This window comes from Cygnus olor, chromosome 24, assembly GCF_009769625.2.
Source record: "Cygnus olor isolate bCygOlo1 chromosome 24, bCygOlo1.pri.v2, whole genome shotgun sequence".
In the NCBI taxonomy this organism is placed as follows: Eukaryota; Metazoa; Chordata; class Aves; order Anseriformes; family Anatidae; genus Cygnus; species Cygnus olor.
The window spans coordinates 1,949,031-2,222,392 of record NC_049192.1 but is presented as its reverse complement, the minus strand read 5'-3'; the positions used below and the strand labels follow the sequence as shown (position 1 = coordinate 2,222,392).

The window sequence follows — 273,362 nt, the reverse complement described above, 5'->3', positions numbered from 1 at the left end:
GATCACTCGGTTTTGTACTGCCCAGCACTGCAAAGTGACAGCAGATAGACAGGCAGGGAGGGAACTTGTGAGATCCAATCAAACGTGAGGAGGTAGAGCCCTTCCCAGAGGTTTCAAATCCTCCTTGAAGTGCAACTGCAAGTGACATATAAAGGTTTCCATTACTAACTTGTAGCACTGTTGATTTTAAATACGAGAAGATAGCTCAAACATGGGAGGAGATGAGTCACTGTGGAGTGGAAGGAACAGGAGGAAGTTGGTGGTGACTAACCCTAAATTGCTAGTTACTTTTTACATGATTGCTAAAAAACCCTCAAACCCATCGGAGTGCTGAGCAGCAGAAAGCCCAGCAGTCGCCCTGCGGGCTGAAGCTCAGTAGAGCAGAAAGCACCTCAGTGTGGTGGTGGGGAAGGAGGAGGTGAGCTTGGCCTGGCCTGCAAGGCCCTGTGGTACCTCATGGCTGCCCGTCAGGTACCTCACGGCCGTCAGTCAGTCAAGTACCTCATGGCCATGTCCTTTGCTTCAGAATGATGACGGGACGTACACCGGCTTCATCAAAGTGCACTTGAAGCTACGCCGCCCTGTGACGGTGCCGGCAGGGATCCGGCCGCAGTCCATTTACGATGCCCTCAAGGAGGTGAATCTGGCGGACATGACGGACAAGAGGACGTCCTTCTACCTGCCGCTGGATGCCATCAAGCAGCTCCACATCAGCAGCACCACCACGGTGAGCGAGGTGATCCAGGGGCTCCTGAAGAAATTCATGGTGGTGGATAATCCCCAGAAGTTTGCACTTTTCAAGGAGATGCGGAAGGATGGGCAAGGTGAGTTTGCACCCTCGGAACTGCCAGCTTTCCGAGGGCTGATCAGTTTTGCTTGCTATGTTGTGATACAGAAACCTGATCAAAGCATCCCTCCAGGGCTCAGTGGTGTGGCAGGCAGGCAGTGTCTGCGTTTCAGATGGATAAATGGCCTGACCTCCTTGAGAGGTGATGCTGCTAAAGTTAACGGGGAATTACTAATTGTCAGAAATGGGCTGAAGTCGTGTAAGACCTAACAGATTGTCATAGATCTCTGATGGATGCTCAGCTGCTTCTGCTGTGGTCCTGAGCAGCATGAACCACTTCTCTAGTCCAAATTAACCTGCTGAGCTCTCCCCTGCCCTGGCACCCAAAGGCTCATGGTGGATGTCTGCTCCTGTTGCAGTTCTCTTCCAGAAGCTCCCTCTCACCGAGTACCCCTTGTACCTCCGGCTGCTGGCTGGCCCTGACACAGACGTGCTCAGCTTTGTGCTGAAGGAAAACGAAACAGGGGAAGTTGAGGTACGTCCGTGACTCTTTCCCTTGGTTTTTACGTGAGCGTTTAACAGTGGGCAGTGGGACAGACCCCAGACATTTACAGCAGTCAGTGCAGGCTGAAGCGGTGGCACATGGTTGCTTCTCTCCCTCTAATGCTGTTGGTTTTACCACCTAAAATGCTGAGTTTGATACCAGCTGCTCTCCAAAGTTAAGTTATCAGCTGAATGGACTTGCTTTAAAATATATATATATCTTTGGGTCATTTATTGCTCCTAAATTTTGATCTTAAAAAACAACCTAGAGCTGTGAAAATCCTGAGGCCACTTCTGATGGCCAAACCATGCTCTATTTACAGAACCACACAGTGCTGTCCCAGAGTTAACCCTCAATAATTAGATTAGCTAAATACTGTGATTAGTAATCCACTAATTTAAATAGAAGCCCGGGCCACTCGGGTAATACATTTGGCTTTAGGCTGCAGTAATGCTCCCTGCCATGATGAGCACAGACATCAGTGGCCGCAGCATCCTGTGGGACCCCCCCCTGCCTGCAGGGCTGGTCTGCAGCTGGTGAAGGCGCTGCAGCAATGCTGGCTGCTGAGGAGCCACAAAGCAGTGTTTATTACGGGATCTCAGTTATCAGCTGAGAACTTTGTTGCAGGAAAAGCTACAAAAGTAAGAAGATAAATCACGTGTGCTCGCTTTCTCTCTGGTTTTGCTTATTCTGCAGTGGGATGCGTTCTCTATCCCAGAGCTACAGAACTTCTTAATGATACTGGACAAAGAAGAAAAGGACAAAATCCAGCAAGTGCAAAGGAAGTATGAGAAGTTTAAACAAAGACTGCAACAGACCTTGAAAGAAGCCGGAGGCAAGCCTGGCTAACTTCTCAGGGGGCACTGGGAATCAGACTAAGCTAGATGTTATTTTTAAAATGAAAAGACACTTCTCAGGACACCTTCTAGTGGTCACTTTCCCCATTCATCCTTCCATTAAGGACTGGCACACAGCACTCATAAAATGAACATACTGTATTTTCTTCTTCTGAAACCTCTTATCACAGGACCAGAGCCAGTCAAAGAACGGGAAGCCTGTTTCAGAGCTGTGGCCATCAACAAACCAAGCACAGCTGCTGGTTCGCTTTTCAGTTGTACCATCAGATGAAGAAGCTTCGTGGAAAATGCTGAATGTTAAACCCAACAGGAACATCTACTGGCTAATTGTTCTAAGCAGGGTAAAACTTGCTGTTCATGCTCCTCCCAGCAACTTGCTTGTTCTTGTTCTGAGGTGCTGCAGCTGCATTGTGTGTGCCCATGTGGCTGAGTTCTCATTTCTTAAGTAGAGCGCAGGAAGCAGCAGATAAAGTGGAGGAGGTTGTTGCACCAAATCACGTGGGTGTTGCAGCTCTAACCCCTGCCAGACAGACTTGTTGAGGGCTCAGCTAGCCAGTGAAATGTGAAGTCGTGACACCATGGCAGCTGCAACACCCCAACAGTCTTTTAGTAAGTATTACTGAAACTTAGTGATATTAATTCCAGGAAAAGTCATCCATTTCGATTCTAATTAACTTCATTTTGCAAACAGACTTGAATTAAAGTAAATATCCCTGATGCTTAGTTAAGTTAGCCTGTATTTTACCGGTTTCCTACTCTGTAGGAATCGGGACCTATGTTTTAAAAAAGTGTTTGAAAAGTGTGAAGATGGGGGCATGGGATGACAGTTCTGTATAGAACATTTAGCAATACATATCCAACAGACTAGTCCAGGGAAGCTCAGGAACTTTCACAAATCAAACCCCTTCTGAGCTATGAACAGGTCTGACACCAAGGGAGAGGAGCTCCAACCGAGGCCAGTGTGTGGAGGTGGTACCACAAGCACAGGCTGCCTGTGCAAGAAATCCTTAGCACCAGGAAGAGTAAGGGAACTATTAACCTCAGCTGCTTTCCTCCCACCACCCTCTTGTACCGTGCTTCCTCTTGCTAAACCCTCTTTGCGCTGCTCCCACCTCTCCAGTCTGTAACATGCCATGCTCTCCCTCCCTGGGCCACTGTGTGCTCATCTTCCCTCCCTCCCTGCTCACAATCGGTGCTCTTTCTGCACGTACAGGAAGGTTACCAGGTTTTGCTCTGTACTTGGAGCTAGGAGGAAGTCTCTCCCCTTTGCTCAGTGCTCCCAGTGTCTCCAATGCTTGTGCACTTCTTGGTCCTTCATAAAATCCTTTAGCTGGAGCTGGAGTGTCAGCTACTGCTGTAACTCTAACCAGAGATCCTGATCACTGAAGTACAAGGTACAGGGATGCCAATCCGAGAGATGATTTTCCCCATGTTTACTTTCAGTGCTTTGCTCTGAGCACATTGCACACAGCCAGGTTCAGTCTTCCCTCTGTTTACACAGGACACAGCAACAAAGTGTAAAAAGAGACAAGACCATTAAAAGGAGCTGGAGCATGTGAAATGTTTCATACTGACTTGATGAACCAAGTGTCCCTTTGAGCTCCCTGTTGCAATCCCACCTGCATGAAGTGGGAAGGGAGGGAACAGGTTATTAGGTAACAGTTGTGATGGAGAAAACTTGGAAGAGTCTAAAATTTACCTCAGTGCCTTTTTTTTCCTTAAGTGTGAAAACTTTACATTTGGGCTAAGGAAGATTTGGAAGGGGCTTTTGTCAAGACGCCTTGTCAGTGCTCCCCCCAGTTACCTGAAGTACTGTTGTAATGAGGCTGCTTTTGTCCATAGGGAGAAGAGGAACGGTTGTGTTTCTTTCTGAAAGGTGACTGTTTGGCTTTTTTTTTTCCAGGTTTATACTTGAGTATGTTTGTTTATAAATGGTAAGAGAGCATAACTGCATCACGTAAAGCCTCTCAGTTTGTATAAATGCCACTTTGTGCAAGCTTAGTTCCAGATTATATCTTAGTCAGTAGTGTAAAAGGGTTTGCAAACAGGGCTCCAGCCTCTGGCATGCAGTGCAGGAAGGGCCTCCCAGCTGTACTGTATTCTCTACCCAGATGACCTTTAACAATATGGCAGCAGCCCAAATAGAGCAGCACTTTTCCAGCTCTAGGGCTGTCTGCCCGTTTATAAGACTACTTACTACTTTGCTATGTACTTGTGAAGTATTTAAATAACATTTATCTAGTGCGTTGAGTCTTAAAAGCACTGTATAAATACTTCTGTTCAGTCAAGAGCAAGAACACTGCAGAAACCGCCATTGGTTCTGAGAAGCAAGATCCAGATGCTTGTTTTTAACTCCCTTATCTTTCTGGCTAAAAGTTGCAAAGACCTTTTTCCTTTTTTTTTCTTTCTTGTTGCTGTTGTTTTCTATTAGAGTTTTGGTGACTATCTCCCTTTCCATTCCTGGAACCCAGCATGTCTTTGAAATTTTGTAGAAGGCATGGCTTCTTATGCAATTACCGTGAATGCTGCTGAAAACCTCCTGCAAAGGGGAGGGCTGTTTCTTTTGTTTTTTAAAGATATGGGGCATTTGAAATGGTAGGTACTGAAACTCAAAGTCAACAGTCAGTTGAGCTGTGTCTAGGACAGGCATATCGGGCCCCTTCCTTAAAACGCAAAATACTGTTGGCAGTGCCTTTGGTTAGTATATTGTGTTGCCTAGTTCATGTGAATTTATTTTTCATGTCTATTGTAAAACATGTAAAATAATGTGTATAGAATGGAATAGTAAAGCTTCTATGGCAAAGTGAAATGCATTTTTTGCAATGCTGTAATTTATTTTTATTACTCCCTAGTAATTCTATGGCATTTTTAAAAAATGTCCCACTTCCAGCTTTTTTGAAGGTTCTGAAACTACTTATTCATATGCAGATGGTGTAAAAGACAATGACAATAAAACTGTCAATAATTAAAAAAAGTAATCTCTAACTTATTTTTCTGGCGCCTTCCTATGGTACTTCCTTTACTAAGTCTAAAGGGAAAATACAGGACTCCTTCCTAGAAGTGAATTTAAATGTCTTAATCCTACTGTAAAGTGTTTAAAGTCTAAGCTTCAGCTAAAGCAGTACGGAACATCTATTCCTGTGAAACCAAAGTGTTCTATTAATTGTCTTAGTATTTTAGTTGGCTTTGAGAGAACTATTACCTGTGATAAACTACTGTTAATGTCATACATAAAAATGTATTTACATGTGAAAATAATATAAACCATAAAAATCCAGCAAATAGAGTTCATTCTCCATGCTGAAATGCCTGGTGTTAATACCTGGAAGTGTTTTAAAGGATAAAATCTAAAAACAAATAGCTTTTACATCCAATATAGACAGCCTGTGGCACACTGTCCTGGAACATTCCAAGGTGCTGTGTTGGAACATACTTTGCTAGTATTTTGACTGAAGTTCTATTACTGTGCTTTTTGTTAAAAGATGCAAAGCAAGAATGTTGGACTAACCAGAAAAATGGTGCACCCCTACAAGCTTCTAGAAAATATATGGGAAAGGATAACTCGTGTATTTTTTTTATTATTTTATTATTTTTATGAAAAATGAGCAGATATAATGAATATTATTATTTGGGAGAGTCCTAGACCTTGTAAAAATCCAGGACTCCTCTTTAAATGAATAGGGCCTGTACATACCCTTGATCTGTTGGCAGAAGTCTTCTATAAATAATGACAGCTGAATAATTCTTACAGTAGATTTTTTCTCCTACTTTTTCCGGCCAAGCTTTGGAGCCTTCTCAAGGCCTTGGATATACTTCCGAGGTAGCTGGTATTCTTCTGCAACATAAGGAAGAGTTCACTTCAGGTAAATACTCAGAGCTCATGAATTAAAATCTGTATCTTGCTATAACCAGTCCAGTTCCAAGACAGACTTACCTAGCAGCATCTTGGCCAGATGATGGATTTGGTTGCCTTGGATCTGGACCTGAACTCTGTCTTTTGTTCCAGGCACGGGGGTGATAGTGGCACTGGCCTGTACTTTTTGTTGCAGAATGTTGGCTACTGACTGTGGGTCCAGACCATACAGCTCAAGGTTCTTGATAATTGTCACCTGCAGATTTGAGTAATTATTGCAAATATCAGTGCTGTGGGTATTAGCAAATCATGTCCCACTCATCCCAGAAAAATGAGCTGCCAAAGCTGCTCTCAGAATTCAGGCTTCTGCTGAAAACCCATCTCCTTATTTTTCTTTTTACCTTCTTGTTTGATGATCTCTGTGCTATGGTTATGTCAATGGGCTCAATCTTTCCTTTCCTCACAATAGGTTCTTGTCCAAAAAATGTCACCTGGTGTAAGGGCTGCAGGCGTTCAAGGCACCTGAACAAAGTTTAAACATCCAATTAGTCTATACAGTACACCAAGAATAACTGCTTTTTCCACTGCAGCCTCTCACAGGTTTTTGAGACTACATGAAAGCCAAAATTCTGTGTGAGAAGAATTTGTATCTTAAGAGGATACTGCATGATGATCTCATGCAAGACTTGCATCCTAGACATTATATAAAGAAAGGGACTAATTAAAAAGAAAGCTAGATTACTGATTCACAAAGATTCTAGCTTAGCTCATTACTGGTAAACTGTCATGAACTGTTGCAGAGTAAAGCCTTTAATTTTTATCTTTAAACTAGTGTTCAGCTGTATCGCTCACAGACCGGTGAAGCACCTTAAAATAAAGTTAAAATTCACCATAAGCTCTGCTAGTGTTCCATCAGCAAACATGGCTTCAGAAATAAAGGAAGCTGCTGGAGATGCTCAGAGGGATTGCGTGATAGTGATAAAGAAGATCAAGGCAAGTAAGACATTGGGGACATTCGGGCGAAGTTTTTCAGTGCATGGAAACAATGGTCTTTTGTCAGATAGCTGAGCCTCCTGGATCTAAACGGTGGGCTTACGTTATAAATGCAAAAGTTGTGCTGCTGCTTCCGGTCAAACTATACTGAAAGGAAAACCATGATCCTTGACAACTTTCTGTGAATCTCAGTTACCTCGCCCAGTCTACAACTGCACAGCCAAGAAAGGCCTTGAACATAAAAGAGCAAGATGACTGCCATTGCCTAAAAAGGGGATGTTCAGTTATCTGATGCAAGCAATGGCTTCCTAGACATGTATATACAGATTACATGCAGAACCAAGCAGTGTTTGTTTAGAAGACTTTCCCTGATAAATGGTTAGCATGTAAATAAAAACAAAAAAACAACATTAGTATATGCCAGGTGGTTGTTAAATGGTGGAGAATGAGACACTCTTCAAGTGAAGGTCTCTGGATGTTTTTCTGTACTACCAGGAGGCAGTTACAACTTTACGTAGCTCCAATAATGTCTGGCTATGAGTTGCACTCAATAAATCTGTGTAATACTGAAACAGTGCATCGGGAAATCAGTCACCTGCTCAGGAGGTCATCCCATTTAAGGTTTGAGATTTCATCTTGTTCTGATTTATCTAACAGGCAGTCACACAGGATGGCATTCACCTTTACAAAGCTACAAAAGAAAAAACAGGCATTAGGTGCAAACACGCTCTCTTTTTGTTCTACCTTCAGCGTCTCCTGTGGAAGCATGGTAGGACAACTTTCACGTATACTTACTTTTTGTTTGCTTCATCAACCAACTCGTTAGTCTTCACATAGTTAATGATAATGTTTCTCACCTCACTGCTTGAGAGGATGCTGCCTTTTCTAAATAGAAAGGAAACTATTACTTCAAGTAGTTATGTGTTGAGTAGAACTACTGCGTTGACAGAAAACAGCAATTACCCTGACTACATTTGGTAGCAAAATCTCAATACTGAACTGTTTTCTGCTAGGCAGTGATTTTCTTCTTACACCTCAGCTCCTGTATGCCAGATAAAAGGCTCACAGCAGTAATTATGGAGGCTCTAAAACCCTTGGTGCTGGGAGCCTCGTTTAGGAAGATGACCCTAGTGGTGCCCCTAAAAATATCTAAAGCGCATCAAAACAGGCAAGATTAGGGTACAAGGAGGCAAATGATTTCTTTATATCATCTGGGTGTCCTCTTTTCAGTAAACTATACTGTGGGTGGACAGAACACGCCTTATCCAATGGCAAATTAGGACAATCCAAGTAAGTAAAATGTAGCAATTTCCACACTTAAATTATCACCTCCTTAGCTGTAAGAGAAGTGATGCATTTGCTGAACGCACTTGTCACAATCTCTTTTCATTGCTTCACAAAAGGAAGAAAGATTATATTTTGATTCCCATCACCTTTCCTGACAGCATCACAGCCCACTCCCCATGATAGCTAACAAAATGTTGGCAGCACAGGTTTTTAGCCTCTGTCTTCACCTAACAATGATTCTGTTGTACTTTTTGAGTGCTTACTTGTGTCCAGATTCCTGAAAGAGTGGGACCATTTTTGTTGAGACCCCATAAAGTGGTATGATTTCAGGAGCATGGTACACTTGTTCTTTGTCTTCGCTCTTGCAGTCTTGGGCAGCAGAGGCTGAAGAAAATCCTTCAGGTACTGTAAATGCTTTAATGCTGGAAAGTTAAAAAAATAAAAAATAAAATAAAATAAAAAATTTGGTAGGAGTGCAAGGGACTTAAATTTTTAATTTCTGTTTCCCCAAGAAATTAAAATTTAGCACATGATTCTTTAGTGGTTATTGGTGCAATATACTCTAGCAAATGATTCTTTAGAGGTTATTGATAAAAGACTCTGGAAGAGAGGAGTAAGAAACGTATAGGTTCAGGAGCTAGACTCTAAGTTCATTGTCCAGAACTTCAGATTCCGTGCTTGCAGGTAAGAGAACTTGACAAACTGAGTTTAACTATGCCTGTCTCCTAAGCCCAAGTATGAGAGAAAACTTAATGCAAAAAGGCACAGTAATTCTGCCTCCTTCCAAATGCAGAAGAGAATATATGTTTGTATCTTCCAAAATATTCTCCACCCCATTAGTTGCCAAGGAGATGTTATATAACAGAAGACCTACGGCCCACTGGGAAATTCTGAGAGCATGCTAATGCACTGATACGCAAAAGGAATGAGTAGGATGCTCTTGATATGAGGTAACTATTAAGCCTTAGATAATGGGAACACTGACAGAGGAACTGGGTAATAAGCAACCAAAAGGATAAGAGTATTTGTGCAAATCAATGTGTAATGGAAAACAAAGCTTTTTTTTTTTCTTTTAAGATTATAACTTTGCCTGCCAATTTTGCAAAGTGGTTGATTTTATCCTGTATGACACTTTAAGGCTGTAATTTCAGGGCCATTTATTCAACAGTAGTTTAATCTTTTCATTGGAGTTATTTTTTAGATAGGTAAATTCACTTCGAAGCTGAACAAAAAGTTGTCCCAGCACACTGACGGGATAGAGGGGAGACCTGCTTAATTGGGAAAGGTATAAAACAATTATACCATTAAAGTTAATGCTAAATAAACTGCCTCATCGATATAAAACTTTGTTCCCTTCCCACAACAACAAAGAAACCCCCACAAACTATCAAGACTCACTGTCAAATGAATGTGCTGTTTAGTGACTGCTAAGAGGCTTGGAACGATAACATCTTTAACAGCACCCAGACTAGAAGCCAGAAATTTGTCATTATAATGGTGCAACAAATTGCAATGAATTGAAGCCTCTTTAACATTTTCAAACATGTTGCTCTGGAATATTTAAGTACAAGGGTGAAGAGCGATATACAACTCTTGGGTTATCTAGTAATCCCTTCTGATTTAAAGTTCTCTGGATGAATGAACAAGTAAGAAAGGGAAGGCTGAAGTCATGATACTGTCATTAGACTCAAAGCCACTGAGTAAAAAGGGAAGAATGTAACTTTGCAGAACTTTACAAGCATAGAAAATGTAAGGACTGGTGTGTGGAAGCAGGATATAAAACCTCTCCATAGTATACTAAGATTAGGAAATGAAGGCTGTCACAGGAATGCAAGCAGGGTATAGGTAACAGCTGGCAAGAGCTGATTCCACTCCCTCCTTTCAAAGCCTACCGCCTCTTAAAGACTACAATGTTCTACATACTCTGGATGCTTCCAGTCCACCTCCACAATGCTTTCCACACCTTTGCTCAGCTCCTTCACTTGTAAGATCTTCTGGTGCTGCATACATTGTAGGAATTTAGAAAACTGAAGGAAGAAACAATCAGAAATGTGGAGTTAAGCATTTTAAATTCCTGTTTGTGTTTCTGACTGCCCCAGAATTACTTTCTAAATCAGAAAACCTTCTTGGAAGGTTAAAAAAAAAAAAAACAACAACAACAACAAAGAAACATTGCATCCCTTTTCTTCTATAAACACAGCAATTGCTAAGGAGCAGTGAGTGCCTCTATCGTGTTCTAAAACAGAGTAAGCAACTGTTCCTTTTGTAGGTCTGCCACCTGTTTGCACTGTGACCTTCTTAGCCAAATAACAGTACGTGTCACATGGATTACTGTGACATCTTTGGCAATACATTCTGTTTTTGTCATCTAAACAAGAGGCATAGTATCATCTCCTTTCTCTTCATCTTTGTTCACTGATAACTTTTGAAAAGGAACAATCTCTTCTTGCAAGGAATTGCACTGTGAAACAAGAGTAGAACCCTTTAATAGCTATCATAGCATAAAGTACCAGAGAGCATTAGATACATTTAAAGCAGATCAATGCTCATGTTTTCTGGGCAATGACTTTCCTCGCTTGATCCTGCGGGAGCAGAGATGTGAGGAAAAAACTTGGCTTTTAAGAACAGTTACTAGGCTTTTTGTCTGTCTGTTTTATTAACGCTTCAACAATTTTAAACTCAATATTTTTCTTTCCTTCCACTTATTACTTCAATTAACAAGAAAAAATACAGAAAAATCTCACCTTCTTATAGCTTGATTTCTTTATATCCAATTGTTGTCCAGCGGGGCTATAAATTGATTTTTTTTAAAGTTCTTTAGATATATGTCATGATTTCTTCATCAATCTTGCTATTTATGCTAAAAGTCTCTTAACAGCAAAAATATTAATCACACAGAAAGAATTACTTCAAACAAGCTAACAGATAGAACACAATGAGTTAAACTAGTACTGATGTTCCCGGAGGGAAGCAAACAGCCATTTAAGCGACTAAGAAATCTTAGAACAACTGTCAGTCAACTCATGTTAGCTATCACAAGTGCACGTCCTGGTCTGGACAATCATTACATCAAAGTATTTGATGTAAGAAGCAAGCATAACCTTGGATAACCTTAGGTAAGGACTGAATTTTACTTTTGAGTCAAAAATTTCATCCTAAATAACCCACACCTTCTTGCAAATCCAAAGACACTCTTCTTACCACGTACCAGCATGGGAACATATGGCTGCGTAGAAACGTGCTGGTGAGCAGAGGGAGATCTGACTTCTTTACTTTGCATTTTAAAGCATGAAAAAAGCACTGGCTAAACAATGCATCCATTTGCTCTGCAAGGAAGAAAAGAACAAGTGTGCAGTGAGCAGTCTCTCTTTCTGAACATACTATTCAGTTCTTTCAGACTCTTTTTCAGGTCACACAGAACCGTCTCTACCCCTGTTCTCACAGAGAGCTCTCTAGAATGCAGAGTAGCCTAGATCATGGGTACCAGCTTCAGCAAACAAAAGGTGCATAGTTCGGTTCCACTTGTACACAAAAGTACCTTGGGGTGTCCTGCTGTCCTCTGCTTCCTGCTGAACCTCTGTATTGTCATCTTCAGCTGTTTCTGCAGCTTTATTCTCATTGTGTTCCTCCTTTCCCATCAGTATGGCACAACTGTCTTGCTCCTTCAGGCTCAAATCACCGATGTCCCCATGCTGTAGTGGTTCAGTGGGGAAGCTGCCAACAGGCTCTTTTTCCTCCATCTCTTCCTCACCATTAGCACTCTCCTTTTCAGCAGGATCTGTTACCAAGGGAGCTAAGGTAGGAGGATAAGATTTGTCACCATATTCCCTATAAAAGGAAGAAAAAGCATAACATGGCTTTCTGTTTAATGCTTTGAAACCCAAAGGGCAATAATAATATTTTAAGAAGTTCCCCTGATTAAAAAACATGGTGAGTTGCATGGATCTCAAATTATAAGATTTATTTTTAATTCACCTTCCTCCAAAAGCTCTCTGTTCCCCCATGAATCTTTATTTAAAAGTAAGCAATTAGTTGAATCCAAATGCAGAGCAACTCATTTATTCGGTTGAGATTGGCATAGTTGACCTTTTTAATGCAAAAATGATTCAAAGTTTTATAGAACAGGAAGATATTCTAAAATTAGAGTAATGGGGATGATCTAGTTTCATTTCTAATAATAATTGCACTCACTTGAAGTAACAGAATCAAGTGAATAACTTACAATATATACATTTCCAATCTGCACGTAGATAGACCTCATGACAGACAACTGCCTCTGTCAGAAAAGCGTGGTCATCCAAAACATGCAGCACAGCTAAAGCCTTAACAGGGGTCTTATCTAAACTGTACCCAAATAACTCAGTACGTACGTTGACCTGACAGATTCAGAGTACTGGGACACTGATTTTGATTTTCAGTAAGCATTTAAGAATTGTTAAACATTTTACAAAATGCCTGGCCATATACTCACCAGAGATGATCCATGTAAGTATGCAACACAGCGAAGCCTTTCCCTTTCATTCCAGCAGCCAGCATCTCCGCAGTGGACATAGTGGCAACTGTGACAGCTACTGGAGCTCTGGGAAAAGACAGGAACATTACAGCAGGGCAGCACAAATACACTGTGCTACCTGAACAACAAAGAACCGTGCCATTGTGATATACTGGGTTTCTTTTACAATGTCCTTGCGCTTTACAGCCTGTTTTTTTTTTTTAAAGCATCTAGGCATTTTTGGGTTTTGTCCAATCTTTCTGGTACGTAAGGTCTTCCAAAGAATCGCAAGGATATGTGCAGTTGTGATACTGAAGTGAAAGTTGGGCAGTGACACATCCTTCCCTTTAGAAAGTTCAACAAGCACAAGTACTACTAACAGAGGCTAATGGGAAAAAGAAATGATAGAATTAGCACTGTTCCCTCTCTCTGAGTCTCCAGACAGACAAAAAGACAACTGTGTAGAATATAGTATTTTCTTAAAAATTACCGTTTCAAAACAGATCCACCAGTTAGGCCCCAAGAGGTCCAAATGAACCACTTTACATAGCTTTTCACCCAAGCTCAAACATATCCCAACCCAGAAACTTAACAGGGTATTTTCTTCTGCCCAATTTTACATGCCTTAGGTCCACCGTGCATCAAATGCATGAGAATAATTCTGCTTTTATTTCCTCAAAAGCCCCAGAGTCTCCATGTAAAAAAACAGCTTTCCTTTCAGTGTTAGTTTCTAAGCCAAGGTATGAGTAAGGAGTCCTCTGTACCTGTTTCCCAAGAGGGTGACAGCACAGAGCATGCCCCGCTCTACTTGCGGAAAGCCAGAAGGTGGCACTATTACTCCTGGCAGCATCAGATCTGAAAAAAAGCATCCATTTCTCAATGAAAGATTCAGCCACGACCTCCTCCACTCCCCGCCCACCCCCTCCCCATTACTCAGCAAAAACACAAGCCTGTTAACAGCTGGGCCCATGCCAGATAAAACATGATTCTCTGTTTTTTCCTAGTAAGGTAGTATTTCCTGCTACTACCCTGTGGATTAAAGGATCCTATTTATGATGGCGTGCACATCCCAAAAAAGAAGAAGAGCTAAAAATGCTCAGCCCCTTGCCTGTCAGGCCCCAAAGGGGCACTGCTTTTAACAGAAAGGTATGAGCTCCCAGGCCAGACAGCATTGCTCTTTATTAATGATATGGAAAGAGACAGGAATAAAGACGTGTGTGGAACCACCTCTTTATTCTTCCCTGTCCCAAGGGCAGGTTATCCCACCAACTCCCTCTTAGAACAGAGAATTGCCTACAATTTCCCAATTTACCCGACCCTCCTGATCTGGTAATAGCTTAGCACTCAGCTGTGAACTCTCCTCAGCATGAGGAAGCAGCCTGAACCATCTCCTTGCTGATCTGGACAGAAACAAGTGGGCTTTGCTGTGTGCTTCTTTCCACTTTCCGTGCCTGGGATGAACAGACTGGCATGTGAGTTCAAGTTTTCCATGCAACATGTATAGCAGCACCATGTTACCACCGAATTACGTTAAGATCATCCGCTCTCCTTCCTTGTAGCTAGAATAATCTAGACCTCGCAGTCTCATGGACTGACCTGTGTTCCATGGTTTGGTTTGAAGCCATCTCACTTTTTTCTCAGCATCTTAGTTTTAATATGTATGCTGAAGAGGCCACCAATATTTTTCCTCCCATTCACTGTCACAACTACCTCCAGCAAATCTAGAATGAACTCTGCAATTGCAACCAAGGCTCCACATCTCTGAGGACAGAAATCGTTATAAGAACCTTAACATGACAAGGTAAGTAGCATGTATGTACCATGTAAATAACCAGGGCAGGCAGTGAGATCTTTGAATTCAGGAACAGGTATCATGAACAGCACTGCCTTGCTTCTTGACTGTTCCCTAAAGTCTGCTCTCTCCCTCTCTCCACATCTGCAGTGCTGGATAGTCTCGTACCCCTCCTCCTATTTACGCGGCATGGCTCTGTCTCTGTCCCCTGCTTTCACTGGCCATTGTCTCAGTGGCCAGTTATCTTATCTTTGGATCGTACCCAGAGGTAGCCTGGTTGCCATGGGAAATGAATCGTCTGCATCCCTCTTTCATCAATGTTCTTCCCCCATTAACTTTTTTTTTTCTCCAGAAACTAGGTCACAAGTCAGCAACAAGGCTTGCTTAGATGTCTAACACAGCTACACATTCATGCACTTTATTTCCCCAAGAGCAAACTGAACAGAGGGATTTGAGTACTTTTACTCTAGATACTGCGTAATGGAAAAGACTTCTCTTTCTACACTGTACACTTCCACTTACAGATTAAGGCTGCAATGGCTGGAATTCAATCTTTTCCTGCTATTTTTCCTGCTATTTCATGTTCTAAAGGCCTGACTCTCATGATTCTGAACTGCATCCAAAGCAGGTTCCAGAAAATATGAGTCCTTTCTTGCCAGTCTTGATCCATAAGTTGCTGATAGAGCCAATAATCCAGGAATTCAAATCCAACCTCACCTTCACAATCCACAATTTACTTGATATTGGAACCTACAGGCCGAATCACTGTCAACTAACTTATCCACACGAGCTCACCTCTGAATCGACAGGAAGCAGGATGGCAGCAGATGAAGTCAGCTGCCCAAGGAGTGTTATAAAAACCAGACCAGTTACCCAGGCAGTTCAGTGTCCCAGTTCAAAGTCACTGATCAACTTTACACCCTGAGAAGGAATTTCCAAACCTCAGACTCTCATATGGAACAGATTACAGCATTTAAACAGCTTAACCTACTTTCTCATTCACAAACTTATCTACTGCTAATTTATTTTCCTTTTTGGGAGACCAAGATGAAGTACTTTCTGAGTAAATATTCTTTATACTTTTTCGTTTTTCATAGTTCCAGGTACATTTTTGTCACTGGGAAAGATAACACCAAAAAGCCCCAAAGGCAATTCCTTTTTGCAATACGATGTGACAAAGTTCTAGTCCTCTTACCTGCTCCTCCTGCTAGCTTCTGTAGCACGGGAGGCCATGTCGAAAAAGCAGGGAGAAGATCTGGGTAGACCCACAAAGCATACACTGTCCCAAAACAGAATGTAAAGATGCATCAGTAAAAAACTTCTCTAGTTGTTGCTTCTTGCCATCTTTAAGATTAAGCTGTACTGTACTAACCACAATTAACCACTCGCCTGTTATTCAGATAATCAAGACATCTAAAGTCAGAACGATCCTAATATAATTAATAGATGCGATGGAGAAAAAGGAACTGCTACTTAATTTAAGGTTATGTGAATTATTTTAAGGATATAGATGAATGTTTGAATTATTTTCCTTAAATCAAGGAGGCCACTTTGAGCTAAACTGCTACTCGGACAGGGAAGAATTACTGTGTATGGGAAAAATAAAACCAGAGAATATCAGAGCAGTTTGTTGCCTAATTCCATGGCTGTCTGAAAGTGGACATCATCTTGCTTGTTGGAATAACAACTTGCAGCGGACAAAAGACGAAAAGGTGCTACAATGCTATCCTATGACTTAAAACATTTGTTTTCTAGTTTCTATCCTCTCAGCACCTCAATTTTCCTTTTGCAGAAAGAATCCAGAAATGCTGCTGGATTTCACACAGAATGTGGTAGAATAAGCACATTAAAGATTAGGAAGCATGCAGATACTATAGTGATGGGAGACAGGTAAGTACTTAGACACAAGCAAATCTTTTGGGGAAAGGTTGGTGTCCAGTAAGTGAAGAGGGAGGATTATTCCAGACCACTACCCATACCTGTTGGATACAGAGCTTTCTCAACTTCAAACAGTATTGGGTTCCTGTTGTTCATATAAACCGTGACAGCCTCCCCTTTGTGAGTGTATATTTTGATGACATTAAGCTCCTCCTTGTTTGGAATAAACTCAGTTAATTGTTCGGCACTAAGATTTGGAAAAGCTGCTGCAACATCAGCTCGTAGCTTTCTCCTGTAATGATAAAATCACAAATGTGTTACAAACCTGTCTAGACCCTCTCTTAAAATAACTCCAACACAAACAGTTGCTACTTTGGTGGCTATTCACAGGATTCCCACGTTTTCCCTGAAGACAATCTGGGGCATTTGTGTCTGGGTTTACACATGAAATAGCTGCATGCTGGGAGAACACAGGGTGAAAAGGCCAAATACGTTTTCCCTGTTCCTACTCTTCCTTAACGTCTACTTACAGCTGCTGTGTGATTTTGGGATGGCTCCGAATGCCCGAGCACCCATCTGCGCTATGGGGCCTGCCACCACCACCCTCCAGCACAGTACTGCAGGGGCTGTAGACGAGTCCCTCTCCCCACACGCTCTTTGGGCAGTTCCAAGAGATATTTAAGAGGCACAAAATGGGGTTTGTGGGGTGTTGCACAGAAGCGTGGGGTGAATCTCAGATACCAACAAGTCAGCCCAGCACCGCGACACAAGTCAAAATAAAGACAGATCAGCTAGGCGAGCCCAATTACGGCTGTGCCTTCATGCGGAAAGCAGTCTGCGTTCTGGGGGGGAGCTCACGGCGCCCACAGCCCCGAGGCGACAGCAGCCGTGCCTCAGGCCCCGGCTCCTTCCCCGCTGCGCCCGGGGACGCCCCGCTCGCCTCAGCGCTGCCCGCGCCGCCGCCCCGGGGCCGAGCCCGGTTCCGCCGAGGCGGGTGGAGCCGTTCCCCTCAGCGGAGCGCGGCCGCGGCCCGGCACTCACCGGTCGGAGCCCTTGATGGCGGTGTTGGAGCGCACCCGGAACGCCCGGCAGAACATGGCGGGCGCCCGGCTCCCCTCAGGCCGCGGCAGCCGCCATGGCGCCGTCCCGCGGCACAAAGGCGTCCGGGTGGAAACCGCCTCCCGGCCCGGCACGGCAAGGCACGGCTCCGGGGGAGTTTAGAGCAAAAATGCAGCCACCAAATGTCCCCAAAGCTGGAACCGGTCCGTGCCCGGGCTCCAGCCGCTCGGGGCTGCTCTGTTTTAATCCCTGCACACCGCGCAGGAGGTGGCGGCAAAGGCTCCGCCAGGCTGTTGATAGCGGGGAAGGTTAAAGGTGTGGGGGTGTTGCGGGAGGTTTTGCATTAACAGTAAGTTTTCTTTGTTCCAAATGCTTTGCTTCGTGGAGGGTGCTCCCTGGAGCTGAGGGGAAGTGCTGCTTAGGTCCCCACGGGCAGGGACGAGGAGTGATGAGGCACCAGCATGCTGAGAGGGGAGGAGGTATTAAAACCCAAAGGCTGCATAAAGCTAAGCGGTTTTGGGTACAAGCCTAAAAAAAAAAAAAGCAACTTTGTGAGGGGCACTTTTTAGTGTCTGTTGTGGTGCAGGGGGCTCAGGACGGTGACCGACACCTCCACTGTGCTAGGGGAGAGCCTTTATCTCTGTGTCACAGACAGAAATCCAGCCTGCTTGCACCGCCGGTTATCTCGGGCGTCGCTTGATTACCGTAACCCCTGAGCCCACAGAAAGAAAAAAAGAGAAAAACGAGGCCGGGGCGGCTGCGGAGCGTTATTTCTGCAGCCGGAGCTGCGCCGAGCCCCTCGGGGGCGGCAGAACGGGGGCTCCTCGGTTGGAAGGCAGCTCCACGACTCCCTCAGGAGACAGTGCGCCGAGGCCGGGCCCTGCCCGCGAGGAAAACGGCCGCCAACGGCTGCCTGAAGGCGTGCGGAAATCTCCCTGCCGGCGGGGGGCTCCTCATCCCCGTCCCCGCCGTGAGGGGGCAGCGCCGCGCCCTGCCCGCCCCGGCCCGCCCCGGCCGCAGTGCGCAGGCGCGGCCGGGGGCTCGGTTCCCCTGGCAACGGGCGGCCCCGCCGCGGCCCGCCCGCCCCGGCCGCAGTCCGCCCGCCCCGGCAGCGCTGGGCCTGACGGCGGCGGCGGCGGGACGAGGGATGGGGGCCGCCCCCCGCCGCCACCATGCTGCTGGGCAGAAAGCCGGAGGCGCCCCTCGGGGCAGGTGAGGCGGCGGCGGGGTCCCCCCCGGGGTGTGTGGGGGGGGATTCGGCGGAACAATGCGGCCTCCGGGCTCCCCTTCTACCGAGCCCCGGTGCGCGGCGCCGCCGCTGCCCCGCTGCCCTCACGGGGCCGGGGGAGGGAGCCGGCCCCGCTCGGGGGGCTGCTGGTGGGGCGGGGGAGCCTGGAGGCGGCGGACGGCCTCCCCCCGGGGCCGCCTCAGCCCCCCGGGGCCGTGACCGGGAGCCCGGGCCAGGCGGCTGAATCGCGATAGGAACGCTGACGGGATGCGGTATCGCGATAGCAGCGTGGTGGTGCTCGTGGGTCTGATGTCGGTTGCGTTAAGGGATTCGGCTTTAGGCTCTTCAATTGCGTTTGTGGGATGCTGGGCAAACCAACGAGACCCCCCCCTCCCCCCCCCCCCCCCTTTTTTTTTGGCTTCTTGCAGCAAATCTGCTAATTCCCTCGTATCATTTTTAAGGGATAACCTACTTCAAAGGCTAAGCGTGCGCTCATTTTCTATTGTCGCTGTCAATGAGGCTACTTTGGGATTATCCTGCTTAAGGAAAAAAAAGGGAGTATATTGGCTAAGGTTTCTTAAGGATGTGTTTGCAGTGCAAAAATCGACTAAAAAAGAGAAGCTCTAAATTAAAAGCGTCATAAATTAAGGTTTCCAAAGAGCTGTGTATTCTGAGGCTATATTAAAATAGAGCCCAAACATCATAGTTAAATTCTGAAGATTATTTACCAACTGAAAGAGAACTGAAGGTCTTATTAAAACATGAGGTACGCTTTTATCATTTGTCTCTGTATCAGTGTGAATCGTTGTGACTAACTGGTTTGTGTATGGCACATTTCCAGCCAGGTTTGGAGACGGATTATATGATTCCTATATGAGGATAGATCAGATCAGGTACCAAGAGTCTACAAATGAAGAACAAAGCCCCTCAGGACTTCCTTCCCTTGGAAGATCAAATGTGAGTATTTTAAAGCCTCCTGTGTGGAGGCTTGGTGTGGCATTGTAGCCGACTATAGAGAGTAAATGAGAAAAGTGGGATGTGGCAGCCTTTTAGTAGCTTATTTAGCAGTATGGCTTTTACTAAATATAAAAATGGTAGAGTATTTTGTTGAATGCAAAACTTGCTAGGCAGCATCAGTAATCCTGTATTATTATCATCAGCTCTTATTTTAATTAAGAAATTTATTTTACAAAGGGTTGAAGTGTTCTGCTGTGCCACCTAGTATGCTGATAAGTATGTAAATCTACACCTTTTGCTTCAACTCTTGCACATTTCCATTTCAGTTTCACTTATGAAAATTTCAGGACTTCAGTGTGGGTTTTTGTGTCTTCCAAACTCCTTACAAAAGTATCTTTCTTCTCTGAAAACTTTGGCATTATCTTCCACTTTACTAGCTAGCAAAATAGGTCTTTGTGGACTGAAGGTGTAAACGTGTTTCTCTATAGGAGCTGTGTTTCCTAAACAGGTATGGAGTTATTGGATCTTTTCTTAAACTGTTTCAACTGAGCAGTAGTAGTCGTGTTCAGCTGTACAGAGATCCGACCTTTATACGTGTCACAAACGTGTTTTGGCTGTTGTTGAATTCTGGCAGAAGTGAAGGAGCTTGTGCTTAGAAAAAAAAACACAACCCCCTAGAAAGTGAAAACAGACATTTCACCAAATAAGATGCATTTGAAAATCATCACTTTGTGTAAACTTATTGTAACAGACATTAGTAATTAATTTGGTCTGTGCCATTCACTGAGCAAATTCAGTAGTGCCGGTCTGTGTTTCCTCTTTTAGCAATACTGAGGGAGAGCAGAAGAAACGTACGGGTTTCAGGAGTAGTGGATTGTTTTGTGGGGGGCATGCGGGAAATCCTAAACTGTAGTGCTTAAGTCATAATTTAACTAGAATTGTTCATAACTGAACAGAAGCCAGTGTACTGGAACTGTCAGGTTAAATGCAAATATAATTGCACGACTGTTTTTTTTCCATGGTGTATCTTATCCTTCATCTATATTTTGTTCATCAAGCCTGTTAACTTTTTAAGACAAGACTAAGGATTGTAAAATGCCTCGTTTTGCTGTGATAACACGTCAGAAAATACAACCTTAGTGGCGTCTTGCAAGCAGGAACTGAGATGAAGCCTGCAGGGATTGTGATGCTCAGTTTTGATGGAAAAGTGTATGGATTTAAGTGATACGCAGTTTCTTTCTTTCCAAGATTTCTGTATTCCGATTTAATGTAATGGGAGAGGTACAAACTTCTGAGATACGCAGCTGTCCATTCCTTTCAACTTAGTGATATAAGAGAACATAAATATTTCTGCTTTGAGGATAGATGGGTTCAATTCAGTTTGTGAAGATAACTGATGAGCTTTTGAAAACCCCATTGTGTAGGAACTGGGTTAACCGTTTTCGTATAAAACTTCATTTTAAGTGAGAAGGATGCGAAAATCTTCACTGTGGTGGCAGTCGTGTTGTCAGTCCAATTGCTTGGCTTCTAATAGCATATTTTATCAACAACAAAAACTGGGCGGCCTGTGATTTGTAGAAGAAAGCTGCTGAAAGAAAGCTGATGTTACCCAGAAGTCATCTGACCTGGTGTAGCTCTTCTGGGTTCGAGATTGCTCTCTATTTGTGGCTCACCGTCACGTGGCAAATGATTTTGGTCGCCTCCTGAGAATGAAATTTCAGTCCTTACTGCTTATGGGTGTTGAGTCAGGTTTGAGATCCAAAGCCCCCTTCTTTAAGAAATAGTTTTAGGAGAAATGTAATTGTGAATTCCTTGTTTGCTTAGGAACTTAAAATACAAAATGTTTGCCCCAAACAGCAGCGCTAGGAGAGTTGCTGTTGCTCCTGAATAGAAAGTATTTGGCTGTTACACAGTTTACTAGGCTTTGTCACGTTGCTAAAATTGATGACATTCAGACAGTTAACACCATTTTTTTTGACAACCAAATAGTGAAAGGAGTTGATGTCACAGGTTCCGTTTGTGTGGTACAGTAATGCCTTTTGAAGTCCTGGTGCTTAATTCCTTCAGGTGACTGCAGGAAGCTGCTCTGCAGGGGCCTTGCTGATCTAAACTGCCACGGGAAGGCTCTGCACCAGGATGGCTCTCTGCAGAGGTTTTCTGGCACCTATTCTGAAGCCACGCTGGGCAGCAGCTGCTTCTGTTGTGCACACAATTGAAACCCAAGTAGTAAGAATATGAAGCTTTGATTTCAAAGGTGAAAGTAAGACTCCTACTGTAGAAGGACAGGCTTTCTTCCCCCCTGGGTCCCCAGAAACTTCAGGAACCAAACAAGCATGAACCTCGTTCCACACTTGTGTTCGCTGTTTGTTCGTAAACTTACTGTTTGTGTGTTGAATAGCTGGCTCCGAAAATATGCCATTCTTATCTGGGAGGTTCAGCCAGACTCCGAGAAAAAGGCGTTTATCCGAAGTTACTAGGGTTGGGCTTTGTTTTTCCACTTCAGGGTTTCTGGAAAGGCGTGTCTCTTACCGTACGCTGTGGTTTGGGGTTGATAGGACTCTGAGTGGTGGAACTTAGTAGGATAGATCTGATGGCATAGCCACCACTGAGCTAGAACTGACTTCTGCAGGAAATGCCCGTTTTTTGGGCTCATGAGCAAAAGCCAACTCTTCAAGGCAGCACTAACAAATAGACTCTTAAGAGACATGTAGCTGGTTTTGGCAGGAGCATTCGCTTCCCTTATTTACGGACTGTGCTAAGATGTTAGATTTTATGTAACTAAAAAGGAATTTGGTTTTATGGCTGTGGATCTGCAGGTTTATTTATATTTTTGTTTGATTCCTGTGTAGCTATTTCAGTTTTCAGGGATTCGGTTTGGCATGTGTCTCAAACCTTTATTTTTAGATTAAAGGACAGAATGGAAAACAGATGTTGTTACACTAGTCACAGCTTCTTCCTTGTTGCATAGGATGAAACAACACCTCTTTGCTGCCTGTCAGCAAGGAGCATCAGTGGGTAGAAAAGGGGAATAACTGCTGTGCAAATAAGGGACTGAACTCCAGGGAGCTCAGCGTTTACTAGTTTGTAAAAATGACAAGCTTGAAACATTGCACGATGCTTTTCTCACATTTATGTGCTATTTCCGATGCATTCATTTCAGATGTAAATATTTTAACGTGACAGTGTGTGGCAGTGGTTACACACTACTGACAAAGATGTTGGAGTAAAAGATATTCGTGATTATTGAGGGCTTCCAAGTCTGTTTTGTAGTAATTATTCAGCTATCGTGATTCCAAAGGGAGTGTGGATGTGGTGTGTTTTTCCTCTTTAAAAAAGAGGGAAGAAAAAAAGCCACTACCAAATGTTTAAAAATACATAAATTTCATTTCTATCTAATTTATGTGTTTTATCTTGTCCTGCTGTCATCCTTTTGCTCCGTGTTCAGCTTGGTTACTCCAGCCTTATGTCACTTGCTGTCATGTCTTTGTCTTCCGCTGGCACGCTTGTCTTTGCAATATTCCTAACACTTCTCTGCACATTCTTGTCGTGTTGCGTGTCTCAGACAGGTGCAAATTGCATCTGTTGTCGGTTGTGTTTGCTGCACCCACGTTTAAAGCTAAACATAGCCGTTCCCCCAGCTGTTTGCTGACTACGTGCATACTAGTAGGGGTAGGTACTGTGTCCTTGTTGGAGTGTTTGACGCTCTGGGGTTCACCCTGTATGGACTTAAAAATACACCGTGTTTGTGCACGTGCTTGTTTCAGTAAGTTGCATTTTGGGCTCCCTTCTATAACTATGCCTGTAGCTTGAGTTAGCTTAGGTAATCCATTGAGCTCTTTATATTTATATCTAATGGAAATGCAAAACATGCTGATGTTTCTGTTTTTATTTATGATGTTGATTTCTTTCTTAGCCCATGCTTTAAAACATAAAGCTTATTTTTCGTTTTTCCACCTGTAGGTTTGTAGCAACAAACTTGCAATGAAGGATCACCCTCTGACTGGAAGTCAGGTCAAAGTGGAGCAATTATTCGAGGACTCTGGTAACAGAAGGAGTAGTGCTCTTCAGTCTGCAGGAATTACTGGTTCAGAAAGATCTCTTCCTTCCCTGGCAAAAGATAAGAGTATAGAGAGCTTAAGCACTTCTAAAGGTGGTGTTAGTTCCTCAAAAGCACACAAAGCCATTTCCCAAGCTCCAGAGCAAGCTGTCAAACAGTACAAACATCAATTATCTGCTTATGAGCAACAAGAGATATTCAATTTTTCCGAAATTTACTTTGTGGGTCCAGCTGCGAAAAAGAGGCAAGGAGTAATTGGTGGTCCCAACAATGGAGGCTATGACGATGACCAAGGCAGCTACATTCACGTGCCCCACGACCATCTTGCTTACAGGTATGAAGTGCTCAAAATCATTGGCAAGGGCAGTTTTGGACAAGTTGCTAAAGTCTACGATCACAAACTCCACCAACACTTAGCCTTAAAGATGGTTCGCAATGAGAAGAGATTCCATCGCCAAGCAGCGGAAGAAATCCGGATTCTGGAGCACCTGAAGAAGCAGGATAAAACTGGCAGCATGAATGTTATTCACATGCTGGAGAGCTTCACCTTTCGGAACCACATCTGTATGACTTTTGAACTCTTGAGTATGAACCTGTATGAGCTGATTAAAAGAAATAAGTTTCAGGGCTTCAGCATCCAGCTGGTACGCAAGTTTGCTCACTCGATACTGCAGTGCTTGGATGCTCTTTATAGGAACAAAATCATACACTGTGACTTGAAGCCAGAAAATATCCTCCTAAAACAGCAAGGGAGGAGCGGAATCAAGGTCATAGATTTTGGGTCCAGCTGTTTTGAGCACCAAAGAGTCTACACGTACATTCAGTCTCGATTTTATCGAGCACCAGAGGTAATCCTCGGAAGCCGCTATGGGATGCCCATAGATATGTGGAGTTTTGGCTGTATTCTGGTGGAGTTATTGACTGGATACCCTCTTTTTCCTGGAGAGGACGAGGGAGACCAACTGGCTTGTATGATGGAACTTCTGGGAATGCCACCTCAGAAGCTTTTGGATCAGTCCAAGCGAGCCAAGAACTTCATCAACTCCAAGGGTCACCCTCGCTACTGCACTGTAACTACACATGCAGACGGAAGAGTGACCCTTAACGGGAGTCGATCGCGCAGGGGTAAAATACGAGGTGCTCCAGGGAACAAGGACTGGGTGACAGCACTGAAAGGCTGCGACGATCCCTTGTTCATAGAGTTCTTGAAAGAATGTCTCAGCTGGGACCCTTCGGCACGCATGACTCCAAGTCAGGCTCTAAGGCACCCGTGGATTTGTAAACGAACGCCCAAACCGCCCAGCACTGACAAAACCTCCAGTAAACGGATATCGAGCTACACAAGTTCTTTCACGGGAATCGGTTCCAAGTTGCCTCCTGTAGTTGGGGTAGCGAACAAGCTGAGGGCGAATTTAACCTCCGACTCCAGTGGCAGTATACCTCTATGTACTGTGCTGCCAAAGCTGGTCAGCTAATAGCAGGCTCTGTATCTCCGGAATACATACCTTGTATTTTAATCGTTTGTTAATAACGCGTAAGGAAGTTAAATGCAGAGGTTTTTAACGGATTTACTTTTTATTAGAGGATGAATCTTGAATATAAAAAGTTTAGTCAAAATGTAAACTTTTAAAGGGCTAACTTATCAAATTGTTTCTCTCACAACATGGTGCATATAACGCTCTGGATAGGTCAGCTCCTCTGCTGAGTAAAATGAGTTTGACAGATGTGCTATTTAATAATGCTGTTTTAGAAGTCAAACTTTCTTATCAAGGCGGTTTAGAAGATTATTTTGCTTAAGACAGCAAGGGAAAATAATTTAAAATGCATATTTTCAGTTAATCCCCAAATTAACTATTTTTATTTGGGGGAACGTTTTTACATCTGTTGTCAAAAGCACAAGTGCATTAATGTAATGCGTTAAGAACTTGCTTGCAAATGGCTAACTTATGTTTGAAGAATTTGATTTCTCTGTGCTGCTTTTCCCCTATCTATTCTGACTGAGATTTTTAAAAATACCATGGATATAGACATCAAAAGAGTTTGGTGTTGAAATTTTGTAGTCTGATTTTTAATTTTTTTTTTTTTTTTTCAGAAGAGCTTGGAAATGGCACAGAGCACGGGATATGTCTAAATAAAACTAATTCCTGTGCACTTGCTATCTCCCTTAAAAACATATGGAAAGCTGATAAGGAAATTCGAGTTCAAACTGGTCCATCACAAGTGTGGACCAGTTTGTTCAGGCCTAACGAATCAATTATATGTTTTTTGGAGCTCAGATTTAAAAAATCAGTTCTGCCAGGTGTGTGTGTGTGGATTTTGTGTGTGTGTGTTGTTTTTTTTTTTCTGTGTTGTTTCCAAAACAAAAAATGTTGAACTTAAGGAACCGTCGAATCTGGGGTCTGTTTTACACAGTTGAGATTCTGATCATTTAAAAAATGTCTTTGTTGTGTAGAGTGAATTCCATTGCATTAGGTGGAGCTCTTTTAATAAAAAAGCAAAGATGCCGCCCTGGTCAGATAAGGAAAAGATTTGAAGGCCCAGGACTATAACCAGAAAACGTGTGGGACAGGCCTAAGTGGAAGAGTGCTCTGAGATCTGAGCATAACCTATAAAATATCAGGAACAACTGATAAGGTGCAAAAATTGGTGGATCCAAATCAAAGTACATCATGGGATGAATTGTTTTATTTCTAATCGTATTCCTTCAGGTCTTTGAGAGATGTTTCTGCATGCTCGAGATGTATGAGCTTATATTTCCTTTATCTTCCAAGAACATGAAATGGTGGTGTGACCTGTAATGACAACAGCACAACTTGTTCTGGTTGTTAGTACTTGGAGCCATATGGCCTGAGTCCATTTACAAAAGCATCTGATCTCTTGCCAGGTGCCTGAACACAATTTTAAATACAATTTAGAGCTCTTATGAAGAGAGGTTTTTAAATTTAATGAGTTTCTCCGTAGCAGGTTTCTGATGTTAAAACAAGGAGACTCTCATTATACAAACAAAGGAATTATCGGGGTGATTTTTAAGATAAGGTGACCACATGTTCAATACGAGACCCTTCTTCTGAGAAGATGGGGCTGCATTTTCTGCTCTGCTCTGTTTTAATTACAGCACTGGGAAAATGCTGGATGGAGGCTTTTGTGAAAAAGCCAAAAGACAGACCCAGAGCTCCAAACTTTCCCGGACTGCTGCTTAAACTGAGTTTCTCACGCATTTAGTTTTCCCGAGTTCTTTTGTTTTGTGAGTATGAATGCAATAAGCTTAGTAATAATATGAAAATAACATAGTCTAGCCTTTATCTGTGCAGCTACAAGTAATACCGGTGTGTATGCTATGCTCATGGCTCACTTCATAATAATGCAGGACTGGTATTTTTCATTTGGCTCAGCTGAGTGAAGTTTTATTTGAATGGAGAATCAGGAAAACAGGGAGGGAAGTGGTAGACTAGATCACCAATTTTAGCAGAATCTCTAAAAATGGGGCAGTTTTTTTCAAAGCCAGAAATATTATTCTTCCTTCTCTGCCCTTTCTTATAGGCATTTTTTAACTTTTTTTTTTTTCTAATGTACCTGGGGAGTGAGGAGCAATAACTTCGTAAGAAAGAAGGGTAGAAAGAGAGCACTTTATATAGAAAAACTATGAAGTGATGGTAGTGTTTGGAACCTGGAGGAAGGCGGGAGAGCGTTCGTGTGCTAGGAGCTGTGCAAAGAGAAGGCAAAATAGCCCTTCTCCAGAAATAGCAGGTAGTGTCTTGGTTCTAGGGCATTTTCATCTCTAAAATGCCAGATGTAGAATGATTAGATCTGGTTACTATGAGGTAATTTCCAATGTCACAGCCCCTAGTATACGTACGGTGCTCTCACTTAAGGCTTGTGCTGTGAAACTACAAATATAATAATTATTTGGCAGGAATATGGCTTTTTTTTACCTAAACAATGTGTTCACCTTGACCTGATCAAACAAGGTGCTCTTTGAGTTGTGTATGTTTAAGAATCAGTCTTACTTACCTGGGACTGTTTATACTATAGTTTAAAATCAGGTACTTAGCTAACTGTCTTGCTAATCTGAGGCTCTTGCCTGCACAGCCCTAGTAGATGAGAAGCAACAAGAAGCAACTTCAGAAGATTTTTGCTGTATTGAAAAGTGGTTTCTTCATCACCCAGGGAATACAGCTAAGGATATTTTTGAGCTTGTTTCCATTTACTAAGCCCCCATTTTCTTTATAAAATACTTGATTTCGAAGAAGCGTGACACACTATTCCCAAAGTGGGAGGGCCCTTCAAGCTAGCTAATAGATTTTGTGTCTGGGAGAGAGCTGAGTCGTCATCCTCCTAAACACATCACCTGGTGAGTTAGCACAGGAGGTGCACGCAGCCACGGGGCCGGAACAGAGGCTGTGCTGCTCAACAGCGGCAGCTGTAAATTGCAGATGCACTCGCAGTGGCTGTCTTCACTGAGATACAGTCAAGTCTCAAATTCACACTGATTTCACAAATTCTCATGAATTTTTGGAAAGCTGAACGCTAATGAGGTCTGAAATCGCAAGAGGTTCATCACTTTAATCGTTTGCGATACTTGTTAGGATGTTGAATTAATATAATACGAAACTTGTCTAAACAGAATAACAGAACAGCGTTGATTTCTGAGGTACCTCTTTGTTTTGCAAGGTTGTTAATCTGCCAGCACTAGTGAGGTTCCACTGGAACCTGAATCATGCTCTTCTAGAAAGTTAGCACAAAACAAATGCAATTTACTTGAGTTTATAACAGACATCACATTTCTAAGAATTTTAATGAAGTCACACAAACTTGTTTTGAAATGCTCCTTATGATGTTTCCTCTGTTTGACTGCACATATCATTAGTCTCTGTGTTGTAAATAACATGCTCTGTTTATTGTTTGCATTTTAGCTGTTTGTTTTAGCAATATTTTATATAAACAAGTGACAAGGCATGAGCATCGCATCCGACAGATACACGTTGCTTTTACACTGGGGTCCAAATATCTTACAACTGTCCTAGTTGCAAGGAGAAACTTTGTTTTCATGTGAACTCAGCGGGACAGTAACGTATTCGCTGTGGAACATGGTACTACAAACACACCAAACCGGGCTGCATTCAGTTCTGCACAGGTCTGATCATACTGATGGGAGCTTGTTTCACACCAGGGATCTGAGTACGGAGGTTGTCTGCGTACAACAGGTACTCTTTGCCAGAGGTTTTTATCCATCCTACCCAGTTTGAATGGGGTTTCTAGTTCAGAACAAGCTAATCCAAACGTTTTAAGGCAGATTGTATGGGTATGTTACGCAGTCTGAGCTTGTTTACAGTAGTTGTGACCTGTGAGGACTTCCATGCAGTTGGAAGCTTTTAAAGGTAGGAATTTATTAATAGAGGTTCTTTGCAATGGTCATCCTCTTCGAAACTACCTCTGAAATAAACCTAGGGTCCTTTTTAAAGGGGTATTCACTGCAGACTACAGCTCTCTCTTTCTTTTTTTAATACTGATAGCTGTTTTGGCTGCCAAACATATACATGATGATCTCAGCAATGTCTTACTAATCCTCGCCACACAAGCAAAAGGCTGATTCTGCACCCAGAGATCTGTGCTGAAATGATTGATACAAATCCCCTGCCTGCCAAAGTTTAATACTGTTGTGGAAGGGAACAGCCAAAATAACATGGGAAGGTCTGCAGTACTTCTGTGCAGTACCCAGCTGAGATTCAAAACAAACCACATTGAAAAAACTTTTCCTTAATAGAAAAACTTGCAACTTTTTCATGCCTTGAGCACTCGGAGTTGTGGGTACTCAGCAGTTTTGAAAACTGGACGTCGTGGTTTTATATGGAGAGTATAACAAAGATACCACTTCTTTTTTTTTTTTTTATTAATTTGATACGGGTTTGGGGAAATGTATACACTTCATCCTTCACATAAAAGAGCCCTTGAGTGTTCTAAAACTCCACTAATAGCTTTTTAACTCCCACCGTCACTTGTAAAACCCTTGGGGTGTCAGAGCAGTCTTGCATAGGTGAACATCGTCGCTGCCTTCAGAGGGTGCAGTGACTTAATCCAAACACAGTTCTTGCAGACTGGCTAACGAGGTCGGTAAGTCTGTGTCACTAAGAGAATAACCCGTGTTCCCTATACATAGTACTGTGCCTTATTATTTTACCAGCCTACATCTGTCTTGGTGCAATCAAATGACTATTCAGGGTTTCTTAAACGTTGCAGATGTTCACACTCAATGTCAATACGTCTAAAGAATTTACAGGTTAGCCTTTTTATTATAAATATTGTGAAGAGATGTAATAAGGTGGAAATGTAGAAAACACTTAAGGTGCATGTGAATATAACTCTCTCTGTGAAGGAACACTTTCGAAATAAGTCAGTCTCAAACTATGTATCTAAATGTAATGGACAGATATTTCCTAAAGTTGTACTTTGGTTCATTTTTAAAAGAAAATAAATACATAATTTTCTTTAGCAACAGACTGTGCAAATTCCTGAAAGACATACTTGGTTTAATATATATGTAATATATGTATATATTATATATATTATTATTTCCAGGTGGTGTGACTTACTTTGTATTGCCAGATACTAACTTCTGTGGCATCTAGAGATCAGTAGAAAATTTTCAGACCGCGCGACCGCGCGAGCAGATGATTTCAGCGTGCCAGTGCTAAATGTGATGAACGCTCTGATCTGACAGACGTTCTTCCCATTAACAAGGCCATAATTAGAACTTACCAAAGTTTTGCCATAGCATTCTCTGGTTGTCACTTTCTTATTTAGTCCACTGCAGAGCTTTTTAAAGCTCAGAATCCTGCTTATCCCTAGGCTGCAAGGAGAAATCCAGTAATAGCCACTTAAGGAAGATTTGCTTTTATTAGAAACCTATAAATGGGTAACTTACAGTACACAAGTGGATATTGGAATAGTTTGAAGATGAAATCATCCCGCAATAAAAAGGTCTCTAGCTACGACCTATACAATTAAATGATGCAAGTTACATGCAGAAAGTTTGCAGACAACAGAGTGAATTTTTTCCTTATTTGTTTTACTGTGGGTGAACGTCAGATGTTTGATTAAAAAATGAAATAAAATTACAGCCCGAAAACAGTAACAGAATATGTACATACAGGCATTTCAGTGATCTTTGATTTTCTTTTATTTATGTTTGTAGTATGCATTTACATATGTGTAGCCTGTAGGCACAGTTGCTTCTCAGTCTGCTGCGATTACTGATTTTCATGGCTCAGCCTCTCTGTTAGGATTTTGTGGCATTTTCTCAGGCACAGCACCCCGTATAAAAAAGCAGGCTTATCTTGCCACGCCGCGGGGCAGAACGATAAGGTGCTGTGCTTCACAGCTTCTGCCGTTTGGAGTAACACGGTGTGCTGTGCACTACCTGGGGACTGGGGAATTGAGTACTAAGGCTGTGTTCAGGTAATTCATTCTGCCTGTCTACATTATGCTGAGGAACGCTGGTATAAAATCAGCACCCTTGTACAATTCAATCATTAATTAATTGGTTTCTTAAAGGAAAAATTAACCAGGAGATTCTCGAATCGTTTTGACAGGCAGAAGAGGAGATTTACTCGCATTTCACCCTATTCCCTTTGGGTCACTGGCCCTAACCCTCCTTCCCCTTACAAAGTGAGGGGGCAACGTAGTCCTGCACGGCCGAGGCATTCGGCACAACTTCCTTTAGAAGCCGCTGCAGCAGCCTAGCAAGTGAGTTGTTTATTTTTAAAACTCATGTTTTAAAAATACAAGCTGAGGGGTTTTGTTTGTTTGCTTTTTTAAGCCACCCAACAAATTCATGCTTGTAAGCCAGAACTGTTCGGTGGCAGTAAGCGGCTACCCTGGAGCTGCAGATCTGGGAGCTCTGCTTGACACCTTTCAAAGGGACCTGCAGCTTCTGCAAAGTGCCAAGAAGTTCCTAGGGAAAAAAAAAAAAAAAAAAGGCCATTCTAAATGGCCTCAAAATTACAAAGAGTCTGGATATGGCTTCTGGTGACAGTAATAGCAAGAATTGCTGATGATACCTGGACTCACGGTGTACAGGATGCTGCCTCGCCTCCTTCCAGAGGAGCGCTCTGCTCGTACCATGGGTGCAGAGGGGGTACGAAGTGTCAGGGGCTGTTACACCCCATCTGCCAACAGCTCTAATTCTCACTAAGCTGGAACCAAGGGGAAGGCTACTTGTGAGCCATCCCTGGATGAGGCAAGGCTGCTGTGTTTGCAGTTACCAAGAGCCTGCAATGCTCAAGCTCCTCGGGCTGTCCTGGGCTGCATCTCCTGCCGCACTGGCGGTGATGAGCTGCCTGGCAGCCCCTTGGTAGCCCCACACTGAGCTCTCAGCTGGTGCAGGTGGTACCAGTGAAAGCAGCAGCACCATCAGCCTTCAGCTGGAGCCTCCCAGAGCTCTGGGATGGTTCTCGACTCTCACATACAGACGGTGCTTGCAGGAGGGGTTCGCCTGTGACTCAGGATGGTGTGGACTGCAGAGGTGAATCTTGCCCATAATTAGGTTTTCTTTAAGCATCAGCTAATAAGCTAGTGCTAGTCTTCGTATGATTCATCTAATCCTTTTTAGAAACGAAGCCCTTTGCAGCACAGGAGATGAATGAATGGTAGGCAGCGCCGGGTTTGTTTTCTTTCCCCTTGTCAGATCAGCCTGAAGCGCTTTACAAACACTTCAGGACAGCCACATGCGCAGACGCTCAGAGCTGCCTTTTCCTCCCAAGATTGTTTTCTTGTCCTCACATGCATGTGCCTTCTTTGAACAAAGCGTGCTTGACGTATATGAGCTGTTTTCCTGCAGTGCCACCCCCGTCTCCCCCCCGTGTTTGTGCAGACCCAAAGGACGAGCGGGGCTGGACTCGGCAGGCGGCTGCAGCCAGCAGGCACCCGCGGAGGCTGAACTTATAAGGAGCTGAAGGAGGGCTCGGGATCTGGCGCTCAGCCTCGGTGCGGGATTGCAGGGAGATGGGGTCATCGGCACGAGCCCACGGCCGAATTTCCTCTGGCAACGCGGGTTTAAGTGAGCTGCCCCTTACGTGTGCTTCAGTTTGCTTGCTTTGTCTGGAGGGCTGAAATGCTTGCCTGAATTAAGCCCGGCCATTCTTAACTGCTGAGAATAGCTTTCTAAAGATGACCGAGAGTCAGCCCCAGCCTTCTGCCGAAGTGTGGAGCCTTGTAAGGGTTTGTGCTCCTCTCGCGAGCCTGGAAACTGGCATCAGGCTCTGCAGGTGGAGGAGAGGAGCCTTGGGGAGAATTGGTTTTCTGGGCAAGGGGGTTATAGGTAGGAAGACAGAGACCGTGGCTGTTATAATTGTGTAATTAAGCATAGCAGAAAAGGGACTGAAAGAAAAATGAAATAACGCTCTGAGGTGATGCAGAGCAGAGCGTGCCACCCGGCTGGCAGCCGACGAGGTGGGGAAAGCAGCTCTGGCAGGGCAGGACTCAGAAAAAAAACAGAATTTCTGCCCTGCCGTGCTCAGCGGGGCAGCTCCCGCTGGTCACCCTGGCACAGGTGAAGGATGAGAAAGAAGGGAATAAATACTTCACTCAGTGCTTCTGTGGATCTGACAGGTGATGCCGGAGGTCACCCATGTCCAACACGGCCCCGGCCGTGCACGGTGACAATTTCTGCTGTTTGGCCGCGACCACGATGCTGGGTGAGAGCAGCGCCGAGCTCGGTAGCGATACGAGCTGCCAGCATCCCCAGCAGGTGTTGGTGATGGATGGCAGAAATGAAATGATATTGGAAGTCTGGGCAGCCAGCTGTAAAGTCATCACCTAGGAAAGGTCATGCGAGTAATTTACACCAGAGGTTCCTGCTCTCAAATCTAAGCACTAAATAAATGTGTTAGCGACCAGGGATGGATTTAAAAAAAAAATGTTGTTTTGGTTTTTTGGTATGAGCATGGATCTCTGAGACATAAGCTGTATATCCCCTGTATATCCCCCTCACAATTCCCTTCATTGCTGCTGCCCCGTGCAGAGCTCAGTGCTTAGCCAGCCGTTGGCACCGTTTGGTCTTGGTGCTGCCAGCTCCTCCCTGCTACGGGGCAGAACTGGGCTGGGGGCAGCCGCTGGGTCCAGACACCAAGGGAACCCTCCCAGAGCTGTACGTGCCCCAAGAAGCGTGCTGCCAGCCTTTTCCTCCAAGCCCACAGGATTTAGGTGCTTAATTTCTCCTTTAGGGGCAGATAAGCATGGAAACAAGTGGGGCTGTTCAGTTTCTGCCCCTTTGCAGAGTGACTTCCCCACAGCGCTGCACGGCCCCGGGAGCGAGTGGCAGCTATTTCAGGCCCCATCTGACACTCACACCCCTGCCATCTTCAGAAGTGCCCCTTAACTCATCCCCACGGGACACTGGGGGGACTGGGCTGGGCGCACTGGGAGGACTGGGCTGTGCTGGCTGCTCCCTGCCCTCCTGGGACAGGCTGCCGAGGGCGGGCGTGTGTTTGGGGTGAGCGGGGGGAAGCCCCCGGTTATTTTGGGAGGTGCAGGAGGGGGGCAAAGGGCCCGGCTTTCATTTTCCAGCCAGCTGGTGCTGGTTCAGGCTGGTTCTGCAGTGACAATTGGTGGGGCTGAGCCACTGAGGGCCTGGTGACAGATTCCTGCTGCCGCTCTGTGTGCAGTTTTGCCTCCCTTGTTGTCTTATTTCTCGCTGCGTGGGACCCTGGCAGTGCTTTGGGGAGAAGCAACAAGGTGGCAAGTGGGTAAAAAAGAGGCAAGACCTCCCCATCAGCTCTTCTCCTTTTCTTTCCCAGGCTGGTGGGATCACATGCTTTGCCGTAACTATTTCCAGACCTCTCTTTAGCACTTGCAGGACTAAGCATGACCCTTCGACACATCCCCGTGTGATGGAAAATGCACCGGAACGACACAAACTTTATAAATACTCTTCGATGATTCATTTTTTTTCCTATTAGACAACAGCCCGAGCACCGTGCATCCTTCCCACAGTCAGTCAGCCCTTGCAGCCTCTACCAAAAGCTTTCTCAGGCCCTGGTCTCGCTCTGGGAACAGGCAGTGTTGCAGGGAGCTGGCATGAGCTCCCCAGGAGCCACGAGTGGAGCTCTGGATGGGCCCAACTGCAGGCGGGCTCCCCCCTTAATGTCCCCACGTCCTGGATCTCGATAGCAGAGCTCTTCCCCCGTGGCAGTGCTGAGGGATCGAGCGCTAGGAAATATAGGCGCCATCTGAACCGCGGGACACAGCCTGCTTCGAGCCTGCACCTGCCTCCTGCCAGCTCCGTGCTGGATCCAGCATCTCTCGGCGTACGCCAGCATCCAAAAGCTCAGCGTGCAGGAGGGTGCTGCTCATGTTGCTGCCCCGATCCCAAAAGCTGCTGGGGCTGAGCAGTCCCAGGCCCACGTGAGAGCATCCCTGCTGCCACCAGCAGCACGGCGGGACCGCACGGGGCGAGCAAGATCTCCATAGTGCAAACACATCTAAACCACCCAAATAAACAAACAGTCCTGGCCCCCAGAAATAAATAAATAAAATGGGATAGATAGACCTCACCTAGCTGCTGTTGCTATTTTTTCAGTTGCTACATAAACAGTTTTATTTCTGGCTCACGCCGCGTGCCAGGTCACAGCCCGCTGCAATGCAATCCCTGTTATTGCTTTAAGCACGCCGGGGCGGATACGGCAGTTTCGGAGCAAAGGCCTTCCAGCACGGCCCCGCAGCAGCTGCTCGGCCTGACCCCGGCACTTTTAGCCCGTTGCTCAGTGCCCTGAGTGTTTTTCCACCGAGCACAGCAACACCGATAAAGCCCCGTCAGCACCCCGCTGCCGCCGGCACCCGCGGCCGAGCCCATGGGTGCTGACCCTCAGCCTAATGAGCTCCCCGGCTGATTGCACCTTGTGCTGTGGCATCAGTCCTGGCCTCTCTCAGCCTCCTCTTTTTGGGTTTAGATCATGATTTTTTTTGTCATCTCAGGGCTGCGCTTCCCTTTCCCCACTCTCCTTTTCCCTGCAGGCAATGCTCGTTGCTTGCACCTGGGTGCACGGGGTTCGGTGAGGCCTCGCTGCTGATTGCTGAGTTAATGACATTAATTGCCCCGGTCCTGCCTCCTAGCAGGGCTGTGCTGCTGTGGAGGGGCGAGGGCTGAGCCCTGCTCCAGGTAAGGGGCTCCCTGCAGGGGAGTGGGCGAGCACAAAGCTCCTGAATGTGGGGCACGCGATCGCCTGGCTTTGTGCGGAAACCTCTGGGTGTTTGCTGCTGCCACGTCCACGGGGCATATCTAGGTTACAGCCTTCAACGTGTGGCTGAAGCTTGTTATAGCTGAGGGCTGGACTCCCCCCCACAAAGCAGCAAGCAGCAGCCAGCGCCTTCTGCAGAGCCTGAGCTGGCGTCAGGCTCCGTTTGCTGCCCAAGCCACCAGCAGAGGCTGCGTTAGAAAGCACCAAGAGCCCCAAGGACCTCATGCTTGTGCTGCAGTGACCGGGGGGCTGGAAGGCAGCTGTGGGAGCAGAAAAAGCTATAGCAGCATGGCCATCCTGCTGGCAGAGGCTGGGATTCTTTGCAGAGTCCCTTTTGGCACGCGGTGCCCGGCCTGGCACAGAAACCCTGGCGAAAATTTTCCCCCTGGGCTCCGGCGGGTCCTCCAGGGCAGCCCTGCGGCGGCATGCGGGCTGCGTGTGTCCCTCTGGATTAGGGCCAGCCCCAGGAGCTGCTTATGCTAACGGAGCTAATCTCCGTAATCTTGTCGCACAAATGCCTCCCGTCTGCTGGCAGACCGCGGGGATTTGGGTGAGGCGTGGATGCCAGCAGATGGAAGTGCAGTAGGAGGTAGCGTGTCCAGGACGCCCCATTTAAAGCAAGGCCCATTTAAAGCGCCAGCCCAGAGCCTCTAACCCTTCCTCTGTCCTCACACCCCTCCGTGTCCCCATCCTTTCCCAGTTTATGCCGCGTTTCACCTCTCCTGCAGGTGAATCTCCCAGCCGCGCAGTGCTGCCGTGTGCCGTGCTGGTTTGGCTGGGACAAGGCTGGGGACTGCTGACCCCTCTCCAGTTCCAGTTGATGTCCTTGTGCCAGGCATCTGGCAATCTCCTCAGATCAGAAATGTCACCAGCTGGGCCCCCACGAGCGGTCCCTGTGCTGCACAGGAGCACGTGGGCACTTCTGACCTGAAACCTCTTACCTGCTCCAACGCCACCTCTTGCTGACCAGGGGCTGAGGCTGTCCCGGTTCATCTGAGTTATTTCTCACTCGGAGAGAAGCCTCTGGGCACCCTATATCTGCTCCAGAGCTGCCCATTAAAATACACGCAGGTGATAAGATCAGAGACTCTTGGTCGGGTTGCTGATCTGAAGTCCTGGCCCCTTTCCGTGCTGGCGCATCTGTGCTCAGAAAAAAAATAAATAAATCTGTGTTCAGAAATATGGAGGTGAGGGCTAGACATAAAATGAGGATTGCTCCTTGCACCGAGGCTGCAGGACTGTTCTGCTGCTCAGGTGAGCCTTAGACAAGAACTAATACTTGCTTGCAAGCTCCGTGTTCCCTGGTGTGGGATCTGTGGTTTTGCTTGTCAGTTGGGCTCCATCCCTTTCAAAGCGCACTATTTTTGAAGGTACGTGTTCCTGCGTTCTGAGTAGCAGTTTGTGTGACTGAGCTAAGGAAGTACATTTGGCATCATCCTGTGGGCAATGAATCAGGATACAGTTTCCAGCTGGAGGTGGAAAGTCGCTCCGTGTTGAGAAAAGCAGAGTTAAAAGGTCAGTGCGGGGCCTTCGTGCATTTTTGATGCCTGGAGGGGCCGGGGCTGCCGCATCCCCCCCCAGCACCGTGCACACGGGCGGCAGCAGCCAGATGCCTGGGCAGGAGCCCGATCCTGGTCCCTGTCAGTCAGAGGGATGCAATCCTGAGCAGTGTTCCCTGACTTGTCTCGCAGTTACAGGCTCCGTGTGTCACCGACATCCGGCGGGAAGGGTTCGTGGAGCCGTCCCGCTGGGGTATGTGAGCAACGCCGGGGCCTGCTGGGTGCTAATCTGCCGGGGGAAGCCAAGCCCCGGAGCTGCTGGCCTCATCCCACAGCGTGCCAGGGGGCATTTCTCCCAGCCCGCAGCAGGAGGGTGCTGCCAGGGGGGAATATCCCTGGCAGGGGACCGATGCTGGCAGCCAGAAACCTCCCTCGCTGCTCCAGAGTGAGGAGAGAGGCTCTGTCTAGGTGCTGCTCTGACTTGTCTCGACAAAAGCAGATGAAGATGAAGTGGAGAAAACTTGTGGCTACTTTTTGGGTCATAAATCCAGGTTATAATAGCTCCCTTCATCTACAGGATCCCACAGCGCTTTATAAATAGAGACGCGAGCCGTGCCCGAGGATCACTTCCAAGCCCTGAGCTGCTTCCCGGGGGAGCAGAGCAGCTGCTGGGGGCAGAGCCGAGGCTTTTGGCGTGGTGCAAAAGAGCCCAGGGAGCAGGACAGGATGGTTGCGGCTGCAGCTCCTGCACCCAGCTGCTCAGCACCCAGAGCATCCCCTCACCAGCACAGGGTCCACTCCGAGCCCCCGCTGCACGCAAAACCATCCAGTGCTGCCTCCTGTGCCACTCCTCCTGCTGCTTTAACAAGGACATTAATTGCTGTAATGGGGATTAACAATATCTTTTCAATTCAATTACCCCTATCCTGGAAGCATACAGGATTATTTAAATGTATTACCATTTTTGAAGCTTTTCAGCAGCCTCATGCTCATACAAATCTACCCGTGGAGAAGGACAGGACGCATACAGCGTTAATGATCATTACCCTAATCTTCAAGGTCTATTTTTCCTGCTAACTCTGATATAATCAAATAATAATCTAGTTTATTACTAGCCAGGGAAAGCACATTAGCAGATCAGCTACTGGTGTCGCATGAATAGAGGCCGAGCCTGCTGGTGGCCGTTGCTTTTTCCCAAATGGAGATGGAAATGGAAAAATCGCTTCCCCTTCACATCCAACCAATTTTCTTGTGGCCGAGGAGTGGAGGTCACCGCTCCCCGGGTTTGTCAGACAGACACCAGGCAGGGGCTGAGCAGATCGGAGTGTGGTGGCACTGCTCCTGCAAAGCTGTGTCTCTGGGCGGATAACCTCCGTAATATGCCAGTTATCTGCCGGTTTTAAGCTTACGGTGACGTTCTGATAACCAAGTCCTTTGCTGATTGCCTCCTAGGAGGCTGTTCCATTGTTTCATCCGTCTGTTTGTTTGGTTTTAACCACAGAAATCTTGCAGCTGCAGACAGAAGAGACCAGGCAGTGCCCCAGTCCACACCTGGTGCCAGCGCGGGGTTATCCGCAGCAGCCCTGGGCACCTCAAGCGATGGACAGAGGATTGGGGAAAAAAATATAAATATCTATGTATATTTCGTATCAAAGGCTGATGTGTGCATACTTCGTATCCCGGGCGGCTCCGGGCCCGCAGGGGCCAAGCGCCCCCCCCCACGCGTGGGGCTGCGCCGCCCGCCGCGGCTCTGCGGGCTCCGGGGGCCACCTCGTGGCGACACGGCCAACAGCCGCGGGGCCCTGCCCCCCTTACTCCCTTCTTTTCTTAATTTTTGGGTTTTTAATTGTTATGGTTTAGATTTTTGTATTCTTATTTTCAATTTTCATTTTTTTTATTATTTCTTTTTGCGATTTTATTATTGTATTTTTTTTGTTGTTTCATTTATTTATTATTTTTATTTTTTTTTTTTATTTGTATTTATTCTTTACTTTTATTTATTTGACGTTTCTAAACATCGCTAACACTTTTCCAATTTTTATTTTCAGGGATGGCTTCTGCGATGCACCAGGTGGATGCTGCGGGCGCAGGGAGCTGGGTGCCCTCGCTGTCCCACGGGACGTGACGTGAGGCCCGTGCAGCCACCGCTCCCCAGCCTGTGAAGCGGGGGGAAATCACAGAAATGCCCCCTCCTGCCCCAGCTCCGGGGCTGCTGTCCCAAAGTGCTGAGCCTGGGCTGAGACAGAGCTGGGAAGACCCCCCCAAAGCCGGCAACTTGAGGCACTGTGGGCTTGGGGCTGCTGCTATGAGGAATGCTTAAATAACTCCCCCAGCCCTCAATAACCGGGGTGGAGGACACGGGATCACATTCTGGGAGATGCTGCAAATCCCTGCACCAACCCGTGCTCCCAGGAGGAATTTCTCTTGCTGCGTACACTGCAGTGTGCTGGGATAGGGGCGAGACCTCCCCGAGCTCAATGCCTCTTGCAGGGCAGCTCTGAGCGCAGCCAGGGCCCCAGGTCCTCAGCCAGAGCCCGGAAGGCTTCCCTCGGGAGGCAGCTGCTTGCTGAGGACTTGGTGTGGGCCTTGTGTGCCACGGGGCTGGCGTTCCTGCGGCACGCTGAAGCTCACCGACCCTTCGGTCGTTTCTCTTTTGCTGTCACCTTCCTCCAGCTGCGAGTGGAAGAGGGAAGTCCTGCGTTTGTGGCTTCTTCTGGCCTTGTGACACCAGCGAAACTGCTGACACCAGCACGGGCGGATGGGGACGGCCGTTTCTGGCTGGGACCCTCCAGCAGAACCTTCTGGGGGCTCCCAGGGCTCTGCCTGCTCCACGCTGGTGACCGTGGCAGGGCTGGGACCAGCTCGGGGCTCAGGGCCGGGCACCGCAGCCGCTGGGGCTGTGCCTCCTGGGCCTGGTTCCTCCTCCAGGGCGCATCCCCTGCTTCTGGGGGCAGCTGGGGGACAGAGGGATGGGTGTCAAAAAACAGAGTTCTGGACTAACAGACCCAGGGTTACCGGTGACACGCAGGCTGTGCGTTTTATACCAGAAGTGAAAAATTCTGATTTCCTGTTTTGCCCCAGCTGCAGAGATGTTCATGGGGCAGCTCCAGGGCCTAGAGCATGCATCCCAGCACGGATCCCTCCCCTCCCAGCCCAGTTCTGAGGCTTGCTCGTGTCTTTGCTGGGTTCTGGGCCGAGCACGGAGCTTGGGCTCAATCCGTTACCCCCAGGACGGGCTTTACCCTTTGGGGTCGGGCCTTACCCTTTGGGGTCGGGCTTCCCCCCCTCCGCTGCCGCTCCTCGTGCTGCCGCTTTGTTCCCCCCTCCCGTTTCTCGGCGCCCCCAGACAAAGCGCTGCGGGCGGCGTCGCTCCCGGGGGGGCTCGGGTCACTCGCGGGGGGGCTCTGGGGGTTCCCGGTGCCCGCGGGGCTCGGTGCGGCGGCGTCGGGGCCCCTCTCCCGGTGCCCGCCGCCCCTCCGGGGGGGGCTTCTGGCGCCAACCCCCCCCCAACCCCGCCTGGGGGGCGCCCAGGAGGGGGGCGGCGGGGCCGGGCGGCGCTCGGTGCCCCCGCCCCGCCGGGTGCTGCCCGTCCCCGCCCCGTCCCTCCCCCGACGGCCGGGGCCGGCCCGGCGAGGCGCTGACATCAGAGCCGAGCCGAGCCGAGCCGGGAGGAGGTGGAGGAGGAGGAGGCGGAGGAGGAGGAGGAGGCGGAGGAGGAGCCGCGGCCGCACCGGAGCGCTCCCTCTTCCCGTCGCCGCGCTCGGGGCCGGGGCGCACCGGCGGGGGGCGGTGGCGGCGGCGCTTCTCCCCCCCTGCCCCCCGCTGCGAGGCCCGGAGCCCCCCCGCAGCCCGGCGGCAGCCTCCCCCCGTTTCCCCCCCCCTCTCCCCTCGACCCCCCCCCCTCCCAGCCATGCTCTCCGGGGCCCCGCCGCCCGCCGGCTTCCCCAGCCCGCAGCCCCCCCCGCCGCAGCCCCCCCCGCCGCCGCCGCCGCCCGCCGCCCCCCCCCACGGGCCGCCCCCGCCGCCGCTGCCGCCGTTCCCCGGGAAGGGAGGCCTGCAGATCCGGAAGAATGCCATCACGGACGACTACAAGGTCACCACGCAAGTGCTGGGGCTCGGCATCAACGGGAAAGTTTTGGAGATCTTCAGCAAGAAGAGCGGGGAGAAGTTCGCCCTCAAGGTGCGCGCGGGGCCCCCCCGTCCCTGCTGTCCCTTCCCTCCCCTCCCCTTCCCTCCCCTCTCCCCGGATCGGGCCCCCCACCCCATCCCCGGTGTCCCCCGGTCCCCCCCGTCGGGGCGCACAAAGGCTCGGGGCCGCCCGGCTCGGCTCGGCCCGGCCCGGCCCGGCTCGGTTCAATCCTCGCTCCGCCCGCCCCGCTGCGGGCTGCTCGCCACGAAGCGCCCCGGCGCGCAGCTTCAGGGCTTTCCCACAGCGAAATAACATCCGCCCCGGCCGCCCGGGCAGCCCCGAGGCCGAGGGAGAAGCCCCCTGCCCGGCAGGCAGCCCCCCGGGGGGGTTCTCGCCCTGGTGCCCCCCAGTGACACCTCCCAGCGCGGGGCTCCCAGCACGGAGCTGGCCCAGCGGCGCTGGGTGGGGGTCCGGGGGTCCGCCGGCCTCTTGGTCCCGTTCCCCTTGGGACCTTGGGACTGGGAATGGAGCCCCGTGAAACAGCGCAGAATAAGGAGCAGCCGTCGTTCCCTGCTTTGGAAGGGGAATGGTTCGGTGTTATCCTGCTCCTCCGTCGTCCCCAACCCGCTCCCGCTCCAAGGGTGCTCAGCCGAGCAGCACAACCCGAGGGGCGCCCCGGCACGCGCTCGGTGTTCCGTGCTTTTCGGGTGAGCGTTTGGAGCGAAGGCGAGGAGCGCGGCTCCCTGCCGGAGAGGGACGTGGGGAAGTTTCGAGGAGGCTGACGGAGCGCCGGGGGACACGGGCACGAACAGCCGGCGCCACGGGAGCACCGTGTTCCCTAGCAGAGATGCGGCTGGCGCCCACGCATTAGCTGTTAAAACCTCGCCGTTACCCTGAGAATCGTGAAGGCTGAAAATATCACCGCGTGGATGTGTAACCCTCACCTCCTTTGTTTTTAGAGTTGCCTGTCTGTCGGCATCTGAGGTTCCTAACGGGAAGGAATGGGCAGGTGGGCTCTGGAGGTACAAATGGCGCTGACGGGGTGCGCGGGGTCGCTGTGGGACGGCGCTCAACGCGTGCGGCTCAGCGGGGCCTTGTGCAGTCAGACGACAAAAGTTTGATGTTTCTTCCCAAAAGGCAGGCGATTTTCGTTAGCCGCACCCCGTTACGCTGCAGGATGAGATGTATTGTCAGCTCGTCGGGATGGAAATTAGCGAAATCCTCTTCTGTTTTGACAGACGCGCTCCTCACCACTTCTACAGTTGACTCAACTATTTAAAGCGTGGATTCCAGCACTTCCCTTTCGCAACACTGAAAGGGGAAGGATGGCAGCGGCGGTGTGAGGACGGGGGACACCGAGCTCCAGCGGTTCCTTCCCGGCCAAACCTGGGCTGGGATGGTCGGGGCCGGAGGTTTACATCGTTGCCCTGCCGCTACCAGCGGACGGGGTTGGGATTTAGTGCTAGGTGTTGTGTTGTGTCCTTGGCCGTATTGAAAAGCGTCTTGTGGTGTAGGATTTAATGGTACGGGGCAGAATGGTTGTGCAGCTCTTGGAGGATGAGGTGCGCCCGATGGTGAATCTCTGTTTTGGAAAGTTGCTGGTCTTCTCCCCTCTGTCCCCTGCCCCAGCCTCTTCGCACTTCCCTGGCGGCGAGAGGAAAGTTTAGCTGAGCTGTTGGATGCGTCTCTGGTTTTCCAAAGAGCAGCACAGCTGCTACTGTAAGTGATTCCTTCCAGCCCCTATAAACCGCTCTGCCGGGAGCCTGGGATCTGGGGCAAGCTGCGTGTGCCGTGGGGAGCACGAGCTACAAGCCGTGGTCGTCCCTCTGCGGAGACAGGACCGGACTGCGGGGCCCAGGGCTGGTGGGGGGACAGCCTGGGATGCAGCGTGTGCTGACAGCATCCCTCCCTGCTACACGGCCGGGATGACATCTCTGTTAGAGACCTGCAGAGAGGTGTTTGGATCGGAATTACTCATGGGCTGCATCAGTGTGGAATGATGACCTAAAGCGGGATACACAGAAGTGATTGCATTGGGTTGTCATGTTGCAGATGATGCTTAAAAGAATTCTCATGGCCCTTATCCAGGAGCCAAAGCTGAAATCTCTTCATGCTGCCTGCTTTGGTTGTGCAGCAAACCTTTCCATTCGGAGTAGTTTCTCTTTATGTTTTCTGTTCCAAGATCTTGTACATTAATGCGGTCCTCCACTGGAAGGAAACAATTGGGTGTCTCCTTAATATTAATAGTGACTTCTGGATACATTGTGCTTCCTCTTGGAGCAGGAGTGACTATTATGTTGCTAAACCTCCCTCCCAAACAGAGAGACGCATTTAAGTTAGCATTTTGCTGAGGGTCACTTTGCTTAAGAGCACTTTTCAGTGCTCCGGGAGAGTTTGAGCTCAGAGGCGGCGTCCCGGCGGGGGTGAAAATGTTACGGCCAATTTTCTCCTCTTTCTGGTGCAATAGCCCATGTCAGAGACACACCATTAAATAAAACAGTGCTGTGTGCATGTTAATGGATGGTAGTTCTATGTGCTGCACTGTACCTAGGTAAATCCAGGAGATACTCCTTTTCTTATAGATCAATATTGTTTCAATGCTTTCCCACACCCATTATTTATTTATTTATTTATTTATTTATTTTTTTCCTGCTATCAAGAAACACTTCTAGCGTGGAGTCCATGGATTGTCCGCTCAGGAGCAGATGGTTCTAAACACAGATTTTTCTGACTCGGGTGCTTCTTGCCTGCGTTCAGCCCTGGGCTGTCCCACCACCGGCGGTGGGGACCCTGTGGTTTATTTGCTCCTGGGTGTGGAGCAGGGTGGGAACGCGAAGGCTGTGGAGAGGTGATGAGTGGAGCTGAAACGCGAGCTCTGGGTGGTTTCTTACCCCTTTCTTCCTTGGCATGATTTATTACTAGGCTTGTCACCTCTGCAAAACTTATTGTATGTAGGTCACCGCTGACTGGACTTGGCGTTGCTCGTTGTGGTCAGGCTGTGGGCATTATGTGGCGCTGGCTGCGACGGTGGGGCTGGGAGCGAGGGCTGTGTTGTGTGCTGCAAATTCCCCTTTCAGCTAATCTTTAGGTGAGATATTGGGCTGAAGGCGAGCTGTACAAATTCAGTGTTTCATAAGCAAATGGCAGGTAATACAGACTGGAGAACGAGGCCCAGGGGCGGCAGGTGATGAGTTTTTCTGTGCCCCGTGTGTCTCTCGATGGAGCAGTTTTCCCTTAAAATAAACAAACGTCTCTCCTCACCCAAATTTGAGAGCAGGGAATCTTCATCTCTCCCTTCAGTTCCTGCAGAGCTGTCCCCTCTCTCTTGCAGCCTGGATTTTGGAGCATCCTTGGTGCTCCGGGGCATGTTTGCGAAACACTCAGTCTCACTCGGTCTCCGTCTCATCAGATAATGTGAGCGATGATTCCTGTGATGGAGGAGGAGGAAGGAGAGCCCAGTACTTTTGTGGTTTATTGTTCTTTTCGGCCGCCTGCCGTGGAAGTAGGGCAGGCAGTATCGGAGCTGCTATCAGCGCCGTGGATGAGTGTTTGTGTCGCTGGTGGCCTTGTGCTCTCTCTGCCACCGTGGGTCGGGTTTTCTACAAGGGTGTTTAAAGAAGCAAAGCACCCCGTTTCACTTCAGCTTCATTTAAGATCAAATGCTTTGTCCCTCAGACAAGCCAGCTGGAAAAATAACCCCTAAGTGATGGAGTGAATGAATATCCTGGGCTTACGCTCATGGGAAACAGACCTCGCTGTGTGTCTGCTTCTGTGTCAGCGGTGGGATTTTTTTGAGCTCTGCTATGTATTTTATGTAACCAAAAATGTCTTCACTGTGGATTTTTGTACAACTCATAGTTTAAAAGCTGTGGAAAGTATAGTGACATCACTGGGGCTTTTCCAAGGCAGTGGTTTATTATCTCATTGACCAAAAGAGTTTACTGACTTGGGTTTTGAGTTTGTTTAAACAATTTATGATCAGCCATAATCCCTTCCAAATACATTACATGTTCCGAGCAGTCAAATCTACAATGGAGATAAACTGATAACGGCCTGGGAGCCGGGGGCTGGTTTGTGCTCTGGCACATGCTCAGGAAATGGTAGGGCTCTTCCTCTTAGTAATTGAATGCCTTCAGCCACAGGTCTTGCAGAGGAGGATCCGTGTTTCCTGTGCTCGCAGATGCTGGGATGCAGGGGTTTGGGGGTTTACAGGGAGCCTGTGCCTGCCCTCTCATCCATGAGCTTCACGGTTTGCGTGTGATTAATAGCCAGATGCCGCCAGGTAGAACGATGAATTCCGTGTTCGTGCTGAGCTCCTGCCTGGCCTTCAGCGAGCTTTGGCCACCACGGGTGCTGTAAAGCACCGCGGTGCTGGGGGCTCCCTGGGCACGTGCTGCCTGTCGTGGAGTGCTGCGTGCGTTTGGAGCAAGGTGTGAATAATAACTCGAAGCCGCTTGAGAAGTCAGGCCTCCTCGTGTGTTGGCTAGATGGGTGACACAGGTGAACTCCAAGAAGATTTGTGCCGAGGAAGCCTGGAGGTGACTTTTCTCCAAAACAGCTGGGCTTGTGCTCGGGCTGTGATGTGCGGGGGCACGGGCTGTGCTGGGCCGTGCGGGCATTACGGAGCAGGTGGACAGGGCCAGCTGGAGCCATGGCCACGGGCAAGCAGCCCTTTGGCCACCCCAGTGACACGAGGCCAGCCCCGGGCTGTGGTCAAGATGGGCTGAGCCCTCACGAGTCCCTCACAGCGGTACGAGGGCAGTAGCCGATGCTGTGTTTTAAACCCCATCCCTTCTCTGGGGCTCGCGCTCTCCCATCTTTGTACCTGCACCATGCGAGCCGCGGGGGCTTGCCCTCTGCCGAAGGACCGTGAGGAAGGACCCCGCGGCGTGCCGAAGCCCCGTCCCCCTGCCGGCTCCGGTGACCCCCCCGGAGGCCCCGCGCTGCCTCCCGGTGCGGTGCGGCAGGCAGGCCCCTCTCGCAGCACAGCGGCCCTGCGCGCCTGGCCTCAAGTTGCAGCAGCATTCAGGCAGCATGACCTCACCTCCTGGTTTCCAAGAATAACGCGCTGCCTCCCCTCTGCCGCGCCGGGGCTGGCTGGGGCGGCTGCCGCAGGCTGCGGGGCTGCCCCTGGGGCCCCTCTGGCTTGGGGCTCCCCTCCCCGACAGGCCCCGAGCATCGCCTGCCCCGTGCTGGGGCTGGTTGGGCTGCTCAGCCCCTCTCCGTGTTGTGGGAAGGGGTTTGGGGGTGGATGTGGGGCAGGAGTTGGGGAGAGGGTCTTCAGGAGCCGGCTGAGCTTGCAGGCTGCTGGTTTCGGGTGCAGACCCTTGAGGGCCGGGGCGATCCCTCCACTGGCCCCACTTGCAGGTGAACGCAGCGTTACCGGATTTCTCCCTAATAAACCAGCTGTGAGCCCAGGCAGCTGCGTTGGGGCTGACGTTTCATAGAACAGCTTGGGTTGGACGGGACCTTAAAGACCTTGCTCCAACCCTGCTGCCATGGGCAGGGATTTCGGCACGGTCCGGGGCTGCTGTGCATCGTGGTGATCTGTGGGGCAGTAAGTGATGCTCTGTTTTAGAGAGCACCCTGCCTGCAGGTTCGAGGATGGGACAGGGGGGGATGCTGTGAGCGGGGGGCGATGCCCTGGTGGTTCCTGGGCAAGAGCCTGCGTCTGTGTGTGCTCACGCAGGAGCGAGTCTGAATGCAGAGACCTCAGACAGCTTTTAAGCCGCTGTTCCTTTATGCCTAGCGGCCGATTCATTTCAAAGATTTCAGCCTTTTAAGATCTTACCAGTTTGGGGCAGGATTGTGGCAACCACAGGTTTAATGCTTGTGTTAACTCGCTGTTTGCTTCATGGCCTCAGGAAGGGGCCGAAGGCCGCGAGTCTGAGTGCTGCTGACCCCCCCTGCCCTGAGACGACCTGGCACACGCGTTTTGCTGGAGACGCTGTGAGCTGTGAAAACGTGAAGGGTGGTGGGATTGTCCCCGTCACCAGGCTGCTGGGGACAGGACAGGGTGCTGGAGCAGCCCCTCTGAGCATGTGGAGCCTCACCACGGCAAAGTCTTGAGCCTGACGCCGCCGGGGAGGGCAACAGCATCTTCCCACGGATTAGTGCCCTCCGTCGGCGCGGGGCTTTGTTGGGACAGAATAACTGCTCCCTGCGGAGAGGGCAGGTGAGCAAGTTGGCTCAAGGGGTCCGTGACTGTCACGGCGTTTGCCGTCATATGTAATGAGATTATTTAAGCCGTTGGCGTCAGGGCTGCATGTGATTGTGTGCCTGGCCGTCCAGGGAGCTGTAGCCTAAACTAGAGATAAAGTTCAAAACACAAGCTCAGATCTGAATGTTCCAGGGGCTTCCAGCCAGGCAGGGACTTTGCAGTTCTGCTCCCATAAGATCTCCCGGTTTGGGATATAGATTTGGGATTAGCGGAGGGATGGACTCGTTAGCTTCATCCTAATTACCTTTGCTGCCTCTCTTTGCGTGCCCCCGGCTGCAGCAGGGTGCTCCACTTGGGTCGAGCCTGTTCAGCTCTGCTGGCCTGGCACAGGAGCGTGCATTGGGCTCAGGTTGTCATTGTCCGAGCATTGCCTGCTGGAGGCAAAAGCTGTACAGCAGCGGGCCAGGGCTCTGTGCTGAGGGGCTGAGGCCCTCCTGTGCTTTTTGGGCAGCCTCATCTTGGGTTTTCCGTGGGGCAGACGCGGGCAGGCACCTCCTGTGCTCCGAGTGTTCACAAAACTGAGCAGCGCTTCTGTCTGCGGTCCTTGCCAGTCGTCTGGCCCTGAGCTGCGGCGCAGAGCTAGCGTAGCCTCTCGAAAGGCTCCTCGGACTTCCTGCCAAATGTGTGTTTTCAGGGAAATCTGGCTGGAACAAAAGCTGGGGCTGCTGTGGAAATTTGGCAGCGCGTTGCGGCGGCCGCAGTAGCCGCGCTCGTTGCTTCTCGAGCCGGTAGGTGCGGGCGGGAGCCGGGTCAAGCAGCGCTGCTCGGAAATGGGCACGGCGTCCCGGGTGTCTCGGCTTATCTGGGCTGCAGGAAGGTATGTGCAATCACATGCAAGCAAACCAGAAAGAATGCATGTTATCGTCAGCCACTTCAAGAAAAAATAAAAGGGGAGGGAGGCTGGTCTGGTAACAGCGATGTGTTTTTATTTTCAGTAGTTGTGACAGCCTCATTGCATCTACCATCTTGGCATTTAAGAATGCTTCAGGACAGTTTCAACGTATTCTATATCCCCGTGCCTTAGCAAAAAGGCAGGGACCGTGCTCACTCTCAGCTGGTGCTGCTGTGGGTGCGAGTGCCCCGTCCCTGTGACTCCCGGAGCTGCTGCTTCCCAACACGGCCGGGCTGCAGGATTCAGCTTAGCCTACGACAGCCTCCTCCTGCCCGCCTGCTCCCCTCCAGGCTCTGCTGTGTCTCCCTCTTTTCCTCTCCCGCCGTTTCGCAACGCCGCTGCCCATTACGTTGGGCAGATTGCTAAGAAGACACGGGCTGCTGTTGCATAAGTCGCTCTGCCGCAGTGGCTGGCTGCCTCTCCCTGGGAAGGGTGGGCTTGCCAGGAAGTTTAAACCAGGGTTATCTCCTGGAAGTCATCAGGGCTGCGGACCCGGTGTTTTTGGGTGGGAGTCCCGTGCCGCAGGCTGTGTGTGGGTTTCCACCCCGGTGCATGGGGTGCGTGGTGCCTCGCCAGTCGGAAGGCTGCTTTGGGGAGCCTGTGAGCATTGCAGCCTCCAGCCTGGCATCTGCCTGAATTCCCTGGGAGGACGCCTTCACCCTGGCTAACCCGGGGGCTTGCAAGAGGCTTGCTTTTGTCTTCAGCGGGTGTCCCTGCAAGGAGCAGCCCCTTCCCAGTGCCAGGGACGTGAGCGAGAGCAACCGCTCTGGGACCGACGGGAAATTCGCTTTGAGTCTGGGTCTTGGACAGGACTTCATAGCCCAGGACCGCTCCCTGCTTTCCTGTCTGACCACGTAAACACACAGCCCTCTCCCGACAGGCGGGTGACGGCTGAGCTCCGGGGCCGTCCCGCTCTGGGGGCGCTGCCACACCTCGCCGCTTGGCTTTGGTGACTCAGTAGCTTGTTCTGTGTCAGAGCAGGACATCTAACGTCTCCCTCCTTGTCTCTCCTCCCACCCTCTTTATTTCATGCTGGGGAAGAAGCTTCCAGCACCTCGCCGTGAGGAAGAGCTGCTGGTTAGGAGCAGTTCCCTGCCCACGACGTGAGATGGAAGCCGGTGGGGAAGCGGTGCAGCTCCGTGGGGCTCGGAGGTGCCCTGGGTGCTCCTGTGGCCCCAGCTCCCGGCAGGGCGCAGCGAGGGAGGTGACCAGCCTGGCCCGAGGTGCCTGTCGTTAGGGATGCAAATCCTGGGCTGGTGAAGCCTGGGTGAGTAACATGCCAGGGGTTTCATGCTGATTACAGTGTGGTCTCTGCACGTGGCTGAGCAGCAGCTCCCTCCCTGGGGGCTGGAGCTGCCGTGGAGCAGCGTGCCGTGCCCCTTGTGGGGCTGTGACACCCCTGTCCCCTGCCAAAACCCCATCCCCTGCCAGACCCCTGTCCCCTCTCCTCTGCGCGCCTGAACAAAGCCTGTCACCTCTCCAGTCTTGCTGCTGGTTCTCTTTGAATCCATTCATGGCACCTTCCATTAAGGTCAAACTTGTAACCCAACGGACTTCTCAGGGAGTTAGCACTGCCAAAAATCCCTGGTATGCGCAGCTTTGCTGTTATCGCACCGTGTGTGCACGCATACCCTCAGGGGTTGGCGGCTGGGGACCCGTCCCTCCCCGCTCTGAGCCCCCTGCTCTGGTGTCCCTGGAGCCCCCCCGGCAGCGTCAGAGGGATGCTCTTATCTCCATCACCGGTATCAGATGAGGATTCACTGATGGGAGCCCGTTCATTCAGCTTTGCACAGCTCTGGCAATACAGACGGGCTCTGTTCTGTAGGCCAGGCAGCTGTGGCTTTTACCAAAGCATCCCTTTTCTATTTCTTTCTATCCAAAGACCGCACTGAAGCAGCCAGGCGAGCGATCCTGGGAAGGAGGATCAGGGGGACGTGGTAGCATTGGGTGCTTTCCTCCTGCACAGGACAGGGAGATCCCAAGGTATTTCAGTCAGCTTGGAGGGGACACAGTTTCCCGAAACTAAACTGCTTGGTGTCATTGTGCCTGACAGGCTGCAGGGTTTGCCTTTGGAGAAGTATTGGGGCTGCCGGAGCCCTTGGGCCAGAGGGTGGCCACACCGCACAAAGGCAGGACTGTCTGCTGCTTGGCTGTGCCTGGCGTCCCCCCGGCCCCGAGCCCTTTTCGTCAATAAATGGGATTGAAAGAGCTTGAATTCCTACAGAGCTGGACCCGGGAGCCCCTGGCCAGCCCCAGAGCTGCTTCCCTTTGCCCCGTGTCTGCGAGGGTGCTGGGTGTAAGGGCTGGCACGGGGCTGGCTGAGGAGAGGGGTCCCGAGCAGCAGTCCAGCTGCTGGGCAGGCAGCAAGAAATGCGGTGGTAGGTTTTTTGATGGCTTGTTTGTTTAAATGCCCCTGCTTTTATGCTTTTATTCCCTTCCCATGCTACTCTAACAGGCGAAACATGTTCAGGGTACGGAGCATTTGTGGAAGGATCAGTGGGTCTTCCCAGAGCCTGTTTTCACTGTGTGTTTATAAGATGCAAGAGGACAAAACCTCCACTATCGACTCCTTGCTCTGCGGTGTTTCCAGTGCCGGACCTCTTAGTGGGAACAGCCTGTGGAGACCGAGCCCAGCGGGTCCCTCTCGGTCACAGTGAGAGGGGAGGTTTTTCCTCTGACGGTGTTTGTGGAGGCATGTGCAGCCAGGCACTGGGTGATGAATTATGCATGCTTGCTGGATGAGGTATTTCGAGGCTACTGCGCTGACCAGGACGCTGGTCTGGGCCCCGTCCTGGCCCTGCCGGGCCTCCCTCCCTCAGCCCTTCCCTCCCTCCTGCCCGCTCCCCGTGCCCAGTGCGGGGCCGCTGCTGGCGCTGCCGCGAGAGGCCGGGGAGAGCTAATAATAGCAGCTGTGTCCTGAGTGCTTTAATGAGGTGCCAGCAGGATGCAAAAAGGGCTTTTTAAAATAGAAGCCTAACTGTGTTTTCCTCTCAGCTGGAATTGTCTCGGACGCCTGGCGCAGGGGGGCCGAGCTGCAGCATGCTGGGGGGAGCATGAAGCTGAGGGTGCTGAGCGCCAGGGTGCTGGGGCGGCCTCACAGGGGCCCACTGGTGCGTGGCAGGAGGCTCACGTCCTCCTCCGCTGCTGGGAGCGCCCCAAAGCCCTTTTCGGTTCCTGTTGCTCTGTGAGGCCACGTGGAAGGGTGGCAGAGGCCCACAGGGAGGGCTGGGCCGCTGCTCGCCTGGCCGCCCGCTCACCCTCCTGCAGTGCTTTGAGGTCTGGGGTCAGCCCCAAAATGCTTCTCGTCCCTGTGCTTAAGGAGAAGGTGCCCACGGGGAGCTTGGGATCTGGAGCTAAAAGCTTCTGGCTTTTAGCCCGGGTCGGTTCATCCCAAGTGGGGGGATTCATACGAGGTCCTTTGCAGGCCTCGCTGGGTGCCGGGGGTGTGGGACACCCCTGCAGCAGCAGGAGGAGGAGGAAGAGGAGGAGGCGCAGGGCAGCCTCTCACAGCGAGAGCCCCAGGTCGGGGTCAGCATGCTGTTGGGCGAGATGGAGGAAGGAGGTGGGCGACACAGCTCTGTGAGCCTCCCCTTTCCCCTGCCCCTTCGTTAGCACCCTTGTTATGTGCCTGCTGTGGGTCAGCTACACCAGCTCCGCTCCTGCTCCGTGCTTTCCCCAAAAGGGGACTTGTGCATCCCCAGGGACCTGGGGCAAGGGCTGCCTCGGGGCTGGCAGCTCTGGGGAAGCCGGAGGAGCTTTTAGGGTCATTCCTCCGTGTGTGGGGTGGAGGGACAAAGGCCGGAGGAGTGCGGTCATGGCGGCCGGGGGTGGGAGTGTGTTTGGGGAGGCAGCCGCGGGGCCCCTGCTTGCGCAGACAAAGGCGTGTTATGAAATCCCCGTGTTGCTCTTGTTCCGACCTTCCCCCTGCACGGCACAAAACCTCCTTTCAATAGGAGCAGCGGCCGCTTAATGCAGGAGCTGGTTACGCTTTGCAGGGCTGCATCCAGGCCACGTGGGGACGGGGGGCAAAACGCCTCCCAGCCGGCACAGGGCAGCCCCACGTCCGCAGCGGTGCTGGTCGGATGCAAACATTGGTTTTGGGTATGGGGAAGTCTGTGCTGGGGGGGTTCGTCACCTCCGGGGTGATCTGGGGTGCTGCGATTGGGGTTCACGTCCCTGGGCTCGACTTCGGAAGGTGTTTGTGAGCCCCAGTGTTGACAGAGCCTGCCGAGGGGATGAAACGCTTCTAAACAAATCGCTGAGGAAAGGACAGAGTGATGTAAAACGTGCCGTGTGTGCGTCACCGGGCTTCAAGGGCACGTAAATAAAACCTTGGTGATGTCCTGGGTGGCGAGAGGAGCTTTGGGAGCGCTGCGCTGCATCCCATGGGCTTTCCCTCATCCATCCTCAGCCTGGCTGGGAGAAAGGGGCTCCCCAAAAACGGATTTGGTGGGCTCATCTGGGCCTTGCTGTGCAGACAGGCAGAACATGGCTTTGGGGCTGCTGGAGCCAGGGACCCAAAAGGATGCTCCGAGTGCCTGGTGGCTACTCAGATGGACAGACGGCCCCATGGGGCTGAGCATGTCTGTGTGTCTGCCAGGAGGGAACCCTACGGACGCGGAGCCCAGAGCTGGCGCCCTGTGCTGCCACGGAGGCACGAGGGTGCTGCAGTGGGGTTGCAGCAGCGGGCTTCCAAGCTGGGCACGCGCCTTCGGGAGGGAAGTGCAAAGTACGTAGGTCAGAGCTGAGTTAATGGTTTACATTAGTGCTCACTTCTGTATCAAACACACCCATAAATATCAGCCTCTTCCTATCGTAAAGCACATACATTGCACTTTTCCATTCACCGGCACAGCGGCTCTGATAGGAAATCTAATTAGATGCAGGACTTCGAGGGGGGGGATCTGAAGGGAGAGCTGGGGTGGCCTCGAAGGCTTTGCAAGGAGGTGGCAAAAAAGTGTTTGTGCATGAAGCCCTGGCCTCAGCAGGGTGTAGCTCATGTGAAGATGTTCGCCCCTCCCTTGACTTCTCATTTTCCTTTCACTTTCTGTGGTGCAGATAAAAGGACCCAAGATGCTGGTGGCGGTGCTGGTGATCTCTGCCTTGCTCCCAAGCCAGCTGGTCTCCTCCCTGCTCAGACCTCATCTGGTGTCACTGTCACTGCCGGGGGGAGGTGACGTCTCAGCACATGTAGGAAGTGGCAGGCTGGGTTTGGGGCGTTTTGGCCGTGACACCCCCCATTCACCCCCTGCTCAAGCACCAGTCCGAGCTGCATTGCTGGAACACGTCCTGGCTTGGGAGCGCTGGGCCCAGCAGTGCCGACGTGCTCTGCCCACCTGGGGGGTGATTTATCACCTCTGTCCTCCTTGTCCCTGGGGAGCGATTTATCCTTGTCCCACGGGAGCGTGACTGCACTGCCCATTGTGGCACCTACATCCGGTGAGGGGCCCTTTCGGTGCTGAGCCCCAGGTGCAGGGCAGGACCTGGGCCTTTCCCAGTCAGTCCCTGGTCACACTGGGGGAAGCTCCTGGTGCAGGTACCTGTCCTCATGCCCCGTTGGCACCAGCCTGGTTAATGGATGTCCTGACACACCCCAGGACACCCTCCTGCGTGACAGGACACCAAGGGTCTCGGTAATGAGTGCTGAGGGCCTGAGCTGGGATCTGACCATGCAACGCAGACCCCGCTGGAGAGGGGAGCAGCGGGGCAGTCACCCCAATTCACCCCAACTCCGTGTTTTTTTGATGTGCGGTGGCGAGAAGAGGACGATCCCAAAACACAACCCAGGAACCGAATGATCCCCTAATACTGTTTTTTCTCAGATACACGGAGCAGAAACTGTTTCTTTATCTTCATTAAGCACTCGCAGCAGTCTGCCGTCGGTGTGCTGTCACCACTACGAGGCGGTGAGTCAGCGGGGACGCTTCGTGCTGCCGCCCAGTTGCCGTTTACCTGCTCTGACTCTTCCACGAGCTCCGCAGCCCCCTCCTTACGCCCTCGTCCCCGATGTCCCCGTTGTGCTGGTGGCACTTCCCTCGGCGTTGGGGCAGTGTCCTCGGGCACCTGTCGCAAGACATGGTGCAGTATTTTGGTGCAGGGCAGTGGGCTGTGGCAGAGGGGGGTGTCCCGGCTGCACGGGGAGGGGGGCGCGGGCCCTCAGCAGGTGGCTCCTGTTTAAGCCCCAGCCTCTCTTCTGCTCCTCGCCTTTGTGCGCCCGGCGAGGCTTTTGTTGCTGCCTGAAAAGCCTGAATAGCTGCCACATCTGTCGTGGGCGAGGAAATGCTCAGCAGATGCCCTGGGCTGAGGGGGGTGGGCGGCGGGTGGGGGTCCCCGGCACCCCCCAGCGGTGGGAGCTTGCAGGGGATGGTGCAATGCTCATGGGTGCGCGAGGCCCCTTCGTGCTGGGTCTCTGCCGGCCCTGGTGTTGCAGGTCTCCTTGTGAAAGCGCCGTGCAATGGTTGTGTCGCTTCCCTCGCCAGCCCTCTGTCCTCTGCCCGCTTGTGAAATCGCCCGCTGGCGTCGCGGGGTGGGGGCTGCGTGCATCTGAAAAATGTGGAGCCACACAGCTCACGGGCTTGGGGGCTTTGCCTATTTTGAGTTTCTGTCTGCAAGAGGTGTTTTGGGCGAAAGTAATCTGAATAATTCTCTCCCTGGGATGCTTTTTCCAAGCTTTCCATCTTCCCGGAGACAAATGGGTATCGAGGATGACCTCTGGTTCGAGGCAGTGGGGGGATGAAGCCGCTAATGCACCGCGTGCGGTAGCTGGTGGCTGTTACTGTCTTTCCTTGCGGTCTTTGTGCCCTGAGTGAAGCTGAGCAGGGAGGCAGCCCCGTGGCGTGGCAGGCTGCAACGTGCTGCGGGAAGGACATTGCCTCCCCGGGACCGTGCGGCTGCTCCTCCGGACACATCACCGTGGCACAAACCAACGGGAGGACGAGGTCTGGGGGCTGAAGGCTCTCGTCTGCTGCTCCGTGCACAGGCAGCCCACAGGGAGGTCTGCTCACCCCTGGGTGCTGCCGGTGGGGAGGATGTAAATGTAACGCAAAGGTCCGTGTGTGAGCCCCGATGATGTGGGGGAGGTTTCTTGAGCCGCACGTTTTGTCATTGGTGTGCTGTAACTGAACGATGAGTGTTCCTGCATTGGGTAACTTCATTCCTCTTACGGGCTCTGGGACTTGCAGTTTGATTTCTCTTCCGGAGTTCAAGACCAGGCAGCGCGAGGGGAAGCCGGGCTCCCTCCTGCTCGCTCCGTCCCAGCGGCGCTGGGGCTGGGGAGCTCCCTGGGGGGCTTGGCTGCGTGGGGCGATCCCCCCAGGGGCTCCCAAATGCTCTGGTACTAACGGCAGAGAAAAGAAACGGGGGACGCGGTCAGTTGGTCATCCTGGTCCCGGCACAGCACATTCAAAGGGTCCGGCACCAGCTCTGCGAACGTGTCACGCAACTGGTGCCAGTTGGCAACCGGTTCACTTGAAAAGATTGGAAGAGGCAAATCCTTTGAAGAGAAACCATTTTGCTTTATTAGGGAAAAACGTTCCTCGCCTCGCTGCTGCCTGGCCAGGACAGCCCTTGCTCTGCTTTCCTCCTGGTAACGTGGGCGGGTGACAACTTGCAGGTCTGTGCTGTGAGTTCATTCCTCGTGCGTCAGGAGCAGGTTACTGTAACCCCCCGGTGTGGGCTGCTCCGTGGGGTGTCCTGCTGCTGGAGGGTCCTCAAAGGCACGGCTCCTGCACAAATAATGTGTGTGCTGCTGTACTGGGAGCAGGTGGAGCACTGGTGATCAGGGAATATAGGTAAACAGGATACCCCGGCTGCAGGAGCAGCCGATGTGCCCGCGTGAGCATGGAGCAGGAGCCTCGGTGGCCGCCGCAGCAGGTGAGCAGCCGACGCTGGTGTCCGAAAATGTTCAGCTCCCTAAAATGCTGCATAGCAAAGGGCATGCTCCCCTGGTGGCCTGGTCCCACGACGTCGGGCTCTGGGGAAGGGGCAGCTTGGCTCCTTGCCCCATCCCAACCTGCGGCAGGCGCTCAGCATCTCCCCGGCTGGGTGCTGGGGACGCTCCCCGTGCGAATCCTGCCGTGAGTCACGGCGAAGCGTCGTGCGAGGGGGCGGCGAGGCTGAATCAGGACGCGCACAGGCGAGGGACCGTGAGCGTGTGTGTGCGGCTCCAGCTCCCGTGTTTGCTCTGCTCTCTTCCTTCCTTCCTTCCTGGCTCCCACCCACCTTCCCCACAGCTCGCCTGTGATTGCAAAGGGAAGCCCCTTACCCCGGCTCAGCCTGGGCAAAGCTTTTGCCGGCAGCAAACAGAGGCTGGGGGCTGAGGGGCTGGGCACGGAGGGGCTTTGTGACCGTGGAAGAGGAGTCCCCTGCCCTGCCTTGGAGACCCGTACCAGCCCCGGGGGCTGTGAAGCTGTAGGGTGATGCAAGAGAGCGCGGCTCCCGCACGCTGCTGCCTGCCCTGGTGTTCCCCGCCTGCTCAGCCAAAGCCTTTGAGGTGTTGGCCTGCAGCCCTGGGCAGTCCAGAGGGTGCCCGGGTTGGCGGCCCCGGCCTTTCCTTGCTAACTGGAAGTGGTTGCTCAAAGGTCAGGGTGTCTGCGGAGCGCCGGGGCTGCTCCTCTGCAAACCTGCTAGCACCCAGTGGGCTCGCGGGGGCTGCAGAGCAGAAAAAATGGCTCAGCCGGCTGCTCTGAGCTGCAGCGGGTTCGGAGAGGTTTGGGTGCGAGGAGCTTGAGGATGAGGTAGCATTTTGCTAGGGAACAATTCAGAAGCGCAAACACCAAAATCTTCCTTACGCAGCCGCGTTTGACGCACGTCTAACCCTGTGTAAACGCACGCCACTGCCCAGCTTTTGCTCCAGGGCTTTTTTGTAAAGCACGGTGGTTACGGAGAGAGCAGGGCGCTGCCTCGTTGCTCCCCACGAGGCCGGCAGCGGAGGTGCTGAGCCCCGCGGCGCTGCCCTTGCCCTCCGTCCGCGGACGCTTTCGTAACCCGGATCCGGTTACGGCGCGCGGTGCCCGCGGTGCTGCTGCAGCCGCGCTGCTCCCGGCCCCGCGAAGGCAGAGGTGCTGCGGGTCAGCCCCGTCCCTCCCCACGGCTTCTCTCGGTGCTCGGCAGACTCCCAGTATCGGGACAGTCACCCTCTGCCTGGTGCTGGAGCATCCCCCTGCTTAGTGTTGGTGTTCGGTCTTTTTTTCCCCGTCTTTGAGCAATGTTCCCAGCTGTCCGTGGGTTTCTCCGTGAAAACACGAATTCCCGTTGGTTTCCCACCTGAAGGCGTCGAGCTGGGTCCGCAGGAGCCGCCCCGTGGAAGGAGGCAGCAGGGGTGGGGACAGCTGAGCTGCACCCGGCTGTGTCCGGCGGGCTGCCCCTGCCCTGCCATCGCCCTCCCACCTGGGCACGGGTAACCCGGCCGTGCCGCCGACCGCTCGGCTTGCCAAATCCACTCCTGGAGCTGCTCTGAAGCCCCGGGTGGCCCCCACCATGGGCTGGGGTGGGCGAGAAGGAGGGGGCCGTTAACCCTTTCTGGGCCTTAGGGAAACACAAGGTGCTTTTCTGATCCCAGCCTCTTCCTCGCAAGCCAAGGAATATAAATATTGCTGCGGCCATGGGCCGCCCTGGATGCCAGAGCTAAATTGGGGACATGGGCAGTGTTACCAAACACACCCAAATACGTTGGACAAGTGACCGGAGCAAGCTGCAGACTGTAGAAAAATAGCTTTGCTTTGCAGCACTAAAATGGTGTTAATTCAATCTGGGGGCAGTGGATAAAGCCCTGAGCAGCAACTGGGGGACATCAGGGCTCGCTTCTCCCTGGATGACGAGGATAAACCACTTTTTGTCTCTCTCCCCACCTTCCATGAATGCACGGTGATGTATTTTAACCAGAAATTGAAAAAGGTGGTGTTGGGGCCGGGTGGCTGGATGTTTGCTGTTGGTTCAGAAGGGGTTTTGAAAGGGTTCGGCCGTGCCCAATGGGCGCCGTGGGGAGGCGCAGAGCAGGCGGGGACGCGGCGCTCGGAATAGCCGTGACCGTGCTGCTGAGGCTCGCAGGGCTCTGTGCTGATCCCGTTACGTGCCCGATGCCACCGAGCTGCCGGGGAGGAGGGCGCTGCTTCCACAACGGGGCTGAGTGCAGGGAGCAGGGGATGCCCTGGTGCTGCCTGGGGAGCAGCGCTGCTGCTGCCTTCGGAGCCGCGCGGGGAGCTGGGGTGCGGCGGGGAGAGAAGCGGCAGCCGAGCTGCGGGTGGAAGAGCAGAGGAGAAATGTCACAGCTGTCCTCGGCCCGAGCGGCTGCCCCTTTTGCTCTGGTTCTCTCCATCCCACCCAGCGCAGCGGCTGGAAGGAGCGGCGAGGAGGAGAAGCAGGAGCAGAACAACCCCGTGTGAGTGCCACGGGCGGTGCGAGCCCCGACGGCAGCACGGGGTCTGTGTGCGTGGGCAACGCGAGCACCCCCCTCCCGTGGGCTCCTTCCCTTGCCCACTGGGGCTGCCAGCAGCCCAGCACCCTCCCGCCGGCCCGTGGGATGCTTTTACCGTGGCGTGGGCGTTGCCACGTCCCTTCTGCATCCTCCTGACCCGCTGCGGCACTGATGCAGCCTCGCAGGGTCTGGCCTCTAGCTGGCACCGGGAACATTTCCCAAACAGCCCAGCTCGTTCCCTTCACGAGGCTTAATCTCCTCCATCCCACAGCTAACAGGAAATCGGAGGGAGGCCGGGCTGTTTGCTGAGCCGAGGTGCGGGGGGTGTTCTGAAGGCTGTCAGGCAGCTGTTTACTTGCCTGTGGGTGCCCGAGTACAAAAGCAAATGTCACGGCTGTGCTGGCACAGGTAATGGAGGCGGCTGCCTCCCAGCTCGTTGGAAATACAATTAAGCTCCTTTAAAAGCGCTCGGAGTGACCTCTGAAAATTGGATGTATGTTTCTGTACCTCTCCTGTTTGTTCTGCTTAGAGTTATGCTAACTGTCTGTTTCCTGCTGCTCAATTTTCCCTGTGTGTAATTACAATTTCTTTTCTTTTTTCCCTTTTTTTTCTTTTTCTTTTAAACTTCCTGACTCCCCACCCAGGCTTTTTGGGGCAGCGCCGTGAATAACAAAGCTTTTCTCCAGGCCCTGTCCCTGCCCTGCTGCCTGGCTTCTTCTCGGGGCTGGCGGGGCTTGGAGGGGCTGCCAGCCTTCTGCCCTGCGCCCCACCTTCACCAGAGGCTGTTACGCCCACACCGAGCTATCACACGGAGGTGCGGAGGTGCCCTGGGCTGTACCGGGTGGGATTTTGTGGGTTGGGGTCCCGTGGTGCTGGGGACGGGTGGCTTGGTGAGATGGGAGAGGCCGTGCCCTCCCCTCATCGCCTCTCCTGTCTGTCCCCGGAGCTGCGGGGAGCTTTCCGAGGCAGCCGTGGCCAGGAGTGCCTCGAGTGCCTCCTGCCCTCTCTCACGACTCGGTTCTTGCTTTGCTTTTTATAGCCCCGGTGCTTCCTGTTTGCTTAGCGGCCCTGAAGCCGGCACAGGGGCTGCGAGCGCTGATGGTGTCCTCGGGGCTGGGGCTGGCGCTCTCCTCTCCGCCTTCTGCGGCCGTCATCGCCCTTCCCTCTGCTCCCCTGGGCACCGCCGAGTCCCAGCGTTTGGGGCAGGAACCCTGCTCACTACAGCCCGGTGGCAGGGCCGGGGATGCGGGGAGGGACGTGACCGAAAACCCAGGCACATGGGTGAGGGCTCACGGGTGGGTGTCGGGGTTGTCCCCATCCCTGTGGCAAAGGGCGAGCGCAGTTGCGGGCAGGATTGCAAATTGCTGTTCCTCTGCCAGGGCTTACATTGATACAGGTGGGCACAGCTGCCAAGCATTTCATTTATAAGAGGGCAGCTCACGTCTTTTGGGGCCAAAGCAGGTATTAACCCTTGTCGCAGAGCACGCTGCACCTGGAGTGGTATTGTAGGTGTGATTTTGGGTCCTGTCACCCCAGTGGCAGCCGCCTGGGCTGTCTTGTTGCAGCACCAGGTTCTGAGCGGACGATTAGGCTGTCGCGTGCTGCAAAATGACCAAACCTGATGTTTCCTGCCTGTGCGCAGCCCTGGGGCTGTTTCTCTCCCCTCCTTAGCGTGCGTCCCCCCTGGGGATGGGGTGTTCCCATCTGCCCTGCCGGTCACCTCTCCTGTACACACTGTGGCCAGGCCAGTCGGAGGGATGTGGGGGCAGCCTTTCCAGCAGCCAGGATGCTCCGGAGGGAGCTGTGGAGATGCGGCATTATTTTTTTTAAGGCCAGCCTGTTCTGGTGCTGGAGCCACCGCTGCCGAGCCGGCGTTGCAGACCTGGTCCCGGCTGGGGGCAGCGGGTGTTGTGCTCCACCGAGCCCGGCCCTGAGAGCTGCTGGAGGCAGGAAGGAAGATGAAATGCACTCAGGATAGACACTGTTGTTGCTCTATATTTAGGAGTATAATAATTAAGGCTGGTTGTTTATCCTGACAAACATGGTAATTAATAGTCTGTGGCAGACTAGCTAATCCTTCCTGCACCTGGGAACTGTGAGTTGTCTCTGGGAAGGGCAAGGGCCTCATTAAAGGGCTGCTGCTGCTTGGGAGAAAAGCCTGCTACTTAGGGAACATCTGGCTGTTCGCTTTGTCCCCTCCTCGGGCGTGCGTGCTGTGCTGCTGGTGGCCTCTGAAGCTGCTCCTGCATCGTGCCCGTGCGTGGGGGGGCCCCAAGCAGGACGATGTGCCTGTCCCACGGAGCAGGAGGACGATGTTTTAAACCAGCGGTGGTGGCTGGATGCAGATGGTGGCCCTGGGGGCAGGAGAGGATGGGCAGTGTGTGGCTGCAGGGCAGTGCCAGCGCGTGGCTGCGGGGCAGAGCGCGGCTGCCTGGGGGCTGCGAAGGGCAGGGCGAGGCCATTTGGTGGCACGTGGGGATGCAGTGCTGCTGGTACGGCGTAAAGAAGCTCATAAATGCAGTGAGGAGTCGTGCTGGTTGGTGTCGCGCTGGCAGGGCACTGGCTGCAGACCTCCCGGGTGGGAGACAGGCGACAGGCAGCTGGGATAAGCTTCCGAAGCGAGGCAGCGAGGGCAAGCAGCTTATGCTGTTGTAAGGATGTGGGAGGAGAAGGGTACAGAGGAGTCCTTGGGGAGCAAGACCGATTAAACTCCTAATGCACAAGCCTGGCGTCTGCTGGAGCGCTTTGGTACCGCTGCTGGGATGGAGGAGCAAGTGAAAGCGCTCCCCAGGACATCTGCGTTCCCTGCAACTGCTGCTTTTGCTCCGTCTCCCGTCCAGGGTCACCGGAGGGGGGTCGGGCGTTCAGGTGAGGGTTAACAGGACGGAGCGAGCCCCGTCACCCTCCCAGGCGCCTCTCGGGGCAGGGTGGCTTCGCGCTGCTCCCGCTAGATGGGGATGGAGGCATTGCACTGAGCGCCCGAGCGCCTCGGCGCAGCCTGCGGGCAGCATCTGCGCTCGGGCTGCACCCCTGCATGTCTCCCTCCCGGGGCGCTGTGCCAGCGGGGCACTGGCCCCGGCTCTCCAGCAGGTGCCAGGCTGGGCGCTGACGGGGGTTTCGCTTCTCCCGCAGATGCTGCAGGATTGCCCCAAGGCCCGCAGGGAAGTGGAGCTGCACTGGAGGGCGTCGCAGTGCGCGCACATCGTCCGCATCATGGACGTCTACGAGAACCTCTACCAGGGGAGGAAGTGTCTGCTCATCGTCATGGAGTGGTGAGTCCTGGCTGCCAGTGCGCTCCCCTGCCACAGTGGTTGGGTGATGGGGAAGGGGGGACCCGGCCCTGTGGCGTGGGCACTGGGGACACCGTGGGGACGCCGGCCCCAGGAGAGGCGTAGCATTGAAGATGTTTGCAGGACGGACTTCCAAGGTGCTGAGCGCCCTGGGTGGGAGCGGCGCTGGCTCTGAGTCATTCTGAAAACTTGCTCGGCGCTCGGGAGGCTTCAGGCCTGGGTTCTGGTAGCAGATTGGTCATAACCAAACTGGCTTTGGCCATGGAAAGCCGGGGTAGTCGCTGGGTTCCTGGCACCCAGCGGCGCGGTGCGGTCTGCGGGGCAGCGAGCAGCCGAGCAGAAGCGCCCGGCGCAGCAGCTGCTGAGCGAGGCTGGCTCGGGTAGATGTCTGATATAACATGGGGAGGAGGAGGAATGAAGGGGAAAGTATTGAAACCACATCCCAACCGCAGCTGTGATTTAATGTAGCTTCCTTGCCAAAACCTCTCCCCTGGCAAGCCGGCAGGTTGCCTGGGGGGGCCGAGGGGGCGAGCGGCGCGGGGAGCGGGCAGGGCGGGCAGCACGGCAGGGGTGGGGAGAGGCGTCTGCGAACCGCGCCGGGCAGCTGCGGCCGGGAAGAGCTCGTGCGACGGGCGCATCTACCTGCGTGGGAAGGGAGCAGCTGAACGGTAGGAAACGAGTCCCCAGAGCGCTGACAGCTCTGTGCGGCTCGGCTGCGATGGCTCCCCGATGTCCGAGGGGCGTTGTGGGCGTAGTGCCCCGCACGGGGCAGCGCGTGGGCTGTAACGTGACCGTGCTGGGCCCAGGTGGCTCGGCGCTGTCCGTGTCGCAGATGTCCAGCTATGTCCAGGGCACTCCCTTGAGATGCTCTCTGCGCTGGGAAAGCCGGGAGCCGTTTCTGCTCGAGTTAGATAAGACCGAGACAGGAAACGCTGTTATCCCTGTTCTCACGGAGAAGCGATCCCTGTTCTTATCCCTGATCTCTGTTGGAGTCGAGCCTTTCCTTAGGGTACCTGGGGAGCCTTTGATGGGGGCGGGAGCCACGCTGAGGTTTCCACAGTCCTTCTCCAGCGCCTTACCTGCGAGCTGTTGTGCTGCAAGGGGTCCGGTCCCTGCCTCTCCCACCTACAAGCCGATGTGGACTGTCCCACGCGGGTCACACTGGTGGAGCCCTGTGCTGTTCCCTGGCCGTTGGGGCATTTAGGAGGTCCCCGAGCAGCCCAGCGTCTGCTGGGCACGTGGCCCCTCGCCGGCACCTCACCTGCGCAGCCGTCTGAGCTCAGCACTTCTCACGGCGCGGGGTTTGGGTTTGCGTACTGCTGAGCTCGGTCGCCTTGTGAGCTAAAGTAGGCCAAGCAGGCTGGGAGTGCTCTCACCACGGCAGAGCATTTCCCCGTCTTTACTGTAAATGCATTTTTGTGGCTTGGCACGGCGACCACGTCCGTTTGCACCCCGTGTCTCTGCAGCATGTGTGAATCCTCTGCCCTTCTCATTTCTGGAAGAGCGAGGCTCTGAAGCGCTCAGTGCCCAGAAGTGCCGAACGAAGGGCAGGGATGGAGAAGAGATAAATTTACTGCTGAGCTTGTGTGGCGCTTGGCTGAGCGTCAAAGGCTTTGGTGCTGCTCGAGCTGGGGCATCTTGCAGGGCTGCTGGCGAAGGCGCCGGGGAGTCCGCGCCCACCTAACGCCACCCGCTTCTCTTGCAGCCTGGATGGCGGGGAGCTCTTCAGCCGGATCCAGGACCGGGGAGACCAGGCCTTCACAGAACGGGGTACGGAGCCCGCGGTGCCCTGCGCTTTGGTCTCTGGGCCATTTCTTGCTGTTTGTAGGAGTGTCTCTGGTGCGGCCCATTTCCTCGGTGGCCCTTTGAATTAGCAGCAGTTGCGTTTGGGGAACCAGGAACTCAGATGTGAGCGCCCAGCCCTTGATCATGGCCCTGATTTTTCCTGCTCAGTAAAGAGCAGAGCTTGGGAATGTTTTCTCAGCTTCCCCTGTGCACCACCCATTGCACGCCAGCACAGAACACTCCCCCACGCTCCAAAAATGTGAATTCTGGGGGTATGGCTTTCAGAGCGAAAACACAGTCTGTGGGGTCGCTGCTTGGGAAGGGAGGTTTTGGGGAGAGGAAACCCTTTAGACTGCAGCTGTGCTCTTTGGCTCCTGGTCTGTAGAGTAGCCCAGGGAGCAGTGCTTGTTGTAACTCACTTGTAAACGCTTTCAATGGCTTCCTTGCTGCTTCAGAGGCTTCAGAGATAATGAAGAGCATTGGGGAAGCCATCCAGTACCTGCACTCGATCAACATCGCGCACCGGGACGTGAAGGTACCACGCTGCGCGCTCACCCGCGGTGCTGAGCCCTGCCTGGCCGCAGTGCTGCCGGGGCTGCTGCCAGCCCTGCCGCTCACCTCCTGTCCCTTGTCTTTCCACAGCCGGAAAACCTCTTGTACACCTCCAAAAGGCCCAATGCTGTGTTAAAGCTCACTGACTTTGGCTTTGCTAAAGAAACCACCACGCACAACTCCTTGGCCACGCCGTGCTACACGCCGTACTACGTGGGTAAGCTCCGAGCGCTCCCAGGTCTGCAGGGCTGGGGGGGTCACAGCAAGGGGGGAGGCTTGGAGGGGGCCACGCTTGCACCCCTGAGGTGCAGCCCTTTGGCTTTGCGCCCACCGTGACCTGATCACAGAGGGCCGTTTGGGACGGCTCCTTGCCGGGTGCTTTGTGCTGCTCTTGGTGCACGCACGCGCTGTATTCGCTGCTTTGGGGGGGGTGAAGCTTTGCCCGTGTGTGTGGGCTGAGCCCCTGCATGTGCACAGCACCAGGCTCAGCGCTGCGTGGGCAAAGCGGCTGGGCCTGTGCTGCAGCGTCCCCCATGCCCCAAGGGCTCCATCTGCCCCCCAGCACCCCCACACCGTGTGTCTGCCTCTCTTTCACCAGCCCCCGAGGTGCTGGGCCCAGAGAAATATGACAAATCCTGTGACATGTGGTCCCTCGGCGTCATCATGTACATCCTGTAAGTCACCCGGTCCCTCTCCATCCCAGCGGGTACCGGGGGCTCCCCCAGAGCCCGGGCACCATGCGCTGATTCTGCCCCCCCCGCTCCATGCAGGCTGTGTGGGTACCCCCCCTTCTACTCCAATCACGGCCTCGCCATCTCCCCCGGCATGAAGAAGCGGATCCGCATGGGCCAGTACGAGTTTCCCAACCCCGAGTGGTCGGAAGTGTCGGAGGAAGGTAAAGGAGGTTGTGGGGGGGTTGAACGGGGCTGGGGTCTGCTGGGGGGGGGCACATGTGGGCATTTTGGGGTTGGGGGAGGTGCATGGGCCCTGCTCACACACCTCCCCATGCACCCTCTTGCAGTGAAGCAGCTGATCCGCAACCTGCTGAAGACGGACCCGACCCAGCGCATGACGATAACGGAGTTCATGAACCACCCCTGGATCATGGTGAGCGCAGGGCTGTCAGGACAGTGGGATGGGGACGGGGATGGGGTTGGGGACAGGGTGGGGGCACCCCTGGCTCCTGGCTGATGCTGCCCCACTCCCCCCGCAGCAATCCATGCAGGTGCCGCAGACGCCGCTGCACACCAGCCGCGTGCTGAAGGAGGAGAAGGATCTGTGGGAGGACGTGAAGGTGAGGCCCTGGCCCGCTGATTTGGGCCCTGCCACACTCTGTGCTCCACGTGCCGTCCGGTTCTGCCTCCCCCTCACGCTGGGAGGGTCTCAAGTTGAGCTGATTTGTGCTGGAATTGCAATTTGGTGTAAAATTGGAAAGCAAATGGCTCCCAGGGAGCACGCTGAGCTCCCTGTGCTGTCCTGTGGATGGGGGGGGGCTGGAAAAATTGCCTGGGGGTCTGTCAGTCCCATCCCACAACTTGCTCGTGAGCAGCAGGACCATGGGAGGAGGGCGGGGGGGTTCCCTGTCCTGGGGGGTCCGTGACCCGGGGGGGTCCCTGCTGCCCTGTGGCGGTGCTGACGGGTGCTGCGCTGTGCCCCCTCCCTGCAGGAGGAGATGACGAGCGCGCTGGCCACCATGCGAGTGGACTACGAACAAATCAAGATCAAGAAAATCGAGGATTCCTCCAACCCTTTGCTCATGAAGAGGCGAAAGAAAGCCAACCCTGCGGAGCCCACAGCGCTCCCCCACTGAGGGCACGAGCACCGGCGGCCCTCGAGAAAGCAATAACTATATATATATATTTTTTAAGAAAAAGACACAAAGAGACTGACTGTTCTATCAAGCGCATGGAATTCAGACATTTATACCAGACTAGTTATTTTTAGCTACTCACCTGTGTTTCTCGCCTTTCTGGAGCAGGCGACGCGATATCCCCGTCAGATCCACGCGCGTCGGCCGGGGGGTTCTGTCCTGTAGGTGGATGACACCGATAATTGGATTTTATTTTCTTCTTTCGTGAAACATTTCGGCTTTTTGTTTTTTGTTTTGTTTTCCTTCCTTCCAAAGACATGGAAATTCCTGTGGTGACCTTTGTAGGGTATATAACGTATACGTATTTTTTAAAAACTACTGTAGAGCTGAAACCCAGGCAGCGCGGCCCTGGGAGCGCTGGCTAGAGGCAGGCTTCGGGCAGGGGGACAGGAATGGGGATGGGGACGGGGACGGGGAGCTCCCTCCCCATGGAGGGACAGGGATGGGGAGCTCCCTCCCCACAGGGGGACAGGGACGGGTGCAGGAGGGCGCATGCTGTTTGCCGGCCTGGAAATCTGCTGCTTTTAAAGCATGCTTTGGGGGGGAAAAAAACCAAACAACAAACACCACCAATAAAAAACAAACCCAAACCAGCAAGTCCTCCCTGAACTGGAAGCCTCGACGCTGCCCGGGGCGCGCAGGGCTCCCCGCGAGGGCCGCGTGTCTGTGCTGCTGTCTGTCTGTGCGTGGCTGTGCGTCGTGTCCGTCGGTACGGAGGTGCTGCCTCCCCCCTCCGTGACGCCCGCCGGGGTCTGTGTGTGCCTGCGATCCAGTTCTGACCTCAGGGGTTGGCGGGGGGAGAGGTGGGAGGCCGGTGCCCCCCCTGCGCCCCCCGCTCTGTGCAGGGCAAGGGTGCTCCCCCCTGCCTCCAGCCACCCCTTCTGCCCCCCCAGAGCGAGATGCTGTGCTGGGGGTCCTGGGGGAGATGGGGGTGCAGTGGTGCGGGGCTGGGGTCACTCTGTCCCCCCCCAGACCCCCCAGTGTGGTTCCTGCAGGGGGTCTGGGAGCAATCCCCTGCTCCCGGAGCAGAACGGCTGCGCTGGAGTCTTTAGTCCATGAATAATTATTATTATTATTTGTCACAATGTTTCACTGCGTTTAATGTGTTTGAATGGGGGAAAAAAAGATTTTTTAAGGCAATGTTTAGTTTTTAGGTGATCTTTTAGACACTGTATGGAATTTTAATTTGTTTTAAGAAGCAGTTTTTATCTTTTTTTTTTTTCCTCCGTCTGTTGGCTTATACTAATCTTCCTGGTCTGCTCTTCAGTCCTTTGGATTAAAGACACTTAACGCGTCACCCAGTCTCTCCTCCTTGCTTGCGTGGCCGTGTAGGAAGCACCCCAGGTGGTCGTTCTTGTGATGTGTCCTAAAATGGCTTTTTTTTTTCCTCCAAAGAGGCTTTTTTTTTCCACCAAAGAGGCTGAGTTCCCTCAGTGCGTTCTCCGGGGACGTGGCATTTCTGCCCTTTGCTTGGGGTTCGGCTGCCTGATGAGGTCTGGTGGCTGGGTCTGTGCAGGTGGGGTTTCCTCCGGGGTGCTGGGGCCGTGGGGTGCTGGGGCCATGGGGCTGTGGGTGCTGCGCCCGGGTGCCGGCAGGGGGAACTGCGCATCCGGCTTTGCAGCCGTGCTGTGGGTGCTGGGGCACGTCTGGTGCCGGGGACCCGGCTGCCACCGTCCCCGCTGTCACCCCTGCCTGCGCTGGCCGCTGTCCTGGTGCATGCAGTGCGATGCGCTGGGATTTACAGCCGCTGGGAGCTGGTGCTGCTTGCCCCCGTGTGGGGCTGCAGCGTTTGCAGAGGGGGAGGAAGTAACAAAATCCCCAGTGCCATCCTCCTCCTCGTCTTCCTCCTCTTGGGCTCCCTCCTGGGGTGAAGAAGCCACCGAAGGGCTGCTAAGGGGGGGGGTGCAGGGTGTGTGGGGGCAGCAGCCAGGGCTGCAGGTGGGCTCGTGCGAGTGGACGAGTCCCGTCAGGTGGTTTGACTCCAAACCCTCGCTTTTCATTGTGGACCTGAGTTTTTTCCCCGGGTGGTGGGGGCCGGGCACGAGGAGCCCCCACTGGGCTCTGAGGCTCAGGCTGGGGGTCCCCAGGGCGTCCCCCTGTGCACCCCCGGGCGAGTCGGCAGCCGCTGAGCGGCGCGAGGGGCAGGTGACGTGTGCGAGTGGGTACATGGGAGCGCTGCCCACGAGCTCTGCCAAACCACAGAGCAGGAAGGCTCTGAGCGAGCTATACAAAAGGCTTTATCTGATTATTTGTTTCATAATTTCACGCTTGGAGCTGGGTTACTTTTCTTTCCGCTCCAGCCGATGGAGCTGTGCTTTTCCGACAGCACTGATTGAATGAGCCTCGTGCTGCTGCGGCTGCCGGCGCTGCTGCAGCCTCCTCGCTAAGCCGGCTTTGGGCTTTTATTTCGGGGGCACCCCTCTCCTAGATGAGATCTGCCCCAGTACGCCCTGGGATGGGGCTGTAAGTGCTGGGCTTGGGGGTCCTGGGGGGGCTCTCTCAGCCTTTCCTTCCCAGCTGGAGAAGTTCCCAGGTGCTGTGAGGATTCCTGGGGCTGTTGCAGCGTGGGTTGGGATGTGCACCCCGTAGCGCAGGTTGGGGTGACCAGGCTGTGGTGTGGGTGCTGGAGGTGTTGGAGCAGCCGTGGTGACCTGGAGGGGCTGCCCCGGGGCTCCCCGGCTTGCTGGGGCTCCTTGGCTCACACATCTTCAGCCCCAGCGCTCTCCTGATGCTGCCTCTTGCTGCTTGTAATGGGACTGATGGATGCGATCGGCTTTGCTCTCCCCACATGCAGGAGAGCTTGGAGGTGTTTTCAGTCTATGTCTGGGTGAAATTCCATCCCAGTTGGGTCCAAAGTTCACTCCCATGCCACCAGGTTTGGAGTGCCACACGAGACCCCTGGGGACCCTGGGACTGTGACCAGCTGCTTGCACAGGACCCGCGCTGCTATCGTCAGAGAAGGGCCAATCCCGGGCCTTCCCCAGCACCTCCCCTTTCCAGCAGCTCCAGTTCACTACCAGTTCATCAGAGCTGTCGCTTCAAGCGCTTCTTGGCCTGGGAGGCTGCTGCGTTGGGCCAGGTAAGACCAGCTCGCCCTGCCTGGCTGCCCGCAGTGTGCTGTGGACTGAAGCAGGGTCCCCATTTGTGTGAGTCCTGTCACTTTTTTCCTTCCTGCCCTTGAGCATCCCTCCAATGAAGCCCACGAGGACAAGGTGCTGTGCTGCAGCTCTGCTCCATACCAGGCTCCTGGCCCTGGCTGCCCCGAGTTCCCCCTGCGCCCAGTTCCTGGTGAACTGGAAGTGTTGTTTGCCAGGGGCTCTGTCTTTTGTTAAGCCAGCTTACTTTATATACATAAATATTTAATATTATATATTATATATTTTTTTTTTCCTGTTATGTATATGGTTTGAGCAAGGCCCATGCTGCCAGGAGGGACAGGAGGAAGAGCCTCGGCAGTGACCACAGGGAGAGCATCCCCACGTCGTGGGTGGTGGCTCCATGCAGCACCTGTGACAGCTCCCAGCAGCACCGACAGCATGGAAAAAATGTCAGGAAACACTGAGGCTGGGAGATGCACTGACTGAAAAGCTTGTGTCGTTTGTCATTTGCATGTTGTGTGTGGTGCCAAGTGCTTGGTGCAAGACCCCAAAGCCAAAAGTCAGGTCCTTGCCTTCGCTGCAAGGCCGTGTCTCGATCACTGTATTTGGATGGGGGATGCAGGTTGGCATGTTGCTGCTTTTGATGAACTGTTTGAACACACAAGCGTGGAGTGGTGGCACCGAGCGCGCAGCAGTTGTGCGGGGAAGGCTTTGGGATCCTGGCCAGTGCATGGGCTGCTCCGAGAAGTGCTGCTGTGGGATGCTGTTGTGCAACGGGGCAGGAAGGAAAGAAGTCAAATCCCACAAAGGTGCTGCAAGAGAAAGAGCGAAGGAGCTCTGGCGACCTCCTCCAGTCACTCTTGCAAAAGCCAAGTAGGGAGGAGTCATTTTCTTCAGCTGCCAAGTTCCAAAACAGTGAGCTAATACTTAAAGCCCTAACAGTAAGTCATGTCCGTTTGCACAATGCAGATCGCTCTACAGAAGCGGAAATGTGGACTACACAAATATGCACAGCATTGAGAGGTGTGAAGCGCAGGCTAATTTTTCCAAGGGCTCAGCCCACAGCTGCCGTTAGCTCTGAAGGGCTTGCGCAGGTTCAATGTTTTGGAAAGAAGTTTTTATAAACAAACGTAATTCTAGCAATAAAAACCCAAACGTTGTCTTTGCGGGGCGGGGGGTCTGAGGTTTGCATTTCCTTTATTACTGAAAGCCAGTTCTGGAAATCACAGTGCTTACTGACACAAACCTCAACTCCAGCGTGAAGGCTTGCGGCTCGAAACGTCGTTTGGGGAGGGAGATGCGGAGAGCGGAGCAGAGCAGCGTGCCCCGGGGAGAGGCAGCAGCTGGCTCTGCAAAACCCGTCCCAGCCCAGTATGGGCACTACAGGTCTCGTGGTGGTGGTCACTGCAGCTCCCCGGGGTCTCCCGTGTCCCCCCCATTCCTCTAGCCTGGGGCTGGAGCTCCCTGGTCCTGGCTTTGGGCTCTGCACAGCTTCACCCACCCGGCAGCCGCTTCTCCTCCCCTTCCCTGCATGAATCCCTTCAGAGGGGCCCTGCGCTCCCTGCAGCACGCTGCCAGACTCTTTTTTCTGTCACTGCTTTCATACAGTCTGTCTAGGTGGATGAAAACAGAGGTCTATTTTCTGTAAAGATGTTGATACTAAAAGGAATAGCTGGGTCAGTGTGGGCGTTGGGTGAGAACAGACTTACTCATACAGGGCGATATTTTGTTGCTTCGGGTTTGAAAGCAAAATTTTTAGACAGATTTGGTCAAAAAGTGCTGTAAATAAATAGGCTGTAGAGGAGAGAAGAGGGCAGCCATGAGCTGGGGAAATGTATGACAGTGTTTCCTTTCCCATGCAAGGTGAGGATGAAAAAAGCAGTGTGAAGGAATACAGCTTTTGGGGAGAGACGAGACCAGTTCTATACGTCATGCTTAGTAAAAATGATCAAAGGGGATCTAAGATAAAATCGTTGAGCAAAGGCTCTGTTGTGGGGCAGGGAGAAGTGGTGGCCACCACTCCTCGCAAACCCTTCCAGCTGCGGTGGGAGCAGAGCACAGAAACCCGGTGACATGGGTGCCGTGGGGGTGTCCTGGGCCAGGCTGGGGCAAGGGTGGCGGGTTGGGATTCCGGAGAACCCAGTGCCCCCAGTGGATGGGTGCCCCCATGGCTCCATGTACCCACAATCTGGGTATCTCGGGCTTTCCAGCACCCAAAGGTGCAGGGTTAATCCTCGTACGGGATATATCTGAGCCTTCTGGTACGGGTAGATCCCGTCTTACCTTGCAAGTCAGCTAAGTATTGCCCTGTTGCTGTTTCAGGGCGATATTTCCGTTCCCCTTGGCCCTGCAGAGCAGGTGACATTCTGCAGCCCCCACACCGCGAGCCCTGGACCCAGCTCGGAGGCTCCCCTGCATCCCAGGGTGCGAGCAGCCACTGCTGCGGGGTGCAAAGGGGGCACCTGTGCAGAGGAAAGGTTGGCGAGCTTCTCTGCTTTCCCCTGGGCTCTGTCGTACCAGACCTTCCTCCCAAGGGGAGCCTGTGGTTTATCTCGGCAGCAGAGAGCTCCCCTGGGGCAGGAGGATCCTGCAGCATCCTCGCACCGCTGGTGGGGACCCAGGCACCAAGCATTGGAGCTTTCAAGAACGTGTTTTTCTCTTCCCATTTTTCAGCGTGGAAATGCTCTGAAGCCATGAGTGATTTGGGAACAGGAGGAAGTTGTCTGGAGCCAAATTTGTGAAGGTCTTCGTTTGCTCCTCAGTAGCTTCAGCAGGTAAATACCAATACCGCAATCTCCATACACCTGTAGTCATGTCAAACAGTGCAGCCTGACCTTTGCTTGGCCTTAAAAGAAGACATAGATGGCTAATTTCAACTAGAAGCTAAAGATGAGCCACCAAGATAAAGGGCAATGAGATTAGCAAGAGATACTCTTGCATGCTTACTCTTTATGAAAATACCTCAAACATAACTGGAAACCAGGAGTGGTAGCACAGATGATGGCAGATAAGCGCTCTATCCCACCCCCACCCCTGGAGCAGATTGTCAGCACCTCAGGCTGATAACCACGGGCAGCTCTGAGGTGCTGGTGCCTCGGACATGTGTGCTTGTCCTGGCCCAATGGGGACATCCAGCCAGGCCTCCTGCCACCAAAGCGTGCCTCGGTGTCCCTTCCTTCAGCAGCTCCTTGGCCATTGCTCTTGCTCCTTCCCAGAGTCAGGACCAGAGCTGGACGTCCTCCCAGGGCCCGCTCCTCTAGTCCTCCTCCTGCTCTCCCCCTGGGCCTGTCTGCAGCTTTGGAGGAGTGGGACAGGCTGCAAAGGGCGTCCCTGGGCTCTGAGGGCTGCATTTTTTAGCTCCAGACACAGAGCATGCATGGGCCTGAGTGCAGTGACAAAACCAGGAGGCAGCTTCATCCCCGAGGCTTCCCACACGTGGGGCTTGCCTCTGAACAGGTCTTCTGGGAGGGCTCAGAGCCATTCTCCTGTGTGTCTGGCTTATGGCCTAACTCCTCCGTGCCTCCTTCCTTCACGTTACACCCTGTCCTGCCGTGGGGCCTCTGCCCTGGCTTCTGTGAGGCTGGTGCTGGGCTGGCTTCGTCCTGGGCCCAGCCTCCCTCCTGCAGAGTGGCGCCAGCTCCGCATGGCAAACATCCCTTCAAAACCGCAGGTGAAAAAGCTCAGATGTCCACTGGCACCCCTCGCTGCCACAGGCACTGAGGGGATGGGGTTTGTGCCAAGGGTCGGTTCTGCCCCTGGAGCTGAAGCTGCGGAATTTCACGTTGTGTTATTTAACCTTTGAGCATTCTTGTCCATCACGTATGTATGTGCTATGACGTAGCTGCCCAGCACTTCAAGTAAAATCAAGGGACTGTACGTGTGACCTGCTGACTCTGAAGGAATATGTGAAAGATTCACTGCATCATTTTAAATTTTCAGTAGTTGGTAGGAAAATAAACGCTCTCTCCTCACCCCACCTTCTTATTTTTAGCAGCAAACTTCCTGCTGAGGAAAAAAAATATATTTCACACTATTGAGGGGATTGGTTTTGATCAAAAACCTGGCTCTGCTCCAGGTAGATCATCAGTGTTTGCCACTACCTGAGAGATGAATCACAAAGATCTCGTTTCCTTGTCTGCTGATGCCAGAAGTAGTTGCTGCTCTTGCAGGGACAGAAGCGGGGCCTGGAGAGCTTGCAGTACCTAACCTCCCCCTCCGCAGCCACGTGCCACCAGCTGCCCGCTGCCTGCTCGGTGTTGGCCAATGCTGGCCGTCCCCACGAGGACACGCTGTCCCCAGGGCCGCCGGGGCTGTGCGGGACAGGAAGGCACGTTGTGCAAGGGATGCAGACAGAGATCAGAACAGAGCAGGACTAAGCAGTTGTGCTTAATAGACTATTTTGTTCGTGCCCCTACTTTTCTTATGACAAGGATTATGAGTTAGAGTAGGTATTTTTCCATGTATGTACTATCAGTACTAGTAAACCTGTTCTCAGTGTAGTAGAAGCTAACCATAGCCTTCTGTTGGCCACGTAGGCTTTGCAGTTTGTTATATTTCCAGTCTGTTGGTACCCCAGGTGTGCTAGGCCTTCAAGCAAGGCTTAGATTTTGCCTTGGTGATGTTTCAGAGCTGTTCTGTTTGCTTCCTACCTGCTGGTGGCCTGTGCTGGGGGATGTATGGACCTCTCTGTCCCAGCACCCCACAGCCCCTGCAGCACTGAGCCTGAAGGTAACCCCAGGAGGTAAGGGAGGGCTTCAGCCTGCCCTCTGGGAGCATTAGGTCCTGTCTGAAGCTGCACTGCACAAGTCCTGGACCAGCTCCCTTTGCGGTGCCTGCTCCAAAGCCTGGCTGCGATGTCTCTTCTGTGGTTTAACTGGAGGCTGCCCTTGCCCCGGCTGCCTTTCAGACCTCACAGGTCAGACCTTGTTATCAGGAGCTGATGGTAAGCTGCACAGTTTAGAAATGCAAAGCTTTTTGTGAAATATCAGATGACGGTAGTATTTTTCTAAGAATTGGGATTGGGGTCATCAGAGGGTTGTCAGGATTTCCTGCTGCGGTGCTTGGAACGACCAGCATTGGCACAGCTAGTCACTTAGTGCTCACGAGTGCCAAACTAGTAAAGGGCCAAGCATTAGTCTTGCTTGACCCTGTGGTTAGACAGAGTCTGCTGAGTGCTTGCTGAAGCTGACTGTAAAATCAGAGACTTTGGGCAAGGATATTTGCAGCACAGGTTAAGGCATGATGACTGATATTTGCAGCACAGGTTAAGGCAATGATGACTGATTGATAATTTAAACTCAGCTGTAAAAGTATCATGCCCAGGAGCATTAAAACAAGCTTTTCACTATGGTAAGGTACCAGCAGTGGGAAGCTGTCAGCAGGTTGTAGAGAGGGTGTGTGGGATGTGCTGATCGCAGGAGTTGGGGTCAGCATTGTAAAAGATTCAGGAAATGACTTTTCAACTCAGGGAAAAAGAAACTTGGCATTGTTTTCAAGAAATGAACCTTGTAGTCCAGCCTCGAAATACCAAATTGCTTGGAGTGGAGAAGATTTTGTTGCTTCGGGGTGTGATGAAATGGTGGAGAGAAGCTGTCAAGAGGCAAAGGGTAGCACAGCACGGAAAGCAGAGATGTGAAATGAGAACAGGCTGGTGCAGACCACCGAATTACCATTCCTAGCAAACCAGGGTTTTGTACCGACTTTGTGGGCTGGGATCTCCATCTCCTCCTCAGTCAGAAAGCCCAGGGAAGCGCTCAGACTTAGGCATCCAAAGAGCTGACATGGCTGGGAAATAATTTGATGATTTTCCTTCCTTCCTCCATATCATTGTCTAACCAGGTGAGTCCCTGCTTCTGAACTGTGCTCTGACCCTTTCACAAACTAATGGATTAACAGGTGGAATAGGACGAAAAAATGTCACAGGGTTTGTGCGTCTCTCTGTCCTACGTCAGCCTGCTGCTTCACCCTGACGGTGTCCTGTAAACCACCCGGGGCTCGGTTTCGACACCAAGCACTGAATCCTCCCCAAACCCTCATAATGTATCAGGATAAAGTGATTTAGAGCTGAGAGGAAAGCAAGTGGCTGCTGTTCCTGTTAGGTGGCTGCTTTGCCAGCCTGCCGCTGGTCTCCGTATTGCTGAGGGTAACCAGCCCTTAGTCATTGTGAAACCACCTGCGTGCGGAGGAGACGCGCGCGGAGCGTGCTGGGCGCCGCTGCGGGGCGGGTGCCGGGGGCTCGGCGGGCGTGCAGAGCCCGGCACGCCGCATGGGAAAGGAGCTTCGCTGAAAGTGGGCGCCTTGCTGAGAACTGGCCCCTTCGCTCCCGAAGCTCCCTGCGCAAGCCCCATGCACCAGCCGCAGGTGCGGTGGGGGGAATCGCTTTGCTTTGCACATCCCATGGCTCCTTTTATCCGGCCGTTTTGCTTGTGATTTGCCATCTGCTCTGCACGGTTTCTGGGGCAGCAGCAGAAGCTGTGCAGGGGCTTCCCCAGCCTGGTGCGTTGTGGCTGATGCCCATATCCACCGACTGTGTGTGCCCCTTGCGCGTGAGAGCCTGAGACGGGAGCACAGGAGGCAGCGGTGGGGCTGCTCCCTTCTGCTTCCTAGTAGCACTACACATGGAAAAGGACATGGGTGGCTCTTCAAGCCTTATTACACTGGAGTGTTGCTGGTAAACAGTAATTACAGAGAAACAAAATGGAAATGGCCAGGTGCGGTGCTTTACCAATGACTGACATGCTTGTTTTTTGATAGGGGTGTTTCATGGAGTGTTAACACACGTTTTTTTTTTTTTTTCTTTCTGCCTTGCTGTAGAGGAATAGAGGAGTTTGTGATAGGAACCCACAGCACTCAGAAAAGGGCTAGGACAGTCTGCTGCACGGTGTTAGAGGAGAAACCCTGCTGTTGGGGCAGCTGGCGAAATCTTTCCTCCCAAAATATTTGCCCTCAAATCTCAAAGTCTACAGAAAATGGATGGCTTGGGCTTTTGCAAGGGACGAGGTGACGCTTGAGCTGTTTGAATTCCTAAGTGAGGAGTGAGGCTTGTGCCTACGGAGCCTGGAGCTGTGTGGGGTGCCCGGCGTGCAGGGCCCTGTCCCCAGGCAGGCATCTGCCCGCACACGCCGGAGCAAGCGTCGCCGGTCCTTGGGAGCAGGAGCATCCGCTCGTATGCCACCCCTGCAAGAGCCCTGCTCGTCAGCCCACTGAGACCGAGAGTGAAAAGGCAGCTTGTAATCCCGAGAGCGGGCAGGGCTGCTGTGGGGACAGCCCCGTGCTGCCTCCTGGCCCCGTGCGTCAGACCCCATGCCGCAGGGTGCAGCACCACCGCCCGTACAAGCCTCTCGCTATGAGACAGCCGGAGCCGCTGCTCCTCCATCTTACGGGTAACGCCGGAGCACAAATGAATAGGCGTTGAGCTTAGATTTCACTCGTTGAAATACTGAAAGTGGAGCCCCACAGAGCGGGGTGGGATTGGCGCCTGCGCGTAGGTTTTGCCCTGTCTCAAAAAGGATGCTCAGGTCTCGTGCACGTGCACCGGTGACTCCGCAGGATGCTGGCACCCTGGACGAGGACGAGCCCTTCCCAGAAACTAGGCCCTGAGCACTAACAGCGTGGTGCTGTTCTGCTGCTGGCTTTAGTAACCCGCACTGCGGGTGAGCCAGGCTCTTGCCACCACAGCACAAATAGGAAAGTGCCAGCCCGTGAGCCCCGTGCCCGCTTCCTCCTGCGCCGCTTCGGTGCTGTGTGTGCTGCACTGGGGCGCGCTGCTCAGCGCTCTCACTGCTCCTGACCTCTTTCATGACAAAAGCCCCATTTTCAGGGTCACGTGGTGCTGAAATCTAGGGCGCAGAGAGGCATTAGTGGCCCAACCTGTTAAAAAAAGTTAAATAACAAGTGTTAACTGTAACCACAGCAGAAATCAGGAAAGTTCTGAAAGCTTCTGCAATTTAAAAATTGTAAAAAGCAGTGCTTGTTTCTTTTGGTTTTGTCCATTTAGGGCTTCAGCGCCATCATACCACCAAGAGGAAGTTTCTGAAGAGAAAAAAGAAAAAACAGAAGGAACTACTCCTTCAGGAGGCAGATGCTCTGATGAGATGCCACTTGGCACGTTCCTTATTTCAAGTGAAATTTATAGCCATGAATAGTTAATGCTCGGGCACTTTTGAAGTCCTTAGGAGCTTTATCCATGTGTGCATGTGCTCATGCATGATTTGCAGTGACGTGACTGAAGTGCTATTGAAACCACTGACTTGTCTGTGCACACCCCGCATGTGTGCTCTGTCTGTTTTCTGTCTGGGCTCTGCGTTCTCCCCAGATCTGGACATCTCTCTGATGAAAGCCGTGGAAGGACAGAGTGACTGCCTCCACCGCGGCACCTTGCAGAGAGCGGAGAGCTGCCGGTGCTGGGCTGGCGAGCCAGCTCCCGTGCCCGCTGGCAATGACTCATCTGTTGCAGCTCAGCTGGTTTCACCATGAAAATCCCTGCCTGCGTGATGGCACGGTTGTGCAAGCCTGGACTTCTGCGGCCCCACTGCGCTGTTCCTGTCCCGGTCCTGTGCCACAGTGCGTGCCTTGGGCTCGTGGGGCTGCAGGGAGCAGGCGGCTCGGAGCAGGGGCTGGGCTTCTGCTGAGCAACTGCCGGCTGGACTTTTTAAAGAGGAAAATAAAATACTGGGAGCTTGTTTTTGGCTTTACCCCTTGAAGGAAGCCTCACTGGTGCCTCTGGAGGATGGGTCATGGTGGGAGCCAGGCGTGGGTTTTTGTGCTGCGTTACGGCAGGCTGGATCAGCCGCAGTGCTCCTGCTGGGTTCATGTTCTGGCCAGATCCTGACCCCTGGCTTGCTTCATGTTTTGGGAGCTGAAGGTCTGGTAAACCTCCCCTGGTTGTAGACCAAATCTCCAGTTCTTTTCCTCCAGAGTTTTTATATATATATATATATATGTATATATATATTTAACCCTAGAAGTGGTTTAACTGTGTGCAACCCACACCAGACTGAAATCTCTGCGGCCCCCTGTTGCCAGCCAGGAGGTGTGGTGCTGGGCCTGGTGAACAGCTTGGGTTCCTTTAGGTGAGCAGTCGGCACGTGGCTGACTCAGGCTCCCAGGTAGCAGGGCTACGTGTCAGGAGGCCGCTCAGGCAGCAGGGTAAGCTATCAGAAAGGAGATACCCAGCAAGGAAATCATTTGCTTCTGTGGGATTAAAAAAAACAAACAGAAAACCACCATCTCTGAGATCTGTGAGAGTCCTGCGCTGTTACTGTAACACCCAGACTGACACTGAGATTGGCAGGAACTACCTCAGCACTACGTGGTGTGGGATAGCGCGCCGCTGCCGCTGGCCTCTAGCGCAGCAGCTTTCGGGGTGCACGAGCAGCATTTTTGCTGAGCCCAGCACAGCCCTACGGGGCCGCTCCCTGCCCCCGTCCCAGGGCTGGGTTTTAAATACCAGAGATTAAGAAGCAATGGATGGAACAGGGATGCAGGGAGGGACACGTTCGTGAGGGTTAATTCAGCTGAACAGGGCTGTGGGCAGGGAGATCCATGCTCTGAGCTGTCAGCAGAGCCTGGATTTGGCCTGCTGGGGGACATCGCTTTCATAGTCTGAGTTTGCTTTTTTTGTGTGCAAAATGGAAAATGGTGTGCAGGGAGCGCTGTCCCGTTTGGGTTTGCAGAGGGGCCGCAGCACTAGGGCCTCATCCTGAGCTCACCTGTCCCCAGCGCAGTGCCCTGGGGCTCGCTGCTCCGCTCGTCTCACGCCAGCTCCAACTGTGCATGGAGCTCACCCTGTGATGCCATCCCTCTGCTGTGGTAAACTTTTTTTTTTTCCCCCCCAAACACTGATGGTTTTGGTGTGTGTTGGTTGACACTGGGGCCCACGGTGTCTCTGCAGGGTGGCCGCAGCACCTGATGCACGCAGCAAATGCCAGGCCAGGACGCAGGCCGGGTGGTGCTGGTCTGAGTCGTGAGCCACAGGGGATGACTTGGAGCGGTGCCTCGTGTATCTCACTGCAGGCTGCCCGTTGAAAACCTGGGGTTTTCATTTCTTTTTTTTTTTGTTTTTTCCCCTCCAGTTTTTGTTTATTTATTTTTAAGTTCATGTGTCCCAGGAGGGAGGGACAATTGTGGCCCGAGCTGACCCTGCAGAGGGCTGCCCGAGGACACGGCCAGAAATGAGTCACGGTGATCGCTCCTTCACTGGCCGTTATCGCTCCATGACAGTTGCTGGCTTTGGTTGCCCAGGCAACTTCTGCTGGGTTTTCCAGAACACCCTTCCTAAAACTTCTTGGAGATGAGGCATACATTTAGTCATAGGTGTGTTTGCGTGCTTTTGCCTACCGGGTCCATGCCATGATGCAAACCTCCCCGTGTTTTGGTGACAAATGGCACAGACTCGTTCACACGCAGCGTGTATGGAGATCTGGTGCCCTGTGCCCTGCCACTTGTTTCTCTCTCCCTTGAGTCAACCCATGCCCGGGGCTGGGAGCCCTATGGCACCTTTTTGCCCCCCCGCTTCCTCACCCAGTTTGGGAGGAGCAGGACTGCACCTCCGCACTGGTGGCCCTGAGCAGCGTCCCTTGCAGAGTGCTCACCTCTCTGTCTCTGCCACCTTCCGTACCAAGCGGCTCCAGTAGCGCCAGGTAACTGGAAACCTTTGTTCTCCATACAGCAAGAGGCATCCCATCTGCTTCCTTCCTGTGGTTACTCTAACCAGAGTGACTGTGCTTTACTGAAAAACTCACCGCCGCCGAGCTGACGCTGCCTTTTCCCTGGGGCAGGGTGCTGAGCACCCATCTCACTCACGAGGGCCCTCGGGCTCCTGCCCCGAGCTGGTGCCTCGGGTGCTGGAATAAAAGTTGTGTCAAAGGGGTGAAAATGTATGCGGGACGGGGCAGGGAGCACATGCACCTGGCTTGCCTTGGATGAAGCTTTGAGGCACTGGGCAGCTGTTGCCAAGAATGCAAGGAATCTCCTGGGCAAACACAGCAGTCACACTGACCGACACTGGAGTGAAGTGTAGGCAGAAACTGGCTTCAAAATTGTCCTGTTAAATATTCTTGTTTCTAATGCAGTGAGGAAAGAAACCCCAGCTGCCAGCAAGCACTCAGTGTTCTGGCTGGCAAGCAAAGATGTACAAGCAGTGAAAACAGAAGAGGCTCGAAACTGAAACCGAAAGGCGCCGGGTGGGTGCCCGCCAGCAGCAGCCCCTGGTGTCAGCGAGAGCTGGGCTCTGGAAATGGCTGTGCCCGGGTTTGGTGGTGACAGAGCTGTGGCTTCGTGTGCACACACCTTCCCCTCCTTGGTCAGGTCCTCTGCCGGTGTACGCATGTGGATGTGCATGGAGATGCGATCCCAAAGCGGAGGAAAAGCAAGCAGGTCTGTCGGTAACTAATGTTAGTCAAGAGTGGAGCTGGCATCTCCTGTCTGATCCAGGATCAAGGCCTCATCCTGATGGAGAACAAATGCAAAGTTAAAAGCAGCTCCGTAGGCAGCAGTGCTGTGTGCTGTCAGTCAGGGGAGGGAGGGGCAGGGACGTTAGTCCTGGAGATTAGCAATGACATTTGGCACATAAACTGTTATTTAACTGTAAAAGCTGCTCTGAAAAGGGCAATTGCTGAAATGCTTGTGAGAGTTAGAGGCTGAAGGGACCCACGCTGGGGCCAGCGTTTCTCCAGTGTAACTCAGAGGCTAGGAAATCGCTGGCAGGTAGTTTGTTCTAGGGAGTATTTCTGCCTCCTCGGAGATTTGCATTTAAATGTGGTGCCCACGGGTCGCCTTGCTTCCCTGCCCATCGATGCATGCATCGCCTGCTTGGTGGTCCTGCCTGCCCCGGGGCCGTGCCCCGCTGGCCACGGCATCTGGACACTGCTGCTGGTCTACAGCGCGTTAGCAGCTTGGAAGAACAGAAGAGAGGCTTTGTTCATCATGAGGTCTTTATTAGCAAAAATAAAAGGTTTCTTTTCATACAGATCCACGTGGAACAGTTGATGCAGTAACAGCAGTTTTACACCGAGGCTCTGCTAGTGTGCGCTGCAGTGCCGGGGCTGTGCTCAGCTCCCTGCCACCCTGAAGGCAAAAGCCCGGTGGAGAAGCAGCCAGGAGCTGGCCTGAGCACCCGTAGGAAGGTGCTCAGGTAGGAAGGTGGTGTGGATTTTTGCAGCATCTGCCTCCAGCACTGCCCTCGAGCCAATGGCACCGTGTCGAGCAGCACCACTGCTGCGGGGCAGGTCCTGCTGCGGTGCTGGGCATGCTGCCCACAGGAATGCCCTTCTGTCCCCACGTGTCAAAAAGGAGTAAATCGCACATAAATAGACTAGTCAGTGGTAACTTACAAATGACAGGAAAGCAAACAGCAAACTGACAGTGGTTCATCATACTGGTGCCCTGATACTTCTAAATATTAGAAGCAAATGCCTCGGGGTTATCGGATTTCCCTCTGGCTCTGTGTCCTGCAGTGCACATGGGGCATGCAGGAGACTGGGGGCGAGGTGGGTGAGGACCCCTAAAACAAGAGGCTCTCGGGGGGCAGTGGAGCCCCACTGCAGCCTCTTTCCCAGCCCCCGTCTGCTGCAGCTCCTTGTGCAGCTAGTTAGAAGCAAACCTGAATATTGCCAGCGCTGCGTGCAGCTTTATGAATTTGAATGCAAATTACCCAAGCCACCTTAAAATGGTGGTTAATTAAATACCCTCTAGCTTCTAAAAAGAAAAAACAAACAGTAGGTAAAACCCAATCAAAGACTGGAAAATACTAAGGTTAATTCTTAAAAGTGCAGAGTGTCTGACCCAGCGACTCTGGAAGCCAGTTGACAGCAACATTTAAGTCAAGTTCTATTAGAACCAAAAGCTTAATTCCTATCACTACTTTTCTTTAACCTGGACTAATCTATAGGCTGAAGTCAAGAGGTGGGTTTTAACCGAGCTATTGCTGAGGCATGTTCACATAGCATTTGCTGGAGTGCAGGACTTTCCTTGTAAAGGAGGAAAAAAAAAACCCTGCCATTGGTTACTTTTATGATTATTTTTCTCAGTGCAAGGCCATGCTATAATTTGGAATATTTCAGTGCCTAATTCCAACTGGAGAACCAGAGCTAGTGACATGGTTATGCACGGAAACATTTGATTGCATAAATAAATAGCTGGCAAGAATAGGAGCAGAGTGCTCACGGGGTGTTTGCAATTAAACTTTGCTCAACTCAGAGCTGGAAGAGCTCTTGACCAAGCGACCATGCTCAGAGCAATTATACTCAGGATAAACTCAGCTCATTTACCTGCTCAGCAGAAGAATGCTGCTTTGGGTGTTTTGAAGCTATGAATAAAATAGCACTATCATAAACAGTATAAAATATTGAACAATAAATAGTAGTTTACAAGGTCATCATACTTTTCTCAAAATAAAAATGTGTAAACATAAACACTGAGGTATTAGAAATAATAAATATTAAATTCAATTGTTAAAAAAATAACTTTTAAATACAATACTAAACTTTAAATTGCTATTGACCTGTAACTCTTGCCCTGAGCCCTAGCATAACTTAGTCTTTCAGCCCAATGTGATTTCTGAAGAAGTAGCAGGACTTTGTGTGACAGCTGCCCCGCGGGCGCTTTCACTTCCTCCTCTTCATCAGCAAGTATTCTTCAATGTAGTTGATGAAAATGTCAAACTCCCCCATCGCCTTGTAGATTCCGTTCTCGTTCATCTGCAGGTGAAAGTCAGTTGGTGATTTTTAATTCACTGATACTGCGCTGCTGCGCTGCAGTTCGAGTGCGTATGCGATGCAGAATCCCTAGAAATGTTCTCTTTCCACCGAAAGCTCCAGTTTCTCTCTCCCCACCCACTCACGGAAACAGCAGCTGCTCCTCTGAGCCTCGCTCACTGGATTTCTCCGTATTAAGCATTCACATAATCAAAGGCTTCTGCCTGTTCAGCTCCTGACACCTGCCCTGATGTGTGAGGACAGCATTAAAACCCACTGACCCACCCGAGCAAGGCACCCACCTTTTCAAACGTCTCCTTAATCTGCTTCATTGTTTTGCTCTTCTTCTCGCACGTGAGGAACCTCTGCTGCAAAGGGAAAGAGACCACGGCTTTAACTCAGCAGTTTTCCTTCCTGCTGCGGGTCCCTCGTCACTGCCGCCGCGGGTCTCCACCTTCCCCGTGCATGCCCGAGCTTTTCCTCTGGGCACCCGCAGCGGGCACCGGGGCTGCCTCGTGCCGTGCGCTGAGATCAGAGCCCGCTGGGACCCCGGTATCAGCCCCGTGCTCTCCCTCCCTCCGGCTCCCGGGCTCGGTGAGGGCAGGGTTGGTCCCGTCTGACTCAGCCTGCGTCTGGGGATGGGGTCATGGCCGAGGGAGCGAGAGGCATCGTCACCGAGACGGCAGCCAGGTAAGGGGCAGCCCCCCAGCCCCCCATCCGCTGTTTCTTCACCCAGGTTTTGTCAGGCTGCAAATAAACGGTGCTTCTGAGCATCTTTGCTGTTGTACTGGTTGTCTAATGGAGAGCATCCTCGTGGGGTCTGTGCTGTGCAGCACCAGACCCTGTCCCCTTCCCAGGCATCCCCACCTGGCTCCTGCCCCTATTTTCCTGCCCTTGGGGACATCCAGCTCCTGCTCCCCGCCTTGCTGCTGGTCTGGGACCAGCGCTGCTCCCGTGAGTGCCCGATTGCGCCCCGTGCCGCGGTGCTAAGCCCACTCACACAGCGCCTCATCATCGCCCTCAGGCTCAGCAGCAGGTTGCCCAGGTCGCCCACGCTCTGCTTCTGGTGCTCGCTGTTCTCGATGGCACTGGGCAGGACCTCCTCCATGTAGAACCGCATCATCTCTGACACCGACTGGCAGCCGAAGTTCCCCTGGGGAGAGAGGAAGTGGCTGTGTTGGTGGCAGCACGCACTGGTACCCTTACGGTGGTCAGAGCCCTCACAACATGGGGATGGCCGCATGCCAGCCCTGCCACAGCCAGCTGCAGAGCCATCCCTGGCGGACACCAGGGAATGCCCCCAGCTAGGATCGGCTTCCTTTCTTACAAAAAACGGGCTGAAGGGTGGAGGGTAGTGGGCTCAGGTGAGAATTATGATTCTTACCTTAAATTCATCCAGCAGTTCGGAGCTGAGCAGCTGGATGCTAAGTTCATCATCTTTGGATTGCTGTAGGAGAATACAAAAGAAAGATGAGCTTTACCTAGGCAGGCAGTACCACTTCCCACTGTGCCGCACCAAAGGATTGTTTTGCTTGTTTGCATTTATGGTCTCAGTGGAGCAAGCACAGAGCACCCTTTGGTTTCTAGCTCAGTAATGCAAAGTACAGGAATCCCTGTTTTTTTTTTTTTTTGGTGGGGCCGTAGCAGCAAGCTCACGAAATCTCAAACGTCAGTTTGATTTTTTCGTTAGCGTGAGCCTTCTGCCTGCGCTTGGAGCCCTGCACGCCCGCTTCAGCTGCAGGCGGTGTTTACATAAGAGCGCTGCCTGCAAACCACACCACCCCGCTTCCCAGATAGGTGTCAAAGCTACGGCAGCCGCTTCAAGAGAGGTCTCCACGCAGCCTGGCTGCTCGTGTGCTCCCGGGGGCAGGATGGTTCCAGCCTGCTGCTGATGTCCTGAGGGTCCCCACCCAGCGGGGCACCGGGCACCCCAAGGGGGCTTCACCTCGTGGTGCTGCTGCTGTGCCTTCAGTTCTGGGGGGCTGGGGCGGTGCAGGGGGTGGGCTGACAGTGCCTGAAACATTGCCCTGTGGCACTCGGAAGCTTTTCTGAGGGGTGAATGTTCACTCCTAACATTAACTGAAAGGTTTACAGCCAGCTTGAAGTCTTAAATCCCACTGGCAGTGTTCATTTGATACAAACCATGGCATTAGTCTGGGTTTGAATCTGGAGGGTTATCTCGTTTTATTGCTAAATCGTACTGACACTAACTAAAATAGTAACTTGGGTGTGAGCAACCACCCCTGTCAGCACTGTGCAGAGGCAGATGGATGCTCTGAGTGCCTCGTGCTGCTGGCTCTGCGCCCTTCCTCCCTGCAGCCCCCGTCCCTGCGGCGCAGTGACCTTTCACAGGCACCCGACCAGGCGCTCCTTGCTGTAGGGTGCTCCAGTCCTTTGGTCATGCTTCTGTGGCTCTTTCAAAGAAAAGTCGATAGCAAAAGATTTCCCTTTTCGTCTAGTATTGGTTTCAGAAGGGCTGGACCTCATGGCCCTGAGGAAGAGTCTAGTCCCTTCCTACTAATTCAGTGAATAATTTGCTCTGCAGCATTCAGGGGGAAGTCTGCCCAGCGAGGTCTGCAGGGTTCATTATGAAATTGCTCGAGTTCATTATAACTAAAACTAGGAAGAAAAACCTTGCATATTGTCTCTCAGCAAGCAACGAAACAACTTTTCTTGCTCACACGCAGCAGCCCATAACATCAGGCACAACCAAATAATTTCTGCCCAGGGGAAGCTGCAGTCCCCTCATCCAAATCACTGAACTCTGAGAAGAAAAAAAGAGAAGGACAGAGACAAGGAGAGACAAACCGGTGTCATACTTACAAAGTAGTCTTTAATCTCCTCAAACTTCATCCTCAGCTCCTTGAGCTTTGCAGGCAGGAGGTCAGACAAGTGGAGGCAGCCAGGCTCGGCGGGTGAGCACCTGGCAGGCTGGGTGCTGGCAGCCAGGAGCAGCAGCAGCGCCGCGCAGCAGGTTCGCATGCTGTGAAGATGAGTTCCTTTCCTCTTAGTCCAGCTCTCGGTTGAATTTCACTGGAGGGTAAAATGCAGATCTGCAGTCTTCACCTTGATTGAGCCCCTCATTTATACTCTCAAAACATCTCTCAGTTTCCTCTCCCCGCTTCCTGACGAGCAATATTAGGGTTATAAGTCATTCATTAAAAGCAAATGTCACTTGTGTTTCCCGTCAACTTGGTTTCCTGTTCTCTTGACCCCCCTCCCCTCCTCACACCCCATCAAATCTTTTGTGCTTAGACACTGCATTTTTTTTTCATTGCTTGCTTCTTGTAAATTTAAATGTGGCTAAAGAGGAAAGCTTTAGATACAATGAGAAGAAGAAAAGGTGCTGTGTGAGGTTACTTCTGCATTCTCACAGCCACTTTTTTATTTTTAGAAGAATGCTCTATTGTTAGGGGGAAAAAGTGTTTCTATTTTTAAATCTCCATGTCTAGCCCCCACTTAGGATCACCAGCAGCATGGATAATGCAGTACCATTGCTTTTAATGAACTTGTTCAAATACATTGTCTCCTCATTTATCACCCTGATGCAAATACATGGCACTCTTAAATCTTTTTTTTATTTATTATTCAGTTAATGCTTATGTCTGCTAACATCAACATGAATTTGTACAGGCTCCAGCAGGCTCAGGAGCGTGCTCCAAACTCCAGCTGGTATTTCACCTGGGCACTAACACGATCACTCCTCTGCGTTGGGGATGTGGTGAGGGAGCCCAGCCCGGCTCAGGCTGCACCGCTGCTCGTGTCCTTTGCAGGGGAGAGGAGCTGGAGCTCAGAGCTTGGTGCTAGGACTCTCTCCTGCCCGCTTCCCCACCAGCAATGAGAGAAACAATCTCTTTTTAAGGTGTTTCTTAGCAGCGGCCTGTGCTTGTGATTTTAATTGGGCTTGTGTCATGGGAGCCGCTGTTTGCACACTGGTAGGTGGTGCCCAAGTGTCCAAGCAGGTCATGAACACTTTTGTTTCTGGTTCTTGAATCCTGTTGCATTTCCTAGAAATAGGCAGTAACTTCGTCCAAGCCACCCAGTGCTGGCTCCATGAACTGGATGTGCTCTGCTAACCGAGACTCATTGTCCCGGCTGATAAAACTACCATTTCGGTGCTGAAGATAACTCCTCTGACGTCTGTCTTTTCCGTTTTCCTCTCTTTCACACTCTCTTTCCACAGATTTCTATACACACAGGCCCCTGCTTCCTCACGATAGAGATTTCTGTAACAAATCTGTTGCTCAAGAAAGAGAAAGTGAAGATAAATTTGGACTTAGAGCGGCCATAGGGGGCCTTTGAAAGCTTTTCTGTTAGTTTGGAGTAGTGCGTCCCTCCCAGCCAACCTCCAGGTTGCTGCTTTGGACACATCACTTCAACTCTCACCTCCCTCACTGCACTGAACCTCTTTTCATGTGAGTTTACAAACATCTGCGAATGAGCTTGTTGCAAAAAAATGCTGGAAAAATGCAAAGTATTGTTTGTTGACATATATTTTGATTATTTTTAGATGTTTTTAATTATTTTAGGAGAAAAAGAGAGGAATGTTCTGTGTCAGAGTATGCATGAGTAAGGGCAAAGTGATGAATTACTAATAATTGAAGGCCTTGAGGTAACTTCTCTTACTACAGTACTAGCGTGGGATTTTGTGTTCTGATTTGTTTTCTCTTTGATGTTAATATTGCTGCTTTTCCAAGGGACAAGAGGGAGGATCCTCCTGGTGAATTCTGGTAGTGAATCACTGCAGGGACACCAGGAGTTTTATGTGAATCACAGCATGTGTCATGAAGTCAGTCCCCGCTTTTCTTCCCCTGCTCGAATGCATCAGTGCGGTTTCTTCCCTTGACCAGCAACAGAAGCTGTGAGAAAGGAGAAGAAAGAGCAGCAAAAATGAGTAGTTTTGAACATAACCCGTTTCTACCGGTGCTTTCAACCCTGGCTCCCCCACTGCGAGATTTTAGTTTGGATTAAATCCAATCTGCCTCAGGTCAATGAGCTGCACGACCAAGACCTGGATGGCTGCACAAATTTCATGGGGCCATCGAAATTTCTGTGCTGGGGTGCAGGGAAGGGGCAGGCTGCGATTCCCCAAGCACCTCGAGGTGGCCCCCGTCTGTGCAGGGCACAGCTGGTGCAAAAGCAATGAATTAAACCTGTGCGGATTGGTGCAATTTGGGGAACGAAGCAGCCTCAGGACCCACTTTGCAAACCTAGCCCCTGCTCTGGGGGGTTGCTTTCAGCTCTCAGGTCTTAGTGCTTGGTTGAGGTGCTGGCACTGCTGGCGAGCATCAACTCACAGAGGGCAGTTGGGCAGCTCCATTTTGCAGCACAGAGACCCAGGGAGCTCCAGCGCCGGTGCTGGCCAAGGGGCTCCTGGGCTGGGGTCATCTCCACGGCAGCTGCCTGCCTTCCTTCCTGCCCAGGAGCTGAGTTCTTGTTTCCAAACCTCTCTTATTTTGAGCAACCGGTGGCTCTCCATGAAGTCATTTCAGCTCGACACCCCAACAATTCAGAGCGGTTCTCACTCTTGTGCAATTCCCTCCTCCCTGTTTTGGAACCTGTGTTGTTTTTTTTGGTACACAGACGGCGTAAGCCAGATGTGTCCATTCCACAAAGGAAACCGTCCTGCGCACGCACGGCACTCGGCTGTGTTTACCTGCGTTTCCTTCGCCGTGTCAGAGATCTTGACGGTGCAGTTTCGCTCTGACTCACCCTTGCTTACTGCTGTGGAAATGCATTGACTCTGCAGTACTACGAAGTGCTTGCATGAATGAATAAAGCACCTTTTCCTAAAGAGTGTCCGGGGACGTGGGTGTATTTCTAAACCTTTAGGAAACAGCTTTCATGGTTGCCAAGAAGATCGTTTCAGGAAGGAGCACACATTACTCAAAAGCCACTTGTACACTTCTACCCCACCTCCCACAAGCTTCTAGGAGCTGCATCTTCAAAAGAAGTACTCAGCAGGAGGGCAGGATTGCTCCCTGCAGTTGAACTGAGGTATTCAGTGTGCAAGGAGAGGCTTCTGGACATGGCCCTGGGCAGCCTGTGCTGCCCGTCCCCGTGCCAGCGGGGCTGGGGGCATTTCGTGCTCTCCAGCATCCCCCTGGAGCTGGTGGCATTTTGTGCATCTCACCGAGGTGCTGCCCATCCGTGAGGGTTTTCTCATGCTGGCAAGCTTCCACGGGGGCAAGCTTTTCCTTTTTTTTCCCCCTCTTGGTCTCAGTCACCTCCTTTGGACAAGGGAACATTGTGTGTTTTATGTACTGTTGTAGATACAGCTTGAAGAATCCCCTAGATTTCCAGGCTGCCATAATGGTGTGTTTCTTTGTTTTTTTTTTTTCCAAAATTCCCCATTTCTCATCCCTTCAGATACAGGAGAACTGCTGTCTGTGACGTACTGGGGAAATAGGAGGCTTTGTGGCCCTTCATTCACCGTATACGAATAGCAGCTTTGAAGCGATTTCATTTGCTCTCAGAAGCAGCACCCTCTCCGATGACTAACAGTTCCTGATGGGTGAAACATAAAGCGGACTGTTTTTTTTTTTTTTTTTTTTTTTTTAACTTTTTTTTTGCTGTCAAGGCATGACGTTGGACTTTTCACTTCTGGAAACCTGCTTTCTAGCACTCTTGTCGGAATTTGCAATGTGACTCATATCAACCTCATATCAACAGGTAAATCCCAAATTACTCTTTGGAAATTTAACCAATGTCATTAATTGTTTTGTCATGTAACATCTAAGTGTCCAGGAACAGGTTACTAATCATGAACGGAAGACATTGTTATGAACTCTAATGTGACTTCTAATATGACACATAGAAAGATCCTTACATAACATTTTCTTAGTAGGTCCATAACTTCCATCTGACATAAGCCAAGCTGGAATCTTGACCTAAAAACCTTAGGTAACAGAGACTTCCTCTGGTCCATAGATTCATTTTTTTCAGTGATTAACTTAATGAAGAAATATTTGCATTTTTAAAATTGCATGAATAAAACTTCCAATATTTGGAGCTTGCCATGTCTTTTTCAATTAGATCAGGGAATCATCTCTCTCAAGTGGTAGATTTTAAGAGTTTTCTAAGTAGACTCTAAATAAAATCACTGAATTGATATAATAAAAAATAGATACTATTATATATTATATATAATAATACAATGTATTATACATTATGCTATTATTATAATATATAAGGATAGGGAACAGCATCCCTGTGTCATGGCCTGCCATCAGATTTCAGGGTGCCCCCAGGCAGCTCAGAAGATGGAGCTGTGCTGTTCTCCCCCGATGGCGTGCCTGTAGACATTTGATGCCATTCTGCCAGGAGTGCAAAAGGCGCGGATGAGGTCCCTGCTCCTGCAACACCCCGTTAGGTGTCCAGATGAGCCCATTGGGGTGGCGTCAGGACATCTTCCAGACAAAGGCTGCTGCTCTCCTCCATGTGAGGCTATTTCCTGCTCTGCAGGGGAGCAATACCAACAGAGCTGTCCTTAACTTTCTTCTCTTTTCTTCTGAAGTGAATTGTTGGCAGGGGTTTTCAGATGCTAGCAGTGCCGCCCTATTTCTGTCCTTACAGAAATGAAGGAGTGAGGAGCATGTGCTCTGCAGGAGCAGGGGCAGCCAACGGGGCTTCCTTGGAAGAAAGCAGTATGTTTGCAGGTAAGTTAAGAAGGTGAAAGTATGTAAAATACACTAAATATGGTCCAGCTTGACTTGCCCAAATGTCTCTTGCAGTGCCTTTTATCTTGAGCATCCTATCAAGCCAATTTTGAACAACTCTTTCTTCTACAGTTCATTTCACAACTGCTGTCTGATGAGTTTCTTTTTTCTACTCTTGGTATTACTGAGGTGTGTGGATCTTCTGGAGAAGATTGTCTCTGTCATGATTTAGCATCATCACTATGACCAATAATACAGAGAATAAACATTCACAGTTATGAATGGTTATAAGAAAGAAACTGGTTATTGCATTTTTTGAGATCAGATAAGGCAGAACAGCTGCTCAGCAGCCAGCACAACGTGACTGCCAAGGTGAATTACGGGGACAGCTCTGCTCACTCTCTGCAGGAGCATCAGCCCCCAGCCTGAAGCCAAGCAGGGCCCTGGTGGCTCAGACCTTGAGCAGACCGAAAAGGCTGCCTCCAAAGAAATGTTTTGCTAAGTAAGGGCAACAGAAGGGTTTAGAAGCCCCGTAGCACTGGCACTGTGAGTTGCTGGCGATTGCACCCATTCCTGGATGGGAAAGCCCTTGGTGCACCACTGCCTGCCCACCCACAGCTCAGCTTTTCTTTCTCTGTGAGGGGACAGCGTGATGTCCCCATCCTCGGGGCACTGGGGACGGGTGAGCCATCAGCTCCCACCCCTCGGCTCCCACCGCTCACCCATCCCCTGCCTCCGGTGGTCCTGGGCATGGCGATGCCAAAACAAGTTCACAGCCCCGAGGCATCCCAGCTGCCGGGCTGAGAAGCAGTCAGTTTTTTTATTATTATTATTATTACAATTTGCATGCTGCAGAGTGGTTGAGAAATCCCGGGCTTTCTTTTCCATGCCGTAAGACGCAGACCAGCACGTGCCAGGCGGTGAGGCAGCGTGGGCGCACGCGGTGGAGTCACCCGGCTGCCAGAGCCCCCGGGTTTCCCCCCACGCCTCCGCTGCTGCCACCAGCCTGAAACACTGGTGGGACATTGCGGTGGCCCCTGGGGACTCCCCGGCAAGCAGTGCTGCGAAGGCTCGGCACGGGTTTTGGGTGACGCGGTGTCACTCGCCTGGACAAGAAATGTGGTGCCAATGCCGGGAGGAATTAGGTCTGACATTTCTGAGCCCCCTCCGAAAAGCCAAGGCAAGAGAAACGAGTTTCATAATGCACATTCCCAGACCAATCACCCCCAAGGCTGCTGCTCCTTCAGAGAAAAATGCAGTAAACCAGAATCGCTCGAGTTCCCCCCTGCCTTGCGTTTGGTTGTTTTCAGTTGATTCATAATTAGCAGATGCTTTTCAATTCACATTTTCCAAAAGATGAAGGACGCCTCAGTCAGAAACTGGCATCTCAGTGCAGGGCTGTGCTTTCGGTCTGTGCTACTGGCAGGAGGAGGAAAAGAAATCTGAGTTTGATCTCATGTGTAAGCAGAGATTTTTGATAAAAAATGATCCGTCTGGCATGCCCTTCCGAGCTGCAAGAGGGGTTTTCATTTTTTGTTTACAACTGGTGGTGAAATCTGGATGTATAAAATACCTCCGGTGGTTAAATTTATTACCAATTTAACATCCTAAAATTTATTTATTACTGTTAAAATATAAATTTTAGTTAATCTGTGGTTAATTCAAATTTTAATTGTTAAATATGATACCTCCTGAAAGGTATTTTAATTGCAAAGATGCAAAGGCGAAGTGAGCATGGGTGTGGAGAACAGCAGTGTCCAGTGATGGGAAGGGTGTCCTTGCACTCATGTTGCTGTTGGGAGCACAGAAGGGTGGGTTGTGGGCAGTGGGCTGAGGGAGCTGCCCCTGCCTGTGCTGCTTTTGTCCGCACACCGTGCCTGGGAGTTGTCTTCTCATTGCAGCCAGTGGAAGATCCTCTTCAGCGTCAGGATCAGGCGCTGAGGTCCCTTCTCTGTGGCTGCTTTCCATGTTGCTCAGGATGGCCTTAAGTAGGAAGTGGCAGATGAACCCGAATGTGGAAACCCCCCTCTCTGAAACTGGTGTTAAAAAAAAAAAAAAAGAAGAGGAAGGAAAAAAAAAGGGGAGAAAAAAGATCTGAAGCAAACGCCCTCTGCTAGCTTTCTCTCCTGTTTCAGGAAAGAAGAGCCCTGCCATTTAGCCATTTATCACCCTTTCCTCCTGGCTGGCAGCAGGTTTGCTGGAAATGGGATATCCAGTGGGATGTCCCCGGCTCTGTGCCTGCAGCTTGGGGCAGGGCAGGACGGGAGCTGCAGCCCCGAGCATCCCGGCTCAGAGCCTGCCACTGCTTGGGCTGGTGGCTTTGTGCACGGCAGCAGTGTGCTGTGAGGAACGAGGGACAGAGCCCGTTACTTTCCAGGAATTTATGCCTAGAAGCTGGGCTGCCCTGGCATGGAGGGTGGGACAAACCCTGCGCTCTCTTGGGATGCGCAGGTCTGAGCCTTGCACGGAGGAATCATTCCTGATAACACTTCCAGGTGATGCAGCTCTGATTTGTTGGGTTTTTGCTGGTTTCCGTCAACAAATAACATAGGAGATGGGAGAGCCGAGGGGCTGCGAGGTGCTGGCAGAAGCCCTTTTGTTTTCTTTCCCCCCTGTGCTCTCTTCTCGAGCTGGGGCAGCCCTCGCCCTGTGTCCGCGGGCTGCCCCGCTCTGCTTCGCAGGCACAAAACCTCATGGTTGTGAAATTGAGACTGGTTCCAGTCCCGAGTTAGTGCATGCTCAAGGCAATATTAACCCAGCGAAAACCGAAACTTGTCTTTAAGAGATGGGCTATGTACAGACTCCACAGCTAATTTACTGAAACGTGTTTCAGTTTTGGTGAAAGGTGAATCGATGAGAGCTCTGCCTGGCTATTGGAGTGATTCATTTGCTCCCCAGATAATTCAAAAATGGAGTTAGTAGCAGTGAGCAGTCAGTTTCTCCTCTATTAGGCATCATTTAGTGCCTGCACCATCAGCACCTTTTGCCCTCCCGGACAAACCCCAGCTCCGTGGGACAGGCAGTTCCAGCGCTCGCCCAAATTCGAGGCCGAGGGGCTTTCTAAAAATGCTGAATCTGGCGGCTGGTCCCCTTCTGTCCTGGGCATTACAGATCATTTTAAAAGCTGTGCCATTCAAAGCTATTGTCTGTCTGAAGCTTGCAAGGAGGGAAGGAGTGGTTTGATATTTCATAGAGAAACGGCCCCACAGGGTACAATTCCCTCACTGGCTGCACCTAGTGTATTTTGAAGTATTTGGTGTGCTATTGCTTATCTAGAAGCAGGGGTAATGAGCCCCAGTAACTCTGTGCATGTTCTGTTTGTTTATTTATTTATTTATTTATTATTTTTTAATTTTGCGTCATTTTCTTCTTTCTTTTTAAATCTCTATTTGCTCCAGACAGAGCCTGATAAGCGATGCCACATTCTGGGTCTGTTCACTTGAATTTTCAAAGTGAAGAACTTTTCTCCAGTGTTGGCTATTTTTATTCTTGTCTCCTCTTCATATCTCCACCTCCTGTCACCAGCTGCCCCCTTTCCAAGGTGCTCATTTGCTCCTTCAGCAGCATCCCCACAGGAGCCCTCCAGAACTGCAGGAACAAGTGAAACACTGCAATAAATGGTAATGCAAATAACGACTGCGGCTCTAATTACAAGAGAGAAAAAGGATTAAAATTAGAACTGAGCATTGTAAACAAATCTAAATCCTGCAGGGAAGAAGTGTGGGGGGCTTCTCGTGGGTTTTGAAAGTGGAAGTCAATTTGCTTCGGTCGTTTCTCGTGTTCACTGAGCCCAGCTCTCTCCCTCGAGAAAGACCTTTCAAGAAAGTTTCGTTTCTCTGTGGAGTGTTGGTCCTGCAGCACCATGCAGCCCTGCAGGCCACCGCCGAGCTGCCGACGTGGGTTGAGGTCACAGCTCTTCTTCATCGTTTTTTTCCCCCTGTACACTGGTGTCACCGCTTGTTTACAGGAGCCCTATTATTAATGTGTCGGATGCCCACATCAAAAGGCTTCTGAAACCTCCTGGAAACTGAAAAAGCCTCATTGATAGAACCTGTGTTCAGTCTCGTTGGTAGATTTGAGTCTTTGAAATACGTGTGTATGAGGGCTAGTGCCTAGCTCAGCACCGGTGCTGGGCTTTACATCATTCGTTAGTGGAAGCTTTCGTTTATCTTCAATAGCAAGGAAGCTCTTCTCAGGCACTTTTACCTCAATTTTTGCTGAAATGGCCAATTTCCTTAGCACAGCGGGGAAAAGGAAAAAAGCAAATCATCAAAGTTCACTCTCTGGCTGCGAAATCTTGCAGAAACGATCACAAGTGACTGGGTACCCGAGCAGGGTGACTGCGAAACCTTATGGAAAATTCCTCGACTGCTGCAGGTTCAGGATGAAAACTTTCCCAGAGCAATTCGTTCCTCCATCCAATCCCCCGAGGTAGCAATCCCCAAAGCTGTTGCTCTGGGCACGGCGAGGGACGCTGCCTTGCAAGCACGGGGCGGTGGGCAGCTGGAACAAGCTAGCAGGAGATGCTCTTTAGCTGTGCTATGACACTGTAAAGACCTGAAATATGCATTTCCCTTTGAGGAAGATGCCATTTATGATAACCAAAATATGAGTTCACATTTTTATCAAAACTGGGTAAGCAAGTATTTAACCTTCAACACCCCCCACCCCCCTACACCAGTGACTAAATGAATGGTTTTCTGCAGAAGAGCTATGTCAGTGTACAAGATCCTCCACCACGCTTTTCTCCTTCCACAAAGATGAATCTTAGAGGGAAAAAGAAAAAAAAAACAAAACACTCTTTTTTTTTGCTTTTTTTATATCCTCTTTGGGTAAAATCCTGGCCTGGTGGGAGCCCTGACACCAGTGAGTCATACGCATGACATCGCATCTGCTCTGTGAAGGCGGTGGCTGAGGCAGTGGCATTTTCTATGACGTGCAGCCCAGCATAGCCACGAGCTGAGGATGTCCAGCGAGGCCAGCGTGAGCCCAGGGCCACTGCAGCAGTGGGAAGCTGCTCCCCGGGGACAACCGCGGCTCTGTCCCCTTTCCGATGCTGCGGGTAAATGGCAGAAGCAGCTCCAGAGGGACAGGAGTTGACATCTCCACCCAGGGGATGCTTTAAAGCACGGTGCTCAGATGTCATCTCAGGGTGGTGTCACACCTCAGGGTGCTCTCCTGGAGCCCCCCTGAGGCAACAACAGCCCCAGGCTGCCCCTTTAGGGTTTGTGATCAGCCCGGCTGGGGCTGCGTGCCTGCAGCCCAGGCTCTTCCAGGCACCCGTGGAAAAGCAGCTCTGGAGAAGTTAAACCTGGGGAAAGAAGTGTGCCTGCCAAAGTGGAGCATCTGCAGTGTTAAGCAGGGCGTTTCCGTGCAGGGTGTTAGGATAACAGCTACGGATGGAGGAAAATTAAGGTTTTAGGGCACATTTCTCAGGTCTTGAGACCCTTTCCTGAGCCCTGATGGGAGCGGGCCTGGGCAGGACCCCTCTGCCAGCTCCCCACTGGAAATCCTGGCATCATCTGGGGTCTGGCTCCATGGGCTTGGTGCTTCGCTTGTCCCCGGCCGAGCAGGAGCTGCGCCGGGTGAGGCTGAGCCGTGCCCAGCCTGCCGCTCCCCAACAGGCGGGACTCAGAGCTCGATTTTCAGAATTATTAAAGTGGTTATGGTTAGAAACGTGACTGAGAAGAGGGCACATAATGTACCACACCTAGCAGCCGATTATTCCTCACAGAGCTCTTTCTGAGTCATTTGATGAGTTTACCGAGAAAAACAATTTTCTACTTTTGTCAGCAGCATTGCAGAGCTGTGGCTGAGCAGGCGGCGAGGCTGCTCTGATAACAGGTCCCTGGTTTCTGTCGATAATGAACTGCACTAATTAAGAGACAGAAGAGCAGCCAGGTTTTCGGAGGCCGGGACGGGGCAGGGCAACACATTTCCACCGTGAGCTGCAGCGTGCACTGGTGCAGAAGCTAATGGAAAGAGTGACGCCGAGGCAGGGACTGTCCTCAGGGCACCGGGGCAAACCCCTGCCTTTTGGGAGGACCGGTCCAGATCAGCACTTGTTCAAATGACGTTTGAGAAGGGCTCCAGATTTGAGGGTCAGGTGGTTGCTTGACACCGAAACCGCTGTTTTTTCAGGGGCTGAGAACCACCCAGAGCTGCAGCATGGCTGCAATTAATCGTCCCATCAGCACCTGGCGCTGATCAGGGCAGGGCAGCCTGACAGCGCCCTGCAGTACCTGAGGAATTACTCTTGTGCATAAAAAACAAGTCAAAATGTTTTCCTCTGCCTGTGGAAATCCTTTGGCAAGGGTCTTGGTTAGCTACAGTATCACCAAGAGAGATGGTAAGTCTTACCAGCTGCTTTTCTCAAACATTTTTGTCCTGGGTGGCTGAGTTGGTTTTTGTGGATCTTCTCCCGAAACATGTCATGAAGATCTCCTCGAGCTCAGATATTGTCACTGGTCTTTGCAGTTCAGTCTGGATTATTTTTTTTTTATTAAAATTACTACGGGCATTTCTGTCATTCATGTTGTCTATTTCTGGGGATCTGTGTACAAACCATTATCAGCTTCAGATCTGAAATGCTGGAGCACCTAAAACTGCTGTGAAATATGAGTAATACAGTACAGAATGGCAAACCAAGAATGGTCTGCAAAGCATTATCAGATCTCCTTACAGAATGAAACTACATTGAGATGCACTGTTGAAACTGGTACCTTATCACTGAAATCCTTTACTGGAAATCTAGTGTTGATGTGTGTGTGTGGCCAGTTCTTGACAGCACGGCTCCTATTCAGATCACAATGTCTTGGTGGTGGATGTTTTTTTCTAAGTTAGTTTGTTGTTTGTTTGTTTATTGTTGGTGTTTTTTATTTATTTTTTAATTATTTTTTTTTAGGATGAAACGAAAGCTTTTGGATATCTGACTAGCTGGTGGATCAGTGCTGTATCCCAACGAGCAAGACTCAGAAGCTGGCAGCATGTGGCGTGTACAGGGATGGCTCTCCAGGGAGATGCTGCAGCCCCTGGGAGCCTACGAGCAGACCACAGGCTGCTCAGAGGGCTGCTTTCCACTTTTTTAATAACTTTGAGGCAAGCTAGTGATGTTCAGGGCTTGTCTTCTTACCTTTTAATCCCCTATCATGGTGTCAGCCAGCTAACAGCCCTCTGTGTTGTGTGTTACTATGTCACGGCTACTTTCCTTGTGCCCCATCCCACCATGCCTGCCATGAAAGCCCTGGGGAGGAGCCCCCCACTTGCTGCCGGCAGCCTGGGAGGATGGGAGACAGGACCACGTCCCAGCGTGCAGCTGTACATGAAAGCCTTAATTATGCCAAGAACGCCTCAGGGAGTCAATTCCCAGCTGATCTCACCTGCGTTGTCACGCTACCGGGGTTCAGAAATCCCTATTCTTTTCCTCTTCCTTCCCAGAGCGTATGAGACACAGCTTGCTGTTTTATTGAGGATGTTCTCCTGTTGCTGCAGCTGGCACGCAGATGAGAGTCTGTTACGTATCTGCGTGGGGAAAGCTGAGCCGAGGAGATTTGCTCCGACCAGGAGCTGGTCCAATGCCTGCCGAAATCCTGCCGTGCCCTCAGCAGGCACACTGTGCCCCGTCTTCTCCAAAAGGCACATGCTGGGGACCCTCAGAGGTGCAGCACTGACAGTCAAACACCATCACTGTGCATGTACTTGAAAAAACACAAGGAAAAGCTATGGATCCTGTCCCACACTCTCCAACATCATTGTTCTCTCTCTCACTCGAGGCAAGGCTCATGTTCTTGCTGCTGCTTTGCGAGTGGAAGCACAGCAAGGCCAAGGGACCCCCAGGTTCATGCTGAATATGTAGGGAAGCAAAGCCCTGAGGCCCCCTGTCCAACATCTCCCTCCTGTTCCCCTCTTACCCCCATCATCTTCCCCCCACGGGCTGCTGGGCCGATTTTAACCCCTGACAGTTTCTTGCCTGCTGGTGTTTGGTGACCTGCCTTTAGGGCATCAGTTACCAAAAAGGAAGATGTTCAGTTACCAAAATGAAAAGAGAAATCCCTTCTTCTCATCTGCAATTTACATAATGAAGTAAGAACTCGCTGCCTCTTCCCTCATTTCCTCACCTGGGCTGGGTGTGCACCCGGCTGCCTGGGAAAGCTGCAGGGCCCTCGGGTGCCTCTTCCTCTGCTGCGAGCGCACCTTTTGCTGCAATTCCGTGCAGCAGATGGGAATTTGGGGAGGAAGGCATAGATTAAAGCCACGTGCTGCCGAGCACTCCAACACCTCGGCAAGAGCAAATGCAACCTGCTGCAGATTTGGACCTGCCTTTTGGCTGTTTTCTTTGATAGTGCTAAGGCACGGGGCTGAGGGAGGCATGTTGGGTGCATTCGTGGTAATTTCAGCTGTATGCAATACTGTGACTAGCCCGGGCATAAAATCTATTTGCCTAGTGTTACTGTGATGATAGATATACTCTCAAGATTGAGCTCAGTTATCAATAAATTACTCACTCTGCAAAACTTGAAATAACAGCCCCCGTGCACAGGCTTTCACACACAAGACCTGCATTGCAACAGCCGTGTTCGGGCTCCTGCTCTGCCCCAGAGCATCTTGGCTGGTTTGTGGGGCTGCAAGGACACCTCTGCCCCCTCTGGTCCCTCTGAGCATCCCTACTGGGTACAGGGAGCCTGAGAAGGTTTTTTCACTGCTCATTTTTGTTTGCAGGCTGTACTTGGCTATGTCCAAAAGGGTTACACAAACAGCTAACCTAACCTTGGAGCCAAAAGCCTGGTGAACCCACTTGGATTTTGCCCCCTTTGCATGACAGCATGCCCCGGCTGGCAAACCCTGCTCCCAGGGGACTGTCTGCATCCAAAAGGCCAGTGTGAGAAGTTGCCAGCTCTGCTCGAGGACCTTGGCTGCACCATCAGGTTTTTCTCAGGCGATGCTCGCAGCGGCGTGAGCATGGACCTTGCAGTCAAAGTCTTTGCCTGTGGGTAGAACTGCCCTGCTGCCACTGGGCTGGTACATTTTAAAGGTTTGAGTGAAATTCATCCCCTTCAAGCTTTGGTTTGTGCGTAGTGCTCACCCAAGTTACCAGTGCTCCTGAAAACCTAAGGACTTTTTGCAGCCCTGAGGTGGGAGCTGCTGTCCCAAAGCCCTGCCCTCTCGGACCCCAATGTCTCCGGACACCAGGCACACGCAGATGGAGGCGAGCATCCACCCATCCCCGCAGCGAGCCTGAGAGCAGGGTCTCCCAAAAACAGAGGATGAAGGTCTCACACACCAGGACAGCAGTGAAGAATGGCCTCAGTGGCTTCCTGACTCCCCCTGCATTGGCCAGGGGGCATCGCCAGGACCGTGCCGGGGGACCTGCAGCCCCGAGTGCTGCGTGGCAGAGATGCCGCCCCCACCCCTCGGTCGCAGCTTCCCAACCCCAGGCGGCAGCAATGCCAGGATTTCCCGCCTCCAGATGCAAGGGAAACACCTCTGGGTGAAAGAGTTGGAATTACAAAGGGAAATATATGCTGGGAAAAGCAAGAAAAGTCCCAAAAGTTAATCCGAGAGCTATTTCCTCCCAGTACCTGGATAAAAACGCGTTCTTCGGAGCTCTCCAGGTCAGACGTCGACAAGACGGGTGAACCCGTGGCAAAGAAGGTAAGGTACTGGTTTTGTCCTTCTGCTGCATGTCCCTTTTAACTCCTGGTACTCCTATACCAAGCTGCTGTGAGGTTTTTATTTATGAATAGCCTTTATTTTCAGTGCTTACAAAACCTACATTTGATGTATCAGTGCTGTTTCAGAGAGAAAGCATTTTCCTTTGGGAACAGCCTTTGGGATCTGCTGCTTTCAGTCACACTTACCTTCAGTCCAGCTGCCCAGTAGACTTTTAAATACCTAATTTATCTGCTGAAAATTTTGGAGAAGAGCTTTTTCTATTTACATGCAACCTTTTACTGGCATTTTTTTTCCTTCTTTTGGGATCTTTTAGTAAATACTTGTTCTTATATATTTTTTTTCTTTGGCACCTGGGGAAGAAAGAAGAAATAGTTAAGAGATACCAATCAGTGTGTTGCTTTTAGACATACATACCTCATGTGTACAACCAGTGCTATATAGAATGTGTATATTTTCAGAAATATGATTGTGCTATTTAGCTTATGGCATATACATACAGACATACTTGTCAGATGTATTTACTTCTGTGATTTCAGCTAGTATTTTACATATAAACTGTGATGAGGTGAGCAATGAACATTAAACAATTTGTTGGAAATCTTAATAAGAACTATTGAATTATTTTTCTTCTGTGTTTTTTAGAGGAGAGACATTGAGGAAACACAGGCTTGAGCAGGTCTCCCCGGCAGCAGCATGAAGGGCTCCCACTTACTCCTCTGCCTCTGCTCCGTGACTTGCTGGTTGAGTCTGATGCCGGCAGCTGAGAACAAAATCTTCCACTTCGGACCCTGCAGGATTTCAATGAGTGTCACCGAGATCAGGTCTGGCTTCACTGCAATTAAAGCAAACATCGTAAGTATTGCCACGGGCTCCCGGGGAGCTGTGGATCCGTGTGGCCAGCAGTTCCCAAAGCCCTGTGGAGCTGGTGCATCCATCACCACATCTTCTCTTCCCATGCAGCAAGCCCGAGACCCCATCAGGACCCTGAGCATCCTGTCACACCCGCAGTCTCTGCACAAGGTCAAGGTAGGCGCCCTTACCGTGCCTCCACTTCTCTGACTAATTTTGACCAGCTCGCTTGCTAACACCAGTTATAAAGAATGCCATTTCAGAAGGGTTTGGTGAGTTGTAGTAGTGCAATTTCTAAATTCCTGCGAAGCACAGGCACTGACAGAAAGAACACGTCAGGGAGGATAAAGTGATGCGGATCACGTATGTGAAAAGAGGTGGGTGTCCTGCTGCAGTTCCTGCGCGGTGTGGGCTCGCTGAGCTGGCTGCCTTTCTCTAGAAATGTGGGCAGCCGCTTGCTGGTGCTCGCCCTGCTCCCATTCCTTTCTGCCAGGTGGTCGTGGTGGCCCCTGGTTTCCTGAGAAATATAAACAAGGTCTTTGCAACTCTCACACTCCAAGGTACTAGACACGGGCCACTGCTTCAGGCCTATAATACCCAGCTACAAAATCAGCTGATTATTTTGGTGCTAAGGATGGATCTGGAAAATCAGCCTAAAATACCCATCTATACATATTATCAGTACATGCCAAGCAGGGCTGGAAAAGCTTTCATGACACAAAGCATCACGCTGTCAGCTTCTGTGTTTAGCGTCAGAGACGGCTTGGTCTAGCTGTGGAGAGAAGGACGGGTGACTACGGGTTTGTAGAACTCTGGAAGACCTCTTAAAAGTAGAGTTTATTACTTAAGTCTTCAGATCGATGCTGTGTCATCCATAACCTCTTCAACTTCTACATGGACAAAGTCTTCAAGCACTGCCAGACTGAGGACTCATACATCAACCGGAAAATCAGCAGCATAGCCAACTCCTTCCTCAGCATCAAGAAGAAACTCGAGCAGTGTGTAAGTCTTGCTTGTTGCTAACATTCAGTTTCAGCTGTTAGTATTTGGCGCGTAAATAAACCTAAGTGCTTCATAAGTTACAAAATATTTATTTATAAAAAAAGATTTTAACAAGAATATGAAGAAGTATGAAATGAATAGTTCATTTCCACTAAGAAATTTTTGTATTTGCTCATTCATCAGCCAGCTCCCATGGTGGCTCTCAAAAACTGTCTCTCTGTCCACCCAAGTGTCCTAAGCTGAAGTCTGATTTAAGGACCCGCAGCCTTTTGCACAATTGAACAAGATCTTAGTGTATATTATACAATAGTTTAACTAGATAGTATAACTAGAAAGGAATTTCATATCTTTAAAAATGACCCCCCCTGCCTAATGAATTCAATTTCATTTTTCTAGCATAATCAAAATAAGTGCTTGTGTGGGCAGGAATCCACTGAGAAATTTAAGCAAATACTCGCGAACTATGAAGGGGTAAGTTGATGATTCTGTCCAGTAATTAATGCAGCCATTCAGAGTCTCCTTAGGCTTGGTGGTACTCACTATCAACCTGTTCCCTTATATGCCTTTCAGCTGAATATCACATCTGCAGCAATTAAATCCCTGGGCGAGCTGGACATCCTTCTGGACTGGATGGAGAAATCTCGTTAGAGTGGGAGGCAAGAACCACCCACTAACGAGGCTGCTGGCAGGTTGCACCCCTCGCAGGACAATAACGCCCTGTCCCAGAGCAATCCCACTGACTGCAGCTGAAGTTGGATCAAACTCCTGGTGTTTTGCTACCCAGGTGAACAGGCAGATGCATCAGCAGGGTCTTGCATTTAAATGGAAATATGGAGTTTGTTCGAATCAGCTTCACACTCACATATCTGACTTCTATCAAAGGACACTTTACAAGGGAAAATTCTGTATTTCTCTTGCTTGCAGACATAAGCTATGATAATTTAATAAAAGTATTGTTTAAATTATAAACTCTTTGTATATTCATGACCGCCCAGTGTCTGGTAGGAACTACTATGATACAGCTGATGCTAAAGACAGTGCTCGCAAGTCTGGTTTCAGTCTTTTGAGGCTGCTTCTGCTGCCGTGCTCTGGCTGAAAGTAGGTGCATTGTGTGAGAAAATAGGTCCTCACAGGTGCTGCAGGCCTAAAAAATCTGTGTTTCCTTTTCAGATGGTATTTTCTGCCTTATCAGTAGAAAAAAGTTTACTATGCAAAAAAAGTTTACTATGTGGTTGCTGAATAGAAAAAACTTCTTATGTGCATTATTGTAATTTACTGACACTCAGTAGCACATTTTGTGGAAGTCTGATGCACTTACTGTAAACAAACCCAATTTGAAACTGTGCTGAGTCTGTGTATGTCAAAATTTTGAGGAATTATGTTTCTAGTCGGTGAAACTGTCTGAATTCACCGTGGTGTCCTTTTGTAGCAGATGCAGTCCCTACTGGCAATGGCATGCATTCAGATGTGCACAAGAGCCTGTGAGCACGTCTCTACATGCTAGTGATTTTTAAAAAAAATGAAATAGGTAATGTTGGGTTATTTTTATTTTGTACGAATTGTCAGCAAGCATGAGGCTTAGGAACTCTTATTTTGTATATTTTCAAATGAGAGCAGATGTGTTTGTGTATTTCCCTGTGTTCAGAAGCGATCAGGCTGGGGGTGTCTGGCCAGGGCAGAGGCCCATGTGTGAGCGGGTAGAGGCAGGGAGGGCGCTGCCATCCGGGTGCCTCCGGGAGGCTCCTTCACAGCCTGTTGCTCTTTCAGAATGAGCTCCTTGTGCCCTCAAGGAGGAGCCAGCTCCTGCTGCGGCTTCACCCATTGCAGGCAGCACCTGGCCAAGGCTTTCTGGATCACACCAGCATCCCTGCACGAGGCCAGCGTCTGCCACATCCAGTGTTGGAAAAATGAAGCAATGTGAAGGAGGAGAAGGAGGAGGAGAGCCCTCGTCTGTTCCCCAAAAGACCCATTCTTGAGACTTGACTGAGACCTGAGACCCAAACGCTCGTCAGCATTTGCCTGCAGTGCATGTGCACGTGCTTCTTGCTGAGCGGGATTTGGTGATTCACTTGCAAAGAAAGAGTTCCTTGATTGCTCACTAACCTTGCTCAGATATTTGCTTATGCTGTTCAGGGCCTTCCTTCCCTTAATTTCCTTTCCCGTTACTAGGTTTTTGCAGTGTGACCTCCATTTGCCTTGGTGTCAGGGTGTGAATGGGTGAACACATGGCTCTCCCTGCTCTGTCAGTGCTCACGGAAGCTAATCTTTCAACATCAGCACCTCGAAATCAACCATTTAAGGATGACAGATATTTTCCATGTTCCACAACCTTCTATTAACGAGAAAATATGAATGAAGTGGTGACACAGCTCCTCACCGACCGAAGGAAATCAGCAGTGTCACTAACTGGTGGAGGAGCTGAGGCTGCTTGGTGATGTCCATGAGGACCTCTCCATTGATCAGGGTGGGATTTGGACCACAGCTCAGGGCAGGAGCTGGGTTCTGTTGCACATCCTCAGCTTGTGCTGTCACAATTACCATTATTTATCCGATTTCATTGACTTTGTAGCCTATACAGAGGGTCTTATACCTCAAACCACACGTCTTACCACTGAACGGTAAGTTCACACTTCTCACCCCTTGCAAAGGCGTGCAGCAGGTGAGGGGCAGGCCCCTCGTGCACTGAGGTGCAGGAGCAGGGGGCCAGCATCTGGAAGCAGAGCACACAGTCACGGTCAGAGCCGGTGGGGAGGATGCTGCACCCACACTCTCTTTGCCTCCTTCACTACTCTCTGGGAGCTCAGCATCCCGCTCCTGTGCAGGGACAGCGCCATGCAGGAGGAGCAGTGCCGAGGAAAGGACGCCTGCAGGCAGGTAGAGGAGGAAGCTGCTTTGCAAAGGGAGAGAAAGTGGGGTTTTCTCCTCTTGGAAGTTTCGAAACCTTAGCATTCTCCTGCAGCTTTATTACTGCTCAGCCCCTGGGGACACTTTCCGAGCGCACGCCTTTCCTATTGCACCAGAATCATCCACTCACTTCCAGCAACTGCGGGCAGGAGCAGACCTGTCCTGACCCCTCTGCTTCTTGCAGCACCCGAGCCCCTTCCTACCATGCTACAGAGGGGATGCAGCCCAGGGTCCGGGGCAGATGAGCTAGAGCCTGATATCTGAGCTCCTGTGATAGCGATTGCAGTGCTGGAGGGAGAACAGCCCTACGCACCAAACTGCGGGGCTGGGAGGGGAAACACAAACAAATACCAGCCGACCTGCTGCCCTCCTGCTTGTCCTGAGCCAAAATTGTCTCAGCTCGTATTCCAGGGAGGTCCATGATGCAGGAATAATTTGGCTATTGGGCTTTCATTCTTGATGAAAACTCAGTGTCTGTAGGGTAATGTGAACAACCCCTGTCTGACCTTGATGATCTATTGTCCTGTTTTCACTTCAAAGTGTAGCTAATATTTTACTAAAGCAGAAATGGGTTCATGGTGTTACTGCAACACTGTTGGCTTGGACTCTATCCAGGGTAAGGATCCTTATTCTTTATATTTTATGGTTTGCTGTCAGAGATGCATGCAGCCCAGACAGACTCAGGGAATTTAATTTGTCTGTGCTGTTTCTGCCCTTGCTCCTCTGTCCCCGTCTGCCTTTCATCAGCTGAGCAGGCACCACCACTCTGGCTCCTTCCTTGTGACGTGCAGAAACTCTCATGTTCAAGGAAAATTGTTTCTCTGCTTTGTCACAACTTCTTTGTCTTTGCTGCTTCCCAAATTGCTTTATCTGTGGGGTATTCAGCTTTCTGTACCAGCATCTGACTGACAGACAGCAGTGCCTCAGCTACTGTTTTGAAAGCCATGCACTAATAAATCATTTTTCTCTGTTTGGTCACCCACTCTTGAGAATAAGACCAGGAGACAACACTTTTTTTAATTACAGCCATCATTGCTTCTGCCTGGACAAACGTGAAACCAGCCGGAGGCAGCAACCACCAATGCCTGTTGCCTAATCCGTTATACAGGCTGCTCAACAGGCCGTCGTAATAATTAATGCCATTCTGTGGTAAATTGCTGCTGTCAATGAAAATGCATACGAGGAACATTACTCAGAACGTTTCCTACTCTTCTCCATTGCCCCTCACCTCCGTGGGGCTCAGACCCTCCTGTGCCATTTGCAACAGCAGGCGTCAAAAATGCTGGAGAAAGCCAGAGCATAAGGAGGTGAAAGTCAGCCAAAGGAAAGGCACAGGCAGAGAGGGGAAATACTTCTTTGCAGATGCTCTTTGCAGGCAGAGGGCATGGGGCTCTGGGGCTGCTGGGTGGCAGCTCTCAACAGCACTTTTCATTTACAGGCTAAAGCAGACTGCTCGCACTTGAAAAAATACAAACCAAACCAAACCAAAAACACACCAGTATATTTGTCATGACAAACTTTGGACCCTATTGCTTTTGCTGTGGACTGATGGATGCCCAACACCAGTCCCAAGGGTGAGGAGAAAGCCCCTGCCCACGTGTGCCCTTGTTGTGACTCTTCAGAGGTGCCTTCCCCGTGCCCTGCCACAGAATGAGAGCCTGCCCGGTCTGCTGAAAGCCGGCTATATTCTTTATTGGTCGTGAACAAAACTGCTCCAGGCACCCCTGGTCTGTCAGTGCTGCCTCTGAGGGAGAAAGCTGAGAGGAATCAAAAGCGTGAGTCATCACTCTGAAGGGTTTTCCAGCTGCCGTTAGGAAAAAAATGGGATTTAAAAAAAAAGTAAAAAAAAGCATCTTCTGGTCTTTGGGAGCCCACAGTATCGCAAGGGGCCCTGGCCGGCCTAGGGTTGCAGGGGCTCAGCCCCTTGGACTCCTGCTGCTGTGCCTCCACACTCAGGCCTCTACAATTCTGACGAAATCACCACTCAAAGCTGAATTTAAACACAAAAAGATCAAGCTATAGCAAATTGTGACAGCAGTAAGCAGCGCAGCTTGCTGAGCTTGTGCTCTGAGCCTCATGGCAGAGCCACCCCCTCGCTGCCGCATCCCCATGTCCCCTGCCCTCAGACCTGGCCATCCCAGGCCGGGGAGGCTGTGGCCGGAGCCGCGCTGTCCCCGGGGGGACAGCCCTGGGCGATGGCGTTGGAGGTGAGGAGGAAGGCAGAGTAGGCGAGGTCGGCGTCCTCCTTGGAGCCCTGTGGAAGGACAGAGGACATGGTGAGGGACACGGTGAGGGACACGGTGAGGGTCATGGCGGCGGGTGGCAGGGGAGGAGGCAGCACGCGGCGGGTACATGCAGAAAGCATTTCCCATCTGGGATGATGCACACAGGCTGGACAAAAAATGCCTGGCCTTGTTGATTCTCAAGGCAGGAAATGGCTGCAAAAGCGATTTAATTAAAAACATGGGGATCCTGGCTCTGACGAGGGCCTCTTTATTGCTCAGCTCTGGCTCTTGGCACTTACACCTATACATAGCCTGCGGTTAGGGACTTCTAAAAAGAAGTGCTTTGATCCGGCACCGTGTGTTAGTGTGGAGAGGTGCAACACCACCATGGTCTCTCCTGTGGGGAGGGCGGCTGGGGGCAGGCAGGGGAGTACTGGGGCCACTGGAGCGAGCCCCAGCCCTTGCAAAGGCAGAGACCCCCCCCCCCCCCGGCCTGTGCTGCCCGTGTGGGACCCCTGCTTTGGGGAGAGGCTGGGGAGTGCTCTGGCCTCTGGCCATGTGCTTGTCCCACTGCTTTATAGCTACAGTAAGGACCATACCACAACCTTCCTGGCGCTCCCTGTGGCTGACTTGATGTAGTTTCAAGCAAAGTGACTGCAGTTAGTGTCTCTGCTAACACATGGGGTCAGGAGAGGTTTAAGTTCCCCCATAAAGGCAGGTGGCCTGATCCAGGCATGATGGGGCACCTTATTTATAAATAAGGCCCAGGGGTGAGGGCAGCTCCTTTGGTGATGCTGCCGGGCCTGGAGCTGTGCTGGTACCTGCCAGGTCAGTGGGTGCACTTCTACCTCTTACCCTTTTCGCCTTCTTTGTCTCAGCTGTGCTTTCAACACTGGCTGTGGTGGTGATGAATTCTGCACATACAGAAAGGGAGACATTAGGGTGTGATGTTTCGGTGGCTCCCGCGCTCTCAGGCTCTTGCAGGGTCCTCCTGCGAGCCCTTCCTCGCCCCGAGGCTGGGGGCAGTGAGCAGCCCATGTGCCAGCACCGTACCGTCCCCTCCCAGTTGAGTCTCCTGGCTCTCTTTCATGCAGGTATTATCGTTTGCTCCGTACTCCTTCACGCTCTCAAAGTCTGACATGCTGATGTTGGTTCTGTAGCTCCCCACGGACACCAGGTCTGTTTGGAGGGAAGCGATGAGTCCCCAACATGCCCTCATGCATCCAGCCACTGCATGCATCCAGCCACTGCACACAGCAGCACCAGGGAGCAGCCGCAGCCCATGGGGACTGCTGCAAGCAGCTGCTACTGCCTTTGTCTGAATGCTGGGGCCACGTCCCAAGAGACTGGAAAGGGCAGGGACTCACCTGATCTCTTGATCTGCCAGTATTTAAACACAGCAAAAGCTGCACCGAGGACGACGACTGCTGCACCAGAGGAGGCCAGGGCTACAGTAAGGGCATTGGAGCCAGAACTTGGTTCAGAGCTGCAGTGGAGGAAAAGGTAGATCACTAAGCTGTGAAAAGCATTTTTAATGGAATAATTCATGACTAAATAACATGTATACATTTCTAACTGTCTAAAACCTATATAGGATGGTAAATCTGAGTGAGCATGAGGTGGTTCAGTTAATGAACTGCAACTAAGCACATCATAAGAGGATAAGTACAAATGTTGGATGGAGGTAGTGCCAAAATGGCTACATTAGCAGCTTGGTTGTAAATGTGTGAAGGAAACCTCTCTAATCTTGACAGAAGTATTTTTAATTAGTTTTTCTCTACCTGGGATTTCCAATCATTCCCTTCTGGAACAATGTTTTTACCTGGGCTACAGATTAATTTCAAGTCTTGCCTTTTGCTACGACTTTTTTGCTTCTTTTCTTCTGAAATTTTGAGATTAGTTCTTTGTGAAAAATAATTTATCTGTTGCTAAACTGCACACGTATGCAAACAGCATATCAACAATAAACTAACATAAACTTTGCAAAACTAATTAATGAGGGAGGCTTGGGAAGGACTGACCTTTCGGAGGCAGCTGCGCTTTGCACCCCAGCATTGCTGAAGGCTCTCCCCTGGGGAACAACGCCACGGTCGGCATTGCTGGGAGCTTCGGCATTGCTGGGAGCTTCGGCATTGCTGGGAGCTGCAGCATTGCTGGGAGCTGCAGCATTGCTGGGAGCTGCAGCATTGCTGGGAGCCACGGCATTGCTGGGAGCCACGGCATTGCTGGAAGTGTCCAAATTCAGGAGCTCTGGGTTGAGTTCAGCAGCTTTCTCTGCATCCCCTAGGGAAGAAAGGCGATGAGTTGCAAGCGGCAGCATGGAGAGGGAGGGCAGCAAAAAGCAGTGAGCATATTGGTGCATGTGGAAATGCAGTGGGTTGGGGCTGTACCTATGAGACTCTTATTTTAGAATGAAATTTAGAGATCTGAAATCTCATTCCAAACAATTTATTGGAAAAATCTCAAGCAGGATCTCCATGCCTGTACTCTTCCAAAAATCTGGCATTTCTAAGTCCTGCTTCTAATATTTCTGGAACAAATGTTGAATATTTGGTCTACTTTTATTTCTAGCTCTTTGCCCACCAAAGGCATTGAAATAAGGTTGTTTCTCTGTTTTCACTCTAACTACCATCCACTTGTGACAGCTGCCTGTGGGATCTCTAGCACTACGCTATACTTCTCCTCTGTTTCCAACAATAGCCTTTCCCAAGAAAAATGTATTCAATCCAAAATACTGCACCGAAGCTGAGTCCCTTGCTTGTCCAAGGGGAATTGGCCTTCTAATTTTCCTTGTGAAGATGAATGAGCTCCCTGGAGTGACATGCAGCTCTTCATGTGACAGGTGTCTGATGATGCATAATCTGAGTGATGCTACAAATTGTAATAGCAGTAATTAGTAAGGATGGGGTTGAAAATGGCGTGGAAGGAAACATGAGACTGGAGGGCTTTTTTTAACTGGGAACAAGGTGGGGACAGAAACCAGTGAGCGGATGCAAACACCTATGGCATGCTATACGAAATCAGGGTGATCTTGGTGGCAACTGGTCTGGGAGGCTGTCTGGAAGGGAGCATTTCTGTTTTAAGGTGCTGCAACCTAGTGGACATGGAGAGGATTTCCCTCAGCAGAAGGCAGCGTGATTCACAGCCCGAGAAGCAGGAGAGTCCCCGGCTGCCCTTCCCCTGGGGCTCACCTCCAGCCACCTGCAGGTACACTGCCAGCGTTTCCCCGTAGCGGCCGTTGCGCTTCACTCCGCACCAGTACCACCCTTGGTCCATCGTGGTCACCGAGTCGAAGGTTAGGACGAGTGTCTTGTTGGCGGTGTCACAGTTGACGTCCACCCCTGGCTGGCTTTGGTCAGAGGCAGACAAGGGGGAGCAGCCGTCATTGCTCCACTTGCACCAGTACTTCCCGTAGGAGTAGTACTTGCACGGGTAAGAGCACGTTAAATCGACCCGCGAGCCCACTTCTGCCAGCACTTCCTCCTTCCCCTTTAATCCAGGTTCTCCTGTGAGGGCAAACAGAACAGCGAGGATGATACTGGGGGGTTTGGCAGTGGGAATTGTAGTCAACAGGTAGCGGGGCTGCGGGACTGTTCACCATCTATCTCTAGATGGTGAACCAGGAGACGTGTCTTTGAGGGAAACTGCTCCTTACATTGCTAAACTAACGTTAGGGATGCTGCACATACATCTCTGGGTGAAAGCTGTTTTTTTGCAAGGCATAATGTTGAAACCTTGCATTTCTATTTTAAGACTACTGGGGGGGACCGTCACAATATTTTGCCTTGAGATGAGTTCAGTCGTAACTCATGTCTTTACCAAAAAAGTGAGATCTGCTCCATTGTGGAGCTTGGGAGGTTTTCATTCCTACAGAGCAAGCAGAGAACCAGCAGTGCGTGAGCTCATACCTTCTATGATCTTCAGCTCCTTTGATGACTTCCTCTCCCTTTCATCGTTTGTCATGCACCAGTAATAGCCTTTGTCGGTCTCACGCAGCTGGTTCATGACAACGCTGAACGTGCCGTTCTGCGGGTTGTCGAACATGGCCACTCTTCCTTCGTAAGTGTCATAAACGAAGCCGGTGTTTTCTATGATCCGAGAACATCCATTGTTTCTCCACTTGCACAAGTACTTGAGCGAGTAATTTTTTGTGGGATCATAGTGACATTCAATAGTTACTGAACTTCCTTTGACTCCGATTACTGTGTTCTTTCCCTGAGGAACGTTTGTCCCTGGAGATAAAAATAAAATGAGCATCTGTACATGCCTAACTTCTGCCCATGTTGCATTCTCCCAAGAGAATAAATATCAGATCACACAAAGCTGTTTAGTGTCAGCTAAAGTACAGCTAGGTGATGCTCGGGAGTGCAGACAATAGGAGACCATCCCAGCACTGCCAGCAATTGACCCCCCAGACCTTTCCTTCTCCTAAATTCACTGGGTGGTTGTTGTCTCTGTGTATCATAATCTCTTAGTTTCCTTCCCTTTGCCAGGGAAAGGCAGTCTTTTCCTTCCAACATCTTAATCCCTTAAATCTCAAAGTGACAGGCTTGAGGAGGCAGTTCACTTGTCTTAGACTTGCAGGCAGAATCTGCCCACGGGAGCGCTGGGCTCACTGGGCTGGGGAAGATGGCTGAGCACTGCTGGGGAAGTTGAGCCCTGACGCAAGTCTGAGCTTTATTAGTGATGGTTTCGTACACTACTGATAGCTGCACCATCAGAAATAAGTTCCTAGATGAAAGGATAGCATAATAGCACTCCACAAAATTCTTGTTAAATAAAGTGACACTGGCAGTGATGCTTCTAAACAAAAGCAGAGATGAAAGGAAACAAAACATCGGGAATAGCTCACTCACCCTCATAGACATGCAAATCCAGCTCTTTCGTTTCTCCAGACTCCCCGTAGAAGCCAACCCCGCACAGGTACAAGCCTGCGTCTTCCCAGTCCACCTGGGTTATCATGACACTGAATGCACCTTTGGTGTCCTCATTGCTCAGCAGGGCTCTGCCTGTGAACTCCTCATCGATCTTCCCATATGTGTCGATGATGTTGCGGCAGCCGCTCTTCTCCATCTTGCACAAGAACTTCCTCATGCTGACAGTGTCCGTCCCAAAGCTGCAGGTCATGGTTACGGAGCCGTGCAGCTCCACGTAGAAGAGCTCAGCCTCCTCGGGGATGTTCGGACCTGTGCAAAGAGACCGATCAGTGGCTGCTCGGTTGGTAGCCAAGTGCTACTTCCCAAGCCTCCAAAGGATTTATTTATTTATTTATTTTTACTAGCACGGGGTTTCTCTGTGCTGTTTCTCTGTACCCTGCTGTGTGGTGCCTACACACCGCTCTCAGCACTCGTGCACAGGCTTGGCTCACGTAGCCCCGTCCATGGGCTGGGGTACAATGGGTGGCAGGCAGTCCTGCCCTCTGACTGCCTCTCCCTGTATTTCAGTGGCCGGGAGGTCAGCAGTTTCCAAGCAAGGTTTGTGACATTAATGGGTTTTATCTCTTAGGATTTTTATGCCAGATTTTTGGTCAGACAGCAATCTGTTCTGTAAGAACACTAGCAGAGAAAAACCCTGCTGCTTCCTGAGTGCAGGGAACGTCCTGAGCTCTTGGACGCCGTGCCTGGGCAGGCATCCTGTGGAGCTCTATTAACAAGGGAAAACGTAAAAGAAAAGCGATACTTCAATATGTCATTACCTTCAGAAATGTCCAGGCTGACTTTGTAGGAGAGCCCCCTGCCATTGAGACCGATCCCGCACTGGTAGGTGCCTCTGTCTGACAGTGCCAGGTGCGAGACGTTCACCACCATGACGCCCTGCTCCGGGTAGTCGCTGATGGAGGCTCTGCCCTGGTAGCTCGGGGACGTGTAGCCGTTGGAGGAGACAACGGTCAGGCAGCTCCGGGATGATTCCCTGCACCAGTATTTTCTGTCGTGCCTGTTCACCTTGGTGGGTGGGTAGAAGCACTTCACGGTAACTGACCCATCGATCAGGCCATATACCTGCCGTGGTCCGAACACGGGGCTTGAGACTGCAAGAAAGCACATTGCCTGTGAGTTTTGGGTGTGCTGCTCCTCCCGAAGGGACTGCAGAGGGGGGGCCGGTGTGCTGGGGCTGGTGTGGGCTGCGGCTGTGCAGCCTCACGTGTCTGAAAGGTCCCATGAGAGCGATGGGCATAGAGGGGGTAGCCGTGACCCCGAGCCCTCCTCCCCCCTTAGAAAAGCACCCTCTGGTCTAAGGTAGCACACAGGCACCTGCGCCCCAGCCAGGCTGCACTTACTTGCTGCTTTGGGAGGATATTTGCTTCTTGCAGCTTCAGCTGAGAGGAAGGAGAGCAGGAAGATGAACGCCAGTGAAGTCATTTTGCTTACATTCCCTGGAAAAGGCACAGAAGTTGGTGAATAGTCAGACTTGTAAGATTAACTGATCGCGTCGCCTAATAATCCGTACGCCTGGATGGTGAGAGTTGTGGCTATTAGAGCTAGGGAAAAATACCACATTTAATTACTCTGGTCAAATCATTTAATGTGCAATGGGGAGCTGATGTCTGTTCTTGCCCATGTTGCTGCATGGCATTGTGACTGCCTGGGGGTCTGAAACCAAGGCAGCAATCCTCAGCCATGTAAAACGAAGGGATCTGCATTTACCACAAACCCAGTTAATGCGAGGCTTGCAAGTCAGTGACGTAGCCATTGGAGCAGGATGCCCTGGGGGACAGTGTCCCGCAGGCAGCAGTGGTGATATGAGCAGCACAAGAAACTCTTTTGGCCAAATCTGAAGAGACCTAATTCCAAGTCAGAAGTGACATCTGGTTTTACACGTGTGAATCAGAACAGCCCATCACAAGGCTGAAGTCCAAAGACGGTCCGAAAGCTGCTGAGCCCAAGCAGGCCAGGAGTTCAGGTGGTGGCCTGGAGCTAGGCTGCTCACTGCCTTGCCAGGATAATGCCACTTGAAATAGTTTGTTGTTCGTGCCGTGAAAGGAAGGCTTGTTCCCTTCTGAGCCTGAGTGCCAAAACCACTCCTTGAGAAAACCTGCTTTTGTAGAGCAGAGTTCCTGTCCGAAGCCAGTATTTAATTTCATATCATTGATTCCCTGTTTTCTTCGAGAATGTGGAAACATTGGGTTTTTCTTTCCTCGGCTGCTGATAAAGTTAGGGTGCAGAGATTTAAACCCCCTAGAGAATGAGACTGGTAAATCTGACCAAAACTACTGCACCAAAACTCCCAGCCAGGACTCAAAGTGATGGCTGGTGGGAATGCCAAACCAAGCTGCCTGTTTCTTGAAGTGTGTTCCTAGCCAGCAGGATGAATATTTCTGACCTTTTCATGTTTTGGTCTGATTGATGGCCCGGGGAAAGCCAAGGCTTTTAATTCCCTAAGTGGTTTTCTCTGGCCTGAACTGAGCGTGCTGCAGGACACTGCATGGTGCTGTGGTGAGAGGATGCATTTCTGAGCACAACTGTTGGTCTACCTATTTATTATTCCAAGCTCTAGAGATGACAGATGCCAAGGAAAGTCTTTATGAACGTTCACAGGAATTTGATTTCAGGGCATCAGGTGACGGGTTTTATTTTATGAGGGGTAATTCCCAGCAGAAGAAAAATGCCTTCGCTTCCGTGTTAAGATGAAAGGTGTTCTGTTGTTCTTTCTTCCTTGTATTGTAATTTCTAATTGCTCAGTGTCCACTTGTCTGTGGTTAATAATTTACTCACTGAGCATGAAAAATGCTTTTTCATACATATCCCAGAAGTAGCCAGCAAGGCAAACAAAGCGCGCTGTGCCAAAAGCAAACAACGCGGCACAGCAAGGCCCCACTTTGCCCCCCGCTGCCCTCCCGCCCCTGCCGGGCTCTGCCAGCCGTGGTGGCGAGGGGCAAGGACAGGTCCCAGTCCAGCTTTTCCCCTTCTTGGTAAAATTTGTGTAAATCTGTTGCTCTGACTCCTTCCGAAGCAATCGGCTGCGTCAGGGTTACCGACAGCAACGTCTTGCCAGGCAGGGAAGGATTACAAAGACCTCCCTTGAAAATGAAGATCTAGCCGTGTGAAAGAACACAGAAAGACGTGTGTGAGAGTGGTGGCAGCGAGGTCTGCATGTGTGCGAGCAGGAGAGGATTTGGGCATCTTTCTCTGACTTGTGCCTACGCGAGAATAACAGCTCGTGTGTGTCACCACGACAAATGTGCAGCTCCGACTACCTCTGGTCCTGCTCTCTGGCACTAACACCCTCCCCGCTCTCTGAATGGAGGCAGCAAGTCCCAGCAGGCACAGCCGCCTGTTACGCAAAAAGATCCGCAGGGCACTTCCACACCAACCCACTGAGCGGGGCGAGTGGAAACCCCCTGCCCTGCACGCCGAGTGACGCTGCCCAGCCCAGGCAAGTGGCAGGACCCGGCCTCGCCGGCCACTGTTGGAGATGCTGGGGCAGAATTCCTCCCAGCCTGCTGCTAAAACAGCTCCTGCTCCTCCTTGCTTTCAAAGAACTTTTGCTGCTGCCTCGGCTGTCTGCAGTTGGAGCACGCGACTTACACCTCAGACCCCAGATAAGGGAAAGGCTGCTGAGCTGGTGTGAAAGGGCGTGCAAGTAAGTGGCTGTGCAAGGAACCTGTGTTAGCGCTGCTGCTGGTGGGGGGTGTTAGGGCAGAGGTGGGACAGCAAATGGTTGCAGGGGGCTGTGAAAGAGTCAAGAGACTTGAAGCAGAGGGAGAAGCCGTGTGTGCTGCCTGCAGAGCAGCAAGTTTATGGCATGGAAACGGGGTCGGAGGCTCTGCAGTGCCCAGGACGGTGCCGGCCGAAGCCCCGAGCTGGGGCAGTGCTGCGAGAGGCTCAGATGAGCAGAGTGCCTGTGCCCAGCCTGCGCTGCTCCTGCCACTTGGCTGCAGCCCTTTACGGGTCTGTCCTCGCTTTTCCAGAGGAGAGAAAGGGGGAAAATAGTGCTGCTTTGTTATGTATTGGTGAAATGTTTCCTGCAGCCAGCAGTGGAGGCAAGGCTTCATTCTGGTCTCCATATACAGCCCCCAGATTATCCGCACGTGTCTGGCAGCAACAGCTGCTTCAAAGAAAAGTGCAAAAATCTGCCCCAGGCAGTGATGCTGTGACTGGTCCCGGGAGGGTCCTCAAGTCCATGGGGGGAGGTCTGGGGTCTGGCATGAAGTGTGAGGCTTGTGCAGTGCTCCCGGCATCTTCCAGCAGAAGCCATTTGTCACCCTGCACGGGAAGGGTTGCTCAGACTTCACGGCCGACTGTCAGTCCTCCACTGGCTTTGCCTGGGGCTGCATGAGGTGGCTGCATTACCTCTGAGCTGTCCCGTGTCTGGGCACCTGTGCTGTGTTTCTCATTGCTCTTAGAGCAGGAGGGTCCAAGCGTGAGACCAAGGTGTCCCCACGAACCGACGGGTGCCAGGGGAGACCCAGCCTGATCGCAGCGGGGCCGCTCCGAGAGCTCTGGTCGCTCCGGCATGCAGCAGAGCTGCCAGGCATTGCGCAGGCTGGTGGGACCCTTCACATCATCTCATTCCTGCTGCTTTTGTCAATGCAGGAGAAGGGCTTGTTTGTGCTGCTGATCCCAGTGCTTTTCATGTGCTGTCTTAGCCTCATGTGTTATAAACTGAGAGAGAAACTGCATGGGAGGTGGTGCAATGGGCTGGCCAGGAGGGAAGGCAGAGAGGGGGCCCGGTTGTTCCCACTGGGAAGGTGTCTCTGAAGCTGGTCTGCAGCACGGGGCAAAGACACCACAGGTGGGAAATGCCAAGCTGGCAGAGCCTCCGTCGGCACTTTTGGACCGATTTTCGTGGTTAGTTTAAGAATTTTGATTGGTAAATAGGGGGTGGCACTGGGAATGATGAGGCATCCTAGTGCTTTTTCACTCCCCTTGCAGCATAGGATGAGCAGAGAAACAGCCAAGGGGAAAGCTTTCAGCTGCCTGAGTGTGCATGTGCCCGGTGTTCGGACATCCCTGCTGTGGTCAGAAGGCTGTCCCCTCTCCCTGGCACAAACTCGTAGTTCTGTTGCAATGGTGGTTGTCTTTGGAACAGAACAGGCTGTGTGCTGGGGCTGTACTCATTTCTTCCTCTGTCTTATTAGATAACTCAGATCTTGTTTTTCTGAAGTGGGTTTGATTCATTTTGCATCATCAGAACTGCTGGCTTCCTCCTCTTCCCTGTCCCAAAGCAATGTATTTGAAGTTTTACAGCACAAGAACAGTACTGTGGCTGTACTCAGCAGGCAGGACACCACCTTCAGGACCCCAAAGTCCCCAGGATCAGGGCAATGGGGCTGTCCGAAGACACTCTGCCAGGCAGGGCTGGCTCCAGGCTTCCAGGCTGTTTGCAGTGTGCTGGTGTTTGTGTGCAATGCAACAGAGGTTGCAAAGATTTATGTTGGACAAACCAAGAACAGGACGGGCTAACTATTAACAAAATTAATACTAGCCAATCAAGATATTTAGTTGTAATATGCTTTAAAGCAGAAGATACAGCCATTACCAAGTCTTAGTCGCCCGTTTCCATGCTCATGGAGTGGCCGTGTACATGACCACGAGCTCGAGCAGCTGCTCAAAAGCCCACACAGACCAAGTGCAGAGGCGTGTGAGTGCATGAGAAATCTAAAGCATGCAAACACTCGAAACCCAAATATACCTGTACCACAATGACAGGTGACTGACTACTCATTACGACCTGTAGCATGCTTCCATAATTTGGATTTTGTTGTTTTTTTTCCTACCACCTCAGTGTGTTAGAGCTCGGTGCACACATGCTGCACTGAAGGCGCCAGTGGGGCTTTGCTTTTTGGCACGAAATTAGACCTGGATGTGCCGCAAAGTGGGTTTGGTGTGAAAAAAAGTGCAAATGGAACAACTGCAAGGTCCTTTACAACATAATGGCCTTTCTTCCTGCTTTCCAGCTCAGGACAACTAAATATTTTAATTTTTTTTAATGTGATAATGAATAACATGTTCTGTTCTTGTTTGTTTCATTGCTAGATTAACGGTTGGACTTGACGTGATTCTATGATTGCCGTGCTCTTTAACCTCACTGCGTTATGCATCCACTGCGCACCAGTAAGGCAGACTGACAAGGAAAAAAAAAAATTAAATGCTTTTGATAAAGCTCTGGGGAGGACAGCGACCCTGCTTCAGCCCCACCATTAGCCCTTTTGCCTGTAGTGTTTCCAGCTGCAGAAAGTGGTTGATGGCACTGCTGCAGGGTGTTGGGACATTGGTCTGGAGTAGCTATGAGGCATCTCTAGGCTCGGTTTCTTGGTTTACTATGTGTGGGCACTTCTCTGGATCCCCCCATGCTGAAAGCACTGCAGGGGCTGTCAGCATTGGGACCATCACCTTCCTCTCTGGCTGTATGGCAGGCCTAAATTCTGAAATCGTGCTTTCAGGTTTCTGGCACAAAATGCTGGGGGAGCAGGGGCTGTCTTTTGCTCTCAAATCATGTTAGCTTTTCTAAATATTATAAGACCTTCCCTGGGTTTCCATGGTGCTTTTGCAACTCTGAGTACTCGGGACGAATGTCTTCAGATTTATAATGATGCAGAAGAGATCGGGACCTGAACCAAGTTATACAAATGCAAGCAAACAGCTGCTCTGACTGGGTATGAAAAATCAGAGATCGGTTGCCAAATTCTGCTGACTCAGCTGCAAGGTTGAGCTCTGAGAAACTGGTGCTCTCACAATGCAGCTTGCCAGGGATCAACAGGCTAATCTATTAGCCATTAACTATTGCTCTTGACCAGTGTCAAGGGTGTGCTATGGGACCAATGAAACACGAAGATTTAGCTGCCACACTTCTGATTCCAGTGCAGGAATCTTCTGCTTTGCAGAAAGTTTGCTGTTATTCACATATTTAAGGAACAGCAGACAGAATGGAGCAATGTGCATTTTTGCCCCTCAGATCCTTTTAAAGCCTGACCCACTAATACCACGAGCGAGCTGCACGGATGCAAACTGTTGCAGACGTACGTGGCGCTGAGCAGCAGCACCAGGACTGGGCAGTGAGGAGGGGCAGGGGTGCTGGGGCAATTCGTGGAGGCGCCTGGCAGCAGGACACAGCAGCACCCGTCCTGCTGAGCAGCACCGGGGCTCTCTACATCTTCATAAACTGCTGCACTGGCGGCCTTATTGCAGGAGTTATTTGCTGGAGTGGGAGGGGAAAAGCCACCCGTCCACTTGGATAGAACACGCTCATTGTGCTTGTGGAGGTGAGTGAGCAACGAACTTCTGAAGATAAAAGATCAGGCTGACCTAAACACATGCAGAAAATTTCTTGGTCCAAACTGATGCCTGCTTTGCAACATGGAAAGAGTAAACAGGATGTGCTGATTTTATGATACACTGAGTAGAGATAGCTAGGCAGATCTGATTGAAAGTTATCAGGACTTACAATGAAATCAATGGTCTTTAGGAATTTCTGCAGTACTGTAACCCTCCTAGCTAAGAATCTTTGTGTGTTCCAGCTAAATGCTGTGCTAAGTGAGCACTATATTCTGGAAAACAAATGGAAAAGACTGACCAGATAATCCTTATGATCATGACTGAAATTTCCACTGAGGTTGTCCTGATGACCTAATTTTAAGTTCCTGTAAGTTGTTAGATGCACCATCTACTGATTTCTTGCTCTTCAGACAGGATTCTCATGGTTCACTTGTTTCTTACTGTTTGTTTCTTGTCTCTTGAGCTGGAAAGTGAAACCGACTTTGGCACTATTAAACTGTTATTGTAGTTTAAAACTATTAATATTCCTGGAATTTGTGTTAACCCAAAAGCACTTACTGAACTGCTACAGAGTGTGCTGTAAAAGTCGGGTGGATGGAAAACATCGGAGTACCTGACCTTAGCAGCAGCACAATTGCAGTTAGGAGGTATTTTTTCTCCGTACTTCAGACAAAATAAATTAAGTCCTTCAGGAAAGTTCCCTTTGCAGAGTAAGAATTTCAGTCTGCAGAAACCCACCCCTTTGCTGTGGTACAAGGGCAAAAGGAGTCTGTCAGCTCTCTCCTCTGTTTTAGGACTCTGTGTCCATGCCATGCCCTTATGCTGTGGTATCTATTTATCTGTCTTTTAACTGTACACGTTTGGTAGCTTTTCAGAGCTTTTTCAGGAGTTAGCCCTACCAATTCCCTTCTTAAATTTCCAAATCCGTATCCTTATGATCATCTCAGTTCTGTGATACAAAAAGCTGTAATGACAATAGACTGAGTGGCAACAGTTTAGATTACTACAGTCATATTTACTAACATTTGTCATTTTCTATGCTAAAGCTTAATGCAAATATTGTAACGATAATTACCTCATAGCCAGAAAGGGAAGATTAAAAGTCTAATGCAAAGAAGAAAAGGTAAAAATTACAAGCTTGATCCTATTCCTCTGACTGTCTTCTAAAGTAAAACTTTCTCCTTGCCAGCAAGAGCTGCACGTCCATTCATTGCTGCTTCAAAGTGAGTTCCCTGTGCACATGTGAGGGGAAGGGACCTGAACTGCCCCATGCTTTGTGCTCTGCTCCTTCTATATCTTACAGTGGAAAAGATTTCACACTTTAGGAAGAAAATGAAGAAGCATTACTCACACTTCAGGTTACTTCTGCAGACTGTTTTGCACTTCTCGCCCTTTCCTTCAGGCTGGCTTTGCAGGTATCTTGGCAGCTGACCCCAGGACCTCCTGCCTGTGCGTGGCTCTGTCCGTCCTGCCTCCCTGCTGCGGCCAGACACGGAGCTCGGGCAGTGCCAGCCTGTTTTAAATACTCCTCGTACCTCCAGCCATGCATTTCCACCTGTTGTGCCTTAAAGGAATAGCATCTGAGAGCCTCGCAGGTGCGCGGGGTGCCACGTGGGAGCAGGGGCAGCCAATGCCCGTCCCGGCGCTGCTGACACTTGGCAGGGCAGCGGGCGCACGTCGCTGTTTGCCTCCCGATTACACCCTCCTGTTGTGCAACCGAGGGTGGGCTCTGGCCTCGGCCGTGGGCGCTGCCCTGGCACTTCCACTGCCTTCGGGCAGGAGGTTTGCCCAACGCAGCCGCGTTTGGGGTCAGGAACATGGGAAGGCTGCTGCTGCTGTGCCGGCAGTGGGTACCTGCGAGGCAGCTTGCAGCTGCCCTGCCTGCAGAGCAATAGTTTTGTAGGGCAAACATGGGCAAAACAATTTTTTTCACTGGTTTTCCATTATTTTGGAAACCAGTGCCCTAAGCAGGCCCGGGCACGTTGTATCTCCTGGCAGAGCAGGTTGGCCTCGCTGGGAGGGCAGCTCTGCCCCCAGCCCCTCTGCCTCCCCACTGCCCCGTGGGCAGAGCAGGAGTCCAGGTGGGCAAAGACTGGCTTCGTCTGTGCAGAACAAGAACATGGCAAGTTCTTTAAAACGAAAAATCTTTGCTGGCATCTTCAGCTTTGTTTCTTTGCTATCCTGCTGTAGGCATGAGAGGGGCCCATGCAAGAATTCCCCCGCAGAGTGAAGTTGTCAGAAATGGAATGGTATGAGAAACTAGAATTAATGAAAATGGAAGTATTTGTTGTGTAGGATGAATCATTAACCTGCTTTACCTTGTACTAATGATGCAAAAGCAGTAATTTCATTTAACTTGGGGGTCATATGAAGCTTTTCTCCTCTGCTCTTAGGGAAAGCTGAGGAGTTCAAGCAGGATAGCAGCTCTGGGCAATCCCGCCCTAGTGGAGAGCAGGTGGGATCCTGACCTGGGGCTGGGACATCTTACAGCTTGTCAGACCTTAAAGCCATCTGGAAGCACTTTTCCTCTCGCCAAGGGTGCCGAGCTCCTCTGCAGGAAGGCGCAGCCATTGCGGCAGGGCAGGAGCTGCTGTGGCGAGGGCAGCCGTGCCCGAATCCACACGTGGTGCTCTGTGGGGGTCTGGGATCGAGACCAGCCATGGTCGCTCTCCCCGACAGGAATAACGCTCGTCCCCTTGCAAGCCGTGCCCTTCCCACCACTGCTCCTCTGGCTGCGGCTGGCATGGCTGGTTTTACTTGGGCATGGAGTTGAAACTGGCCACGATAAACACAGGTGTGTTTGCCTTTCCTACAGCTCCCATTCCCACAGGCACCTTTCCCTTTTGGATGCCATGGTGTTCCCCACCCGGCTGCTCTGGCCCTGCAGTTTGCCCTGAGATGTGTAAAAGCACCGAGGAAGGCGGCATGGCCACGGGCAGAAGAAGCCCTGGCAGAAACCAGCCCACGGGGACCTGCAGCCACTTGTGAATCTCGGGCAAGAAGAGGTAGTCCCGGGTGGATTAACAGTTTCTTTAACCAAGCCACTGTCTTCACCCTTGAAATTTCTGGTAAAACTGATCCATTGTCTCTGAACAAGATGGAATTACGCAAATATATTTACTTGCTTTAACAGACAAGGAAACGTCCTTCTGCCAAGTCACAGGTTCCAAAGCACTTTGGCATCTCCGGAAAACAAACAACCCTTACCTTGCTTTTTTGGGGGAGCCAAAGCACAGTTTACAGCATGGGATGTAATCTGAGCATGCAAACCAAAGCTACTGGTTTGGTCTGAGCTTCCTTCCCACCAGGAAGCTCAGCTGCTACAAGAGACAGTAAGGGCTGCACACAGGAGTAGCTTGATTAGACACCTTGTTTTATTCTCTACAAACCACATAACAAGTGACGTTTGGGCAGCCTGCAGTGATTCAGATTTTGACCTGCTGCACGGGATGCTCAGCTTCTGATTGGGGAGCAAGGAAAATATGGTGCTGTGTGCTTTGGGGTTTACAGCGATGCCTCAGCTTTTGATAAAGCAGCTCTGGTCTTATGTATGGAGTGGTTTGACAGCAGGGAGTTCTGCCTTATTTCCCTCCAGTCTTGATCAATTCTGTTGAAAAGTGTTTTTTTCCTCATAGGATCCCTGTAAAAACAGAAGGAAAGCTGTTACCCTGGTATTGCCTCTGCAATATTTTTAATGGTGTTTGTTTTTATGCCTAACTAGGTATTTTAAATGGGTCTGATATTTCAGGAAGTCCTAAGAACAGAAACTTAAAAAAAAAAAAAGGGGTGGGGGGGTTGGAGGAGACTTCTGGAATCCACCCTCATACTCCGTTTAAGAGGGCAGTTAAGCCAAAATTTTTGAACTACTATTACATCAAATGATTTATTTTTTTTTAATGGAGGAGAATGCATTTCAATGATATGAATTTCTACAAATTGGGTATATTTTAAAGTATCTTCTCAGGTGTTTTCTGTAAGAGCGAAGACAGACACTTACACATAAGCTGGTCCGCCTGAACCTTCCAAGGATAGCATAGATTATCCTGCAGATGTAGGGCAAAAAAGAATATGATTGCAACATAATGAACAAGAATTGCTTCTGTGTAATACTGCAAGAGGTTCCAAGTAATCAGATTTTGTTGGAATAAGCAAGCAGGAAGAGTGATAACATGCTTACTATGTGTAGGCAATAAGTTATCATCAACACTATAATAAATTTATAAAGCTCGCAAAGGATTTAATCAAATTATTTTGAAATCTATGGCTCAATGTCTGTTGGTAAGGAATAAAGACAACAGCTCCACATCAGGTCATCTATCCTGGATTGCAGGATGGCAATTCCTGGACTGCAAACCCAACGTCTATCCCGTGGAGACATTTTACATGCTCAGTAGCAGATCCTCTGCCTAAAATGTGCTTTTACTCTCTTCTACCAAGGGAGCCAACATTTTCAGCACCAGTTTCAGAAGACACCCACCGACGTTTGCTTGAGTCTGTCTTGCAACTGTTTGTCCCGGTTTCCTCCATTTGCTCTTTCGCGGGGTTTAGACCAGCCTGAACCAGCACAGCTTCTGCATGTCCCAGGGTGCTTCTTTCTTGTCCTTAACAAAAAAATATGCTTGCAATGGAAGGGAAAAGCTCCTCTAAAGCCTATTTAAATCTATGAGCATGTCGTAACAGACATTGGATTAGGCCCATTGTTTCCCGGTTTCGTTCTTGTAAATAATGTATTTTTATTCACCATTGTTCCCACTGGAGGTTTTTGGCCCTAAATTTCTAACCAGAGACACAGCATGTTGTAGAATAATGTATACATATGTTTTTTTGACAAACAGTTGTTAATGAAGAGTTTTTGGGTACGTTTTTGTCAGCTGTGCACTGAATGGGCTGGATTTGTCCCCGTAGAGCTGCCCAGCTCACAGCCACTCGCACGGCAGAGGTCCCTGCCCTTTATGCTCAGGATTTCCGAGCACTCCTGGAGCTGTAAAACTGTTTGTTCAATGCACAAAAACTCAGCCACGCTTTTGGTAGATCTCCACAATTTCTGTTTCCTTCCTTTGCTTTTCATTTAAGCATATTAAAACCCACCTTGGTCATGCCGCCAGCAAAATGGATGCCTGTCTCTAGAGCCAGAAATCGTCAGTGAGTCATGCTGTGGCAAGAGCCAAGCCCTTGCAAAAGGATCAACCGCAACCCAAAAGGTGGTGCCTGGCCAACTTACCAGTCTTCTTTTGAAGCTTTATTTTGGTAAGGACGAGAATAGCGATAGTGATGAAAATCAGCAAAAGCAGAGCCGATAGCACAACTGGGAGCAGGTGTGATTCACCTGATGAGCTGGAAAGATGAACCGTCGGAATTAAATTGGATTTCAAGTTAAAGACCGTGTTGTTGAATGGAGGCTGCAGATTTTACACCAAAGAGCACAAAAGAGTCATAAACAGACTGAATCAAAGGAGAACAGCCAACAAAGTCAAGTAGAGATGAAATTGTTTGATCTAGAGCTTGGCTTATGAGGAAGTAATTTCTACAGCTACCTCTGCTCTGCCATGTGGGGCTTATGCTGCCCGCTGAATTATCCCCTCCAAGAGGAAAATGTGCTATTTTCATCATATAAACTCCCAAGCAAGGTTCATACTCTTTCTTTGCAAGTTCTTGTAGGTTGTCATGCTGTTGCAGGGTGTCTACGTGCCATCTCCTTGTGAAAATGCCATAAATGCTATCAGAGCTCGACAGGCGGATAGAGCTTTGCCAGGAACGGTGCAAAATCCTACCCTTTATACAGGAGCGCGACTTAAGGTAGGTAGCATGCTCCTCCTGGCTGGATGGTAGCTAAATGTGGTTTGAGGGAGGCTGTGGATGGGGAGGACAGGGTTGTAGAGAGGGTTGTAGAGGGGAGAACAGGGTTGTTTCATGCTGGGGGGGCAGATGCAAGCCCCGAAGTGTGCAGAGGGGCTGCTCAGGACATTGAGCTGGATTTGTGGACTGTGGTGTTTCTTCAGTTATGACTGATACTGCAATATCTGATACATCTGTGCCAGCTATGCAAATCACTTCACCTGGCACTGGATGGTGGCCATAGCCGGGATGAAGGGTCTAAGGGCTGCTCGCAGCCGTCCTGGCTAACAGGAAACCCAGGAGTTAAAATCACCAGGGAGCAAACTGGCTCTGGGGTGAGCAGCATGGCTTTTTTATAGAAGTCCTATGGAGTAATTACTGGCCAAAATAGCTCACAGCCTTTTGATTAACCTTGTCCAAAGACAGGTCCTTATGCAACGCAGAGCACCCAAACACCGCACTGATTACTGACTGCCCATGATGAGTGGGATAAGGTGCGCCATGAAGTATGTAGCAGCTACTGATTTGCCAGCATTATTGCTCAAACCTAATGTTTCCTAATGTCCTGTCTCCACACTAACCAAAGGAAAACAGACAGGAGCACAACTGTTGACTCTGGCAGCTGATCTACAGGAGTGACCAGCACCAGAAGATTTCAAGACCAGTTCAAAGATCCACTCCTCAGATAGACAGGAGATAAGCTTGCCAACTGCTTTTCTAATTACACCCATCTCCTATCAGAGTTTATAACTTGCAGCCTCTGCACAACCTAAGTAGAGGCCAGGGGAATTGGGCAGACGGGTGCAAACCACCAAGTTTGCGTCTTGGAGAAAAGTGGCTGTGAGCTTACCTCTCGTGATAGATGCTGCTGCGGGAGGTCACCAAAGTGCCAGGGGAGGCAGTGGGCAGCTGGATGCTGGTGCCCGTGGTGCCCATGGTGCCTGCAGCGTACTTGGTGCCTGTGGTATACGTGGTGCCCACAGTGTATCTGGTGCCTGCAGTGTTCCTCTGCGTGGGCATGCTGTAGGCTGCCAGGCTTGATGGCAAAATGGGGTTCACAAGAGTATATGTTTCTGGGTTTTGTGAAGTGCAGGTTCCTGCAAAGAAAATGATTTTGAGGCTTGAATACCCATCTTTTTGCAGAAAACATTCTAGATTTACCGAAAGTTTGTGCATTTCACCTTGCAGTTGATGGAAAAAATATACAGCATGATATGACCAAACTGAAGTATTTATACTATGGAAAGCAATTTGGGAATACCAATGAAAACCCATTAATACTTGGCAAAAATTCTTTCTTCAGCCCCACTGTTTCTGCCTTTTACAGCTGAGCAGTGACATGGATCTATGTATTTATGTGCTGCAGTCTCTAAAGCTGTAAGATAACATTCAGCCTGTCTGCAGAGCAAAGCATTTGTCTCCACGGTGCACATGCTATGCTCAGGTTGTCATATGCTGGGGTTTTGCCTCATAAATAATCAATAATATAATTCAAACAAACCAAGTTCCTGCTGAAAGCTCAGCTTACAGCCCCACCTCTACAAACTTTGCCATCCTCTCGGTTACTTGCCAATACCTGCTTGTAAGGCAAAATGTAGAGCAGAAGTTTCTCATAGCACCATGACATTTATGCACAGAGCAAAGCAAAACCTACTCTTTTCGTGCCCATGAAGGAGTAGGGGGAAGAATGATTAAAAAAAACAAAAGGGATTATTGTGTTCCTAGCTGCCTCATGGCCTACCCTTCTGGATGAGCAGCTTCACAGCGGACGTGTGCTCCGTGTGCCCGCTTCTGGCCCCACACCAGTACCACCCCGCATCATCCTCTCTCAGGGGGCCCATCACCACGGTGTACATCCCCTTCTCCTCGTCGCTGCTGGCGATCCGTATGCGCCCTTCGTAGGACTCATGCACAAACCCATCCAGATCCACCAGCAGGGAGCAGCTGGCCGCCTTCCACCTGCACAGGTACTTCGCCTCGTAGCTGCCCTGGGGGTTGTGATGGCACCTCACGGACAGTGAGCCTCCCACCGCGCCGCTTAGGAACTTCGGCCTCCTGGGCCGGGAGGAGGCTGCAGGTTGGGAGAGGACCATCAGCATTAATGTGAATTAATTAGAATTTCGTGCTCCTTCTCAGAGGTCATGAGGAGCCCCCAGGGCACGGCAGCCACCCAGCGCCCCGTCCTACCTGTGGTCACCTGCAGAGCCACGTCCCATGGGCTGTCCCGGCTGCCCAGGCTGCCCGTCCCACACCTGTACAGCCCTGCGTCTTCCTTTCTTAAATCGTTTATCAGCACTTTGAATGCTCCAGAGCTGTCCTGAGGGGTAATAAAGATTCGTCCCTCGTAGCTCTTCACCACATAGCCATTGGTGTCGGCAATGAGAGTGCAGCCAGTGCTCCCCACTTTGCACCAGAACCTCTTTGTGCCATTGCGGGTGTCCCCAGGAGGGCAGGGGATGGTGACGGAACCACGGAGCTCCCCGTGGAGCAACTCGGCCAGCCTCGGTGTGCCCAGGTCTGTGGGGAGAGAGCGGGTGGGCAATGTCATGCACAGCCAGATGTGGTGGTGGTCCCGTTTGTGCCGGTCAGCAGCTGCTTGTGGTCACACCTGGGGGTTTTTGCCCCTGAGTGCTGAATAGCAAAGGGCAGAAAAACTTGGTCCCGCAACGCTGTGTGCCACAACAGCACATGCTGCCCCTGGGGACTGGACCCCCCTCTCCACATTCCAGCTGCCTTACCTTCCGAAACCATCAGGTTCAGGCTGACATAGAGGTCCTGGTTGGTGCTGCCGATGCCACAGCGGTAGGTCCCCGTGTCGCTGCTCTCCAGCTGCGTCATTGTCACCATGAAGGTGCCGTTCTCTGGGATGTCCTTGAGGGACACCCGGCCCAGGTGGCCTTTTGAGACATAGCCAGTTGTAGAAACGATGGTGTAGCAAACTCCATCACTTGCTCTTTTACACCAGTATTTTCTGTCGTGTTTGTTGGCGGGTGTGATTGAGTAGAAGCACTGGTGAGTGACTGACCCTCCAACTGTGCCTGTCAGAAACCGGGGCCCGTACAAGGTACTCGAGACCAGCTCTTTGTGGGGAAAGAAGGAAACAGAAGTTGTTTGTTAGAGACAGGCAGGTCCTCCCCTGGCAAAATCAGCCCCATGCCTTAGGGTCAGCGGGGGGCTAGGAGCAGCACTGATGTGATACCTGGCTCCAAAAGGCCAGTCTTCATTTTGGACACGATAAGTTACTTTCCTTGAGTGCCCCATTACGGGCTGTGCAGGTGGGGAAACCCTCCCTGACCCACTGGAGCAGGGTGTCCGGCTCCTCTGAGGGCAGAGCTCCCACCAGCCCTGACCCTCCTGCCCGGAGTGAAGCATCAGGGGCAGCAGTCAACAGCAAACAGCCAGCGGTGACCTTTGGTGTTTGCAGACTGCCCGCTCTGGCAGCTTTCTTCCCCCCGCAGCGGCGTTGCGCAGGCGGCTGCATGAAGCGCAGAGCAGCGTGGTCCTGCCCGGGGCTGAGCCCGTGCCAGCAAGGTTTGACCCAGCCCCATTCTGCAGGTGGGGTTGGCTGCTGTGCACATGGGGATTTAGCCGGAGCTGCACCCCTGTCCCCTGCACCTCCAGCTTCCCCTGTTCTCATGGTGGAGGTAGCTGGAGAGTTTCTTGGCAACTCACCTTGCAGCAAAGCTACAAAGAGAAGGAGAACCTCCATGCCCACCTTCCTCAAATGTTTGCTCAGCAAACTTCCAAATCTCACTTTGGACACTGGATTTTGCTGATGTCTCTGTTACCAAACAGAAGAGAGATTGTGGCAGTGATCTGCCAAGGTTGTCTCTGGTACCCCCTTGACGCAGACCACCCACGTCCCTTGCGGCTCCCACCCTGGGACATGGCGCAGTGCAAGATAAGAGAATTTTAAAAAGAAAACAAGTGCTCGTAGCACTCCTGCATTAATCCCGTGTTGTTCAGGCAGGATGGTCACTAAAGACATTGCTGGTAATGACCGCTCATGGGCAGCCAAAGCTCAGGGACCACGCTGCAGACCCAGCACCGCAGACTGAGACCTGTGCGAGCACTGGCTGAGTGTGGGCACGCACGGAAGGGTTTGAGGACCACAGCGGCATTTGCCAAACCAGCAGCTATGAGCCACAACACCTCACCAGGGCCTGCACCCAGCCTCCTGCAGCCAGACCTGCAGGCATCAAGCCTTGTTTTTTTCTATATTTTTTTTTTCAGTGCAACAAACAATAGCACATGCTGCAGCACTCGGGAATGCCAACAGCACTCCTTAAACATCTCCTGCTGAACTGCAATCATCTTCTTTCTTCCCTTTCTATTTTTCTTCCCTGCAACTTCCTGCAGAAAATCTTTGGGCAGATTGCTGCTATCCGTTTTCAGATCTGGATAGAAACGGTGTTTGAGTGTCTCTGATTAGGAAGGGAACTACTTCCTTGTCTGAGTTAAAAATTGACCTCTAATTACTGCAGTTTTATCCCAAAGACTCCCTACTAGAATTCTTTGTTTAAGATTTGCATAACCCCCGCCATGGTTAAAACCTTGGTAGGTACAAACCAGGCGATTTATTTCATACTTGTTAACACATTGAGATCACTTCAAAGTGTTTTGGAGATATGAACAAGGAAATGTCAGAAGCACAACGCCATCGTGAGCCTTATTCCCCGTCACGGTGCAGAGCTGAGCCCTGGCCACCAGCGCTGGTGGCAGTGTCTGGGGCTGGATGACCATGGGGGCCACGCTTCGGCTGCTGCCCACCCTGGTCCACAGGCAGCAGTACACGAGGGGCTTGGTCCACACAGTGGCTCTCTCTACGCCTTGCTTTGGGGGTGACGTGCATCGCTCCTGTAGCTGCGACCCCCCCAGCCGTGAGCTCCAGGCTTGCAAACCTGGCTCCCACCCAGCTCTCGGCCTCAGCTCTCGCGCTGCTGGAAGGAAGCGTGGGTTGGGGCAGCAGAAATGGGCTCTTCCCCTTTCAACTCAGGCAGAAGCTCTGTGGCGGGGCAGCTTCTCCAATATACACCACTACGGCTGAGCTAGTGCCTTGCTCTTTTCCTTGTTTTGGGGCTGGGGACATGAGGAGAAGTCCTGGCACCCCAAAATTAATGAAAAAGGCTCTGTTTTTGCCAACTAGAGGCCAAAGTTCCATCATTTAGCTGGCCCAGCTGCTGTGATCCTAACGTTCAGGTTAGCATCCGCACAAGGCTCTTTTTCCTAAGCAGACGAATTCTGTGCTGGCATGAACGTGCTAAATTCTCCCTGGCATCAGGCCACGAACAACTGAGATGTGAAGTGTCTGCAAGCCCACAGAGCTCCTTTCCTCGCTCGGAGGTGGGTGCCACGCTTGCACAATCACCCAGCTGCAATCTCTAAAGATCAGGGGCAATTACTTCACAACCCCCCTCATTCACTTCTCCATTTCCCACCCTGCAGCAACAGGCAGGGCGTTAGCAAAGAGCCTGAGCCGTGCCCTCCAGGACCACCATGAAGGGCTTTCAAGCTGCTAATAAGGAGATTTCACTTTTTCCAGGAGAAAAGCTAGTCCAATTATCTTGGGTAACTTCAGCTGAGTGCCAGCCATGCTCATTCAGCCCGCAGCACGAAATGGGTGCTTTTGGGGTTATTGACAGCATCCCCTGGCAGTGAGCTGCGTGCGATCTGCAGGTAGGAGATAGCTGGCTGATGTGCAGGCAGACTTATGGATTAGATGGAAGCTAAAATAAAGCACCTTCAGTGAGGTCTTTCTCGCCTGCCTGTCTGCGCTTGCAGCACTGTTGGGTTACTGGGCTGCTTTTTTTGTGCTCTCTGTGGGGTCTAATTGTGAAAAATCCTCTGTAGGGGGAGTACTGATGTATGTGGGAGGGTGGACTTGGTTTCTTATCGACGACACAGAGCTGCCAGCTAAATTTTAAATTCATTTAATTTCAGGATTTAGGTGAGGAGGTGTTTTGTTTGTAACCAGCAAAATAGGCATTTCTCACCCCAATAACAGAGCAGAAAGTGAAAAGAGAGACAGAGTTATAAATCCTGTAAAAGCAGGCTTTACTGGGACGCATTGATTTTTTTTTTTATCCTATCTTCAATTCAGTTCTGTCTTGTGAAAATGTTTATATGCACAGTTTTCTTCACCTGTCTGATTAAGCCACTATCCTGCTACCAACCAAAATAAGCTAGCTGCTGCTACACAATAACTGGACAAAGGGTCTCTCTGTGTGGGTTTGCATAAGAACTTGCCTCATCTACCTCATTTTTGTATGTGTTCTTTGTAAAAAGCCAACAATCTAATTTATGACTTAAAAAAATTACAGTTACACCAGCTTAAAAAAAAATAAAAATTTCAGCATAAATGAGTTATGCTACACTTACTGCTATAGAAATAATCACCTTAAATTTCAGATCTGTTGCACATTGTAAGTGAAATCCATCAAAGTGGCACATACAAGTGCTGTCTGATAGCATAATACTCCATTCAATAGTAAATTAAGGGCAAATCGAGGATCACCCACCTGAGGTCAAGATGCTTCTGCTGCTGGAAATTTTCTCCTGCACTGCACTCTGGTTTGGATTTAGTCTAATGAAGTATCTTGCAGCTCAGATGGTCTCTGCTCTGTTCTTGACGTTAAACTGGTTTTTTAATATAGTGATGTCCAGAGTTAAGAAAAATAGTGTATTTATTTTTTAAAGTCCAGGTATGCCTTGCTGAGCAAAATGATAGCCAAAATACTTAGACAATGGTAGAAATGCCACCAATGTACTGAACATGGAACCTGAAAAATGTTCTTTTTTAGCCACCAAGTAAGTGATGTGGGTGACATCATGGAAGAAAAATAACGAAGAGGTCAGGAGCAGAAATTGCAAAGTTTGAGAGGAGTTCCCCTGTTTTTCAGTTAACTTGCAAAGATTTAACACCAAACGACTGCTTCTAATTACTAGTAGTGAAATGTGATTGCTGGGAACTACTTCCAGGCAGAACTTAACATGAAGAACGAACTTTGTGTGTGTTACCTCAAACTTCTGCAGTTTGAATGAACCTGACTGCGTTAACCAGCTCATGCCTGTCCTCTGGTGCTATGCTCTGTATGAATACAGGATAAAAAGCTGTTTTCTGCCCCAATGTTTGTTATAAAATTATCCGAGCAGGAAGAATGTAGCATGTGATGCCCTGTAGATAGAAGTCCTGCCTAACTAACATGTTTATTTGCTTGTTTTTTGTCTGTTCTTCTTCGTTTTTTTTTTTTTCCTCTAGTAATTCCTTTGCACCACTGCAGAACATACTCAGATGCCTCTTCCACAAGGACATCACCTTTATAACCAGCAAAACTCTACTCAGCCTTCACAATTCTATAAAATGTACTTTCAGACTATTTCTTAAGGGGTTGTGGGGTTTGTTTCTTTTGTTTTCCGTGCATTGCTAATCTCTGCTTGCAGGGCTCCATCCCACAGGTTCATCCCATGTCCTCACTTCACTCAGCTAGCCTGAAGAAGTCACCCTGGGAGATCTGGAAGCGGCCAGAAGCTGGCTCTGGGAGGCTCAGGGCCCTGGTACCCAAGAAGCACAAACCAGCCCAGCTCTCCAGTGCTAAACACTGCTGTCTTTCTGCTGTAATTCCCAGGTAGGCAGCTTCAGTTACAATCAGGTTAATTGAAGAAAATTATATAAGAGCATTGCCACATAGCCTGATTGAACCAAATTGCCAATCAGTGAAGTAGACCAAAGTTGAGAAATCAAAGCAGCATGTCAGTAAGGCACAGGGACTCGGGAATACCTTTACGCTCAGTAACTTGTCATTTCGTAGTGATTAGCTTCTCTCTAATTTTGCTGTGCTTCAACCATTGCATATTTAAAGTTGGGCAGTCAGTGGGTTACAGGGCCTCGGGAAATGTGCCATCATTTCTTGCTAAGCCCAGAGCTCTGCGAGGTGCGACCAAAGCCCAAAGGCTTGGTTCACATGGCAGTGGCCATGCTCATTGCCTTGCAGGGGCTGGAGATGTGGCTAAGGGCTGCTCATCCCTGCACACATGCAATTCCTCTTCCACACTGACCAAGTCATCTTAATCGGCTGAAGCTTGGATGTGCTGCTTGTTATTTCAAAGCTAGGTATGCATGGTAATGGTCGTGTTATTGCAGGGACTTTGCTCTATTTTTCTATCAAATAAAAATGACGGGTTGAAAAAGTCTCCCTGTGGCAGTTCTGGGAACACCCTGGGCTGGTCCTGCCTTATCTGCATATCTACAGAGCCTGCAAGATATCACAGCGTGAGACATAGCATGTGGTTTAGAGCGTTCACAGCGGGGCTGATAGAAGCCACTTACTGGAAAGCTTTGGTCTGCCCCGGTGCAGCGCTGCCAGGGTTCAGAGGTCCGACTCCTGCACTCCTTGTACACAGGCATGCTTTGAAGACTGTGATCATGTTTTGTGTGAGTCAATGTTTGAAGCACTTTGGAATCTCCCTGGATGAAGGCATATCTCTATCAAGCAGTTTTGCTTTCTTTATCATGATATGATTACTTATATTGCAGTAATTTTTGTTGTTTTGTACCAAACCTGTGCAATAACCAGCTCCCAATATTGATTGTACTGCAACGATATTGGTCTCTCTAAGGATGTTTTTATTTACCGCATTGTTAGCAAAGCAATCGGATTGCCCTTGTACTAGCAATAAAATGTGATGCATAAAACTGATGATAAGAAACGCCTAAGACTGTTGAGTGTTATTTATCCATGCAGCAGATGTGGCAGAAATGTTCAGCCCACGACAAGCTGCCCTCTCCAGGGAGCCCCTGCCTGTGCCAAAGGGGCAGCTGGAGGGTTGTGGTGCAGCTCCTTCCCTCGGCACCCAGAGACCCCTCTGCAGGTCTGCATTCGAGGGCTGAGGGAGAAGCAGAGCTGATGCCACCTCTGCGGGGCACAGTGGGATTTGCAAGGGTGAGCTGAGGATGGGAGCTGAGCTGCTTGTCCTTGTCCTTGCCCTGCAGGGAAACCACATTCTGGGCTGAGAGGGTCTCCCACAGCCCGGTCACCCCAGTTGGCCTCACCTGGCTGACAATTTGGGTGAGATTGTGCCTGCCTTAGCTGGTGAGCCCTGCACAGCAGCAGTGTCCCCCGGGACCCTGTGCACTGCCACCGGGACGGGAGCTGGCACCTGTGGGCAAGCAGCCAAGGCACTGCAGGGGCTGCAGCCTTGGTGCAGAGGCCTGGGCTTAGGAGGTGCACCTGAGGTGCAGATTTGTGCCCCCAGTTCTGGAAGCGCTCGGCGTGCTCAAAGGTTGCTCTCACAATTGTTTTATTGCCTCCGATAAGACAAAGCCTACTTCTACACCACTGTTAATAATTCATCTTTAACTGCGGCGCTGGGTTAACTGCGCCATATTCGGCTTTCATTACCTTTCCCCAAATACTCGTGTGCCCGTGGTGCTGGGAAGGGCCAAGTCCCCTCTGCAGGGCCAGACCCCGGCTCTCGGTGCGGCTCGGAGGGGGCACAGCGGGGAAGGGTCGCCCCTGCCCTCCGCTTCTTGCCCGGGCTGGTGGGGGTTCGGGGGTCGTGGAAGCCCCCGGGGGGAGCGCCTGCTTTGTGCTGCCGGCAGCAAAAAGCCCCGGGCGCCTCCGGGCTCCTGGGGTGCAAATGCCTTCGCAGCACAGCTCAGATGCGGGGAGCGCGTGGGTGCCGGCTGTCCCCGGCCCTGTCCGCCTGTCCCCGCCTGTCCCCGGCCGTGCCCGGGCGGGCGGCGCTCCCCGCGGGCGCGCAGTGCCACCGCGCGTCGCTCCGCGGAGCTGCTGCCGCCGCCGCGCCCTGGCGACCCCTTGCTGGCACCGCGGGGAACGATGCCGGGAGCAAGGGCAAGTCCTGGCGCCGCGCTCTGCCCGGCCACCTGCCCCTAAAGCCGGGCTAAGGGGCTGCTCTCGGGGCTCCCAGCCCGCAGGATTGGTGCCGGGAGCGGGGCAGAGCTGCTCCCAGACCAGAACGCGTGGGTAGAAAGCTGCTCTACCTGGTGGTCCTTCTGGATCCATCAGCTGGATCCAGGCCACAGCTGGGAAACACCTCTTCTAGAGAGTCATTTCTTTGTGGAAAAGTTCTTCTAGAGAGTCATTTTTTGGTATTTTTTTAATTATTATTATTTGGATGCAAATTCTTGACCTCTCTGGGTACGGGGGGGGACCTGGCTCCGCTTCTGCGTTTCGCTCAGTCCAGAAAGGGGCGCTTCTGTACCTCAGTACAGAAAAGGGAGGGAGGTGTGTGAGCAAAGTAGGGCCGGGCAGGAGGGGTTAAGGCTCCTCTGTTTGCTCCCTGCCTTGTTCAGCCTGAGGGTGTTCAGCACCAGGAGCTGTCGTGGGATGTCCATGCTGGGGTGTTGTGTGCTGCCAGCCTGCTGCAGGGGCATGGTGAAATCCATGGGTGACAAAACCTGCTGCCACCGGGTGAGCCACCAGCGCCTGGCATCCCATGGGCTCCTTACAAAAGGTAATGAATGCAGCTTGGGGCTGCTACGTCCCGCAGGGAGTGCTGCAGCCTGTGTGCGGATGGAAACGAGCAGAATTGCTGGGGAACTGGGAGAAAAGAGCAACCTCTGGAGGATAAGGAGCAGGACTTATGCAATGTTGTAGCAGAATCCCAGCCCCATGGATAGGGGCTGGTTTGCCCCAATAGTGGGAGCTGTCCCACCCCCAGCTGCAGGAGCTGCTGGAGCAGCCACGGCTGTGCCTGCGTTAGGAAGGAGCTCAGCGGGGTGAGATCAAAGACAGCGGCTGCTGTCGGACGAGCTCTCCCGAGAGGAGCCGGTCAGGCCGGGTAAGACGTCCTGAGTCACTCTGAAGAGCAGTGAGGTGGCAGGATATTCTGGGTGGAGGCAGATTGCCTGTGACAGAGATGCTGTGAAGGGGTGCTAACAAGCAGCGCTAGCACTGAGCTGCTTCCTTGCTCTCCTGGGGTGGGAACGCTCACCTTGCTCTCTGCACAAGGTCCCCGGGTGTCCCAAGCTGACCCCAGCTTTTGAACAGCTGGGCTCTCCACCTCCTTCAGATAGAAAAGCAAACAGATTCGGCAGCCCTGGAGCAGCGAGGGACATTTTCAGAGCATAACTCCTGAAGCGAGGAACACGCCGTGGCAGGGTGACAGTGACCTCAGCAAAAGGCAGGGACTGCGCGGGGGCAGCAAAGGCGGCTGCTTCATGGCCTTGCAGCTTCTCCTATTGCCGAACAAGAGCTGGCTTTCAGTCAGGTTACAGGATTTGCTCTTCTGAGCTATGCTTGTGAAGGAAATTTCTCTTCCTTTCTGTAATGGGCACATGATGGCACAACTCAGCACAACTGAGCAGTGGCCCCGTGCCACACAGATGGGCATCGCGCTGGTCCCCGGTGTGTGTTCTCCCAACGAGCAGCTGTGGAGGCTGCTGGCAGCATCTCCGTGCAGCCTGCCTGCACTCAGAGCTGTTACCAATAAATCCCAGCACCCCCTGCTTGTTCTGCAGCGTCCACGGGAGTTAATGATTAAATTCAGGCTAGGGCAGCACTGTTGAAACAGGTCAGATATGTTATCACTGCGCACAAACCCCTGTGTCAGGAACAATAATGACCCGTTCTGTCTCTTACTGAACTTCAAAGCTGAAGGGTATTTGAAAACAAAGAACAGCTGAAATCTCACAGCAGCGTGTTCACCCACACCGTCCTGCCAAGGGAGATGCAGGGGTTCACTGGGGCTGAACTGGTGGCTGCTGAGGCAGAGCCAGGGCACAGGCTTTAAGAGCAGGGGTGAGGAACATTGACCTCAATTGGTTTTAAGATATCAGGTAAATTCACATCACTGGTAAGTAAAGCAAAACAAACCAAAGCCAGAGAAAAAAGTGTTCATTTTGAAGGAGTCTGCAGTAAAACACTTGAATGCATTTGGTGCAGCTCGTCTTTCTGTCTGGCTTTTCTGCAGGTTGCTAGCTCTCCGGCGCTCAGCACCGTGCCCAAAGGAACTGCAGTGAGGAGGGTTTGGGGGAACGTGCACCTGTTTTCTCTGAAACGTCCATTAGAAACAAAGAACATGAACAAAAACATAATGGAGAGAAATGCAGAGTATATTTGGTCCAGTTCTGTACTGGATTCTGCCCAGCTTTTCTGAGCCCCAGGGGAGATTTGTCACATCCTGACCAGCGCAGGGGCAGCAGGGACAAGGCAGCTTCCTGATACCACCAGAATTTAACAAACCACTTCTCCTGAAAGTGATCTTTGTAATGAAAGATGTATGCAAGAATGCTTTAATTGGGCTAGCAGGTCTTGACAGACTCACATAGACATGGAAATGATATGTCTGAGCCAGTGCAGGACTGATAGTTAAAAAGTGGATAAATAGTCTATGCAAAATGCAAAGCTGAGTGTTTTCTTTGGATCCTTACTAAGATTGTTGCAGTGTAAACACAGCCTGTATAATCCAGGTATCGAGGGTACATTTGCCAACTCTTTATGTTACATTTTAAATACTACGTTCTCTCTTCATGGCTATTTTTTTGTCTAGGGTCTGCTGTAATTTTGCCTTCCAGACATAAATCAGGAAAATTGTGCCCAGAATTAAATGATACCAAGTCTGCTTTCAGAGGTACCCAGACAAGAGCCCAGGAACCCAGCTGGAGTCTGGCTGAACTTGAACGTGGATTTTGGTTTTGTTCTTTCTTTTCTCCTGCTCATCCCCTGGATACCTGGATAAATCCAAGCACCCATCATGGCTCTGCCAAGTGCTTTTTATCATGTCCTCTTATTGTCTGTGCACACTGTGTCAGTACTTTTAGGTTAAAAATGACCATGTTTCTGTGCAAAGAGCAGCAACCACTACAGCCCCTCGCACCAGCTGTGCTTGGGCAAGGCTTTGGGCTTGATGGAGGCAGCAGCTGTGGCAGCCAGGCACCTGACCTCAGTGCCCTATAAAAGAGACATGAAGTGCTTGGCTCAGGCTCCTTCCAGTCTGCAAACTGGGGCTGTTCTGGCTGCTTGTGCACCAGGTGACAGCGGGGATGCTGCGGGCACTTGGCTGCAGAGCAGCTCGTCCTCGGAGACTGCCGCTGAGAAGCGTGGGCTGGGTTGGAGCAGAGGTAAAGCTTTCCTTTGAGCCTGTGGATTATGGGTTACGTCCGAGCAGGAGAGCTCTGCTCCCTGTGGTCTTTGCTGGCTGGTGTGGAGGGAGAAATCACCTGGGAGGCTGACAGCACAGGGCTGATGCTGATTCCCAGCCCCACTGCCTGCTTGCAGGGGCTGCAGCTGCCTCCTGGGCTGCAGGAGGAGAGGTTTCTGCCCAGTGCTGTGCTCCCCAGGCCCTTGACTTTCAAGTGCAAGTGATCCTCTTTAAAGGAGAAAGCATGGTCTAAATGAAAGAGAAGTTTTGGTTGGCCATCTTAGCAGAAAATTTGCTTTAAAGATTATATGTTAAACCTGGATGGCATGGAGTGATGGTCATTTACAGGAGTGATGGTCGCTTACAGGAGCTGTGCACGTGGCTCAGTTGGTGTGAAATGCAAACAAAAGGGAATAAATTAAAGCAGCTGCACGGATGAGTGGTGTCCCTTCTCTGAACTCCCAGAGCTCTCTTCCCAGGGTGAAGTGCTTCTCTTGGCCTTGGGTCCTCTGGGTGTAATCGCTCACCCTGGGCCAGCCCTGCCAAAAGCAGGCGTTGCTATGTAATCCTGTGAGCAAAAATACAGCAATTGACAGGTGAGGTGTGTTTGCAGTCATTAGAAGGGAAGGGAAGGTGTTTATCCCCGTGGGCTGTGTGACTCCTTGCGCAAGAGCAGCTCCTGGGTGCGTGGTGCTGCCCGGAGCTGGCCATGCTGTGGACACTGGGATGGATCCTGCTGTGGCAGGGAGGGCGCAGCTGTAGCCTGTGGAGCCTTTTGCAACATCTGGGAGTGGTTTTCTCAAGCCAAGCTGTGCTTTCTGCCTTTTGCTTTGGCCAGGGTGGCCCCAGCCCTGTGTGCAAGCAGCTGGCTGGGGAGGGTGGGGTGGGACAGTCAGGATGCAAGCACCGAAATCATAAAAGCAGAGCATCCCCTTGCTCTTTTTTTCCCTTCACGTGGCCAAGTCTACCAATTTGCACGGAGGACACCTTCACTCTGACCCCTGTTACTGTGAGCTGCTTGTGCCCAAGGTGCTGTGCACGGGACCTGCACCCTGCTCAGTTCTCACTGCAATGAGCTGTAATCCTGCCCGGCCCCTGCAGCGTGGCATTTACTGAGCAAAATGCTGAGTTTTCGGTTGGACCTTAGCCCGTGCATCTCCTAGCTTCCTCTCTAGGTTTGCATTACTGCTGGCCAGCCTCAAACTAATTAAGCTATTTGCTTAACTACAAACAAGCATTTCCCTGGTTTTGTAAAGTGTAGCTAATCAGATATTTTCTTGCATTCCTTGGATTCCTGATGTGGGTCAGTGCTTTTAATTTGTACTCTTCCCACCACTTGTGCACACCTCTGTTATTTGGGGGTTCAGAAAATGGTGCAGCTCTTTTGGAGGGATGCTTTCCCCTTTCCATGCAAAACCAAAGCTCTGCTTATGCCTGTTGAGAGAGGAATTAGAAACCTGGCTCTGGGTTTTGTGGTATGAGCCTGTTTAGTATTCACAACACTGGCTTTAAAAAGTAATTTTATTGCAAGGTCAGCTAGGAAAATGGTAGAATGCAACTTTATCTTAATATTGTCAGCAGTTAATTAACATCAGTAAATTGTTTCGTGCAATTGCCTCCACAGGTCAGCCCCTCTTTCCAAAACAAGCCAGCGTTAGTTTGGAAATGAAATTGCCTGTTAGGAACTAAGGCGCTTGCTTTCTCAGGCAGAGGCTCTTTCTAAAAGTCCAGCTCTGAAAACCAGGGTTGCGTGAAAGACTTGTTTTTGGGGGGAAGAAAATAAAATGGTCTTTTCAAGCCGAGCTGCTGTTAACGTTGCCACCTGGCTGCTATGGGCCATGTCCCCGCAGAGCCAGGAGGTGACGCAGGTGGGGTGGGACTGTCAGAGCAGGTCCTGTGTCCCAGCCTGGCAGAGCTTTGTGCCTGCCTGTCCTACTGGAAGCACTGACACAAACCCTTATTTCTGCAGGTCCCCGACTGGCTTGGACCTTGTCACGGTGCTGGCTGGGCTGCTCGCACCGTCAAGTCAGGGCACCTCGATGGGTAAAACTCATCGCTTGCCAGAGCTTTGACTGCTACACAAGAGTAAATCTGTACCACATCGTTATTTTACGATCACATAAATTTTATTACAGGAATAATACACCTTTGTCATAAAAGGTGCACAGCATAAATTTTGGGTCTCAAGGATGCAGGGAGAGCAGAAAGGGAATGAGATGGTGTTTTCTGATTTGCATCTTTCTGGCTTTGGGCAGCATTTCTGGCTCTGTCACCAAAACACAATCTGTCACTTCTTAACTCTCTTTTCATGATGAACGCTGATGTTTGTGTCTTATTTCTAAGCGGTGTACCCAGGGTTATCAGGGCCAGGTGTGAGCACAGTCACTGTCTGAGGAGCACTGATGCACGCTTCCAGCTCCTGTCAGCCTGGCAGTTTTACATGTGGCAGTTGTGGCTTTGGGGAGGTGTATGCGTGGGGCAGGTGAGCACTCAGGCCTTGGAGGCTTTTGATTAATTTACCAAAAAAAAAAAAAAAACCACCATAAAATCCCAAAGTGAGCAGCAGAGTCCAGCACTTCCCTCCAGAGAGCTTTTATCCAGAGCCAACCCGTGTTAAAACAAGCAAAATCCACAGTTTCCCCACTGTGACAGACTCCAGATGCATTAAAGACATAAGAGACGCACCCCGTCCAAGTTCTGACTGCCAGCTTCTTTAAATAACTCACCCCTTGCTATGTACAAAACCTTATGTACAGGTGGCATCGCTTTATTTGGCATGAGCGCAGCTCTGGGGGCAGCAGGACCCAATGTCCCCCCTCCTGAGATGCTGGGCTCACGGCAGCAGGTTCTGATGGCCACATCCCCAAGGAAATCCCCGCGGGGTGAGCCCCTCGTGCCGGGGGTCTCGCTACTCCTTCAGCAGGCCAAGCTTCCTCAGCGCCTCGCGCCGGTGCTCGTCGGTGGCTCCCTTGGGGGAAATCTTGACGCTGACGCAGGAGCGGGGCGGCCGGGGGAAGCTCTGCAGCGGGTGCGATCTGCGCTTGCTGCTCTTCTCTGGCTCGGGGGGCTCCTTCAGAGCCGCGAAGTCCTTCCCCGCCCCGAGCGATGCCGGCCGGGGGCGGCTGCTGCGGAGGAAGCTGGGGGCGAGGCGCTCGATGAAGGACATCTTGCCCAGCGAGCTGCTGCCCTTGGTGGCCGGCTCCTTGGCGCTGGCCATGCAGCTGCCCAGCCCCACGCCGGAGCGCTCCAGGGTGTTGGACTTGAAGTGCATCGCCCATGCGCCCGGGGCCGCGCTCTCCGTCGCCCTGTGCTCGCCGCGGGGAGCAGGGGCAGGGCCTTGGCGGGTGCGGGGCTCCCCGTGGTCCTGGGGCAGCCCCAGCTTCTCCAGCGCCTCCCGCCTGGCTTTCTCCCGCTCCTTGGGGTCGAGCTGCCCTGAATTCACCTTTTCTGCAGCGGCATCGCTGGCAGAGCCGGGCTGAGAGCCGGCGGGTGCTGGAGGGGGGATTTTCACCTTCTGGCCAGGCTCTGTGGCAAGCAGCACCGGGCTGTTTTTGCTGGTTTTCAGGATAATGTTTGGTGGCAGTTTGCGTGGCTTGGGGGCTGTTGGAGGCCCACGCTTGGCTTCAGGGTCCTGAGGGGCCTCCTGTGGTGCTGGCTGCTCCAGCTGGCCCTGAGGAAGTGCTGTGCTCTCCCTCCCCATCTCCTGGTGTGGTGGCAATGTAAGATCAGGGACAGATGCGTGCTCTGGGGCTGGCCGGGGTGGCACGGCCCGTGTCCAGCTTTCCTCCGTGTTTTCCCACTTGGCATCCAAGCTGCTCCTCCGTGGCTGCTCTTCACGGCTCACCAGGTCATCCTGGAAGGGAGCTGGAGGTGGGATAAGCAGGGGTTTCACCTGGGTTCTTAGGTTGCCTTGGCCAAGCCTGTCCTCCTCAGCCATCTCCTGGGAAGCTTTACCTGGTGGCGCTGGGTCCTTCACATCGTGTACAGCCACTTTGCCATCAGGAACCTGGTTTGCTCTTTGTACATTTGCTGTAGTGATGCTCCTTGGAAGACTGTAGTAGCCTGGGCTTGGAACGGCTGCTGGAGCTGGGCTGGAGGAGCTCTCGCCACCCCTCTGCTCAGCTGCACGCTGCTGGCCTGTGCCGGGAGGAGGAGCCCCGTTCTCCAAATCTAGGCAGAGAGGGGAAAAGTCAAGCACTTTTCTGCACATGGACACAGAATATCTTGGTGCTTACAGAACATTTCATGCCTGATTAAACCAGTGCAGTACAACAGAGTACTTGCACCCAGTGTTTACCCTGACCCCAGCTAATGTGCTCTGGCTGTAAAGGTCAGATACTTTGGATTTGACAGAGCACATGTGGTGAGGAGCCTTAACTTGTGCATGCCTGTTCAGAGCACAGGAAAAGATGCAGTGCTCTTTGCCTTGTTAGATAGCTGCTAGCAGCTCCTGCATGCAATAACTGGGAAAAGGCAGCTGGTGCCCTACCTATGGCTGCCTGAAGCCACCTCTTATCTGTGGAGCGATGGAAACCAGCTGGCTTTGGCTTATGTGAATAAAACTGGGGCCCTGCTCCTTCCCTGCCTGCCAAGGAGGTGCACCCCAGTGTGGAGTCCCCTGGCACCCCAGGGAGGAGCACGATTCCCAGCTCACCCCGGGCAGCGGCGTCTCTCTTGGGCCGTGGCCTGGGGGGCTCCGCGTAGTCGGTGTCATCGGTGGAAACCCCGCTGTCTGCTTCGGCATCCAGCGAGCCGATGGTTTCTTCCAAGAACATCAAGCACTCTTTCTCTTCCACAGATAAATAGTCATAGCTGTTATCACTCTGAAAAGGAAAAAAGCGGTGTGGATAGGAGACGCAGGTGTACTTCCATTCACAGCCCCAGCAGCTCGGGGGAGACCTGGGGCACGGCTCCTGGCCCTGGGACTTGGGCAGCGACTACTCAGAGATGGGTACTTAGCAGCTGCAGGCAACTAGAGAATGTCCTCTAATGAAGATGGTACTGCAGGGACACTTTTACATCGCCCTACTGCGAGCATCAGAAGGCAGGTTATTCTCATTGTGAAAACTTGGCCTCCACCTCTCAGTTCTTTGTTTTCCTTTGAAATATGACAGGGCTGGTACCGTGGGTGGTCTGTAGATGCTGACATCTGTACTGACCAGCAGTGCTGAATCCTAGAAATTTGTCTAAACGTCCTAAATACTGAAAGCTTCCTGGGAATGTGGTCCCTCTCCTTGTTCTCCCATTTGTACCCCAGCTTAGAAAGGAGTACAGCAAGATCCTGCTTAATTATTGTTGCACTTCAAGCATCATGAGATATGATCGCTGTAGAAGTGCCAAGTCAAAAGGCACCACAAGCAATATATCATCAAACAACTGAAGGGGGGGAAAGGATGGAGAGTGCATCAGATCAACAAGCATGGGGGATAAATTGTCCCAGGTGGAGTTGTTTTGCAGAGGCACCTACCCAAACCCTTTACCATGCAATATTACAACCAGTTTGTCCATCCCTAATAAATTTTAGAGGGTTTGATTCTGGTTTGCAATACATCAAATGGAAAACCTGTTTGGGACTGAGCTTTGCACTAACACATATCAATTATGCTCCAAGTCAGACAGGATGTAATTAGGCCATCAATCTTGGAATCGGTGTTTAGAGACAAACAAGTTTTAAGAAACAGATAATGAAAAATTGCACATCTACACCCATCACCCCAGCTCGTCTCTGCCTTAACTCCTAACTCAATCTCTTGTCAGCTGGGGAGGAGTCTCGGTGTCTTTTCCAGGTGAAGTCACCCTTGCTGGAGCCACTCTGACCCAGTTATCTGGCTGGTCTAATCCTGCATGGGGGAACCACCAGGCTCCTCCTGCCCAGTGCCAGGGCAATCTGCCCCTTTGGCAGCTCTTGCAGCTTGGTTTTATTCCTCAAGGGAACCAAACTGCAGTGAGGTCTGCTCCATCGCTGCCACACAGGCAGGGAGGACTCTGAGCGCTTTGGGGCAGGGATTCCTGGGGCCCTTGTGCTGCCCTTGGCACGGGGCTCCCCAGGCACTGCCACAGCACCTGCAGGGAGTGGTTTTGAGCAGAAATTGAGGAGAGCAGAAATCGGACCCAAATCCCGTGCTGAGAGGGGTGAGCTGTGCCCAGGCTGGGCGCGACGGGGTGACTTACCCGCTGCGAGTGGTTGGAGGCCGTGCTGACCATGCTGTCGCAGCTGTCGGAGTTGCAGCCAGCCATCCCCAGCCCCACCTCCTTCCCAGGCATGTCACGGGCTGCCGCGGTGTCCGGCACAGGCTGGGATAGCCCGGCTGGAGCAGAAGAAAGGAGATGTGTTAGGCTGTGAGGCTGCTTGCAGGGCCACAGGGAGCACAGGAGGGCTGCGGGGCTGCTGGGTGCAAAGGTGCTCGTCCTTAGGCTGTTCCCAGAGGGGAGAAGGGAGCAGATGTAGTTTCTGAAAGCATCCTTGGAAATGAAGTTTTCCCAAAAAGAATTAGAAGCAGAGTGAGCCCTGGAGCACCTATCTACATCTGTTTCATGGTGGTGGTGACCACTCGGAGGTATGGATAAGGGGTTCCCGAGCGAAGGAAGGGGCTGTAAGGCTGCAGTGAGCATGCACGCTGCCCCACCAGAGCTGAGAAGTGCCGCCAGCAGCCGTCCCAAAAGTGCTCTCAAAATTCTGAGCACGTTGGCCCCCGATGCTGCCCCTTACCCCCTGCCTTGCCCTGCTGCGTGCTTCCCTCAGTAGCCACGGAGCTGTCACGGGGGTGCCCGGGTGCGTTTGGGCAGGCGATGGGCAGCAGCGATGTGCTGACACAAGGGGTGCTGGTGTCCCCCGATGTCCCCTGCTGTGCCAGGCACTGTGCCAATACCACACGCAGCCCACCAGCGGTGCTGCCCGAAGGCGGCGATGCCAAGCTGATTGGGGTTTCTCCCTGCCACGCCACCCTGGGGGTCCCACGCCAGCCGGTTATCTTCACAGGGCGCCCAGCAAAGAGAGCTTCGCTGCCTGGGAGAAAGGCCAAGCAGCCTACAAAAGCCGTAATTACAGCCGTAAAGTATTAATCTTCCAAAATTTACCACCACTGCCACCAATTAGGTGCTTTCTTCACTCGCACCGCCCGTCCTCCAGGAGGGATCTGGGCTGCAGAGGCTGCTGAGAGCAGCAAACAAACGCCCCCCCCAGCGCTCCCCATCCCACGCGGGAGCAGACAGAGGAGCTCTTTGTGCTGTAACCTGGCCGTGGCGCACGGGAGCACACTGGTGTGCTTTTTGTTTTTTTTTTTTTTTTTGTTTTTTGTTTTTTTTGGAAGCAGGATCAGGGAATTAGATCTGGCGATAAGCGAGCAGAACTGGCTCCTTGTTAAGAGAGCCGGACCCTGAAAGAATTCCTTTGTAATTGGAATATGCCGCAAAAATCAGATTTCACCACCCACACCCTGAGAGATCCAACGCTTCCACCCAGGAAGAGCCGAGTATTTCAGTCTCACTTCTGCAGTGTTTACTACCCAGAACGCATTTGAGGAAGCAATTTTTTTGGAGCAGCAGCACCCTCGATTCTCTGAATTTGGATAAGCTTATAGCTTTTAGCTGTCAGGAAGCAGGGATGTGGTGTGGGTCTGGGGTTTTTTAGGCTTCTGCAGGCTGCGTGGTTTTGCTGTGAACCCAAACATTCGCAATGTGAAATAGAAATCTGCTATAGATTAGCAGAAAATAGAAAGCACCAAGAGACTACCGCCTGCTCAATTGGGACCCGCAGGATTGCTGCAATGCTCTTCGCTGCTTCCTTCCCCACCACACAAACCCCAGGGAGCAAAGCAGGCGCAGGGAAGCGAAAGTCCTGCTTGAACTTGACGCCCGCAGCTGGAGCGGCCGCTCGGAGCCAGCAGCACAGCGAGCAGCCCCGAGGGGAAGCAGCAGCCCACACGGGGGGCTCGGCAGAGCTAATTTCTTGGTGAGGGGCCTGGTCAGTGCATCAAAAGAAATGCCACGAGTGGCCCTCTCTTTCAAAGGATGTTGCGGGAGCAGAGGCTGGCTGCCCCCCACCTCAAGCCCACCCACAGGCAGGGGCTGCAAAGCCGGCACCGGGAGGAGGCAAAGTTCAGCACAGAGCACGTCGGGATCTGCGCAGGAACAAGAGGTTCATTTTGCTCTGTGCTGGTTCTCTGAGCAGATTATGGCTCTGACACATTCATCCGACTCAGGAGAGGGAAAAGGGAAACCAGCCCTGAAAAAATCTGTTTTCAGGATTCAGGAGGGTTTTACAGTTCCTTCCTTTCACAAAACAACAGCTCTGCCACAAACCGAAAATGTGACCGAGCCTTCAAATTAAAAGACGTGCTTTTTGAAAAGCTGTTTTTGATGACATATTCTTCCCCACTAAAAACGCTTTTATACGAGGTTACTTTTTATCTGAAATAAAAGCTAGTTTGGGCAGCTTTTGCAACAGCTGCCCTAACTGTCCTCTGCAAAGCTTGCTGAGCCCTCAAACATCAAAGAGGTGCTGGGTAGCAATTAATGCTAATTGGTTTATGTGAAGAGGCCACTTTCTTTTAAGCCCAGAGTTACTACAAGTGCTCAATCGCAGCTCTTCAGCAATGTTCAGGAACATCGGTGGGTTTTTTGTCCAAGGCAGTGCAGCTCTACCCTGTGCCTTACACCTGCTGGCAGAGGGTCTCATCCTGCCAGCTCCAAACACAAAGAGCAAGGAGGCAATGGCAGCAGATCCCAGTTCCTCCTATTTAAACAAATAAATCGGGTGCATGTCGCAGTTCCCCAAGCTGACTTTGCTGTCCTGAGTACGAGTTTTACCAGTACGGCCGCCAGCAGCCACTGGGTCTCCCCAGCTCCCCCCCACTACCTGCGGGCACCCCGTCCCTTCCCCAGTGCCACCTCGGTGTGACAGCTCCACCACCCTTCTCCTCCCAAAGCAAAGCAGCTGTGAGGGTGCCCGCAGCCCCCCTGTCCCCCAGGGAAGAGGCGCTCAGCTCCTCACCGCAGCCGCGTTCAGCAGGAAAGGGACAGAGAGCAGAGGGCGAGAAGGAACCGAGATCGTCGGGCTCTTTTACCAGGATGGCTGTCGTTCCGTGGCGCCCAAATCCTTGTCCTGGCCGTGCCTATCCCAGGACCTCTTTGCTTTTCCGTGCTAACCAAACAGGGCCGGATTACACATTAACTCGCCCTCCCAGCAGAGATAAGGCTGCGCGGGGCTCGCCGGGCACGCGTGGCAGCAGCCAGCTCCTCACCTGCAGCCACGCCAAGCCGAACTCATCCCGAGCGCGGCAAGCTCCTTACTGCCGGGTGCTGCTGCAGCAGGAGGAGCAGCAGAGCCGACTGGGGTCACAGCCCAGCCCAGCCCCACAGCAGCACCGTGCTCAGCCCCGGAGAAGCGCGGTGGCTGCGTGCGTCGCAGCCCCGCGGGAGCTGCTCTGCCAGGGCGCAGCGGCCACGCCAGCACCCAGTGCCCGGGAGGGCAGAGCCGGGCGAGCGGCTGCGGGTGCTCGGCACCACCCAGCGCCCTCCCTTCCTGGCTCCGGCTGCCGGCCTCGGCACGGGTTTCGCCGGAGACTCCTTAATCTGACATCCTGTTCTGCTGCATAGTTGCTCGCTGACATCTGGAGGAGTCGCGCGCGCAGCCCTGACCGAAGCGCTTTTGCACATGGTAATTAAGTCCTGCACTGGGTGCTGCCGAATGCATTTCCTCGCAACAGGTTGATGCTCTTCTGTGGTTTGGGGCACTGGGTCCCTCAACTCAGGGTTCCCTCGCAGCTCCAAAAACACAGATTTGTTGCCCAAACCGACGGAGACTCGTGTATCGCCAAAGCTATCCCAGGAACCCAACATTTGCCTGCTGCTGCTGCACGCTGTAAGGAAATGCTTGCCAAGATAAAAAGCCATTTTAGAAGGAAAGCTTCACCAGTGCACTCTATTTGCCTGTTAGAGGATGGGTGAGGAGGCCAGGGCTTGTTCAGCTCACACAGATACCTGCGGACCTGCAGCTGCCCCGTTGCAGGGGCAGAGCAATGCCGAGCCCCTCTGCAGGCTCACCCCCATCTCTCATACTGGAAACCTTTCCTTGCAAGGTGCTGTGAGGTAGAGTCCAAAAATAACCAAATATTCAAGCAGAATCCCTGCAGCAAACTCCCATATCTGATACAGCCACCAGATTCATTCACGTTTTCATGCTTTGATGATTTTTTTAAAAAATATTGTGTCGCAACATGTGCCCTGCTACACAGAACAGGGAAGTGGAAACATCAGTTATTTAAAGCTGCGGTAGGATGGATGGAAAGCGATGAGCCAGGAAGCACCGAGATTGCCACCAGCCCTGTCGAGCTGCAGCTGTGCCTGGTTACAAGAGGGCCGGGTGGCTTGAAGAGCAAATCACAGCAAATGGGGGGCTCCTGGGAGCCTCATGCCAGCTCTGCTCTGCTCTGCTCTGCTCTCCCACCCCAGCCTGCAGTGAAGGTAAGAGATGTGAACATGTGTGAATGTGTCCAGAGCTGCAGCAGTGCACTGACTGGTTATTGTAGAGCCAAGTGCCAGGCTTAGTCCAAACGCTGCTGGAAGCGATACCTGCTGTGGTGCTTGGTGGCGTGGCAGTTTAAACAGTTGGGTTTGTGATGGTTTCGTCAAGTTGCGCTTAGTTCTGAGCCTGCTTGTAACAAAGGAGCAAATCAAACCCAGATATTCTCGTATTGTACGTACAGATACAGAGGGGCAATGAATAAACACCCCAGGGCAGGGCAAGTATGTTCTGAGAGCATGATGCTGATAGTACTGGGACTTAAACCTTTGCAATAGGATATGTAGAGCTGCTGCATGAGCTCTATATAGATCAGGGAAAACATCCTGATCCATTAAGAGAAGCCTCGAGCTGCTGAGAAAGCTCAGCTGCTGTAAACTGGATGCCCGGAAAGAACCTGGTCTTTCTCTGTGTTCTTCTTCCTCCAACGAACAAAAATAGCTACTACCCAAAATAAAGCATGATTTCATGTACGTGGTATGAAGCATATGCAAGTAGTCAAGTGATGCAAAGAAAACTCTCTGCAGTGCTACGAAAGGACTTTGGCATGCTGACAGGCCCCTGGTGCCTCACCCTCTGCATAAACAGCAGAGCAGGGGTGATTCAGTCCTGGCGCTGAAGGAAACGCATCCGTACGGCATCGCAGATAAGATACGTGCTAACACAGCCGCGTCTATTTGTCTGTGTAGGACTGCTGAACACTTCCCTCACACCGAGTTGTACGTACAGTACCATGTATGCTGACAAATTAATTATGAAAAATACTGGGTAATCAATACCTCATATTACGCAGCAGTTCAGAGCAATAATTGCGTCTTAGTACGGCTGCGAACCAAGCAAGGAGCCCTATTTATTATCCCCATTTTACAGGACAGAGGCAGAGAACTGAGGCGGTCTGTTTCCACAGCTTGGTTAGCATTAACTCTACCTGAGAAACCAGGAGCCAGGTCTTACTGTGTAATACAGCTCCCCAGCATCTTCCCCTAGGCTTTAATTAAAAATAATAGACAAGGACACCGCAGTCCTGGACAAGCTAGTTCTGCGAACTCCCTTATTCTTTCATTACAGAAACCATTCTGGTGCTCAGACTCGGAAAAGTAAAAAAGCAATCTTGATTTCAGCAAACTTAAAGTCATTTTATTCTGCCCTGTCCAGAGCAGAGCAAAACCTGACGGCAGGTCTAAGGCTGGAGGCATAGCTTCGTTCAAGGCGCAGGCAGACATTTAATTTGTATGATACAGAGCTGTAATTTTCAAAAAAGCAAGCTGAAAACTCTGTGCTCCTCTTATTAACGAGTTTCCCTGCCGGGGGAGGGCTGCTGGGCTGCGCAGCAAAGACAGATGCCTTCATCAGTTCTGCGCCCAGGTCTGAAATCCCAAAAATCCATTGACACGAGTGTTTCTGTGCTAAAGGCAGTCAGCAGAGACATTCTGCAAAGAATCAGAAGTTTCCTTCACTTGTGCCCGTGCCCTCGCCCCTGCTTCCTCAATCCTAGAGCAAATAATGACATTGTCTAGGTCAAACGTGGTCAGAACAATGCCTGCTGTGTTCCTGGGCTGGGAGTGCAGTTTGACAAGGGCTTTGTCACCCCCCAGCTGATCACATTTGCTGCACTGTGATATTCCTGAACAGGTTGCTACAAAAACTGAGGTGGGCACATGGGACACGCTTCCAAAAACGCCACGAGCAAACCCTGCTGTGAACACACACGAGGAGATACAAATGGAGAAACTGCTCCTGTACCATGTCACGAGATGTCCCTCTCCTCTCCCCTCTCCCCAGTCGTCCTTCCTACATAACTTTACTCAGAACTCAGGAATCCAGTTTCTCTCTCTTCTGCTGTTGCGTGTGCTTGTCGAGTTGATACGAAAACATTGCGGTCATTATTACAAACCGTGTGTAATTTCTGCTCTCAAAGAAAACTATAGGAACATGAGAGACATTCATGTGCTATCAGCTCTGAGGATGTGCAACATCCCTTGGGTTTCCCTGGGGTAACAGGCGGCACCCATGCTGTTCTGTTCCCTGCTGCTATGCTGTTATATCCTTTGAAGTCTATGACAAAAATCCATTCCCAAGTCCATTTTCCAAGAGACTATTTTGCTTTAGTGGAGACTTTTTTCCCCTCCCCTGAAAGTAATATAAAGAACTGGGACTTGTTAAAGGCAGGGCAAAGGAGCTGCTGCTAGAATCCAAGTTGCAGAGGCATGCAGGCAGCCCAGCAACCCACCTGCTGACAGCTGTGGCTGGGGAATTCAGAGCAGCGCTGATTTCCTCCTGTGGTTGGCCTTTTGGGCAATTGCTTGAAATGGATGTGAATGTCACAAACAGAAAATTCCTAAAGTCTGTCTATTTAATGACTTATACGTGTAAATGCGTGAATGATTGGGGAGGTATGTAAAACCTTGAAGAGTTGTTCTTCTTGATGCCTGACAGAGTACACAGAGGAAGTATTTTACTATTAAAAATAACGTTATTGTTGAACAAGTTGAAAGAGAAGAAGGCCTGAGCAGGCTGCGAGGCTGAGTCCCTCTCGATATGACTGCCTCTTAGTGTCAAAGGAAAAAGGGAATGAGACAGGGGAAAGCAGATGTAAATTACTCCAAGACTGCATTATATAGGTGTGAAGGCAAGAAAAAACGCACTGGTGAACAAGAGTGAATAGAGCAAAAAAACAAAATTCAAGAACTGAGGCAGAGACTACACTAAGCAAGTATGCATGCATCAGTCGTTTATTGGTGCATCAACAATTTCTGCAGTTCAGGGTACGTGTTTAAGGAAATATTCCAAACGATCCGTACTGATGACACAAAGCAGAACGTTATACCACTGGGTTACATCGGTAAGACTTCTAGAAACATTTGCTCACACCGCTCACTGCTGCAACGGGAACACGTGCTACCTACATCAGTGAAAGTCCTTGCTCGACATCTGCTAAACGTCGAAACTCGGACAAGCTTTTAAAGTGCTGTTAGGACCATGAGATGTGCATCTCTTCATACAATATAAAATGCTTGTGAAAGGCCACGTGATTAGAGTGTGTTAGGCTCTTCTTTAGTTAAAGAAGGAATTTAGTGCTGGTGAAACGGCCAGACTAGCACCAGGAAACTGAAATCTCTATTTAGGCAAAGGTCCGTACCTGTTTCGGCCAGTAAAACAGTATTAATAACCCAGCTTTCAGCGAGCCCACTCCCAAAGTAAAAATTTCAGTTTCCAGGGCCCATTTAATTATTGACCTATGTGCTGAAGTATTCAGCAAGGAAATTAGTGCTTGTTTTAAATTTTTATGGGAATAAGTGGTAACAGTAAGGACAAACCCATATCTTGCAGGCTTTCTGGACTGGTGTGGACAGGTGACCCCTTCCTGCCACTACCTGAGCCTGTGCCCCACAACGCATCTGCTCTAAAACATCTGTAACTAAGACCTTGCTGCACAATTAACAACTGTTCAGCGCAAATGTATTAGCGATGTTTAGAAATTGATCCTACTAGTACCAGGATGCCATTTTTGTGACACTTCCATAACTGTATCATTAAGGACAGGTAAATGCTGGTAAAAAGATATTAAAAAAATCCCTAACTTTCACAATCTTTTTTAAAAAGGGGAGTTGTCCTTTAAATGTATTCTGTTCAGGAGAGTTCAGAACTACACAAGGTTTTCCAACTCCACCAATATCCCCTTGTTACTTGTTCTTCGGAACAGTGTGTCAGCCTGTAACAGTATCAGCTTTTACACAGATGAATTACAGCAGTTCAGTTGATATTTTTTTAACCAAAGAGATTTTATTGTCTAGGCAACTAAAGAAAACATCCACGCAGTGATACTGACATCGCCCTCAAATGGAACTCGCACTCTGTTAGTGGATTTGCTATGCAAATACAATAAAGCAAAGCTAAACACTCTGGATTAAATAAAACTAAGTTTAAATTTAAAAATACTGCAACTGAGAAATATCCCAAAAAATGTTTTTACACACTTTCAGAAATCCATCCAAGATACAAAGCTAAAAAAATCTAAGTGTTGCTCCCAAACATCAACACATTTGCAAACATGGCAGACAATAAATACTTATATTCTGCTTCTACAGCACTTTTGTTTCAAAGATAGTCACCTTGTACACCTCTCTGAGGTAGGTATTCTGTCCGATTTACAGGTGGCAAGTGGTGAGGAACAGCTCCTTGTCCAAGGCGCCTCACCTCTTCAGTGTGAAAGCTGAGAACACGATTTAGGATTGATAGTCTCTTGGTCTCATTCCTAGACAGCATTGCATCTCAAGTAGTTATAACACAGTGTAATCTTCAAGTTCCTTTGAACTGTCAGGTTATTTCTTTAGATTCATAAGCATCAGCTTCTATAGTCTTTTGGTTTTTTTTCCTCATGATAGGCTAAAGCAAAGTGGGATTTAACACTGGAAGCTAAGTGGTTTTCTATCGGAAACTCCCAACAGTGTGAATATCTACTTTAATGCTGAATTGAAAAGAAACTTGGTCCTCAGTGCTTTTGGCAATTTATCCTTAATTATTCATGACTTGCTTTAGCAAAGCACGTACATAATTATGTTCCATTTTCAATAAGACCCCTTTGGTATTTTACGGTATTTCAACCTCAGCTGAGAACTCAAGTGGAACACGCTTCCTGCAGAAAATAAGTTTTCGCTGCACCAGGAGTTTAGCTGGATGCCTTACCGAACAGAGGCCTTTAAAGCTAGCTAGACTGATTCCATTAGGAAAGTGGGTTTATTTCTGCCTCAAAATGAAGATGAACGTTCTTGCTCCCCATTTGTAGAAGTGCAAGAGAGAGAACTCAAAACAGAGCGGCAAAGAATAGAAGGCTAAGAGTATTTTAAAATTCATTAAAAACAAGCACGTATTACAGGCATTAAAAAGAAAATCCCTTTCAGTAATATGCACCTTTACAGCACCTTTTAAAAGACCTCAAAGCACTTACTGTTAAGCCTCACAACCTCTCTGTGAGGTAAGATTTATTAAACCAATTCCAACCTCCCTGATTCTGAGGAGTACGAGAAGTAGGGCAGTTTACCCAGCTTGTTTTGTTCTGACAATTAAACTGCACCCTTCATTATCGGAATTAGAGTCTTGCTACTGAACAGTCATCAGTGACAAATCAAACGCATTAAGGCAGAATGCAGATGAAGAAACCTTGAGCCTCCCTTCTGGATTAGCACTCTGCCCTTCTAAAAAGGGCAAAACTTCTTACCTGTAAAGAATGAGAACCATACCTTAAAGTGCTAATTTACAGTATTTGGAATCTGCTACAGCTCGGTAACACTGTGGCCGTGAGATCAGCTACACCCAAGCCAAGTCTGTTTGAATGTATTTAACAGATGCAAATTAAGTTACTTCCCTAGCTACTCTATTTCCCTCTTGCCAGAAGTTGAGATATTATAAAGAAGAAGCCAAGAATTTCAAGAAACATGCCTATGTTCCGATGCAGTGTAAACACCAAGGGGTTGATAGTTATTTTCCAAGCAACTAAAAACTACCTATGGAAGATTAATAAGTTTATTCAACACTTAATCAACTACTCGTTAATTTTAAGAAGGCTACCTTAAAGCTTAAAGGCCATTTCTCTCTCTAAAGCCATGACTTCACACAAACAATACATTCTACTTCTGATGGTACCATAGTATAGGGCAGCTTTGGAGATGCTCTTTCCACTAAAAACCGTGCACAATGTGAGCAGTTTCCCCCGCAAGGTCTGCTTGTATGTGCAGAGTCTATTTTTTAGTATAAACAATGCCGATATATGTTTCCCAAACCCTTAGATTAATTTAGTTACCCTGAAAACATAATACAGAGAGATTAATTCTGTAACTGAGAGGCTACGTTGTTACGTTAGTGTTGAAGAAGCCCGGTTTTGTATGTCTGCTCAGAGCACACACACAAAGAAAAGATTATTTCAGGAATCAGGTTTTAGCTGCCAGTGTATACCACCTGCCAAAGTACTATAAATTAGCATGCGAGAAGATACCTATTTCAAACCAGTTGGCAAAGTCACTAACCACAGCAAACCTGTGCATCTCGGCCATCGTCAAGTTAATGCGCTTTTCAAGCTCTGTGAACGGAATTTTATGATTACATACAGCTTATCTGGAAATCCAGAATCTTATTCCGGATCAGTGAGGTAGTAGCTGTACCCATCCTCATGCAGTTGTCACACTTCCCCGAAGTTGGTGTGTCCCGTCTCCTTGGCGTGTTCTCTGGCTTCCACTTGTCCCGTCAGTCCCTTCTGGCACACCATGCAGCGCAGCGTAAAGCGATTCACGTCGGTAAACTGCCTCTTCCGTCGGGCTTCATCTGCTAACTCCAAGGCTTGTGCAAGAACAACATCATCAGTTGTAGAGAAAATGGTCTGGGGAGGAACGTCCGAGTCGGGGATTTTACGCTCAAGGGGATCGTAGTGAATCCCATCGTAAATTAACAGGACCCGCTTGGTGTAACCGGCATCTTCCCCAAAACGGTCAATTCGGACGGTCTGCGTGTCCACCACGCAGATTTCACACTGGTAAAACTTGGATAAAATAGACACTTCGATGGCTCCTCCCCAGGTTTCTTCTCTCCTGATCCAGTCGCAGTACTCCCTGTTGGTTTTCCCTAGCACTGCCTCGCAGTAAGACTCGGGATCGCTCGCTACTATCTGGGCTATGAGGCTGCGCATCTCTGGAGCGCAGCCGGGGTCGTACACGCCCCCCTCCACCACATAGTACACACTGGTGAACAGACAGGAGTTATCTGCCGGCACCACCCTCCGCGCCAGCACCGGCACCGCTTCCCTGACTGAGTTGGCCATGGGTCTTTTCGCAACCGCAGGTGGGTCAGCGCCGGGTTTGGACGGATCCTCCTCGACGATGAGAGTGTCCCCTGTCAGGGAGAGAGGGGGGTTGAGAGGGACGTGCGGGTGGGAGCTAACGATGCTGCCAGGGAGGGATCCCAAAAAAGGGGGGGGGGGGGGGAGAGCAAAAGGATGGGGGGTACCCCAAAGGACCGGGGGGGGGGGACCCAAAGCGGCTCGTCACCGCAGCCACTCGCCTCCTCCCCTCCGAAGGCGCCTCGGCCGCAGCCCGCGCGCCCTCCCCGGCCCCGCACCGGCCCCGCGGAGCCGCCCCGGAGGAAGAGCAGAGGAGAGGAGGCCCCGGCCCGGCCCGGCCCGCGGAGGCGAGGCGCCGCCGCCCGCCCTCACCCGAGTGGATGCCGAGGTCTCCCAGCCGCCGCTCGCCGTCGCTGAGGTCGAGGCTCCGCGGGGGGAAGCCGAGGAGGAGGCGCTGGGCCGGGGCGGGGACGCCGGTGAGGGCGGCGAGGGCGGCCTGCATGTCGCGGAGGCGGGAGTGGGCGGTGAGGCCGGGCAGCGGCTGGCTGCCGCCCCGGGCCTTGCAGCGCAGCCGCAGCATCGTGCGCGGGGCCACCCCGCGTCGCCGCCTCCGCCGTCCCGACCGCCCCGACTGCCCGCCGCTTCCGCTTCCGGCCCGTTCGCCCCGCCCGCTCCCGCGAGATCTCCCTCCGCGCCCCGTCATTGGCCGCGGGGCGCTGCCTGCTCCCGGCCCCGCGCCGAGCAGCGGCCAATCAGGGCGCCGCCATCGCAGGGGCGGCGGGGAGGGGGGCGGCGGCGCGCGCGCGCGCGCGCGGCGACCGAGCCTCGGTTTGGTCTGCACGGCGGGCCCGCCCCCCTTTGTGACGTCACGCGGGGCGCCCTCGCGCCGCCCGCTTGCCGGCGCGCGATTTGCATGCGATTTGCATGCGATTTGCATGCGATTTGCATGTGGCGCGGCGCGCAGCGGGGCCATGGCGGCGGCGGCGGCGGCGCGGGCGGGCGGCACCGTGCGGGGCAGCAGCGGGGCCCTGCGCGGCGGGGAGAAGCAGTGCTGTGAGTGCGGGGGGGCGCGGGGGAAGGGGGGGGGGAAGGAAAAAAGGGGGAAAAAAGGGAGGGGGGGGAAAAAGTGGGAAAAAGGGGAAAAAAGGAAAAAAATAGGGGAAAAATGAAAAAAGGAAAAAGGGGGGAAAAAGGGGAGAAAAATGCAAAAAAAAAAGGAAAAGGAAAAGGGGGGAAAAAGGGGAGAAAATGGAAAAAAAATAAGGAAAAAAGGGGAAAAAATGGGGAAGGGAAGGGGAAAAAAAGGGGGAAAATGGAGGAAAAAAGGAAAAAAAAGGGAAAAAGGAAAAAAGCGGTTTCCCCTCACCGCGTGTCCCTGGCTGCAGCCCCCCAGTGCCGCCCGGCCCCGGTCCCTCGTTGCCGGCCGCTGCCCCGTGGCTCGGTGCCGGCGTCGCCTCGGTGCCGCCGGCAGGTGCAGCCCTGCACATCGCCTCCTTGGCTGCCGGTGGCGGCGTTGGCAGCGGGGGGCACGGCTGCTGGATGTCCTGCAAGGGTCCGCCCGTCCGTCCATCCGTCCATCCATCCATCCATCTATCCATCCGTCCATCCATCCATGCATCTGTCCGTCCGTCGGTCGGTGCGCCGAGCCCCCCGCTGATGCGCTGCCCCCCTGCCGTCCCCGCAGCGTGGGCGTCCTACATGACCAACTCGCCCACCCTCATCGTGATGATCGGGCTGCCCGCCCGCGGCAAGACCTACGTCTCCAAGAAGCTCACGCGCTACCTCAACTGGATCGGGGTGCCCACGCGAGGTGAGGGGCTTGGTGGGCCGCGGGTGGCTGGGGGCTGGCAGCCGAGTGCTGCCGCCCTCACCGGTGTGACTTTTTGTGTGTGAAGTGTTTAATTTAGGGGTGTACCGCCGGGAAGCAGTGAAGTCGTACAAGTCCTATGACTTCTTCAGGCACGATAACAAGGAGGCCATGGAGATCCGCAAGTAAGTCGGGGCGCTGAGCAGGTTGGTGGCGATCTGGTTACTCTCAGGTGTTCGCAGCCTGTGTGCGTGCACGAAGGAGTGGTTAATGCCCATGAAATTGTGGCAGGAGACAGTGCAGCCCATACAGGGCTCCTGCCGAAGGGTCTCCGTGGGGGAATTTTGTCACTGACTTCAAGAAAAATAGAAAAAAACACAAAGACTGGGCTCTGAACACCCAGAGGTGCATGAAATGTGAGGCTCTGGGCACCCAGAGGTGCATTAAATGTAATGCTCTGCATGCCCAGAGGTGCATGAAATTCTGGGTACAAATCCCCTGTGGTCTCACCAGGCATGGATTTGTGCCCTCAGGGTCTCTGGTGGGGGTGGCCTCCTGAGAGCAGCCATGGCTTGGGCTCTGCGGGGAGCCTCAGCTGGCAGAGGGAGCGACGGGAGCGTTCCTAGAGCAGGGATGTGGGCATAGGAAAACGGGAATTTAAACAGGATTCAGCTCTGTAGAGCCCCAGGGACTAGGGAGGAAGCAGGGCTGGGTGCCCCATGCAGGGAGAGAGAAGGAGTTTGGATCTCTCCCCGTATCAGTGCCAGAGCGGTGATTCAGAGGACCCGAAATCTGAGTGCTGTACATCCGCTGTGACAGCATGTTTCTCTCCTGCAGGCGCTGTGCCTTGGTGGCTCTAGAAGATGTGAAAGCTTACCTCCTGGAGGAGTGCGGGCAAATCGCTGTAAGGCTTTTCTCAACTAAACACACGTGTGGGGGTTTATGTCTGTGTTGTTCAGAGCTGCCCAGGGCATTTGGGAACCCAGCTGTAATCCCAAATGATTTGGGGCTGGTTTAAAAGTGTAGATAAACCTGCTCATTGCCACTTCTTTTCTGCCAGGTGTTTGATGCGACCAACACAACTCGAGAAAGACGGGACCTGATCTTAAATTTTGCTAAAGAAAACGCTTTCAAGGTAGGGTCCCTGCATTTAACTCGTAATTGGAGTTGCTGTACCAAAGCCGTTACTGCTCCCTCGGGTAATAGTGGTTTGAGATAGAGCTCCTGGTTCTCTGAACCGTATCTCATCGCCTCCCTCCCAGGTGTTCTTCGTGGAGTCCGTCTGTGACGACCCGGAGGTGATTGCTGCCAACATCCTGGTGCGTGCGGCACTTCCAGGCCCAGCTCTCACTGCCCGTAGGAGATCGGTGCAAGGTCACCGGCGGCTTACGGGAACGACGGCAGATTGTTGGCACTAGAGGTGTGCCCAGCACCAGGGAACTCTGAGTCCCAGTCGGGCTGGCACCGGAGGTGGCTGCGGTGCTGCTTGCGAACATCCCCTCCGCCTCTGCTTGCAGCTGGGCAGTCGGTGCCTCCCTTGGAGGGCAGCCACAGGCCAAGGCTCTGCGGTTGTCACCTCGCCGCTGCAGCCCGTGGGAAGCACGGGGAGGGCTGGTGCCTAAAAACGCTCGCGGTCTGGTTTCCTACGTCCCACCTCGCAAATTAGCAGTTAAGGTTTGTAGGCTTACGAAAACTAAAGGTGCAGTTATTTAGCCCGGAAATCAAATGGAGCTGAGAAATGTTTGACCTTGAGCGTGGCTTTATTGTCAAGGGAGGACAGGCAGTGAGTGGCTCGCGGGGACGGGTGGATGGCGAGCCAGCTGTGTTTGTACCAGGGCCAAGCGCTGCAGCGTGCCTCCAGAATCGCCTTTTGTTGCCTTGCCAGGAGCAGGTTTTTCCACAGGGCGGCATGAGACAATGTTTACTTGTTTCAGAAGAGAAGAATAATGTTATTCAGCAGCGCTTTTGCTCCGTGTCGAGTTTGCTTGACTTTCACGGAGTGTCACTGTCTGTTGGCCAGGAAGTGAAAGTTTCCAGCCCCGACTACCCGGAGAGAAACAGGGAGAATGTGATGGATGATTTCCTGAAGAGGATCGAGTGCTACAAGGTCACCTACCAGCCCCTGGATCCCGACGAGTACGACAAGTAAGGAGCAAGGCCCCGGGCTGTGTTTTGTCCTCGCGCTCCGGTGCACGAAGGCGTGAGCTGCTTTGCTTTGTCGCTTTTGTCCTCCGGCTCGAGATGCTGCAGTGCTTGTGCTGAAGCCTCTGCTCTCCCAAAGCGAGGTTGCTCGCGTGAAGGTGATATCCTCGGGCCCCAAGGGATGATTTGAAAGTGATGCTCCTTGTTTAGCACGGCAGTTCAGTGTGTCTCCTGTCTGCTGAGGCAGCCCAGTGGTAGTGCTGATGCCTTTAACACAGGGTAAATAGCTAGATTACACCCGCAGATGCACGTGTGTCATTTTTAAAACCAGTCGTGTGGGTGTTCTTATTTTATGTTGACTCCAGAGATCTTTCCTTCATTAAAGTGATCAATGTGGGACAGCGGTTCCTAGTAAACAGAGTCCAGGATTACATCCAGAGTAAAATCGTCTATTACCTAATGAACATTCATGTCCAGCCGCGTACCATCTACCTTTGCCGACATGGTGAGAGTGAATATAATCTTGTTGGCAAGATTGGTGGGGATTCTGGTCTGTCACCACGCGGGAAGCAGGTACGTTTTTTTGGCAACACCCGGATTGCTGTATGTTTAAAGTGTCGTGTGAACACGGTCCGAGCCTGGCACCTGGCTCTGTGCAGGTACGGCCCCGCGGCGCTGGATCTTGTCGCGGCAGCGGAGGGGTCGGCTGGCCCCGAAACGATGCTTCCTGCGCTCTGCTAACCTCCTCTGGCCTTTTCCAGTTTGCCCAGGCTCTGAAGAAGTTCATTGAGGAGCAGGAAATCGTCGACCTGAAGGTTTGGACGAGCCAGCTGAAGAGGACGATCCAGACGGCCGAGTCGCTGGGGGTGACATACGAGCAGTGGAAGATTCTCAACGAGATTGATGCCGTGAGTGAGGGCACGGGGGGAGCACAACGCTGCCGGCAGCCTTCGGTTTTCCGAGATGGAAGGTGACACTAAAAACAAACCCACTGCAATAAACCTATATCCTGATCATCAGTTGAGCCTTCCAGCCACAGCTATGTATAACGTACTCCAGCCGTTATCGGGAAGCTTAGGATCACTTGCTGCAGGGCTGAAAATGTCTGGAAGTGTTAGACCTTGCTGCAAAGCAGCTGGTATTGAGAAAGAGAATAACACCGAACATCCCACGCCTCTGTGGCCCTGGCTGTAAAACTGTCCTGGGTGGACAAAGGTTAATACTCCCACTCCAGTTCTTTCAGGCAAAAGAAATTGCAAGATTGTTGCTGTGGAAATGAACGCTCATTTTCATCCTTTGCAAACAATTTGCGATAAAAACAAAGCCCATGGCCCTGAAATATCAGTATGTTATCTTAAATTAAAAATGAGGAAATAAGTGGTAATAATTTACAGAACATCTACTGGTTGTGCTGGGTGATTTCTTTGGCATTTCCAGCTCCCTGAATTTACTAGTGCTGTGCTCTCAGGCTGCTTGCTTCTCCTTTCTGCACCTCGTGCTGGGGTCAGGGGGACAGAAACTGCCTTGCTCAGCTCTGGGACTCAGCAGAGTTTGGAGATTTCAATGTTTTCCAGTACTGCAAGCATGTTAGGTGTAGGTGGTTCATCATTTCTAAGCCACCCTCGACCCGTGATGCACAAGCATGGTGTCGATTCTGAAATTTTCATCCCAAAACAGAATTTCTGATACCAGTCCCTTGCTATTTGTGTGTATATGTGTTGTATTTTGCTGTGCTTCTGTTGAAACAAGCTGTGTTGTAACAAGTTCTACTTCCTCCAGGGGGTATGTGAAGAAATGACCTACGCAGAAATTGAAGCCAAGTATCCTGACGAGTTTGCCTTGAGGGATCAAGAAAAATACCTTTATCGCTATCCTGGAGGAGAGGTGAAAGCACTTAGGAAAAACGATAAGCTACAGTGTGTGGCCAACAGATGCATGATGTGTGAAGGACTTTGCTTAATTTCAGCTTTCTGTCCCCACTGTTTGTGTTAGGAATTGAAACCATTAGGATCCCCAGATCTCTTTTAGAGGAGAGGTATTTTGGTGTGTGTAACGGCGGTGTGCTAATGATGCCGTGCTAATGGGGCCGCTGGAGTCCTTGACACTCTCCTCGCCCAGAGGTTTCTGCACTACACTCATGGGCTGAGGCCTGAGGTGTCCCTGTGGAAAACCACCTTGGGCAGAAATGACTGGGGGGGGGGTACAGAGTCATTTCTGGTTTTACTTCACAACCTTAGTTAAATGTATCATTGACATTTTTTTTTTTTTTTAATGGAGTTATCAGTAATCTGAATCTCCCAGTAACCTGAGGGTTGCTGACATCCATTTCACGTTGTGCTGTTTCCTTTTTTTTCCTCCCTGTATTTACTGGATCACCCACGACTTCTGCAGTTTGTTTTAACTGATACTTTCCTAAATGCGAAGCCGTGCTAATTGCTACTTCTGCTTTCAGCGTATGTTTATAAAACCCCTTGCAAAACTCCTGTTTTGTTTTTTCAGTCCTACCAGGACTTGGTTCAGCGCCTGGAGCCGGTAATTATGGAGCTGGAACGTCAAGGCAACGTCCTCGTTATCTCCCACCAGGCAGTTATGAGGTGCCTCTTGGCTTATTTTCTTGACAAGAGCGCAGGTACAAAAATAAGCGCGTGATGTTAGGGGCTGGATTCTATTTCTGCTTCCATTTCAGAGTTTTTGGGAGGGTGGCTTGTAATTGCTGTTTTGATTTTTGCAGCAGAGGAGTTGCTTAAAAAGGAAATAAAAACACTTGTGAAATGCTTTAACCGTTGCATTTCAGCAAAGCCTTGCAGGAACCTCTGCTTGTGATGAGTGCAGGGGCAGAAAGCTGACCTTTTGATGCCTGCCCTGATGTTTTTCTGCTCAGCCCTTGTTTCTGCAGCTGTTTCAACCAGTCGCCTTTCCAAAATCTCAATGGGATTAATTTTTAATATAAGGACACAGTTTTCTGGTACATCAGTAGTCTGTGAGGGCTTGCCAGCAGTCCTGCACCTGAGTGGCTCTGATCCAGCGCATGGTGTGCTGGCGACAAGGTGCTGTGTTAAAACTCAGCGAAACTGTAAAATTCAGTGCAAAACACTCATCACTGCTCGTCCTTGCTTTGCAAACGGTGAAACGTACCGATTGGCTTAGAGGTATAAATAATGGGGAAAAGTACTATTTAACGTTATTCAAAGCAAGAAAACGATCAGGCAGCCAAAACCCCAGACCCTAGGAAATCGAGGTGTTGCTCGAGGGTGCTGGTGGCTGGGGGAACGGAGGGTGCGTGCCCCCGCTCTGTGATGCAGGCCAGAGGTGTGCTCGGCCGCGGCGTTTCTCCACGCTGCCATTGGGGCGGGCTCCTCTGGATGGCGGTGTCCGCTGCTTGGCGGCTGGGTGGCTGCACTGAAATAGTTGTTACTGGAAAGAAAAGGGGATAAGGTGCACGGGTGACGCCTGCCTCTCTCGCAGACGAGCTGCCCTACCTGCGGTGCCCCCTGCACACCATCCTCAAGCTCACCCCGGTTGCGTACGGTATGTGCCTCCTGTTTTTTTTTTGTTTTGTTTTTTTTATTTTTCCGTGGTTTATATGAATCTGATTATGGTATCTGTGTGCAGAAGTAGCAGGACTTGCTCTCAATGCGCCCGGAGATGTTCTGAACACAAAAAGGCACTGAAGAGTGGGAGGTTTTGGGGGGACAGTGGAAGGGGGATGGATGGTTTTGGGATTTTGTTTATCCATGTGGGGACACAAGTGGTCTCCCACGGCTTCTCTCTTAAATAACAACCGTCTCTGGGCTTTATTTGTCGATGAAGAAGCCTGTTTGTCCCTCATGCCTGGATTTGCCTCTGGGTGCAGTGAGTTAAAAGCAGCTTTGCTGGATAAGCGTGTAGTTCTCTTGACATGTGGCTGCCTGCAAGGTGTCGCTGTGCTTTTACAGTGAAGGTCAAAGCCAGAGAGTGATTTAAGTGTAAATTATCTGTTAATTTGGAATGAAATGCTTACGAGTTTTTGGCTGTAGTTTTGTTTATTTTTTTAAACAAGTAACAAACTTACTTCTGCTCACTTTACATGCTCTTTTTAATACATTTTAAAAAATAGATAATAAAATAAATTACAATTCCTCATGTAAATTTCTCTTTCTTTTTGGCAAAGGTTGTAAAGTGGAGACAATTACCCTGAACGTGGAAGCAGTGAACACCCACCGCGACAAACCTTCTCTGAACTCAGTAAGTCCTGGTGCAGAATTTTGGCTTTTGTTTCATGCAGTCACCAAACACTTGCCTTCTTTGAATACAACTAAAGTGAGACAATAACTTCTTAAACTCTTAAGGTTCTTAAATACCTGCTAGAAGAGGCTGGCTGCTTTCAATGACCAGAAAGACTTTCTTCAGAAGTAGTCCCCAGAAGTAGGACTAATGGTTGGTAGAATTGCACGTGCTTCCCAAACGAGAGGGAGATATTTGTAAGAATTGTTCTAGGGAGCAGAATGGAGAAACTGAAGTCACTTTGGTCAGGATGTACTTTTTAAATTCCAGGTCTTGTTCTCAGTTTTTTATGAAGTGTTTGTTGACGCTTGTTTGTGTTGATTGCAGTAATTCCAAAAAGACATGTCAGAGTATTTAAAATTAATTCTTCTTGCTGTCTTCATCAGCTTTGTCTCCTTCAGAGAGCCACAGGCGGCGTCAGGCTGGGCGCGGAGGCTGGGCTGGTGCCTTGGGGTGGCTTTTGGTGGGGTGGGCAGCCCCCAAGACAGGGTTGCTGCTGTGCATGCCAGTGGAAAGTACAGGATTCATCCCTTGGTTTGCGATGATGTTTGTGGTTTGCTGAGAGATGTGGGGATCTTTCTTTGCCCTTGTCTCTGCAGGTCTGACCTTTACAGGCTTTCTGTGCAAGTTAAGGCTGTGCTGCTACTGAACTTGTATGTGTGTACCAAAGCGTAGGGAGCAGGAGCTGAGGTCCATGCTACCTCCCATGTTCTGTGGATCTTCTTGCAGCAGCAGTGGGAATGTGCACTGCTTCTAGCCCAGTCAGTAGCTGGTTTTGTTTAGGAAGCCCTGCTTTGCAGTGACTCAGGTAACCATTCAGCTATCTACCTGGCTCAGCAAAGCCCTGAAGTATGTGCCAAATCTGTGGAGTTGCTGCTATTTTTGGTGCTCACTTTTGCAGGCATGGTTCTGCTTTGCAGAGGGACTAAGCTGGGAGCACCCGCAGGCTTGGCTCCCCGGTTAAACACCACAAACCAACTCGCTGCTATGAGTAGATCTGATCTAATTGATCACGTTTTGTGTTCTTTTGGTGCATTTAGGCTTTTTGCTGCCTCTTGTCATTGTAGGAGGTTTTATAAAGATCTCTAAAGGTGAAAAGTTATTTGCCAGTTGCCTCGAATACAGTTATTTTTGTGTCCTGGCATAAAAAGGGCAGAGTCAGGAGCTCCTCTATGCTGAGGGAATCCTAAGCAATAGGTGGAAAACCTGGAAAATGCATCTCTAGTTGGGGGGCTTGCAGAGCTAACATGCCAAATGCTAAATGAGGATGTTCAGCAAGATTTTTGTGGCTGGTCCCTTTCTGGTGGTGCCTAGTCAGGCATTTATTGCTTAGCTACTTCTGTGTGATTCCCACGTTGCAGTCGTTGATGCCCGCTCGGAGGAGTCGGAGGCTGTTCCTGGTGGTTTGTGCTTACTTTGAAGCACAGCTGCTTTGAGACCAGAAGTACAAATAAGGGAAGTTTTGTACTTGATTTTTTTTTCTGAAGTTGATGGTAAAAATAAGTAAGCAAAAAATAAAGAATCCCAGAGAGAAGTAAAACTGCTGAAAAAGCAGACTGCTAGCAGACTTTGGGCTTGACCAGCCGACAAAGAGGTCATTTCCTACCGCGCGCCCGGTGCTGTTCGGCCACTGTCTGCTCGTGGCAGTGGCTGGAGGCTCTCAGGTGCCTGCAGGTGTGTGATGTGGTTGTAAACTCTGCTTCCACTTTTCCATGCCTCGCAACATCCTCTATCTCTGCTCAGAACAACCTTCCCACCAGCCAAAGCCCAGTGAGGATGAGAAGGAGCAGCCTCACCCCGCGGGCCAGCACGGACACAGAGCAGCGCCCGCGGCATCACAGCGTTGGGAGCAAGCCCCTCGACCCGCTGGGGCCCTTCCCCTTCCTGGAAGCTCGAGGTGGATCTGGTCGGCCACGGCTGCCAGCCGGTGTCCAGGTGGTACCTTGCCTCTGCTACCCCTCCCCGGCCACCCCGCGTGCTGCCGCTGTCACCCCGCCATGGCACTGGTCCTGGCTGCAATCCCCTGCTGGGGTCTGGGATGCTGCCACTGATGCACTCAAAAATTGTGCTGGATTAGGTGCCCTGTTTAAAATAATAATAATAATAAATCACCCCACTAAACTAGAATTGTGGTGCCAGAGGGTTACAAAATCAGGCTCCATGCAGGCGAGTTCCCATCAGTACCACAGGGTTTTTGTAGGGTGGTTGGTTCTGGGTAACATCTTGCTTTTCAGCAAAAACTTGCCTGGGAAGAGTTACAGATACTTTCTCTGTCCAGGTGTGGTAGTGCCTAACAGTGACAGTCAAGCGTTGCTCTAGCTGTGGTACAGCAGGTTGGGAAGGCTTTGTGTTCGTGGTGATGGAGCCCATTTTCCTACAGATCCCATCAGTAGGTGGTTGAGCAAAGTTTGGGCTTCTGGTGTTTGGGTGCTGCTTGGTTTTTGGCAGCTGGCTTTTCTTTCGGCTTGAAAGAATGATAGAGTCGTAGAATATCCTGAGTTGGAGGGGAGCCATGAGGATCATCGAGTCCAGCTCCTGGGCCAACACGTAGGACCTCATCAGGATTATGTGTGAAGCCCTGTTTGCTTCTTTGCTCATTAAAAATCATCTCTCTTTGCTAAGTTAGGAGTCTTTGTGTGCCTGGAAGGCGGAACAGGCTGCACGCTGCCTCCCATCACATGAGGCAGAGGAGGCATGAGGGGCTCCTGGCTGGGATCCTCGTGTGGTTGGTTCCCCTCAGTGCAGCCTGAGAGCTCCTTTCAGCAGGACAGCCTGGGGTGGCTCTTTTGTAAGAATGTTAATTTTATTTTTAAGATAACAATGGAGAACAATTTTTATCTTGGATACTTTTCAGCTCGATGTTTTCCAAGCTATTCAGTGAGTCCTGCTTCTTGTTCTTCCTATTAGTAGAGTAAGTGGTCAGAGGGAAAGGGGCCATGCGCAGGTGAACACTGCTGGTGTTTTCACACATGGCAAACGTCAGCACGAGGCTTGGACATCTCCAGAGACCTGGGCTCCAGTGGGACTGGATCAGACAGGGCTGCTGGTGTTTGCATTAGGAGTGAGTTTGGCCCATAGCTGTTATCTGATGAATCGCAGCGGGAGAGGACCATGGCTTCCTGGGGTCCCAGGTGCTCTGAATTTGTTGGGGCAGTGAGCAATGAGCAGCTACTAGCCCAGTTTAGCAGCCGTTAGCCCAGCTTAGCAGCTGTTAGCCCCGCTCGTCATCCGCACCATGGGTCAGTCGTCCCGTTCCTGGCCCCAGACTGCAGGAGGGGTCGGTGCAGAGCCTGCATCCAGCATTTGTGGCTCACGGGAGGCAGAAGTGGGCAAGTCTGTGCTGGCTCTGTGTGCTCCGTGCTGCTTCTGAAGCCTCCCAGAGCTCAGGTTCCTTGGAGGTCCCTGCAGCTGCCCCTGCCCTGGCTGTCTGCTGTTGGCAGTCGTACCGCTTGTAATCATAACGCAGCGTTGAAAACTTTGGAGCGTTTCAAAACCTTCTGGAGTTGGTGTGGGTGGGGATGGGGAGTGCTGTTCTGAACCTCTCACCTGAACGGAGCTGCTCGAGGAGCCACAGCAGGCAGTGTGCATGGCTTGTAGCAGCGGCTGTCACACCAGGCCGCGGCGACCTCCCTGCCCTGAGACCCTTGGGTTGCTTCACTTCATTCCTCACCTGCTTCAGTGCTGTTCCTATTGCTTCTAAACCGTCTCGAAAATGCACTACGAGCTCTCCTGTGCTGTTTCTTTTTCCTTTGCAGCCTCCAGTGGGAAATGCTTGCCTGTGAGTACCACTGACAGCAGCTTGTGTGTTGTGGTTAGTAAGTAGGCCTTCTCCTGACTCAAGGTGCATGGACACCGCTTTGGGGAAAGGCGACTGCTCGGGGCAGAAGGAGGTCTTGCTGTGTAAAAATCCCTCACTGAGGGGGGACCACTGCTCTGCAGGGCTCCCGCTGGTGCACGTGCATGGCCCCCAGAGCAGGATGCTGGAGCTTGCTCTGGGCACCCCGAGTCCCGTCCATCACCTGTCCCCGCTGTCAGTCTTGGGGCGCTGCCGTAACAGGGCCTTGCAGGAGGCATCTGATGGCAGTCTGCGCTGGGTGCTGCATGCCTGTGTCTCAAAGTGAGCCGCATGGGAAGGGGGCTCTGATTTGTGTTGTGGGGAGCACGCTTGGAAAGCAGCTTCGTGAATGAGCCTTGCTGTGCTAGTGGCATAGCCACCGCCTCCTCGCTGTCATGGCCCCATGGGGGCACCTTTGGGGTGAGCAGGGCAGGGCTGGCTGTCTCCCACCACAAAGGGAGGACGTTCTCTTGTCTGTCGCCCCTCTCCAGGGAGCCAGCAGCCAGCATCACCCAGGAGACCTTGGGCTCGCTCTCGGCCTCCGAGTGAGGCGGGCGGAGGAGACGTTTGCTGCTGCCGCGCTGAGGCTGGGGGTGCCCTCGCCCCACTGTGCGCCCACTGGCCTCGAGGCCGTCCCTCGGTGCGACCCCTCGCTGGGCTTAGCAGACGCTTTTCCTCATGCAGGACGTGCAGCATTGATGTTTCTGTCTTGTAGAAGTTTGTCGCCGTTTGTTTTTGTGGACTTGACTGTACAGCGTGCTATTTCCCCATGGGATGGCTCTGGGCAGGCGCTGTGCCTGGCTTCCTGGCACAGTGCCACGCTGCTCCCCATGTGATCCGGATGCCCCCCAGCACCAGCCTGCTTTTACTTGTCCTTGGAAGCGTTGTGGCCCTGGGAGGCTTTGGGCTTTGCACCTGTGCTGCTGCGAAGGTGGATGTTGGGTGTTGCTGCTCTGGGGCTACCGGCAAATCCTCTTGCCTGCTGGTGCATTGCCTTCAAATTTAGAGAAAAACTGAATTTAGTGTAAAGAAAGTAAAGTGGTAGCCAGTCCCATTTCCTGGCAAATCAAGAAAAGAAGATTAAGGTTTGGCTGGGAGGATGTGCCTGGGTTTTGCCTGGAGGCTGGGTGAACCCAGGCGCAGCTTCTGCTGAAATGGAGGGAGAAAGGTTTCTGTCTGGGTGGTGTTCCTCCACGTCTCAGCGCCCCTGCTGGAATGCATTTGGCCATTTGGATGAACAGATTTTGGTTTTGTCAAAAGTCTGATTTTGCACTTTATCCTCAAAGTGAAGCTCTTCCAGCTTTTCTTCAATGATACTCGCCTGCCTTTCCGCACAGCCAGTAATTATATACATTTCTTGGGATAAAAAGGGCCAATTTTGATCTGACAATTGATCTTAAATGTGTCTTTCCTGTTCCCTGGCTTTATGGCATCCTTAATAATGCTGCAGAGGAGCTGTCTTAATGATGAAGCAGCAGGACTGTCCTGCCAAAGCTGCAGAAGCGCACAAAACGTCAGCTCGGGTGTTGGGGTAGCGCCTCGCATGGTGCCGGGGCTTTCCCTGGAATTGTCCAGCGAGTCACGATGTGAGCACTGGGACCTTCCTCCTGACCCTGCCTGTCTCCACAGGTTTCAGAGTTAATGGTGAAGATGGGGGGAAAAGCAGAAAGAACCTGGGATGGGGGAGCCTGCAATAAGTCTGATAAGTCATCAGATTGTTCCTATGCTTAGGAACTTAGAATCAAATAAGAGAAAAAATGTCCACAGGCTAAAATTCGAGCCTTACTGACCTGTTCAGCTTTGCCTTTATATTCTGAACCGAAAGGAGCTGTGTTTAGAAAATTAATGTATATGCCAGCTTTGAAAAATTACTTTTCTAACTCTGTGCTTCAAGTGTTTGTTTTCCCTTTGTTTAAAAAAAAAAAAAAAGATTCCTTGGAAGGGAGCTTGGTCCAACTTCCTTGATTCCTGTACAAATTCTGTCTTTATCTTGGTGTTCTGCTTGAGAAAACAACATGTGAGCAGCTCTTGTGGATTAACTCTATCTGATGATGGTTTTTGGTGTTGCTGTCAGGAAAGCTGTTCAGATTTTTATTTTTTTTCCAATTGCAAATGGAAAGAATGTAGGGTCTGAGTTTCCTGGATGCTGGATCAAAATGTTGATGGTTATTGTTAATTGTCAGCGTGATAGCTGTGCTGTTTCTTTATTGCAAAACAGCTCTGAGACAAACTGTACATACCGATTGACACATCCATTGCAATCTCCAAAAACGCTGCAGCCGAGCAGAGCGGGCACTGAGCGTTGTGGCTCAGGTCCCTTGAGATCATTTGCTTTGCTCCAAGCCATTGAATGAGCAGCAGCTGCTTTAGGCCGTCCTGGCTGCCAGGTTTTAATCTACGTGCTTGTGCATTTGTAAATATCTAACTCACTTGTACTGACACGAGTGTGTTCTTGTCTTCTCTCCGACCCTCAGGGAGGCAGTGGAAGGCATTTTATCAGAACTAGAAGTATTTATCATGGCTAATATGCAAAGGTATTACTGTAATGTTTCTTACATCTGTCCTGGAAGTGTAATTTCCTGTGGAGAAGGTGAATAAAACCGAGTAACCTCCAGTACGAAGTGGCTTCATTCTTGCCTGCCTTCCTGCGAGACCCTCGCTGAACCGCAGCCTGCCTGGTCTAGGGGCTGGGAAGAGGCAGCACACGGAGCTCTGCGGGGGGCTGCAGGGCGATGTGAAGTGGGAAAGCAACACAGGAGAGATTATTTACTCGGGGACAAGTGAATGAGTAAACCCTCGGGTAGATCTGCCAGGTAGCCCAGCTGCGTGGAGCTGTCGGACTGCTGCAAAGTGCCTGTGTTCGTCCTGGGCTCTGTCCCAGGATTTACCATGCCCTTCTTTAGCCGTGTTATAACCCGTACTACTTCTCTCTTATTCGCAGAGGATGGCTGGTTTAGCCATGTAGAGGCCGGTGGCTTCACCTCGAAGGCAGCTGGGACGTCAGTGGCCGGGAGGAGTGCGGCGCGGGGAGCCCTGAGCCGGTGGCACCGCGGGGAGCACAGTGAGCCCTGGGCGCTCCGGCCAGCAGTGTCCTCGCTCGTGTGCTTCGCAGCCTCTGTGTCCTGTCCTTCCGAATGCCGAAACGTCTACCAGTGACACTGGAGAGATTTTTATCATGAAGATTTTTAAACCGCTTTTAATGTGCATGTGTGTGCGTGAGCGAGCGCGTCCCTGAGCCTGTTGGGAGAGGTGCGTGCTGCTCGGCCCCGCAGGGGTCGGGGTCATCCCCTGCACCTCTCCTCCCGTCGGATGGCGTGAGTATCTGCAGTGTGTGCGAGGACGAAGCTGTTTTCTGCACATTTCTGTACTTGCTGAAGTAGCTTTTATTGGAAGATGTTCTCAGCACGCCTAATCCCATTTAACTTTGCTTTCGTGGCTGCTGATTTGAATCCCCAGACCTGAGCCTCTTCCTTTGGTTTGGGAAGGGTTTTTTTTGCACGTGGCAATGCAGAAGGTGTGCATGGGGTTGGCTGATCCCTGGAGAAGCCCCCTATGGGGGGACAGAAGTGCCCAGTGCCCTCTGCGAACAGCCGAGCTGCCAGTGCTGCTGCTCCTGCTGCAAGCCTTGCCGTGTCCGCCTTTCTTCTGGGCTCTGTGGATGCTTTTCTCTCTTGCAACAGAAAATGCTCGCTCTGCCCTGCACTGTCTTGCTTCTGCATTCCACATTTAACATCCTGTTCCTTTTACCTTAGCCAGAACCTCTCAAAATAAGCTCAGATGTTTGTCCCTGCATGCTCGCACACAAGCAGTGCATCCACAGGGCTTGGTTTGTAGACAGAGGTTGAGTAACATTAATTCTGCAGAACATTTCCTATTTCTCAAGTTACTGTTGTTTTCAGAGGCTATGGTTGAGGTGAAGAGGAGCAGCGAGGAGGTACAGTTGTCTCTTGTACCAAGTTTTAGGCCCGCAACACATTTCTGAACTTGCATACGATTAAGCTGTGAAAGTTACTGCTGTTTAATGCTGCCTTTCAGAGAGTTTAAGCTCTTTTAGTACTTAGGACATGGTGCAACTCCTGCGGCACTGGCTGCCAGTTGCTGGAGCACCCTGCCGAGCCGGGGGGCAAGCGACCCCCCGGATGTTCAGTTTTGTCCCACGAGCCTTGACTTGTGTTTTGCTAAACTCCATTTGTCTCACTCCTACTGTTCTCAGACTCCTACAGTCTTTTATAACAAAGACAAAACTGTCAGGCTTGCAGTGCCAAGGTTAGGTGAAGAAACGAGCGTTTAGGTACAAGCAGGAGGCTGTCACGGACCTGCTGCTTCCAGTAACTCCAGGATCTGTGTGAGCAACCTCTGGGACCCAGGCCGCTGATTTTAAAGGCGTAAATAAATGCCAGGCACACCCCATCTGAGCCCCAGAAATGCAGGCTTTCTCTGCCCTTGCTGCCACAGAGCTCAGCAGCCCGAAGCCTGAGGTTTACCTGGGGATTTTGAGAGCTCAGAGCCAGTTGTTTTAAACATTCCCTGAGCTTTAATTCTCTAAAGCTGAGATAGAGAGGGCCACGGTTACGGTGCTTAGAAATAAACCAGAAGAAAGGGAAGGAGGGAAAAGGGGGTGAAAAAAATGAAGGAAGAGGTTTATAGCCTATATAGCATAGCAGTGCTTGCTTGTGCTTTCTGCCCCTTTCTGCAGTAATCCTCTAAATGCACAAAGTGGCGCCGGGACAGGCTGCCTGCCTCTACAAACCTGCTGCATGGGAAGAGCCCGTGGAAACGCACTGTGAGATGTTAACGCACAACATGCTGTCATGGCCTTACACGGTGATAAGGAGTTAATTCTGTTTGTATCAGTGAGTGGCTAATGGCTGTACCGAGACAGATGTCTCTTTTTACCTGCCAGAACTCACCAATGTAGCTGCTAACACATTGGCAGTCGTAACTTTTAAATCACTGCTAAAAATCAGGATGGAGCCTCCCAGACCCACCTGCAGGAGTCAGGATGCAAGCCTCAGTGTTAAAGCCTAATTATAGCTTTTCCTCCTGCTTTTTAACTTTTAAAAGGTGTAAATATGTGTCTGTAAAGCAGGGCATTGGAAAATGTTGTGGAGACTATGTACGGGTGATGCTAGCGAGCGCATGCCTCTCCCCATGCCCAAACGGCCGGGTGGGTGCCAGGTATTTCCTTGAAACCACCTGATTCCCTTGGCACTATTCACGCAAATACCCCAGAATAAACAAAGATTGCACAATTTACATGAATTTAAGATTAGCAGGGGCTTGTGCTGTTGGTCATAGCGGAGCCGTTTTGTTAGGCTGAGCAGATCCAAGCCCTGTTCAAAGCACTCCGGTAGTTCACAAAGGGCTGAATGTAGGTGTGTGGAAGTGGACTTGTCTGCTTCATGAGCGTTGCACCAAGACTAGATCTCTGTGATTCTGTGATCTTTCTATTTCCCTGTCTTTCTCCATCCATGTTCGGTGTCAGAGGTGCAGTGAGCACTGCCGCAGTGAATGCCATCCCTGCGGTCTGGGCGCTTGCAGGCACAGCAGCATTACGTCCTGGTTTAGAGAAAAATGTCATCACTCGTGCAAAATCTGTTCAATTTCTGCTGCCAGCGGGGCTGGGGCCCTGCCCTGTGCTGGTCTCGGGGTGCTGGCAGCACTGCGCCTCGCTGCTGCTGCATCGCTGAGCGCCGCTCGCAAGCTGCATCTCCGCGTGGCGTGCATGGCGAGGTGGATGTTACGTGTTTACGTGCTATTTTGTTATGTTACTGCTTTCTAATGATTTTTTTTTTAGCTTTTTAGGAAAAAAAGCTATGTATGCAAACTTGTGCTGTGTGTTATGTATTCTTTGCATTTATGCATAAATATCCCATGGGCATTTATTTACAATAAAGAGATTAAAAAAAAACCAAACTGCTTCCTCTTGTGTTCCACTAATATTTGCTGTAACTACCTGTAGTGTGCTGGTTTGGGGAGATAGCACCGAATTCAGGAATTCTGTGGGAAGCATTTGAAGGAAGAGGCTGTGCAGGGAGCAAGGTGCCCTCAGGTCTTGGGAGCAGGAGAGATGGGTTGGGAATGGTGAATGCTGTACCCTGGAACTGCAGCTGCTGCCAGCCCACTACTAAATAACCAGTTTTAAGTGTTTATTATTATTATTATTATTTATTATTTATATTTTATTTCTTTTTTATTGGATCAACTGAAATTCACATCTTCAGGTTTCTTATGGAGCTGTTATGGTAAGAACATATTTTTCCTTTTTTTATTCCTTAAAACACATCTGTCTTCCATCAGAAAGTTAACTGGTGTTATGAATCTCTGATTTCCAACCTCTGCAGCTGGAAGCCAGCCTGTCCAGCCATCCGGTCCCTCCACCTGTGTGCTCAGCTTCCCCATCATTTGGAAGGTCCCTGAGCAGGCTGCGTTGTAGGATAACCCCAATTTCCTGCTCTGCTCCTGTCTGAGAGCAGAAATCGAGTGTGAGGACACGCTTTAGAGGGAAGGTCTGTCCCCCAGGTAGCTGTGCGTGTTTTACAGCTGTGTTGTTAACAGCTCATTCTTTTGCAATCATATTTCCATTTTACAAGAGTTTCATAACTTAATAATTTAATTTTATAAGAGTTTCATAATTTTACCCTTTAGCTTTAGCCAAAGCCTGAAGAGCAGCAGCAGCAATGTGGTGTGTCATGGATGTGGAGTTCGTGGTGGCAATTCAATCCTGAATGAAAGTATGCAGCCAAAGTGCAAAAGGAGCAAATGGTTGTGGCCTCTGCCAAAACTGTTACTGGAAAACGGGCTGGCAGCGGGGCTCAGGTGCTTCCCATCACTGACCTGGGCATTCCCTGGGGCCCTGAGCGCTGCTGAGCCCTGCGCTGGCTCTTTGGCCACCATGACTTCAGTGGGATGAGAGTGGGTTGAGGAAACCCTAATTCTGAGGCTGGCCATGAGGCTTTTGGGTCAGGAGACATAAGCCGTGGTGGAGCTGATGTGAGCCTCTCGAGGCCGTGGAGTGGTGCCAGGCTCTGGGTGCCTTCACCTCCAGATCATTTCAGCACAGCGCTGGCAGCTCGGTGCAGAAAGCAAACGATTTCACCATCTGAGTGGGCTGCGTTCAGCTTCCTACAGTGTTTCGTTTTGTAGGCTGAACAAACGACTTCCTTCTTGCTTGGAAGAGTTAATAATTTATAGGCGAGCTGGCACAAGCCCGGTGTCTGCAGAGCTCGGCCCCGGCTGCGTGTGGCCGTCTCTGCGCGTATAGGCGTAGCGCGACGCCTCCTGCAGCTCGGCACTGCCCGGTGTCAGGGTCAGCGGTGAGGAACTCGCTCCTCTGCCTGCCAGGAGCCCAGGCTGGTCAGCTCCCCCACTGACGGACCCCCAGGTAAGATGAGTTGAGCCACCCAGCTTCAGGCGCTGTTGCTCTCAGAGCTGTGTCGGAGCATTCTCACAGCTCCAGCGGGCACAAGGATGAAGGAATTCAGCCAAAAGCTGTGGTAAGGACTGAGGGAAAGCCAGAAGTGTCAGGTTTAGGGCAAAGGGGTGGAAAAAATAGGGGTGTAACCTGATTAGAAAGAGGTGCTTTCCTTTCTTTTAGTTACTAATTTGTTGTAAGAGTCACCTTTGGTCAAAGCCTGTGCAATGTAGAAAGCATCAAGAAAGACTGCCTCGTTTGCAGAAGGAAGGCAGGCACTCACTGTGCATAGTGCTGGGAAGATTTAGGTTCATAAATGATGATCCTGGGCAGTTAGAGATTAGAAAAAGTTAGAGGGAGCTCTGCCTGATCTCCAGCGCAGCCAGGTTAGTCAAATTGCACTTAAATTCCGTTTTGTAAAGCAATCTCCTGAATGATTTGCATGCTTCGGAGCCTTATTTCAACTGGTAAAATGTGACAATCTGCGCAACCCTTTTGTGCATACAGTTGTAGCTTTCTGCTTAGATATTTTTTCCTTTTTCTGCATGTAACTTATTTCTAGGGGATTGTATTGACTCCAGCAGGAGGATTTCTCCCACCTGTGGATTTGCTTCCAGAAGATTTATTGCTAAAGCAAAATGTTTTGTCCTTAAGTTAAGTTTCAAGGTAATTTTTCTGGAAGGATAAATGAATTCAAATGACCCTGCAGGTATTAATTTGGCTGTTTGGCTGGGAAGAACTCCTTACTGGTTTTATAGTGTTCTTAAGTAAACCTGACAAGCTATGAAGTATTTGTTACAATCAAAGTGGAGCTTTTTTTTTTTTTCCTACCTTTAAAAAATTTTAATTAAAAGCTTCTCACACATGTGAACGAAGGACTAGGGGAGGAAAGCCTACAGGATGCTTAGCATCTACAATCAGTTTCCCTGTTCCTGTGCTGCCTCTCAGTCATGGGCCAGCGAGGAGCCTGCAGAGGGGCTGCTGCCAAGCTGCTCGTCCCCTGCTGGGGCATCTGCAGCGCCTCATCCCCTCCTGTCCTATGGGCACTGCATGGAGATGGAGAACTGAGACCTGTCCCTACCAGCTGTGGTTACCCCAAGTGTAAACTCAACACTTTGTTCCCCCCTCTGCTATTTTTCACAGGTACTTGGCCTAGAAAAAGAATGTGGTAATGTCTGCAGGCTCTGCAGGCAGGGAGGCTGGGATGAGGATGATGCCAGCTCCAGGGGCAGGGAGGCCAAGGGGCCCTGCCGCTGTCCTCAGGCTGCTCCTCGCTGCTGCCCTCGTTGTGGCTGTGCAGGGTAAGTGAACGCAAGAGGGGAGCGAGTCTGTCAGATAAACTGAGCTCCTTCAGAGGGAAACTGTTTCCCAAGGTTCACAAAACCTTGATGCTCCTCATTTCCTCATTGCTGTGCATTTCAGGGATCTGGTCAGAATCCATCCTCCTTGGCCTTTTTTTCCTTTCCTGTGCAGAATGGCTGTAAAATTACTCTAGCTTAAAAAGGTGCACTGGTTTGGAGATAGGAAGCAGTTAGTCTGGACTTTGGCACCAGCCTTTGAAACTGCCGGATGAAGTGTGAGGAGCAAAGAACATATGGGGTGATGCTCCTTCCCTGTCCTTTGTGGCTGTCCCGAGTCACAGACTGCCTTCCTCCTCTTTGCCTCTAGCTTTAAGGGGTTTTAAGGCCACCAAAGCATCCTTGCCTGGACCTTCAGAGAAAGGCAGACTCGAACTCTCATTTTTTTCCTCACATCTTTCTGATGGTATTTCTGCTGGTAGGTTCCTGCGATGCTCCGCCACGTATCCCATCCGCAGAACTGAAAGAGAGCTACCAGCACATCAGGACATTTTCCCGCTCTCAACGGGTGGAATACACCTGCCGTCCAGGTTATGTAAAAAATAGGGTCCGGACCAGCCTTGTTTGTGAAGAGGATGGTAGGTGGAAAGGACCGACCGACTTTTGTTCACGTGAGTACATTTTCAGTTGATTTTGATTCTGTGCAAGTGCTGTCAGCTCGCTGGGCTGGAGCAGCATCCCAGGGGCTGCATGGGGTGGCAGGAGCTGAGTGAGGGTGACAGCACCGGCGGTGCTCTGCTGAGCACCAGCAACGGTGGCAAGAGCTGAGATCTGTTGCCTTTGACCATTGACTCTGACTATGTTCAAAAGCAGGTTCCTCTGCTCAGGCACTTAGTAACTCTTAGTTCAAAACGGGCTTTTCAAACTGTCAGTAAGAGAACCCTTTAGCTGTAAAGAAATGCCGTCATGCTTGGCAGAGGTCCTGCAACCTCCCTTAGGCTGCAGAGGCTGACTGCAGGTCATGATGCAAAGTCCTGACGGCATAGTGAATCATGCAACAATTTAGGGCAGGAGGGTCGTCCATCCCCTTGTTAAATATTGGAGGCGTCTTCTGCTCTCCTGCTGGATTTTCCTGCTCCTTCAGGAACCAAAGCACTCACCCTGGTCCTGTTGTCCCTCAGCCAAGCCATGCAGCTACCCCGGAGACCTGGCCAATGGCAGACTTGTGGAAGTGGAGCAGTTCACCTTTGGCTCAATAGCCAACTACAGCTGCGACATGGGGTAAGCCAGCAGCGCTCAGGGCACAGGTCCTTGTGACCCCGAGGTGATGCCCAGTCCAATTTTCTGTACAATAGCGGCTGCAGAGCTAAAGCACAGGCTCTGCTATCAAGCCAGCTTGTCGTGATTGACTTACAACACGCTGCCTGGAAACTCCTCCAATTTGTGTTTAAGGACCCAAAAGGAGAGTCCAACACACGGCGCAGTTATGGTTCTTCATGCTCACTCTTAATTACAAGTCAGGTACCAGGAAAAAAGGCATTTGTCCTCCCTGGTGATAGCTTGTGCTATCAGAAACCCTGTGCTAGTGTAGGTAACTGCAGACTGTAATCAAAGTGTCTTCTAAACTTTCCTTTGAAAGCTTGAAGAATGAGTTTTCTTAACCTCATACTTTGAGGCAGTTCTTCCCAAACTCCAGCTCTCCAGGGCCTTTCTAAACCCTTCCCAATGTTTCATTATCTTTCTGAAGGAAATACATCAGTACTGAAGTCAGAGCTCTACTGATAGTTACAGCTAGCTGATCAGTGTGCAGAGGGGAATCCTGATTTAAGAAAGTGTGCTTCTGAATCGGTCACACTGCTGTAGTTTTCCTGCAGCTGCTACCAACCATTCTGCTAGTTTGCTTGGGGCTGATGCCCAGTGAGACAGGGCCACCTCTGATCCTGCCTCTTTCACAACAAGGACAGGAGAGGAAAGAGTGAGACCTCCCAGGTGCAAATGTGATGAGCCATCATTAACTGCATCTTGATGTCACACATAATAAATAAAATAATGGACATTTTTCCCTTAGAAACCATGTAACATTATGCTTTGTCAAAAAAACAACATCACTGGAAAAAAAACAGCATTGATGGCAAATTTCTGATCAGCTTGGATTATAAGGAAGCCAAAACAATCCTACTGTTGATGTTTTAGGTAAAATCAAAAAAATCAAAACTGAGCTTGACAAGTAATTCCCTCCCCTCTGTTTCACACAGGTACAGACTGATTGGAAATTCCCAAATCCATTGCGTGCTTAAAAATGGGCAAGTTACGTGGGATGGAGACGTTCCCTTCTGTGAACGTGAGTCCCCCAGCTGAGCTGCTCTTTAAATGGTACTGGGGATGCAAGGAGAAGCAGTCGCTTTACCCCACGGAGGGCTTTGGTAATTCATGGCCTGGTGAAGCCTGGAAAAATAGTTTTTCTTGGTGTTTTTATTCCTGTGTCATCCTGTGGAAAAGTCGAAGCAAGGCAGCTGCACGTAAGAGGGATTACCCCAAAGCCACCCAGTCGCGAGGCAGAGCCCTGCTGAGCAGGGGCTGGCACGTAGGGCGCCTGCCTTGAATTTCTGACCCCTCACTCATTTGTATTTCAACTCTCTTTTACCAGACCTTTGATTAAAAGGAGTCTTTCACCTTTTTTTTTTTTTTTTTTAGCAATCCCATGTTCACCCCCTCCAAAAATAGAGAATGGAGAGCACAATGGAGGCGACGTTGCCATCTTCAGCTACGGATCCTCCGTCACCTATCGGTGCCGCTCTGCCGGCAGGGGGGAGAGAGCTTTCTCGATGGTGGGGGATCCCTCTATTTTCTGCACGACCATGGATAACCTGAACGGTGTCTGGAACAAGCCAGCCCCGGAGTGCAAAGGTGAGCAGCAAAGTGCCAGCTGCTGCAGCCTGCAGGGGACCTGGTGCTGGGGACTTTGGGGTTGGACCCAATGATCTCTTGAGTCCCTTCCAACCCCTACAATTCTGTGATTCTGTGATTCTGTGGGACTTATTTGAGCTTTGGGAGGAAACAGAAGGCCTGCAAAGAATTCAGAAACCTGCTGTGGTACCTGCTGCCTTTCCTTTGTTCTTCTTGTGATGTGCCTTAATAAATGTGTAAAATTAAAGAAAAAATGCTGTAATATAGAATGAAGAGTTCAAAAATATCATGTCAGCCTGCTACCTGGTCCTGTCCATTTTCAGCCTTTTTCACAAATGTGTGCTATGAGAATGCTTTTAATAATCTCCCCTTTAAGCATGACTGCCCGCTGGCTGAGCGGTGGCGTTTCTCTGATGCAGTGGTGGGCTGCGAGCACCCCCGGGTCGAGAACGGGAAGCTGCTGAGCGGGTACAGGGCCGAGTACACGTACCGCGACACCGTCATGTTCGACTGCGAGTTCCGCTACACCCTGCAGGGCAGCGAGACCTCCACGTGCAGCGAGGCCGGGCACTGGGAGCCGCCGCTGCCGCTCTGTCAGCGCAGTGAGTGCCCGTCCTGCCAGGGGAGCGTGCAGTACTGACAGCGGTGCCTCCAAGCTTCAGGATTTCATTTTTCATAATTATTTTATTTTATTTTATTTTATTTCATTTCATTTCATTTCACTATATTTTACTATATTTTATTTTACTGTATTTTACTTTATTTTACCATTTTATTTTATTTTACTATAGTTTACTATATTTTATTTTACTTTATTTTACTATTTTATTTTATTTTACTATTTTATTTTATTTTATTTTATTTTATTTTATTTTATTTTATTTTATATTTTTATTCCTTAGCAAATCTGTTGCACCACAGTGGCTTTTGATTTCCTCTTTCCTGGCAGCATGCTGGAGATGATATAGGAATAGGATATAGGAATGTAGGTGTAGGAATTTACAACTTCGGGCCATAAAAGCTGAAGTCTTGTCCCGCTCAAGCTGGTGAGCATTTCTCAGTAGAATTCAAAGGGACTAAGCTGATCTTTCTATACTTAATAATTTTAAAGGTCATTGGCAGGTGAGGTCAGAGCCTCATACAGTATAAACTTTGTTAGAAATCGCACCTCATTATAACATAGTAGTGTAAATTGCTGTCTGGTCTGAAACTATTTGTACATTTTCATTTATTTCCATTGCATTCACTCTCCAGCATTACTGAACTCAGGCAATTGCCTTAAGTGGATCTCAGAAAGAACAACGTGAGCCCCTATTTTTCCCCAAATTCTCTTTTTCCGCATGCTGTTAAGGTCATCACTGGTTTATCGCTGGCAACGTCCTCAAATTGCTGATTTCACTCCTAGGCAGCTGCGATGACCCTCCCGATGTGTTTAGGGCTGTTAAAGCGAGACTCGCGGGCAATTTGTTTCCTGTTGATACTGTGGTTACCTACGAGTGTGAGACAGGCTACGAGTTCAGCCCCGGAGAAAACACGCGACACGTTACGTGTCTGCCAGACCTGACCTGGACCGAGGTTCCCCATCCTTGTGACAGTGAGTGCACGTCCCTTCAGCTTCATTTCCCGTGTGATTGGACAAAGCTGTTCCCAAATAAATAATCTGCATGCAACCTGCTTCATTTACCACCACGTCTAAGGCATGGGCTGGCTTGGTGCTGCCCCACAAGCAGCTGCCGGGGCCCCCAGGAGAGGAGGAGGAACGTGTGCCCAGCAAAGCTCCTGAGGGGCCTGCCTTGCCCGTTAGTTTTTGTGGGAGGATGTGTGTGCCCAGAAAATAAAAGTTCCTCTAGGAGAGTCAGGAAATGGCCATCCATTTGTCTTACAGAGCCTTCTGCTTCCGATGAATCTGCTCTCATCCGGTTATCTTTGCCATGATTTTTCTCTTGCTAATATTTGGCATTTCTCAGAAATTAGGTGCCCGGATCCAGTTGTCAGGAACGCAATGCGTGTAAATGAGTGGTACAAAAGAGGCAAGTATGCGTATGGAGACAGCGTCGAGATTGTGTGTAACGAAGGCTATACTGTCAAGGATTATGGCAGCAACGTTGCGCTTCGGTGCACAAACAAAGGCACGTGGGAACCGGCAGTAACAGAGTGCACAGCAGGTAGGCAGCGCTGGTGAGGCATGTTGGCTGGGTGACTGCTTATTTCTGACTTCAGCAAAGGTTTGGGTCACTCTGTACAGTGCCCCTGTCTGCTACCAGCACTGGAAAAATGTGTGCAGAAACCTACAAGCGGCCTTGGATGATGATAGCTGTCTTTTCCGTGGAAAGCCTCTTCACTGGAGTTCTTTCTGAAAATATATGAAATCCTTTATTTTCTTCTGTTTCTAGAACCTCGTTGCCCACGGCCCATTATTGATCATGGGCAAGAGGTGTATAAGAGCAAAAATGACTACAGCGCCGGGACCCGTGTGAGGGTGGTGTGTGATGAAGGCTACGTCCTCAGAGGCGATGAGCAGATCGAGTGCAAGGCTGATGAGAACTGGGCTCCCTCGGTGCCGTTTTGTGACAAAGGTACGTGCAAGGCAGCAGCATCACCAAGGAGAATCGTGGGTGCCTTCCCCTGGGAGGGGCCACGGGGTGGGTGCTGAGCACGGGGGGAGCAGGGTGGTGGTGGAAGGGGCTGCGCTGGGGCCTGATCCAGCAAGAAGCTGGGCAGCAACCCTACATGTGTTTTCGTTCTTACAAGCATGAAGTTGACTCCTGTACTAACTTCTGAGAAGTGATTTTGGTTCTCACCTGAATGCAACGATCATGCATTATTTTTACTTTATTTATTTTGTATCAATTCCCATTGTTTCATAGTCTGTGACCCCCCTCCCCAAATCACCAGCGGGCAGCACATGAGCTCGAGATCAGGGGTCTTCCCCTACGGCTCGGAGGTGACGTACAGCTGTGCCGCGGGTCTGTCCCTCATCGGGAACGAGTCCATCTACTGCACCTCCACCGACGGGGTGAACCTGGTGTGGAGCGGCCCTGCCCCGGAGTGCAGGGGTGAGTCGCTTCCCCATGGGGTCACACCGGGACCTGGGTGCGCAGCGGGGTTCGGAGCAGGGGTGCCAGCAGCTCCTGCTTCCCCTGCAGGCTGCAGTGTGAGCTCGGTGCCTGCCTCGGGGCTGGCGTGGAGAGAGGAGACGCCGGTTCTCCTGCGTTGGGTGCCCCAAAGCGCTCAGGGAGAGTCCTGCTTTGTGTCCCGGGGCAGGGCTGCACCCGGCCTGACGCAGCCGTGCGCACTCTGCCCGCAGTGGTTCGCTGCCCCGGGCCTGCCGTTGAGCACGGAAGGATGTCTCCGCTGAGACACACATTCCCCTACGGGGTGACCTTGAAGTTCTCCTGTGATGAAGGCTTCACGCTGCACGGCGATGCTGAGACCCGGTGCATGGCCGACAGCACCTGGCAGCCGCCGCTGCCCTCCTGCGTCCCAGGTGGGTCCAGCCCTGGCACCGCACATCCACCGCCCTGGAGCTGGCAGGGCGTTCTCTCCTTCTGTTGCATCATTTTTGCCACCTGTTTTCCTTCCAGTTCAATGCCCCTTGCCAGTGAAAGAAGGGGATATAGAGTTTCACTACTTTAAGACTATGTTCAAGGTGAATGACATCCTGTACAGCTCCTGCGAGCGTGATGGCTATCGCTTAAAAAATGTACCAAGCACCTGCTCAGCTGATGGCACGTGGATACCACCAGCCAAATGTGTGAGTACCACTTTCTGCCCAGGCTCTGCATTTTGCCCCATTCATAGCCTGGAACAGCACTGGTCTGACTTCATGACCGTGCCTCGTTACCATAGGGCTGGCACGGTGGTGGGGCTGCATTAGGAGGGGGATGCATCCTGCGTAGGTCCTGTCGTGTAGCCTCACGCCCTCTGTCTTTGTCTTGGTTCTTTTAAAGAAAACGCTTCGCACATGCCAGAAGATTCTTCAAATCAGGGAAACTTTCCTGTGCGGCGTTCCTCTGACAGAACTGAAAACTTTGCTGGAGGTGCAGAAGCTGTACCTGGAGATCCAGAAGCTGGAAGAGGATCTGAGAATCAGAAGAAGCAGCTGACTACAGCGGCTGCTTGGTTTCACAAGAACCGCCTCCTTTGTGTGATGAATAATATGCTGACTGAGGATTTTGTATGACCTTGTAATTCATGCTAATACTTAAGTAGCCAGAAAAAAAAGTCAGTGAAGGAATAGATATTTTTTTTTTTTTTTTTAGAAAAGGAGTCAGAAAGTCTTTTGGCTCATTCTGCTACAGCTCACTGGGCTAGGTTTGTACATCACTTCATACACTTTAAAGCTTTACTTTTAGATATGTTTGTTAGCCTCTGTTCACATACATTATGTGCATCGCTGTGAACAAGCATTTATCTGCCTAATTAGCTGCAGCCTTCAGAGCTGATACAATGAGGAAATCTTCAAAGCCTGTTTTCTAGCACAATAAGAATGCCGTGTTTTCTTCCCAAGCAGGACAGTTCTGACGGAGCAGAAGTGCCACTTGCTGCTTCTTTGTGTGTCCCCCCTTGCACCAAGAGCAGTTGTTGGAAATAATTTCATCTGCTTCTTTCTTTACAGTTTAATTTCTGCAATGTCCAGCAAAGGGGAAGTGCTCCACTGGATCTTGTGATCGGAGCAGTATTCCTTCACTGCCAGATTAAAATAAAGCTGCAGTTCTAATGACAACTGCGTCTTGTTTTCAATAACTCTGTCCTCTCTGTGCTAAAGCAAGGGCACGTTCTGTACTCTCTGCTTGCTCAGACAGTTTTGCTGTTCCCCAAGCACAGGGCTGCCTGGAACAGGGTGAGTGAGGCCATCTGCTGCCTGTCCCACTGCCCCTCCTGGGTCCAGGTGAAAAGGCAAAGGGAACACACAGCCCTGCCCTGTGTGCCCATCAGCGTCTCCTTCTGCTCCAGAAACGAGGCCAGCATGGTGCGGAGCAGCTCTAGCCATAAAATAGCTTTATTCCCTGTTGTCCCCACCGGGGAAGAAGGCAGAGCAGTATTCCTTCCCTTACTACAGCCTCGCTGGAGGATGCAGGGTGGGCAGCCCTCACCCCGAGCAGGACAGAAGCACCAGCGTGCTGCCGTCGGCGTGGCTGCCTGGCCTGGCCCCGACTTCCTACAGCTGCTTCCCCTTCCCTGGGGCTCCTCGCCTTCCCCCGGCACAGTCGGCGCTCGCCCAGCAGCTCCTGCACCATGCGGGCGCTTCGCAGCTGGATGGGGCCGCTGCTGGCAGCGGCGGTGCTCGTGCTGCAGCCCGCTGGGAGTCTCGGTGAGTGTTGCACCCCTGCCCACTTCCCTTGCTTCCGTGGCTCAGCTTTGCTTATCAGTCAAATGGGGAATAATCAGGCCAGGAAAGTTCAGCGGGAGACCTTCCTATGGCTGGAGGCACTGCTGATTTCTTTCTGATGTTCTTGCAAAGCTGCCCTGAGCCCAGTGGGTCCTGCTAACTGTGCATTTCTCCACTCAGTTGCGCCTCTGGATGCTTACAAACAGCCACCCAAAATTCCCAAATGCTTTCCCATAGTCTGGATCCGCCCAGCCTGCACCGTTGAGAAGTAAGGCAGCTCAGGGGCTGTGAGCTTGTCTCTGGGATAGCCCAGGGCCAGGTCCTTTGCTGAGCTTCTCACGGGCTGAAGCTCAGGACTTTATTGCAGTGAGCGCATCAGCCTGGGACTCACTTATCTGTGTGGTAGCCGAGAAGTTGTTCCCAGGGTCAGAGGATGTCCTGATGCTTTGAGGCTTGAGATAAGGATGGTGGTAAGTCAGGGAGACTCAAGAAGCGGTAATAGTTTGTATCATTTAATTACAAGGGTCATAGTTTGTAGTTTGAGCGGTGTCAGGAGCGAGGCTGATGCATAAGCACAGAGGTAGCCTGCAGGCATCCTGAAGGCAGCTGGCCCCTTGTTGTCGTGCATCCTGCGGGCTGGCAGCAGGGCGTGAGAAGTGGAGGTTTGCTCGCTAATGACCCTCAGAAGAGGAATAACTCACGGTTTCTGTCTGGAAGTTGACATTTGCTTTAAAAAGAGGCTTTATAGGAAACTGCTCTGCTGTGCTAAGTGTTCCCTGCTGCCTCCTCAGCCTTGTGCAGCTGCTGCCCCCAGCTGAGCACTGCTTTACACCTGTTTTCTTTAACTCGTGGTGATTCTCAGAAGCCCCTTGTCCCAGCCAAACGTTACCACTGGGGTGCAGATACCTAAGCTGAGACCTGGGGAAGACACAAGCAGATATGGAGACTCTCCGCTGAGTGCAATCCTGCGTAGGGTATCAAGGGCAGGTATGCTGGTGCCGCTGTCCCAGTGTGTGAACCAGGTTTGTTTCTAACAGAGCAGTCCTGCGGCTTGGTGACCTGCTGGCCTTTATCATAAGGCATAAGGAACCCCAGTTATATCCACCTTTAGCTTTCCCCCCCGCTATTACGGTCTGTGACCAACCCCAGCATGTTTCTTGTCGCAGGTACAGTAGCCGAAGAAGTTTTTTGTTTGGGCATCAGTGATGGACACATGGGCTGGAGGTTAAGTGTTGTTTTTGAGCCTCTCATTTACCTTAAAGCTGGAGGCAGGGCGCCAGCACAGCGGGGTCGCCCACCCAGGGCGTGCAGTGCGGTCGTACCCCAAGCTGCCAGAGCAAGCAGTGTTAGGAACGGGCAGAAACAGCCATCAGTTGTCTGTGAGTGATGGAAGGGCTACACCTCTGCAGTCCTGGTGATGATGGCTTCTCAGGCATGCTTATTAACCCTTAATCTCTCTGCCTCAATTCCTGCAGTTGTTAAACTGATCAGTTTACCAGGTGGGGGTGCAGTGACCACGGGTCACCGCAGCTGCTATCAGTAAAAAACACCCCTGCAAAGTCCGTGTTGTCCACTGCTCTGCAGAGCTGCAGTGTCCAGTCCCATTTATTGCACACGGACGGCTGAGACCCGTGCAGAACTTCACCTCCGGCAGCGCGGCCATGGTCGAGTGCGACGCTGGCTACGTCCCCGCGGGCACCGGCACCGTGCGGTGCCTGTCCAGTGGCAGGTGGCAGCCGCGGGTGCCCGCCTGCGTCCCAGGTACGCGCAGGTTCCTCTTCTCCCTAGTTCATCTCCTACGTGTCGTTTCATGAGTTTATTTTGCTAAAAATGTGTTGGGGTGGGCTGGGTCCTGCCAGAGGCAGGGCTCAGCCCTATCCCTGGCGGGTCCGGGAGAGCCCCGGTGGCTCTGAGTGTCCTCCCGGTCCCTGGCCCGGCACCAGGTCGCTGCCCTTCGCCTCCTGCTCTCAGCTACGCCGACCGAAGCCCTCAGCGCGAGTTCCTGGTCGGTTCGACCGTCACCTACTTCTGCAGAAACGGGTACACTTTGATCCCCGAAGTATCTCCGACAATTACTTGTCTCAAAAATTTCACCTGGTCCGCAATCCCAACGCTTTGCCAGAGTAAGTGCCCCGGTTTCTTTGCCTCGCCAACAAAGCAGCCGTTTAATGGTGGGGAAATACCATCATTTTCTAAACACCCACCAGCAGTGCAGTGCCACAAGGCTCAGTGCTATATAGCAGTGTTTTGGCTCTCAGTGATAATAATTTTGCCATTCAAAGGGTGGCATGGATGAAAAGAAATATCTGAATCTCATTCTAATCATTTAGTCTTTCAAACAATGACGCATCCAGTAACGTTGTTCCTCCAGTGCCATCTCTAGCTAATCACGGGGTTCAGACCGCTCTGCCTTCCAAGAGAAATGGCTGTTATCCCGTTATTGCAGTACCTGAGTGTGCCAGGGCTGGCTGGGGACATCTGGCAGGGTCCCTGGGTTAGCGAGCCACCACCATGGGAAACACCCCGGTGTGGATGTGTCCGGCAAGCACTGTCTGACCCCATCCCTGGAACCTTTCTGATGCCGGTGTTCCTCAGTGGTGCAGTGTCCGAACCCCGCCATCAACCACGGGCAGGAGATCAACGTGAAGGATGCCAAGTACACCTTTGGGCGCCAGGCAGCGTTTCAGTGTGACCCTGGCTACGTGCTGTGGGGCAGCCAGAGGGCTCACTGTGGGTCTGACGGGACGTGGAGCCCCCCCATTCCGTTCTGCGATAAGGGTGAGTCCGAGCAGCGGCTGCTTGGGGGGAGCTGGGAACTGCATTTCCATAGCACGGGGGAAGAGCAGTTAGAAAAATCACATAAACCTGGCGTCTCCGGTTGGAGAAGGCTGTGTTAGAAGGGGTCCAAGTCACAGCATTAAATGGTTTTAATGTATTCGCTTTCTAATCAAGGTGTTGAGTAACGAGCCTGCAGCCATTTTCTTAGAGGACTGTTTAAGGGGTTTATAATGCTGGCAAATCCCTGACCCAGTTTATGAGCAGGATTGTTTATAACAAGAGATCCAAGGGGAGGGAGACCCACAGTGTGGTGTGGGGTTGGCGGGTGAGGGTGCACGGCTACTCCCTCTATGAGCACCAGCAGAGCTGGGGATGAACCTGGCAAGAAGCTGGGAGACTTTGAGCAGAGCCTGGCCAAGCATAATACAGAGAACTGGCTTCTCCTGGTACTGCCAGCACTTCTCCATCTAGAGACGGACTGAAAAACATCTTAACTTTTCTTTTCTCCTCTCTCTTGTAGTCTGTGACCCCCCTCCCCAAATCACCAGTGGGCAGCACACGGCCTCGAGATCAGACCTCTTCCGCTACGGCTATGAAGTGAAGTACAGCTGTGCCGTGGGTCTGTCCCTCATCGGGGACGAGTCCATCTACTGCACCTCCACCGACGGGGTGAACCTGGTGTGGAGTGGCCCTGCCCCGGAGTGCAGGGGTGAGTCGCTTCCCCATGGGGTCACACCGGGACCTGGGTGCGCAGCGGGGTTCGGAGCAGGGGTGCCAGCAGCTCCTGCTTCCCCTGCAGGCTGCGGTGTGAGCTCGGTGCCTGCCTCGGGGCTGGCGTGGAGAGAGGAGATGCCGGTTCTCCTGCGTTGGGTGCCCCAAAGCGCTCAGGGAGAGTCCTGCTTTGTGTCCCGGGGCAGGGCTGCACCCGGCCTGACGCAGCCGTGCGCACTCTGCCCGCAGTGGTTCGCTGCCCCAGGCCTGCCGTTGAGCACGGAAGGATGTCTCCGCCGAGACACACATTCCCCTACGGGGTGTCCATGCGCTTCTCCTGCGACGAAGGCTTCGTGCTGCACGGCGATGCTGAGACCCGGTGCGCGGCTGACGGCACCTGGCAGCCGCCGCTGCCCTCCTGCGTCCCAGGTGGGTCCGGCCCCGGCACCGCAGCCCCGGTGATGCGCAGGCATCGGGGTGCAGCACGGCATGGTGGTGCCTCCTGCCGTGGCTCCCCTGGTGCCTTCTCCTCTCAAGGGCTGTTCTGTCCTTCGTCAACCCCTCCTGCACACCCTGGGGATGTAACTTTGCGTTAATGTTTGGTTTTGTGGCTTCATAGATTTAAGTTCACCTGCACTGATTCATTCTTCACTAATTTCATATTTATTTCCTACCGACATAACGATGATCCCCTGGCTGTGCTGCCCTCTGCTGTGTGGTTTACTTTCAGTTCAGTGTCCGGAACCGCAAGTCGTCAATGGAAGGCTGAAAAACCCCAGTGACAGCAAAATGTGGTACCTAGCAAACGCGACTGTTACTTTTGAGTGCCTTCATGGGTACCAGTTCTCTGGTGATGGACCCGCCACTTTCGAAGACACTTGGACAGCCACGTGCCTGGCTGATGGCAACTGGACACCGCTGCCCAAGTGTGTAAGTGTCATGGTCTGAGTTTCTGGATGAGTGCTGCCTGATTCCTAATACAAGAAGTGATGGTCTGAACCTCTTAAAGGCTTTGGCTTTATTGCCACAGTGTGGGATGCAGACTGCATTAGGGCAATGCATGGCAAATTGGGCAGAAGCGCAGCCTCAGAGCTGCAGTGTTTGGAACTCCATCCACCACCATGCAATCATACACGCCTGTCTCTGCTTTTTGTTACACTTTTTTTACAGAAGAAGCAAGGAGATGCTGATGTATGTGAAGAGATTGAGTATATTAAAATGGCCTTTGAGTGCGGTGTGCCTATGGAGGAAGTGAGAACTCTGCTGGAAGTACAAAAACTGCTTCTGGAGATTCAAAAACTAAAGGTGGAAGTTGAGCTCTTGAATAAGGATGTCCTGTAACACACACTGTAATGAATTACCTGTCCTTTGGACACAGTTCACGCAGTCAGAGCATCTATAAGAAGACTCTCAGTGACTTCATAGTTCATGCTTGCATACACAGAACCAGAGAAATAATAAACAATTTTTGGGAGGTTGCTTTTGTCATGCTAGGTGCTATAGCACAGGGAAGTTTTCGCTCTGTTCCTTAAATCCACAAGCTTGATTTCCTATATAACAAACCATTTTCACTTTTCATTTTAGCAAGCATAATAAGATGTTACACTGAGCTTCCTTGAGTCACGGAATAAACCGTGCTAGGCCAAGGGCAGTGAAACTGGAGTCCAGGGAAGCAAATTTCTGGCAGAGCTGAGCTGCCGGCTCCTGGAGGCGGTTCTGCAGCAACCTGCTGCCCAGCAGCCCCTGCCCGCTGCCCGCTGCCAGGCATTAGCACACCTCGCCTGCCCAGAAATAGCCCTGGAGTGAATATTTAACTGCGTCATTTCCTGGTGACCCAGGTCACGGCTTCTATTCATCTAGCTAAGGGCAGTTATATTTAAGTGTGTTAGTGGAGGCTTGCAAAGCCTATTTGCTTATCCCTGGGTTTTAAAAGAGGCAACAGGTTCTGACACAGTGCTGCTCTTGGCAGATAGCTGGGTTGGTGTCGTCTTCCACATCCCTGTGTTTCCAAGCAAATGCTAAGAATAGATGTTGTAAGTTTAAGTGGAAAGAATCAGACAGCAATGATTTTTCTTATTCAATAAACGATAATCCTCTTACTGTGCCTGCGTGGTGAAGGAATCAGGCTTTCTGTTCAGGGGTATGATAAAAGCAGAGATGTAAGCGCGTGTTTTGTAATCCCTCACAGCAGCTGTAGGTCCGGCAGTGTTTTGCTGTGGCCAAGCAGTCCTTCTGGCCGAGAGCTGAGCCCTGGCAGCTGGGGCGGGCATGGGGCAGCAGCGGGGCTCAGCAGGAGCCGGGAGGTGCTCAGCTCCTGCCCAAGAGATTCATAGCGGTACGTCCTGGTGAGTCGCACACTTTTAATAGTTAACTAGCGTTGCTTTCAAGGTTACTAGTACCCAACACACAATGCCCAGGGATGGCATCTCCCACAGGATGCACAGAAGGGTGCCTCGATAATTCATCCGGTGCTTTACCAAGGTGGCGCAAGGGGACACAGTAACGGGAGGCAGAGCCCGGTGTCACCAGGAAAGCCATGCTGCACCCTGCGGTGCGACACCCTGCTCCCGGTGCTGCACCCTGCGGTGTGACACCTTGCTCCCACCCCTGGTGCTGCACCCTGCTCCTCCCACGCTCTGCACACCTCTGGCTGCAAACAAAGGTAAAGCGTCGCCACGGGCGGTGCTCGAAACACGTAAGCAGAAGTGAGCTGGGTGTTTCTAGCAATGTGCTGGAGTGCTCCTAACAGACGTCAGGGGATGTTTCAGAGTGTTAGTCAGTGCACAGATGTATCCGCTCACAGCCCTTCCTAATTACACAGTGCCTGACTCAGGCAGTTAGGAAAAAATATCAGATAATAAGATAATAGGAAAAAGGGTAACACTTTTATTTTGCATTTCGCTAACATGGAGGAGCTGTGCTGCGTTACCTGCCAGCAAATGACTAAGCAGGCATTTTTCTGCCTTAGTTACAGCTCAGGGGTGGAGGGCTTTTCTGCCCTGGTAGTGTTTGGTTTTGGTATATCTGTGCTAGTCAGGGCTCACTGCTAGTCTCAGGACAAAGAAAAGGTCTGAGTTACTCCCCCAACCCCCATGTGGGGCAGGAGGACCTGGAGGCTTTGCCCGGGCCCCCTGTGTGACTGCTGTTCGCCACCCCTGGCTGCACTCCTTGTCCCTGTGGGAGGGTTGAGCTCCATGTGTGTTCTGGACGGGTTTCCACTGCTCCACAGGCTTGGCTGCGTCTTCGCTGCTGCATCTCCTCTCAGCTTTCAGAAACAGCCTCTGGGAGCCAACAGTGCTCGGCAGAGGAGCACAGGAATCGCTGCGATAAAGCCTGGAGAACCAGGTCAGGGGAAGCACACTGGCACCTCGAGCTGCTGGGCTCCCACCATGCAGCAGGGATCCGGCTGCCCCACACTGCTCCTGGCCTTGATAGGGCTCCTGGGCACACCTGCAGCTCACGGTGAGTACGGGCACATGGGATGCACTGCGGGGAGCAGCGAGACCTGCCCAGCTCCCCCCTCATTGCTCGGGGGCTGGGGAGGGCGATGGCACCACCCCCAAGCCAAGGTGCTCCCAGGGATGCAGCCCAGCATGGTGCCTTTGCTCAGAGGGAAATCCAGAGCTGCCCTCCTGGGATGCTCGCTGGGGCTGGGGAATGGGGAGTGGGATCCTCACCCAAAGAGGTTTTCTCCTGCACAGGTGACTGTGGGCCCCCACCCCGTATGGCCCACTCCAAGCCGTCCGTGGCCGAGCAGCCCAGCAGCTTCCCGGTTGGATCCAGGGTCACCTACACGTGCCTCGAAGGCGCCATCAAAATCCCCGGGCGGGCGGACACGGTGCAGTGCCTGCCCGGGCCCCACTGGTCCCAGCTGCCAGAGCCCTGTGGCCGTAAATATCCCCTTCTCTGAAGCAGCACCGCTTCAGCTTTCTCTTGCTTAGTTAAAGCTTTCGTGCAGCTGCTCTGCAATGGCACCCTTAGGTGCAAAACCGCCTCCTTTAGCTGCTGCCAATGGGCGCGGGGTCTGCTCCTGCCGGTGATGGGGTAAGTGGGGCCGCAGCCCCTGGGGCCGCTGTTTGTGCTGACCCTGGGCTGGCAGAGGCTGGCTTCATGGGAGGCTGCAACGCACGGCTTCTGATCTACTGACGGCTTTGCCTGTGCAGAGTGCGCATCCTGAGCTGCACTTTGCTATGGATGCATTCAGTGGGGTTGCAGCTGGTAAGAGAGAAGGGACAATCTGTGATGAACACGCAGAGCTCTCCAAAAGCGCCGTAGCAGGAGCATTTCTGCAATTACAAGCTCTGATGTGCACGCCTCTTGCTGGCCAGCTCTCTCAGACCTGCTCTCCTTGATTGCCAGTGAGCTGCTCTACCCCGACAAGGTTACAGTTTGCTGCCCTGTCCAAGGTGGACGAGAGGATAAATTTCTTTCCTATTGGGTCCACTGTGAGCTACGTCTGCCACCCCGGCTACGAGAACATCTCGGAAAGCTCCCCCACCAGCACTTGTCTTGAAAATCTGACGTGGTCGGAGGTTGCTGCATTGTGCCGCAGTGAGTACCTCTGCCCCTGCCTGTGGGTGAGCAGCCCCCAGGGCTGGAGCCTGCAGGCCAGGTACCTGCTCCTTGCCTGTGTGCTGCAATACACCCCAACAGCCGCATGCTTAACTCAAAAGCAGGTGGATATTCCTTGACATTCATCTGTAACACCCTGGGAGTGTTTAGGAAAGGTTGGACGTGGTGCTTAGGGACATAGTTTAGCAGGTGACATTGGTGGTAGGGGGGTGGCTGGACCAGGTGATCTTGGAGGGCTTTTCCAACCTTAATGATTCTGTGATTCTATGATTTTAAGACTTAGCAGTGAGAGTATCAAGAGTGTTATTTATTTTCTCTTGGCATGAAAAGATCTGTTTTCATTTTCACATAATGTTCTCATCTGGACACAGTATATGCACAGAACAAACATCAATTTGCAGGGAGTATTTCTAGCCTTGAACCTCAGAATGTAGACAAAGCATATTTCCTGATGAAATCCATATCACATTAAGACAGACAATGTGGCAGCAACACATTTTTCACTTGCTACCAAAGCATCGAGATGGAAATCTCTCTGCAAATATTCCTTTCTGCCGTCCTGTGAAGTGTTTACAGGTGTCGGCTGTGAGCATGGAGCCCTTCTGGGGCTGCACAGCTCGGCTGTGTCTGAGAGAAAAGAAGCCCTTTGCTACCTCCAGGTGCAACCTTCTTGGTCTGCCCCCTGTTAGCCGCTCACTTTGGCCTTGCTCCCCTGCAGGGAAGTCCTGCGGGCAGCCGCCGGCGCTGCCCAGGGGCAGGACCCTCGCCCTGACGGACTTTCTGTTCGGTGCCAGAGCGAGAGTGGTCTGCGATGAAGGGTGAGTCCCGGGGGGCCCCGTGCTGATGCTGGGTTGCAGGCTCTGCTCTTACACATAAGATGTGTAACATCCTATAACATGCCCAGGGCTCGGGCAATGAACCTGCGGGTGCAGGCTGGGCGCTCTTTCGCAATATAACCCTGGTACAGCGCTGCTCCAAGCGAAGAGCTGAGTGCTTTTCCCTTCAATTTGAGCTTTGTGCTGGGAAGGAATGAGACACAGGTAGAGCACAGGGGTGGGGAGCTGAGTTTATGGCAGCCTTTTCCTTCAGGCATCATCTAGGGGAAATTCAACTGCCCTAGGCTATCTGTCCCAACAGGACTAGTTGTGGCATCAGTTCGTACCTACAGGCTTCAGAACAGGCTACTTGAAATATTTCAACTTAACATATTCATGACATATTGAATAAGAAGGGGTTATGTATGAATTTTAAAACTTATTGAATGCTCAGCTTGAAAACTTCAGTGAAGCACACTTTCCATTAGTCAGTGCTCTGAGTCATGCTTTCTGCCTGCTCCTAATCAGGGCACACATGCACTGTTTGCAGACTTGCAAAATTGAGCTCCCAAACCCCTGACTAGTATTCAGCTAGGGCTGGAAAAGCTAGGGCTTTCCTCCCTAGCAAGAGCTTGCTGGCATCGCTGGGCTTGTTCTGTCCTTCTGTGCAGCTGTTTCAATTACACTAGGGCTTTTTTCTCCAAATACTCCCCTAGAGTGGACTTCAGGGAAATGACAGCACGTTCCACCCTTCTGTGGTTCAGCTCATCTTTGAAAATACCCATCAGGGTGGAGGGATAATGTTATCCCTTGAAGCACTATCAGATGTTATCACTTGCATCCAAATGATGGATTACATCCTCCCATTCTGAAAATTCAGAGATCTGGGAAGGTGTCGGTGTTTTCAGGAAAAGATGTCTAACTTCCAGCAAGCAAATCCAGAAGCCACTGCAGTGAAATGCAGATTCGTATTGCTCCCCACCTGTCCCCGCTGTGTGCAGCGGATGTGTTTGAATATTTGCAGAGATGAGCTGAGCAGGTTTTGCTTTTCTGGCAACACTCTAGCAAAACAGCTGCAGCCTTAGAACCCCAAAGCAATGTGCAAGTGAGGAGGTGGCACCACCGGTGGTGAGGATTTCAGCAGATCCAGCTACCCTTGGTAACAGCTCTGCCATAAGCTGAGCAGCAAGCAGGGGCCGAGCAGGCTTCAGGCTTCCCTGGTCTAACAAATCTGAGCCCAGTGCATCTGACTGGGGATCCACACCTGCCCACAGCCCTGCCTGACCTTCCCTGTGCTCACCTCGGGACGCTGGCTGTGGCTTCTCCCTTCCTTGCACTGGGAGGAGCGCTCTGCACTGAGTCAAAGGAGAGAGGCACCGAAAACCAGATTAACAAGGATCCTAGCAGAGAGCAAGGTGAAGGAGCTCTGCCATTACCCAGCTCGTATTTGCACATCTGCTTGCTTTAAAGCTGCCCTTTCTCCACTCCTGATCACACTGGTACTGAGGGGAAAATGTTCTCAGTTTCTGGGTAGTTACAGAAATTTCTCTCTTGTTGTGTTTTCACTTAGGTACAAACTAAATGGGAGGAATTTCATCCAATGTTGGCTGAAAGGAGATGACGTTGAGTGGAGTAAACTTCCAACCTGTGAATGTAAGACTGATGCGATATTACTTCAGTAGATCCTGCATGCTGAGGTCTAGTACAAGCCTGCCTTCACGGAGGGTTTGTTTGTCTTTATATTATGTGGCAGATCTGTCACCCACACTGCAGCTGAGATATATCCATTTTGCTGCTGACACTGCATTTCAGCAGTTTTGTTCCCACAAAATCAAAATATTTTCTCATGAGCTACGATTAGCAGTGAGGGTGATGGGATGAGATTTCTAGGGCTCTAGCCCATGACAAGCTGCCTGTTTATTTCTGTGACACGGGAAGAGAGAGGGAGAAGGAACTGGCAGGAGAAACACTTCAGAAACAAAAGAGATGATCAGAACAGAAGGTAGTGCTAGTGACCCATCTTCACTTGTCCAAAAGGCTTATTCTCTTCAAAAATCTTAGGTGAACTCTTAAGAAACATTTTGCATTTTCATCGTTACTGAGGCTTTTAGCAATACTCATGTCGACCTTCTTTCATGCAGTAATTACCTGCTCTTCACCTCCTCCAATTAGCAATGGTAAGCACAATGGTGAAGGTGTAGAAAAACTTGCTTACAACTCAACAGTGACTTACAGCTGTGACCCTGGCTTCCAACTCATTGGAAAAGCGAGCATCCACTGTACAAGTACAGACAAAACAAATGGAGTCTGGAGTGGAGCAGCGCCTAAATGTAAAGGTGACTTTCCCTGGAGTTTAGGACTTGTAATATGAGTTCAGTATTTAGTATGCACCAGCTAAACATACTGTGATTGCTTAGTATAAGATGTGTCAAGTGGGAGTCGTACTGCAATTTGAAAAAGAAAAAATGCAATGCTGCTAAGTGAGTAGGGAGTGAACTGCCTGAAATGGAGAGCTTTTACCAATACTTATTCTTTTTACTACAGAGAAAAGCAAATTTGTCAAACTTGGAGCAAAAGAAGTGGAAAGGAGCACTCCTCCCCAAAGTGAGTTGAAATGACTCTGCATTGAATTAAGCCCCACATTTCCAGACGTAACTTGTCCCTTTATGATCTTTCTATGAAAAAGCCATTCAAGGAGTTTCATACTGTGATCTTCATTCTTTTCAGATTTCAAGGGAAATGGCATCCAAACAGATAAAAGGGTTTTCACAAAGGAAATGAAAATCACCCTTTATAAAGAGTTGCTCCAAAGCAGCAACTCCTTCTCCCATTCTTCTTCCTTCTCCAGGCCACGAGGTGAGTCCAGCACATCTCCTGAGACTCGTCAGGAGTTCGGGGGAGCTCATTCATAGGGCTCAGGGTTTATTTCCAATTCCGTGTCTGGAGCTTTCACTCTTTCCTATGTTTCTCTTCCGTGGTAGGGAGCTGTGCTACCTCAGCATTCAGATTTGTTGTGCCTTTTTACAAAACCCAAAGCTACTACTCTCCTGGAACCAGCCGAGGACCTCTGTGTCCTCCAAAGTACATGGGGATCTCTGGCATTCTCCCCCAAGCTGGCTGCTTTGAAAGTGTAAAGTGGTCTAAAGTTGCAGCACTTTGTGGAAGTGAGTGTTTTATTTGTCATCTTGTTGTCTTCTTTAAGTTTTCTTTGGGTAATTTGTAGTTTTACTGGTTGGGCACCAGGTTCAAAGTTCGGGTTTGAGTGCACTGACCTTCTTCTCTTAAAGAAGCTTTGTTTTGTTTGCGATGTATTCTCATGTGTCTGTTGTTTCCTTGCCCTGCTGTTGTTAGAGATTTTGCTCGACCCGTTTTTTGTCATATTGAAAACCAGCAGTGCTATACCGTGTAGCCTTAGGAGAGCTGGGTTTTCTGTCCCCGTCAGGGCCGCATGAGGCAGCCAGCTAACGCTTACCTTGTTCCACGCCAGCACGGTCGTGGGCAGCCAGGAGAACCCGGACGTGGCAGAAGTGCTGCTACCACAGATTTCCCATTCGTTGCAAAGGAGTGTTTTACCTGTAAAAAGGGTGAGTGTCGGCTGTGTTGGAAGCAGTGTCAGGGTGGGAGCCGTGAGCATAGAACTGGGAATGACACAGACATACTGCCCACTGGAAGGTTTCCTGCACAGCCGGAGATGCGATGAGAAGCCTTTCTCGGGTGTGAACTTGGACCGTCCTTGAGCCGTGTCTCTGGGGTCACAAAAGCAAAATCTGTCCCCCATTGTGGGGATTTTGTGCATGGCCCCACGCACGCTGGGGCTGCTACAGGAACGTGGCGAGGCGGTCGGAGAAGCCTGGGTGTGGAAATGCCCCTGTGCCAGCACAGCATGGCCAGGAGGGATCTGCCCCTTGCTGTGTCATTTCCCAAAGGTGTTTGGTTTTTTTTCCACACAGTGCTGCTCCATCCTTTTAGCATCACCAGGCTGGTGTCTAGCTTTGACCAAAAACTCGGTGTATTTGCCTAGACTGCTAAACAGGGAGTCAGAGAAGCCGACCTACCAGGCTATCGCGGGGAACTGGGCTGCATGGCTGGGCGCTCGCAGATGTATGTGCAGAAATGAAATTGCAGTGGTATCAGTGCATGGACAGGGCTCCAAAGAAGGGCTTCAGAGCCCTTAACAGAGAGGAAGTATGGGGGCACTGGGCCCTTGGTAGTAACAAACAAAGGCTGAAAGCATCCTAAATAATGCAACAAGGAAGGAAAGGGGCAAACTTTGTCCTGTTTATTTCCTAAAAATGTCTACATTGCTCTATCATATGCCTTCAGAGGGAAGAGAGATCTAAAAACCTCTTCCTGTTGGTTTTCCTTTTTTTCTACTGTTTTGTCATTCTTGGCACTTCTACAGGAGATTGTGTAAAAGCAGCAGCTTGGCATACGCTCTAAAACTGGCTGCAGTGTGGGAAACACTGCTTTGCATTGTGCTTCAGGAACTCGGCCCTCCCGCCCCAAAATAGGAGCCCTATGGAGTCAGCCTGTCGGTGCCAGCAGGCAGGAGCAAGTGGTGAGACAGGGAAAGTGGCACACAGCCTGCGAACAGCTTCTGATGTTTGAGGGAGGGAATAGCTTGGGCCTTTCCAAAGGTGGCTTCGGTGTTCTTTAATGTTCTGGGCGAGAATCGCCAGGCAGAAAGCTCAACTCTCCTTGCACCTCCAGCCAGGCCAGCCTTCATGTGAGCGTTTCCTTCCCTCAGGCTGCGCACATGGCCCATGGGAAGCACGATGGCATGAGCACAGAAAGATTAACCTGCAGCTTTGGAGCACTTTGTGGGATGTGGCTTCTCTCCTTCGGTGACACCGTGACAAAGGGACTCCCAGGGAAGAAATCCCCTGCCAGGAGGCGTTTGCACCTTATTTGCATGGTTGCAAAGACAACTTTCTCATGCTGCTCTTCCTGATGCCTCACTGCAGACATAAACCGCAGGCAGTTCAGTGGGATCCCACTATCTAAATATATTGTTTTTGTTTCGAAAGAAAATAACCCTGTTAAGTGCAAGCCATGCAAACCCTTCACCATGTTCTTAGAGTGCCTGCTGCAGTGGTTGTACTCATTCGGACTCTTTCACTTTGGTTTAAAACAAAGAATAAGCTATTTCAGACATGTCCTAGGTACGCGTACAAAACGTGTTTTTCTAAATTGTGATATGTTTTAACGTTCCAAGAAACTGAATGAAAATTGCTTGTACAACAGTTGGTCAATTCCCATAGCTGCTTTTCCCATCTGAGTTTTTCTCTTTTGCTAGTTTCCTTCTAATATCACAACTCCAGTTAGGGATCCCTTCTGATCTGACCAGATGTTGCTCAGGCTCGGGGCGAGGCTGTGTTATTTTCCAAAACCCTTCAAGCTTTCTGCAGAATTTTGCTCACAGTTCCGCAGTGTCACAACTGGTTACAGTACGAGTTTCCACAACCGCATATTTCCTTTCTCACTAGCAGCACAGCCCTGCTGCCAGAGCAATCACCATAAACACAGAAACACCCGAGATAGGTTGTAAAGGAGACCCAAACATCTCTGCTGGGCTGAGTTGCTGCCTTAACTCCCAGGATTTTGTGGCTGTAGCAGTGGTTCTGCTGCAGATACGCCCCTGCTAGCTGTCAGCAGGGTTCTGCCGAAACAGAAATCCTGACCTCCTTGTCCTACAAAGCTGTGTGCTCATTTCTGTTAGGAAATCTTGACTCATTAAACTGAATGTTGATCTTTAGATCTTCAGTACTGTTAGCGCTTTCTTTAGCAAGAGCCTTTTTGTCTCAAACATAAATATTGGTTCTTTGCTGCTGGTATTTCTCTTAGGACTACATGTAAGGCAATAGCCACAAAGGGTGTGCAGCTCAGCACTGCTGCAGGCTCAGCAGGTTGGCTGTGTAGGGATGCATACAGCTGTTAAATGTGCTCTCAAGTGTTGTCATACTGCAACAAAGACACCAGAATTGTCAGTTTTATGTTGTTAGTTGACTATTATCTTCAGTCTATACAGTACATTAGTTGCCTTATATTTAGGTGGCTTCCTGAGTCTTTATTTACAGTTAATAATAAACGGCAATTGTTTCCAAAGGATCGCCTGTGAATTCAACTGCCTCCTGCTCCTTTTCTACATCCTATGCTCTATTTAGGAAGGTATTGGCTTTTAGGGGTATCAACAATGTGACTTTATTCAGGTTTGCTGTTAAATTGGTTCCTTATAAGCACTCTTCCATATTTATTTTCTAAATGACCTCTCATGCAAGTTTAGTTTAAAAAAAAAAAAAAAGAAAGAAAAACACTCCATGCAGTAGCACTTGGGGATATGAGCACTTCCAGCAGGTGGTCTGAAAAAGAAAGGTGAGCGGTCTGGAGGGATGTGCACCTGTCTGAACCCCACCTGCCAGCCCCAGACCTGAGCCCTGTGGGGCTCCAGAGAGCCGTGGCGAGGAGCCCGGCTACCCTGGCCCTGGGGGAGCAGGGGCAGAGGGGATGCTGATGTGGGAGGCCAGGAGTGGTGCTTGCAGTCCCACACATGCTTTTGCTGGCTGGTTCTGCTGGAAGCCTCGTGTCGTTCCAGCCAGAGCCTGGTCGTGCTTCAGCCTCCGACAGCATCGATGCGTGGCGCAGCAGCAGCCGTGCTCACCATTGAGTGCTTTCACTTCGGCCTTTGCCATCTGCTTGGCCTGATTTCTGTCCTATGGGGAGGGGATGTCAGAGCAAGATAAAGCAAGCTGGCTGCAGCTGAGCAGAGGTCGTTCTGCTATCGCAGGGCTCAGCTGCCATCTGTGTGTGCGCCTGGGGCAGCTCCTGCCTGGGAGATTCCGATGCTCGGCCAGGCGCCGTGGCTGCACGAGGCAGAGCTGCAGAGGGACAGGGCTGGTGTGAGCCTGGTCTCAGCAGGGACAGGCTCCTCCTGCTTCTGCTGGACGCGGGCATGGCCTCAGGTAGGAACACAGCTGGTTCAAGGGGTTGATCTGAACTCTGTGAGCAAGGGGCATTTTTCTGAGTCAAAACTGCAGTGGTTTGTGCTTCTGATGTGTGCGTGAGCCAGGCTGCTCCCCGGGGAGTCTGTCTGAGATAGCAACTCTTTGCCAAATACTTCTTAACACTTTATCTTGCACTGAGGTCACTGCTGTAATCTGTTATGAGAGAATTCCCAGCATTTAAAGCATTTTTTCCTGTTGGCAACACCCTTTTACATTTTACACCCACCGTTCCCATTCACACCGCAGGTGACCAGTGGCCAAGTCATCTCCATATAATGTCAACACACTCACAAGCATGTATTGCAAAGGCACCTGCAATTCGGCTGCTTGACTCCTCCCTTAAGAAAACACCTCTTGGCCTCATCGCAAATGCCTTTGACGGAGCTTAAATTGCATTGAGAAGAGTAATAAAGTGAAAAAGAAAGAAAAGATAATGAAAGATAACCAAGATGCTCAGTGAAAACACTACTGCTTCCTGGATGAGAAGGGCAGAGAGAGGCAGGAAGGTGCTGGCTGCCCTGCCCTGGGCTGGGTGACACCGGCCCCTCTCTGGCAGCGCTGCCAGCAGCTGGGGACAGGCAGCAAAGAGCTCCGTGCACATTGCCATCCGCTTTTCCCTCAAGCCCTGCAGGCAGGGCCTGGGCAGGAGTCCCAAAGCAGCTCCACTTTCACTCCCCACACCGAGCCGGGGCAAACAGCTCCCATCCCTGGCAGTGCCTCACGTGAAGGGGCTTGTGTTTAACTGGGAGAGTTGCAGTGGGAATGCTGGCATCCCTGCTCTGCTGGTTTTTTTGCATAGGCATTAATTGAAGCGGCCCAATTAGTGACTTCCAGTGTGGGTGATTTACAGCCCTCTGGTCCCCCGTGCACCCCTCGGGCTGGAGGAAAGCCCCCTCTCCTTGCATGGATGTCTTCACGGAGGTCTCTCCCCAGGGACAGGCGGGTGCCCTTCTGAAGGGGGTGCAGGGATGCTGGCAGGGGCAGGTGCCACCACTGCACTGCTCCATGCTCCCGGCAGCAGCCTTGGGCTGAAGACTGCTAGCAAGGGCTGGGGGCACCCACTGGGGGTAGGGACATCAGATCCTGCCCTGTCCCTCCTGGCTCCGGGGCACGCTGCAGGCTCCCAACTGACAAAGCCCGCAGGCTGCACTTTTTTTTTTTTTTTTTCCTTGGTTGGTTGGTTTGGTTTGGTTTGGTTTGGTTTTGTGTGTGTATGTTATTTTTTCTCCCCATTGGGGAGGCGATAGCTGCGGGAAGAGCTGTGCCCTTACTGGAAGGTGCACAGGGGCTGACGTGGGGGCTCCTGGTGCTGAGGGAGCCTCGCGGCGGGGGGGGAACCCATTTAGCTTCCAGGCGAGCAAACCGCACCCGGGCGTCCACCCACCCCCCTCCCCCGCCTGCCCACGCGTGGCGGTGGGCGAGCGCTGCCCGCCCCGGGGCGGTCCCGGCCCCCCCGGGGCGGAGGCGAGGAGCCCCCAGCAGCACCCCGGGGCCGGGAGGGGCCGGAGCCGGGCGCCCCTCGGCAGCGATGGGCTCCGGGCGGTGCTGCTCGCTGCTGGTGGTGCTGGTGGTGCTGGTGCCTGCGGCCCGCGGTGAGCTCTGGCTTGGGGAGGGCGGGGGGGGGCATGCCAGGGGTGTCTGAGTGTCTGTCTGTACCTGGGGTTTTGTGTCTGTGTGTCTGTCTGTGTGTACCAGTGTGTCTGCGTCTGTATGTCTGTGTCTGACTGTAGCTGTGTGTCTGTACCCATGTCTGTCTGCCTGTACCCTTATCTGCCTGTAACCGTGTCGACCTGTCTGTACCCGTGTCTGTCTGTGTCTGTCCGTGTCCCTGTGCCTGTACCCGTCTGTGCGTCTGTACCTGTAGCTGTATGTCTGCCCGTTGTGTTTGCCTTTGCGCTGTGCCCTGCCAGGTTGCTAACGAAGGCAGCAGGACCCTCCTGAATCACTTCGTTTTGTTGCAGGGGACTGCGGGCCGTTGCCCCAGCTACCCGGGGCAGAGCCTCCAGAGGACTCCAAAGATAACCAAAGCTTCCCCATCGGCTCCAAAATAACATACCGGTGCGTTCAAGGCTTTGCTAAGCTCCCCTTGAAGTCAGACACAATACAGTGCCTGGAGAACGCCCTCTGGTCCGTCCTCCCGGAGTTTTGCAATCGTAAGTAGTGCACTTTCTCTGAAGTTGCTCGGAGATGCGGGCTGCTTGCGAAAGCATTTGCTGCTTTAGCAATTGCTGTTCGGGGGGCTTCCTCATCAGGGGTGAGGCATGAGCAAGTTGTTTGTCAGAGAACCTTTCACTGTCCCTTCTTCCTGACGTGGCTGAGTCCCTTGGAGCCGCGTGCTGGTGCCTGTGTGTTAATAAAACCCGATACATTCCTTGGGGAAGCGCAGCAGCGAGGCAAAGAACAGCAGAGGGGCACTGGCACAGCTTGGGGCTGAATTTGAAGGACCCAGGAGTTAGCTACATGGGAAGGTTTCGCTTGGGAAATTTGCAGACCTCTCCAGAGAGAGCTGGCTGCACCTCCCACATCACACACTTGGGCTGTGGAAGTGGCCAGGCAGATAGCGCTCACCTCGGGAGCAGTTCTAGGAGGGCAACGTTTAACATCAGAAATCCCTTCTATTAAAAGTATAGAAATTATAAATCATCTTATTAAAAATATTTATAGTATTAGTATTGTGAGGGAGGCTTGTGTATTACGACTTGTATTTATGGTTATACATATCTGAGTGCAAAATACTGTTTTGCTCTGGAACTGTACATTTCAATTGTCCTTGTTATCACTAGGTAGCTGTTACAGCCCACCTCGTGTGAGTTTCGCAAGAGTATCACAGGAAGATGAATTCAAGAATTTTTATGCTGTTGGTATCACGGTGAACTACGTTTGTAACCCAGGCTATGAGAATAGCACTGACGAGCTTCCTACCAGCACTTGTCATGAAAATTTAACGTGGTCAGAGGTTCCCAAGTTATGTCAAAGTGAGTGTCCCTGCATCGGTTCATTTTTCTCCAGCATCCTACAGCCACATCCTTAGCACTGCGTTTGGAGTTCCATCTCGGATTTGTATTCTAGAATGTTGTTTTTTTTCAATGATGTTTAGCATGAAATATCATCAGATGCCCAGTTTGACATTGCCATACTGTTGTGAAAAGCATGTCAGTGGTTGGCTTGTTTGTTTTCCTGGCCTTGTAGCTTCCTAAGGACAATCTTCTTTTTTAGGGAAATCTTGTGGTACTCCAGAAAATCCAGAACATGGTACAGTTGTTACAACAGATCACCTGTTCGGCACAAAGGCAGATGTTATTTGTGACGATGGGTGAGTGGAAGCAGGCTGCCGTGCTGCCTGGCCAGGGCCCTGGCATGTGGCACGGGACATGGGACTCTGCCTGTCGAGTCCGTGGCACCCCTCTGGAGTGACAAGTTCTTGGCTGGTGACAGCAGACTGAGCTGGGGATGTGCCTTTTGCACCTTAGGTACATGCTAACAGTGGGACCAGCTTTCATCCGGTGTTACCTAGAGGGAGATGGAGTTGCCTGGACTCAGCTTCCAACTTGTCAGCGTATCCAGGGTAAGTGAGCTTATCCAGGGCTTGACTGGAAACACCAAATAGTCCTATTAAAAACCACTGAACTCTGTGTTGATTGTAGCGAATTAAGTCAGGTGAATACATACGGAAAGTAGACACCTGGAGTAAAAATGTAGGGCATACCTAAACAGCATTGGTGGTGCCTCCTGCAGGGCACTTCCCAAGTGCAGGGGTGAGCACTGCTGGAGGATGCTCCTCCTGCTCTCCAGCGGTTCTCCTGGCTCTGCACTTAGTCCAAATTCCCATCTCTCAGACCAGGGAGACCACTGTCTGGACAGGAACTCCCTTAGGGTTTGCTTCCAGCAGAGCAACATGTGCGTAGGGCATTGTGAGGTGCCGAGCTCCACTGAAGAGCAACGTGAGTGCAGTCGTGCAGGGTTTTGTATTTTCCCTTCACGAGAAACAGAACTACAATACACAGTGTTTGTAGTGTATCAGTAACTGAAAAGCTGATGGATAGATGGATTTATTTTTAATGATTAACAAAAAATGAGCAATAAAACAGAGAGGAATGGGGACTCCCCTCTGTCGGTGACTTGCAGCATCACCGAGGGGTTCCCGCGTGCCTCTTGTGCAGCTCTCGCTGCCGGAGCCACCGGTGTGCTGATCAGAGGCCACCTGCCCATGCTACGTTTACACCTCGCTGAAGTCTTACATACATTTTATATAAATGGAATATTATGTAAAATAAAATTGTGACTGTTTCTCCTTTAGCTTCGTCCTCTACTGTTGGCACTACAGCAGTGACAGACGCAACCAAACCGTTGGAAGAGAAGACACCAGAGTATCGCTACATCCTACGTAAGAGCTCAGGAAAGGCTTCCTGCCTTGTGGCCCCTGTAGTTGCTCAAATCGCACCCGCGATGGGCAGCCCTGACTCCACGCACTGTTGGTTTTCTGCTCTCATTGTGTCTTCCTCAATCCTTTTGGCGGGCCCATCCCCCAGTTTCTGAGGGGTTTGCACAGGTTAGCTTGGTGGCCTGATCTCCTTTTCTCTGCGCTCCCCAGCTGACCTGATACAGGGCGGGGTTTTGGTGCTTGAATCTCCCTCTGTGCATCCGAGCATCTCAGCAGAAACCGCTGATGTTACCTTGGCTGTGTTTGGATGTTGCTGGGGGGGGAACAGCTTGGAGCAACGGACCTCAGCTCTGTCAGTGGGAAAAGATGGGATGAGGGGCTCAAGAAGCGCATCACAACGTGTTTAGTAATTGACGATGATTGCTTTAGATTGCTTCTCAGCAGTGCTATGGTTAGCTGGATTTGAATAACACTGTTGTGCAAGCGTAGATCGAGTTTTCCTCTTTGTTTATCAGCATCATTGGTTTCAATTTTTTTAATACCAGTTTCATTATTTTCTTCTCCAGCACTTGTCATCATCCCTTGCATCATTGGTGAGTAATTTACAATTGAAAATATACTTTCCTAATGCAAAGCTGTTATTTACTGCTAAACATCTGGAGGCAGTGCTGTTGGCCTCTTCATTTGAAAACTCCTCATGCTGAGTGTCTCCGGACAGGATTCCTGGGTTTCCCTGCTGTTGGATAATGCAGCAGCACCACAAGCATTATGGATGAATTGTCTTTGTCTTGGTAGAAAACATTACGTTAATTGAGGATGAAATGAAAGAAGCCAAAGAGGCTGATGTAAGAAGCCAACCAAAAAATGTACATCCTGGCACTCCTTAATTGATGAAATTGGTTTAAAAGGCTTTGGCAGACTTTGAAATATAAGAGATTAATGAAACTTGGAACATCCATGCTGCAAAAGAGATTGAGTACTAAAAACGGTATGTCTAAAACACAAAATAAACAGCAGGCTGTCTATAAAAGTACCAGATACATGAGGATCATACTTTTGAGAAAGGTCAGCATGGTGCTACACTTGGTGGTTTCTGGGCTCATTTTTCAGAACACATGAGGGATTTTGCATTGTTCTGGCTGAGAAAGAGCCTCTAGGTGGGGACAGGCTGCCACAGAGCAGTGAATTTTGCTGTCAGTCTCTTACCAAACTGCTGTATTTCACTTACGTTACATACCAAATTTGCTGTTCATTTTTTCTTTTTGCCTGTTTGTTTGCTTGCTTCCCAAGGAGTTGCTGTAATTCTAATCTGGACCATCAAGAAGTGTGGTGTAAAGCAAAAAGGGTAAGTGAGCCGAGCTGCTGCTCAGCATTCCTTGGCCATCGTTGGCTTTTTCCTAACTGGGTGCTTCCTTTTAAGCTCTGAGTGATGGTAATAACATTCGATATATATTTGTGTGGCTTAGTACTATTATTTCTGTGTTGTTAAATTGTTGCTTATTCCATAGATTATCTTCCTTCTTTTCCATGTCTTCAGGACATATAAGCCAAATCCTACAAATGCAGGAGATGAAGAACAGGGACCATCCTGCCAGGAGTGTAAAACTGGTCCGTGAGAAGGGACAGTTCCTGCTAGCTCCTGACACCGTCAGTGATGAAGTTTTGCGTGCAGTAAGGCAATATGAAATCAAGTTTCTTACTTCATAATCAAGAATTACTATGTGAAGCAGCAGGAGAATCAAATCTACTTCGAATTCAACTCCCTGTCATTTTAGTGCCTACATGTTTTTTTTAGTACCGAAACCATTTTTGCAGTTCTTAAAGTGAGGCTTTTAACATTCAATAAACGTTTCTTTCCACTAGGAAAATGATTCTATAGAAAACGCCCTGTTTGCACATCCTCCGAAGATCCACTTCTATTTTTTTAAACTACTTTTTTGCTAAGGTTCATTTCCTGGCATGCAGACAAGAGTTTGACAACTCCAGTATTTATAGCAAAACCGTTTTGTAAATAAAAGGCACGCAGAATAAGTGAGACTGGCGTACTGGGATGCTTCCTCATTCGTAGTTCTTAATCAAACCTCCTCGCAGAGCGCTGTAAATGGCGCCGCGATCTCCTTATCTGCCCGGGAGCGAGGGCTGGGCTGGGGCGATGGATTGCGGGGGTGGATTGCGGGGGTGACTGATTGCGGGGCGATTGCGGGGGGAATTGCGGGGGCGATGGCTGAGCTGTGCCCGGGGCAGAGGCGCGGCGCTTCCCAGGAACTGCGGCGGGGAAGCAGGGAGGGAGGAGGGGAGGAGGCTGTGCGGGAGAGGAGGCCGTGCCCAGTGCCCTCGTGTGCTTGTTTTTGTTTGCCATTGACGCGGGGACGCATTTAGCGAGGGTACCGCAGGAGACGCCCCCGGGGGAGGGGGCGGAGCCGCTCGGGGGGGCGGGGGCTCCCGCAAACGGCCCCGCACGCACCCTTCTTGTTCACCCACGGAAGAAGGGCGAAGGCTCCCTAGGCGCCGGGGCCGGGCTCAGCCAAGCCCTTCATTTTCCTACGAAACCGGAAAATTCGCCCAAGCCCGGCCCGGCGTCTGCCCGCCCGCCCGCCCCGGAAAGGGCCGTGCCGGCGGGGTGCGCTGCGCATCACTCCGACGGGCACCGGCACCGGGGCACCGGCACCGGGATGGGAACGGGCACCGACACCGGCATGGGGCTGCTGTGGCTCTGCGCCGTGCTGCTGGCGCTGCCCGGAGCCTGGGGTGAGCGGGGCTGGGGCTGCCGGGGGTCTGGGGCTGGATGTGGGGGGCTGCAGGTGAGGGCTCTCCTCGGCTTGTCCCCCGCTACCTCCCTGTCCCTCCCCAGGTGACTGCCAGGGCGTTCTCCTGCCGAGGTTCTCCTTCGCCGAGCCCAGCGGCCCCACCAACAATTCGTACCCCGTCGGGTCCTGGGTGCGCTACAAGTGTCGCCCTGGGTACATGGGGGTCAGCAGCAAGTCCCCCCTGGTCACCTGCCTCCCCAACTCCACCTGGGCATCGGACCCCGACTTCTGCATTGGTGAGTGCCCCGGCTGGCTGCTGTGAGCTATAAGGGGGTCCTGGTGAGGGGGTGTGGACCCCAGACCCCTCTTGGGGCTCAGTGCAGGCTTGGGGGTGCTCCCTGGGGTGCTCTGTTTGGGGGTGCTGAGAGCAAGCACCTTCCCAGGGTGTCTACGTGAGGTTGCCCTTTGAGCTAAGGCACCGTAATCTCCTGGGGATGATCTCTGTCCCACTTAATTGCTTTACCACCTGGTGATACAGCACGTCTGCTGAGGCAGGTTTCCGCAAAACCAAGGTACAGAGTGGGCAGCGGGATCACTCATCCCTCGTCACAGTGATAACGCGCTCGTGCTCCCTGCCCCTTCTCCTTTCCGTTGTTTTCCTCCCCAAAACCTCATGTCTTTATTAGTTTCCTGCCTCATTAAGAGTTCTTTCATTTGTTCTGAGCCGAGTTTAACCTTCAGTTCCTCCAAAGTTAATGTGTAATTTGTGTCTTTTCTGAAAGTGCTGCTACTTGCTCTCGAGGAAGCGCAGGTGCGAGTGAAAGGGTCGCCTGATCCGTGACAGTCCTGAGCAGCACTGTCACCTGCGTTTCGTTATAATGCAATAAAATACAGCTAATGCTGAGCACTTGCCCCCCCCCCCCCCAGGAAAGTTGTGCCGCGAACCAGACATAGAAAACGGCAAATTTCACTACTCAACCGACCTCCGGTTTGGGGCAACAATAAATTTCACTTGTAACTTCGGGTAAGTGTTCGCACGGGTTGCTGGTGAGTTGAGGGAGCTGAGGCTGGGAGACCCTGGGGACTCTTTTAATGCCTGGGGGCCGTTTCCTTGGCAAGCACAGGCCAGGTGGGAGGTGTTCAGAGCAGGCAGCCCTGGGGATCAGGCTCCTTCCTGTCCTTATTACCAGAAGAGGTTATTTTCTGGGTGTGAGATCATGTTCTTTGCAAACTGCTTGCAACTTTGCTTTGAAAAGAAATTTGTTCATTCCTTGTCGCTCCATATTAGTAATTATCAATGTTTCAGGTGTTTCCTGTACATTGGTTAATGCTTGGTGCACTTTCCATCTGAGGCCCAGTGGGTGCCCTGCAGGGATGTTTGCTGTTGTGCAAAAGAGGAGGGGGGGGGGGAAAACAAGCCCAGTGGCCTGGGTCTAAGCTGATAGGCTTTTGGTGTCCTGGTGATACAGGGACAGGAGAGAGCGGCCTGGGGTATGTCAGTGACACCCAGCCCTGTTCGGGTCTGCTGCGCAGCCTCAGGATGGGGATCCTCCTGTGAGCTTGTACCAACCTGCTACAAGTATGAAGTTTCCTTAAATTGTGTCAAATAATGCATTTCTTCAGGTACTGAGAAAGTTGTATTTCACAGGATGGAAGGCTTTTTCCCCTAGGTTTCATCTTCTCCAGAGAATGCTACAAGAAACTGTACGGTTTTCTGGATTTCAAATTTTTTCAGTTTTTAAGAGATTCAATCTTTTCTTTTCTTAGGTACCGATTAGTTGGGGAACCATCTGCGCAATGCATACTTAGTAACAATGAAGTTATTTGGGATAACGTTCCATTCTGCGAGAGTAAGTACATCTTAAATGTTCTGTGTACATCTTTCTTGAGGCTACTGCGTATCCCTCATAGTCCTGGGAGCAGCAGATGGGTTCTGTCTTCCTGGCACCTGATGCAAATTACATCAGTCTCTAAAGAGATTACCCTTTACCTCTCCCCCAGACAAGCACTCCCAGCGAAAGTGGGAATGAAAATTAAATACTAAGGAGGATCTGTGGATGTTGGCAGCAGCTCGTGAGTCAGATCTGCAGGGCAAGCAGCTTCTGGGGTTGTTTTTCCTGGCTTTTGGCCAGGCTGGTGTGGGCCCCACATTGCTTGTGTTGCACTTCTCATCAGTCGGGCACTGCCGAACTGCTGATCGAGAGCTGTGCTTGGGATGGCTTTAGATGTGACAATGTCAAAAATATGTGTTTTCAGAGGGGAAAATAATTTCAAGAGTTTTCTTCATTTGGGCATTGTTTGTACCCAGTAGGCAACTAGCCGTCAGCTGCAGATAGCTTGGATGGTCTGTGTCTATCAGAAGTATTCTGGCCTCCTCCTCAGCAAGAGCAGGAACTGGTATCACCAGTTGGTGAAGTTGCAAGGCTACTTGGCAAGACAACATGTAGTGCATGCGTAGTGCATCCAGAAGGACTCGTCTTTAACGTCTCCTCTTGGACAATGGCTGCTGCTCTGCTGTTTTAACACCCATTAAACAAAACTTCAGAGTCTGAAGGAGCATTAGCATTCAATACTATAGGTTAAGATGATTGATTTAGGGCCACTTACCTGTTTTTTTGGCTTTTCTTAGTAGTTTTTTTTTCTGTTTAAGTAGATAGATGTCAGTTTCATATTTGATGGAAATGTTCTTGTATTTTTGCCTTCGCTTTCCTATGCAGTTATTCCCTGTGAACCACCTCCTGTAACTGCAAATGGGCAGTTCAGCGGTACGCAAACAGAATACACCTTTGGCTTAGCTGTAACTTACACGTGCGATGAAGGTTTTTCTCTCATTGGAAGCTCCACGATTTACTGTACAGTGGATGCTGAGTCCAATGGAATATGGAGTGGTCCAGCCCCTGAATGCAAAGGTAGATGTTTTCTTTCTCTCCTTATTCTTTTTGCTTTGTTTCTTACCCCTCTCTCATGTGAATTATTTCCGGTAAGCTGCCAAATATGAGAAGGTTGATTTGAGTATAAAATGATTCCCAGACTTAATGCAGTGGTTCCGAAGTCATAGTCAGAAGCAGGGCTTGGTTTAATGGATTCTTCAGCACATAGAAAGCCACTGTAATAACCTAGATTGAATGAGAATAAGCAACACTGCCTCGTTCCACCAAAGGTAAAGCTGAAAAGATAAAGTGGGAAACTACAGCTTATGTGAAAGGGCCGAGATGCTGTGCCTGCATTCTTCCTGGCAGCAGTAACTAGACTTATTTTCCTTTTGGTCTTCCACAAAGTGTAAATGAACATGATTCATTTGTTTGGGATTCTCAGAAGTCCTTGAGAGCAGTCCTCTCCCTGCCTGCGTCCAGGGATTTCTGCAAATGAAGCTCTGTATGCAGTTTTTAATGGTGTCTCTGCTCACGGAGTACCTGTGGCATGCTGGGGACCTGCCTCTTGTAGAGCAGAAGGATGGCAGTTGTCACCAGAGGAATTACATGAGAAACTTCTGTAGACACTGTAGGGCTCTTTTTTTTTTTCTTATAACAAGTATTCTTACTGATTTGTCTTCACTTCCAGTGGTGACATGTGAAAATCCAGTAGTGGAAAATGGGAAGAAGTTAACTGGCTTTGTTGAGCAGTACACATATGGAGATACAGTGACCTTTGAATGTCTTCCTGGTTATTTTATGAATGGTTCTCATACAGTTAAATGTGATGCAGACAATGCCTGGAATCCACCTCTGCCAAAGTGTGACCAACGTGAGTACAAACAAACTTAGATTTTGAAGCAATTGCACTGAATGATGCATTTGTGAACTACAAATGGTCCAGAAGTGCATTGAAAAGAGAGATGAAGCTGCCTTCTGCACCTGATGGGCTTGCTTCCTTCATGCCTGGTGGGGATGTTTGGCTTCCGAGCTCCACTGTGGCTGGTGCTGCGGGTTGGGTGGGCGGACACTGAAGCAGCATCAGAGAGGCAGAGATGCTCTCCCATCTCCACCTTGTCTCTGGCTAAGCAAACTGTGATATATAAGCGGGTTGAATGCAAACTGTATCCCAGACACCACAATTCAAACAGGTTAAAACAGTGTGTGCTCCAAAGCACAGTTCACAATCGTTCCTGCTGAGCCTCTGGGCACTCTTCTGTAGCTGAGTTTGCTTTTGTCTCCAATTGTTAGGCTACTGTGGTCATCCTCCCAGCATCCCTTTTGCTGAGTTAATGGGGACTGTGAGTAGCAGCTCTCCTGCTGGAACCACGGTGACGTACAGATGTAACCCGGGGTATGCTGCAGGAGATGGAACGTCTTTGGAAGTCACTTGTCTGGGGAATACCAGTTGGTCTGTAAGCTCCAAGTCATGTACACGTGAGTATCTCTGTTCCTCTCCTGTCTGGGCTGCCTGTACAAGTGATCTTGCTGTGCTCAAAATGTTCTTTGCTCTGAAGTTTGGTTCATATCCAGCTCTGGGTTTGCAGACACACCTAGAATTTTCTTGCTGAACTCGTTTGAAGTGTCTGTGTGTAAATCTAGCATTTTGGTCTACTCTGAGGAACTGAGAACAAGCTCTGCATGTCTCAGAGTATGTTTATTGCGTATGTGGGTTGAGTGCTTTGTTTTCTGAACAAACTGAACGGCTCCGCTCTGCCTCCAGGCCCCCACAGGTCAGGCGGCTGTTCCCAGTGAGGCAGCTGGAATCGACTCTTCTGGTGGATCAGCTTTTGCTCTTGCTTTGTAATCCAACATGTTTTGAGGACAGTCAGAGGAGTTGATCGGATTGTGCCATGAGCTTTACTCCTTCCTGCTGCTTGCACGTAGCCTTTCTCGCTTGCTATATGCCCCAGTAAGAGGTGCTTGCGTTGCAGTCACCCTCCCTCAGGAGCCAGGCGTGCGGCTGGACGTAGGCCGTGCCGTACCTGGCACAGGTCGGTGCCCTTCCTCTGCGCTGGCTCGTGATGTTAAAGTCACTCGTGGTGTTAAAGCGCAGGGCTGAGCCTCCTGCTGCCACAGAGGGGAGGTGGTCAAGTCCTTCCCAGGCTTCTCTCCACACAGATGAGTTTTGGCAGGGTTGCAAAACTGTCTGAGGTGTTGGTAATGTCGGACCAAGCTGAGGCCCTATTGGTTGACAGCATCACCGCTTCAAAGCAGGTGAAGTAACCTCTTTTTCTCTCTAGGACAGCAATGTACTCCTCTCGAGATAGAGAACGGGTTTGTAAAAGGGGAAGATTTCCTGTTTGGGACAACCGTGGAGTTCTCCTGTCGTGATGGGTGAGTGGAGGCCTGCTTAGAAGGGCCCACGGTGGGGTTCAGAAGACAGGGGTCCCAGAGAGGCTACCATACCCACTGGCCTCCTCCTGCCCTGGTTTCCCAGTACAGCTGTGTATGAGCTCTCCAGTGAGATGAGCACATGGCAACGCACGCTGACTGGTAATGCAGCAACCTCTTCAGTTTGGCCGTGTGCCACCTATGGGCCCTTATCAAAGCAGTCTTTGGTGTGGCCAGACCCCATTTCATAGCAGTGGCAACTTCTGGTTAACAACTTGTATCCGTGCGATGGCAGGGAGGAGTGGGGAGAACCTTTTCTGGGGTGTTTGTGGGAAAGCATTCAACTTCCTCTGTTTCTTTAGGTATGAATTACAGGGGTCATCTTCTGCCAAATGTGTGGCATCAGGAAATGGAGTTAGCTGGGATGTGTCTCTTCCAACCTGTAAAAGTAAGAGGAAAAACTGCACAAAGCCATTCAGACAACACCTGGAACTGCTCTGGTGGTGGGCTTGGGCTGCTCTTGTATGCCATAACTCAATTGGCTGTAAAATTCAGGATTTCTGTACTAACTCATGCTGTGAGGCCTGAGGTGCAATATTCTTGTACAACTTGGAAACTATGCTGACAAACTGGAGGGAGCAAGGGAAGAGCAGAAATTCTATGAAACTATGGGAAAAATGGTGGTCTGATTTCTAAGTGGAGTAAAGTTTTTTCTTTCTCTGTAGTTACCAAATAATTGAACATTAGAGCTCTGCCCACTTAATTCGATGTAATGCTAAAGTCAGGTAGTGCATAGTGTTAGAGGAAGCTGGAAATGGTGGAAACGCTGCTTCTAGTCTGATTAGGCATTTCAGTGGCTTAGTTCATGGGGTGACATGCCTGGAGCTGGGCTACCAGCAGTAGCTGAGGCCCAGTACCAAGCGAGAAAGCTCGAAGTATTTTCAGTTGCTTCTAGATGTATGCTTCTAGATGTCTGTTGGTTGGCTAGAGCTCCTCCTCCTCGTGTACCGTGTGTAAATTTTCCGTTAGAAGAAGTACTCAGACACTCTTGTTGATGTTCCAGCTGCAGGACAGCTGACTGTTCTCTGTGGAGAGCCACCTGCAGTTGCCAATGGGAGGCACAATGGCACGAAGGGGGAGTTTGTCCACGGCTCCGTTGTAGTTTATAAATGCAATCATGGTTTCACCCTGGCTGGAGGGTCCTCGATTTGATGTACAGTAAGAGATGAGTACTGTAGAGTCTGGAGCAAACTGTGATATATAAGCGGGTTGAATGCAAACTGTATCCCAGACACCACAATTCAAACAGGTTAAAACAGTGTGTACTCCAAAGCACAGTTCACAATCGTTCCTGCTGAGCCTCTGGGCACTCTTCTGTAGCTGAGTTTGCTTTTGTCTCCAATTGTTAGGCTACTGTGGTCATCCTCCCAGCATCCCTTTTGCTGAGTTAATGGGGACTGTGAGTAGCAGCTCTCCTGCTGGAACCACGGTGACGTACAGATGTAACCCGGGGTATGCTGCAGGAGATGGAACGTCTTTGGAAGTCACTTGTCTGGGGAATACCAGTTGGTCTGTAAGCTCCAAGTCATGTACACGTGAGTATCTCTGTTCCTCTCCTGTCTGGGCTGCCTGTACAAGTGATCTTACTGTGCTCAAAATGTTCCTTGCTCTGAAGTTTGCAAACCCAAAGCTGGATGTGAACCAAACACACCTAGAATTTTCTTGCTGAACTCGTTTGAAGTGTCTGTGTGTAAATCTAGCATTTTGGTCTACTCTGAGGAACTGAGAACAAGCTCTGCATGTCTCAGAGTATGTTTATTGCGTATGTGGGTTGAGTGCTTTGTTTTCTGAACAAACTGAACGGCTCCGCTCTGCCTCCAGGCCCCCACAGGTCAGGCGGCTGTTCCCAGTGAGGCAGCTGGAATCGACTCTTCTGGTGGATCAGCTTTTGCTCTTGCTTTGTAATCCAACATGTTTTGAGGACAGTCAGAGGAGTTGATCGGATTGTGCCATGAGCTTTACTCCTTCCTGCTGCTTGCACGTAGCCTTTCTCGCTTGCTATATGCCCCAGTAAGAGGTGCTTGCGTTGCAGTCACCCTCCCTCAGGAGCCAGGCGTGCGGCTGGACGTAGGCCGTGCCGTACCTGGCACAGGTCGGTGCCCTTCCTCTGCGCTGGCTCGTGATGTTAAAGTCACTCGTGGTGTTAAAGCGCAGGGCTGAGCCTCCTGCTGCCACAGAGGGGAGGTGGTCAAGTCCTTCCCAGGCTTCTCTCCACACAGATGAGTTTTGGCAGGGTTGCAAAACTGTCTGAGGTGTTGGTAATGTCGGACCAAGCTGAGGCCCTATTGGTTGACAGCATCACCGCTTCAAAGCAGGTGAAGTAACCTCTTTTTCTCTCTAGGACAGCAATGTACTCCTCTCGAGATAGAGAACGGGTTTGTAAAAGGGGAAGATTTCCTGTTTGGGACAACCGTGGAGTTCTCCTGTCGTGATGGGTGAGTGGAGGCCTGCTTAGAAGGGTCCACGGTGGGGTTCAGAAGACAGGGGTCCCAGAGAGGCTACCATACCCACTGGCCTCCTCCTGCCCTGGTTTCCCAGTACAGCTGTGTATGAGCTCTCCAGTGAGATGAGCACATGGCAACGCACGCTGACTGGTAATGCAGCAACCTCTTCAGTTCAGCCGTGTGCCACCTATGGGCCCTTATCAAAGCAGTCTTTGGTGTGGCCAGACCCCATTTCATAGCAGTGGCAACTTCTGGTTAACAACTTGTATCCGTGCGATGGCAGGGAGGAGTGGGGAGAACCTTTTCTGGGGTGTTTGTGGGAAAGCATTCAACTTCCTCTGTTTCTTTAGGTATGAATTACAGGGGTCATCTTCTGCCAAATGTGTGGCATCAGGAAATGGAGTTAGCTGGGATGTGTCTCTTCCAACCTGTAAAAGTAAGAGGAAAAACTGCACAAAGCCATTCAGACAACACCTGGAACTGCTCTGGTGGTGGGCTTGGGCTGCTCTTGTATGCCATAACTCAATTGGCTGTAAAATTCAGGATTTCTGTACTAACTCATGCTGTGAGGCCTGAGGTGCAATATTCTTGTACAACTTGGAAACTATGCTGACAAACTGGAGGGAGCAAGGGAAGAGCAGAAATTCTATGAAACTATGGGAAAAATGGTGGTCTGATTTCTAAGTGGAGTAAAGTTTTTTCTTTCTCTGTAGTTACCAAATAATTGAACATTAGAGCTCTGCCCACTTAATTCGATGTAATGCTAAAGTCAGGTAGTGCATAGTGTTAGAGGAAGCTGGAAATGGTGGAAACGCTGCTTCTAGTCTGATTAGGCATTTCAGTGGCTTAGTTCATGGGGTGACATGCCTGGAGCTGGGCTACCAGCAGTAGCTGAGGCCCAGTACCAAGCGAGAAAGCTCGAAGTATTTTCAGTTGCTTCTAGATGTATGCTTCTAGATGTCTGTTGGTTGGCTAGAGCTCCTCCTCCTCGTGTACCGTGTGTAAATTTTCCGTTAGAAGAAGTACTCAGACACTCTTGTTGATGTTCCAGCTGCAGGACAGCTGACTGTTCTCTGTGGAGAGCCACCTGCAGTTGCCAATGGGAGGCACAATGGCACGAAGGGGGAGTTTGTCCACGGCTCCGTTGTAGTTTATAAATGCAATCATGGTTTCACCCTGGCTGGAGGGTCCTCTATTCGCTGTACAGCAAGAGATGAGTACCGTGGTGTCTGGAGCACACCTACTCCTGAGTGCCGAGGTGGTTATCTCCTCTCCATGTCTTATTGTCTTGTTTCTGTCTTTTAAAAAAAAAAAAAAAAAATCCACCATTTTTCACTTCCTCTGTGAATCCTCGAATCAGATAATTCAGCTAAGAATTAATCTTTTTATGCTTCCTGGCACAGCTTCTGTTAAAATCTCACGCCAGCAGTGTATGATTGTGTTGCGGGATGGGCTTGCAGGCTGCTGGAACTGCTCCTCTGTTAAAACCCAGGTGTATTTCTGGGATATGTCTGTGGTGTAGGGCTATGTGTTGCTTGAATTGTCTCACGTGTGCACCGGCTTTCATTTGAGATACTCAGTGTTGTATAGTCTGAATTTCTGTGCTGCCTGGATATTCAGGTTCACATTTTGGCTTGCTTCCTTTCCAGGTGGAGCGACCACCATCATTGTCGGTAGGTAACATGTACCCTGGATCTTTGTGCCCCCTTTCTCGCCCATCTTTACATTACTGTCTCTTAATTATTCTGCTTAAACCTGAAAAAGGATTAAGAGCCTTCCACTACAGTCTGTCACGTTTATATTTTTGTTGCTCTAAGGTCATGTGAAAAAGAGGGGAGGAAGGTAAAGGTGCTACGTGCTTGTGGATGGGGAGGGAAAGGGCAAGTGAATGTGTTTGGAGCACAGATTGAAGTCTGTTGTGTCTCCTGCAGGCATCCTGCCCCTCCTCCTGGCGTTGCTGGTTATGAGCTTCTAGCTCAGGGTGCGGCTGCAGCGGGAATGCCCGGATCAGCTCCTCGGGGAGCTCTGAACTCCTACGGGTGGTGGGACGTGATCACGCTGATCCCCATGCTCCGCATTGCCCTCTGCTGAAATTGGCCTCGCAATAGCAATCAATGAAACTTCGATGGAAAAAAGATGACCTTTACCCCCAGGTGCTCCCTCCCACTGCCCAGGACTGCTCGCGCTTCTGTCTGCCGGAGCCGTGCGTTGTACTGGCAGCTCACTGCCACCCAGCCAAGTCTGTGGCTCGAAAACCGAGCGCAGTTATCCCCACATGAAGTTGCAATAGTGCCAAAGACTTCTGTGCTGTGCTGCTCTGGACTCAAGGAAATTGGGCACTTTGGGTACCCCTGTGTGTTCTGCTTATTAGCCCTGCTGAGGTAATGTTGTGCCCAGCTCTGATGAGGGTTTTTGGGTGTCGTAAGTGAACTGATGGGAAAAGTGTGAGTGTCTTTGTGTGAGTGATATGTACTTGAAGAAAGTGTTTGATATGTATAGATTGTGTAAGACAGGTGCTCCCTGGCAGTACTGAAAGCACTGAAAACATTCGTATAGAAGCACATGTTGTAGCACTTACTTCAAGGCAAGTCTGAACCACTGTGCAAACAGCCAGCCTTACAGATGGGCAATTTTACCAGAGAATAAAACTGTGAATGCCTTCTTACAAAGAACAACTCCTCTGACTCTTCCTGCATGCACTAAAGTTAGTGCCACGGCAGATTCTAAAACTATCTCTGTGATACATCAAGGTTTTTCTCTGACTGCCTTGCAGAAATACCCTTCCTGTTGGTGCAGTGACTCAGTGCTGCTGTGGAAGTGGTGAAGCAGTTGGGTGCCTGAAAGCCCCAGGAGGAACCGCAGCAGGGTGGGTGCTCAGCAGGGCAGGTGGCCTCGGGGCCAAATGCGGAACTTGCAGCTGTCTCTGCAGATGCCACCGAACGTCAGAAAGTTGCTCGGTGTGAATCTTTTCACTTTCTGCTCAAATACTGCCCCAATAGGAGGCCCTGGGGCTGCTGCAGTGGTGAGGGAGGAAAAGCAGGTTTGGGCTTCTTGCTCCGCTGGTAGCGGGGCAGGTGCACAGAGCAGCTGCTGCACCTGGAAGTTGGCACAGAAGCACACCAAGCCAAAGCCTTAATTTACTCATCCGTGGGGAACAAATGCTGCATTTTTTTGTGTGCTTTTGTCATCCTGTCGAACCTGTCCTGCCTGGTCCCTGTGCTGAGGAGGGCTGGTGAGGGTGCTGTGCCCAGCTGAATGAGGCAGCGTGCTGCAGCTGGGCGTGCTGGCCCCTGCTTGGCTTTGGCAGTGCCACAAGGACAGCTCTGGTGATGGAACCTCACACACCTTGTGTAAACTGAGGATACGGGCTTAAGGTGCAGGGCTCTGATGCAGGGGGTTATATGACCAGTCTGTGAGCTTTGCACCGTGCACAGGTGGGAAAGGGAAGCCTTCGAAATGTCTAGTACGTGCTTCTTTGTTTCTGCATTTTTACTCATGCTTTTCTACTAACAGGAACGTGCATCTAGTTAGAGGGAAAAACACAAAGAACGATTTCCGTCACCATGTTAGTCTCAAATAGAAAAGTTCCCCTTACCACCAGAGCATCATCCTGCTCAGCTGTCACTGTGGCACAGCAGAATCCAGTTTTCGGAAGTAAATCTTACAAAATAAGCAGTTACAGATTGCTGTTTCATTCATATTCATGCATTTTACATATATATATATATATATACACATGTACGTGAAATGTGTGAATATATATTTCACTATATAGATGTGTGTATATATATATATGAAAAACATTACTGTAAGCCACATGAATGACCAGGTGATCAAAACAAATGGAAAGCCTAGTACCTTAGTCATGTGTTTGGTTTTATTTTAATCTCAGCACAATTGTTTCTACTGTATAGTCCAGAATGTGTCTTGCAAATGGTTTAGCTCCTGATTTTAAGGATCAGCTTGAAGTGACCTACCTTCAGCCCAATGGAAGGAACTGTAAATGCTGTCATACAGCTTACAGATGTGGTCACCAAATTTTATGGTTGAAGAGCACTTGTGTGCTGTGTTTATATGTGAATAGAATTAAGTTGTGTATAATTTAACTTTATGATCTGAATGTAAGCAATCTAATGCATATCCAGTATATAAATGTCAAAATTGCATGTTGTGGAAGGTCTCTGTCAATAAAAAGGATAAGAAAGACTTCAGCAGTGTACATCTTGCTGCCTCTTCTAGGCTCAGAGAGCATCCTCAGCTATGTTGCCCCTGGTCCCATGTGTGGGAGGAGGGGGAAATGCCCCCCTCTGCCCTTCCCCTCACTTTGCCCTTCCCTTCCCGTACGTGGGGGGCTCAGCTGGTTCCTGGGAAGGGCTGCTGGGGGTTTGGGGAAGAGCCCAGGCCGCTTCCCATAACCAAGGATGCTCTGCAAGGGCCTCATCCAGCTCATGGCTCCACTGGGTGCTCTGTCACAGCTGCCCTGGGCCCTGCAGTGGGTCCCAGGGGGCCACCCTCCCCTGCATGAGGGAGGAGGGAGTGGGAGCAAAAATAGCAGCAGCAGAAGCGTGTGGGACCTGCACCACCCTGGGGCTGGTGGCTGCGCCTGTCCTGTGTGGGGAGCCCACGGGTTCCTGTCCCATGGCACCGGGAAGCCCCGCAGCTGCGGCTCCTTCCGCAGGCCTGGGGGAACTGGGGTGCTCATATCAGCCCGCGGCCCCCTGGGAGCTGCAGTCGGGACCGGAGCATGGTGCTCGCCTTCGCCCTCCGCCTCCTGGGCAGCTCCGCTCTGCTCCTGGCTGCCGTAGCTGGGGCTCAAGGTAAGGCAGACTCACAGGGCTGTGCCTCTGTGCCCTTCCTCCTGCGACCCTCCTCTGCCTCCTCACTGCCCCTTTTGCTTTCCCCAGTGCAGGAAGCTCTGTGCCAGTCCCAGGGGGATGTGGGCACGCCAGACCTTGAGCATCGCAGAGCTTTCGGGCTTTCAAATAAAGTGAAACGGGGTAGAAAACATCCAGCCCAAACCTCGCTCTGGTTCCCCGTGTGTGTTAGATTGCGTGGGATGGGGGAGGACTGGGGGCTGGCGGGGGCTCTGGGGGCTGTTCATCAGCCTGCGCTGAAGGCAGGGAGCTGCGCACCAGCACCTCCGTCGGCACGTGGCTTGGGGTGCCTGGGCCCTTCAGGTAAGGTTATGCTGGATGGGGACTTGGCAGTGATGGGGACGTTCTGTGGGGCAGCATCAAGGCTGCCCTGTGCCCTTCAGTGGCGGGGGGAGATGGGGGTGATGGAAGGGGATGCCAGAGGCTGCAGGAAGTCCTCCACAACCCACCCAGCTTCTTGGAATAAGGGCTTGATCTACGTGTTCGAAGTGCCAGAATAAAGCCAGGGTATGAGCAAAGCGTTTTATGGAAATTAGGTGAGGAGGCCGTTGTAATAATAGCTCGTGTTTGGGATTTGTCAAGTTGAAACTTGCCATGTTAAATAGAAATGACTTGGGATGGGGCAAGCGAGGAGTGCAATGGCAAACAAAGGCTGAGCTGCTCGGCGGGGTGGGTGCAGCCTGGCAGGCAGCCCCACGTCCCCTCGGCGGGGACGGCACAGCCAAAACCCACAGAAACTCAGCTCCGTCTCTGCGGTGGGGCTTTGTTTACCCCTTCCCGTCTTGTAAGCGTAGATGTTGTGAGCTGGCTCCCCCGACAAGGCCTGAGAAGGCCTTTGGTGCTGTGGGGGGGTTCCTGCTGGTGCCCTTGATTGTGTTTGTTATTTTCAGGCATCCTCAGACAGCAAAGGCTGCTCCCCGCCCGTCTTCGCTGGCCAAGGTGGCTCAGTGCCAGGCTTGGAGCCAAGCATCAACAACCTCAAAGGGTTTAAGGAAAGAAGGAAACTTATCGCTAAGTTAACACCTTGTAGTGCGTGGGGTGCGGGGGAGCAGCTCGGGGTAAGGGGCTGTGGTCCTCTGCTCAGCAATGCAGGGGGAATTACCAGTGAGAGGCATTTCCCCTTCTTTCCACGTGCCCATATCTAGTGCAACTATTTGCTCCGTGATCCAGGCAGCTTCCCTGCCGTTTTGGTTCAACAGGCTGCGCGGACAGCAGCAACACTGCACCCGTTGCAGGCAGGAAAGGCTCGAGGGCTGTGCAGCTGAACGCCGTGCTCTTTGTCTGAACATCGTGCTCCTTGTCTCCCTTTTCCAGTTATCCGATGCCCGCCCCCGTACATCCAGAATGGGAAGAGCGTGTCTGCTGCTCGCTACGTCTACAGGGCTGGGGACAGCGCAAGCTTCACGTGCAACCCAGGCTACACCTTGCAGGGCTCCCACACCAGCACCTGCCAAGCTGACTCCAGATGGAGCCCACCTGTGCCAGAGTGCAAAAAGGGCAAGTGTCCCAGCGGGTGTGCGAGTGGGATGGCCATGGGGGGAAAGCTCCCTCCTGTGTGCTCTCTCTTTCATGAGAAAGTAAGGCCAGGATGCATCTGTCCTTGCTGCTCTTCCCAAAGCAAGGTGTTTCCAGAGAGAAGCAGCTTGGGAGAGAGGAGCTAGGGTGGGAAATGAGGCTGCTGCAGCCTGCCCTGGGCTTTCAGGGGGATGGGAAGAAGCTGATGCTGGGGCTGCAATGCTCTGCGGCCAGAGGCTGTAACCCCCAGGCACACCAACGAGCCGTGGGCCAGCCGTGGGGAATGGCACTTTCAGCCTCCCCGGGGGATTTCTCTGCTTCTGCTCACAGTCAGATCGGGGATGTTTCCTTCTTCCTCCTGGAAGGGGAAGCAATCACAGATTCCCACTCTTCTTGCTGCTTCCATGTTCATGTTCATCTTCTACCAAATCTGTGGTGTGCCCGCGAGTTCCCCTTTCAGGGGTGTCCCTATTATTAGTAATTCCCTCTGGCTGTGATGTGATTGTAATCTTGGTGTTGCTCTAATTTTGGTTAACACATACTTTGGCCCAGCAAACAGAGCAAAGACTGAGCAGGATTCAGGATGTTACCCTGGCCAGCTGTCCTAGCATGCAGAATGGGGAGCAGTGGACTTACGGGGCAATTTCTCCTCCCTGCAGAGGTGACGTGTCCTCAGCCACCAAACATCGCCAACGGGCTGCACAGTGGCCAGACCACGGACAAATTTACTCAGGGAGACATTGTGTACTACGGCTGCAAGGACGGCTTCACGCTGGTCGGGAACATCTCCATCAACTGCTCGGAGGCCGGGCTGTGGAGCCGGCCGCTGCCACGCTGCCAAGGTGGGTCAGGGCATCCCCGCGGTGCTGCAGGAGCCGCTGCAGGGCTCGCGGCACCGCTGGGAAGGGAGGGGGCTGAGTGTGCAGGATGTGGCCCAGGCACCGACGTGTAAAGGCCATGTCCATGTTCCCTGCAGCAATCGGCTGCGAGAGACCCGAGGTGCGGAACGGAAAGGTGCACAAGCACCCGAACACCTACGAAGCCGGGGAGATTCTGCGCTTTGACTGTGATGCTGGCCATGCCACAGATGGTGCTCAGGAGGCTCGGTGTCAGCCGGGGGGCACCTGGGACCCACCAGTGCTGGCCTGCGAGAGAGGTGAGTGCGGGCAGGGGTGCTGAGCTGGTCTCATGGGGGCTTTTGCCCATCCCCTCACCCTGCAGCCGCTCATTCCCACACGCACTGCCCTCCCACTAACCTGGACTTGCTGTTGCCCTCTTGCAGTCCGACCGTGCCCCATGCCCCCGAAAATCAGCAATGGCAATCATGATGGGCAGGGCAAAGCAGAATTTACCATGGGGATGTATGTGACCTACACCTGCGATCCCGGCTACTACCTCGCTGAGGACATCTCGCATGTATTTTGCAAAGCCTCGGGGAACTGGAGCCAGCCCAGCCCGCGCTGCGAAGGTGCGTCCGCATGGTCATCTTGTCCTGCAGCCAGCTCCGTGTGGCACTGGCACGGGGCAGGCCCTGGCCATTGACCTGAGACCTTCAGTAAGGGACTAAACTCTCCCCTGATTACGTATATATACAGTTTTATAATATGCAAAGAATGATCTTACAACCATGAACTCAGAGCTAGGTGTTTCTGAAGCCCACGGCCAAGCGTGATGCCGACATCTGGCCTATGGTCGGCGTGCAATGCACACAGAGGGGCTGCAGAGGCAGCAGCTCCTGCACAGCCTCAGGTGAGGCTGGTTGGGCTTCCTTGAATCAGTCAGCACCCCTTTTGGCCAGAAAAGCCAGAGGAAAGGCAGAGCAGCCACAGCGGGCTGCCAGGAAAGAGATGGGCAGTACCCGGGGTACCAGCCCTCTGCCCCCCACCTGCACGTTCCCAATGCTGGATGTCGTGCTGGTTTGAGCTGTGCCAACTCCCCAGCACCACCTCTTCCACACCCCCCATGAGCCTTTCCAACCCCTCTGCAGAGGTGATGTGTACTCGTCCACCGAACATCGCCAACGGGCTGCACAGTGGCCAGACCATGGACAGGTTTCCCCAGGGCACGACCGTGTACTATGGCTGCAAGGACGGCTTCGCGCTGGTCGGGAACATCTCCATCAACTGCTCGGAGGCCGGGCTGTGGAGCCGGCCGCTGCCACGCTGCCAAGGTGGGTCAGGGCGTCCCCACGGTGCTGCAGGAGCCGCTGCAGGGCTCGCGGCACTGCTGGGAAGGGAAGGGAGGGGGCTGAGCATGCAGGATGCAGCCCAGGCACTGATGTGTAAAGGCCACGTCCGTGTTCCTGCAGCAATCGGCTGCGAGAGACCCGAGGTGAGGAACGGGAAGGTGCACGGGCACGAGAGCACCTACGAAGCCGGGGAGATCCTGCGCTTCTACTGCGATGCTGGCCATGTCACAGAGGGCGCCCAGCGGGCTCGGTGTCAGCCGGGGGGCACCTGGGACCCACCAGTGCTGGCCTGCGAGAGAGGTGAGTGCGGGCAGGGGTGCTGAGCTGGTCCCATGGGGGCTTTCGCCCATCCCCTCACCCTGCAGCCACTCGTTCCCCCTTTGCGCTGCCCTCCCACTAACCTGGACTTGCTGTCGCCCTCTTGCAGTCCGACCATGCCCCATGCCCCCAAAGATCAGCAACGGACAACACGACGGGCAGGGCAAAACTTTTTTTACCACGGGGATGTCTGTGATGTACAGCTGCGATCCTGGCTACTACCTCATTGGAAATGCTCAGGTGGTCTGCAAAGCCTCGGGGAACTGGAGCCAGCCCAGCCCGCGCTGCGAAGGTGCGTCCGCACGGTCACCTTGTCCTGCAGCCAGCTCCGTGTGGCACTGGCACGGGGCAGGCGCCGGCCATTGCCACCAAATCCTCAGAGAAAAATAATCCCATGTAAAATGTCGCATGGTAGAAATTAATGTCAAGCCCTCCTGTCGTGAAGGTGGGGATGGGGAAGTCTATATAAATTTCACGTAGATTTTGCTGTTGCAGTATTAGCTGTCTGTTTGGTTTTTTTTTCCTTCCTTTTACTCCTTTTGCACATCACTTCTGCGCATCTTCCTTTCCAGTGACAATCTGCATAAAGCCGGATATACTGAACGGATGGATAGTTGATGGTGAAGGACTTATCTACGGACCTGGGCAGATGGTGACGTTTCAGTGCCATGACGGTTACAGCCTGCAAGGTACTGCTAAAATCCTCTGCCAGGAGGACGGCAGCTGGGACCCTCCCGTGCCCCTCTGCAACCTGCACCATCACCAGCTGCTGCCGATCAGGCCTGAGCGTTCAGGTAAACGCTGACGGGGCTGCCAGGGGCATGCTGCTATTTGATATCCCTTAACCCCCCTCCAAAATGTGCCTAAATCCTGTAAGAGAGTAGGAGATTTAAGGTTGTTTTGGGAACAGGAACCTGATCCTCTGGAATCCTTTGGGAAAATACATTGTTTTTGTTTAATAATGGCTACGTTAATCAAAATAAAGAATTTTTCAAGGCAAACCAAACCTCTTTCCTCACAACAGTGTTGTTTGTGTGCTTGCACCTGGCATGCTGGCCCTGCTTGACTCTCATATCTGTTTTCTTTCCCAATAGGTGGTTGTGGTGCTCCTACAAGGTTACCCTTTGCTGAGCTAAACGAGGAGCATAGGAATGAGATTGATTTTTCTGTTGGGAAGACTGTGAAATACACTTGTCGGCCTGGATTTGCTAAACACCCAGGACTGTCACCTACTATTACATGCCTTCAGAGCGGAGTGTGGTCAGAAGCACTAGAGTTCTGTAAAAGTGAATAGCTCCTTGATTTGGTGTCCGTTGTTCGAGAAGGAATAGGTGCTAGGTTCTGTCTGTGCTGCAAAAACCTTACCATTATCCTGGTGTTCCAACAATATGTGACTAGTAAAGCCATGTAACTTTATGCTGTTCAAAACCCGTTTTGGGGGTAATTGGAAATGTGGGCAGATTGCTGGAGTTGTAGTTGTATCTGCAGTGCCATGGTGCAGTGAGATCCTAAAGCAAGTTTCTGTCTCCTGCAGGGAAGCAGTGCAACCATCCCGGGGAACCCGAGAATGGCAGGATTACCTTCCTGGCGGATCTCTTCTTTGGGTCGACCGTGGTCTACAGCTGTGAAGAAGGGTAAGTGCTAGGTCCTGGTTCTGCTGCTCCTTAAAATGTCATGGAAAGATGCATTAGGTAAGTCTCCCTTTTCCCCTCCTATTCATTCATTCCCAGAACGTGGGTTCTGTGCAGAAGCCACTGTGTAGTTCTGTACCTCTGGGAGCACGTAGGGTGTTCCCTACCTTCTGTGTACACATTTATGCTGTGGAATTGGTACAGGGTGCTGAGCTGGGGGGAAACTTCTCCCAGGGGGCTGGGGCTCTGCGGCCAGCAGGGCTGCCTGCACTGTCTGCTGGTGAGAAGGAGTTCACACTGAGGCAACTCTGAATTAATACGAACTCCTTCTAACACCAGGCACAGGTTAATCGGACAGTCCAGCAGGCGCTGTGAGATCTCTGGTGGACGTGTCGCGTGGACCGGCGATATCCCCACCTGCCAGCGTAAGTAGCTTACAGCCCCGGGGGCTTTACGTGACTCTGGTAAATAGTTCCCAGCACAGGCTGCCAAATCTTTCCAATCAAAGTTTTAACAGGGAATTTCTCTGCTCTGAGGGCATGAAAAATATCAGGAGGTTTTGATGTCATAAGAAAATATTCTGGGAAAAGGTACAAGATCTCAGAGCTTAATGGATTACAGAAAGCAAGGTCTCAGCTGGAGCTTTCTCAGTAGTGCTTGTGTGCCCTGTCTCTGACTAACATCACAACCCTGATGTAAGAGGAAAGGAAAATATTATGTTCAGCTCACGGGGATTAATGCTAGACACAGAGGAACCAAGTCACTGCTGTAAGGAGATGCAAAGTGCTGCAGATCAGCCAGAAATGGGATCCCAGCACCCCTTGGGCTCTCCCTTTCAGTGCATGCACAGACAGCTCATTTGTGCCCAGCGCTGCCGCAGCACACCTCAGCAATTAGAGATTAGCGTGTCTTTGCTGGTTACATAGAGGTTGGTGACTGTTTCCTGAGGACAGAAAAGAAACATTTACTGGCACCTTCATTTTAAAGCATTTTACAGATTCTCCTGGTACACATTAACCTAACAGGTGACACAAATTACTGCCTGTACAAGCCTTTGCATTGTGTGCAGCTGAAAAACCAGTATTTTACGTGGGCAATACAAAAGAAATTTTCTCTTTTTATTTCTTAAATGGTAGAAAGCACAAAGCATGTAGATGCTTCCTCTAAAGAGAAATTTGTCTTACTGGCGTGCTTTCTGACTGTCATAGAAATAGCTGCTCAGGGAAATGGGCTGTCTACAAGGTCTTACTGGGGAGGCCACATCATTGTGGTTACTCTGTCAGTAGGACAAGAGTTTGTGCCCCACAGACTGAGGGGCTTCGAGTACCTCAGTGCTGCAGTTGCGTTCAGCAGGCTCGTTCCGCACTGCTGCAGGTATCCCCTGCATGCCCCCGCCCAACATTCCCCACGGGAAGCACACGGGGCGGCTGCTGGACGAATTCCACTACGGCACGTCGGTCACCTACAGCTGCGAGCCTGGCTACCCGCTGCAGGGAGAGGCCTCCATCTTCTGTACCACCAGGGACGGGATGAACGGGGAGTGGAGCGGGCCTCCCCCGCTTTGTGGAGGTAGGGGTGGGTGGGCGCCTGGGAGAGCTTGGGTGCAAGCCCCCGGCCCCGCTGCTTCGTGTTCGGGATGATGAGGGGACCTCAAGACGACTGCTTGTGCCTGGGTGCCCGCTGGGGCAGGAGCTGCTGCTCTGGGGCAGGCGGAGGGAGGAGGCCGTGGGAGCAGCCCGCTGCCTCCAGCATCCCCAGCCTCCCCTTCCACGTGGATCTCCCCCACAACTCTTGTTGGGTGGGTGGTACAGCATCTATCGGAAAGTTATCTTCCAGGCTAGTGTCTTAAAAGTGATCACAGCTGGAAGTGGCTCGCGGCCACACAGCTGTGCTGCTCTGAGGCCCTGCGCTTCCTTCCCAGAGGCGAGATGTCCCGTCCCGCAGATCCAGAATGGGCGAATAGTGTCGGCTCCCAGCATCACCTACACGTACAAGGACACCATCACCTTCGAGTGTGAGCCAGGCTACACCATGCACGGGCACAGCGTGGTGCAGTGCCAGCTGAACAGCACCTGGGAGCCACCCGTGCCAGCCTGCGAGCAGGGCAAGTGTCCGGGCAGCGCCCTGCGTGCCAGCCCGACTCTGCGCCCCCGGCCCCGCGTTTCCCAAAACACCCTTGACCAGGGGGCTGGCTTGTGTCTCCCCCAGCTGGCTGCAGTGCTCCCCCCAGGCTGGTGTTTGCTGAGCTGAAGGAGGCATTCAGGAACCAGAGCGCCTTCCCCGTGGGCAGGGCGGTGGAGTACGTATGCCGGCCCGGCTACAGCGTGCACCCAGGGATGTCGGCGACCATCGTGTGCCTTGGGAATCAGACCTGGTCCGCGGCGCTGGAGTTCTGTAAAAGTGTGTCCTTCAACGTCAGGCTTGGCTGGAAATTCACGCTTCTTGGGTGTGAAGCCCTCTGGCTTTATGGGTTTCTTTGTTTGGGGCAGCCTGCTGCCTGTGTGAGCATCCCCAGGGGATTTGCGCGCACCACGCCGGTGAGCAGCAGAGCTCTGAGGGTGGTGGTGTTCCCTTCTAGGGATGCAGTGTGAGAACCCCGAGGATCCGGAGAATGGCAGAGCCGTTGTCTTGACTGACCTCCTCCTTGGGTCCAAAGTGAATTACACATGTGAAAAAGGGTGAGCCTTGCGACTAGCCAAGCAGAAGGAAAGCAGGTTTTAAGTGGCAAAATGGCTTTACGTGAAGGAATCTGGTTCCAAAGTCAGCTATCCCGGCCACCACTTACAAGGGTTGTAAAGGAATCTGAAGGTTCCTCACATAAATAAATAATATTTCTGTGTGACCTCAGGCACATGCTAGTGGGGCGGTCTCAGAGGACGTGTGAGATCTCTGGCACCCGTGTCTCCTGGAGCGGAGCTGCTCCCGTCTGCCGGCGTAAGTAGGCCACGAGAGAAGGTCCTGGGGGGTGGCTTGCCCTGGTGCTTGCAGCAGAAAGAGGTGAATCGTTCAAGACAAATAATTTATTGCAAAAGATTTCTCAGGTCACTCTAGGTGTAAAATATTTCATTTTTCTTTTCTTTGTGTTTTGAATATTTCTTGAAAATGTTTCCAAAGGTCTTTTATCTTGGTCCAACCTGGGAAAAATGTTGATGTTTTAAACTCCCTGTTCCTGTAGCCTGTGTTTCTCACTGGTCACATGTAGGAATGTGTGGTCAGGCTCTGTCTGCATGTGTCAGCAGTGGTTATGGAAAGGGAGGTAAGACCAGTCCCACCACCTCCAGCCATGGGCAGCGAGGAAGTGACTCACAAGAGGGCACAGGTTTTCCTTCCCGGAGGACCTTTGTCTCAGGCCAATTTGGGTCATTTTATCTGGAGAGCGTGACACTGGGACGGGTTCACCCTTGCTCACTCCATCCTGGCAGCGTGCGTCCTGCAGACCTGGCGCTGCTAAAAGCTCCCTTGTGCGTGCTGCAGGTATCGTCTGCGACCCGCCCCCGGACATCCCCCGCGGGACACACAGCGGGCACTCGATGGACGCCTTCCCCTACGCGGCCGTGGTCACCTACACGTGCGAGCCGGGCCACGCGCTGGCCGGAGCCGCCTCCATCTTCTGCACCACGGTGGACGGGGAGCGCGGCGAGTGGAGCGGGCCGCCGCCACGCTGTGGAGGTGCGTGCTGATAGGAAGGGAGCTAACGTGGCAGGGATTTATTAATGGGAGCCAACAGGAGTCCATTGTCTTTCTCCTTTGGTTTCTGAAGGTTGGCTTATTCTGGTTTCCTTATTTCTCATCTCTCTCCCCTCCGCAGAGGTGAGGTGTCCTCCCCCTCCAGGCATCGCCAACGGGCAGCACAGCGGCCAGCCCTCGGACACCTTCCTGGCAGGCTCGGCGGTTCAGTACACCTGTAAGGATGGCTACTCCCTCGTCGGGAACGCGTCCCTTAACTGCACCATCACAGGAACCTGGAGCCGGCCTCGGCCGCGCTGCGAAGGTGGGTTTGTGTTTGGGTTTGGGTTGTGTCGGCTGCTTTTTCCCCTGGGTCCTCTCTCCCTCCTTGCCTTGGTTTGGTCACTGCAGACCAAAGAATAAGAATCAATAATGTTGCCATGCCCGTGACAGTGATGGCAAGGTTCGGCAGCAGGTACTGCCCCGGGTGGGCTTCATGTCCCAAACGGCACATTGTGCTCCTCTCTTCCAGCAATCGGCTGCAAAAGACCAGAGATCGAGCACGGGAGAACAACCGGGCTGGAGACCATGTACAAGCTTGAGGCCATCGCTGTCTTCGAATGCGATTTCGGTTATGCCCTGAAAGGCTCTCAGGAGTCTCAGTGCCAGTTTGGGGGCACATGGCACCCACCTGTCCCCACCTGTGAAAAGAGTAAGTGTAAGCAGGGTGGTGGGCGGGCGGTGATTTCTCCTGAAGCCATCCTGGCAGGGTGCAACCACCTCACATTGGAGGTAAAGGGATCCTAAGAGCCCCTCTCCGGGACTGGAAAGGAAATGCATGCAAATATTTGTCCTCCCACCTTCATAATCCCCATGCAGGTTGTTGTTAGATAGGGCTTTTGCCTCCTTAAATGAATCCAGAAAGGGAGAGCCAAGATGATGCTGTATCATCTTGTTCACAACCATGGGAAGGCCAGAGCAAGCTGCTAGTGCCAAATGTTAGTGCCATGTAACCACTGCAAATGCCTAAATATGAGAAATGACCATTCTTCATGTCAGTAAGCTAGAAAAAAAATGAATGCAGGAAGATAAGTGTGGGCTGAAACATATTCCAGCATTGACATCCCTAGCTACTTGGGAAAAGGTAATGGGAAACAAAGAAGTTAAAATGGTGTCTTATTCCACGGGGGGTGGCTGTGGAACCTGCTTTTCACTAGGTTTGATGATTTTTTCCCCTCCTTATAGTGCTGCTGTGTCCTTCCCCTCCGACTATCAAAAATGGCCGGCACAGTAGCAAGGATGTGACAGTGTTCATCCCTGGGACATCGGTGAAGTATGAGTGTGACCCAGGCTACGTCCTCACGGGGAAAACCACCGTTTCTTGTTTGCCATCTGGAACCTGGAGCATCCCTTACCCCCGGTGTGAAGGTGAGCTGCAAATGCTGCGACCCGCGGTGAGAGGGGCGGCTGTCAGGGTATCCCGAAAAGACAGCAGAGAGGCTGCAGGCAGGGGCTGCACTCATGGGGGAGCGAACAGGCAGGGATTTAAAGGCTCCGAGCCCACGCAGTCCTCTTTGCATGGCTTCTCCCTGAATTTCAACCTCATAAAAACAACGGGGGAAGCCCTGGCCCTGGCAGCTGCTCCCCCAGCCCACATTTTGCTGCTCTTCGCTTCCAGTTGTCAGCTGCATGAGCCCCAGTGTCCGGGATGGAGAAGTGGTTGAAGGGCAGCAAGCTGAGTACCTACCCGGGGCCACCGTCACCTTCCGCTGCCGCCCGGGCTACACGATGCAGGGCAGCCAGGAGGTCAAGTGCCATCCCAACGGCCGCTGGGTCCCCGCCATCCCCAGCTGCGAGCCAGGTGAGTGCGGGCACGGCCGCTCCCAGCACCGCGGGGAGCCAGGGGCTGGGCACCCCCGACCTGTGAGCAACCGAGGGGTAGGGGCGTTGCCCCGGGGGGCAGAGGGGCACCCGGGGATCAGAAGGGGCAGCCTGGGGCTGTTATGCAGGGCTGGTGCTTTCTGCCTCACTCACATTGCCCCAGATGTGGAGGTGTTTTGCTGTCTTTTGCGTGTTCCTCCGCTGGGCAAAACCTCTCCAACCCCGTTCTCTCCGCCAGCGCTGCCTTGTCCGCCGCCGCCCGTCATTGCCCACGCCATGCACAGCGCGGAGCTCGGGGCCAATTTCACCAGCGGCATGGCCGTGAACTACAGCTGCCAGCCCGGCTTCTCCCTGCTCGGGGTCTCCTCCATCTGGTGCACGGCCGCGGGGAGCTGGAGCCGCCCGTACCCACGCTGCGCAGGTGCGGGGCCACCATGGCTGCTTCTGGGGCTGGCAAGCTGCACCCAGGAGAGTTTTGGGGGGACTGCACACCCAGAGACCCCCATGGGTCTAAGCTTGCTGCTGGCACACGCCAGGTGCTGTGCTGGCGTTGGTGGCATTGGGAATAAGCTGGTGGCGTTGCCAGAGCCTGTGCGTTCCCACTGGGAGACAGTCATGGTGCTCTCATACCTGAGACTGCAGATTCCTGTGTTCCAAGGCCCACAAACGATCCCGCTGCATTTTGGGGATGCGTGGAGTGTGAATACCCCAAACTGGCTAAACTGAGGGTTTTTATAAGAGCACATACATTGGGTGTGTGTGTCCTTGCATGCTACGTGTTATTGATGTAGATAAATGTCAGAATACAAGCAATATTAATATCCCATGGCATCGTAGCAGTGCCAACCAATGCTCCTGTTTCTCTTTAGCTGCATTTCACAGTCAGCACTAATTTCTCATGTCCATTTTGTTTCTTGGCAGCTGGATGTGGGACACCACCACCGTTACTGTTTGCTGAGCTAAACAAGGAGTATAAGAACTGGACCGAGTTTCCTGTTGGGTCAACAGTGAAGTACAGCTGCCGGCCAGGATACGCTAAACATCCGCAGATAACCCCCGCTATTACATGCCTTGAGAATCAGACATGGTCAGAAGTCAAGAAGTTTTGCAAACGTATGTTTGGTGGATGCTTCTGTTTTGTTTAAATTGTGGTGTGGCAGCTGAAGCCTTGTAGCTCGGTGGAGGTTTCTCCCTTTCAGTTCCCTCCCCTAGGAACTTGGTCAGGTTCCTAGCATTAGTGCTGCTTTTCCTACTGCACTGAGTTAAAGAAGCCTAAAACCAGTTCTTGTTCTGTCTAGGGAGAAGGTGTAGTCATCCAGGAGAACCAGAAAACGGCAGAGTTATCGTTACAACAGATCTCTTCTTCGGGTCAACAGTGAATTACACGTGTGATGAAGGGTGAGTCCCAGCCACGCTCCTCTGCCCATCTGAGGTTGAATCAGCAGCGCTTCTGCTCTCTGCAGCTGGCAGGCAGAGCGCATGTTCCCTAGAGAGCAGAGCATCAGTGGCATCTGCATAGGGTGGTGCTGGGGAGGAACCCAAGTCCCCTGCTGCAGGTGCTGAGCAAAACCCGAAATGGTCCCCGTGACCAGGGCACACCTCACTGCCCTTCAGGTGCTGTAAAGCAGTTCTGTGCTAAAGCAATTCTGGTCTTCACCATGGACTATTTCTAGTCTAATTGCTAGTCCAACTGGCAGCAGAAATGTGGAGAAGGGGATTTGTTAACAAATTTTAAGCGCCAATTAGAGGGCGCAACCACCTGAGCATGCGAGGGTAAAAGGGGCCTTCGTTTTGAAGGCTTTGGGTGACAACAGAGGCCACCAAAGTGGGCATTCCTAGCCATAAAGTGGCAGTATTCGATGGCCGGTGAGGCTGTACTTGGTGGCTGTGGGAGCTGCCACCTCCAGAGACAGTCCCGTAGTAACAGGAGTGCCTTGGTTTAACCCCAGGCACCGGCTGGTTGGAGCCTCCCAGCGGCACTGCGTGATTTTGGACTCTGGGACACGCGTGGGATGGACCGGAGACCTTCCCGTCTGCCAGAGTAAGTGCACCACGGCGGGAGCGGAGCAGAGGCCGATGAGGAACCAAACACAGCACAAAGAGATTCGGACGGGTGCTCTCCTTGGGAAGGATCTCCCAAGGCAAAGACAGAGAGCGTGACGCTGGGACGGGTTCACCCTTGCTCACTCCATCCCGGCAGCGTGCGTCCTGCAGACCTGGCGCTGCTAAAAGCTCCCTTGTGCGTGCTGCAGGTATCGTCTGCGACCCGCCCCCGGACATCCCCCGCGGGACACACAGCGGGCACTCGATGGACGCCTTCCCCTACGCGGCCGTGGTCACATACACGTGCGAGCCAGGCCACGCGCTGGCCGGAGCCGCCTCCATCTTCTGCACCACGGTGGACGGGGAGCACGGCGAGTGGAGCGGGCCGCCGCCGCGGTGCGGAGGTAGGGCATGTGGGGCACGGGGATGGCACTCACAGGGGACACTCGCAGGGGACAAGTGTCCCCCCCTCCATGCGCCTGGGACCAGCGGGCTGAGCCTCCCAGATGGGCTGCAGCAATGAGGGCAGCCAAGGGACACCCAGCCCAGGCATCCCCGCCTCTTGCAGGCTGACGGCTCGGCTCTGATGTTTCTCTGCACTGAGTCCTTTCATTTTTCCCTTTTCCTTCTCTTTCTTGGTACTGATGTATGGCTTTGCCCTCTTCCCACAGAGTCGCAGTGCTCTCCCCCCTCCAGCCATTGCCAACGGAAGACACAGTGGCCAAGCCCTGGCAGTTTTCACCAGCAGCACGTCCGTGAGCTACACCTGTGATCCTGGCTATGTTCTTGTTGGAGAGGCACACCTTAACTGTACCTCTGCCGGAGCTTGGAGTGCCCCTGCCCCATGGTGTCAAGGTGCCCTTTTCACTCCTGGACCTGGCAGTGATACAAAGGGATTAGGGGAGAACTTAATCGAACTTACAGACTCTGTTCTCTAGTAATAAATGGGAAAACTAAACAGAAAAATCAAAATTCTTTCCCTGCAGGGCAGCTGTGTCCCCCCCCACCAGTGATTAACCATGGCCAGCACGATGGCAAGGACATGGAAGTGTTCATCCCTGGGAAGTCCGTCAATTACAGCTGTGACCCCGGCTATTCTCTTGTTGGAAAATCCACCCTGTACTGTACAGACAACGCAAGCTGGAGCACCCCGCACCCCCAGTGTGAAGGTGAGCTGACAGCACCGTGGTGGGCAGTGAGAGGGCAGAGACCATCTGTCGAGCGGGGGCTCGACAAGAAGCGCCCCGTGCAGAGGGGCTCCTGGCAGCGGCTGCAGCTGCATTTCTTGGGCACGGGGGAGCAAACGGGCACGGATTTAAAGGCTCCAAATCCGGGCACTGCCTGCATGTCTGCTCCCGGAGTTAGCAAATTGCCAGTTGCAGAGCCAGGGGGACTGCAAATCCAGCGCTCCCCATGCATCCAAGCTTGCTTCCAGCACGTGCTGGATGCTGTGCTCACTTTGGTGGCATTGTGCGTGTAATCCTTGCTGCGTGTTAACCCACTCATGCTCTTTTTCAGTCTCTTTAGTAGTGCAATGTCCTTCACCTCCAAACATTGAAGGAGGCAGTCACAACAGCCAGGAGGTGGAAGTTTTCATTCCTGGGATGGTTGTAAACTACAGCTGTGACCCTGGCTTCAGCCTCCTGGGGGAGGCATCGATTTACTGCACTGAGTCTGGAAACTGGAGCCTGCCTCCTCCTCAGTGTGCAGGTACACAGGGTGGGGAGCTAAGGGCCGGGGTAAGGGTTGGGAACCTCTGCCAACAACCCATGGGACTGACCCTTTCCCTCACTCCCCCTGAAACGCTGAATCGTCTAGTCCTTCCCTTTTGCTCTCAGTTTTGCTTGCAAACCTCTATCCATGCATACTCAATGCAAATTCTAAAACAACCTGACGTAGCTGATGGACATATCTAAGTTGCCTTGCCTTCCCTCTCCCAACAGGTGGCTGTGGTGCACCTCCAAGCCTCAGCTTTGCTGAGCTAACTGAGGAGTACAGAAACCAGACCGCGTTTCCCGTCGGGAAGATGGTGCGATACGCCTGTCGGCCGGGATACTCAAGGCACCCCACAGTACCCCCAGCTCTGACGTGCCTCAGAAACCACACGTGGTCTGAAGCGCGGGCGTTCTGCAAAAGTGAATAGCTCAATCCGTTTGGTGGTGGTCTCTGAAAACTGTCTCAATTGCATTTCTGGGTCTCTAAAAGCAATCTTTAAAAAAAAAAAAAAAAAAGATTCATACATGGCTTCACTAGTCACATAGTTTGGGCAGCTATTGTTTTGGTTTGGTTTGGTTTTTATAAGAATCCCTTCTTTACTGGTGTCTGAATGTGGACAGATCCTTAAGATATTTTCTCGTAGCTCATTACCAAACCGCAAGAGAGGAGTTTAAACTTAGCCTTGTTCTCTCCCAGGGAAACAATGCCATTATCCAGAAGCACCAAAGAATGGCAGAGTTGTTGTTCTGACAGATCTCCTCTTTGGGTCCATTGTGAACCACACGTGTGAGGAAGGGTGAGTCCTGCGCTGCCTTTGCTGACTTCATTTACTGAGCTCGGTGTTGGGTGACTTACAGCAAAGGGGCACAGCACGCTCCTCGGCTTGTGCCATTCTCCACAGCAAGCCAGGATCTGTATTTTGGGTCCAGTTATGCCACTGGTGCCTGCTCAGGAAAGGGAGAAACATCTCCTTTTTCTCTGTCTGTGCTCAACCTGCTGCTTTGCAGACTCCACTTTCAGCCTGCCTTCGCAGACAGCCACCCAACAGGAGCCGAGGGTGCAGGCAAGCACGTGTTGCAAGGAGGCTCGGGAATCCCTTGGGTCCGAGCCCTGGTTTGGCACCTGACCAAACTAATCCAGAGTCATTTGGGATCACCACTGTTCCTCTTGGGTCCAGGAAGAAGGAGCTTGGTGTCCTTCATTCCCGTGTGTCAAACCAAGAGGGACACCTTGGTGACCACCAGAAGCAGGACGCTGCAGAAGGAAGCGCTGGGGGCAGTGTGACAGAGGGAGTGCAAAATCCAGACTGTGTGCCCCGGTGCCAGCTGGTGTTTCCTTCTGTGTGACTCCAGGCACCGACTGGTCGGGCTGTCTCTGAGGCGATGCGAGCTTTTCGGAGCAGATGTTGCATGGAGTGGAGATCTTCCCATTTGTCAGAGTAAGTGGGTCATGACAGATCTGGCCCGGAATTGCCAAATTAAGTCCTTAGAATCAAAAAGTGGCATTTCCTTAAAATAAATAGAGCCTTGAGGAATAAGACCTCTTAAGTGTAATATTCCTCTAGGATTGTTTTGTTTGCATATTTGTTTGGTTTCTTCTAAAAATCTTCCAGATGTTAGCTTTTGATCTTGCAGTTATGCAGAATGAAGAGTTGTCAGATGCCTCTAGGGATGTGTCCCCTTTGTTTTAGAAACACAGTAAATGAAGGAGGAAATGTGTCTTGCAGAAGAGTGGGCCACTGAGTAAAACTGAACAGGGACCTTCCAAGTCCTGCACTGCTATCCAAGCCACACAACTGTCTCACAGGGGGTGGTTGTTGCAGTTAGGATGTGGTCCTTCCTTCGGGTGCAGTTGCTTTGGAAAGCAGGAGCTTGGTGTAGTAAAACAGCCATGAGAATGCCCGACAGTGCTTACGGATTTTTACACCATTCAACGTATTTACTTGGAATGTGTTTGCATTATTCTGCTTACAGGCACAAAACTGTGTTTAAATATGCAATAATGTGGTAATCAACTAACGCCTACATACGGCTCCCTCTCTGAGATACGGAATTTCTCTTTCAGAGGTGGTATGTCCAGCCCCACAGATCCAGAACGGGAGGATATCTGTTATTAAACATCGCTACAGGTACAAGGACACCGTTAGCTTTACCTGCCGTGAAGGTTTCACCCTGCGAGGCCACCACACTGCCCAGTGCACAGCCAACAGGAGGTGGCACCCCCCCGTGCCCATCTGTGAGCAGGGTGAGCATCACGCTGACCCGCTGACATTGCACATACTCCCTGACTGCTGCTGAAGCCAATTTTGCTTTTATGTTTCCTGTTTGCTCTGAGTGCTCTAAGGAAAAACCAGCAATTGTTCCTTTCGTTTGTGACTCTCTTCTGACACAGGAGATGTGACAGGTTGAGGGTGGTGCTCTAAGTGTAAGCGTTTTTTCCGCTTTGCTCCCCCTGCTTGTTGCAGCCCATAATCCATGTTATTATTCTTCCTTTTCTGAAAGTCAGAAACTTGATAGCTACATGGCAGGACATTGACTATCAGAGAGGAGTGATTTTTGCTGGAAGTATAAAGGAAAGATGATAGAAAATGAAGGTGCATTTGTGCATTGCATGTGTTCAACCAAATGTGTGTTTTCAACTCCTAATGCTGCATCTAGATGGAGTGGCAGAACACTATCATCGTCCTGATACCACAGTGAGGCCAGGTAGGTCTATGATGCAAGGCAAAATTTACTAAATGCTAACTTTTCTTCTCCCTGTCCTGCTTTTTGAGGGGAAGAGGAGTAATTGCACTTTTTTAGTCTTTTGTTATCACTTTTTTCATGATTTATCTTCACCTTCACACCTTCCTCCTTTCTCCTCTGTCAGCGGTAATGTGTCTGCCTCCGCCGGGCATTGCTAACGGGGAGCACAGCAGCCATTCCTCAGACACGTTTGGTGTAGGAGCACTCGTGCACTACCGCTGCAAACCTGGTTTTGTGCTTATTGGCAATGAGTCTGTCCACTGCATGCCCAACGGAGTCTGGAGCCGTCCCCTTCCTCGGTGCGAAGGTATGTTCATGCGCTTGTCACTGGTTCTCCTCGCCTTGCTAAATATGCGAAGCATGTAGTGACATTTGGGTAAGGACTTGCTATGATTCAGCAAATTCCACCTCTAAAGAATGAGGTCTCTGTGGCCAAATGCCCATCCCTATCCCACACAAGCTTCACAGTCTAAAGGCTTCTTTCTGCCCTCCCTGTCCGCAGCTGGCTGTGTGAGACCAGGAGTCGGGAACGGAGAGGCGATCGGATTGGAGTCTCTCTACTTGCCTGGAGACATCATTACGATTGAGTGCAATGCTGTTAATGTCCCCAGAGGTCTCCACAAGTCCCAGTGCCAGCCCGGGGGCACGTGGGATCCTCCACTGCCTGCCTGTAGCAGAGGTAAGCGCCTGTGCTCAGACACCTCTCCTTGCTGACCCTGCCACTCTTCGTAGCATGCAGCAGGATGTTTAGGGGCCGAGAGGAATCCTGGCATCTAGTGTTTAGATCTGAAGATCCTAATTTTTCCCATTCTTATCGCTGCAGTATCTGGTGTCTCAGTTTCTCAGAACAAACTCCTTAAAAGCGAGCTCAGGCCAGCTTTGCCAGACGTAAGGGACCTGTATGGATGTTGCAGTAAGGTGGTCTTACAAGTGGGCAACTCCTATTATACACATGAACCTATCTGATGCATCAGGGAAGATGATGCTGGGCAGTGTTCCCCTGTGTAAGAAGAAACTTGTGTGACACGACGCTTTGTAGATGTTTCAGGGTGAAGTGAGCACATGGGGCTGGGCAGGGCTGGCTCTGTGCGTTAGTGTCAGTGGTGTGGTGATGGGTGTGCAGCCACACATGGGTGCTTGGAGCCTCTTCTCTTGCCTGTACAAGTTGTGTTTTAATCTGTGCTTCCCTCTCTTTAGCAAAGCGCTGTTCCAAGCCTCCTGCTATCCCCCACGGGTGGCACAGTGGCCTGGCAAAAGCGGTTTTCGCTCCTGGAACATCTGTAAGCTACAGCTGTGAGCCCGGCTTCTCCCTCATTGGGATGGCATCCATTTATTGTACAGAGTCCGGAGCCTGGAGCCATCCTTCTCCAGTCTGTCAAGGTGTGTTTTTGTTGCAGAGAACTAAGAAGAAAGGACATTTAATATATAGCATGCCTTAGGGAAAGGTCTAAAGATGAAAATAATAATAAAAAAAAGGACTAAATAAAGACTAAATCTGAGTCCTTTACTACTAAACGGGTGTAAGAACAAGATAGTTTACACGCATTTAAACCTGGTGGAGTTATAGGGTTACAAAATCAGTTGTTGGGGATAGGTAAAAAAAATAAAAGGAAACAAACAAGGCTGCAAAGGTACAGTGCCTTAGCTGTTCTCTGGAAGTCCATGAGGATTCTCATTTCAACACTATCATTTGTCTCTCCGTGATTTTTCCAGCCGTGAAGTGTTCTCTTCCTCCAAATATCACCAATGGGAAGCTCAAAGGCAACATTTCTGACACTTTTTCCTATGGAACATCTGTATCCTACAGCTGTAATGCTGGTTATTCACTCACTGGGAATGCTTTCATCAACTGCACGGCACTAGGGACCTGGAGCCAGCCGCCTCCTCGGTGCGAAGGTGTGTGTGCGCTTCGTTTGCTCGTGCTGCTTGGAGGTTCTGGTGGCAGACATCCCCCAGAACTGGGCTGAGGAGCCATGTAGCCATGCTGACACACACGTTTTACTTTGGGAAACGAAATATTCAGAGATACACGGGCCAAAATCTAAGTGGTAAAATGTTCTGCAGTTGCCAACACCAAATTCCACCCCCTTATTTCGCTTGGGAACCACTTCCACATCAGAGCTAGTGATGTCAATTGTCAATTTGTCCACTTTTTGATATCACTGGGAAGAGTATGATATTGTTATAGGGAAGTAGGATGGGAACCAGCTCGTGTTAATAGCCAGAAGGATATGAGTGCAGTAGGGGCAATTCTGGAAGGCAGTTTTAATTCTTGCACGTTCTGCCTCTCTGCCCTTGTTGCTGTGAGTGAGCTATTTATTAACTTTCCTCCTTTAAGAGCTTTTTCCCTTTGACAAGCAAAAACGTCTTTCCTTCCCTTCCCTTTCTGTGTCTCTCACTCCCCGTTACCAGTAGAAGGAACAGAAGGAAGTGATTATGTCAGATGAATTTTCCCTGATGGACTACCTGTAAATTACATGTGAGCCTTTCCGTTCCTTTTGTGGAAAATGCCTCTATTCCTGTGACTTGGCACTTCTGTGCAGCACACTGTGAAGGTCGGTCATCAGGCAGACCTTGACTATCAGCTATTTCATGAATGTAACAAGATTCCTAGTGTGGGTGTTCCTTCACAGAAAAATGGGCATTCACGGGAATAAATTCACAGGGTGCTTCCTCAGTGGCGTTGCACCACAATAGTGACTCAATTGAAACGCACTTGGGTAACAAAAGGAGGAAACAAACCAAATGCTTATGTAAATAAGTCAGTGGCTATTTAGAGCAAGCAGACTCATGGAAAATTCTCCCTGTCATTTGACATTCTCATGGTTTTGAATTGTCCTTAGTAAGTATTACGCATGGTGGTAAAAATAAGAAAGGCATAAAACAGAGGTCAAAATTTACATGTTGATGTTACCCCTCTGGTCTCAGCTCTTACTTAGGAGTAAGAGTTATTCAGAAAGAATTCAAGAACAATGCCTTAAACAACCCCCAGTTGTACTTCTAATATTTTATGTTCCCTCTCATTTAATGTCCTTTTTTTTTTTTTCCTTACTTCTAATTTCAGAGATCAGATGTGTATTCCCAGAAGTTCAAGGTGTTAAAAAAGCCACAAGTGGAAACACTTATCGATTTGGGACTAACATTACTCTTGAATGTGATGATGGTTACATGTTGGAAGGCATCAGTCAGATTCAGTGCCAAGAGGACTTCAGCTGGGACCCTCCTGTGCCAGCCTGTAAATTAAGTGAGTGATAAGTAAATGAAGCAGAGAATAAACAGAAAAATGCAAGTGAATTTATTCAGCCTTTGTTCTATTCTTAAAAGCTTAAAATGCTTGGCTACTAGTCAGGACAAGGTCTAAATCAATTCATTTTTTGCAGTATGTTGATGAACCCTTCAGGTGAGAATAGAAGCAAATTCCATGAGCTTTAGATCCCCCATAACAAGAAAAAGATGATTTCTAACAATAGTGTCATTCTTCTACCCTAACTGTCTGTGTGACCTGCTCCCAGGGCCTCTTAGGTCTGTTTAAATCTGATTTGACCAGGGAAATAGAAAACAGTAAGTAGTCATTTGTAGCAGGGCCTTGTTCCTCAGTCTTTCTGCACAATTCGAGACTCCTCTTTTCTGGGTAAGATTATCATTATCGTCGATCTCCCTTTTAAACATGCAAATGTCTTTCTGTATGAAAAAAAGTATATAATTATATGTTTTTTAAGAAATTCTGTATTGTAGGCCTTGGCAGCAAAAGCCATATTAATGAAGTGATTAGCTACTGTTGAGATACGTTGCCTTTTATTTTAGAATAGTTTACTGATTTTTGTTTCTCTCTTCCCTTCAGCTTCACGCAAGTCTGGTTCAGTAGGCCTAGGTAAGCAGCTTGGAAACATTTTTGTGGCCAGATCTTTAGCTTCTCACTGAGGCCTCAGGGGCACTATTTTCCTCTATGTACTTGAAGATATGCCTTATTATGTCTGTTGTGCTGATATGTTTTAAAACATACAGTGAAAATAACACGTGCTCTTCCCTCTCAGGAGTCACAGCTGCGGCAGTCCTGCTTCTCCTGGGTGCAGGCATTATCTGGAAAATTATTTCTAAGCAGAAGGAAGGGTAAGGCAGTCTGCTGGATCTTTCTTGCCCAGGTGTGACTCCTATGCAGTAAAAATGCTTGAATTATGTTCCAGAGTGTGACTGGATCTTTTAATTTTGTGTCTTGAGCTCAGAGTTGCAAACTGTACAAGGCACATCAACCTGGAATTGTGTGGTTGTGTTGTTTCACTTCCAAGGCTCTTTCTTAGGGGGAACCTGAGTGGTCTTTACAAACTGACTTAGTTTACTGTGTCCTGTTCTTCTTCACGTAGCTTTTATCATACATACGAAAACTACAACTACAAAACCGCTCTGGACCAGATAACTGAAAAGAAATGCTCATGTCTTGCATAGCAGGTATGTTTTTTTTTTTTTTTTTTTTAATTACATACAATATCAGCTACAGTTGCAAATTTAAGTTGTCCCAGAATAATCATTCAAGTAGAAAATTTTCTTCCCTCAGACTTCTGGTAAGATGCTTTCCTTTGCTGAATATATAAAAGAGACAGTGTTTTAAACATACTGTTTCTTTAAACATGCTATTCTTGCTAACACCATGTAACACGTATCCTAAATTTCACATATTTCCCCTGAAATCTGGAGAACTAAATCCAAATAATGTTCCAGACACTGTCCTTGATGTGTGCATTTCCTTTTCCGTAATCTGAATAAATGGTGTTCATTGGTCAGGCTTTCAAGCTATGCCTTACTTCTTACATAAACTTGCTTTTCTTTGTAAGAATTATAGGACAGTTTGCTCTCTAAGCAACTGCCATAACAGCACTAGAATAAGAAAAGGACTCTGAACTGCGCCTTTTGTCTTTTTTGTTTATTTATTTTGGCTTGTTTTTGCATTTACTGCAATGCCAGTTTTACTTATCATTTTGACTACATCTACTACTACTAATCATTTTGACTACAAAATGGCATCTGTAAACTTAGGTGTCTTCTTTCTTTCTTTCTTTCCTTCTTTCTTTTTCTTCTTTTTTCCTTTTGTAAAGGCTGGTTTGAGATGATTTCCTCTTTGAAATAAAGTATTACCCAGAAGAGTATGCCCTCCTCCCTTCCTAAGTGATGACATAATCTCTAGGCATCAGTATAAAGCCAGGGAAAATCTAATTTTAACACCATTATGTTGTCTTCTTCCTAGACTGGTGACCTGTGCTGCCTCTAATAAGGCATCGGAGACGTTCTTCCTCAAGCAGCAGCAGGTTGCACAGAAGCACTGCTTGTGTCAAGACCGAAATTCTGCGTGGAAAAAGGCACTTTACCACAGAATCAAAGCTCACGCTCCCTCTGCTCCCACTAACCACTCCAAGGGCCTAACAAAGCTCAAGCTGTGCACACTACTGAAGCTCATTAGAGGCACTTCTCTCCCTCACTGCATCTCAGGAAGATTATTTCCTTCTCTATTCGCAAACCCTGAGCTAAGCAAGATCCACAGAAGCACTCCTGTACGTGTGCAGTCAGGATTTGTTGGCCCGAAGATTTCCTTTGTTAGCGGTAGCTGTGCCCATGCCCGCAGCATGGTTACTCAGCCTCAGCAGAGGCTGCTCTCTATTTTACTCCAGGAACGCTCACGCGTGGTGTTCCTCTACAAACGCTTAACCTAATAAAACGTGAACACAGGACAACTGCTTTAGGTTTTGTCCCTCCTTTTGCCCCCCATCTCAACAGATCTTGGCTTATTACTGTTCTCTTCGGCCCCGCCCGCGGCTTATTTTTCATGGGGAAAAAAAAAAAAAATCCGCCCACAGGAGCGCTTATCTTCAGTTTCTTTGTCAGCGCTGAGCACGCTTTGAAGCCTCTCCTGTGGGCCGGAAAGGCAGGGCGGCTCCCCGGGGGCCCCTCTACCCTCAGGCCGGGCAGCGGCGCCGCCCTTCCCGGGGAGGGTCGGGCCGGGCCGGGCCCCGACATGGCGGCCTCCCCCCGCCCGCCGCGCTGCGGGGAGCGGAGGCCGCGCAGGGCGCATGCGCCGCCAGCCCAGCGCTGCGTCTCTTGAGGCACAGGCGCGGAGCGGGCGCTGACGAGGCTGCGGGCATGGGGACGGTGTCGGTGTCCTGCCCGGCCGGCTTCGGGCTGCTGCTGGTGGTGGTGGTGATGGTGGTGCTCCTCGGCGAGGCGCGGGCGGAGGGTGAGGAACGGGCGCTTTCTTCCTCAGCCCTCTCTCTGAGACGCCATGGAGGGGGAGCGGCCTCGCTGCGGGGAACCGGGGGAGCGCTGAGGAGAACCGGGGGGAGCTCCGGGGGGGGTCCCGGGGAGGATCCCGGGGATCGTTCCTCGCCTCTCCCTTTCGCCTCACGGCGCTGCAGGGCGAGAGGAGCTGAGGGGAGGGACGGCCGGAGGGCTGGGGGCGGCGGGGGGAGAGCCCGGACCGCGAAACGCAGCGTGGCCCCGGTACCGGTGGGTGCTGGCTCAGCCCCTGAGCTGGGGGTTACCTTACGGGGGGCGGTGGCGGTGGTTTTGTTGTTTAACATTATTTTGTAGCTCGGTGGGTCTCCCCGCAGTAAGTACAATAGAGCACAAAGGTTTTTGTCCGGGGCGCTGCGGGTCTGGGCTGCGGCAGCGGCCTTTTGTCCTGGGGAAGGAAAGCTGCCACCTTTGTGCTTTCCGCCCCTTTGGTTTCCCAACAGCAACGCACACGGGTGTTCTGCTCCGCGTGAGCACGCAGGGGGTTAAGTCGCCTATCTAACCGCAAGAATGAGGCAAACACAAAAAATAGCCACTAGGAAGCAATGCGTTGCCTAGGGGGAGTGCTAAAGAGCAACGCAAGCAAACAAATGGTGGATTAACCAGTGCTAGCGTAGAGTTGGGCGTTGGATGTGCCCTAAATACGAATTGAAAACCTGAAGTCTAAATAAATAAATAGCTCTGGCTTTTAAGAACTTTGTTGCTTTTATTTATTGATGCATCCTTAAACCTACCATACTAGCCTGCCCTCGACTTGTCTCTCTTCTTGTTGATAAATCTCCATGTTGCTTTTTCTTTCCTCGTGTTCTGACAGAAGGGTGTATGCCTCCAGAAAGACTGCAGTACGCGGAGCTCACGGAGAATTTCAGCACAATGCAGAGCTTTCCCGTTGGAACCACAGTGGTGTATGTCTGTCGCCCCGGGTATATGAGAATCCCTGGGAAGTCATTAACTCGAACGTGTGGTGAAGACTTAAGGTGGTCGCAAACAGAGGAGTTCTGTGCAGGTGACACGTGCATAAACTCTTGCTTTTCCTCTTTGTTATTTGACAATTTCAGTTGTTTTCAAGTGAGAATCAATATTCTGTACAATTTAAAATGAAGCTTGAAAAATACTAGTGATTTTAAGGACAGCATATGACAAAGACTTAGTCATTGTATAGAACTACAAAGATGTAGATTTATCTTTTTTTTTTTCCCCCTTCTCCCCAGCGAAAAGATGTACTCATCCAGGAGAATTAGAAAATGGTATTGTTCACGTGACAGATCTTACGTTTGGTTCAAAAGCTACCTTTTCTTGTCACAAAGGGTAAGTGTTTTGGTGAAGTTTTCATTTCTCTTTTTTTTTTTTATTTTCTGTTTAGACCAGGATTGAACCAGAACCAAACTTTCTTATGTAGGTTTCATTCTAGTTCTGACTTGAAAAATCTCCTGAATTATACCTGGGGCAAATAAAATCACAGCTAAATTTGATCCCCTGGCTTTACTTGCTGTTTGCATCAACCGAGGCTTAAGGTTTTTAGTGAAAACTACAGTGTTAACCACTAACAACCTTTTTTAAAGATCCTGTGGCACAGGGAGCAAACATACGTTCATTGCACTTTATTATATTGAATAACAACCCACCTGTCTGCATATAGCAAATGAACTCAAAAGTACTAACCTCTTGCGAGGATTTTTTCTTCCTTTCCTTTTACAGTTTATTTCTTTAGCATTAGTAACTTGAAGGTATTAGTTTAGTACTAGAGAGTACATGGAAGGGTTTCCATCCGTTTCTTTAATGACGTCTCATTTGCTTCTCTCTCACTTTCAAAGTTGAGACTGTTAGCAAAATAGAATCTTTTAAGATACCATTTTCGTTACGACAAAAGTGTGGTATGTCATGTCCCCATAGTCAGAATTACAGAATTATGTAAGCAAAGTTTCTAGCTGCTTCCTTGAGAAATGAGTTTTCTTACGTTTTACCTCTTTTAAATGTTTTTACCTGTCTAGGTTTAGAATACGTGGAAATAGTGAAATTACCTGTGTAGTTAAAAATCAAGCTGTTGACTGGGATGGAGTTGTTCCTTTCTGTGAACGTAAGTAAATTTATGACCATATTTAAGTTTGTATTCAGGTGGTAATAGCTTATTTTAAAGCACCTGTGCAGTACAGTTTCCAGTGTAAGAAATGATGGTAAAATAGGACAGCTTATTTATATATTTTTTTGAACTACTGGGGATGTACCTGAGGAATTGCCACTGAAAAATAATCAGTTATTGTGCTAGTAAGTTCACATTAGTTAAAGTCAACCTTCCTGAAATTGAGGTTCCCTGTAATAAATGACCATGAATAACTGTCAGTTATAACTGTCACTCGTCTTAGCTCTACGTCACGTTTTAAGTGAAATGATTTGACAGTCAAAGCTTCTTCTTAGATGAACAAGGTAACAGCAACATTCTGTCAGCTAAAATGTATGATTTATTTCTAGGAGTTCCTTGTGAACCACCACCAAGTATAGCCAATGGGTACTACACCGAAGCAGCTGAGTATGTTTATCAAACAACAGTAACCTATAAGTGCAATGATGCACCGAAAGGTGAAGATCCCTACTCGCTGGTTGGTACACCTTCTATTTTCTGCACGCTTGATGGAGACTTAAATGGAGTTTGGAGTGGACCACCTCCACAATGTAAAGGTTGTTAGCTTTAAAATATATTTCTTTATTATAGCCTGTCTGACTCCAGAGCTTCAGTATCTGACCTTTTTTTGGAATTGAGTGAGGATGCGAATGGTTATTTGTTATAGAAAAGGACGAACTTCCATCTTCTGCTGCTACAAATTGATGTAGTTCCAATGGAGGTCAGATAAACTACATTGTGGATATTGATTGATTATGACACAAAATGGCTTAGAACTTAAGATAAAACCCTTTTTTTAAAAAAAGGGAAAACCCATCAGTTTGTATGCAGTTGGTACAAGTGACGAGGATAAAGTGAAGAACTCAGACCATAAAGCCTGAGTATCTGATAAAAGAATGTGTAAAGAGCAAGAATGTGGAAGCTAGGTTAGGACTAGCTGTGACTTGTAAAGATACCGTTAACAAATGTTTCAGAGCTGGTTTTCCTCTTTCCTATTTCAGTGGTCAAATGTGAAAACCCAAAAGTTCAAAATGGAAAAAAAGTAACTGGATTTGGACCTCTGTATAGCTATGGGCACTCGGTTATGTTTGAATGTGATCCAGGCTATTTCATGATCGGACAGGATGTAATTACCTGTCAAGAAAATAACACCTGGTATCCGCCGACACCAACTTGTGAAAAAAGTAAGTCTTTACATAGCAATCCAACTTTTCTTGTAAGTTGAGAATGTTGTAAGTCTTAGCTAAAATTTCAAGTCATTGTACTGTAGTTGGAAATCATAAGCTAAGGAAGTTGACATTGAGCCTCCTGTATGGACGCTGTTTTAGGTGTTCACACATGGTTCTTAACAATTTTTGGGTGAGAATGAATTGAATCGCAGATTTGCGTATAGAAGTTGCAGCATGGGCATACCTGTGATGCTACCACATAGTTACAGCATCATGCTATTTGTTCAAGTGATTTCATCCAGAAATACAGGAAGAGGTGTGTTTCTGAATCGTGGTGGAAAATACAAGGGTTATGAACAATGAGGGAGTTCGTAATATCCTTCTAGAGTAATCAAAATCATCACGTCTGAATGTGTTCTCTCATCCAGCTCTTCAACTCTTGCTTTCCAGGCACCTTGTATGGTGTGCAGCATGTTGTTAGATTTTTGACAGGCAATTATTTTTAGGACTCATTTGCATGGGACATGGCAGAGCATTTTCTACAACCTTGCTCCTTCCTCTGTGCCAGAGGGAGGGGGAATGTTGCCACAGAGTATAGTGAGAGGATTTCCTACATGTATATTCTAGTAATGAGCTCTCAAGAATGAGAACCACTTTGGCAAAGGGTGTGCTTGAGTGTTGTATAATGAGTGAGTCTGACAAGGCACCTGGGAATGATTCTTACAAAAATAATTAACCAACAAATACAGATTTCTCAGCTACTATATCATGGTCATACTACCCTAAGAAATACCTACAGTGATGTTTCTTTTTGAGTCTTCTAAAGGAAAATTTGCATTTAAAATTGTGAAGGTATGCCAGAAGTGTTAACAATTCAGATACACTAATTTATTTTCTCATACAAAGGCAATTCATATATACGGAGTGAGTTAATGAATTATAAAACATTTAAAGTGTGTTAATCACTACGCTTTTAAATTTCAGTACTAGCTACTGTGTGTATTTCAGTATTAGTTACTAATTAATATTTGTATTAGTTACTGAAGATAGATGTGGTGCCCCGAAGATCTCACACGGACAAGTGATTCCGCTGCAATCTGAATACAGAAGTGGAGAGTCTGTTCGGTTAAGGTGCAATCCTCACTGTGCTTTTCCTGATGGTGCTGAAGAGATTACAGTAACGTGTCAAGGACAAAATACATGGAGCTCTGTACAAAACTGTGCATGTAAGTAGAATTCATAATTAGTAAAATCAAGGATGGACAAGTTCCAAATGTGTGATGTAACAGTGAGCAGCCCCTGAAAGTCAGGTACCTGTCAGCATGCCCAGCTGGGCACAGCTGGTTCTGTTAATAGGTGGTGAGTGTCCTGGGCTGTGATCTGAGCAGGTGAGGAGAGTTCTGTGCCTAGTTGGAGTCCTAGTTTAGCTTGTGTATAGAAATTGACAAAATTCAAAAGCCTGTTTGAAAGGTCTGTACTGGGAGTGTTTTTTGAAGATTCTTCCTTTGATGACAGACTTCATGCTCGTTTCACTCTGCATCATGTGATCACATACTATAAACGGAGAGGTTGTTACTTGGATGCAGCAGTTTGTCCTGATGGAACTGGGATGTGTATTTCTGGTAATGTGTCTGAAGTATGTCCATTAGCAAAAGTATCTGCAGCTTCTAGGAAGCAGGTGGCCTTTCCATGTAAAATATCTTGAGGATTGACTGAGCTCCTTAAAATTACCCAAATGTAGGGGCTTTTTGTTGGCAACATCATTGATCTGTTTCATGTACCAGCTCTATTCTTGTTTTTTTTTTTTTCTTTTCTTTCAGGTAAGCCTGTACATTCTGATTCCTCTCCAGTCATTAGTCATGGTAGAATAATTTATGGACAAAAACCTGAATATTCTGCAGGGGATTCTATTACAATTGAATGTTACGCAGGCTACACATTACACGGTACAGATCGTATTGTGTATAAGGGAGAAGGCAAATGGAGTCCTGAAGTCCCAGCCTGCCACTTAAGTAAGTATGAACTGCAAGAATTTCTCATCGAATAAAAGTATATGTAACAGAAAATTTACTTCTTGGGAACAGACTTTTATATTCAGGAGAAATCATTTAATGCAAACTTCCATCTTTATTTTGACATAAGAAAACAAGGTTTCGGTAAAAGTCCATTTAAGAATAGGAATATTTTAAAATAAATAGAAGTTGCCATGTAAACAGACCTGCTGCAAGGCTTGTCTTGGCAAAAATGCTTGACCTGTTTGAAATACCCTAATAAATATTTGTATAACATATAACATTTGTATAACATCTTCAACAAGATGTGTTCCTCATAACGCTTATTTGTTTTGTTTTTAGGTGCCTATGTTATCGCCATCATCTGTGGTAAGTATCATATAAAACCTGAACGATATACGATGTGAATTTTATTCTTTATGTGGAATTGATATTCTCATCTTCACCTGTGACTAGAGTAATGTTAAATGATTTTGAAGGCTTGGTTATTTTAAAATTATTTTAGTGTTTAAAATTTTAGAAATGTCTACTGAAGTTGCAGAATTCAAGAAAAGTTAAGATTACTTAGCAATTATAAATCAGCTTTATGTGAAATTTTTTTTCATATATGTAATTAGATTTCAAAGGCAGCATTCCACAACTTTGTCACTTTCATAAACTCTTCAACATTTGGGTGTACTGAAAGCATGAACAGATAAATAACTGTGCCAGTGAACTGAAGTGCTTACGCCATCTTTCTGTCCTTGTGTTTGTTATCCACTTTTCTAAGCACATTTTTACAACTGTGGTTTTCTACCACTGATTCCTTATAAACTTTTTCTAAAAAGTAGCGTTAGGATGTTGTGACGTCTGTTTTAATATTCCTGAACTGGTGGTGTTTTGCCATCGTGGTGATCACTGTTCTTGAGTGGATCTACCTTGAAGAGTCTTGAGTAAAGCATCAAATACATATGTGAAATAAGTTGTGCAAATTTTAAGTGTTGTAAGGAGAGGGTGTTGTACAGGACTCTAGGTGAAGACAGTGCTAATTTTTGAGGCTGTCCTTTTTTTGTGAGATAGTGACTGTCACTCTAAAGCTTTTTTTTTTTTTTAATTCTTCCTCAAGTGGTTACAGTAGTTCTGGTGTTCCTGGCAGCCTTCTGGGTCTATAAGAAGTTCTTTTCACAAGGAGGGTGAGTAAGCCTGCTTTTTATTTTATTGCCAATTTCTGTGACTGAGCAAAAGCAGTGCTAACATATTTAAGTTTCTTGAGCTTTATCTGCCTTTTCTTTTTCAAATGCCTAATGTTTATACATAAGCTTAGCAGCTGATGGGAAGCTAAAGCGCCTAACAACATATTTGACTTTGTTTTTGTATCTGTTATTCAAATAAGCTGCTAATTAACACTTGTGCTATTTTTAGGGAAGGAAAAACTGTGCTTGGGTTTATATTTAACATAGGTACACTTACCAAGAAAGTAATTTTGCATCTGCTCTAAAACATGCCACTTTCTCTTAAAAACAGTAGTAGTATTGGCTTGGGTGGGCTTCACCTGCTTTATTTTCTTGCCTGAATAAGCATCTGGCATCACTAGAGAAGGTCTCCGTAGGCTTTAAGAGCCAGAGGGGTTGAAGTGAGCTTGGAAGCCTTGTAGGTGAGCTAAGGGGCTTCCTTGCTTCTACAGAAGTAGAAGTGGTAGTGATGGGACCTGGACAACCACTGTGTTTCGGATCAGAAGTACCTTAAAATAACACGGGCTTAATTGCAATGAAAAAAAGCACAGGAAATTGACCTAAAATGGTCCTCCTGTACTGTTTGAAAAAGCAAATAGCTGGCTTTGCAACTGGAATGTATAACGTGTAGATCCACTTCAGTTTTTCCTTCTGCAGCAGCAATGATTGGTATCCCTACATTACAGACTTGTAAAATCAACTGTAAAATGTCAAATGCATAAATAGTAGTATTCTTTTGTTTTTAGGGAAACGCAGGGCATTTTGAACTTCATCTTCAAAGCATCTAGTTGTTAATGTATGCTCTTTCATAGGGGGTTGGCAGGAGATTTAAATGCCTCACTATGCATTGCTTCTTGTAGTGGTTTCTTACCTTACCTTCTTCGAAAAAAAGTGGAGGAATAGTTTGTAACAGGCAAAATACTGAAAATACAGAGCAAGTTAGGTGGTACGCATACTATATGCATCTCATCTGAACTGACTTAAATTCCAGCAGATCTTGTTAAAAGATTTTTGGGGTAAGTGAGATGAAGGAAGGGATGCTCATAATAAAGCACACCAGCGGAAATATTCCTGCAGTTCATGTTCATAGTAAAGTACACACGGTACTACTTGGGAGAACCCTGAAGCTAGCTTACATCCAGCAAGGTTTTAGCCTTAGTGTCTTCCACGTAGGCAATGTGGTATCTTTACAAGGGCCACAGTGGCCCTGTAAGCACAGTGGCAGAGGCTGTGTACCTGCGCGCTGCTGAGTAACGCAGTGCTTTTGAGTAAGTGCTTTTCACCACCCATGGCTTGGATAATTTGCAACCCGGATAGTCCGAGTGGGAGTTAAGAGTATTAGGGCAGCGCTTTGTGTTCTTCATGCGTGGAAAGACTTCTCAATATGGAGAAAGAAGAAGGGATCATCAAAAATGAAAGAATGTTGTATTCTTGAAAATCCCGCGACATGAAACATCTTACTACACTTAGTGCTTTCCTTAAGCTTCATCACTGTGAGCATCTGACTATTAAATCGCATTCTTGTCTGAAAGCCCGACCTGACCTCCTTTTACTAAGGCCTAGATCTCACTACTTAGTTTTCTGGATTCCTGACGTAGTCGAGCCTTTCTGACCCATTGTGCTTCTAGTACCTCATACTGACTGGGTTTGTCTTCAAACTACAGCACAAATCTTTTCTCACCCTCTGTCGCTTGTGTGTCCAGTCTGTCAGTTTTATAGGATATATTCAATTAGACCTTTTTCCCCTTCTGCTGTTCAGCTCGTATACAGTTGATGAGAATTGCAAGGAAACATGTATTTTAAAAACTAATGTGCCAGCTGAGATGGAAGAAACTGAACAAATGAATTAATTGAATCTTAAAAGGTATATGCTTTCCGTTTCATTTGGACATTTGCATTAAGCTTAAGTGTCTTTTTTACAGTTTACTCAATTTCAGGGGAAGCATGGAATCCAGTATGCCTCACTTTCCTATAGGAAAGGTTATAATTGTTCGTTCATTTTGTGAGAACAAGATGTGTTACTGGAAGAACTGTCATTCGGTGCCATAAATGGTAGCTTCCAGTGATCATGTATCACAAATCTTAATTTTGGGTTGTCTTCAAAGAATGAGTAACGTTTTTCTGTGTGATAGAAGCCATGTACGGACTCAGTGGAATGTTGTGCCTGTTTCGGTAATGTGAAATGGGCTACAACAGTGCATTACTTCTGTTAACTAATAGTATAATTCCCTATAATTAGAAGTCTGGAACTGGAAACCACCTTTAACACAGCACACGGACACTGGAATTATAAAGATAGGATGCATCCCTTCAGAGGAAACCAGATTACGTGCTTTTCAGAACTAGTGATTCGTACATCTGCATTTTCAGCTTTCTTTAAAAAAAAAAATGCAAAAGATTTTTTTAGTCCTTTTATAAAAAGGTAATTTCTTTTTCAAATTTAGAGTTCTGTGGGCCTGTGAAGTGCCAAAATATAGTTGCTTGTTTGGAATTGAGTTTTCTCTCATGTTTTAAACTAGTGCTTAGTCCAGTAGTCAGGTGCAATTGATGATAGTTGGAATTGTGCTTGTCTGGAGTCCAAATTAGCTCTTTTAAAAATCTGACTCTTTAAACCTTGTTACAGTAGGACAGATTTAAGACAGGAGAGATTAATTTGACTGTTAATTATTGGCGTTTTGGCATTACTATATTAATGGCCAGAATTTGCACTACAAGTGGCTTTATAAACTTGTGTCTTTGTGTTGATTTTTTTCCATCGCACAAATTCTGAGAAGGTAATGATTGAAAAAGTGTATCTCTTTTAATGTGAAGGTCTTCTCAAATGAATGGCCTTTTTTTATTATTCTTTTTAAAGACCAAGTGACTTTTGAGTATTTGTCATAAGTTTGAGATGGTGCACACAAATAAATGCTATATTTACCTATGAAATAAGACGTACATAATAGAGATGAGATTAGTTTTCTGGGTTAGTCGGCCTTATTTTTGTAGAGAGAAAAAAGGAATCAAGAGTTCTAATTTCCAGTCTTCACTTTTGTTCATGACAATAGGAGAAAATGTTCTGACATACCAGCTGGTATGTGTACACGCTGTTAGCTCCCAAGTTTTTCTTCCTCTATCTACAACTCCTTGGAGACCTCAAGTAATAGTGCAGAGGTTTGTTGCTTTTGGTTGTGTTGTTTTTTTCTGTAAAAGAAGAGATGAGTCGCTCAAGAATGTGAAAATACATGCATATGGGTATAACTAGTTGTGGATGTGACTATAAATTTTAACCCTCGTGTTTAAATATTGTACATTAGCAGGCTACAGAATCAAAATTCTCACTAATACTTGGCTTCTGGTTATAAAATACATACTAACCATCATACTGTGCATAAAATAACGTAAGGGCTGCATGTGACGCAGCTTCCAAATGAGTTAGGAATCCTGTACCTGTTCTAAGTTCCTGATAATACTTGGGCATGGTCTGTTCATCACTTGAAAGGATCCATTTGGATCAAATGCTTTTCTAGTCTTCAGGTCATTCTTAGTAGTCTAGGGGCTGAAACTGAAGCAAAAATCTCATAGTTTGTTAGTTGCTTAGTAAGAAGAGGACAAATGATTTAGTTTCATGATTTTACATGTCGATTTAATAAAACTAAGGCTGTGCTTTCAGAATAAATGTAAGAACTATTTAAATGTAAACTCTCTGATTTGTTTTTTTGTTTGTAGGAAGAGTGACAGCACTCCATGTACTGCCAAATATACGAGCTGTAAAGCATGAATGACCCTTTCTGAGGGTGGGAGGGGAATTTGCAGTTGAATGTGCCTATCAGAAACGGAAAATGAGTGCATTAACTTCCTGTAGATAAATCTCTCTTGTACTATGTTTTATACTACTGATTAACTGTAGTATGAGATCATTAATAGGATTAAAAAAAATCAGAATATCCATCCTTGCTGTCCTTTGTGGGTCACTCGTATCATCTTTTCTGTGCATGTGAAATGGACTTAAAGGCGCTTCGTGTAGCATGCACCAGTGTCTGTGTCGGCGGGAGTACTGCGAGCAGGACTGTCACAGTACCGGCTGCTGCTGCCTGCTGCCTTCAGTGCTCCTCTTTCCGTACGGAAGACTATGCAATGTTAGTTCTGCTCACTAAAATTCTCATGTGCTTCTCATTCATTTTCACAGTTGAGGGGGTATAAATGATGTTTATTGTATTCTGAAATGTTTTAATTATTTCCTTAAGAGATAAGTACCATTTAAGGCTGTGTCCGTTTGAAATGATCACAGTTTAGATCTTGTATATGCTATTTTTTTGTTTGCCCAAGCTGGTTTCTGTATATCTAATGAATTAAAATGTGCCTTTGAATCGGTTTTATAGCTTTTCTATTGCCTTTAAGAAGGAAAAAAGCCATATGTATTCCTGGCTCCTTGGCTTAGTCCCAGAAACACCATAATGGACTTGTTGCAATGGAAAACTGAAGGAGATTTGAATTCCATAGCAGAGCATCCCCTGATTCTGAATTCGTTGGCCTGTTGACAGAAGGTGCATAACCATAAAATGCTTTGAAATCTGTGGTAGCCATCCTCTAAGATCATTGGGATGCTTGATTTTTTATTTTTTTTATTTTGAGGCTTGGTGTCTGTTTCCGAGCTAATTATGTTGCTTGTTAGGATAGAAAGGGTGCTGTATGGGTTTAGCTTCCTTTTTTTTAAATTATTATTTGAAATAACATTCCACATACAGCATTTCAAATCTCTGTACACAGACTACTATGCTGAGTCAAGCTCTGTAATGCAGGTGGTGTGGGTATCTGAGACGTGAGCCTGTCCCTGTCTGACTCCCTTCCCCTTTCACGGTAAGGGAAGACCAAGCCACCTTAGTTGCAGGAGCGAAGGAACGGGTATGTTGGCGATGTGGGAAGACGTGGTCTGTCTTCAGGTAGCCAGCCATGCTATGAAAGTTTTTGGTCGAGATGGTGACTCCAGGAGCTCCCATCACAGAATTCACCTTGAACTGAGGCTCAGACATGCACTGATAGCTGTTACTTTAAATGCCTACTAGCTATTTCTGTTTGTTATTAAAACCAAAAGCTAAATTAGGGCAGGTTTTGGCTTTGTGAATCTCCGAGTTTGCTGTCAACATAGAGGCAGCTTGTAAGAACCAGTTTCCCCAGAAAAAAACAAATTGCCTCACTTAAGATGGCTGAGGCAGCATTTAAGCTGTTCTTGTCTGTGGTAGATTGGCACTGCTGTCCCCTGTGGTGAACGGATTGTCTCAACATCATCAAACTATTTAGGGTTTCTTAGGCACTTTGGGACAATCCCAGCAGTTGTATTGTTAGAGTTCATAACAGCGTTGGGTTATTTAAAGAGGGCTTTTGGCTGCACAGAAGTACTTGTTGTTCGTAGTCGTTTGAATAGCTGATACCTAGTTTGATAATTGTTTGTAATTACTCTGATATTCTAATATATTGGGAATTGAGCGTGTCGGTTGTTAGACAGCTTATGTGTGGCATCTCCGATATTAAAATATGCTGCAACGCACTTATCGCTAAAGTGAAATAACTGTAAAAGGTGGCTTTATTTTTATATTTTCCCCAATGTAAAGACTAGTGATGGTTTGTAATATTGCAAATAAAAATACTGTGTTTTTAGCCGTGTTTGTCTTTCATTCATCATGTGGTACACAGCTGCTTTCCATTTTTTTCTTGAAGATAACTTTTCACGTACCAAATTTGCATTAGGTGGTAACTGTTGAGATCGAAGTTTGCACTTTGTGTGGAAAACTACTTAAAACACCTGGATGCATAGTGTAGAGAATGTGCATTAATTTCCTGAGCAGTTCGTGGTCTTTTGATCCTCTTCTGGAAGCGTAGAGGGTTTCCTAGAACCTCCAAAACCTAAGTGTTCACTCGTGAACATCAATTTTTACCAAACTTGATGGAGAAGAGGCAGCTTATCGTGTGGTTGTTCTGATGTAACCCTGCGTCAGGAGCGAAGCCCGTGAAGTGCCCTGGCACTTTTGTCCAGGGGGTGACAGCTGTAATCTTTAGGGAAATATTGCTTGGGTGTTTTTAAGTAAAATGTTAAGTAGAATGTGATTATTTTGAGTTGTGTGAGGTTCACGCTTGAAATGAGCTTAATCTTCTTTGCAAAGAAATGTGTAGTCAGCTGCCTTGTGAAGGCATAAACTTTCAGAGAATGGACTAGTAAAATAATATGCTGCATCTTTTAATTTGTGGTTCTCAAATTAGTTGGTACGGACTGCAAGCGATGACGGTACATAGACTGTACAGCTTTAGAAACTATATATAAAGTTTAGGGAGTCCTGTGAGCATGGGTAGGAGGATAGGCAGCTACTGGGCAACTTTGACATCGATACTAGAAATGATTTTGTCCTGATTGTCGTGAGCTATATATCTCTTTCTAAAACGTGAACTGTTCTAGAATCGAACTGGTAATACCAAGGCACGTTGCACTGTGAGCACATGAACTTTGTGCTAACAAACAGGCCGGGTGTAACAAAGGCGTTGTGTTGCCATCTACTGGTAAATCCAGCTGCGTGGTGGTGGTTGGCAGGCTTCTCAGTGGTACTAAAATCGGTGTAAATGCTCGCCTTCGAGCATGGTTCGTGCAGTGTGGTGGGTGTGAAGCTGGGGACTGAAGTGATACTTGAAGCAATTGGATATCGTCCAGCAGGGAAGCACGTAATCTGTCTACCTGAGACAGAGCCCAATACCAAGTAGCACACAAGTTTATTTAAAAGAAAAAAAAGTCTGAGTAGATAACAGGTTAAGGCAAACAAAGAGCACAAGGAATATAACTGGTCGGAAGGGCAGGTGGCAGTGCTGTCACGGAAGGGCCCTGGCTTGCTTGAGTTGAAGAATCTTTGTTAGGTGTTTGAACAGATGCTTCGTTTTCTCTTTAAGCATCCATCCTAGTTGAACGGGATGCTGACTGTCCTCCTTTTGTGCGGGTGGTTCGGCCTGTAGGTGTAACTTAGGTCAGAGAACAGAAGAGCATAACATACATGTTTGTGAAGCACGATCATACTTCGGATGGCGTTTATTTATAAGGACTCTGGGGGCGGGGGGAATGAAGTTTTCCATTATTGTTGCTTTTCCCCCTACATCATAACCGATTTCAAATGGTGCTAGACAAAAACTGAGACTCTGAACACCAAGAGAAATCGGTCAGCCTGTGTAAGAGACATTTTCCTGGCTCAGAGAAGAATCCTCTTGTAGATGACAGCTACGCATTCTTAAAGAAGACTATTCGGTGGTCTGATCATGTGCTTCATCCACACAGCGACCATCCTTTTGTGTATATGAGCATGTTTGTGCAGGTGGGGTCAGGCAAAAATAGTTCAGCTTCAGTTTAGTGGTTTGGATGCAAAGTTATACAGGTCTACCAAAACATTGCTGGAAGGCAACAACAGTAAGCTTCAAAAAAAAAAAAAAAATAGGAAAAGGAGTGGATTCTGTGTGCATCGGTGCGACTTCAGCACGATTCCTGAAGTCGCATTGGGTCTGTTAACTGCCCAGATCAAACTGTCAGAGGGAGTTTCTGTGGTTGCAGAGCAAGTCTCTGGAAGCTGTGGAATGATGACGCTGTGACGGGAAGATCCCCAAGCACACAGCGAAAGTACGTTTGCTCTAAGTAAATTACTTGTTGGGGTCCTAGCGATTGTATAGTAAAGGGAATGCACTCCTTGCCTCTCGACATGCAAGAAGTACTACGTTGGTTTCCATGCAACTTTCGGATGACTTAACTCTGGACAACTTTAACTCATAGCCATCATTTATTAAGTAAAACACATTTGAAGGAAGACTTTCCTGTTGTGGCCCTAGCTTGAGAGGGTGCATACAGTGATTGTATAGTGTCTAGAAATCAGATGATGTTACAAAATGGATGGGTGTCGAAAAATTAATGATTGGAAAAAGTGCTGTTTTAAGGAGTATAGGCTGTCAGTGAAGTTAGCAGCTGCTTGGTCTCCTCCCACGCTGTAATTCTTGCTCCTAGAACACTGATTTCAAATGGTGCTAGATACAAAGTGGGAAAATCTAAGCCACCATGTGAAACCAGCTTCCAGAGGAAGACAGATCTTGTGCATGGCTGCAGGTTGAAAGAGCAAATCCTCCATCTCCACTGTACCTAGAGAAAAATTAATTTATTTCATTTTATTAGAAAGTGAGACAGTGAACTTCACGATAGTTATTTTATTGACACGTTTTTTGGCATCTCGTGAATAGTTTAGGCTGATATAGGAGCAATGAGACGTGATGAAGGAGCCCACTGCTGCGGCAGTGAGTGCAATTTCCTTTGCTAGCCAGGTAAAGCGAAGCTCTTAGCAGCTAGGGGCAAAAAAAGGTCTGACTTTGTAATGCAGAGGATGCTACTGGTCTGGGAGGAGGAATAAAAAGTTTGTGTCGTACAGGAGCAATTTTTTGTTACTGCAGTTACACCCAGGCTACAACCCCCGTTCTAAGGCAGAGTGTTCTGGCTTTCTGTCACTTACTGACCTCTGTGCCATCAGAGAGGACAGGTAGATAAACAAAAGTTGGGTGTTTTTGTGACAGTGGAAGGAAATTGACTATCACGGTGGCACTTTGTCAGCTTTATCCCATGGCTTGTAAATAGCATGCTTTTAATAAGCAAGGAGATGCAGATTTTTGTGAGAAGTTCTAAATCTTGCGAGCACAAAATAACTTTTAATGAAAATAACATGGAAACAACTTTGAGCTGTGGGCCAGAACGAAGCCTAAAAAGGGAGCAGTTAGAAATATAACTGCAAACGGTTCAACAAAAGTTGCCAGGGAGGTAGGAGAGTGTGAAAATGAGTGGCTGATGGTTATTGGGAAGGGAATAGGTGTGAGCAGCACCGTAGCATGGCGCAGCCGTGGTGGCTAACCTGCAGCAAGTGTGTGGGAGCATGTGGGGTGTCTTCAGGCCTGTGAACAACTACACACGTGTAATTCGGGAACTATCAGACCCTGGCCACCGTGTGTAACCTGTGCTGATGCAGAAGCTGGTGCGAAACGGAATGAAGTTGGGCAGAAGCGGAGTTGAGAGTTTTACTTATCGATGCCCTGGGTTTTTGGCAACTCCTTGCATCGGTTTTGTAACCGGATCCAAGAATCTGCTTCAGTGCCTACGTCTAATGCACACCCACAGACAGCAGAGGAAAGCTCAGGGAACAGAGCACGTCCTTCCAAGAAGGGGAGGGGGAGAACTGCACTAGATTGCTGTCTGGGTATTTACTGGAGTTTCTAAATCCATTAACTAGGGCAGCAGGGTGAAAGATAAGTGGAAAGCAGGTTCCCTCCCCAGTGTTCATCTTGCTGGCACAGTTATTTATGAGGCATTGTATATTATCAGCATAAAGATTTACTACTGAAAAGTTGGACTGAGAGTTACTGCTGGCTAGAGGTTAGTTGCGGCGCAGATGAAGTACCCCAGCAGCATGCTTTGGAAACAGGCTCCAAGTGAGGGTTGCTTTGTACTTTTTTTCTTAGTATTAACCATGTGCCTTAACAGTAAACAGGAATCTTTATTAAGGTTTTCAGAGAAGTTGCTGGAAATGTCAGTTATGTTTGTGCTGCTGAAAATGCAAGCTGCCCTGGAGGTGCAAGGCCTGGAGAGCCACTGAGTGCCTCTGATGAACTGGGTCTGAGCACCTGCCCCCCCCACCCTCCAGAGCAGAGTAATCTTTCCAGAAATATCGTGCAGCAGTTGAAGACCAATGGCTCATTCATTATTTATAGTTTGATTAAAAACAGATTTCCTTTCAGCATGATTACGATGATGATGATGCCTCTCCTGCAGGCTACCTGCAGATCATGCTCTGCCTTAGCAAGCTCCCCTTCCCTCTGAGCAGCCAGAAGGTGTCAGCCCTTGCTGCTGAACTGCGGGATACACCTTTCATGAGGGATACAGCCGTGACAGCATATTCTTTCCAAACCTAGTGGCATGCTGGGGCAGGCAGCATGCAGAAGGAAGGAGAAAAAGAGAGCAGCTCAGGGCCACGTGACAGGCAGTGCTCAACTATTAATGTGCATGCATGCAAAAAAAATAAAGCTTGTCTCAAGCATTTGCTGCGTGTGTTGAACATGTACATGTGGGGACACACGTGTGCAGTGACAGGCACACACTGTCAGCTACAGTTGGCCTTGCTAAAGTGTTCTAGAGTTTTTGGTAAGTAATAGCAGAGAAAGTGCAGTCCTATCATTCTGTTTTTTTCTCCTTTTCAGACACATTTTAGCAGCAGTACTGTTCTATAGCTTCTTTCTGAGGAGCATCTCAAAGCCTTTCATGGACTTCACACTGCTTCATACCCTCCAGACAAGTCAAAAAAGGGAAGAAAGCCCTGCCTCCCCTGTGAAAGGGAACCTCCTCCCTAGCTGCTGACCTTTAATCTAGTCTGCACGAACCAGACAAGCCTAGGTGCTGCAGACGTGATTTTCACAGCCCACAGCTTGTATATTAAGGCACTTTCTGGGGCTTCTACAGTAAGCAAAGCCCTCTGCGTGACCCTGTGTGCATCATAATTTTTCTCCTCCGTTTTGAAAAGCCGGAATGAAACTCGTGGTTCATCGGCCTCCGGTCTCCCCTGGAGGAAATGCTCCCATTTTGCATGCAGATCCGAGGCAGAGAGGCTCGATGCATCATCCCCCAGTCGAGGAATGAGTCAGACCAGGGCCAGGTGCAGGACAGAGGGGTGTGACAGTGCAAGTGGTGACCTGTAAGGGGAATTGAAGTGAGTGAACTTCTAAGGTTTCAAAAAAGCTTCCTCAGCTCGGGGGAGCGTGTAACTGCATCTGTTTGTTGTGCTGCTCTGTTACTGCGCGGTATTGCGTAGGTCAGGTATGGACAAATGTGCCCTGACTTGCAGTCTGAGCTCATCGGTAGCGTGCAGTGCTTTCTGTAGCTGCAGCAGCGCTGACCGAGGCTGAGGAAAGGTAGGGTAGCTGCTGCGGCGCTTCGTGGGTTTGGTGCTTGTGACTGCAAGGTGGCTCTGGAGATGCTACTGCTGTTCGGGGCAGCACCAACACGCGCTTCCCCTGTGAGCTTAGAGCACAACGGAGACTTTTTATCCTTCATTAGGAACAGAATAAAAATTCCAGATCACGTTCCTGAGTGAATGTAGTCTGTTCCTTTAGTCTATGCTATTGCAGCCTTAAAATTGCAGTCTAAATGGTAAAGTAAAGACCGGGGCACTCCGAGTCTACAAACCTTGTGCTATCTGTGCCCCACCACCAACAAAAAAAGAGGAGTTTGGACCCTGAACTACAGCATGTTGGGGGTAAAAAGGCCTTTGGGCACGCAGCCTGTGTGAGCAGGGGGGCAGCCAGGCCTGCCTGCATTTGGGGCACTGATTTCCAGTCCCGTTAATGGTGATGGCAGAGCGCTCGCTGGATTTGTCTAACTGTGCAGAACGGACAACGAGCTGCCCATCGTTCTGATCCTTTTTTTAAATAGCCTGAGTGTTGAAGAGTTTGGGGTGGGGGAAGGCCATTTTAATGCTTGCCTGTTTAATATATGCAGCTCTTTCCCAGATTATTTAGGGCAGGCCAGCTGCCAGCAGCATCAGCGATGGCCGAAACGTGGTTTGCGATCAGGCCCAAGAGGTGCACCTCTGCCCTTCCTCTTCGCAGGGGCCCTCGCTGAGCTGTGCTCGTGTGTGGCTGGGGTGAGCTTTGGAGCTGGCTCCCGGCAGGGTTTTGGGAGAACCAGGGTTCTCCTAAATAGTGCTGAGGCGTGGTCTGGCGGTCAGTGTGGGCATCGCACTGGTGGTTTGGTGCAGCTGACCTCAGTTTGAGGGCTGGAGAGCTCAACGCTAGGACTGAGCCAGGCACATCGGCTGTCGTGGTGGGCTGTACCAGCCTTCGTTTTATGCTTCTGCCATACTGATCTACTTGTTCTGTGCTTCGGTCTAATGAAGTAAGCTAAAAAAAATTCAAGAAACCTTTAATTTGCAGATCTCTTGGAGCAACTTGTAGATTCTTAACAGTGCAATACCACTAACAGAATGAGGATTTACTTACAAGACTTTTTTTTTTTTTATCCCAGAACTTTGTTTCAGGCTGTTAAGTGAAAGGTAGTACTTACTTGCTATTCTTTTGAATTACTTTCCCATAAGCTAACCGAAGGGAACAGTTCTAGCTCAGTGACCATTCTAGGAGCACAAGCCATTAGGGCTACAATTTCTAATCAGCTTCCTGTGTGCAAATCTGAAATTGCTTCAACTTGCCTGGAGCCACGCAGTTTTTTTCCACCTTTGCTTTCATGAGAGTTCCTAGGCAAAGCCACAGCCTGTTCAGGGGGCACAGTACTGAAAGTACTGAACCGCTGAATGCTATGGAGGATTTCACGAGGAACGATGAGGTGAAATTGGGCAAACTCACACCAGGGAAGAAAAGCCTGGCACTTCCGTGACCTGGGTCATGGGAGAGTGGTAGGAAAGTGCAGCACTGAAAACTCATCGGCTTTAGCTATACACAGCTTGTTTGAACAGCACATGACAGCACTAACTACATTAAAATATTCCCCACCAAGGCAGCTGAAACCAGGAAAGTAATTTTCTGTTCCTAACTTCTGTACATAGGCATCACCTCGGAATATAAAGTATTGATTGCAGGTCTTGAACGAAGTCACAGGGAGGTTATTGTTGTGATTTGTATAGTCAGTTCAGGAACATGGTGTTTCCCCGCCACTGCAGTTCCAGCTGCTCTAGGTAATGTCAAGGGAAGTCATGTTTTTCTTTGTCATTGAAAAGAGAAAATAACGTCCTGTGCCAGTGAGGAGCATAAGGACGCAGATACTGCCAGATGTTTACCGAAGTATAACCTGCCCTTAAACCTGACATTTGAAAGCATGCTTGGTACTCGCAGCAGAAGGCCCTGGCAAAAAAGCTGGAGAAAAGCATGGACCCAGCTCCTGGCTGACCCCCCCAGGCACCTGAGCTGTTTGGTTTGTGTCTCTTCCCGCGATTCCCATCGTCCTTCCTATCGCAGAAGCTTCGCTGTGTTTGAGAGCCCTCCTCAATGTATAAGAAGCGTTTGAGTTGTACGGGCAAATGCAAAACCCTCGGCTGCTGGTGGACACGTACTATGCACCATTTGCACTGGATAAAGATTGTTTGTGTGGGGAGCTGAAGAGATGTGCTTAACTCAGAAATAGCTCTCTTCCTTGGAAAGCTTAAGGTCTGAATCACACTGTGTTGGCTCAGTTTTTAGCAGACAAGCTATCACATATGCCTCCCTGTAGGCGAAGAGTCGTCACTGGCATCAGGATTAGCAGCCAGGTTCTTTTCCTTTGGAAACCAGAGAATAACGCTACCGAAGGCTGGAGCAGGCTTTAAGCATGGTCGGGGCAGGCTTGCTGGGGAGGGGGGCCAGTGAAACTGCCAGCGGGAAGGATCCACCTGCACCCCCTGCTCGGCCTGTGCTGGCTCTGCTGGAGCCCGGTGTTCGTCTCCGTGTAACAGCACCCAGAGAACACGCCCCTGAACTGAACTTTGTTACTGCAAAGGTGGCACAAAGTTATTTTGCTCTAGATCCTTGAGGCGTTAGCTGCTCGGTGCTGCCCGTGAAGCTGAGGAGGTTAGAGCCGGCCGCAGCATATCCAGGGCTGGTGTTGCCCTGCGTCCACTGCAAATGCTAGTGACATGGACAAATAGAAACCCCTGAGAAAATGTGGAAATCTGGCAGGGGGAAAGGCAGCTGGAGAGCTGTGGTGCCTGAAACTGAAAGCACAGGAGAGACAGACACCGGTGAACTTAGAGCAGCCTGCGCAGTCCACCTGATAAAGACTGCGGGAACAGAAATTCAGATATATGCAGAGACTTTTTTTTTTTTTTCTTGTCTGGAACATGGTGTGAGTTGATGCGTAGTCCTTAAAAATATGCTACTCCCAATTCCCAGCAGGCCAGAGGAAGTCTTTTTAAGCAAGTTTTTGTAGTTTGCTCAAGAAACAAATTACAGATCTGGACTTTAAACGCTTCTGAGATCCAGGTTTTTTTTGGATCTATACTTTCAGACTCTGTGTACCCCCCACCGCAGTAACATTAATTTTCAAGCCTCACTTCCAGGTTCAGGACTCAGGTACTGCCACTGTTGCAAGAACCAGGGAGTGGGAGTTCCAGGACCAACTGGTCAGTGACGAGGTGGCAGGGGAGTGACCTTGCAGCGAGCCTGTCCCTCTCTCGGAGCTGTGCCAGTATAAACGGCGCGTGCATCTCAGCGCTGTTGAAACCATTTTGTGAGATTCCCATGTTGGCCATTTCTACTGCCGTCTTTGCACCAAAACTTTTGAGTGCGTGAGAACAGGGTAAAGTATTCCCTTCTTGTGCCATAACAAGGGCATCTTTGTCACCTAGGCTTGGGACTATCTGGATCTATATACAGGTATATAGAGAATATCGGCAGTTCGGATATCTCTTGTATACAGCTCTGTTAGCATCGGCAATACAGATACTTAACTGATGCAGCTTAAAGCTCAACCTCCCCCCCCAGCCACACCCTTATTAAACTGTAAGAAAATGCCATGAACAAGTTTTAGAAAATATGCAAGGCAGCAGTGAATTTTCTGAGTAGGTCTGGAAGTGATTTGTAAGAGGAGCGAGGATGCAATACTTGGCATCTGGACGTTCTAACGAATTTTCCCAAATAAGAAAAGAAAAATGTTTCCTCATAGACTGCAAGCTTTTCACAGCATCAGTAAAGCTCCTGACACAGAGCCCAACGCTGTATTTGTATGACATGGAAATTAACAGCAGCAGCAGCACTGCAGGCTTAGAGTCTACTCTGCGTGCAACAAAATGGCTAGGGGTGCTGTCGCGTTCATCTGAATTCCTTCACCGTTTGTGGGTGGTAGAATAGGTGGATGCCGATATCCCTGCCACGTCAGGTACAGCTGCAAACTTTAACATTGGTATTAAATTAACGTTTCTAACCATCTTCTAGCCTGTGCCCTGATCAGCTCAACTCCACAGAGCAGAGACAGGAACGAGCAGCAAAAACGGACTGCGTCACAGATGTAACATGACCATCGGCAAAACAAGTGCAGAAAGATATCATGGCTGTCTCATCGTTCCGACAGCTTTCTTTCAGTATCGCAGAAGAATAAGCTGGTAATGCTTTACTGCTTTTAAATTTATGTCCTGAACATTTGCAATTCTTAACTTTACCAAATTTTGCATCCTTGAACAGTCTAAACTCCCAAGAAAATTGCACGTATTTTGCCAGCAGACCCAATGCACTAACGATCACTGCGTCACAATGCCGCACCAAGGCTGGGAGATATAATAAACCCTACTTTACAAAGGAAGGGAACCAAAATACTGAGAAATGAATCAGCTTACACAATATCACACACACGAGTGTCAGAGGGACTAAGAAATCACAGCTTTTCCAAGTCCTTTCGAGGCAATACACAGAAAAACATTATGGAACAGTTAGCCACGTAGACCTCACATACAGTATCACATGCACAAAATCGCTTCTGTCCTACAGAAATATGCCATGTCCCCTTCTTAGCCTTGTTTCTTGCAAGTCCCACAGATTTACCTGCTGACAGTAACCTCAATTCCCGAGTAATGACATTTACAGCTGAAGTTTAACATTGAAATACCTCTCGTCTCTCGGTCTCCTTTTCCTGCCTGCATGTAGTCACAATTAAACTATCACTGTGGCCAAAAGATGGTAGCGAAAGGAGCAAAAATAAACACATCCCTACACCGAACACCGATACTCAAATTATGCATGTGCCTTAGTATACTGGCAGCCAGTTGCACCTACGTCTAAAGGACTGAGAAATGCCATTAAGCAGCGCTACCTTTGCAAACTAACGGGGCCCTCCACCACACAGCCCTGATGGGCAAAAATGCAAAGGGCCGTCCACTCAGACCCCCTTAACCCACCGGTCTCCCGAGAAAGCAAGCATGGTTTCTTAGGCCAGCTCCTGGCTGTGCGCACAGACCTCCGCGGCTGCCTTGCGCTGTTCCTGTATAAGTGTGTCTTTCTGCCTGTCCGTCTTGCTGCAGGGACCACCGCTGTTGCTGCTATTCCCGTTGTTCCCCTGCTCTGCGGAACTGGCGCTGCAGGAGGCGAGGATGCTCCAAGGGAGCCAGCTACAGCCAGCGAGGGCTCTGAGTCAGTAGGGGTTGTGACGACTGCAGCAAGAGCCTGAAACTCCCCACGGAATCTGGCAGGAAAGGAGAGGAGGCAAGGAAGGTAGAGATGGGAAAGAGGAAAAATCCGGGGAGTGGCACCTACTGTCTGTTCTCTTCTTCCCTCCCTGTTCCTGCCACCGCACTGCCGTTGGAAATGGTATCCTCCCCTCTAGGTTACTGCGCAAAGAAACGTTCGGGGATAAAACCGCAACGCATACGGCCTTTATAACAGCCAAAATTCGGTCGGGGCGGGTGTACGTGTGTCAACACGGCCTCTCTCCCCTCTCCGCCTGCCGTTCAGAGGACAGACTCCTGCCGAAGTAACCGAGACACACGCAGTTCGTTTGAGCTGGTTCTAAACCCAGTGGTTGTTGCTAAACAACCAGACCTGACGCTTGCGATGTCAGTGAGTGAGTAATATAGATTAAATGCTTATGCTACCATGGCCTTAAACTTGTTTAAGCCTTGGTATGATGAAAGGCTGTGGAATAATGTTCCCTGCTATATGAGAAAGCAAAGTTACCACTCCACTGCATAACCGGGTGACTTCCTCGGCCAGAAGGACCAAGCTCAAAGCTGGTTGTGTCCTCAGAACTTCCAGGCACAGTTGCCCATCTTCATTGTTGGTCACTTAAGAAGAGAGGTGAAAAAATAGTATAGTAAATGGTTAAGAGAGAAAAACGTCCTCCTCCTCATCTTCATTTCCTCATCCGTTCCGGAGCCGCTGTCTGTCCGCGGTCTCCTATCCCTCCTTCCCCAGCCTATCCCAGTCCTCCTTTATGCCTGCCTTCTTGCCTCCTAACGCTCTGGTTTCCTTTTGCAGACCTTGCGGAGCCCCGGCTCGGGGCTGCCGGCAGCGCTCCCTCGCCTCGCCCACACCGACAAACTCTCGCCCGGGCGGCATGACGGCGTTCGGGCAGGAGCCTTTTCCGCTTCATTAATCCCGCCACGCGATTGCCACATTCGGTCCCTGCCCCGAGCGGCTCACAGCGTGACCAACACTCAACTACCACCGACAGAAGAGAGAAAGCAGGAGAGAAAGGAGAAAAAAAAAAGCCCCAAACCCGAGCGAGTTCCCCTGGCTGAGCTTGGCAGCTCTGACACGTCATCGCCACAGCCGCGCAGCAAAGTGAAACCGCACCGGCACCGGCACGGGGTGACACGGGTCGTGTGGGCGGGCAGGGCTCCATGCCTGGCCCCATACCTGCACCCATACCCGCACCTATACCTGCACCTGGACCTATACCCGCACCCGCACCTATACCTGCACCTGGACCTATACCCGCACCCGCACCTATACCTGCACCCATACCCGCACCTGTACCCGTACCTATACCCGCAGCTGTACCCGGACCTATACCCGCACCCATACCCACACCTATACCTGCACCTATACCAGTGCCCATACCCGCACCTGTACCCAGACCCATACCCGCACCTATACCCACACCTATACCCGCACCCATACCTGTACCTATACCCGCACCTTTACCCGTACCCGGACCTATTGCCCGCACCCCTGCCCGCACCCTACCCGCACCCCTACCCGCACCCTACCCTCACCCCTGCCCTCACCCCTGCCCGCACCCCGCCCGCACCCCTGCCCGCACCCTACCCGCAGCCGACGGCCGGCAGCAGCGCTCGCGGCGAGCGCAGCCAACGTTCAGATTTGACACCCAGCCCTCGGCCAATCCGCGAGGGCTTTTCACCTGCCAGCGCCTCCTCCGCCAATGGCGCGGCGCCTTGGGGCCGAGAGCCCTCCCCCGGCCAATGGGGAGCCGGCCCCGGCCCCCGGTTAATGATGCAGCAGTACAGGGAAGACTATCACATGGGAGCTGGCCGGCTGCCAGCACGGAGACACGGCGAGAGCAAGGTAAACAACTTCCCAACGCCAAAATGATGACATTTAATCCCCAAACGCTGGCTTCCCGTCTCGACTCATCCTTAACCCCTTTCAGCTGGCGTGGAAGCGTCTGGAAGGCAGCGCGTACCTGTCCCCCCGGTGCTTTGAAAAGCCGCCCGGCGTGCCCTGCAATGATCACTGCGTCACCGCTCCCCACTTGGCGAACTACGCAGTGACAAAGCTCCGAGCTCTGAAACGCAGGGCGGCTGTTAACCCCTCCGCCAAATCCTCGCCGACACGCCAGCCCTCGGGGAGACGGGAGGGAATAAAAAGCCCGAACAACACACGAAAGCAGCAGTCTTTGCAAAGTTGTCATCGCTCCCCCACGACTACTTCCCTCCTCTGCATTACAGCAATGCCGGCAAGAGTGGCGTTAGTACAACCTGTGCCGTCGTTCCATTGAGAAATCAGCTCTGACGCAGAGCAGAGCAATCGTACCCAGCCAAAATAATAATAAAGGCACTTTGGGATCCGAACTTAGGGACGAGGGGGGAAGGGGACACCCTGCAAACAATCACAAAACGTAGATGCAGCTCAAGCCCCATCCTGATCAAAGGGTACGTACGTGGGAAAGACGAACCGGACCGAAGAGCTCTGCCCGTGCACCATCTGCGCAGTCTTCAGCCCTCCGCTTGCTGTGTAGCGCCGCAGAATAGAAGGTTCCAGAAATTTCCTTTCCGTTAACCCTTTCGGTGTCTGCCCACTCTCCCTCCCCGTGGGATTAAGCGCGCCGGGTCTCCAGCATCGTCAACGGGCGAAGCCTCCTACGCCAACCGAGCCCAAATATGCTTTCTAAATGACACCGGATGGTGACAGGAGCCCAGTCCCTGGTGTTGGTGTTACTTCTCTTTCTTGAGCCCTTTCTCCCTCTCTGGCTGCCTCTCTCCCCTCTTGCTGCAGCAGGGCTGTTGCTGGTAGACCTATCGACGGAGCTTGCTCTCTCGCTCTCTCGCTGAGCTCTGTGACGCAGCTCTAAATTCTCCAGCCTGCTCCCTGTGTTATAACAGCGGAACTGCAGCCTTCCAGGGAGCCCGTGCCAGCAGTGCCAGGGCCAGGCACACCAAGGGGAGCGTCGCTCCTGGACTCTGCACCTTTTTTTGGTAATTATTATGTTCCTCACCTCTGCTTCTGTGCTGCCTTCCGAGCCTCTCAGCCTCGCATCTCCTTCTCTGTTTCTGAGTCACGCTCGCTAGGTTAACTCTTTTAGGATTGGTAGTCAGCAGTACAAATCTCGAACAAGCGCAGCTGAAACCACAGCCAACTTTGTGGTGGTTTCTGCTTTAAAAAAACCAAAGCAAATCTTCTTGGCTCCAAAAAACAAAAACACACACACACACACACACACGTTCCAGTAGAGAGTTAGTGCTTTTCAATTAACTGTTTTGGTGACAGGACCCACTGCCTGACTTCCTAAAATAAAGTGATCTAGGCCCACATCCTGCAGATACTCGGCCGGCAGTTACCTGGTAGCACAACGCGACTTAAAAGGAGCCGCTCACACCAGCACACTCTCTTCTGGACCTAAAAGCGTGAAACTGCTGTGGGATCCACATGCCCCTGCTCTGCTGGCCACAAGACATTGATCAGAATGTGGTTCAGCCGCTGGGCAGATGCACTGTGTAAGATAAGGTACTGAAAGTGCAGGAAAGGTATAGGCTCCTCTTAATCTGAACGGTATTAATAAGTGTTATCACACGCACAGATTCAAAGTGCTCAGTGTAGGCAGGGGAACTAATAGCTGCGTTCCGGGAGTCGCCAGGATCCAATCATCTCTGCCACAGAAAGTTCACAAGCAGCTCCGTATTTCAGCGCAGCAGGCAGAGGCAGGCACACAAACGATGCCGCCGAGCCCCCTCTGCCTGCCCGCGCCCTGCAGGGCAGTCCCTCGCATCAATCCAGCGCGGGCAACTTCAGCACTAGGCAGAGGAAGCAGTGCTCTCCAGGCCTGGAGCCTCGAAACCGGAAAATGTGGAGGAGGATCAGTGGTAGATGGAGCATCTGGGAATCAAAGCGCAGCTAATGGAAAGCCGGCACTGTACGAGGGAGTTCATGCGTCAGCCTGCATGTACAACAGAGCGAGAGAGCCAGCAGTCCATTTGAGAGACACAGAATCAGGAGAGAGATCACTACTACACAGACGCATCTGCCATTTTAATTCTGGACTCCAGAGCTGGCTGGGAGCTTTGGGTTTTTCACTACAACCGAAGCTGAAGTAACCACTCTTTCTTCTCTTCACAGCGTCTGAAGAGCCTGAGCTATTTTGGGATTTGTCTGTACTACACTGAAAATGACACCTGTTACACACAGACACAAATGAGGAGAATTGCAAGCTCCCGGTTTCTCAGATACGATTCTACCAAAAAGAAAAAAAAACACGAATGAGCTAGGGATGTGGGAGAGCAGCGCAGGCTCTTAGTGGGGGTGAAGAGGCTGCCACTTGTGCATTGAGCAGTCAGACACCAATATAAGAAATGGAAACGGTTTGTTCTGTCTGATGCAAGAGGAAATCAAGCCTCCATGTGACCAAGAGAAGTAGTGCTTGATCAACTAAATGCCACAAGACAGGGTTTCTTATGCAATCAAGCACATGGGACTTCAAGCCTCACATACATGTTCTGTAGCCAAAGCTGCAAGCTTTTCAGTTAACTATTTCAGTTAACGAAGGTAAAATTGTAAGAGTGCTATGGCTACTTAAATGAGTCACTCGGCAGTGATGCTCTAAAGTAGGCCAGGGTTTGGGTGATATTACGCAGCCTGCTGGTTTCAGTTACCCCTCGGTTATCTCAAGAAGCTCAACCACCACGCGGCATCAGAGTGGATTTTCCACATTCCCCATGTGCCCCATCGGCGTGCTGCTGCTTTACAGCAGGGCGGTGCTGTGCCGGCGCTGTGCAGACAGGACAGCGGCCACCCAGCTGGACCTGCGGGGCCCAGCGAAGCGCTGAAGGCGGTAGTGTGCTGCGCTGGCAGCGAGATGAAAGACGAGGAGCCTCGGAAGTGGGACGCTCGACTGGTGCTTTGAGCGCACAGTGACTCTGTCAGTCCCGTGGTGTATTAAGAAAGTAAAACGGAGCTTTGATTTATTTAAAACGGTGTATTTTTGGTTGTTTTCAGGGGAAAGGCAGTGTTTATTTTATGGTTTACTTTTGTTTGGAAATTACCAGCCACGGAACATTTCTGTCTTTACCTGATCATAAGTATTTACTTTATGGCAGCACTTAAGCTCCCAAGAAGAATCAAAGCCACGCTGCCCTGGGAAACACTCAGGTATGTAACTAAAGAAACAGAACATATTGGAAAGCTTCGTCAGTCGGAACAGAATAGTGAGGCCCAGAAAAATAAAGTCATCTTCTCACATAGTTGAATTTGTTAACCTTTGGTTAGAATTTGGCATTGTCTCTGAGCTGAAGTAAGCAAAGAGATGAAATACAAACTACGATTCCGTGGTAGAAATCGATGCTCCTGGTTTAAGTGGAACCTGTGTATGTATTTTGTTACTGTTTTTTTTTTTTTTTTCTTTTTCCCTGTTTCCTTTCTTTTCTTCCCCTCCCCCAAGCAGGAGGCAGAACTTTGGTTTTGTAGGAAAAAAAATAAGCAAAGTCCCAGGTTAGCAAGCAGGCCTGGGAGATGGAAATAGTCCATGGCAGCGATGGGAGGCGGGGGAGAAGAGTCTCGCCGTGCACATGGTTGTGTCAGTGTCCATTCTAAAGCGGGGTGGGTGTGTGGGGACCTCAGCAGCATGAAAGGGTCAGGAAGCAATTCATCAGCGAACAGAGAAGCGCAGGCTTGCCATTGCTTGTATGCCAAACAGTACGTAAAATTGCATCCTCAGTTCTCTGGCACCTACTGTGTTATTTTCTGCCGTCATGCTACAATGACCTTAATAGGGATAACATACCAAGTCTGGAGTTACG

The 273,362-nt window shown here is 50.5% G+C and overlaps 15 protein-coding genes and 3 long non-coding RNA genes across 32 annotated transcripts in view; 10 read left to right on the top strand and 8 right to left on the bottom strand.

Moving 5' to 3' along the window:
• The window catches only part of RASSF5 (Ras association domain family member 5), a 16,533-nt gene extending 10,776 nt beyond the window's left edge, over window positions 1-5,757 (top strand). The window contains exons 3-5 of the mRNA XM_040536292.1: window positions 527-824; window positions 1,207-1,322; window positions 2,028-5,757. Coding sequence (XP_040392226.1) covers window positions 527-824; window positions 1,207-1,322; window positions 2,028-2,180 — 567 coding nt within the window. The 3' untranslated portion in view covers window positions 2,181-5,757. The remainder of the gene's footprint in view (window positions 1-526; window positions 825-1,206; window positions 1,323-2,027) is intronic.
• A 113-nt stretch (window positions 5,758-5,870) lies between these two features.
• Window positions 5,871-17,657, bottom strand: EIF2D (eukaryotic translation initiation factor 2D). Of its 2 annotated transcripts, XM_040536287.1 has the most exons (15): window positions 17,525-17,657; window positions 16,585-16,775; window positions 15,801-15,884; window positions 13,578-13,668; window positions 12,793-12,900; window positions 11,860-12,149; window positions 11,530-11,647; window positions 11,066-11,111; window positions 10,245-10,348; window positions 8,585-8,743; window positions 7,830-7,919; window positions 7,630-7,725; window positions 6,443-6,563; window positions 6,123-6,297; window positions 5,871-6,023 (listed from the first exon to the last, which is right to left on the bottom strand). In XM_040536287.1, exons 1-15 carry the CDS (start codon window positions 17,578-17,580, stop codon window positions 5,953-5,955), a joined length of 1,800 nt encoding a protein of 599 aa, XP_040392221.1. In that variant the 5' UTR covers window positions 17,581-17,657; the 3' UTR covers window positions 5,871-5,952. The 2 variants fall into 2 exon arrangements, with proteins under 2 accessions (XP_040392221.1, XP_040392222.1); XM_040536288.1 differs by lacking the exons at window positions 16,585-16,775; window positions 17,525-17,657 and adding an exon at window positions 15,401-15,526.
• Window positions 17,658-17,939: 282 nt separating this feature from the next.
• Window positions 17,940-30,270, top strand: DYRK3 (dual specificity tyrosine phosphorylation regulated kinase 3). Of its 3 annotated transcripts, none has more exons than XM_040536290.1 (3): window positions 17,940-18,021; window positions 19,612-19,727; window positions 23,688-30,270. In XM_040536290.1, exons 1-3 carry the CDS (start codon window positions 17,991-17,993, stop codon window positions 25,257-25,259), a joined length of 1,719 nt encoding a protein of 572 aa, XP_040392224.1. In that variant the 5' UTR covers window positions 17,940-17,990; the 3' UTR covers window positions 25,260-30,270. The 3 variants fall into 3 exon arrangements, with proteins under 3 accessions (XP_040392224.1, XP_040392223.1, XP_040392225.1); XM_040536289.1 differs by lacking the exon at window positions 17,940-18,021 and adding an exon at window positions 18,602-18,754; XM_040536291.1 differs by lacking the exon at window positions 17,940-18,021 and adding an exon at window positions 18,675-18,754 and having other exon boundaries at window positions 19,616-19,727.
• Window positions 30,271-39,563: 9,293 nt separating this feature from the next.
• Window positions 39,564-41,160, bottom strand: LOC121059078 (basic proline-rich protein-like). The gene is made up of 2 exons (XM_040535432.1): window positions 40,779-41,160; window positions 39,564-40,470 (listed from the first exon to the last, which is right to left on the bottom strand). Exons 1-2 carry the CDS (start codon window positions 41,158-41,160, stop codon window positions 40,040-40,042), a joined length of 813 nt encoding a protein of 270 aa, XP_040391366.1. The 3' UTR covers window positions 39,564-40,039.
• A 50-nt stretch (window positions 41,161-41,210) lies between these two features.
• Window positions 41,211-67,965, top strand: MAPKAPK2 (MAPK activated protein kinase 2). Its single transcript, XM_040535705.1, has 10 exons — window positions 41,211-41,696; window positions 62,304-62,443; window positions 64,167-64,231; window positions 64,702-64,781; window positions 64,889-65,015; window positions 65,397-65,472; window positions 65,569-65,693; window positions 65,820-65,905; window positions 66,012-66,092; window positions 66,465-67,965. The coding sequence occupies exons 1-10, from the start codon at window positions 41,427-41,429 to the stop codon at window positions 66,606-66,608; spliced, it is 1,194 nt and encodes a 397-aa protein (XP_040391639.1). The 5' UTR covers window positions 41,211-41,426; the 3' UTR covers window positions 66,609-67,965.
• A 13,356-nt stretch (window positions 67,966-81,321) lies between these two features.
• IL10 (interleukin 10) lies at window positions 81,322-86,511 on the bottom strand. The gene is made up of 5 exons (XM_040536136.1): window positions 86,284-86,511; window positions 84,845-84,907; window positions 84,461-84,613; window positions 83,763-83,828; window positions 81,322-83,463 (listed from the first exon to the last, which is right to left on the bottom strand). The coding sequence occupies exons 1-5, from the start codon at window positions 86,440-86,442 to the stop codon at window positions 83,371-83,373; spliced, it is 534 nt and encodes a 177-aa protein (XP_040392070.1). The 5' UTR covers window positions 86,443-86,511; the 3' UTR covers window positions 81,322-83,370.
• On the top strand, window positions 83,921-91,904 carry LOC121059366. The gene is made up of 3 exons (XR_005814550.1): window positions 83,921-84,150; window positions 89,830-90,132; window positions 91,036-91,904. It is a non-coding gene; the product is annotated as an uncharacterized LOC121059366 (long non-coding RNA).
• A 9,542-nt stretch (window positions 91,905-101,446) lies between these two features.
• On the top strand, window positions 101,447-103,532 carry LOC121059363 (interleukin-20-like). The gene is made up of 5 exons (XM_040536134.1): window positions 101,447-101,642; window positions 101,751-101,816; window positions 102,489-102,641; window positions 103,038-103,112; window positions 103,212-103,532. Exons 1-5 carry the CDS (start codon window positions 101,484-101,486, stop codon window positions 103,287-103,289), a joined length of 531 nt encoding a protein of 176 aa, XP_040392068.1. The 5' UTR covers window positions 101,447-101,483; the 3' UTR covers window positions 103,290-103,532.
• Window positions 103,533-107,211: 3,679 nt separating this feature from the next.
• On the bottom strand, window positions 107,212-121,775 carry LOC121059163 (polymeric immunoglobulin receptor-like). Its single transcript, XM_040535619.1, has 11 exons — window positions 121,337-121,775; window positions 114,048-114,143; window positions 113,466-113,798; window positions 112,627-112,956; window positions 111,679-112,002; window positions 110,962-111,276; window positions 109,792-110,053; window positions 109,138-109,256; window positions 108,824-108,949; window positions 108,626-108,684; window positions 107,212-107,799 (listed from the first exon to the last, which is right to left on the bottom strand). Exons 2-11 carry the CDS (start codon window positions 114,127-114,129, stop codon window positions 107,668-107,670), a joined length of 2,082 nt encoding a protein of 693 aa, XP_040391553.1. The 5' UTR covers window positions 114,130-114,143; window positions 121,337-121,775; the 3' UTR covers window positions 107,212-107,667.
• LOC121059167 lies at window positions 108,573-123,346 on the top strand. The gene is made up of 3 exons (XR_005814448.1): window positions 108,573-108,598; window positions 122,379-122,440; window positions 122,801-123,346. It is a non-coding gene; the product is annotated as an uncharacterized LOC121059167 (long non-coding RNA).
• LOC121059164 (polymeric immunoglobulin receptor-like) lies at window positions 122,950-132,992 on the bottom strand. The gene is made up of 10 exons (XM_040535620.1): window positions 132,339-132,992; window positions 129,493-129,601; window positions 128,559-128,900; window positions 128,008-128,337; window positions 127,562-127,891; window positions 126,671-126,917; window positions 125,207-125,319; window positions 124,463-124,586; window positions 123,983-124,028; window positions 122,950-123,625 (listed from the first exon to the last, which is right to left on the bottom strand). Exons 2-10 carry the CDS (start codon window positions 129,527-129,529, stop codon window positions 123,587-123,589), a joined length of 1,608 nt encoding a protein of 535 aa, XP_040391554.1. The 5' UTR covers window positions 129,530-129,601; window positions 132,339-132,992; the 3' UTR covers window positions 122,950-123,586.
• Window positions 132,340-134,521, top strand: LOC121059168. The gene is made up of 3 exons (XR_005814449.1): window positions 132,340-132,627; window positions 133,079-133,182; window positions 133,261-134,521. It is a non-coding gene; the product is annotated as an uncharacterized LOC121059168 (long non-coding RNA).
• Window positions 134,522-141,032: 6,511 nt separating this feature from the next.
• On the bottom strand, window positions 141,033-148,549 carry C24H1orf116 (chromosome 24 C1orf116 homolog). 3 transcript variants are annotated; one of them, XM_040535624.1, is made up of 5 exons: window positions 147,987-148,549; window positions 145,093-145,229; window positions 143,576-143,744; window positions 142,876-143,091; window positions 141,033-142,785 (listed from the first exon to the last, which is right to left on the bottom strand). In XM_040535624.1, exons 2-5 carry the CDS (start codon window positions 145,183-145,185, stop codon window positions 141,830-141,832), a joined length of 1,434 nt encoding a protein of 477 aa, XP_040391558.1. In that variant the 5' UTR covers window positions 145,186-145,229; window positions 147,987-148,549; the 3' UTR covers window positions 141,033-141,829. The 3 variants fall into 3 exon arrangements, with proteins under 3 accessions (XP_040391558.1, XP_040391556.1, XP_040391555.1); XM_040535622.1 differs by having other exon boundaries at window positions 141,033-143,091; window positions 148,164-148,548; XM_040535621.1 differs by having other exon boundaries at window positions 141,033-143,091; window positions 147,987-148,541.
• A 3,608-nt stretch (window positions 148,550-152,157) lies between these two features.
• On the bottom strand, window positions 152,158-156,990 carry YOD1 (YOD1 deubiquitinase). The gene is made up of 2 exons (XM_040535625.1): window positions 156,645-156,990; window positions 152,158-156,325 (listed from the first exon to the last, which is right to left on the bottom strand). The coding sequence occupies exons 1-2, from the start codon at window positions 156,973-156,975 to the stop codon at window positions 155,619-155,621; spliced, it is 1,038 nt and encodes a 345-aa protein (XP_040391559.1). The 5' UTR covers window positions 156,976-156,990; the 3' UTR covers window positions 152,158-155,618.
• A 238-nt stretch (window positions 156,991-157,228) lies between these two features.
• PFKFB2 (6-phosphofructo-2-kinase/fructose-2,6-biphosphatase 2) lies at window positions 157,229-174,230 on the top strand. 6 transcript variants are annotated; one of them, XM_040535678.1, is made up of 16 exons: window positions 157,229-157,325; window positions 157,957-158,082; window positions 158,168-158,264; window positions 158,917-158,983; window positions 159,140-159,214; window positions 159,342-159,398; window positions 160,100-160,224; window positions 160,587-160,794; window positions 160,983-161,129; window positions 162,001-162,105; window positions 162,721-162,850; window positions 163,687-163,749; window positions 164,372-164,445; window positions 166,228-166,419; window positions 168,240-168,262; window positions 168,811-171,254. In XM_040535678.1, exons 1-16 carry the CDS (start codon window positions 157,244-157,246, stop codon window positions 168,866-168,868), a joined length of 1,629 nt encoding a protein of 542 aa, XP_040391612.1. In that variant the 5' UTR covers window positions 157,229-157,243; the 3' UTR covers window positions 168,869-171,254. The 6 variants fall into 6 exon arrangements, with proteins under 6 accessions (XP_040391612.1, XP_040391613.1, XP_040391615.1 ...); XM_040535679.1 differs by lacking the exon at window positions 166,228-166,419; XM_040535681.1 differs by lacking the exons at window positions 166,228-166,419; window positions 168,240-168,262; window positions 168,811-171,254 and adding an exon at window positions 171,261-174,230 and having other exon boundaries at window positions 158,180-158,264.
• Window positions 174,231-175,556: 1,326 nt separating this feature from the next.
• CR1 (complement C3b/C4b receptor 1 (Knops blood group)) lies at window positions 175,557-244,318 on the top strand. The gene is made up of 90 exons (XM_040535431.1): window positions 175,557-175,703; window positions 176,877-177,034; window positions 177,514-177,702; window positions 178,213-178,312; window positions 179,287-179,372; window positions 179,726-179,938; window positions 180,358-180,540; window positions 181,344-181,532; window positions 181,906-182,103; window positions 182,332-182,514; window positions 188,569-188,757; window positions 189,009-189,188; window positions 189,490-189,689; window positions 189,930-190,097; window positions 191,834-192,221; window positions 192,461-192,649; window positions 193,119-193,310; window positions 194,050-194,149; window positions 195,717-195,799; window positions 196,288-196,482; window positions 196,691-196,750; window positions 196,874-197,002; window positions 203,109-203,300; window positions 203,931-204,122; window positions 204,364-204,460; window positions 204,618-204,712; window positions 205,445-205,531; window positions 206,095-206,121; window positions 206,819-206,873; window positions 207,066-207,136; window positions 207,758-208,276; window positions 208,380-208,571; window positions 209,203-209,299; window positions 210,043-210,125; window positions 210,993-211,184; window positions 211,837-212,019; window positions 212,439-212,624; window positions 213,431-213,524; window positions 213,884-213,969; window positions 214,585-214,722; window positions 214,931-215,116; window positions 215,923-216,016; window positions 216,376-216,461; window positions 217,077-217,283; window positions 217,675-217,698; window positions 218,397-218,406; window positions 219,539-219,590; window positions 220,578-220,842; window positions 222,214-222,396; window positions 223,074-223,256; window positions 223,391-223,570; window positions 223,697-223,882; window positions 224,402-224,584; window positions 224,723-224,902; window positions 225,030-225,212; window positions 225,493-225,714; window positions 226,015-226,206; window positions 226,455-226,554; window positions 226,891-226,976; window positions 227,926-228,120; window positions 228,473-228,655; window positions 228,760-228,951; window positions 229,130-229,229; window positions 229,400-229,485; window positions 230,026-230,220; window positions 230,360-230,542; window positions 230,750-230,929; window positions 231,463-231,645; window positions 231,896-232,078; window positions 232,337-232,519; window positions 233,020-233,211; window positions 233,397-233,496; window positions 234,048-234,139; window positions 234,180-234,545; window positions 235,128-235,310; window positions 235,660-235,851; window positions 236,085-236,276; window positions 236,554-236,653; window positions 237,210-237,295; window positions 237,922-238,101; window positions 238,515-238,562; window positions 238,726-238,908; window positions 239,104-239,280; window positions 239,799-239,981; window positions 240,315-240,497; window positions 241,666-241,845; window positions 242,443-242,472; window positions 242,636-242,711; window positions 242,963-243,047; window positions 243,841-244,318. Exons 2-89 carry the CDS (start codon window positions 176,905-176,907, stop codon window positions 243,042-243,044), a joined length of 13,620 nt encoding a protein of 4,539 aa, XP_040391365.1. The 5' UTR covers window positions 175,557-175,703; window positions 176,877-176,904; the 3' UTR covers window positions 243,045-243,047; window positions 243,841-244,318.
• Window positions 244,319-244,571: 253 nt separating this feature from the next.
• Window positions 244,572-267,571, top strand: LOC121059202 (membrane cofactor protein-like). 2 transcript variants are annotated; one of them, XR_005814458.1, is made up of 12 exons: window positions 244,591-244,824; window positions 245,695-245,886; window positions 246,092-246,188; window positions 246,872-246,957; window positions 247,350-247,556; window positions 248,001-248,183; window positions 249,206-249,394; window positions 249,989-250,180; window positions 250,523-250,549; window positions 251,286-251,352; window positions 266,338-266,504; window positions 267,417-267,571. XR_005814458.1 is itself a non-coding variant. In XM_040535701.1 (11 exons), exons 1-11 carry the CDS (start codon window positions 244,731-244,733, stop codon window positions 255,149-255,151), a joined length of 1,386 nt encoding a protein of 461 aa, XP_040391635.1. In that variant the 5' UTR covers window positions 244,572-244,730; the 3' UTR covers window positions 255,152-257,028. The 2 variants fall into 2 exon arrangements, 1 of the variants encoding a protein (XP_040391635.1); XM_040535701.1 differs by lacking the exons at window positions 266,338-266,504; window positions 267,417-267,571 and adding an exon at window positions 255,100-257,028 and having other exon boundaries at window positions 244,572-244,824.
• LOC121059203 lies at window positions 256,230-270,139 on the bottom strand. 4 transcript variants are annotated; one of them, XR_005814460.1, is made up of 4 exons: window positions 269,161-269,232; window positions 268,069-268,175; window positions 267,353-267,577; window positions 256,230-259,528 (listed from the first exon to the last, which is right to left on the bottom strand). XR_005814460.1 is itself a non-coding variant. In XM_040535703.1 (3 exons), the coding sequence occupies exons 1-3, from the start codon at window positions 269,762-269,764 to the stop codon at window positions 259,325-259,327; spliced, it is 915 nt and encodes a 304-aa protein (XP_040391637.1). In that variant the 3' UTR covers window positions 256,230-259,324. The 4 variants fall into 4 exon arrangements, 2 of the variants coding, with proteins under 2 accessions (XP_040391637.1, XP_040391636.1); XM_040535703.1 differs by lacking the exon at window positions 267,353-267,577 and having other exon boundaries at window positions 269,161-269,764; XM_040535702.1 differs by lacking the exons at window positions 256,230-259,528; window positions 267,353-267,577 and adding an exon at window positions 262,121-263,319 and having other exon boundaries at window positions 269,161-269,764.
• Between the last annotated feature and the right edge of the window lie 3,223 nt (window positions 270,140-273,362).

Coding starts and splice junctions, on each gene's coding strand:
- EIF2D (XM_040536287.1), bottom strand. CDS start 17,580: ATGTTCTGCCGGGCGTTCCGGGTGCGCTCCAACACCGCCATCAAGGGC. Junction 8,744..10,244: donor GTGGACTGGAAGCATCCAGA/GTATGTAGAACA, acceptor TTAACTTTCCAG/CATTAAAGCATTTACAGTAC. Junction 7,920..8,584: donor TTTCAGGAATCTGGACACAA/GTAAGCACTCAA, acceptor CTTTCTATTTAG/AAAAGGCAGCATCCTCTCAA.
- DYRK3 (XM_040536291.1), top strand. CDS start 18,690: ATGGGGGCCGCCCCCCGCCGCCACCATGCTGCTGGGCAGAAAGCCGGA. Junction 18,755..19,615: donor GGAGGCGCCCCTCGGGGCAG/GTGAGGCGGCGG, acceptor ATTTCCAGCCAG/GTTTGGAGACGGATTATATG. Junction 19,728..23,687: donor CTTCCCTTGGAAGATCAAAT/GTGAGTATTTTA, acceptor TTCCACCTGTAG/GTTTGTAGCAACAAACTTGC.
- LOC121059078 (XM_040535432.1), bottom strand. CDS start 41,160: ATGTCAGCGCCTCGCCGGGCCGGCCCCGGCCGTCGGGGGAGGGACGGG. Junction 40,471..40,778: donor GGGAAGCCCGACCCCAAAGG/GTAAGGCCCGAC, acceptor TCTGTCCCCCAG/CTGCCCCCAGAAGCAGGGGA.
- MAPKAPK2 (XM_040535705.1), top strand. CDS start 41,427: ATGCTCTCCGGGGCCCCGCCGCCCGCCGGCTTCCCCAGCCCGCAGCCC. Junction 41,697..62,303: donor GGGAGAAGTTCGCCCTCAAG/GTGCGCGCGGGG, acceptor CTTCTCCCGCAG/ATGCTGCAGGATTGCCCCAA. Junction 65,906..66,011: donor TGAACCACCCCTGGATCATG/GTGAGCGCAGGG, acceptor CTCCCCCCGCAG/CAATCCATGCAGGTGCCGCA.
- IL10 (XM_040536136.1), bottom strand. CDS start 86,442: ATGCGAACCTGCTGCGCGGCGCTGCTGCTGCTCCTGGCTGCCAGCACC. Junction 84,614..84,844: donor AACTGCTGGATGAATTTAAG/GTAAGAATCATA, acceptor CTCTCTCCCCAG/GGGAACTTCGGCTGCCAGTC. Junction 83,829..84,460: donor GGGCGATGATGAGGCGCTGT/GTGAGTGGGCTT, acceptor TTCCCTTTGCAG/CAGAGGTTCCTCACGTGCGA.
- LOC121059363 (XM_040536134.1), top strand. CDS start 101,484: ATGAAGGGCTCCCACTTACTCCTCTGCCTCTGCTCCGTGACTTGCTGG. Junction 101,817..102,488: donor AGTCTCTGCACAAGGTCAAG/GTAGGCGCCCTT, acceptor TTATTACTTAAG/TCTTCAGATCGATGCTGTGT. Junction 102,642..103,037: donor AGAAGAAACTCGAGCAGTGT/GTAAGTCTTGCT, acceptor TCATTTTTCTAG/CATAATCAAAATAAGTGCTT.
- LOC121059163 (XM_040535619.1), bottom strand. CDS start 114,129: ATGACTTCACTGGCGTTCATCTTCCTGCTCTCCTTCCTCTCAGCTGAA. Junction 109,257..109,791: donor AGCGCAGCTGCCTCCGAAAG/GTCAGTCCTTCC, acceptor CCTCCACTGCAG/CTCTGAACCAAGTTCTGGCT. Junction 108,950..109,137: donor CTGGCAGATCAAGAGATCAG/GTGAGTCCCTGC, acceptor CCCTCCAAACAG/ACCTGGTGTCCGTGGGGAGC.
- LOC121059164 (XM_040535620.1), bottom strand. CDS start 129,529: ATGGAGGTTCTCCTTCTCTTTGTAGCTTTGCTGCAAG. Junction 126,918..127,561: donor GAAGCTGCTCATCCAGAAGG/GTAGGCCATGAG, acceptor TTTTCTTTGCAG/GAACCTGCACTTCACAAAAC. Junction 124,029..124,462: donor ACAGACTCAAGCAAACGTCG/GTGGGTGTCTTC, acceptor CTACATCTGCAG/GATAATCTATGCTATCCTTG.
- C24H1orf116 (XM_040535622.1), bottom strand. CDS start 145,185: ATGCCTGGGAAGGAGGTGGGGCTGGGGATGGCTGGCTGCAACTCCGAC. Junction 143,745..145,092: donor CCTCCAACCACTCGCAGCGG/GTAAGTCACCCC, acceptor TTTCCTTTTCAG/AGTGATAACAGCTATGACTA. Junction 143,092..143,575: donor GAGAGACGCCGCTGCCCGGG/GTGAGCTGGGAA, acceptor CTCTCTGCCTAG/ATTTGGAGAACGGGGCTCCT.
- YOD1 (XM_040535625.1), bottom strand. CDS start 156,975: ATGACGGGGCGCGGAGGGAGATCTCGCGGGAGCGGGCGGGGCGAACGG. Junction 156,326..156,644: donor AGACCTCGGCATCCACTCGG/GTGAGGGCGGGC, acceptor TCTCCCTGACAG/GGGACACTCTCATCGTCGAG.
- PFKFB2 (XM_040535676.1), top strand. CDS start 157,244: ATGGCGGCGGCGGCGGCGGCGCGGGCGGGCGGCACCGTGCGGGGCAGC. Junction 158,265..158,916: donor GAGGCCATGGAGATCCGCAA/GTAAGTCGGGGC, acceptor TCTCTCCTGCAG/GCGCTGTGCCTTGGTGGCTC. Junction 159,399..160,099: donor TGATTGCTGCCAACATCCTG/GTGCGTGCGGCA, acceptor TCTGTTGGCCAG/GAAGTGAAAGTTTCCAGCCC.
- CR1 (XM_040535431.1), top strand. CDS start 176,905: ATGTCTGCAGGCTCTGCAGGCAGGGAGGCTGGGATGAGGATGATGCCA. Junction 212,625..213,430: donor AAGCTCCAAGTCATGTACAC/GTGAGTATCTCT, acceptor TTTTCTCTCTAG/GACAGCAATGTACTCCTCTC. Junction 214,723..214,930: donor TTTCACCCTGGCTGGAGGGT/CCTCGATTTGAT, acceptor TCCAATTGTTAG/GCTACTGTGGTCATCCTCCC.
- LOC121059202 (XM_040535701.1), top strand. CDS start 244,731: ATGGGGACGGTGTCGGTGTCCTGCCCGGCCGGCTTCGGGCTGCTGCTG. Junction 250,550..251,285: donor TGTTATCGCCATCATCTGTG/GTAAGTATCATA, acceptor TTCTTCCTCAAG/TGGTTACAGTAGTTCTGGTG. Junction 251,353..255,099: donor AAGTTCTTTTCACAAGGAGG/GTGAGTAAGCCT, acceptor TTTTGTTTGTAG/GAAGAGTGACAGCACTCCAT.
- LOC121059203 (XM_040535702.1), bottom strand. CDS start 269,764: ATGACAACTTTGCAAAGACTGCTGCTTTCGTGTGTTGTTCGGGCTTTT. Junction 268,176..269,160: donor CTGCCGGCCGTCGGCTGCGG/GTAGGGTGCGGG, acceptor TCTCTTCTTAAG/TGACCAACAATGAAGATGGG. Junction 263,320..268,068: donor CCCGGTTATGCAGTGGAGTG/GTAACTTTGCTT, acceptor AATTTTTTTTAG/CTTACTTCATTAGACCGAAG.